This window comes from Megascapheus bottae, chromosome 21 (assembly GCF_031878675.1).
Source record: "Megascapheus bottae isolate mThoBot1 chromosome 21, mThoBot2.hap1, whole genome shotgun sequence".
Classification (NCBI taxonomy): Eukaryota; Metazoa; Chordata; class Mammalia; order Rodentia; family Geomyidae; genus Megascapheus; species Megascapheus bottae.
Window position 1 is genome coordinate 35926330 of NC_143529.1, and position 288358 is coordinate 36214687.

The following is a 288358-nucleotide window of genomic DNA, read 5'->3' on the forward strand; positions in this document are numbered from 1 at the left end:
CAATCACAGCCAGTACAGCTACAATATCCCAGCTTGGCAACCATCACCTCAAGGGACAGGTCACATTGAGTGTTTGCAGAAAGCCCTGATGATGTGCTGGTGGTAGGGAGAGGAGGGTGGAGCATGGAGCCAGGCTGTCAGGAGAGTCTGCATGCATATGTGTGCACTCCAGGATGAAGCATGAAGCCCACACTTCCTGGTGCGAGGGTCACAGGTTCATCTGGACACCAGCCCTCTGGTGTCTGGCCCTGGCTTTCTGGCTGAACTGGATCCTTGGTCTCTTCCTGTAGGGTCTGTAGTTATTGCTGCGGATGGGGGTGAGAGTCTCATTTGATGTCTTAGAAACAGCAAGGACAATTGCCATTTTCTGTATTTCTGTTCTCTCCCAGGGTTGCTGACTGGCACAGATGTTCGGGATGTCAAAGCAGCATCTCATGGTGAACTATATCGCCTGAGAAGTCACTTGGAGCTTGTCAGATGTCTATTTTCTCTTTAAAATAGGGAAAATATTAAGTAAAAAAAAAAAAAGAAAGAAATGGGACCAGATTTGTGTGATGAGCCAGTTGCCAGTGGCTCACACCCAAAATCCTAGCTACTCAGGAGGCTAAGATCTGAAGATCCCAGTTCAAGGTCAGCCTGGCTGGGAAAATCCCTGAGACTTCTCTCTAGTTAACCAACATAAGCCAGAAGTAGAGCTGTGGTTCAAGTGGTAGCCTTGCTCAAGAGCTAGCCTTGAGCAGAAGAACATCAGGGCGAGCCCCCAGGCCCTGAGTACAAGCCCCAGTAGGGGCACACACACACACACACACACACACACACACACACACACACACACACACACACAAATAAAAATTGAAATCATGAAGGAAGCTGACTCACCAGATGTTTCAACTTTAACTGGGAGAGGGAAGCAGAAAACACTGGTCCTGCTGCCTCCCGGTTGCTGTGCTGGAGAGACAGAGGCAGGAGCAGGCTCTGCAGGGCCCTGCAGGGCCTGATGGGACTAAGGTCAGGGCCAGCTAGTGGTGACTGACAGTCCATACAGGCAGCACCAGGGCTGGAAGGGGTAGGTGTGTCAAGTGTGCAAGCCAGCTCTGGTCTCACTCCTCACATGGTGGGATCACTGGAGCAGCTGCCGGGACACTCTGGAGATGGAGTGTCCTTTCTCAGAAGGACTGCCCAGTGCTCCTCTCGCTCCCCCTGCCCCCCCATCCCGCTGGGGACTGAACAGCCAGTGTGTCCTGCATTGCTAGGCAAACACTCTGCCTCTGAGGTCTGACTTCTTGAGATCGCCCTTAGTCTAGACTAACCTATTCCTGTGACTCACAGCCTTGGGGCCCCCTGTACATGACTTCCTCCAAGAACCCTGCTCCTGGGAAAGTCTTTCCTCTCCCAGACACCCCAGGGGCTCCCCAGGCACTGGTGCTCACCTCTTCCAGGCCTCGCTGCACTGAACTGGACACATGGAGAACTGGCTGTGCCGGGTTGGATGGCGATTTCTCCAGCACCACACTGGAAGGCTTTAAAGGTGTGCTTGCAGCCCTCAAGGTAGCCCCTGAGCTCAGAAACACCCCGCCCCGCCAGGACTCTGAAGCTGTCCTCCTACTCAGTCTGAGTGAAAAAAGGAACTTGCAGTCAGTCTGCTCCAGGCAGCGTTTGCTGGGCTGTGTAACAAAGCACGTAGCTTGGGTGGTGTGAACCACAAACACGAGGTGGCTCCCCCTGGGCAGGTGGGAAGTCCTAAGTCCAGGTATGTGGAGGCTCTGGGCGCCCCAGGGCTCTCCCCGGCTCCCTGAGGCTACAGGCCTGCTTGTAGGTAACAACAGTCTGCGGGGCTCTGCAAACTGCCAGCCTTTCCCCACTTACGGGTCTGTTTCTGTGTCCAAATTTCCCTCCTTTGTTGAGACACCAGTTATACTGGACCAAGTCTACCTGATGACCTCATGCTGCAGTGATCACCTGCAAAACACCCCAGTTGTAAATAAGGTCACATTCAGGAATATTTGCTACGTATAGTATTCATGTCATATCTATAACATATATACACATCATATAGATGTATGACATATGTATATAACAAGCGTCGAGTGGTTCTCGGGGATTTAAAAATAGAAATTAAAAAGGGTATCAATGTATGTGAATTAATGCACCTTCTATCTGGCAAATATCATGTAACCCTTTTATTAATTGCAATAAAAAATAGAAATTAAACACCATGAAAATAACACACCTGAAGAATAATATTTGCCAGGAATAAACGGGAATGAAATATTAGTATTCTTTAGCCATACTGAGTGCTTTCAGAAAAAACGTGCTTCTTGCAGCTTTAAAATTATAAAACTATGGCAGCAGTGGAAGTATTTAATGAATAGGCAATGGTGATAGGTTCTTCTACAGGTAGAAGACGGTATCCTGGATTTTCAAGGTGTGTTTGTTCATGTGATTGCAGTAGAGTTGTAAATAGAACAGAGAAGGAGTTTGGGTAGACTGTCCTTTCATGAGTGTGTCTGTGCTTGCACACATGTGGTACACATGCACACACGTGTCCGTCCACCTGTGTGTGCCCCAGTGCATGCCTGTGGGAGGGGCAGGAGCGGGCAGAAAATGGGGAAAAATGACCATGAAATGACTGACTTTAATACTAACACTTGTTCAGCTTCTCCAGGGGCAATATACTATGATTAGAACCAGAGGGAAAGATTAATAAGAAGTTCCTATAGGAAGATTAAAAAAAAAAGTATTAAATTCCCAAAGACGTGGGTAAATAATGCCCAGAGGTGGCAGTCACGCTTGTGCTTCACACCAAAGGAGAGTGCAGGAATGTGACCTGGCCTCCAGCTGCGCTCGTCCCTGGTCCCCAGGGCCACTGTGACATGAAAAGCCAGTCTCCTCACCTGCCACAGGGAGATGGCACTTTGAAAAATGAATCTTTTAAATTTACAAAGGGGTTTCAATTCCACATGTCAAATTATGTCAACTCTTAAATATAATGCAGTTAAGTGCTATGATGTCTGCCTGCAATCTCAGCACTTGGGCAGTTAACACAAGAGGATTGTGAGTTTGAAGCCATCGAGGACTACATAACAAGCGTGAAAATAAATTAAAAAAAGAAGGAAGGAAGGAAGGAAGGAAGGAAAGTAGAAAGAAAGAAAGATAGATAGAAAGATAGAAAGAGAGAGAGAAAGAAAGAGACCAGGCATGGTGATTCATGCCTGTAATCCTAGCTATTCAGGAGACTGAGATCTGAGAATCTCAGTTCAAAGCTAGCCCAGGCACTAAAGTCCGTGCAACTCTTATCTCCAATTAACCACCAGAAAACCAAAAATGGCACTCTATCCCAGAAGGGAAAGAGCAGCAGCCTGGAGCTGAAGAGCTCAGGGACAGTGCCCAGAGTTCAAGTCCTTATTAGGGTCCTTATTAGGCATGTGCTTAATTCTTCAAATCTCAACTGGCCTATTCTTAGCTGTACACTATACATCAGATAATGACTGACAAAAAAAAAAAGAAAGAAGAAATAAAGAAAAAAATTTTAAAAAAGCAGAAAGGCAAGAAAAGGAGGGGAGAAAGGGAAGGATGGGAGGAAAAAGGAGAGAAACAAGGGAGTAAGAAGTGTAAGAAGGAAACAGGAAGAGAAGACATTAGCCTTGAGCAAAATTGCTCAGCTACAGAGCCCAGGCCCTGAGTTCAAGCTCCATGACTGACAAAAATAAAAAGGAAGGCCGGGAGTTTGGCCTAGTGGTAGAGTGCTTGCCTGGCATGCACAAAGACCCGGGTTCGATTCCTCGGTACCACATACATAGAAAAAAGCCAGAAGTGGTGCTGAGGCTCAAGTGGTAGAGCTCTAGCCTTGAGAAAGTCCAAGGACAGTGCTCAGGCCCTGAGCTCAAGCCCAGGACTGGCCAAAAAATAAAAAATAAAAATAAAAAGGAAAAAAGAAACTACAAGAGAAAGGGAAAGAAAGAAGGAAGGAAGGGGGGAGGAGAGAAAGAAGGAGAGAAGGGGAGGAGGGAGAGTAAGGATAAAAGAGAGAGTGAAAGAGAAGGAACTGAGGTACAGCACTTTAAACCCCACCCTGCCTCTGCATTCCTCACTCACTGCCCGACTTTCCTGCCATGTCCCCTGGTCCTTGAGGATCCATGAGCTCATTTGTGCCATCTCTTCTCCCCGCTGTTACTTCCTCCTTTAGCCCTTCCTTCTGCAGGACTCTGGGGGACCACAGCCCAGCTGCTGGGCAGACTCTGGGTCTGAGCTGGCAGAGCGAGGCCACCTTCCCGCCCACAGGCAGTGGGGTCAGGGTATCAGCCCTCTAATCTCAGCATGCCTCACCCTCCGCAGCTCTGGCGTGGCCTGGCCTGTATTCCTGGAGTCCTGACGTCTGTGTAATTAGTAGGCACTCCTCTGAGGCAATAAAGGGGACTTCTCTGTGGTCACTCCGCCCCGGGTGGCCTCCCTCTGCTCTCCAGTTGCAAGAGACTGGGCCTGAGGTTTAGAGACCCATGGCATCAGCTCCAGTTAAAGCCCAGAAGCTTCTAGCTCTGCTTCCCATGCCACATACTACAGCAAACCTCAAATGAAAATGGTGAGCTGGCCATGTCATTGTGGGAGTCTGATCACAGAAGTGTACCCAGGGAGATAGCCAGCGTGCCTGAGAAAAGGTCCTGGTGGACTCTTGGGGGTATAGGCCCATCTGAGAGCTCACACTTGGCCTTTCGGGGCTCCATCATGGAGCTTCTCATCAGATTTGAGAAACTTCCTCTCCCTGGTTTCTTCTGACTCTAGATAAGCAAAGGGCTGCCCATTCTCCTGGGCTCAGCCTTGGGCTTGGATAAGCAGTGGGGTGAGTTCTGGAGTCCATTTCTTACAGGCATCGCTCACCTTCCAGTAGGCAGGCTTGCCTGCTGCTGCACGGGGCCCGTGTCCCTCCGCCGTCTGGCTCAGGAGCCATGGGCGGGTCAGTGCTGGCTCTGGCTGCTGAGGTGTCTCAGGGTCATGGTTTGAAAGCGTCACCTTTGTGGTGGAGGGACATGGGGTGAAATGAAGAGTCAGGGTCCAGGCTCTGAAACCAGTGAAGCTGGATTCCAGGCTCGGGTCTTCGGGTCCTCTGCCTTATGGCTGTGTGGACCTGGGCTGGGAGAGTGGTCAAAATACAAATAAGGAAGCTTTAAGTGAAAGGATGCTGGCCTCCAGAGAAGCTGCAGAAGAGACTGTGCCGGGTGTGATTTCTTCCCTCTTCAGTGGGACCTGTTACATCTGTGGGGTGTCAGCATTTGGGACACATGGACAGGGTTGGTGACCAGAAGCTTGAGTTAAAAATGCCAGGGTTTTGCTGGGCGCCGTGGCTCATGCTTGTAATCCTAGCTCCTCAGAAGGCTGACATCTGAAGATTGTGGTTCAAAGCCAGGCCAGGCAGTAAAGAACAGGAGACTCTTATCTCCAATTAAACAAACAAACAAACAAAGGCGAAGTGGGGCTGTGGCTCAGGGGTAGAGCGGTGCCCTTGAGCTGAAGAGCTCAGGGACAGTGCCCACGCCCAGAGTTCAAGCCCCATGACCCCCTCCACACACACACACACAAAGCCAGGGTTTCAAGGAGATGCCAGCTGCGAGTGCTTCTGGGCATGGGAGAGAAACTCGGAAAGTGCAAGAACCAGGATGCCACCCAGTAGGCAGCCTGTTTGGGGCCATTTCCTGGTTCCAACAAAGCTCCATCCAGTAACTGACTTCTCAGGGAGGGGACAGCACACTCAACATGAAAGGCAAAGCACTGGAAGACAGATGACACTGAGACAACGTGAAGGAAGGCCTCCTCCTGCCACCGCCCCTGTGCTCTCATTTCATCCCGAACGCTGGGCACTTCCACCCAAGATCTGAAATATACCTGAAACTCACCATGTAGCTCCAGCCATGGAAACCAAATCCTGTTGTCTGCACAGGTGTCTATCGGGAGCGAGATGTGAGCGGATGCTTCCCCTCACTCGACGTGGGCACTGCAAGGCAGGCACACGCAGCAGAGTGACAAGACAGCAATGGTGCAGACACAATCCCAGGTTCCCTGACCACCACTGATCATGCGAAGGCCCCTCGTAGTGAAAGGCCCACCCACTCCCACCCTCTCCCTCCCTGTGTGTGCTAAGGAAGGGGACAGATGGCCCGGGGACTACTGAGGCAGCCAGCTGGTTTGTCCCATCAGTGCCAGTTAGTTCCTTCCTGGAGCTGTCCATACCTGTGGCACTTCCTGGAAGTGGAAATAATTGCAGTGGCCTGGCCCTGCCCCCCTTTCTCAGTCTCCCCTACCCCAGTTCTCCAACTCCTTCTCTGTCCATTATTCTTCACTACTTCAGCTTCTCCCACCTTGGGGCCTTTGTATCGGAGTCAACCCAGGCCTGCATTTTCCACCCGTGCTATCAACCAGGATCTGGGCAAAATCCCCAGATGCACAAGTACTCCGTATCCTTTGAGCCAGTTCCAGAGCATAGGAACCTGGCCAGAGACAGGGAGGTGGAGTGGGGTGGGCGTCATCTAGGCTGGCTCTCCAGCACCAGAACCCAGCCACAGTATGAGAGTTCTGTCCTTCTTTTTATTTCAGCCCCCCACCACTTGTCATTACCCTTCAGAGGCCCCTCCCGGCTCTCCAGCCTCCATCCCAGCACCGTGTCTGTCTGACCGCAGGCAAGAAATTCATGAGATTCTTACCTCCAGTTAACCACCAGAAAACAGGAAGTGGTACCTTGGCTCAAAGTGGTAGAGCACTATCCTTGAGCTGAAGAGCTCAGGGACAGCGCCCAGGCTCAGGGTTCAAGGACCCTCCCTCCCCCCAACCAACAAGAAAGAAAGAAATCTAAAGCCCAGCTTTCAGTGCAATTAAGTATATTATGTTCTCATAAAAGTTAAATCATAGACACGTTCTGCTTTGTATCATCCTAAAGTTTACTTATATTCTACTTTTCCTCTATATCTAAAGTAGTTGTGTGTTAAATTTCTTCAAAACAGGTCTTAAAGCTTACATAATTACTAGCCAGGGTGTGGGGCTTTTTGTAACACATGTTTGTCACTTAATGGACACGCTTTTTACAAAAGTAAGCTGTTACTTGTGACATCAAACAAGTTTCTGTGAACTGAAGTTTGTGCAGACAGAAAGCCTTCAGTGTAGCTTCAAATGAACTTTCTAGAAGCTTCCCTACAGAAGGAACTCTGAGTACATTATTTTTCCAAATGCCTGTCAAACATTTTGTTGTTCTTTGATGCCAGTAACGGGGCTTGAACTCAGGGCCTTGCACTTTTGGCCTTTTTGCTAAGGGCTGGTCTTTAACCACTCGAGCTAAGCCTACATGTTCAGCTTTTATGCTGATTGGTTGGAGATAAGAATCTCACATATGCTCCTGATCCTCAGAACTCAGCCTCTCCCTCTCGAGTGGCTAGAACTACAGGCTTGAGGCCTTTCTCAAGAGTGCCCGTGCAGGATGTGGCAGTAGACTTCCCAGAAAGGTGTTTTGGGGACTGTGAGATACTGGCCCCTGGGGATATCCTGGGTTCCTCAGGGAGATTCCTGAGGCTCTGCTCTAATGTGGGTGGGAAACTGGCATTTGAACATTTGAATGGCAACGGACGCAAGGAAAAATAAGAGCTGGACGCAACCTAGGGGAATCCCTACACAAAAGAAGGAAGTGCAAACAATGAGACGCGAAAGAGAACTGGTGCAGAGGAAGCTGGAGCTGAGCTTGCAGGGAGACAGCCAGCAACCGAACTGCCCTGGGCTTTCTCAGCTCTGCCCCTCTGGCAGCTTGCCACACCCTGCGAGGACCCTGCGGGGGACGACTGGATGCACAGCTGTCAGTCCAAGCGTCCCCCAGTCCTCCGAAAGTGGGAGAGGCCAGGCACTCGGTGCCACCTGACACCACTCAGGCCACGCTCCACATGTCTTTTACCTGGCTGAGTGGCCTCTGGAGCACAGAGATGAGGGTGTGCTGGCATAGAGAGACAGCGTGGGGTGGGGGGGTTAAGAGGGTGATCACGCCTGTGAGATGGCTGACTGCATGGGACACGGTGAAGAGTCTAGGAGGTACAGGTATGAATGCGGCTTTGTAGAGCAAGGGGCAACAGTGAGTTACCCCAGAACAGGCACTGAGCTGGTTCTCGTTCTCCTCCAAAAGCACAGGCAGTCACTTGCGGGCACACATCAAACACGATGCTTGTACATGCCGGACTAGAGACACGGATGAGTTAGCTGCTGGCATTAGCTGTGGACTGGGCACTGTGTTCTTCTAGTAGAGCCACAGCTCCGCTTCTGGCTATTTTTTGCTGGTTAAATGGAAATGGGAATCTCATCGATGTTCCTGCTTGGGCTGGCTTTGAACCATGATCCTCAGATGTCAGCCTCCAGAGTAAGCAGGATGACAGGTCTAAGCCACCAGACCTGGCTCCACGCTGTGTCTGACGAGCCGCCCCTGAGGGCAGCACATGCTTTGGTTCAGCACACGCTGGCCGAAGGCATGCGTGCACACAGCAAGCCCAGCCAGAGCAGCCTCGAGCCCCGCGGCCATCCCAGGGACAGGGAAGCTGATTCTAACTTGCTTTTTTAAAATAATATTTTTGTTATTTTATTGCTCCGTTCAAGATGGCTTCCATTATTTTTGGTCCTGCAATTTTCATGCACATTTTAGAATCACCTTGGTGGTTTTCAGATAGTGCTCTCTCCCTCCCTTGCGCTCTCTCTCTCTCTCTCTCTCTCTCTCTCTCTCTCTCTCACACACACACACACACACACACACACACACACCCCTCAGGAATATCTTTATGTCTAGAAAAGTCCTCAAGCAAGAAGTAAAAAGAAGTAGCATTACTGTAGCTTTAAGACGGCTGCTCCTTTGGGAAGGGTCAGGGCAGATGGGTGACCAGTGTTCTTGGAGATGTCCATGACTTGCATGTTTTTGTTTGGTCCTTGGCCTGGGGAGTGGAGGGCCTGGCCCTAGAGCTCGCTCCTGTGCTGGTCCTTTGTCAAAGCTTCAGTGACAGCTGCTCCCACCCAAGGGCCCTGCACCACAGTGAGCCGCCTGGATGAGGGAGCTAGGTGAGATCCTGGCTCATCCCACAGACCTAAGGCCCTCTCCGCAGCTCTCGGACTTCCGCGTGCAAAGGTGAGACCCCACCATGGCACACAGTGTGTGAACCAGGTACATGACAGGAACATCCAGCCCCGGGGCTAATCAGCTACCCACAGCGTTACCACTCGCCACTTTGCCCACACCCCTGCCCTTGCAGGCATCCTGCCCACTGCTGTAAAACCTGGGGATACGGGGGGGGGGGGGGGGGGAGGGGACGGTTGTGTGGCCAGCCCGCCCCTCCCCTCCACAGAAGTCCAGCACTGGGGGAGGTCCCTGAACAGACCTCGGGGACCTGGCCCCTACCACTCCTCTTCAGGTCCCCCGCAGGTCCTCTTCTCTTTCCAAAGCCCATTCCAGGGATGTCTGTTTCTGACCCATGGGTCAGGCTCAGGGGTGACCACATTCCTCACCCCCTTTTTTCTGCATAGTTCACATTCTTTCTAGGAAGCCCTTGTTTTAGAATGGAAGAGAAATTATCACCATGGTGAGGGTCGAGAATGCCCAGGGAAACTTGGTTTTAAAAAACTTAAGTCCAGAGCCCTTTGTTATGATAGAAGAATACAGCTAATAAATAAATTAAAAATTAAGGAAGCTAGGTGTCTGTGGCTCATGCCTGTAATCCTCGCTACTCTGAGGATCACGGTTCAAAACTAGCCCGGGCAGGAACATTCATAAGTCTTGTATCTCTAATTAACCACCAAAAAGCCAGAGGTGGAGACATGGCTCAAGTGATAGAGTATTAGTCTTGTGCAACAAAGGCTCTGGGACAATTCACAGGCTCTGAGTTCAAGTCCTAGAACTGGCACAAAAACAAATTCAAACAAAATTACATTCTCAGATGTGTTCTAGCCATTACCTTTTTTTTTTTTTTTGGCAGTCCTGGGCTTGAGCTCAGGGCCTGAGCACTGTCCTTGGACTTTCTCAAGGCTAGAGCTCTACCACTTGAGCCTCAGCACCACTGCCAGCTTTTTTCAGCTGTATGTGGTACCAAGGAATTGAACCCGGGTCTTCATGCATGCTAGGCAAGCACTCTACCACTAGGCCAAACTCCCGGCCTAGTCATTACCTTTTACTTTCCAGTTAAGATGGATAAAACCTCTGTCACAGTTGGTTCAACTCTTACGTTTATTTGTATGTTGGGTGTTTCTCCTGCTGATTCCAATAAGAGCCAAGAATCATGCTGAAGCAAATAAGAAATCCACTCATCACCAACAATGGTGAAAATTAATTTCCCAGGACACCAGAGAATGTACAAAATGACTGTCTACGACCACAACCCAGTGAGTTCAATCAGCAGTGCAATACAAGCAGAAAGAGGTAATCTCTCTTTTTATTGAGAGACTTTCTGGTCCTGACCATCCCGCAAGTACAGTCCTGCTCCAAGCTCTTCCTGGGACCATTAGCTTAGCAAGTCATCTGTCTTCTAAGACTTCATGTCATATTTCAGACATCTCACTTCCCACTGCGCAACCCTAAGTCAGGCTCCAAATGGAAGCTCTGGCACCAAAATAAAGATGCAAACAATGATTCAGGTTATTTATCTGGGCTCAAAAGTAGCTCCTAACTTTTCAGAGAGACCTGGGCTCCCGGGAGCCCTCGGGGAACTGTTGCTGGGTGAGCTTCATTTTTGCAGTAGCTTCATTTTGTTACCTGTCAGAACACAAGCAGCCTTGCTAAGGCACGCTTTTCTGGGATGGAACAATGATGCTGCTGATAGTGAGTGTGTGACACGAAACAGAACTACTCACTTCCTGTGCCTTCAGTACAGCCACGGCTGGCTCTGAGTTCTCAGAGTTCTGCTTCCCTTGAGAGACGGAGCCAGGCCTTGGGCCTTTCAGGATGTCAGAGGTTGAAATGTGAGAGGTGGGTTCCCCCAATGCAGCCAACAATTCACACATCCTGAAAGCTTCTGGGTAATGGAGTAGGGACGCTGAATCCAACAGGCGCCATCTTGGCCACGTGGTGGATGATAGGGTATTGGGTTTAACTGCTGCCATCTTGTCTTCATGGTAGAGGCAGAGAAGTCCTACTTCCCAGGTAACGGACGCGCCTGAATTTGTAGAGGCAGGGGTGGGGACTTGGACCTGCCAGTCTTCAGTTCTGAACTCTCTAGCTCCGTGACCCTGTCCCCTGACCAACTCAGGTACCAGTATACCCCGCCTCGTGCCCTGTGCCCCGTGTCCTGTGTCCTGGCTTGTGGCTCTTTCAGCTCTCCATTGGAGCTGATCTGGTTTGTTGGTATTGTTTTCCTGCTCTTCCTTTCCTCCTTTGCTCTCATGCCTCCATTTTCTGACAGTTTTAAGTGTATTGGCAGGGCTGCAGGTCTTTATGACCAGAGTCTGCCTGCATTTGCTGGCCTTCTAATAACAATTCCCAATCTGACCCTCAGAATGAGTCTTCTGGGTTTTGTCACCATACAACAGTAAGACCTGACCACAGCCTTGCAGCCAGGTGTCTGGGTGTTTGTAAGAAGTCACCAGTTGGGGCGGTGGGGGGGAGGGTAATGGGGACCAAGACATGTGAAAGGGTATCAATGTATGTGAATTAATGCGCCTTCTATCTGGCAAATATTATGTAACCCTTCTATTAATTACAATAAAAATATTTTTTAAAAAATCACCAGTTGGGGCCAGGAGTTTGGACTAGTGGTAAGAGTGCTTGCCTAGCATGCATGAAGACACGGGTTCGATTCCTTGGTACCACATACATAGAAAAAGCCAGAAGTGGTGCTGTGGCTGAAGTGGTAGAACTCTAGCCTTGAGAAAACCCAAGGACAGTGCTCAGGCCCTGAGTTCAAGCCCAGGACTGGCACAAAAAAAAAAAGTCACCAGTTACTGGTAAGAATTCAGTGCTTCTGAAATCCCCAATCTAAGCATCAATCTCTACAATGGACCTTCTAATCCTGGAATTCAGAATCAAGTTGGATTCCAGGTAAAGGAAGATAATAAGTAAAGTCCAGAAATCTCTGCTAACCCAAGATAATTTGCCCTTTTGTTCCCCTATCCTGGGGCTTGAACTCTGAGCCTAGACACTGTGCCTGAGCCTCTCTGTGCTCATGGCTAGAGCTCTACCCCTTGAGCCACAGAATCACTTATGGCTTTTTCTGTGAGTGTGGTACTGAGGAATTGAACCCAGGGCTTCGTGCATGCTAAACAAGCACTCTGCCACTAGGCCACACTCCCAGCCCATAATTTGCCATTTTTTTTTACCCACAAGACAGAAGAGACTATGTACATCTGTGTGTAAGAGAGTGAGTCTGGGGCCCACTGCAGACTCAGAACTCTGTGCTCAACATGCTAGTAAGAGATATTTCCACTGTGGTCACACTATTTGTGGGAAAGGAAGACATGCAGGTACAATGTCTAGTTGTTGCTGTTTTGGAATAAAAAGGCAGCATTAAAAACAAAACAAAAAACCATGATTCTAGCTGTGTGCTGATGGCTCATTCTTATAATCTTTGAGGATCGGGATTTTCTCTCTACAGAGAGAAAAGAGAAAGACTCTTATCTCCAATTAACCAGCAAAGAGCTGGAAGTCGAGATGTGGCTCAAGTGAAAAAATTAAGCAAGGAGAATGAAGTCCCAGTATTAGCACAGGAAACAAAACAACAACAATAACAAAACATGTCATCATTTTAAAAGGTTAACACCGTAGAGGCAAGGTGAGCCACACCAGCAAAGCAAGACTCAAGCCACTGGAAATAGGTCATGGCAGTCAATTGGTACGAATACGACCTAAAGTGCCAACTCCAAGGACTACCTTCCACACCAGACTCTCTGGCGTCACACACACAGATTGAGTCTGGAGTGACACTGGAGGTGGGGCCTGGGCAGGTGACACTGAACCATGCATGGCTGGGTAACCTGGTCTGTCCACAGGCTGTCAGAGACACACCCAAAGCTATGGGCCTAAAGGTGTAGAAATAAAAGTAGAGGGAGAATGGCTTCCCCAGCCCTTTGGCAGGGTCTGCTTCCTCAGAGCCTAGCAGCCAACAAAAGAGACAGATGGGAAGTGGCCAGAGTCATCTATGGATTAATTAGCACCATGGCCTGGATCCCAGGCAAATGCAAATGTCACAATATTGTGCAGATAATGTGATAAATGATTTAGGTGGAATGCCAAGTGTGTTCACATGGATAGGAATGATTAATCTCTTTTATCCTTGTCCACTTATGCCTGGGGCGATTTAATTAGATAGCACAATAAAATTTTAAGAAGAGACACCGAACTGGAGAGTCACAAAGCTTTGAGGTTTGCAAGAGTAAACGAGAAGTTGCACTATAATTTGATTATACCATATAGTGAAAATTGTTCACATGTGTGTGCTATGGTTTATCACACCTATAATCCTAGCTACTCAAGAGGCTGAGAGCTGAGGATTGAGGGAGGAAACCAGCTCGGGCAGGGAAAATCCATAAGACTCTTATTTCCGAAAAGGCAGAATTAGGGTGTTATGGCTCAAGGGCTAGAGTGTCAGGCTTGACCAAAACAGCTAAGGGACAGTGCTCAGGCTCTAAGTTCAAGGCCCAGGACTGGCACCAAAAAAAAGAAAGGGGAGAATGGAGGGAAGGAGAGAGAGAGGGAAGGAAGGAAGGAAGGAAGGAAGGAAATGGAAAGATGGAAAGAAAGCTGTTCGTGCAACCAAGTTGTCTGATGGCATCTGAATGACCTCAGGTATGTCAGGACTTAAATAAAGAACTTACAGATAAACTTTCTCAATAAACTCTTTGCTCATGACTCAAAAGTGAGGACAGACTGGCCAAAAGATGTGTGTTTTTATGCCAGAAGAATATATATAATTGTTGCCTAATTGTAACAGACTAGATATCAACTATTTGACATAGATTATATTATTTGTAAAAAAAAATTGCTTAGATTTAGAGCAAGCAAGTGGTCCAAAAACAAGCTTTAGGAGCAGGCTAGAGTCTCGAGTCCCAAGAGTGGAGGAAAGTGTCACTTAAGTTCTTAGGACAATTCCCAAAGCTGGGTACCCTTCTCACAGAATTGCACAGGTGTGTAGGTTTTCTGTGTAACCATGTCAAGTAATAACACAAACCACAGTGTGTGAGAGTTAGTGACGCGTGTGAGGTGAGGATTAAAACAAAGAGGAGACCTGGGGTTGCCAGTGGCTCACACCTGTAATCCAAGCTACTCTGGAGGCTGAGATCTGAAGATGGCAATTCAAAGCTAGCTTGAGCAAGAAAGTCTATGAGACACTTAGCTCCAGTGAACCACTAGAAAGCCAGAAGTAGAACTGTGGTTCAAATTAATAGAGCAAAAAAAATAACTTGGGAACAATGCCAAACACAAGCCCTATGATCTATAAAAATGAAATAAAATTTGAAAACCACCAATGAACCAATGAAATGAGGGCAGACATCAAACACACCATACCACAAGAACTGGCATTTTATACATTAGAAGTGTTAGGACTGTGATGCGTGCCAAGCTGTGCAGAGCTCTGCTGGTCCCATGATAAGATCTCCACCCCGTATTGGACCTACCACGAGCTCTGTCCACCACCCCTGCCGCTTTACCTCTGTTGGCTTCCGCAAGAAGCAATGCACACCTCACTCAGCCACAGATGCCTCTTCGGGTGACAGAGGGTTGATGACTTGAGCACACATGACCCAACTCCACACTCGGTGAGATGACCTCTAATCGCCATGCTCGCTGGCCCAGCGGGTGTGCTACCACTTGAACCAAACCATGGCTCCAGCCTAGCGTTTTGCTGGGTATTTTGAAAATGAACCCGCTCTGCTTTTTCTGCCTAGCCTGGCTTGGAACCACAGTGTTTGGGATCTTTGGGGTTGTAGCCTCTTGAGTAGCTAGGATCACGGATGTGATCCCTGAGTGTGGCTGCCACTGCTGGAGGGGGTGGGGGGGTGCTGATATTCGTATCTTTTAGGTGGTACCGAGGTTTGAACTCAGAACTTCATGCCTGTTAGGCAGCTGCTCTACCACTTGAGTCAGGCCCTCCAGTCCCCACTAGGGCATTGTGAGCCTCCCTTTTGGTTCTAGAAAAGGGTCCCATTGCATTGTCAAGCAAACCAGCCAACCATGAAGCCAACGGTCAAGCACACTGTAAAGAGTGCCTCGCTGGTGGACCTCGAGCCGGGCGCAGGAGGAACACTTGGAAGATGGCACTTAGCAGAATTCTCAAGGACCGGTGTTAGTCAGATAAAGATACAAAAGGTTCAGCCCAGTCAGAACAGCTAATGCCAAGTCCCCTGGGCAGAAGATGACAGCAGCCAGAAAGAGAAGGGGAGGGGTGGGAGGGGAGGACAGGGGAAGGGAAGAGGGGGCCTGGAGAGAATGAGCAAATGGGCTCCCAGAGGAAAAGCAAGTCCAGGGCTGTGTGTGCCGAGGAGGGAGCTTGGATTTTGTTTGTGTCTGTGGATCCGTCAGGTTCATGGCGAGGTCTATGATGATCTCATCCCAAGATCCAAACCAGCAACCACGTGGAACCCTACCTCCGAGGGCAGGAGAGGCAGGAGTGCAGACAAAAAGGCTGGGCCAGGGGTGGACGGGCTGTGTCTCCGCCAGCCCCTGATGGCAGTTTAGCAAATGGCAGAGAGTGCGTTTGCGGTCTTTGGAGACAAGGACAGTGGCACTTGTTGTGGCCCAGGTGACTGGAGTGGGAAAGGGCGGTGGTGGGACGCATGGAAGGAAGGAGCCAGCTGGTGGGTGGGTATCAAGAACCATGGACAGCTAGGAGAGATATCAAGCATGCAGTTAGTTAGACATGTAGTCTGGAGTTGTAGGAGGTGTTAGAACTGGAGATTAGACAACAACATGTGAATGTCTCTTGCTGATGGTGCTGGTTTATGTATTTATGTATGTATTTAGAGTCCTGGCACTGAATGAGGCTGTCAAGGATGAGGATAGGAGATGGTGGCGGGCTACGATGGGAGGCTGAAGAAACTCCGAGAGTGAAGAGAGGAGGCAGAGGCAACACGGAATCCAGAAAGGAACAGCCAGCAAGCACAGGGAGAGCAGGGAGGGTGGTGAGGAAGAACCAAGAGAGATCGCACCTATAGGGACAAAAGGGTCCAGCCACCCTGCCTGGCACAAGGCCCCATCGAGTGGTGACGCAGGTCGGGTAACCAGCCACTCACTCTGAGAGGAGCCTATCTGCGCTTGCTCACCTACCGCAGCCCGGGTTTAATATGTGCTTAGCGTTTGAACCACCACGTCTCCAACTCCTTTATCTGTAAAGTGGGTGCTTCAGAAAAACAGGAAAGGGGATCCAAACTGCAAGGCAAGAAAAGTATTTCCTTGAGAGTTTATTTAGAAGAGTTGAGAAGCCAGGCCCGGTGGCACACGCTCCTGGAATCCCAGCCCTTGCACGCTGAGCAAGAGGGCCCCAAGTCTGAGGCCATGCGAAGCTACATCACAAGGTACTATCTAAAAACTAATGGATCCAATTAAATAAAAGTATCCAAGGAGTCAAGTTTTTTTCTCCCTGTAACTAACACTCAGTCATGCGCACGCGCGCGCGTGCACACACATACACACACACACACACACACACACACACACACACACACGAACACAAAGATCTTTAAATAGATGCGTTAATTATTCACTTGTACAAGAAGTATTTCATGCTTTGAGAAGAGTCGGTGTGGCATGGCTGATCCAGGTGTGATTGTAGAAAGGGTGTTGTAAAGAACTGTAGGTGTGGTCAGCCAAGAATGCCACACTCCCCGGAGGACAGGAATTCTTCTCAGATTGCTTGCAGAGTGACCCCCAGACCTCTGCACCCTAGCTGGGAGTTCTTTTGGGGGCTGCGTCCACCTTACATGTGGAGCTGATGAGTTAGATTAGAACCTTTTTCTCATAAATCTGACTTGCCTTCGTGCTGAGAGGCTGGTAAGCCTGTGGGCAGTGTCACCACCAAATCCACCACCTCCCAAGATAGCAACGTCATATGCGGGGCGGTGGCTGCTCTGGCCACAGCCTGAGGGGCCGACAGCATTGGCCTGTGTCTCCATCTGCCTTGTCACCTCCTCATCCCCCCCTGTCCACCCACTCCTCAGCAGCAGTAGAAACCTGAGTCCTGGTGAATGAATATCGGGGTGTATTTAGATAGCTTGTGTCCAAATGACAAGATTGTTTGTTCTGAGTGACATAATAGAATGAGAAAGAGAGAAATGGCAGGGTTAGGGTGAAGATAATTATGTCAACTCATGATATTATTCTTCTGCAGAAAAGGTTAATGCCTGTTGTAGGCTTAGAAAATATATTTCAATGTCACAGCATTTCACAAAGTAATTATGCTCCAGACCAATAAAAATTGTGCAGAGTGACTTTGCCACAGGAAAGAGATCTGGGTTCTAAACATGAGGCCAGAACAATTTATGAGGGCTAGAGAGAGAAACTGTATTATGCATGCAAGACCTTTCCAGACCTTCCATATGCAGGCCACAACGGCTATAATAAAATCAACATAAAAAGGAAAGATTGGGCTGGGAGTGTAGCCTAGTGGTAGAGTGCTTGCCTAGCATACAGGAAGACCCGGGTTCGATTCCTCGGTACCACAAACATAGAAAAAAGCCGGAAGTGGTGCTGAGGCTCAAGTGCTAGAGCTCTAGCCTTGAGAAAGTCCAAGGACAGTGCTCAGGCCCTGAGCTCAAGCTCAGGACTGGAAATTTAAAAAAAAAAAGGAAAGCTTGCCATACACTAGTGCCTCAACCCTGTAATCCTAGCCACTCAGGAGGCTGAGAAGAAGATAATACTTCAAAGCCAATCAGGTGGGAAAATCTGAGACTTATATCCACCAAAAAAAACCTGGAAGTGGAGCATTAGTCGTAAGTAAAAAAAGAAAAAGCCAAGGGACAGTGCCCAGGGCTTGAGATTTTTTTGTTTGTTTTGTTTTTTAGTAAGGCTCTACATTATAAAATCCAATTGTAGTGTCATTTATAATACCAAACAATAGAGGGGAAAAAACCACAGCAAAAAATGGGAAAGTTGGCAAGTTATAGAATGGCTATGGATTGGAATATTGTGCACTAGGTGATTTGAAGTTTATGGTGAAAACATTTATTATGAAATAATTTCTCCTGCTTTTCCCTCCTCCTCCTCCCCCCCTTCTCCATTTCCTCCTCCTCCTCCTCCTCCTCCTCCTCCTCCTCCTCCTCCTCCTCCTCCTCCTCCTCCTTCTCCTCCTTCTTCTCCAATCCTGGAGCTTAAACTCAGGGCCTGGGCAATGTACCTGAGCTTCTTTTGCTCAAGGCTAGTGCACTACCACTTGCGTTACAGTGTCACTTCTGGCTTTTTTTGTTTATGTGGTACTGTGGAATCAAACCAAGGGCTTCAGGTATGCTAAGCCAGCATTCTACCACTAAACCACATTCCCAACCCCTCTCCTGTTTTTCTTAAAGAATGAGGAAAACCAAATAAAAGACGTCAGAAAGTATATTAACAGTCTAACAAAGGTTGTTTCAAAATGGAAAGTTGAGTCATACCCTCAATTCTGACTTTTTACTGATCATTTGGAGATAAAGAGCCTCTCTGATTTGTCTGCCTAGGGTGGCTTCAAACCTCGATCCTCATATCTCAGCCTCTTGAGTAGAAGGAATTATAGGTATGAGCCATCGGTGCTTAACTCGGATTTCCTTACCTTTAATCTGATTTCTTGTATCCTGTGTCTAGAACCATACTTTTTATATCACACAATGGACAGTTGACCAACCCCCCCACTCCGACCCTGCCCCCTCCATCCTGGCTGTGATAGTTACTCTGATTTTTCTTGAACTCAAATTTGAATGTTTGGCCTCAAACTCTTTTTTTTTTTTTTTTGCCAGTTTGGACTTTCTCAAGGCCAGACCTCTACCACTTGAGCCTCAGCACCACTTCCGGCTTTTTTCTATCTATGTGGTACTGAGGAATCGAACCTGGGTCTTCGTGCATGCTAGGCAAGCACTATTACCACTAGGCCAAACTCCCATGACCAAGCCTTAAACTCTTGAGTAACTTTTTCCACTCAAGGCTGGTGCTACACCACTACAGCCTTTTGCTGGTTAATCAAAAATAAGAGTCTCTCCTATTTGTACGCATAGGTTGGCTTCAAACCTTGATCCTTAGATCTCAGCCTCCTGAGTAGCTAGGATCACAGGTGTGAGCCACCTGCACTGGATGATCTCAGTTTAAGGAATGGGCTGTCATAAATGTGGGCCTGGATGGGTGCCAGTTGTCCACACCTATAATCCTAGCTACTCAGGAGGCTGAGATCTGAGGAGCACAGTTCAAAGCCAGCCTGGGAAAGAAAAGTCCCCGAGACCTCTGTCTCCAATAAACTAGTGAGAAAAAGTTGGAAGTAGCGCTGTGGATCCAGGGGTTAGAGTCCCAGCCTTGAGCACAAAGAGGCTCAGGGACAGTGCCCAGGCCCAGAGTTCAAACTCCAGCCTGGCAAGACAAACCAAATAAATAAATATGGGCCTGGCACTTCTAGAGCTTACAGAGCAAGCCTGCCCAGAGGAGGCTAGATGCTGTAGCTCAAATCTAAGGCTGTCTGGAAGGAGAATTTGCTTGCAGAGAAGAGGTAATATCTCAACTTTCTTCTTAACAGACTGGCTAAGGCTCACACTGCAGTGTAGAATTTCAACTGCTGTATTGAAAATCAGTGGACCTCTTTAAGTGTAAATCACATCTTTAAAAATCCCCCGCAGCAACATCTAATGGTGTTTGACTACTTTGACTTAGCTAAGTTGACACATACATATCAAATAATTTAAAAAATTTTTAAAAACAAAAACCAACTGCAAACATAGAAAAGACCCAGAAGCAGAGAATAAAGTCGGGAAGAGGACCCTAAGCCTTAGCAGTTAAAAAAGTATCATACCAGAGGGCAAGTAGGATTGCAAACAAGCACAGACCTAGCTCTGAGGACAGTCTGGGGCACTGACTTCCAGCCTTGAAGTCAGGTGGGCCTGGAATTCCCACAAGGCCAGTCTTCTAGTCCTCTGCAAGGTCCAGGAAGCAAGTTCTGCCCTGGAATTTGAGCTTGAAGACTTTAAAGCCTTTCAACCACGAAGGGCCATGAGCAGAAGGACAAGGGGAGGCCTAGTCCAGAGAGACCTCAGGAAGAGCAACGAGAGCGGAGTGGTGGAGACAGGCAGAGCGGGCAGGCCTCAGGGGTGAGGAGGAAGCACCTCGGGGTATTTCCTGACCATTTCAGCCTTAGTCAGGGCTCTCCAGAGAGACTGGGCAGTTGGATGGCAGACTTACGGTTGGCTAGGTTGCTAGATGAGAGGGCACATGTTAAAATTGGCTCCTGTGATTATAAAACCGTAGTGCGGGAGGCCAGTGAACGCTGGCAGTCACTCTGCAACAGGCCCGGGAATCCAGGACCACCAGCTGCAGGTTCTGCAGTCCAAAGAATGGGGAGCCTAGAAGTCCAGCATCTGAAGACAGAAAGAGGACAGACAGTCAGAGCCAGGGGCCAGATGGGGACAGTCACTGCTTTGCCCCAGAGGCAAGCCATTGCCACATGGAGGGAGGGGTTTCCTTGGCCAGTCCGCTCGCATGAGTATCTCCTGTAACGATGTCCTCATCTCCGCACCCATTGTGGGCACTGCCCAGGTCATGCTGCAATCGGTTTCTAGGTATCCCTTAATCCGGGCAAGCCCATGCCTAGAGTTAAGCATGGCATTAGGTTACAGAGCCAATGTTAAACCAGTGTGTCTCCCGGGAGTCACGTAGTCTACTTGCTCCGGGGTCTGGCGGCTTGACCCTGGCTTTCCTCAAGATACACAGGCTGAGTGTCTGGCTCTGAGGTGACCCAGGCCATGTGGTGTGTGTTCCTTGGAATCAAGGAAAGCCCAGACGCCATGTCATCCACACCGCCTGAGACCCAGGCCTGCCAACAGCTGGTATGTGTGAGTCTTTGGGGAATGGGGAACGGTGAGTTGGCCAATCACCTAATTCCCCAGACCTTAGCTGGATATCGCTGTTGACATTACCACGGGAGGCTTGCTGTGGGCGGCTAGTGTTTGAGAGCTTACTTCCTTAAGCGCTTCAGGCTTGCCTTCTCCCTCCAGATAGGCCACTCCCTTTCAATTGCCAGTAGTCCATTCAAATATTTCCTCAGACTGGTAATTGAGATTGCTCATTTAAATGAGTTTCTGTTGTTGTTTCATGCTGGGAATTGAACCCTGGGCCTTGGGCGCGTGACGCCCCTGCTCTACCCCCCAGCTGCACCTCATGTGAAGGGTTTGGTGCATATCTGAACATTTATTTACTTACTCAAAATGTTAAAGCTCCAAGACGCATAAAAATGGCTGCACACTGGCAAGAGTTTGGGAAACCATAGAAACCACAAAAACAAGCTGTCAGGTTGTTAGGGAGGAAAGCAAATAGACTGTGAGATAAAAAAATGAGGGTTTACTTTGATAAAAACTGGCAAGATCCCCAACAAGAGAACAGTTCTAGCTGCACAGGGAAGGCTGGGAGGAGCACAGGCCCCTCACAGGGGGTGGGGTGCAGGGACAGAGGAAGACCAGTCTCACAGCCCAACAGCTTCCCTGTAGAACACAGCAGGGAGTCACTGGGATCAAATAAGAAAGGTGATCACCTAACAACTCCAGGAACTATTCCACTACAGTAAAGGGAAGTTCCTCTCTTTAGGTGAATTAAGGATGCTGATACTCATCTGAAAATGGGGAAATGATCTTGGATACTCCAGGAATGCCCTGTCTAATCTCCCGATCATCAAATGCAGAAGTCCGTGAGGAGGGGAGGTGGAGAAGGAGGAAGGAGTCAGAACAATGAGCTGGGAGAAGGAATTGGAAGAAGTCCCAGGCCATGAGATAGGTTCTCCTGTAGCCATCTCCCCAGGAGCCCAACCCTGCGGGCACATGGGATTGTAGATCTTATGTCAGACCCACAGGGAGGGAACTGTATGAAGATGTGTGCGTGGTTTTAAACCATCACATCTGTGCCTATCTGTTATGGCAACAGCAGAAAACGAATAGTCCTAAGTCATGTAACAACGGACAGATGTTCGGAGAGATTCACCACCGAGGACGTCCAGATTGAGTGGATACTACAGTCTACTTACATAGACAAGGATACTAGGCTGTCCTACCAGGCAAAATCATCTTCTCCACCTCAGTTGTGCTTTCCTCTCTGCAGAATTGGACTTCTGGGTTCCAGTCAATGAAAGCACTCACAGCACAGATTGGGAATCACGAACTGATTCCCAAATGCTGCTCCCACACTTGTTAATAATTACTCCGAATCTACTACAGCATCGGTTTAAACCGGAATCAAACCTAATTCTCCATTCAGGAGATTTTTTTTTTTTGGAAAGTGTTCCGATTAGAAAATGGAAAGTGTGTGCAAATGTCAGCTTTGCATCTCGGATTAAACCATGTCAACAAATAAAGTCTTATTCTGGGAGGTGATTGTGGAACACTGTGTAGAACAGAATCCCCTAAAGTTAGAAAAGAAACCTCCTGTCAATATAGATTTAAATGAAATGACCTCTATTTTAATCCCTGGGGCCAGGGTTCTAGAGGAGCATGGAGTCATTGCCCTGGTCCTGAACTCCCGCATTCCTGCCCTGGGGGAGGAGCTGAGGCTGTTATCCTAGAAGGGGAATTCTCTCATAGGAAAAGGGTGATGGGGGGCCGGGAGTTTGGCCTAGTGGTAGAGTGCTTGCCTAGCATGCATGAAGACCCGGGTTCGATTCCTTGGTACCACTTACATAGAAAAAAGCCAGAAGAGGTGCTGTGGCTCAAATGGTAGAGCACTACTAGCCTTGAGGGGAAAAAAGCCCAAGGACAGTGCTCAGGCCCTGAGCTCAAGCAAAAGAGAAGAAAGAGGAGGAGGAGGAAGAAGAAGTAGAAGAGGATGAAGAAGAAAAAGGGTGGTGGGTAGGGTGGGGAAGAGGCCCCAGCCTCCAGGTCAAGTCTTACTGATGATGGTGGGTGGGGTGGCAAGAAGCAATGTGGACAGAGAATGTGGCTGAACAAACTTCGTGTCACGTGTCACCTAAGGGAAGTTCTTAGGGCCTCTCTGCACTGCTGGGAGTGAGGCAAGACCATGAGTGACAGGGGGTGTGTGGATGGGAGGCAGCGGAGAAGACTCAGTGCCTCCTCTCCAAGAGAGGTACAGCTCAAGAGATGCTGGCGGGAGGACGGACCTGCTTCCCACTGTGTGAGGACTCTCCCTGGGACATGGCTCCTGGGGTTGAGTTTCAACATCTCTGATGCTCCGGGCTTCCTGTCCTCTTGGGCAGTCCAGTATGGATGGCTCCTGCTGGAAAGGCATGCCTCTGGCCTGAGTCATGCTCTGTTGCTCTCTGCTCCGGTCAGCAGAAGAGCTCACTGCATGGAGCAGGCCGGATGCAGCAGGGAGATGTGGAGCACAGGAAGTGGAGGGCTCTCTACCCACCCACTTTGCAGGGCACTTTCAACTTACCAGGAGCTCCACCCACCGCAAAACCCACTTCCTCAGCGACCGTGGTGGCCGCCGTGGCACTCTGGCCCAGGGAGGGAGGGTTTCAGAGAACCTAAGCGGGGTGGTGACGGCCCCTAAGGTTGCATTTTTCTTGTACTCTTTCAAGGTGGTGCTGAGACTGCTGGGAAATAAAATGAGAATGATGGTCATGAAAGATAAATGGACAGATTGCTGCTGGATGCAACTGCGGTGACTGGAAAAAAAAATATGTCGTGTGAGTAAGCTGGAGGAGGAAGTACTTAGTTTTGGGGGCTATGGGAGCCCCTCCTAGAGAAGGGGCCTCAGAGAAGTGTGATGGGGACATTTAAGCAGAAACTTGCCTTTTACCCAAGGACACAGGGCCCCAGAGGACTTTGGACTAAGAAATGGCCTGCCAGAGTTGGCCTTGGGACAAGAGGGGTTCAGACTTCCACAGCTGCTCGTCCTGCACACAGGCCCCACCACTGTGGCCTCAGAAACTTCTAGAGCCTCTCTTGCCCTCCAAACCAGAAAAATTTCTCCTACATGGTTCCAGGAACGGGCCAGTGGGGTCACTGGAGGCAGATTGGTGGAGGGGGTGGGGGGAGCAGAGACAAGGCAAGGTGAGTATTCCCTCCACTTGAGATGAGATCAACTTAAACCCATGCTTCTTCCCAAACAACTGAAATAAATCCACACGTGAACACCTTCTATCTTCAGCAGAGGTGAAATGGCTGAATTACACTGAGCATCGATACCAGCAGATTCCACATGAACCAAACTTATCACCAAGTATTTCTTTCAGTAACCAAAGTCTTGCCTGTTTAGAACGCAGCTAAGCTGGGTGCTAGTGGCTCATATCTGTCATCCTAGCTAATCAGGAGGCTGAGACCTGACGATCATGGTTTGAAACCTTCATCTCCAATTAACCACCAAACCAAAACAACACAAAATGGAAAACACAGAAGTAGCACTTTGGCTCAAAGTGGCTCAAAGGGAGCCAACATGGTAGAGTGCTAGCTTTGAGCAAAAAAAAGTTCAGGGACAGAGCCCAGGGTCTGAGTTCAAGCCCCACAGCAAAAGTAAAAATAAAACGTAGCTAAACTGGTTCATATCAGGGTAACTGGCAACCAGGAACCCAAGGTCTAGTCTCTCTCTGGCTTGGGCCTCAAACTGCCACCCCCTCTGGGTGTCATTGCTCCTCAGGCGTCCTTGAAGGCCCCCTCCTCACCTCCAGGCAGCTTTCAGCCACTGTTCCATGTACCTCCAGGTAGCCAGAAAGCCACCGATATGTGCCTCCCCTCCACTGTGAACAATCCCTCCATGGAGACTCTTGGGCAGTCTTGGGTGGCCAAGGTTGACAGCACCAACTTGCTGTGCTTTCCCTGGCTCAGCCATCACCAAAGCCATTGAATTTGCTCTCACAGCATTTCCAGTCCACTGGCAATGACAGCCATTAACCCCCCCCACACACACACACACAAGCACGTGCGCTCTTCTTTTTTCTTATTTGTCAGTCATGGGGCTTGAACTCAGGGCCTGGGCTCTGTTTCTGAGCTCTTCAGCTCAAGACTACCACCCTACCCCTTAAGCCACAGTGCCACTGCCAGATTTCTGGTGGTTAATTGGAGAGTCTCATGGTCTTTCGTGCCCAGACTGGCTTTGAACCGCAGTACTCAGCTCTCAGCCTCCTGAGCAGCTAGAATGATGGGCATGAGCCACTTCGCCCGGCTCTTGGTTACCTTTTCTTCCCTATCATCTGCCCCAGTTCTCTGCTTCTAGTCTAGCAGCTTCCTCTACAACTTCAGGAATTGGCTCTCCTTTTGTCTTCCCCCCCATCCCTGTCTTTAAATGAGATAACTAATTGCTGCTAAGTAAACCCAGCTCAAAATAACTCATTCAATACCAAGAAAGGGAGAGAAAAATATGCTCTTCAGAGGAGCTTGGAACAAACTCTACCCACATTAGCTGCACCAGGAACTAATAATTTTTACAATACATCCAAGCAATGTCACAGTGTTTACCCAAAAACCTCAACAGTTGTCCTCCCAAAGCCTCACTCCTTAGCTGTAATAACCACCAACATGTCTCCTTTTCTCTCGGCATGTGCATTTTGCACACTTGAGACCATCCTGTAGTTCACATTCTATTTCCTGTGATTTGGATCTTGAATCCCCCACCCTCCTAGATAGCCACAAATTGAAGGCTTGTTCCCTGGTGGGGTGCTGTTAAGAGCTGGGTGCTGGTGACTCACATGCAATCCTGGCTACTCAGAAGGCTGAGATCTGAGGATCACGGTTCAAAGCCAGTCCAAGCAGGGAAATCTGTGAGTCTCTTATCTCCAATTAACTACCCAAACACTGGAAGTGGAAATTGCAACTCAGAGGATAGTATCCAGGCCCTGAGTTCAAACCCTACAACTGACAATCAACCTATCAATAAATGTGGTGAAGACTTCCAGAGATGGGAGGTTTTTAGGTCACTGATTTCTCTTCTTGCTTGTTAGCCATGGGTGGCTATACTCCACCACACACGATAGCAAACCAACCAGCTTTTCCAGAAAGGAGTTTCAGAAAAGAGCCCAGCAACGTCTGTGGTGTCAGAGCCATCAGAGAAGTTCATGGCTTTTGAATTCCATTCTGGAAATGTCTCCTGCTGAATGTTAACACAGGGTGACTGGCTATCCACACACGTTACTGCTCTTGCACAATTCGAAAAGTAGACACGAGGAACACATGAGTCAATGGAGACTCATCCACTGGAGAGAAGATTTGGCAAGAATCCCTTGCCAAAATGTGAAGGTGCTGACAATACAAGGCTCACACTGAAGCCTGAGCTGTGTCCTGTGAGCTGTGTCCTGTGAGCACTGCTGGTCACAAGGTGGAAATGAGTGACAGAGCAGAGCGCTTGTGTGATGTGGTCGGGGTGACACACTTTTCTTTTCAATTTCTCGCTACTTTCAACCTTTTCAAAAATAAGTATATGTTGTTCTTTTTAAAAATCATCATATAAAGTAACTATTAACAAAACAACAACAAAGAAAATTTAAAGGAAATAGAATCCAGAAACAAGGACTCCACAGTTTCAGCAAAGAATTAGAGTAACAGCTGGAGTATGTTGTGTGTGCGTGTGTGTGCGTGTGTGTGCGTGTGTGTGCGTGTGTGTGCGCATGTGCACTGGAACACCATATTTTTAGGGTGAGCAGGCTTATCTTTATCTGAAAGTACACAAAGCCCACGGGTCACAGGGGCAGAGGAAGAGCAACAGCAGAAGTTCACCCCGGAGGACAGGAGAGCTGGACGGAAGGCTCCCGTGGAGAGACAATCCCCAGAGATGAAGAAGCTTGACATATCATTGACGATTCATGTTGGCACTATTTATGTCTCACGCGTCATTCAGTTTGTGCTGTAAAATAAAGTGGGCCAGACCTAGGTGTTCAGCTCCATCCACGGCCTTTGACTCCAGTCTTTCAGCAACAAAGCATCTATTTGGGTTGGATGCCTGCAATCCCAACAAGTACATCAGCCCCATGATAGGAATCATGAGGAACTCTGGTGCAACCTGGCAGGCCACGGGTGCCAGGAGTCTCTCTGGCACGTTAAGTGCAGGAGGAGTCTGTCATGGTCCTTTCTGGCCTCAGGCCTGGGCAGGTGTCTTTTGGAGAGTTCCAGATGGCCTGGGAGGTGAGCTCAATGACCATGGCACAAGCGGAGGCCCCCAGGTGTGGGCCAGCTGCTTCCCAGGCTCTCCTGCCTGTAGTTTCGGGGGTCCTCCCTGTCCCTGTCCCCCTTGCTGCTCCTCACCAAGGACTGGTGGCCTTTGGGCTGCATTTCTGAGAGTGTGTCCCCAAAGAGGATGACAGTCTCTTTCTGTCCCCTGCTGCAGCATCCACCCTAGCTCTGGAACAGAGGGACAATGGGTATTCCCAGCCCGTGAACTGTCTGTGGTCTTTCTGTCTGTGTTTCTCTCCTTCGATTGAATTCCAACCAGCAGGTTGTTTGCCAGAAGAGGAGAACTGAGGGAGGTGGGGGCGGGGAGGGGAAGAGGGGAAAAGCCCCAGGGTTTGCCATGCTCTTTTTAAGCACTGTGGGTGCTTTTCTGGGGGATGCAGCCTTGTTCTGTCTGCTCAGTCCTTTAGACATTCCCTCTGCACTCAGGGGCTGCTGGCAAGCTGGGGGCGGGGCAAGAGGGGTGCACAGAGGCCCAAAGCAGAAGGGACCAAAACTCAATCGACAATCAATCAATCCTCATCAAGAAACCTTCCAACTCTTTTCCTGATCACTTCACTTTCCAGTGGACTGCAGACCAGCTTGTCACCTCGCTGCCTCTGTCCTTTCAAAGCCAGTGTCCCAGTGACTCCCCCCTTTTGGATTTTCTAACAAAGGCCCTTTTCAAGGGCTCGTATCCCCTCCTGGACCCCTTCCACCTTTGTGGGCTGCCCTCCCTTCTGCAGTAGAACTCCAGTCTCTGAATGGCCACCGCGCCCTTGCTGCCTGCATGTGTCCGCGCTCAGGAAGGGCACCCGATTTTCTGGGACAGCAGCCATGTGGAATGTGGTGGCTTCCTCATTGTGTGCCTATTTCTGGACAGAGAAGAGAAGTGGGGGTGTAGCAGACTTCTTTCCTACATCCTCCAGCTGCCCAGCAAGCCAGACCAAGACACCTGCATGGGTTCCCGGGAGTCAGGCGTGGCTCACTGCACCTCAGCCACCTCAGGGAGCAGGGACAGCCTGGACCCCTCCAGCCCCAGCCCCCTGGCAGGGCTCAACGCTGTCACAGAACACTGGGGAAGTCAGCCATGGGCTCAGCTCGCCCCTCTGTAGCACACTGAGTAAGTCTTAGGATAGCCTAACTTGGGGCCTGCAGAGAGCACAAACTCCTCCTGCCTCTCCGATCAGAGTTCCCTCTGGTAGTCCCCGAAGATAAGAGGGACACTTAGTGCCAGCCTCTGCCCATGAAGAAAACGAGAGCTTGCTTGCCTTTTAGATAGAAGACATGAGAAAGCATGACACTTTCAATAAAAAAGCTTGCTTTCTAATAAAACGGACAATACCAGTTTGGAGTAATTTGTTTTAACAATGATTAAAATCTGGTTACTTGGTTGTAAATTTTCATTGCAGGATTGACTGTATAAATGGCACCTTTTTCTTACTTGATCATTCAAAATCTGAAATGCTAAGAAAACGTAATAAAATTAAAGAAAATAAGAGCTTATTTGTCTCAACAGGAAATTATTTTGTATGTGTGCCAACATACTGTGCTATTTGTATTTACCACATTCACATATGTGTACCATAATCCTAGTAAAAAGAAAAGATTGAAAGAACACTTTCAACAACAACAAAACATCCTATCATGTGAAGTAATCCCACAAGCTGACAGGAACAGACAGGTTCACCTCAGAGACACGGTTAGGGGCCAAAGAAAGAGTGGAGGTGTGGTTCAAGTGGTGGAGCACCAGTCTTGACTGAAAACACTGAGCAAGAACACAAGGCTGTGAGTTCAAACCTCAGTACCATACCCACACCCACACACGCCATGTTCTACACTCTCCATCTCCCACTTTCCCCTGGTGATGGCTACTGCTGTCTCCGTCAAGTGATCCAGTCAGACAGACAATGACAGGCCCCGTTTCAAGATCCTGAACGTTTTCTTTTCTTCCTTATTTTTCTGGATTGTAGGGTTTGAACTCTAGGCCCAGGCTCTGTCCCTGAGATCTTCAGCTCAAGGCTAGTGCTCTACCACTTGAGCCATGGTGCCACTTCCGGTTTTCTAGTGGTTAATTGGAGGTAAGAGTCTCATGGACTTTCATTCCCTGGCTGGCTTTGAACCACGATCCTCAGATCTCAGCTTCCTGAGTAGTTAGGATTACAGGTGTGAGCCACCAGGCCCTGGCAAGATTCTAAACATTGTCTAAGGAAGGGATGTCTTCAACAAAGACAGGGCACCTGTTTGTCTGGCACTTTATCTATAGCATTTGCCCTACAAGATAGTAGTGAAGTGGCTGAATAAATGAACAGATAAATGATGAATGAATGAATGAATGAACGAACGAACCCAGCAGGTTTCTTGGGCCCAGGTCTCCACCCTGATGGAGTGGGGTATGTGAGAACATCAGACGCATGCATTGGAAGGTCTCCTCCCGTTTTGTGATTGAGAATGTGTTATGCAAATCACGCTCGGACTCAAGTCTAATACCGTCCACCCCGTCTGCGGGGACGGGGGTCTCCTCCAGCTTCGCAGTGAGTCTGACTATCCACTTGGCATCTCCTCGCCCCTTATTCCTCAAATTTGCTCTTTTAGTTCCCTAGTTTTAAGGAATCCTTTATAATTCAAACCAAACCAAATAATATGCTGCACCTTAGCAATGCTCCACTCTCTAAAATACAAATTCTGAATTTCACTGGACATCTTTTTCTTTTTTTCCCTTCCAGTTATTTTTCTGAAGAAAGAGTTGGCGAGAAGTATAGGAGCTACAAATTAACCAAGCGTTCATTTTTATCTCTCGCACACCACACAGACATCAGCGCTTACAGAGGGAAGACGGAATGCTGTTATTACTTACAAAGGTTAAGAATAGAAGGCAGTATGAACAGGAATCGACGTAACAGCTAACAAGTCATAAAACTGGGTTTTGTTTTTCCTTTGGTGCCTGTCCAGGGGCTTGAACTCAGGGCCTGGGTGCTATCCCTGAGCTTCTTTTCTGCTTAAGGCGGGTGCTCTACCGCTTGAGCCACCACTTCACTTACAGCTTTTTTTGGTACTTAATTGCAGATAAATCTCATAGACTTTTTTCACCTGACCTGGCTTTGAATCACAAGGCTCAGAGTTCAGCCTTCTGCACAGTTTGGATTACAGGCGGGCCCCAGTCCTGAGCCTGTTTTGTAACTCCTCCAAAGCACATATTTTGAATGTCAGTAGTTCTGCTTTAGATGGAAGAGTGAATGAATGAGTGCCCCTGTGACTGATAAGCATGCATTGGTTATCTTAAAACATGGAAGACACTCATGTCTGTGGGGGAGAGGGAAGAAATAATGCCTGGTGTGGCCCAAGGGTAAAACACAGTCATCAAAAGCACTTTTGCAGGCCAGGAGTTTGGCCTAGTGGTCGAGTGCTTGCCTAGCAGGCACAAAGACCCGGGTTCGATTCCTCGGTACCACATACATAGAGAAAAGCAGGAAGTGGTGCTGAAGCTCAAGTGGTAGAGCTCTAGCCTTGAGAAAGTCCAAGGCCCTGAGCCCAAGCCCGGGACTGGCCAAAAAACACAAAAACAAAAACAAAACAAAACAAAACAACAACAACAAAAAAACCTCACTTTTGCTCATACCTATAATTCTAGCTACTCAAAAAGCCAAGATCTAAGGATTGAAGTTCTAAGCCAGCCCAAGCAGAAAAGTCCATGCAAGTCTTAGCTCAGCAAAAAGCCAGAAATGAAGGTGTGGCTCTGGTAGCAGAATGCCAGCCTTCAGTGAAAAAAAAACAAGCAAAAGTCCAAGGCCATGAGTTCAAGCTCCACTACTAGAATATGCATGAAGGGGAGGGGAAGGAGAAGGGTGAGGGGCTGGAGGAGGAGGAGGAGGAGGAGATTTCTTCATAAGAAAAGTCAAGTGTATTATTTTTAAAAGTATTATCTTTAAATTAGCTCCAAACATATCATCTTCAAAAAGCACACACGGATGAGTCAAAAACTTAGGAGAATCACACATTTCCTGTCTGAGGCAGAGGAGTCACTCCATACTTGACCTTCACCTCCAGCAAGGTCAGAAACCTAACAGCTCTGAGACAGCAGAGCTACTCAATGCTGGTGACTCCAGTTTACCAGCAATCTCTTCTTGTTTGTCTCCTGGCCAGAGCTTTTGGCCTTTGGTGTGGGAAGGTCTTATCAGGTTGATATAGGGAGTTTTATTTGTTGTTGCTGCTGCTGCTGATTTTGCCAGTCCTGGGGCTTGAACTCAGGGCCTGGGTGCTCTCACTGAGTTTCTTTTGCTCAAGGCTAGCACTCTACTTCTGGCACTATATGTGGTAATGAAGAATCAAACCCAGGGCTTCGTGTATGCTAGGCCAACACTCTATCACTAAGCCACATTCCCAGCCCTACGAGGAGTGTTTTAAGCAAATGTAGATTATAGGTGGAGAAACGTAGAGTGAGAAAACAAACCCCCGAATGACAACTATGACTGATTGCCTTGCAATTGTTCTCTATCATTCACACATCTCTATCATTGTAAATATTAAGGTATATAGGAAAAGGGTCTTCACAGATAGCCAAGGATTTTGAGCTGGGGACAATAGGGGTCTCTAAGTGCTATGTAGTGAGGGGATTTAACAGAGAGAGAAGAGACCAGGACTGCCAGGCAGAAGAGCTGGAGTGGGATAATCAACACCCCCAGAATGCTGGAGGAATGTCTTCATCCCATGGGGAGGGGGCACAGACTTTTCCCTAGGACATTAAGAGGAATTGTAGCCCTGCCCACTCTTCATTTTGGCGCACTGAAGACTGCTTTTGGACCTCTTCCCTCCAGAACTGTGAGAGAATCCATTGAAGTTGTTTTTAGCCACGAGATTCATGGTTACCACAGCCACAGGAAACAAATACTATTGGCCAGCAGAGCCAGAGGCAGACCCGGGAAATCCCCACAGGCTGATTGGGTCAGGAAGCGTCTGACAGCTGTCACCGGAGAGTTCTCCCAGTGGGTTCCCTCCCTCAGCCATGCTGCATGTGTGGGTACCTTAAACTCCTCGTGTTGATTCTTCTCCTTCCAGAAACCCGAGTGCTTGGGCTAAGCTACTCATCTAAAAGAAAAAATAAGTATAGCTCTCACTTGTTCTATTGGATCAATGTGCTTTCTTTTGGAAGTACAAATGGGGTCTGTGTGCAGAGGTTCACAGCTTTAATCCCAGCTACTTGGGAGGGAGAAATCAGAGGGACACAGTTCAAGGCCAGCTGGCCCAAAACATAGACAGATTGCCTTAGATGCCTGTGAAATCTCTGCAGATAAACTGGGCCATAGGTGGGAAGGTTATTCACTGAGTCTGGTGCCTGGGGGGGAGGGGGGACAGGACCTTACTTGAAAAGTAGGAGGGAAAAGGGAAGCTTGGGGCTGGATAGCGTGACTCAAGTGGTAGAACACCTGCCTCGTGTTAGGCCTGAGATCAGACTCCAGTACCACAGATATTAAAAAAAAAATGCAAACAATAACTGTCTGCTTGGCACCACTCTTCAAGGCTGGGAAATCATGAGCTCAGATATCTTGGGATTCTGTAAAGCCCAGATTCTAGGATTAAGAAGCTGAGACTGGAGTTTTTGCCAATACTGTACCCATGGTCTCCACTGGGCACCGCCTCTCCCGTGCCCACTGTCCTCTGTGTCCTTGGTTGATACGGAGCTTTTATGCCGTGACACACTGGTCTGATCACACCTCAGCCCCCTCCCCCACCCCCCAGGGGTATGAATCACCCCACAATGGTTTATGCCACTGTCCCATTGAGAACTAAACAAATTCCTTCCACGTTAGCCTAAGGTTAAAAAAAGAAGTTGTGCTCTAAAGGAGAGGGGGGGGTGATTTGGAAAAGAGCACTAGAACGCAGACAGAGGAAGCGAGATTCTTTTGTTCTTGGTCTCTGCAGGCTCTAGGCCAGGGCTGGAGTTGAGACCATATTGGATTGTGAAGCCAGGGGCAGAAAGCCATACCAATACATGGAAGCCCATTCCAAGATGGTCCTTAAAGACAGAGGGGGCTGTGAGGCCAAACTGAAGCTTGAACTCAGACTCCCTCAAGGTGCATAAGGCTTTGACTTGGGACTACTGGGCAGAAGGTGAGACTCTTGCCATGAGACTCAAGCTTTGGGATCCTTCCTAACTGGCTTAAAGGGACTCGTGCCAAAGCCAGGCAAGGATGATCCCCACCCAGACCGGCATCCTCCCTAAACTGCCTGCCCCACAAGGACAGCGCTGGGAAGAGAGTTCACAGGGGCCAAGAATGGCCTTTGTGGGGAATGGGGAGGGAGGGCTAGTGGAATTTCTCGAGGCTCCTTCACATTTCCTGAGGTTCCACAATGTTCTGGAAAGCCAGAGTGAGATACAGGGGTAGCCTAGAGTGACTAAAGACCTTTAAACTGAAATTCCAGGAGTGAGGAAGCCCGACAGGCCCTGGGGGAGTCAGAGGCGGAAATTGCTGAAGGCTCAGGCTGTCTCTCAGGGAACGTGAGCCTTTCCTCAAGGAAGGAAAGTTCTGGCAACAGGGTCTACACTTCGGGAAGAGAGCATACCCTGGCCAGCCATGTGCCCTGAAGGGCCTTCATTTGTGGACTGGACTTCCATGAGATCTCTGACTGTCTCTGTCTCTCCTGTAGCTGGAATCAAAGCCCGGGCCCTACCTGTGGCTTTTCTTACCTTCCTCTCCGTCCTTCTCCCACCTGGAAGGGCAGAGGTCAGCTCTTCCCTTCTGGTAGCCCCAGCAGGCCCTGCACAATTAGTCACAAGAAAGGAGTCACAGGACACATTTTGCTTCACATCTGGACTCACCTTGGGGCTTGGCAGAATCTACCTTTTGAAAAGGTGCCAAAAATGGATAATGACTGAAATGATACTTAGAAGTTTGGGGCAATTCCATCGTGGCACAGAGAAACCAGGAGGCCCTTGGCCGGAACAGGGACCCTCCTCGGCCCCCGTGTGCCATGTTCTCCTGGGACCTGGGAATAGGACCTTATTTGGAAACAGGGTCTTCACACCTGTCGTTATGTGAGCTGAAGTCACGCTGGCTTCAGAGAAAGGCATCTGTCAAGGACTGCTCACTTAGAGATTTCCAGAGAGAATGCCAGGGGAACACAAGGACAGGACAAGAGTGAAATTCCTTCAGCCAAAGAATACCCCAAGGAATGCGGGCAGGCACAGGCCTGGGAGAGGGGGCTGCAGACTGCCCCCAGGGTGTGAGAGCAGAAGTTCTGTTGTTTCAGAGGCCTGTACTAAGGATGTCCTGGAAAACACTTGTCGACACGTAGGGCTCTAACTATTCCCCTGTCCTGGTGCCTGGATTCTGGGCAGAGAAGATCCCTGACTGTGCAGAACAAAGCCACAGCCCAGGGAAGGCCATGCCCCAGGACTCCATCCCCGCCATGGGACAGACACCCGCTCATTTCCCCATACATGCATGACCTCAAGAAGCTCCCATCTGAAAGAAGACACGGCGGGCGTTTTAATGACGGGGATGGCAGAATGGTGCAAATCCTCTCTCCTAGACTATTCAGTGGTGGAAAACTCACCCAGAGGGGGGGAAAAAGTTAAAGGGCAACCCAAGCATTTGATTGTTCCCAGGCTCTACCCACTGACTTGGGTAAAACAAATTCCTACGGGGGGGGGAGGGGTGGCACAACTACCAGGCCCCTCACCTACCTGTGCCCACCACAGCGTCCTTCAGATGTGTGCCGGGAAAAGGAGAACCCGGGTGAGGGTTTGGTCAGTCCTTCAAGCCTCCAACCACCCAGTACCTGACCTGGGCTCACCCCCACTCTCAGCTGTGCACACCTAGAGCGCGGGTCCAGGCCTTTGAAATGCTTCCTTTCTCTAGAATGCCAGCCCTCCGGAAGATTCTCTGCTAAATGCCTGTTAATCCTGACTTGAGAGCTGACAATGAGCTGTGTTTTCTTAATTAAATGCACATTTAATTAACAACACTTTCCCTCCCCTCTCCGTTCCCCCCTCACCTCCCCTTTCTCCCCTCCCCTCCCTTCCTCTCCCTTCCTTCAGAGTTCCTTTAACGTCCTTGAAAACATCTCATTGTTTGTCGCTTTGGTTTTCACCAGACTGGAGTTGGTTGACAACTGTCTTCCTCTTGTTAGTAAAAAGGAATCTTTGCCCTTCCTCAACTGTGTTCAGAGATCACCCTTCTGAAAGTCCCCCACGCTTCCTTCTTTTCCTGTATTTGTACTTTTGTCTCCAAAAGCAAGTGCTCCACATATTGCAGACAGACAGCCTGCTTTGCTCTGCTCTTTCCAGGGGCCAGGGTTGGGGTGGGGCCACGAGCTGGCTGGAGCTTTGTTTTCCCCCAATAAAATCTTCTCGAGTTCCTTTGAAGCAGGTAGGGGTCAACCTTTCCCCCTCCGCTCAGCCCAGGAAATCTGCCTTGCTGAAGAGGATTAACAAGAAAGTTAAGGGGCTGGCTAACTCCAGAATCCGCTTTGTGATTCATGGAAAGGTCGCTGCCCCCCGAAACCTGAACGTCTTTTACTGTGAGTCACCGCAGCGGGCCGCCAGCTGGCTGCACAGACCTGAACCCCTGTGAACTGAGGTGTTGCACACGTAGAATGCTGGCTGCAGGTTTCAGAGACCGCATGTAGAGCAGCTCATCAAGATAGGCCATTAGAATCACTTCTTCATTGTCTCTACCCTGACCTGCTTGCTTGTGGGTTTATTACCAGGCTTCTCCTTCGCGGGACACAGGTTCACTGAAAGCAAAGTCCCCTCACTCAGCAGTTGTCAGGATTCAAAAACTGTCTGGGGAAAGCCATAGCAGAGTTCCCCTGGGGCCTTGTAAAGGCCCCAGAAATCCTGCAGTACACATAGGCCTCTGGCTCCATTTTTGAAATGTCTGACCACAAACACACGTACTGCTTTATCTACCCACTTAGTTCCTAATAGCAGTTCACATCCTGGGAATTACCACTGAGCAGTAATTCGGCAGTTCCTTTCTTTCCAGCCCCAGAGAAAGAGGAGTGCCCAAAGGAAAAGTGGAGAAAACCTTAGAGGCCTCGGCCAAAGGTAGAATTCCTTTTCATGGGTGAGTCTGCAGCCATGGGGGCGGGGCTCGTGTGTCTGGGGCCTGTGATGGTCTCATCCCCTTAGAGGTCCCAAGCCCTCCAAGCTCATCGCCTTAGTGCTACCGTGTAGACACTGCGCATGTCTCCCTCTTCTCTGAGGACGTGCACCCGCCTTGCTTCAAAACAGAGGGGAGACACTTGACATCCAAGAGTCCTTATTCCCAAAACAAGTGACCCACCTAGGGCCCGTCTCCCCAGCCTGCCTCCAATGCCTGTTTATTTCCATCAGCCACACCCTGGAACTTACCAAGTCCCATGCCAGTTCCCTTCTCATAGATAACAATTCCATGCCACGGAATCTGAGAGGAATTAGCCCCAACAAGGCCACAGTGAGCCCGTCCACAGCAAGCCCCGGGGTTCTGAGGAGGTTTGGACTGTGGATCACGTTGCTCCAGCTTTGACTCAGCCACGAGTTTTCTGATGCAGACAGGGTCCTCGCGCCTCTGGAGGGGTCAGGGGTGGGAGATGCTGGCTTGTTCTGGTTTCTCTCCTGACAGATGGGCTTCCTTGCAGAGTTGGGTCCCAGGAACTGATTCCACAAGATCAGCACTTGTCTCTGGTAAGCAAAGATTTACGATACAAATATATCTGTTATAAGCCAGGACTGGTGGCTCATACTTATAAGCCTCGCTACTCAGGAGGCTGAGATCTGAGAATCATGGTTCAAAGCCAGCCCAAGCAAGGAAAGTCCATGAGACAGTTATCTCCAATTAACCAAGCACTGTGGCTCAAGTGATAGAACGCCAGCCTTGAACCCCCAAAAAATTCAGAAACAGTGCCCAGGAGACCCTATTCATGTTGAACTGGATTATAGTCTCACCAATAAAATTCAGTGGAATAAACTATAGAAGTTCCTCACATCTACCTTGGTTTATTTATTTATTTATTTATTTCTAAGTTTAAGGAGTTTGGAAAGTCAAATTCCTCCCCAGGGATAGCCTGCAGGACTGTGAAAGAATCACTCTGTGCCTGTGTTACCCAGGATTACCTAAGAAAAACCCACAGAGAGGTAAGAGCAGAAAACTTGAAAGTCAGGTGACATTGTAACAGGCAAAACAAAGACCCCCATAGCCCAAGTAGCTCTCCAGACTACACCAAAACTTGTTTTTTTTTTTCTTTATACCTAAGAGTAAGACTTTGTAAAGTGGTATTTCAGAGCAAGCTTCAGCAGCAGCAGGATCTGGGTTGCTGAACCTCCTTGGTTTTAGTTATCAGGGTTTGCTTTAGGTTTCTCCTGTGTTTTACCAAGAAGTGGAGTCAGAGGCCTAAGCTAGAGGATTTCAGCTTGTAGCATGTAAAGAAGCAGATAGTAAGAGAGACAACAAAGCTCTTAGCACAGAGGCACCGAACCAAGGAGTCTCCATTTTAGGTTATTTGCTTATCCCTCTCTGCACACATTGATCTGCTGCTTATCAGAATCAGACACCAGATCCCAGACCTAGAGCCCAGAGGAAGGTTTGCCACTCCCTCCTCTGCCCTGGGCTGTTTCCTTGTCTAGACAAATAGCTGAGAACAGACACGGATGGAAAAATGTGGACTTCTGTGCTTTGGTTCTCAGCCTCCCTGGTCCCCCAGTGTCTGTCTGTTCCGAAGTCCAAACAGGAAACTGACCCTGGTGGTTTGAAAATCAAAACCCATGCACAACAATGGACAGGCTTTGGAAAATTAGCCCTTCGAATCCTGAAAGTTCTTCACTCCAGGGTGAAGATGAATTCATTTATCGTGGATGCAGGATTCATGCGAGGATGGAACCTGCCCCTCAGCTTGAGCTCACACAGAGGAAACAGCGGCTTGATGCTTGTTGAGTGATTGTAAGGCCAAGGGACATAGGGTCACTTGTTTCCATCTAGGACTTGATTGCATCTAGTGGGGCAATTTCTCTTTGAGTCTCCTCACAGGACTCTCTCCACCCAGAGCTAAGCCGGCTCTGTCACCGGGACTCATAGGAACGTCTCCCTCCTCTAGCAAAGCTGATGGTGGCAAAAATCTTGCTACTACTCTTGATAGTGTGGACTCCGTAGCCTTTATTGCTTAGTTCAGCTCATAGACGTCATGGAAGCCGGAGCACTGGGGTGAAAAGTTACCCTCCGTCCACCGGCTCACGCCCGGAACCCCAGCTCCTCCAGAAGCTGAGTTCTAAGGATCACGTGGTGAAGCCAGCTAAGGTGACACTTCCCAGAGCTTCTTCTGTCACTTCTCCAGCACACACCAGAGGCAGGGTGGAGACGGGGCTCCAGTGATAGAGCCACCAGCCCGGAGCAAAAAAGCTAAGCAAAGAATGGGAGGCTCTGGGAAGTGGTGCTGCACTAGCCTTGAGCTCAAGAGTCCAGGGACGGCACCTAGGCCTAGAGTTCAAGCCCCATGACCGGCGAAAAAGGAGGAGGAGGAGGAGGAGGAGGAGGAGGGGGAGGAGGGGGAGGAGGAATAGAAGGAGGAATAAGAGAAGGAGGAATAAGAGAAGGAGAAGTAAGAGAAGGAGGAGGAGGAGGAGGAGGAAGAGAAAGAGGAGGAGGAGGAAGAGGGGGAGGAGGAGGAGAAGGAGGAGGAAGAGAAGGAGGAGGAAGAGAAGGAGGAGGAGGAGGGGGAGGAGGAATAGAAGGAGGCATAAGAGAAGAAGGAGGAAGAGAAGGAGGAGGAGGAAGAGGAGGAGGAAGAGAAGGAGGAGGAGGAAGAGGAGGAGGAGGAAGAGGAGGAGGAGGAGGAGAACGAGGAGGAGGAGAACGAGGAGGAGGAGAAGGAGGAGGAGGAGAAGGAGGAGGAGGAGGAGAAGGGGGTGGAGGAAGAGGAGGAGAGGAAGAGGAGGAGGAGGAAGAGGAGGAGGAGGAGGAAGAGAAGGAGGAGGAGGAAGAGGAGGAGGCGGCAGAGGAGGCGGAGGAGGAGGAGGAGGAGGAGGAGGCTCTGAGTTCAAGCCCCAATGCCGGTACATAATAAAATAAGACAGAAAAAGAACATTTGACTGAATATGGCTACATGGAGACCATGGAGGAATTAATGACCTTGAGATCTCTCTGTGTTACTGATGCCGTTTAGGAAGGTAGAAGAATGGTTGGGGCAGGAACAAGAACTAATGTTGTAATTATGTGGTTCTGATCAAAGGTGCACTTCATTCTAATCCCACAGTGCTGGTGACACTCAGCCATGATAAAGGGCACTGTTGTGTGAGGGACAGTGTGGGGTCACGAGATGTTTACCCACTAATCTTGTCCTTCCTGGAGTCCTAAGGTGAGTGTGGAAGAAAGAGACTCAAGGAAGAAAAAGGTTAAAGTGATACAGAGGAGCAAAATGCAGGTAGATAGGGAGTGTCTACCGACTTCATTCATGCATAATTACGTCACCAAATACTATTTTACATGCACGTAAGTATACAATTGGGGTATCAGGCAAATCTGCAGAACCATACAACCATCCAGATTTAATTTTGGAACATTTCCTGGGCTAGGAACAAAAAGAGCATTTCCTCCACCTTTCCCCTCCTCCTCCCCCAAAAGAGCATTTCTATCATTCTAGAAGATTCTTCCTTCTGGTCAGCTGCCATTGTTATCCCACCCCCAGGCAAGCACCCATCTACTTTCTGTCCCTAAAGATTTGTCTTTTATGGACATGACACATAAATGGAGCGGCACGGTATGTTGGGTTTTGTGTCTCTTTCCGTTGCTCTCAAGCGGTGGCACACATCTTTCCTTTCCATTGCCCTACAGCATCTCATTGTGCGTTGGAACTACATTTTCAATATAAGCCATTTAACCCAGGGACAGATGTATGGGGGCCAGAGAAAGCTGAGATATGTGCTTGCACTGAAGAGTCTTAAACGTAATTACAGAAGTAAAATAAAGGCACAGGACAGCCAAAGGTGGCAACTACGAGGCTGGGCTGGGGCTCAGCTTAGCTCCCCGTGCATACTTTTGCTCCCAAAAGAACATACTTGGAAAAATAATATTGAAGGGTGTCATCCGAGGAAGATAAATGGGCCCCGCTGCGGAAGATAAACTTGACATAGCTGAGGCCAGAGATGCTTCTTGGGCATTTCTACCACCAGATTCGATTCATGCAGGGCTGAGCAGAATTGATTAAAATGGAATCGAAAGTGTTTGCCAATAAGGACACCCCCCCCCCAGCCAATCTTTCCCTCCCTCCCTTCTCCACCATCTGGGGCCTCTCCAAGGACACACCTGAGCCTTCGTCTGCCTGTCTGCACCCAGTGAAGCAATTCTACGACTCTCAACTGCAGATTCCTTGTTATCACTCTGATTTCTGTTCTCCCGAGAGGCTTCTAAACCAGTTTCTCAGGGTTGTCGCTCCAGAATCTGTTCTGCCCTGAGATTCACCTCTAGCCCCAACACTCTTGTCTGCCTGCTTCCTTTCTCTCTCAGCCTTGGCGGAGGCAACGGCCAGCACTTGTCACTCTCCATTCATGTGATTCCACAGCCATGGAACACATGCAATGTGCACAGGAGACACTACACAGGGAATGCAGCAGGACTGGAGGCGGGGCCCCCGAAGTTCTCACCAGCATGGCGGCACCTCTGCTGGTGTGGCAGACAGCCTGGTGAAAGACAGGGAATGAGGGCCTGGGAAGACAGAGTCCAGAAAACGTTCCTAGAAGCCATCAGATCAGAAGCATTTCCACAGGGTCAGGGGGAAAAAAATAAAACAATCAAGACATCAGTGAACATCTAAGACCAGAGGCAAAGGCCAAGGCTGGGAGAGAAGCCCACAGACCTCATGTAAGGAACAAGAGTCTCGTGTAAGGTCGGAGCCTCCGCTTGGCTCTGACTCCCAGCACTCCCTCACCTAAGCCTTGGGTCTTGAAGCTTCAGAGCACCCAGGACCTAGAAGGAGCTCAGAGGGCCTCGTGTCCAGTGCTTTATCTCAATGTGGAGAACTGCAGGACAGAGCAGGTGACTGGCTAGTGACAGAGGTGGGTTGACCATCCCATACTCTGCCTTCTCTGTCCAGCACCTTCCATGCCCCCTCCTTGTTCAACTGAATAATCTGAATATGCTGAACATAAGGCTATGGTCTTTAGGATGAGTTCGCTCCTGTCCAGTTTCCTACAGACAACCTCTGGGGAGAGAAAACAGTGACAAGAGAATAGGTGGTAGCTTCCTCAACATTAGAATCACCCCGTGAGGAATCCACTATGCCAAGAGAAGGACTTAAGGTGGCCGAGACTCTAGGACTACGCGTCACATCTCAGAAATGGGCCCGCTTCTGGCTGACTAACACTGAATCCTGGACTTCTGGAAACAGCGTCAGTAGAGTCCTGCAGTATGAAGGACCCCAGCCATGCATACCTAAAACTGCTAGATAAAGGAGGCTGAAATTTGCTTAAAATACACACTTGAGTTAACAACCAGGTGCAAGGAGCGCCAGCAAAGCGAGGGCGGGGGGAGTCAGGTCCCCTCCAGGGACCAGGAAGTGACCTGGCCCAGGCCGATGGCTGCACATGAAGATAGAATGGAGCTACAGCCATGATGCATAGCTGAATCTCATGCGCTCAGTAAAGAGGAAGCACTGAACTCTGCCCACCAAGATGCCTCTACTCAGGGCTCTGAAGAGGAAAAGTAAGTCTTCGTTTATGTTATATGTGTGGCACACACATATAAACCTTGTTACATTCAGGTGGCAGTGCATAATGGAAGGAAGAACAACTCAGGTGGCCAGCGAAGCAGGTGTGTGGAACAGGGCAACGACAGTTAGAAGTACAGACAGGGTGAAGAAATTCAGGCAGGCTCACTTGAATTCATGACTAACCCCCTCCTTGTCTTGTTTGTTGTTTTTCTCACAAAGACTTTTATTTGTGTGGGTTTTTTTTTTTTAAATATTTCAAATGTTGAATGATTGTTATATCAAGTTGAACAATCACAACGACCCGAGAATTCAGGATGAAGCCGTTAAACATCAGATCTTTGTCACTGTGATAGGATTAAGGTCAGACTGGATGGATTGGGTGCTGGTTGAATCCTTACATGAAAGCACTTGCAGGCAGAGACATAGACAGGGACACAAGGACAGAAGCCACTTGTGCACAGATGTACGCTGTAGGGAGGCAGCTGGAAGCCAAGGAGAGACGAGTGTCACCTGAAGCCACTGGAAGTTGAGCTTTGTTCTTCGAGAATCAGTGCCCCGGTTCTTAGGAATGATCAAGAGAGAAGAGGGCCTGATCTTGTAGACACCTTGATTCTGGTCTCTTATCCCTCAGAAAGGGGAAGAAAATGATTTCCGTTGCAGCAAGACACCCACTCAGTTTGTGGTACTTTTGTTATGCCAGTCCTAAGGACAAATACAGACAAATATTCAAAAAGAATTCAGGAGGAGGGAACAGAAATGGCTGAAGTAAAGCAGCATTTGAAAAATTCGTGACAAAATCTCAATATTAGATGAAAGACCAAAATCCTTAAATGTAGACACGTAAGAATATAAGATTCTCAGATAAATTTAGATTTTTGCCAAGCATGCTGGCCTGCACCTAAAATCCCAGCTCTTGGCAGGCTGAGGCAGGAGGATCTGTAGTTCAAGGCCCAGCTTGAACAACAAGACCCCATTTAAAAAATAAAAATCAATTTAGTAGAAGTGTGTTCCGTGGACTATTGAGGTATACGTACCTGAAATTTAATTTTAATGGGTTTCCTGTATTTTTTTTCTTTTGCCAACAACTCGAACAATCACAGAGATTCCTCAATGGGATAAATAGAAATAATTGTCATGAAATCACTACACAACAATGACAGTGAAAAATACCTTGAAATGATCACATGGCCAATGCAATGGATGACGGCAGATTTCTCTCTGGTGAAAATAGAAGCCAAGGCATATCGGAACTGGAAAACCCAAGGGCTGAGGAAGGGCTGCCAAACACAGTCCTGCATGTCCTCCTTCCAGAGTAAGGACACAGCCATCCGTGTCATGACAGACCTGTCCATCAAATGGCAAGGAGAGCCTCCCGCTGGGGACAGCGCCTGCAATGACCTCAGTCTCGTGGCAGTACATTCTTCTTGCTCTGACCCAGGTTGCAATTCTAACCAATACACGGGGGCAGAACTGGGGTCACTAGGCCCAGTGACCTGGGCCAGGCCTCTGAGTTTCCCGTCTGGGTAAGGCTGGGTCGGGAACCCCTGCACTTGATCTCGGTGATGTCCGGGAAGGATTCACAGGCAGTGCCTCCATGCCACACTGTCCCTTACCACGCATCCTCGGGCATTGCAGTTCTTGGGTCCTTCCCCCGTTCTTCTTTCAGTAACCCATCCACAGAGCCTGCAAGCACCACGGGACAAGACGGTAAATGTGTGGAGATGCTGCTTCTCTGCTTGCTACCCCCAGGCTACAGCTGGGCTACGTGCGGCTCCCAGGGCTTGCAGGACAAGGGGTGGAGGTGAGAGGAGACAGGGCAGTTCTCTTGCTTCTGCAACCCTAGCACTCCCCACCCCCACCCCCCCAACTCTCAACTTCTGGGGATGCTTGTTTATCTCCCTGGGAGAGCTCCAGCCCAGCCCCCTTCTCTTTGGTTTCCTTGAGGCCTTGAATTGGCTAAGTTCCTCACCGAGTCACCGGGACAAACTTGTTTGGCAGCCCGAAGCAGCCCCACCCTCTTCGACTCTCTAGGCTTTCTTATAAATAAATCAAACCTCTGAATGCCCCAGTGAGCACCACCCCACAGTCTCACTCTGACCCTGCTCAGACCTCGGGGTGACTAAGCAGCTTCCAAACAGGGCCTGGGGGTGGGGGGCTGGGGGCCTCACAGTTGAGATATTTGGGAAGGGCTGGTGGCCCGCAGTGCTCAAGCACCAGGCCCCCAGTTTTGGAATGGGCGTACGTGCCTTCAAGATCCTTTCATAAGCAACTGAGGGTCCAGCAACTGTTTAGTTATTTCAAAGCAAAACCAAGCAAACCGAAACCTCAGCTCAGCCTCGAAAAAGTCCACCCTTGTGAAACGGGGTGGCCTTTCCGCTGAGAAGGAGTGAGTTTCTATAGGTGAACTGCCATCTACCATGCTCAGACTGCCAGGAAGCACACCAAACTCACAGCCAGGGAGTCTCAGTTTGATGCCGACTTGTGTTTTCTAGAGTGGCGTTGTGTGGTGTGCGTGTGTGTTCCATGCATGTTTGTGTGTGTGCTCTGCATGTGTTCTTGCTTGTGCGTGCATGCTGTGTAGATTAGCATGCACATCAGCGTGCGTGTGTGATGTGTGTCTTTGCATGTGCAGGTGTGCGTGGGCATGAGCGTGACTTCTGTGTGTTTGTGGTCGTTGTGCCTGTTGTGCGTGTGTACGTGTGTGTGTACAGACATACACTTGCGGTTGTTTTCCTCGAGTTTAGACAAACCTGGAACATCTTACAAGCCTCAGTTTCTACCCGATTTGAAATGACGTTCTAACTTCTGGAGATCTTGGGAGCTGAGTTACGGTGACAGACGAGCAGGGCAACAGGGGTGTGTGAACTCGCAGGGTTTCTGGGGTGTCGCAGGCCCCTGAGATGTCAGGCGTGCTCCTCTTGACTCAGTTCAACCCTTCGCTCCTTGTTTTCCCTGCTTTGACAAGAGGGAGCTCATTGGCCCTATACCTTACGAGAGGTGGGCACACAGAGAGAAAAACCATGGCACGTACTGTGCTAAGCAGACATGACTGATTTCATGTCTGCTAGGAAGGACAGATGGCAGCCACGTTATCCACAAAGGTCAGGGAACTTCCACCCACCCAGTGCTAAAAGAGGGCTGGGCCATCAGAGTCAGTGCCCTTTACCAAGAAGTCAAGGTTATCAGAAAGCTGGAGACAGGGAAAGACCCATCTGGGATAAAAGAGGTGAGGGAGGACTTTGAGAAGCCCCTGCAGGATGTGCAAAGGTACTGGGGCAGGAGGATGCCAGGGGAATTTAAAGGATTGCATTAAGGCCTGAACAGGGAGACAAGCACAGGAATAAGCAGGCGGTGGTTAAATGACCAAGCAGCTCAGGTCAAGGGCAGCTTTTCTCTGATGATGGAAGTCATTGACATTAGACTCACATTCTAGACGGTTCTTTTTAGCTTCAAACTGCATTGGGCACCTGACATCTACCTATCACAGGAAAGACAGAAGCTGGGCATGCTGTGATTGCCTCTGGGTTGATCTGGGATGATCTTGCATTATTCTAATCATTGTTAGCTAGGCTGTCATGATCCTGGGGCAAATGGAACCAAATCAGTCAACCATTTAAAAAGTAATTCAGGCCAGGCGCTGAAGTAGGGCTGTGGCTCAAGGGGTAGGGTGGTAGCCTGAGCTGAAGAGCTCAGAGACAGCGCCCAGGCCCAGGGTTCAAGCCCCATGACCGACCAAAAAGAAAACAACAGTAATACGGGAGAGCAAGAAGAGGACTCCTTGTAGGACTCACAGCACATCAGCCATGAGCTGAGTGGACATTCCCAACTTTTCCAGAGGCCAGAGACAGACCACCAGTGAGAAAGGACGGCCCCCAAGGGCTGTATCTGCCTGAGGTGAGCCTGGCAGTCTGTTGGTGGTAGTTGATTGTTCAGTTAGGTCCCTTGTCTTTGTTCCAGTTTTGTTCAAGTCCAATCAGGTCTAAGGCCTCATAATAAATGGCACATATTGTCCAACCACAGCCCAGGGGACTCTGATCAAATCTTAAACCTAAATCCTAGCAATGAGTCAGTGCGCCCTGGCTAGCTGGGTCAGTGAGCGATAGCCATTAAAATTCTCTATGATTGCCAGGTGAACAAACTGGAAAGACATTCCCCCCCCCCGCCACCAGCCAGGAATAGGGGACCCCTGCACAGAAAAGTCTGCAGGGCGCAAGTCCTCTCCCCTGAGTGGTACTGGCCCTCTGAGAAGGTCCTGGTCTCTGTGACCAGAGCAGTGGCACGGGCAACATGGTTCTGTAGATTGAATGCTTTTGCCTTCCTAATTTGGGCATTAAAGCTCTAATCTCCAGGGGGACCCACGTGGAGACGGGGTTGTGTTTAGGTATATATGTGTTAGAGGGCCTGGAAATGGGGTCCTTCTGCTAAAAGTCATGTCCTAATGAGGAGAACAAGAGGGACCAGAGGTCCTGAAGGCAGGTTTTTAGACTCCACGCCCAAAGCCCCAGAGTCCCAGGTTAGACCTGGCCACTTGGCCATACACTGAAGGATGGAGAGAGGGCGTTTGTTCCCTGGCAGCCACGGGAAGACAGCGCCCCAGTCCACCTTGGGCCATCTGCAGGCATGCGGACATTGGCTTCCAGTTACATAGTGAGAACTGGAGATGGGGTGAGAAGACGCCCCGTGTTCACACGGCTGGGTCACAGGCAAGGCCTGGTTGACCATTAGCTCAGTCTTTGTTGTTGGAGGAGTTCCAGAAAAGCTGTTCTGTCTTTGTTTCCAGACCAGAAAAGAACAAGGTGGTCTCTGGAGGGTTTTATTTTTATTCTCTGGCTTGTCTTCTTCACCCTCAGGGTGCTTGTCTGAATCTCTTTTCCCACTAACAGGTGATTGTGAAGAACAGCTGGAGCAAAGGGCACAGGACAAAGTGGAGGGGCTTGTCCTTAATTCACGGGGTGCAGCAAATACAACTCTGTCTCTTGCAATCTTTCTTGCTCACCCTGTAAAGACAGGGTGGGGCAGGCGCTAGGGAGGTAGCCCTCCAGGGGTCTGCCGGGACCCTGACCTGGGGGTTTCCTGATCTCTAGAGGGTCAAGAGGCAGCTTTTGTTGCTTTACTCACCAGGCCCTGGGCATTTCATAACAGAAAAATCCATCCACAGCTGACTCATACAGGGGGATTCAGAAATCTGCCAGGAATAGTGTGTGTGTGTGTGTGTGTGTGTGTGTGTGGCATGTGCTGGGACTGGGCTTGAACTCAAGGCCTTGCACTCTAACTTGGCTTTTCCATTCAAGGTTTTCACTACCCCTTGAGCCACTGCTCCACGTTTGACGTTTTGTTGATCAACTGGAGAATTCCTGGTGACCTTAACTGCTTCAGCAGATTGGAATCTGTGACCCTCAGACCTCAGCCTCCTGAGCAGCTGGGATTGCAGGTGTGAGGCGCCTGTGCCCGCAGGAGTCCTCTGACAGTGGGGGCCATCAGAGTGTTTTAGGGTGATGCTGCAGCAGTTCAACTGTGTGATGTTTGCTCTGTCCACAGAGGGCTTCCTCTCAGCCAGGAGGCTGGAGCTGACAGGGCCTCCAAGACAGCTGACCTCAGACTCCTCAGACACAGCCTGGGTTTCCATCCCACACGGAACTGGGGCTTGTTTCCCACAGTGCTTTCAGGAGAGCTTGCATGGGGGCCCCTGGCCCTGACCTGGTCATCAGAGAGGCCATTCTGAGGCTGCAGGCTGCCGTGAGCCACGAGCACTCTGCGGGTTCCTGCACTGCACCACAGCCACATGCCCACGGGATCCGTCCCAGGCCACCGGCCAGGCCACTGCATCCCCACCCACAGTGGAGGCCGCTCTGGTGAGGAAAGAGACTGGGTGGGATGGGGCTACAGCCTCCAGAGACTCTTGGGGACTCGTCCTACCCTTCAAATGTTCCTCAAGCACTGTGTCTCCAGGCACCAGCTGGGCTCACGCGGAAGGCCCATTTCCATCCAGATCGGCTCACAGATCAGCCTGCAGCTCACCTGGCAACTGTGGCTGCAGGTCTGGCTGGAGGGGCGGCCTGCCAATGTCGCAAGGAGCTTAGGGATCCCTCCCTGCCATGGCCCCCTCAACTCCTGCCATCCAGAGTTCTGGGTGGACCCTCCACCTCTGCCCCGAGGCTCCTCCACTTCTGTCTGGCATAGCCCTGTGGTGAGGAGGACATAAACACATCTTCCAGGCACCAGGCCAGAGCAGAGCAGGAGAAGAGGGCCAGCTTGGAGACCTGGCAGTCCCTCCAGTGTGCTGGTGGGGAGGTGGGCCCAGGGGCTCACAGGGCCACCGCCCTGCTGATGGCCAGCGGGGAGGACAGTCATTCACCCTTGAGTGTAACAAATGCAGCATGAGCTTGTTCTGCCATGAGACAGGACACCACAGCAGGAAGGTCACATCCCCCAGGGGATTTCCAGGTCAGAGAGGCAGAGAGATGGAAACTGAGAGACCCTCTGTATACCTAGCAGGGGTGTGTAGAGGACTCCAGGGGCAGCGGGGAGAGGGGAGCGGGGTGGGAGCCATACTGAGGGACGACTTGGCTTCCTCCCTAAGATGGCATTCCTTCAGAGAGAGAGGGGGAGGGGGATGTCATCAACATCTTGTTGTGCTCCCCCACTCCTCACATTCCTGCAGCCCCAGCTCCAGTTTCTCCATCCAACATCTCAAGAAACTCAGAGTAGGCAGAAAGCGTTAAACATGCAGGGGTGGAAATGCTTGAATCCTAGATTCTAAGTGCCCCCGGAGCTGTCAGAACGAGGACCCTGCCAGCTGGATTCAGAAATGAACTGGCTTTACATGTGAGCCGCAGAGGGCAGGCAGAGAAGACTGGAAACAGGTTTGTCGGGTCATAAATAGCTGATTTGCTGGGCTCAGCGGGCTGCGGGTTGACGCTTGCCCTAATAAACAGCTATTGATTACGTTCTAGTTTAGAATCAGGACTCTGTGTGTGTGTGTGTGTGTGTGTGTGTGTGTGTGTGTGTGGGTGGGTGGGTGTGCGCGCGCGCGCGCACACGTGTGCCCACAAGGTGCTTGAACTCAGGGCCTGGACACTGTCTCTTAAATTTCCATCCAAGCCTGTCACCTGGTACTTGAGCCATGGATCTACTTCTGGCCTTCTGATGGTCAGTTGGTGATAAGAGTCCTGTGGACATCTTGCCGGCCCTGGCTTCAAACTGCAATCCTCAGATCTCAGCCCCTGGATAGCTAAGATTAACTGGGTGGGCTACCCATGCCTGGCTGGAATCAGGACTTTTGAGGATGGTTTGAATTCTTTGAGAGTCATGTGCAGTGGGTAAAGTTATTTCCTGGATAATGTTAGGGGGACAGCCCCCCTTTGTTTTTTGCCGATACTCCGAAGTTACAGAAATATCAGTTATGGGGGAATCTGGCCTGGGGTCTCCAAGACTTGGAGCTGGAAGGTCCCTGGGCTAATCCATTTGGCTTCCTCCTGAGTCAGACATCAGCTCTGAAATGAGATTCCAGATCTTGATGGTTTCTACCCTTCGGCCCCAGGGTCTGGAGAGGACAGCAGGTGAGACAACGGCAGCTGCATCTCCTCCATTGTTATGATAGCGACCACGACCAGCAAGCTGTCCCAACTCAGCCCCAGAGGAGTCCTGTAGCGCTTTGCAGAACCTAAATTCAGGACCCTTCAGGACTAAGACAAGAGCTTGGTGGAAGCTCTTCTACTTTCTTTCTAAACAGGCTCAGAGGCCAGGGGCCGGACACCATGGTATCAGTCTGCTGGTTTATTAGAGACACTTCCCAGGCTGGCTTCAAGCAATAATCTCTGGATCAGCCCTTGGTGGGATGAGAGACACATTTCCTAGCCTCTTGATGACTGTCACACGCTGGACCACACAGTTCACCAGACCCCACCCCCGGGCCTGCGCATCTGGCCTTGGAGAATAACTTCCCTCGCTCATCTCCCAATACTATTACGTGTTCTGTACTGGACTGGGAACACAAACATAACAGATGACAAAATTCCAAAGCAGATTGACAGCACAGAAGAATGTCTTTCAGACAGGGCCGAGTGAAGCCCTGCTGGAGATTCATGGTTGACCACTCTGGCCATTGCACAGCGTCATTTAGAATAGGAACACTTCCACTGGACAGGTGTAAGCTATGCCAAATCTCCTCATCTTCGGTCACTGAAAAGGGCAGCTGGTATTCAGTTACCCCAGGGGCCAGGGTGTGGCTCTCCTCCTCTGCTCTTCCAAGATGGCGTGTCTTAGACTTTTCTGTCTGGGCTGGCTTCAAACTATCACCCTCCTGTTGTATTTTGAAGGTGGCCCCTTAAATCTGGACCAAATTTACCTTCATCCACCCAAAGGCAGTGAAAGGGATACTGAGGAAAGGGTCGCCATAGATGCTGTGAGAGTCTCCACAGGAGGTCATTTGGACTTAAATGACTGTCAGGTGTCCTTAGACGAAAGGTTGAAGCCCCACAGAGGAGGCCAGGCCGAGCTGGAGACAGCGATTGGAGTCCTGTGTCTTCAGCTAAGGTACCCACGAGTGTCACCACTGCCAATAGGAGCTGGAGAGAAGCCTGGAGCGACTCCTCCTCCACCAGCAGAAAGCAGTACCCCTTGGCCATTTCTATTTTCCAGTTTCCTGGTCTCCTTTTCGTTGTGTGTGGTTTGACTTAGTTTGGGAAGCACTGGGATTTGAACTCACGTCTGAGCTTGTGAGGCCAGGCATTCACCACTCGAGCCATACCTCCTAGCCCTCTTATGCTTTAGTTTTTGTTTCAGAGATCTTATGGTTTTCCTGGAGTCAGCTTCGAATGGTGATCTTCCTACCAACGCTTCCTGAGTAGCTGAGATTACAGGCATGTGCCACCCGCCCGCAGGACCTGTCTTGTTAAGCCACCCCGTGTGCATGGCAGCTTGCTACAGCAGCCACAGAAACAGAATATTCCTCCCAAAGAAGCATCACTGCTTCTAACACCTGGCACCCCTGTAAGCTGAGCCTCATACGGGGATTGAATTACACACCTGCCAGGAAACGCAAGATTTAAATACACTGGATGTTTGCCTGATGGTGATCTTTGAGATAAAGGATAATCTGGAAGGACCTGGAAGGATCTAGAAAGAACTAGAAGTGCAGATTCACACAACTACAGAAAACACGATACTGGAGCGTGTACACATGAAAACTCATTACCCCAACAGCCCATCACCCCAGCTCATCACCCCAGCTGCCTGTCCTGCAATTGCACTGGCAGGAGGGGTGTGGGGCTGGTCATTCCTGGCTCCGTGTGACTTGCCAACTCTGAGATCTCTGGCAGACATGACAGGGGAAGGGTTTGGGGTGGCCATGCCAGGAGCTCACCCCTCCTGGGCAAAGCAACCGCGACTTCCAAGCCACCTCTACCCCGCAGCGTGGTACCCCAGCAGCCCCTTTCACAGTCTGGAGAAAGACGGCAGGCAGCGAGAAGGGGCAGCCTCCCACGCCCGCCCTGCTCTTACCCTCGTGGGGGTGACACGCTCAGGATTCCATGAAACTCTGCCACCACCGAGGAGACGGTAAGGCCCAGCAAAGACCTGCCAGGAGCAGAGACAACACTGGGCCTTCTCTGCAGACTTCACAGCACCTCGGAGGTCAGACAGCAGCCAGCAAGTATGTAATGATGTTGTAAAGAAGCAAACAGAACTCAAAAAAGCAAAAACAAGAACACCCGGGATGGTCTCGGTTCTTGAGCCACGTGGAGGAAATCAGACCAAGAAGGTCTCTGAGTACAGGGGCCGGCTGGTATAGTGCATGTGTGCTGGCTGGCAGAGCTCTTCCCTTCCTATGGCAGGACGGACCCAGTCACAGGCACCCTACCAGTGATCAGGTCCTCCCCCCCCCCGGGGGGGGCAGCTCACACCTCCCTTCTACCTGTCACACCGCACGCTGTCTCCTCTTTGCAGAAACCAGGGCCATGTTTCTCAATGTATGGCCCACAGACCAGCAGCAGCAGCAGACCAAAGTCTAAAGACCACCTACACTCCAGCACCCACAGAAAAGAAATCCCAAACCCACCCACAGTCTCTCACTCCTCCACCCCAACCCTGTATCCTCTCCCAATTGTCCTTCTATTTTCTTTCTTTATAAACTTGCTTCACACAACAGTGAAGCTTTTTTACTTGCCTAAGGCTTTCCAGTCTTGTCTATCTCGCAACAAATGTCACAACTTTATTCCTTGTCATGGCTGAATAATAGTCCAAGGTATCAGCATGCTACCTTTTATTTGTACATTTCTCAGCTGGTGGACATTCGGGGTTTTTTCTTTTGAGAGTGGGGTGGGGCTGTTATAAACAATGTTGCTATGAACATTATTGTAGAAAGAATTCCTGAAAGCGTATTATTTTATTTCTCTTGAGGACAGCATGAAGAAGTACTAATGCATCCAGACCTAGAAAAGGAATTACTGGATCAAAGGCAATTCTCTTCAAAATTTTAGGGAATGGTCAAGTGTTTGCACAGGATCTGAGCCATTTTATACTCTTTCAGCAGTGTCTGAGGGTTGCCAGCGTTGATGACAATCTGTGGATTTGGTGTTGCCTTTTAGTTTTAGGAAACTTCTAAGAAGTACAGAGTGGTGTTTCACAGTTGCTTCGTTTTCATTTCCAGGATGACGAGTGTCAGTGAGCATGTTTTCCTGTGATCACTGACAATTCCTTTCTCTTCAGAGAAATGTCTCTTTTAAATTTTCCCTGTTTTTAAAGTGGGTGCTTTTTGCTGCTGGAGGCATTTTTTTTTTTTAAGTGTTGGCATGGGTAAAATTAGCTCAAGGTAAATGTTATAACATGACTGTTAACAGAGACATTTTCGCTTGCAACATATTGGAGGCGATGTGATTGCTGTTTATAAAACTGGGTTTCTGTAACCGCAGCGACAGAAACGCCTCTGGAGACCATGGGAATCTCGGAGAGTGGAACCGAGAGGAATGCGCGAGGAGGAACACAGCGTGGCTTGCTCAGAAAATGGTGTTCCACGCAAGCATTCCCATCAGGAGAAGCCGCTGTGTTCTGGAACGTTCGGTAGAGAGCCCCTGTCACCCTGCCACTTGGGGAGGGACCCGTGGAAGGGAGGGAGGAGCTGAATTCACAGTGGAGGGCCCTCGGGGAGGCCATGGTCGGGCACAGCTTCCTAGCCAGGGTCCTTTGGCCGGGCACCATGGGCCCTGTCTCACTTTACCTGTAAGGAAAGTTTTCCCAGCGGCCATCCATTCACTTGTCTCCAGGAAGCCTATCCCTTTCGCCTCATTGCTCACGATGGTGTCATAGGTCACTTCCTCAGCCAATCACAAGCCAAAGCGGTGACTAACTTCATGATGTCTCTCCAGGAGGTCACGACAGGGTCACCCTGAACTCGCGGCCCTGAGACAGGGCATGCTCGATTCCCAGCCTTCCATGTGTGTGGCCTCCCGGATGCCGTGCCGGACTCCAGTGCCACACATCCAGAGCCTCGTCACGCTCGGAAGAAGCACAGGGCTCCATTTTGGTGTCACTGCAGGAACTTCTTCATTTGTGGAGGAGAGGGAGAGTAAACGGATCTAGATGGATCCCCATCTTTGTGTGTGTGTGTGTGTGTGTGTGTGTGTGCTCATGCGTGCGTGCCAGTCTAGGATTACTGGTGTGAGCCACCGGCACCCATCTTCTGGCCTCACGGAGTCCTAGACGGAGCTGGAGCTGAGACCACACGAGGGGTCACACTCACCTCGGTATGTCTAACCACTGGAGAGTGTCGGAGAGCCCCATGAGCAGAGACTTCTGGGAGAGCCAGGGTCAGGCGCAGATGACTCTCCTGGAACAGCAGAGGGTCAGCCACTGGTGTCCGGGGCTCCTGGGTGTCCAGGTTCTCATGCGCAACTTTGCTGTACTGGCCCTGCAGTGCTTAGAAAAGACCGAAGTACCCAGGGGCATGGAGGAGCAGATCAGGGGAGTCCTGGCCGCTGGCCGCACTGAGTGGCTCGCTGGCCAGCCATGCTTTCCCACCTGTCTCAGGCCTTTAAACTACCCCCTGGGAGATCCAGGCAGGAAGTCCACTCTGCCTGCTGGAGTAGGTGGAGACATAAAGATGCTGCTCCCCACAGCCCATGCACTGCACATGATGTCCCTGAGCTACAGCCAGGCAGGCACCAAGCAACCTTGCCCACCACCTAATCCTGAAAGGAATGAAATGACTCAAGGACAAGACCTGAAAGGAGAAGGAAGGGGCCCCTGCCTTCAAAGCGTGTCTGCAGAGTGATTTTTATTTTTGCCAGTCCTGGGCTTGAGCTTGGACTGTCCTTGGACTTTCTCAAGGCTAGAGCTCTACCACTTGAGCCTCAGCACCACTTCTGGCTTTTTTTTCTATGTATGTGGGGTACCGAGGAATCGAACCCCGGTCTTCATGCATGCTAGGCGAGCACTCTACCACTAGGCCAAACTCGCGGCCCTGCAGAGTGATCTTTAAGGAGCAACAGCATCTGGGCTCCTGTGGCTCATGCCTGTAGGCCTCGCTACTCAGGAGGCTGAGGCCTGAGGACACTGATTTGAAGTCAGTCCCCGCAGGCAAGTCCAGGGGAATCTGACTTCTGAGGAACCACCACAAAGCTGGGAAGTAGAGGTGTGCTTCAACTGGAAAAGCATCAGCCTTGAGCAAGAAAGCTGAGGGACAGACCCGACCATGATGAGTTCAAGCCTTAGTACTGGCAACAAGAAGGGAGAGGAAAAGGAAGAGGAGGGGGAGGAGAGGGAAGAGGCAGCACTGGACCAGGGCTCGGGTCTGCCCAGCAAGTTCTGGGAGGCTCTGCTGTTTCCGCACAGAGTTGGCTGGGAGCACCAGCTCTTCGGCTTGTCTTAGACTGGGAGCCTCAGCTCCCTGGAAGGCAGATTTTTCCAGTGCAGCAGTGACACCCTCCCTGCCCCCCCCCTCCAGACTCCTGGGTGTGAGGGACCAGTGTGGCATGTGCTCACCCCCTTGGAAGAGGTCATTCTTTCCCCCCTTAGGCTTGGTTTCCTCATCTGTGAGAGTCGAGAGCTAGTACTCTCCGAGGCTTTGGGCAGGAAAGAGCACAAAGCTTCTGATCAGAGTCCCAGTGGATCCCACACAGACTGTCCCGCCTTGTAAGCAGGCTGTGCCTGTGGGCTACTGTACCAGAGGCTCCGACTCTTGTCAGCCAGATCCAAGGTATTCAGCCAGCAGCTCAGGCCAGCATGGAGAAGCCCGTTTCAGCTTTCAACAACTGAGCTGGGACAGAGCCCGTGGCCTCCCCCATTCTCCTGTAGAGCCCCTCACCTTGGACGTTTCTGCAAGGAAAGAACACAGCGCACCCAGACTCAGAGCTGGTGGAAGTCAAAGGTGGCATGTCCTGTTCACACTCTATTGTCAGCCCAGGAGAGCTACTGAAGAAGGAATCAAGACCAGGCCAGGGACAGGGAGCTCAGGCCCATAATCCCAGCTGCTCAGGAGGCTGAGATCTGAGGATCATGGTTCGACGTCAGCCCAGGCGGAAAAGGCCAGGCCACTCTAATCTCCAATTAACCATGAAAAAGCCAGAAGTGAAGGGCTTGTGGATCTGGTAGTAGAGCACCCGTCTGACGTGCAAGCCAAGCAAAAGCTTGGTATGGGGGTGGGAGGATGGTGGCACATGTTCCCTCTAGCCAACAAATGCCTTCCTGTGGACCTCAACATCTCATTCCTTCCATGGCAGACAGAAGCACAGCTGTGAATACCAGAACCAGAGTCACGCAGGGATGCAAGGTGAGTCTTCTGGACCCTGGGGAGGAAAAAGTATGTCCTTGTGACTAGTTTGTGACTGGCATGGACTAGCATGCACCTAGCAGCACATGGTCCAGGCATGGAGCAGGGTGACTGCATTATGGGTTTGCTCTCTTGCTTTTTTATCCACCAGAAGTGTCTGTCTTCTGCCATTTGTACCTCATTTTCTCCTTCCTACTTCACAACTGTGGCATCCACACAGTCTATGATGTTGGCAGAAAACTGGAAAACTAGGTGTCCGTGGGCTGTAAAAACAATCCTTACAGAGGCGGAATCTGTAAGGACTGGGCAATCAGATTGGGCAAAAGCCCGCTGCCATTTAAGATTAAAACCAGCCTCGTAGACTGTCTGAGGTCAGGGATTCCGCCATGTGCATTCTGCTCTAGACAACACAGGATGAATAATTATTTACTAAGAATCAAAAGTCACTTGACTCCGCTTGAACTTGTGAATTCAAGGCTAAACTAGCTTGCACTGTAAGTGAAGGTTTTTCAGGGCCTGAGCACTGTCCCTTAGCTTTTATGCTCAAGGTTGGCGTTCTACCACCAATGAGTCATAGCTCCATTTTTGGCCTTTTGGTTTGTAATTGGAGGTAAGAGTTTCATGGGCTTTCATTCCTGGGTTGTCTTCAAATTTCGATCCTCAGATATGAATTAGCCTCCTAAGTAACTAAGATTATAGATGTGAGCCACTAGTGTCTGGACCATCTTGGCTCAATTTGATTTCCAAAGATTTTATTTATTCAATGATTAGGGATTTCTCAGGGTTTTGTGTGCACATGGGCACATGTTTACCGAGTGTCTGTGGCACTTTGATGCCAAGTAACTAACAAGTATCTCCAGTGACGAGAGTCCCTAACTTATCATGTATGCATCTAGGAAGTCACAGCAAGGAGTCATGTCACCATAACTACACGGAAGGATGCCAGTACCCTTGCTTTATTTTAATTTAAATATTTAATAGGAAGCAATCGTAAGCTTTATAGAATGGCATTTTGAAGTTTACAACCGAAGCCAATTAAGATGAAATAGGTCATTTGATCTAGTTTGAGCTTCTGTTACGTAGTCAACCTGTGTGCTGGGTCCTGGCAATCAGTGACCAGCTTAGAGGGCCTTACAGTCCAGCAAAATGGGGGCATGAAATGCCTGCCATGCTAGCTACTCAGGAGGCTGAGATCTGAGAATCATGGTTCAAAGCCAGCTGAGGCAGAAAAGCTCATAAGTCTCTTTATCCCTAACCACCAGAAAGCCAGAATTGGAGAAGTGGCTCGAGTGGTAGAGTGCCATTTGTGAATGAAAAGGTAAAAAACTATATTGAAACCTTGAGTTCATGTGCCCAAAGCTGTCATGAAAAAAATAAATATATGTCCAACTTTGGATGACAAGACTCACCGCCAGATTAACTGTAGGCTCTGCTTCTGCTCCTTTGACTCTGTTCTGTCCTGTGCCTCGAAGTAGCAGCAAGGTTTTAGCAGGTTCATGCCAAAAGGCATGGCTTGGCTGGGAGAAAGATGGCAACCCATAGCTAGGCACGGTGGCTCGTGCCTGTAATCCTAGCTACTCAGGAAGCTGAGATCTAAGGATCAAGGTTCAAAGCCGGCCCAGGTACAAAAGGAGCTGAGATTCTTTATCTCCAATTAACCTCTAGAAAACCGGAAGTGGGGCTTGGCTCAAGGGTAGAGCAGCAGCCTTGAGCTGAAGAGCTCAGAGACAATGCCCAGGCTGAGTTCAAGCCCCATGACCCACAAAAAAAAAGAAAGAAAGAAAGATGGCAACCCACACTGACAGGCCAGGTAACATCACCTAAGCCCTGCATTTGTATTCTGCTTCACCCCACAACAGCTCTTCAAGGTTACTAAGATGATGTTTTACACAATGGGAAACTGAGGCTCAGAGGTGCAGGAACTTGAGTAAAACCATGTGGTCCAAAGCATTGTAACCAGAATTTGGAGCTGACCTTTTTCATTCCAGACTTCCACAATGCCCGGGGCCTCAGCCGTCATTCTGCTATGGAAGCTCTTGCTGAGGGGCTGCCAAGGGCTAACAGTGATTCTGACCTTGTTACTTTTTTGTGCAGACACTGCACCATTACTCAACAGAAGCTGGAGTATGGGGTTCTTTCCACACCTCTTGTGGAAGAGGACTCTTCCCGGGAGAACACAGGTGCTCGGTGCAGACCCGGCAAGACACTGAGACGCTTTAGTTACCACCACTGAGTGGTGAGGGGCAGTGCTCCTTCCAATTCTGTCTTATCGGATCCTATCTCTGAAGTGGTTAACCATTCAGGAGACTGCAGCAGGCAGGACGATCCTCTTACAGGACGTGAGTCAAACCCGCTACATAGGCATGAGGAAGGGGCCCTGACACAGGCAGAGGAGTCCCAGAGACTCCTGCCTGAATCTCAATGCCCACCATTCAGGGCCCCTATGAAACAGCCCTAGCACCCACTGCCACCCTAACCCCTTCTTGAGCTCCCCTCCCTCACCCCTTGTTCAGCAAACAGCTGGAGATGAACACAGCACCATAAAAAGGGCCTCCACAGAAAAATGTCTCCAACGGTTTGATTGTATAAATAATTTATTTTCTGTTCACAGCATCATATGTGTTTTATAAAAGGAGATGGAAACAAAGGAGAGAATGATCAAGACAGAAAATTACAGCGGTAGGTAGAGGGAAAACCGAAGCCAGGAGACAGGGCCCCAACACCATCACAAGAGAATTCATGAAGAGAATTATTCTAAAACAAACCTGGCCTCCCTGGGTTTATTAGAGAAGATTCCAAAAGCTCACTCTGGGGAGGCCAAATAACTCCTATGTGTAACCTACTTGCATTCACAGGGCAGGAGCATGACCTGTCGTCACGGATGACCAGAAAGCGGGGTTCCTCCAGAGGCCACCCCTCTGGCGTTTCTCCGCCTCCCCTTATCAGAGACAAGCGGGCTTTAGTCAGTCCCAGAGTACAGAAATCAATGGAGACTCTTTGACTTTGTTGATACACCACAGGGCTTGACTTTACTGTACAATTACTAAGAGTGAACTGTACCCTTGAACTACTGGTAAGAAGACAAAACCGTCCTGCTTCCCTGTGAAAGCAGGACAGGGTCAGCACGTCATCAGCACAAGGTGACAGGATTTGGCATCGGCAATGTCACAAAATAAATAGATTATTCTCCCCATAGTGTGGAACTACCAAAATGCAAAGTGCTTAAGAAATCGCTGCATGTGAAGAAAATAAAGGAAGATGAATTCTTTTTTATTTACTTTAATATTTCTATACAGAATTTTCAGACCATGGGACCAGCCCATTGAGAAGCCAGTGAATCTGCTGTCGCTGTGTAAACTGAGATCTTAGCAGGCTTTTTGTTGCTTCTTAGCTCTATTTTCTTTACTGAGTTTATACAAAAAGCAACAACAACAACAACAACAAAAACCCCCCAAAAAACAAAAAAAAAGACCAGCATTGGAGGGGTACCAAATACACCCACAAGAGGAAAAGAGGATGGGCTGCTAAATGGCTGCTTTGAAAAAAAACAAAAACAAACAAAAAACTCTTCTAAGAACTGGGTTGCAAGCCAGGAATTCTGCATCTGGCTCTTAAATCCACTTCCGGAGTATAATGGACAATAGTACAGGTTTACAATGTGACTAACTCCAAGTTCCCTCTTAACCATGTCCAATTTCTATCAGCCTTCTTTGCAAAGAAGTGTACAACCACGTATGTGGGTGTGTGTGGGGGGGGTACAGGGAATCAAAACTCTACCTGGGAACATAAGACAGATTAAAAATCCAACCGTTGTAAGCTTCCCTTTGAATACTGTTTCAGGGTAAAATGACAGCTTCCACAAGCCAAGACTCAGTCCTGATTATAAAGGATATTTTTTTTAAATTCCGTTATTAAAAATATGTCACTTTCTCTATTTTCCAAAGCCTCTTTCAAGTAAACTGGGAAGTGCCTGAGGAGCAGGGGCCATGACGTCACAGGCTTCCATGGAGCTCAAGCACCCATTGTTGATTCCCTGGCTGGCCTGAGAGGTGCAGGCAAGCTAGGAGGCCAGTTCCCTCAAGATGAAATATTTCACAAGGACTTCATCCTTTGCTCTGAAATCCATGCAAGGAGGTCAATTTTAGCAACAAGGCGAGGGGGGGGGGTTATTTTTTGGCGCCTGACATCCAATACTCTAAGGAGACATTTAGCATGAAATACTGAACCAGAGAGGCCACAAGGAACCAAATTAGACATCTAAACACGTTGCCGCTTGCTGCGTCAAGGGACAGAAAAGGCAGGGCAAAATCTTTTTTCTTTTTTCTTCCCACCCCCTAAGGTGAATTTTTCTAAGGTGAATGTTCATTTATTAAAAAGGGTTTTGTGTGTGTGTGTGTGTTTAAAACATGTCTGAAAACCCATCACCAGGAGGTTAGTATTACAAGAGACATCCCTTGCCAAAAAAAAAAAAAAGGAAATTAAAAAAAAAGCCATCTTGCATTCAGCACACACATCAGTAGCTGTGTGGTGTTCACCCCACATCAGCCAGCTGAGAATTTAAATCTGAACACCTATGGGCCCAGGTAGCTAAAGCTGATTACACCACGGGGGCCCTGCACCCCCGCCCCCCAGCGTCTTGCCCTTCCCACACCTCTCACCGCGCCGCAGCGGATGGACCGTCCCCACCACTCCGACCCTTCCTTTGTGTTCCTTTTCGTTTTCCTGGGTCTCTCCGTGTCATGACGACCTGCACTCGGACAAGGTCCCGGCTCCCCGCCCCGGCCGAGGTCTGGATCCAGGCTGAGAAGCGGCTCTGCGCAGCCTGGCGAGCGGGGACCCCGGAGGCTGTTCCCGGCCCAGGCCCCCGCGGGGCGCCGGCCCACACCTGGCTTGGGCCCAGAGCAGGACACGTGAAATTCCCACGGGGACCCGCCCCGTGACTTCCAACGAATCCAGCGTCCGCGGCCCCCGGAGGCCTGGAGCCGCCCCGCCCCGCGGACCTCCGGGCGCGCGGACCCCGGCGCGCGCGGGCGGGCGGGCGGGGCGGCCCGGGGTTCGGGCCCCGCCGCCGGAGAGGTCGAGGTCGCTTTTGTTCCTCCTCCGCGGCCCGGAGGGCGCCCTGCAGGGTCCTCAGGTCCCCGCGCCCACGGCCCGCCGGCCCCCGGCCCGTCCGAAGGGGCAGCGTTCAGACAAAGGTGCCCGGGGCGGGCGGGCGGGCGGCGCACCGGCCCCGCTCCAGCCGCGCGGAGACGGACGCGGCGTTCGGTCTGAAATCCCGAGCGTCGCTTCGGTTCGCTGTCTTTGTTCGCGGGCGGCGGGCGGGGGTGCTCGCCGGGGCCCGGTGCCTCCATCCATCCCTCCATCCGTCCGTCCATCCGTCCGTCCGTCCTCCCATCCCTCCATCCCTCCGTCCATCCACCCCGGCGGCCCGCGGACGCGGCCCGGCGCGTTACCGCTTCTTCTTCTGCTTCAGGGACTTCCTGCGCTTGAGGATCATCTCGTAGAGCTTGTCCATGCCCTCGGTGAGGCCCTCGCCGATGATGGCGCACGCCGGCTGGACGTGGTAGGTGGTGGCCGGGATGAGCTCGTGCAGCGCCAGCTGCTTCTCAATCTCGGCCACGGGCAGCGACTTGGGCAGGTCCTGCTTGTTGGCGATGACCAGCAGCGGCGTGCCCTGGTTCTCGGCGAACTTGGTCACCTTGTGCAGCTCGGTCTTGGCCTCCTCCAGCCGGTCCACGTCCACGGAGTCCACCACGTAGATGATGCCGTCCGTGCAGCGGCTGTACGACTTCCACAGCGGCCGCAGCTTCTCCTGGCCGCCCACATCCCAGAAGTGGCAGCTGATGCCCTTGGCCGTGCCGTTGCTCAGCTTGATCTTCTCCGTGTTGAAGCCGATGGTGGGCACCGTGTTCACGAACTCGTTGAACTTGAGCCGGTACAGCACCGTGGTCTTGCCGGCCGAGTCCAAGCCCAGCATGACGATGTGCAGGGACTGGAAGGCCGAGATGTTGGAGGAGATGTTGCCCATGGCTCCTCGCTGCGGCGCCGGCCACTGCGGCTGCGGCGGGCGGGAGGGCGCCGCCCCCCCCCAGCAGTCACGGCCCGCCGCGGCCCCGCGCACCTGGGCCCCGCCCGCCCGCCGCGGCTCCCGGCCGGGGCCTCGGCGTCCCCGGGGCGCGCGGCTGGGCGCGCTCAGACTCCGCGGCGCCCGCGCCCTCGCCCGCCCGGCTGGCGGCCCGCGGGCATCGCGTCTCTCCGGGCGGCTTTTGTGTCTCGCGAGCCGCCGCCGCCGCCGCCGAGGCCGCGGTGGCTGCGGTGGCCGCGGTGGCCGGGAGGCTCTCCCCCGGCACCCTCGCCGGGACTCGGCTCGCTCTGCGGCTTCCTTGGGCCGCGCCCCCACCCGGGGCTCCCGCCGCGGCCTGGGCTCGCTCCGGGTCTCCGCGCTCCGGGCTCCCCGATCTCCAGTGAGCTTGGGTGGTGCGGCTGCCGCTCCCTGGGTGCTCCGCAGAGGCGCAGGCGGGCTGTGCGGTCCCCCGGGTGTCGCTGCTGTGGCCTGGCTGTCCCCGCAGTCTCCGCGCCACCGCCGCCGCCGCCGCCGCCGCCGCCAGCCTGCAGCGGCCCGGAGGCGCCGGCTCCGCCTCCTCGAGGCCACGCCCCTAGAGGCCACGCCCACCGCAGACCACCGAGGCCGAGCCGCCGGCCCCACCCCGGCCACGCCCACGGCGGCCACGCCCACGGCGGCCACGCCCCCTCGACCTGGGGTCCGGCTCGGCCGTCCCCTCCCGCCGCCGGTTTCCCGCGCTTCGGTGGATTCCGATCGCCCTCCGGGCCCCTCCCGAGCAGCCCGCGCCGAGACAATGGACCTCGGATTCCGCTCTCCTTCCCGGCTCGGCCTTGAAAACAGTTCCCGGGACGTGCGCCCCAACCCGAGCCAGCGCCCGGTGCCCCGCGCCGCGGCCCTGGGCGCAGCCGGGCTCCGGAAGGGGTCGGGCCGGGGTCCCCGCTGCGCAGCCGCTGGGCGCCTGGGCGAGGCCCGGCCGCCTCCGGGTGGGGGCGCGGGCGAGCGGGGGCGAGCCGGGGCCTGCGACCGCCCCAGCCCCCAGGATGGGGCCGGAAGGGTGTTTCCCCAGGGCCAGGGTCCAGCCCGGGGCCCCCGCGTCCTGTCCACCCACCCTGCCCACCGGCCCCGGAGCCCGTGACTGCCCAGCTTCCTTCCCATCCCAACACGGGGGGCGCCCGGGAAGCCCAGCTGGGGCTAAGACCCCCCCCCACCTCCCCACATCCCAGCACAGAGGGCTGGCCTGCTCTGCCCAGGCCTCCCTGTGCCCCTCAGTTTACAGGGACCTCTCAGGTAAAGCAGCACCAGTGGGCAGGGGAGGGGCCCTGGTCCAGGTTCACACCCGGGGTTCCTGCAACACCTCAAGGCCCAAGCAAAATGTATTAAGGATAACTTGGAGCTGGTGGCAGCTTGGGTTACAAATGCCAGAGTCCCCTTTGTTCCTCCTTCTGTCTCCCCAATTCAGAGGTTTTGTTTGTTGGTTGGTTTCTGGCTGTGGGGCTTGAACTCTGGGCCTGGACACTGTCCTTGAGCTCTTCAGCTCAAGGCTACCACCCTGCCCCTTAGCACTACTTCCAGTTTTATGGTGGTTAATTGGAGGTAAGAGTCTCACCGCTTTTAGTGCCCAGGCTGGCTTTGAACTGCAATTCTCAGATCTCAGCCTCCTGAGTAGTAGGGATTACAGGCGTGAGCTACTGCACCCTACTGGTTCAGAGTTTTTATTCTTGCCCGGGAATCGTAACAAATGCAAGTCCTATGTCCTGTCTGAGCATGGAAGGAACTGAGGGGACTCGGTGACAGAGACCCTTGTAGAGGGCTCCGGACTGGGAGCATCTGCAGTCCTTGAAACTGGCAAATACAGTCAAGAGGGAAGACAGTGAAAATGTCCATCATCTGTGAATGAACATTAATATACATATAAAGCACATATATGTATATATATCTATGCTGTATGATTTTGTTTGCACCAAAACATGTAAGAAAATGGACACCTGTGGAAGGAATGACAAGAGCTCTGCCTGCCATCTCGGAAGTCCTGGGAAAGTAAAAGCTCTGCTGTCACCCACTGTCCAGGTTCAGTCTGTCATCTGGACATCGAGTGTCAGGCTGAAAAGGGCCATGCAGGCCACCTGTCCACCTTACTAGATGGGGAACCCAAGGCTTCCAAGCTGTGGCTTTGCCCAGGGGAGCCCAGGGTATCAGCTGATGCCTGGCAGATTACACTGATGGGATATTTGCTTATCAACTCATCCTCCTTCCCATAGGCTTTCAATCATGTCTCCCTCATTTCAAATAGGTACCCGTCACAATGTAAATGCTATATAAATTGTTATTCTGTATTGCTTGGGGAGCAAGAAGAAAAGAAGTACAACCTGCACATATTTAGTACAGACAAAAATTAAAAAGAAATACTTTTAATCAGCAATTGGCAGACTTAATTTATGAAGAATTTGTAGTGACGGAGGGCTGGATAGTTTATGTTGAGAGTGCGCGGTGTCCCTGTTCTTCCTCCCTGCAGACTCCATCAACACTATTTTAACTTAATGGTGAATAGAGTTGTAGGCCGAGGTCATTTTCAGTGGACAAAAATTTGACTCAAATTGAGTCATTGTTGTAGGGGAAAAATAGGGTAAGCATTATTTTCATGTATGGCTGGATCTGGGAGCTCAAAAGTGGACTTCAGATCAAGTCTTCTCCATCTGTCCTCAGAATATCTGTGCTGTTCTAACTTCTGGCACCTTAGACTCACACCCTCTAGTTTGGCAATCCTAGAATTAACACCATCCACCTCTATTCCAATAACTTCAACAAAAGCCTGGAAGACAGATCCTTTTGGAGGGGCAAAAGAAATCCTTGCCCCTGTCAAAGAGCATGGGGTGGGGGGGGGGGGACCACGGAGATTGAGATGGCCCAGGTGAAAAGCTGGTGATTTCCGAAGGAGAACCAGGGAGCTGTTACCCGAAGGGCAGGCAGATGATAGTGAGTAAGCAAAAATAACATAATTCAGTGTAATTCACCATGACATCATCCATGTTACTGGGAATTCTGGGAAGACAGTAGTTTGTGTTTTTGCAGGAAATTTCCTGGCCCTCTTCAAGGCCTGTCTCATAAATAACCACCCTCTCATGAGCGTGCCTCTTCTTGCTGCCTCTTCTTTGCCATGGTCAGGGCAGACACTGGCATCCATCCAGTGTGGAACTCTGACAAGCAGCTTGACACCCAGGCATCTGGAAAGGGACAGGTCAGCTGGGCAGCTGCCTCATTTGGCCCCCAAAGCATCAAAACGCAAGGCACCCCTGAGCTTCACTCTCCAATCAGGGCTGGTTTTTATGCGCGCGCGCGTGTGTGTGTGTGTGTGTGTGTGTGTGTGTGTGTGTGTGTGTGTGTGTGTGATCTCAGTCCTGTCTCCCACAAGTTGTCTTGGTACTGTGCTGCCAGCTTTCTACCACCTGTTTCGACTCTAACCTTTGCATTCTGGATCCCCACGGTGGGGGTCGGCAGGGGAGGGTTGTCTGTTGTCCAGTAGAAAAAAAAAGTAGATTAATAGATGCTAATAGAGCCTTCTAGAAAAGAGCCATTAAACAGCAACTCACCATAATTGAATAGCAGCCGCTCTACCTCCTAATTTCACTCCCTGGGTGATAAGTTGATTTTTTTTTTACAGTTGATAATTTAACTCCTAACACATAAAAATGTCATTTGTTTGAGTCAACTGGGAATTTCCTTAAATATGGATTGCATTGGAAAAGCACTGGAATTATGGAGAGAAGTAACATTTACCAGTCACTCATGTCTGACAGACAAGGCCCGCTGTGAGCCTCTTTTTTTTTCCTCCAATGTACACACGTTAAGGCCATGGGGCTGGTCCCTGTTGACAGACAAGTGGGTACCCCGAGTCTTTCCTGTGGGTCTGAAACGTACCCAACATATGTGCCATGTGTATGAAGCAACTGAAATCATACGTGCTCAACCCAGTGCCAGCCCCCCCCCCGTAAGAGTGCGCTGTGTGTGTGTGTGTGTGTGTGTGTGTGTGTGTGTGTGTGTGCGCGCGCGCCGGCGCTGGAGCTGGAATCCATGGCCTGGGACCTGTCTTTCAGCACGCTGGAACATGACTGGCACTCGACCCCCTGAGCCACAGCTCCCCTTCCAGTTTTTGGCTGTTTAACTGGAGATGGGAGGCTCACAGCCTCTCTGGCCCAGAATGGCTTCCAACCACGATGCTGTGATGTCACCTGCGAGCCCCCACCCCGCAGCTGCTGGTCTTTATCGCCAGCTCCGTGGTGACGGCAGCTGGGCTGGCACACCGTGTGGGCCACAGTGTGATCCTCCAGAACAGGACAGCAGGGCTCCAGGGGGGACGTCCGGCCGGATTCCGGGCTCCGTGCGCCCAGGGACAGCATGCGCCCTCCCTGGGCAGGGCTTCCTCCTCCGCTCCTAATTCGAAGCCAGTCCAGGAGAGGCCGGTGGCCAGAGGGATAAAGCCTTAAAGCCCAAGGTGGGCCTCCAGGTCCTGCGCACCTGCCTGTGCGCACGCGCGCAAGCGCACCCGGCAGGTCCCGGCCTCCCGCTGGGCGGTGCCGCGGGGTGGGCGGTACCTCGGGGTGGGCGGTGCCGTGGACTGGGCGGTGCTTCGGGGTGGGCGGCGCCTCGGGGTGGGCGGTGCCTCTGGGGTTGGCAGTGCCTCGGGGAGGGAGGTGCCGGGCTCGGCCCCGCCCAGGTGTGACTCCGCTGGTACCGGCGCGCCCTCTACTGAGCGTCTGGCGTCAGAGCCCAGCGGGATGGGCGGTGCCTTAGGGGTGGGCGGCGCCGCGGAGTGGGCGGTGCCGCGGGGTGGGCGGTGCCTGGGTGGGCGGTGCCACGGGATGGGTGGCGCCGCGGAGTGGGCGGCGCCGCGGGGTGGGCGGTGCCGCAGGGTAGGCGGCGCCGGGCTCGGTCCTGTCCTGGGGGCGTCTGTGCCCATGGTGGGGTCTGGAAGGAGGTGTCCCGCGCCAGGGCGGCCTCGGTGGGGGCTCCCTCCCAGGACTCCCCTCTGTGAGGTCTGCGGGTCACGAGGTGCACACCCTTCAAGCTGGTGTTAACACTGGGATGTTGCATCCTTGCTGCTGATTTTGATCACAAATAAAACATCCCCAGATGTTATTGTCTGAGTATCTCTACTACCCGCCCAGATCAGGTGAGCGCGAGGACCACCCTCGGTCCCCTCAATCTCAGTTCCCGGTGGGATTGTGCAGTCTCCCAAGTCAGCCCTGCCCCAGCACCTGGGGATCGCAGGCCTTCAGGGTCGGGGTTGCCTCTCCAGATCTGTTTCACCAAAGAGCAGGAGAAGCTTGCTGCAGAAGTGACCATCTTTGACTTGTGTAATAATTCAATCACTATAATTAAATTTCGACTCAGATAGGCACAGAGGGGGGGAAAAAAAACCCAAGTCACAATAAATACCAGGCCATTCGTAGCTGTACCATGAATTAAACATCACTGGGTGGAAACTTGGGGGCCCTCCTTCCCTTCTACCCCCACCAACCCAGGTGAACTGAGATGCCTGTGTGTCTCCTTTAATTAAAACCCACTTGGCTGGACCCAGGAGGGGAGGAACAATGGTGCTTTTGTGCCCTCTGTGTCCTGGCTGCCTAGAGGAGCCTGAGTGCAAGGCCAGCCTCCAGGTCTTTAATTCTGGGTCACTCAGGGCAGCTCTTCCCTTACAACAGCGGGCTTTGTGGAGCAATCCTGTATGTCAACGTGTCCCGAATGGTGGAATAGGAGATCTTTGGCTCACTGCAGCTTATGCTGGAGCCATGACCACTTCAGGTTTTGTTTCCTTCTTAGTGGCTACTGGGACTATGTGAATGAACCCTGTGCCCCCTCCATTAGAGAAAAATAATCTGTTAATCTTTGCTTCTGTCACCCTACCCCTCATCTCCTGCAAGTACTTTCCTAAGGTCAAAGGTGACCAATAGAAAAACACAAAGGCTTTTTGGGGGCTCCATTCTTTTTTTTATTTTTTTTCTATCTTCTCTGAATGTATTCAAGTTTGTATTGACTATCTCCTGGTGTATGACTGAATGCCAGCTTTTCTGATTTTTAATACGAGACCTACGTTGTGATAACTATTGGCTCCATTTTTGCCGGGCCTTTCAACACTCAATCCTTTAGACGTTCTCTCCTTGGCCTCACCAGAGGCTCGGAAACAACAGGGGCCAAGCATCCAAGGGCTGAAACTTCTGAGCTTGTGAGCCAGCTCCCATCTGTCTTCCTTTTAGGCTGTTTATGTCAGATATTTTGCTGCAGCAAGGGAAAGCTAACTAACATAAGAAGCACCGCCTAAGGCAGACCTGTGCCTCTGGAGCCCCAAGCACAGGAGGTGATGTGAAAACTGTCATCACAAAGTGGATGGTGGAGGGGGAGCATGGACAAGCTGAAACGGGGCCAGGAGGCCCCGGAGCACAGTGACCCCAAGAGAGCACCAGAAACTTCCTGACAAAGGAGGAAGTGACTGGAGCTTCCCTGCCACCGTCACTGAAGGCTTCAGTCCACCCTCCACATGCCAGACTTGGGGTCCCAGGAAAGCCTTCTGCCTGGAATCACCTTGCAGATGGAAGCCCATCCTTCCTCCAGTCCCCTTCTTCTTGGGGTCTGCATCCTCTCACAGCACTCCTGCATACCCCTAGCCAGCACGCCAGGCTCTGCTTCTTCCTCTTGAACCAGTGCCCCCCACACCAGGCTGGCTTCAGGGGCCAGCCCCGCCTGCCACCTGCACCTGTGCCTGCAGCCATTGCTCAGCCTCTCGGTGACCTAGAAGCAGTCTGGCATGGCCCATTTTTAATGGCTTGGCTCAGAGCGGAGGTGAAAGACCAACTTAAACAAATACCTCAGGAAAGTAAGTCTGCAGTTTGTCAACCTATGAGGGCTAAGTAAAAATAAAAGCAAGAATATGTGCATCCATTTAGTTTCTATGTCATAGAATCTATCTCCTAAGTTTATGAGCCACATTGTTACTATGATTTTGTGCAGTGCTAAGTGGGTAAAGTCATTAAAACAACAGCAATCCTAGGCTTTTCCTGGTCAGAAAAGCCATGTGTTTGACTTTGTAAGTGGGCCTAGTTTTGGGGATAGAGTGATGATATGAGAAATTGGTAGGAATGCCCTATAACCATAGGGACACAGAGTTCATGTAGACGGGGCTCTGAGAAGAGGTTGTTTGTGCTAGCTAGAAACTGGGATGGACTTGCATAGCAGTAGTACTCAAGCCAACAGAAACCAGAATCATTTCAGAACCACACTCTTCTATGTGGTGGGATGAGTATAAGGTATAGATTTGATAAGTTTAAAAAAAACCATGGTCCATACAAGCTCTCCAACTCTATGGAAATTTTGATTATGTGTGTGTGTGTGTGTGTGTGTGTGTGTGTTTGTATGTGTCTATATGTATGTGTGTAAATGTACGTGGGTGTTGGATAGCAGTGTGAGAGAAAGGAGATGTGGGTCCATTATAAACCATTTGTACAACAGGGATTTGTGAATAATAATATTATTTTCAGAAGTGAGAGGTGTGTCTCAAATGGTAGAGTACCAACCTTGCATGAAAAAGACATGTGAGGTGCTGGGAGTTTGGACTAGTGGTTAAAGTGCTTGCCTAGCATGCATGAAGACCCGGGTTCAATTCCTCGGTACCACATACATAGAAAAAAAACAGCTGGAAGTGGTGCTGTGGCTCAAGTGGTAGAGCACTAGCCTTGAGAAAGCCCAAGGACAGTGCTCAGGCCTTGAGTTCAAGCCCCACGAGTGGCAAAAAAAAAAAAAAAAAAAGAAAAGAAAAAGACATGTGAGAACATGTAGCCTCAAGGTCAACCGTAGGCCTCAGTACTGGCCTAGAAAATATGTTATTTTCATAAAAGGCAAAATAGTCCTAAGGTTCATGGAGCTAATGAATGCATGGCCTTCGGAAAGATATACAAACTGCCTGTATAAGTGTGTAAATTTCAAAAGCCCTAAAGTTTGTCTTGCATTCTGGAAAGAATTAACATATCAAATGTCCAGAGAGGGAATAGCACCACACTGACAAATGTCAAATATCCGTAAATAAGTGATTTATGTTGAGAAACATGAGATCCATAGAAGAAGCCTGCAAGCCTGGTGGAGCCGCAGCAAGGGAAGTGTTTCTGGGGGGAATGTATGGAGGGATGGACCAGCTTCCTCTCATTGCCTTACACCTCCCTCAAGGTCAGGCTGGCAAGGTTAAAGGAAACATTAACAGTAGAAACACTTCCTGACACTGTGCAAGAGCAGAAGAGGCTGGGCTCTCCTGAACCTTTAACCTTTCAGGAAGGTGTAGTATTGCCAGCTTCCCAAATTCTTGGGTTGCAGGGCTGACTCTGAGATTTCAAGCAATGGACTGAAAAATGCCCAGGGTCCTGGAGTCATTTCATGCTATTACTTAAAATGAAAACTTTCAGCCACGTGTCTGTGGCTTGTACCTGTAATCCTAACTACTGAGGAAGCTGAGATGTGAGCATGACAGTTGGAAGCTAGGCAGAGCAGGAAAGTCCGTGAGATTCTTTTTTTTTTTTTTTTTCAAGATGTGCACTTTTATTGAACTGGTCTCAAGTCAGTGTACAGGGGAGTCCTGGCCACTTTCACCTCAAGCCACTCCCAGGGAGATTTTTAAAAAGCCTTCGTTCATACATCTCATGTTGAGGGGGGGACAAAAAAGGGAAGGAGGTCCACCATGGCTGACCATTCAAAAGAAAACAAAATAAAAAAGTATTAAGGCAATTAAAAAAATGTCGCATTACACCATGTACACGAAAGCAATGTTGTCTCTCCCCTGAACGGACTGGGCAAGGGAGGGCTGACAGGCTACGCTCCTTCCCAGGAAGGAGGGGGCTGAGGTGGCTTTTGGAAGGGTGAGGGACTTCCTGTAACAATGCAATCTCACAATATTTGGAATGACTATTAAAAAAAAAGACAATGTACAATCAAAGTCCTGGCCACATTGTAGAACTTTGGGGGTTGCTTGCTCCTGCTCCTGCTGCCACCTTCACACCATTCCAGTTTTTAAATCCTGAGTCAAAAGTGCCAAAAGAAACAAAACAAAAATTTAAAAAAAGAATAACAAAAGAAAAAAAATGAAGCCATGCCAATCTCATCTGTTTTCTGCGCAAAGTTAAGGTATTTTTTTTTTTTTTGTCAAGAGAGAGTGTATTGCAGCTAGGTAACAGTCTGCCTAGAAGCACTTGCGGTGCACGATGGAGGGGCCGGACTCGTCATACTCCTGCTTGCTAATCCACATCTGCTGGAAGGTGGACCGGGAGGCCAGGATGGAGCCACCGATCCACACAGAGTATTCGTGCTCAGGGGGAGCAATGATCTTGATCTTCATTGTGCTGGGTGCCAGGGCTGTGATCTCCTTCTGCATCCTGTCAGCAATGCCAGGGTACATGGTGGTACCACCAGACAGCACAGTGTTGGCGTACAGGTCCTTACGGATGTCCACATCACACTTCATGATGGAGTTGAAGGTAGTTTCATGGATGCCGCAGGATTCCATGCCCAGGAAGGAGGGCTGGAAAAGGGCCTCAGGGCAACGCAAGCGCTCGTTGCCAATGGTAATCACTTGCCCATCAGGCAGCTCATAGCTCTTCTCCAGGGAGGAGGAGGAAGCAGCAGTGGCCATCTCCTGCTCGAAATCCAAGGCGACGTAGCACAGCTTCTCCTTGATGTCACGCACAATTTCCCGCTCAGCTGTGGTGGTGAAGCTGTAGCCTCTCTCGGTCAGGATCTTCATGAGGTAGTCTGTCAGGTCCCGGCCAGCCAGGTCCAGACGCAGGATGGCATGGGGGAGGGCATACCCCTCATAGATGGGCACTGTGTGGGTGACCCCATCACCAGAGTCCATGACAATGCCAGTGGTGCGACCAGAGGCATACAAGGACAGCACAGCCTGAATGGCCACATACATGGCTGGGGTGTTGAAGGTCTCGAACATGATCTGGGTCATCTTTTCATGATTGGCCTTGGGGTTCAGGGGGGCTTCGGTCAGCAACACGGGTGTTCCTCGGGGGCCACACGCAGCTCGTTGTAGAAAGTATGGCGCCAGATCTTCTCCATGTCGTCCCAGTTGGTAACAATGCCGTGCTCGATGGGGTACTTCAGGGTCAGGATGCCTCTCTTGCTCTGGGCTTCGTCGCCGACGTAGGAGTCCTTCTGGCCCATGCCCACCATCACGCCCTGGTGCCTTGGGCGTCCCACGATGGAGGGGAAGACCGCGCGGGGGGCATCGTCGCCAGCGAAGCCGGCTTTGCACATGCCGAAGCCATTGTGGACAACGAGCGCAGCAATATCATCATCCATGGTGAGCTGAGTGTGGGTGCAGGAGTGGAGAGAAGGCGCTGGCGGCGGGACGCGGTCTGGACAGTCCCGTGAGATTCTTATGTCCATTGAACTACCAAATGAGCCAGGAGCTGTGGCCCAAGTGCTAGAGCTCTAATCTTGAACCAAAGAAACGCAGGGACAGAGTGCACACACACACACACACACACACACACACACACACACACACACACACACAAATTTATCCCTTCTGCTGAACGCATGCAAATTATCTTTCATAACGACATTTAATCTCCATATCATTAACACCATGTCACAGGAGAGTGTTTAGTACCTTCCGAGCTGAGGTTCTGGAGGGAGTGGAGATTTCAAAGCAGGGTTTTCCACACATTCTGTATTAGTCTAGGAAAAGGGAAGCACAGCCATGATAAGGCAGGAGGATGAGGAAGGACTTTTTGGCCTTTGCTGAGTGGCTCATAGATACCTATGTGGTGGAGGTGGATGAGGACATGGTTTGGTTTCTAAGGATGAACTGCTGTGCTCTGCATCAAGACTTGAGTCCAGATGAGCCCCATAGCCAGCAGGTGAGTGGTGGTGCCCCGCCCCCCCAGTTAGTATGGTCCTTTGTGAGGCCTGCCTGGCGTGGAAGCCAGGCATCCTCGGAAAGCACCCTGTCACAGACATGACTGTAGGTGATTCACACACGGTTCCTTCCTACCCCCGCTCTCTGCCTTGCTATGTGTGCACATACATACATTAGCAGCGGAGACCCCTCCCTCCTTCCGGCCATAACTTCTCTTATTGGGACGCTACTTTTTCAAGAAATAATTCCTCATTTTCATTGTCCATGAAATTCATTTCACGTGCAATACAGAATCTCCTTTTTTTTTTTTTTTGGTGGGTCATGGCGCTTGAACTCTGGGCCTGGGTGTTGTCCCTGAGCTCTTCAGTTCAAGGCTACCACCCTACCCCTAGAGCCACAGTGCCACTTCTGGTTTTCTAATGGCTAAGTGGAAATAAGAGTCTCACGTTCCTTAGCACCTGGGCTGGCTTTGAACCTCAATCCTCAGATCTCAGCCTCCTGAGTAGCTGGGATTATAGACATGAGCCACGGTGCCCGGCTTACGGAATCTACTTTGTCATTAAAAAAGAACAGCCATCTTTCCAGTATTGTTTCCAGACAAATCACAAAGCACTTGCTTTTGATAGGTTTTGCTTATCAACCATGGCAGGGGAAGAGAGGCCATGAGTTCCTCGTGGTGAAGGCCTTGATCCTGCGTGGATGGGGAAATCCAGAGCTCCCCGTGTGCTCGCTCCATTTAACAAAATGTTCAACGACAGTGAAATGCTGTGATACACTGAAGTGTGTCAAACACAATCCAGTCACCCAGGGAACCGCTGACATGGGCCAGCAAAGTCCAGGACAGTCCAAGCCATCCCGATGGCTGCTGCTGACCTCAAGTGCTCGGGACACGTTGACCTTTGCCCTCTTGACAGGCATTGCAGCACGCAAGCCTTTCCCGTTCTGACAGCTTTCTGCAGACCAAGCTGAAGGGCTGAGTCACAGGTCTGACTTGCCTCGTGTCTGAAAGGAGGAACCTTTTCTTCTTTTTTTACTTCTCTCATTCAAGAGATTTCTGTCGTCATTACCAATCCACACACAACTGGAAGTGTGAAAAGGAGGGATTCTCTCAGCCCTGCCCCGCCCAGCCTCCAGTATGCCATGGAAGTCCACTACAATTATTACCAGTATCCCAAAATATCTCTTGCTTTGCACCATTTCTCGCATCCAATCTGTTTCTTTTATATCGAACAGATTGCAATTTCTTTTTTTTTCCTGAAAATAAAAATGCTTTCAGGGGGTGGTCATTTAGCAGGGAAGGGATGGGAGATGGGAAAGCTCCAGTGATACATAACCAAGGACACTACCATTTAGAGAAGCTGGGGTGTCTCCAGGCAAGCCAGGCATGCAGAAGTAGGAAGAGCTCCTGTCAACATGCAGCGTGCAAGACCGAGGTTCTCGAGAATCTGTCACATCGTCCCCAGTTTCACTGGAGACATCAGTAGGGAAGCAGGCTGTGCGCAGGTCTCTTCATGTGGTCTCCACAGGGCCTGGGTCCCCACACGAAGTCAACCCAGGTAGAAACTCACCTGTGCGATCAAGGTGGCACATCTGGGCGAGGAGCTGTCTGCGAGAGATGTGCCATATCCTGCCCAGCTTCACTCACGGATTCTACAACTGAGCTACTTAAGCGATTGTAGTGAGTAACTAGAAGGCGGAGACTGTTAAAACTATGAATGGAATCGACACAAGGCAGGAAAGAAGTATAGCTTATGGAGAAATGTGAACTTCTGGGTGTTCTGTAAAACTCATCACTGAATCCCACTGGTGTCAAGGGTGCATACATGGCACTTAGGTGGCGGTGTGAGACCTGGTGATAGGTATGTTCGGCTTTTCTGCTATTTCATCCATCCTCAGATGCATGCAGAGCTCCAGCTTTGAGTCTTGGCTCTGCCTTCATCCCTGGGACTGTGAAAGAAGGCAAGGAGTGCAGACTTCTTCCCACCTGGCTCAAAACCACCTGACCAAATAATGAATGGTGGCCATGGGATTGTTTTTCAGAAGAGAATTCGGTTGGCCGTAGGTAAGGAGGAAGAGTGCAGAGACATTGTACCTGAAAATACATGTTATCTTCGCCTGTTGTGTGATTGTGACTGAACACCCCAGGCTGGGTGTGTTACAAGCACTAGACAGTCATTTCTCACCGGAGACTTGAAAGTTCAAGATCAAGGCAGCAGAAGGTTTGGTGTCTGGTGAGGGGCTTCTCCCTGATTCACAGATGGCTTCTTCTCCCTGTAATTTCACCACACAGGAGCATTCAATCACAGCCTCTTTAGTTCCTTCTCCGAGCGCTAATCTGGATCCCAAGGGCGCCTTCTTCATGGTCTAATCACTCCCCAGAGGCAGGCCTCCCAAGGCAGTTCTCTGGGATTCTATTTCAATGTATGGGTTGAGGGTGGGAGGCACCGTTAGTGGTTTACAGGACTATACAGGATTTAAGGTTATATTTCTAAACTGGTAGGGGAGATGTGTGTCCAGAAAGTATATAAACTAGATACACATGGGACACTTTCATGGAGCTTCATTTTTACATGAAAATTCGAGGAATAAAGCATCATCTCATGCCAGTCCTGAGGATGAACTCAGGGCTTCTGCTCAAGGCTAGTGCTCTACCACTTGAGCCACAGCTCCACTTGAGCCACAGCTCCACTTTTGGCTTTTTGATGCTTCACTGGAGGTAAGAATCTCATGGACTTCCCTGTCCAGGCTGGCTTCAAACTGATCCTCAAATCTCAGCCTCCTGAGTAGCTAGGACTGCAGGCATGACCCTCTGACAACACCATATATATATATATATATATATATATATATATATATATATATTGCCTGGCAACACCTTATATTTGTAAAGGATGTAAAATTTGCATTCATTTTTATGATCAGACACAAAGCTTCCTGATAGCAGCCTCTTTAGACTGTGGCCTCAAATTCTAGGGGAACCATATCTGTCCTCTTCCATCACTTGGATAATTTAATGACAGAAAAATTGCCTTTGGATTCTCAAAGGAGTCCTGACTAGCATTTAAGGGATGCAGGAAGGAGGTGCCATATCTGGACTCCATAGTTGGAAAGAGAAGAAGGCAAAAAAAAAAAAAAAAGAAGTTACATACATTGACAATGCTCCATTTTAGCTCATGATAAAAAAAATAAATAATGGCACATCTTAAAATGCGGAACAAAATAAAAGAGAGAAGAAGATATTGATTGATTGTCCAAGGTGCTAGCAATCAGTGTGCTCAGAACCGTGGCGCTGGAAGTGACAGCACGCAGGGCCTGTGTGGTAGCTGCGAGCTGTGACAGGCATTCAGATGAGTAATGAGATGGTGACATTCGCCTCCCTGAGAGTCTGACTACCAGAATGCTGGCAGGATTAAAGTGATGGGAACAGATATCTCTCTTTGAGGGTTTCAGGTATTTCTTCCACTCATAGGGGTTTTTCAAGTAGAAGCTGTACAAACAGATGTCAAAGACATGTTAGAGAATCAAAGAGGGGAAAATTTAGTTGCAGCCCAAAGAAAAGAATCCGGAAAGAAAAGGGGGCGGAAGGAAATGGAGTAGTGCCCTCATTTCTGGAAACTGAATGGCGCTTCCTACAAATGTGGCTGTGTGATTGCAATGTACTGGGAAGGACCTGCTTCCATTTACCCAGAGGAATCGTGGTGAGGACCAGCAGGGCAGGTGCAAAGAGTCATGCTGGCACCCTTGCAAGTGAGGCCTGCCTCAGACAATCAACTCAGACTGGTCCTCTCAGTCCTCCATGGCTCAAACCTTTCTTCGGGATCTGATTTCTCATGTTGTCATCTTGCTCTGTGGGCTTCATATTTGCAAGTAAGGCAGCTTTGCTTAAGACATGAATCTTCTTTTGGTCCCTCATCCACAGAGAGGAAGAGCGCCCTAGCGCCATCATAAGATACTTAACACATTGGCCTAATAAAAGGGTTTAAATCTGTCATTGATGCAGTTATCTCTACTTTCTGAGTTTCTGTGCTTAGCAGAGAGAATGTGTATGGGCCCAGGGGTGGAAATTTGAAGTTGAAGCTTCCAGACTTCTGACTCCTCCTCTAGGGTCAGGCAGACTCCTAAATACTAACCAGCTGCACTCACAATTCCTTCGAGCCAGGGTCCCTAAAATGAAGCTGAATTTCCTGGAACTCAGTAGGTTGGAAAGTAGGCTCAGAAGGAGTCACAGAAGCAGGAGCAAGAAGGATCCAGAAGGGATCAGGCACTCATATGACTCAGGGCTCCTGAAGGGCTGGACAGAGCTACCATTACAGAAGGGCCTAGCTTCCGCAGGTCTGTGGCCATGCTGCGAGAGAGCAGGGGGGCATAAACCCTCCAACCTCATTCTGTTCCCAGCCACAGGGTCCCACAGGCTCAATCCTTCTAGGAACCAGAGGTCCTAGCAAAGCAGCCTCCGGTGTCCAGTCCCTTGAGAAGAGATGTGCATGGGAGAGAGGCTGAATAGAAATGAGTGACCGCAGCATAAATTGATATGGAGAAAGTAGGCCTGGGAGCTGATTGTGGCCACAGACCTGGACACTGAAAGGATCTTCTCTAGGGTGGTCAAGAGGACATCCCTCTGCTCCTGTACTTCTGTAAAAACAAGCCAAAGAATGGTGCTATGGACTCCTCACTGCCGCCCCACTTCATGTGCTGAACTCCTAACCTGGTGTGACTGTATTTGGAATGAGAACACTAGACTAGGCCACCCAGATGTGCCTCCTTGATGCGAGAATCCTGTTGAGCCTGGACAACTGAACAGCAGCCCACACCGGAAAAGCCCCGAGCCCTAAGCAGGTGGATTTTCCTGCGGCTAACGATGGCTGTGAACTCAGCAAACATCCAGGAGCAGCCTCGCCAAGACCCTAGCCCATTACTTTCCTCCCTGCGTCACTTTTCCCCAGTTCCTGCCCTGGAAGTGAGGAGTTGCTTTCCTTTCTCAGTCAGTCCTATGTGGTGTTAAAGATGCTCTGAGGAACTGGGTTCTATGCTTCCACTCAGAGTGACTCGCCTCTGGATTCTCCCCTGTGACATGGCACCATGCACAGGCTAAGAAACTCTATTTTGCTCTTATTAATCTGACTTTTACCACAAAGGCCACAGCCAATCATTTTTTTTTTGCCAGTTCTGGGCTTGAGCTCAGGGTCTGAGCACTGTCCTTGGACTTTCTCAAGGCTAGAGCTCTGCCACTTGAGCCTCAGCACCACTTCCTGCGTTTTCTATGTATGTGCTACCGAGGAATCAAACCCGGGTCTTCGAGCATGCTAGGCAAGCACTCTACCACTAGGCCAAACTCCCAGCCTGACAGCCAATAATGTTGAAGGATGAAAGGAAAGACTGTTTTCCTTCCCCAAAGAAGAAAGGACTGCTGGGAGGCAATTAGAGTTCACTGTGGTTTGAATGTTTGTGTCCTGTCAAACTTCCTATTGGAACCTATCACCCAATATGACAACCGGAAGAGGTGGCCTTCCAGAAAGGGACTGCCTTTATCAATGGATTAGCACCTTAGAAAAGAGGCACCAGACAGCTACCAGGTGCCTCCTCTGCTTTGAGAGTACAACCTACATCCCCTCCCAGAGACTCAGCAAGAGCACACCATGCAGGAAGCAGAGACAGAAAATCTGGGGCAAGCTGACTCTGGTTTTCTTTGCCTCTAGAATTTCTGTTCTTTAGAAATTGCCTGCTCTGAGTTATCTTTTACAACAGCAGAAACAGACTAAGACAAGACAAAATGAAATCCTAAGATTTAGGAAACTTGTTTAATGCCATTAGTGTCCTTATAAAGAAGAGAGACAAGCCAAGCACTGGTGGCTCACACCTGTAATCTTAGCTACTCAGGAGGCTGAGATCTGCGGATCACAGTTCAAAGCCAGCCTGGATAGGAAAGCCTATGAGACTGTTCTCTCCAATTAACCACCAGAAAACTGGAAGTGGTTCTGTGACTCAAAGGGGTAGCATGCTAGCCTTGAGCAAAAAAGAGCTCAGAGACAGCATCCAGGCTTTGAGTTCAAGCCCCATAACTGACAAAATAAAAAAGAAGAGAGACAACAAAGGTATCAGTCTCTGTCTTTGTAACTCTGCCTCCCTGTCTCTTTGTGTCTCTGACTCTCTCTCTGTGTCTCTAAATCTTTCCCTCTACCTCTCCCTCTTCTCCCCCTTTCTTCCTCATTGAAGAAAAGCCACATAAAGACACCGTGTGAAGTTGCTCTACAAGCCATGAAAAAGGCGCCTGACAGAACTTGTGCTACAGACATGCATCATGAGCTTCCAGCCTCCAGACGGTGAGAAAAACGAATGTGCAATATTAACCCTTCATCTCTAGTCTGCTATTTTGTCATGGCAGCCTGAGCCCACTAAGGTGTTTGGAGGCTCTCTGAGAGAGGGCTCAGAAACCAGTATGGAAAGTAGCTGGAAGTTTTCTAATGGGAGAGTGATAGAAAATGAAAGGCCTTTGTTGATGAGCCTCTGGTCAATTCTCTCGGAATTCTGAGTCTGAAGACTATAAATGGTATAGAGTTTGGCAAAGCAAAACACATCTTCTGATATATTTGTGAAGACTCCTCTAAAATAAACGAGCGGATGCCTTCTGGGCAGAAAGAGACCAACCGCTGACCTGCAGCAGCTGTGGTGAATGCAGGAGAGAGGCAGCGCCTGGCTGACGGATGGCAGTCGCAGAGTTGTCCCCTTCCTGCACTAGCCCTAGGCAGTGCAGTTCCAAACACCTCCCAAGGTGCGTGGCCACTAGGGGGAGCAAAGGCAGCTTCCCTGGGATATTGGGATATTGGCTGATTTGGAAATGCCTGCATCCTCTCCTGGTGGCTGGGCGGTAGCTGGGGTGTTCTGGCAGGTTGTTTGTATGGTGACTGTCTGATATCTTGAGCCAGCCAGTGGTGGCTGTCAAGCTGTTCTTTCCTGACAGAGGAGAATCATGGTACCCAGACACTGGGGTTTCCTTTTCAGGTCTTATTTGGGGCCTGTCTTTGAAGTAGTGAATTTGAGCTCTGTACAGTGTCTTGCCAATAGAGCAGGTTTCTCCTCATTGCCAGTCTTTTTCTCTGTGGCTTCAGTTATTCGGGAGAGAATCCTCATCCATCGTCCTGTAGTTACACCAGATAACCACACAGGTGCTCTATGTACATGTACAACCTTCCAGCACACTCTCCAATTCCAGTGAAAGCTAGATAGATGACAATTATCTCCACTCGGTTCAATAATCGAGAGACCACTCATTACAAATTCTCTATGATAAAATTTCCAGTGGTAATCTCTGGTTGGTTCAGATATTCTGTTGCTTGAATACTTAGTTATTTTTATTTTTTTCCCCTTGGACTCTATTTGAGATTTTTTCCCCCCTATATTTGAATGTGATACAAGTAGAATTCCCTTTTGGGCATCATCTTAGAAGCTTTTGGGATGGTGTCATGCTATCTTTGGAAATTTGTGAAGAAAACTACAGAACTTCAGTGAGAGATAAATAGACCAAGTCATAAATAGACCGAGGAATCCGACAGTGATGGGGAATTTTCACTTTACTTGTTTCAGTATTAGCATTTTAGGGTTAGTGAAATTTTTATCATCCCATTGATGGTGAAAGAATTTGCTACAATAACTATAAAGCTCATGTGGGCATCACAAATGCAAATAAGAGGTTCTCTTCTGGTCTTGCTACTTGGTATAGTTTCTTTTCGTTTGAACTCAGGAGCAAGTGTTTCATCATTGTAGCCACGCCCCCACACCCAGCCTGCTCTTCCTAATTTCTGAATAAGGTCCCAAATGTATGCTATTCTGGCCTGGAGGGAGATCCTTCTGCTCACACCTCCTGTGTACCTGGGATGGCAGGTACACCCCACTGTGGCCAGCTGTTCACTGGCTGAGATGGGGTCTTGCAGACTTTTCTGTCTGCAATGTCTTCAAACTGCCATCCTCCAATCTCAGCCTCCGAGTGGCTATCTGTGATTGCACTTTTTGTTGTATTTTTCTCTATACAGTATACGCACTACAGCAAATAGATTGACGTTTTTGAGGATAATTTTTTTGTTGCTTAACCACACTTACTTTCTATTGTCCTTGTTGTTGGTCATGGGGCTTGAACTCTGTGCCTGGGCACTGTCCCTGAGCTTTTCAGCTCAAGGTTTGTGTCAGCACCACTTTCAATTGTCTGCTGGTTAATGGGAGATAAGAGTCTTATGGACTTTCCTGACCAGGCTGGTTTTGAACTGTGATCCTCAGATCTCAGCCTCCTGAGTAGCTAGGCTTGCAGGTATGAGCTACTGGCAATGGCTCACAGTTACTCATTTTATAAGGAAATTGTTTATGACAGTCAGAGGATGTGATCTATAACATTCCTACTCTAGAGAATTTAGTGATTTCTTTTTGCAGCAAATCTGCAGCCACTTTATATTCGTGCTTCTTTGTCTCTTATAGATAAAGTCTCAGCTGTCATTATACAGGGTGGATGGCTTACTAGTTAAAAGTTTTAAATCTAGCATATGTTGGGTATACTCTTTCTGTTCGATCAGCTATAAAGTGACAGTGGCTAATGAGAGCTTCCACCCACTGGCTTTCACGTTTCCCCAGTGCCGTTGAGATCTGCTGTATAACTTATGATTTAATTTGTTCTAAAGGTCTCGAGATCAGGCTTCCTTCACGCCACACGACCAGCTCTCACTAATAGAGAATTAGGGCTTTTGACCCAGCAGGTGCTTCTTTCTGAGCATTTTCATTCCTGTTTCATTTTCATTATATGTGCCAAATAGACTTTTGTCTTACTCTTTTTTTAATTTCAGCTTTGCAAGGCATTTTATATTTAGGGGTTCCTGAGAAGCAGAATGTCTTCATGCTGAAAAAATTAATCTGACTCCCCTTTTGAGAGGACTGTAATCCACATTGTACTTACTATAACCAAGACTAACTCAGGCCTGCATGTTATCTGGTTTTTTTTGTTGTTGTTTTTGTTTTTTTGCCAGTCCTGGGCTTAAGCTCAGGGCCTGAGCACTGTCCTTGGACTTTCTCAAGGCTAGAGCTCTACCACTTGAGCCTCAGCACCACTTCCGGCTTTTTTCTATGTATGTGGTACCAAGTAATTGAACCTGTGTCTTTGCGCATGCTAGGCAAGCACTTTAACCACTAGGCCAAACTCCTGGCCCTGTATTTTTTTTTTTTTAAAGAAAATGGTTTGATCTTTGTTTTTTTTTCCTTTTGTAAAAAATTTTATTTGGCCGGGAGTTTGGCCTAGTGGTTAAAGTGCTTGCCTAGCATGCACGAAGACCCGGGTTCGATTCCTCGGTACCACATACATACAAAAAAAAAAAAAGCCGGAAGTGGTGCTGAGGCTCAAGTGGTAGAGCTCTAGCCTTGAGAAAGTCCAAGGACAGCGCTCAGGCCCTGAGCTCAAGCCCAGGACTGGCAAAAAAAAAATTATCTGTAATATAAACAATGCTTTACTCCTCTCACCCCCCTTTTTTTTTTGTGAATTCAGGTCCTTGAGCTTGCCAGGTAGGTGCTCTGCTGTTTGGGCCACACTTCAGCCCTGACATTTTACTTTAATTCTCTCTTTAGTAGGTTGCAATGTTTAACCTTAATTGTATAAAGTTAAAAAAAATTTACCAAAAATGGGTCAGGCATGCCACCAGCCAGGAGGTGCCAGGTGCTGTGTATGCCAAGCGGGAAGACACACCGCCCCCCCCCCCGACCCCAGGGAGCCTCAAAGCTGCCTGGGCACTTCCACTTGAGTCTGTGTGCTGTACTGGGAGGTTCTAGGGCAGGATGAGACTATCCCAACCTGAGATGGGGCTAGAAGCTAAAGGAGGCAGTACCGATCCCCCGGGCCGGGTGGGGATCACAAAGGCAGAGGGACCAGCCAGTGCCAAGGCCCTGGCACGCCGAGGCACCAGAGATCGCTGTGGTGGGTTCTAATCAAGCTCTTGAAGGGATCCTGGCTGCCTTGGGCAGAGGAATGGTCTGTCAGGAGGCTGCTGAGAGACCTGATTGAAGCAAAGATGGTGGGACCCAGGCTGGGCATAGGTTCAGCAAGGTGAGAGCCCAACTTCTGATCTCAGGGGATCCTGGGGAAAAAAGTGCAGATTTCACTGTCAGACAACAGGTGCTGCACTGGCACAGCACCCTTGTCCCAGCGGCGCTGCCCCCCCAGCTGTCACCTGCGCTTCCGAGGCATGTGCGGGAACGCGTACCTCAAAGGGCAGAGTTGGGGACCTTGTGAGGGACAGACTGGTTTAGGAAGAGGTTGTCCTTTTTCTCTCCTTGGCACAAGGGATGGTGACTTTGAATCAGACGGAGAGATGATGTGATACGCGTCTCCCTTCTCCCCTGAATCACAGGACACAGCTCCTGGCACAGAGGGTGGCCTGCTGGACCACCAGGGACTCTTTCCACTGTCCCTGACAGCAACTGCCCACAGGGCTCCAGTGTCACTGTCCAGCTGGGGCCCTCGGGGAAGGAGACCTGGACAACACCAGTGTCCAGGGCACACACCACATCTGTGGACAGAGCAGCGGGCGGATGCAGTCCAGAGGAAGGAGCTGTGGTTTCTGTGCCTTGGTTCTTTGGTTGTGTCCCAGTGGAGATCCAGACTAAGCCACTGTCACCCCCTCTGCCCCAGGGCTGTGAGAGGCTCATGGAGGGAGTGGGGGGGGGGTCTTGGCTTCCCATGTCTGATGGTTCTTTCTGGAGACTGAGAAGCTGCATGGAACCCAGACACAAGTGTGCAGAACCAAAGACATGCGGACAGCGGCTGGTATTGCACCCCTGCCATTTGGCCACCTGGCCTGTGGTCCAACAGGTGTTTGGCCTTCTGTGCTTACCTTGCGAATAATCTGATCACAACCCAGTGTTTGAGGTGTAGACATAAAGACTTACCACGGTTGTGATAACTGGTTTGGGGCATTCTAAAATCATTTTTTAATATTCTAGAGCTCAGATCCCAGAGGAGCCCGGAGCCCACCTGCACGCTAAGAACACATAGCTGCCCCAAGCTCTCTGGGGCTCTAGGCAGGCAGGCCAGAAATCCATCCCCCGGGACCTGGAGTCTCCGGGAATCCCAAAAACAAGGTGTTCCAGTTTGGGAAATGGATGCGGTCCTGTGTTTCGAACTCTGTAAGGTCCTCGGGGAGACAGGAAAAGGCATCTCCTCACTTGATTAGAATTTCCTGGGACTTCTTTCAAACATACTCATGGCCCAGAGGAGCAGGGAGGGGAGGACCAGCCCCCCTCACCTACCATCAGGGCCTCTGCCCTGTCATGTCAGCCTCGCTCCAGCCCAGGGGCTCTGGGACACACCCTGACCCTCCACTTCACAAGGTGACATGGACAATGCCCAGTCCTGCTGCCCAGATCCCGAGTCCTGAGTCCTGAGTCCTGATGCTGCAGACCTGGGTTGATGCTTGGGGGAGTTTTGCTGAAGCCCAGGCTATGTCCAGTTTACCTGCAGCTTCAGGACTCGTCACCATCTCTCTCAAGAGACCTGTGTTCTGTGGAGACCATAGATGGACACTTGGATAAAGGTAGAAACACTGGTGCAGCTTTGTCTTTTTGTAGGGGAGGGGAATAGTAAATCAGTTTTTTCCTTCTGAGAGAGGAAGAAGAAGGCAGGAAGGAAGGAAAGAAAGAGGGGAGGGAGGAAGGATAGAGGGAGAAAGACAATCTGACTCGATATAAAGGCACGGGAGCAATCAGAGCACACACAGCAGAGATATGCACCACTAAAGCAGTAAAGCACAAGCTACCATCCTCCAAAGTCTGACCCACCCCAGAGGACACAAGCATTTGGGCACCTGAAAAAGGGTGCAGCAAGCCTCTGCCCTTTTCCCTAATCTCCCGGGCCTCTGCTTAGGGATCACAATCCCTTGAGTCCCAGCCAGGTGTTGCCATGGCAACCCAGCAGGCACCACACAGGAGGAGCAGGGAAGCTGATTACCAGATCCACAGGATTCTTCATGAGATCTCTAATGGGGCCAGCCCAGATTGTGGGGAGTGGGGGAAAAGGGGGCTGAACTTGTTAGCTAGTGGTGCACCCCACTTCTGTAAGCTGGGTGTGGGAATGGCATTCATTCAAGTACCAGCCCCAGGATATGTTCCAAAGGAAGCTTCCAGAGGTGTAACCTCACGGCCTCTTCTGGAAGACCTGACTCCCCCCAGTCTCCTTCTCCAGCGGTCAAATGTCATGTTTGTCCTTCATCTATCATCAGGTAAAAAAATACAAAAAAGAAAATTGTGAATACAAAACAAGGCACTAATGCATGTGGACGGAGGAGAGGAATTGAACGCCTATAAACATGTAGGGAATAAACAGAGAGGCTTCCTTTCCTTTGCTGCCATCGCCACTCAGCTTTACATCTCCCGAGCCTGGACCCACACACACACCTCTGTCTGAGCCCCCATGCCCACTTCATACCCACGCTGCTGTGCATTTCAGGTTGGAGTGCTCCAAACCCCGTTTCTGCCTCCTCAGCTTGTCCTGTCCATGGCAGGTGCAAGAAGATGGGTACAAGAAGCAGGAGAAGGGACAAGGTTTGCATTGTCCTGCTACTTGCTAGCAGGGATGGCACAGCCCCCACCCTTGAAGACCCCTCAGCCTGGAAGGCTTGGCTGTCAGTCTCATCCAGTGCAACCAGGCTGAGACCCAAGCTCCATGCAGCCAGCACTCCCTCCACAGGGGACTCCATCCCGTCTCCAGGAAGCTCACCAGACATGCATGGTCCCACTGCTGCCTCTCTCCAGAGGCTAGTGCAGCTTAGGGGAGCTCTTCCACTCTCCTGAGGCCGAATAACCCCCGTTTATTTCCTTTGCTTCTCCAACAAAGAAAAAAGCATCCCTCAGTGTTCCTGGCTCATCTTGCAAACCCAGGCAGCCTCTTTAATCCCCTGTATTCAGTTCTATTCTATCGCTAGCACAGCTTTCTCTCTCCTGATAACATACACCGTCACATCCATGGCTCTTCTTGTTTCCCACACCATGCAGGGAAAGGTGTTCCATAATGATACAGATTTTCCTTGTTCAGTTTTAAAAAAATAAAACCCTTTCCGTAAAAAAAAAAAAGCATGCACTAGTTGTTCAAGATGGTGGGCAGTTCATGGTGACATTTCCTTCTTAAAACAATTTCAACAGGTTTGTGTTGCACACACATATAAATCTTTGGCCCTAGTGAGCCTCATTCACCTTCCTCACGTGCCCTCTGCACTCCGCCCGGAGCTCCCCCTTCCCCCAGCCTGCTTTGCTCTCCTGTCCTGGGTCTTTTCAGCATCTGGTAATAGTACCTAGGGTTTTCACCATGGCAGGTTGCACTTGCCTGCATTGTGTTTCCGTCAGAACAATCCCCTGTGCTTCTCTCCATGGTCCATTTTCCTCTGGGCTTCCTCATCTAGGATGGGGGAAGCGAGGCCGTCCTCCAGCAGAGAGCATTCGAGATGCTTCCGTGTTCACGCCTACACTCTGTGCTGCCGGGAGCAGCCGTGAGCAGGATCTCCACTCCCTTGTACACATGCGTCTGCGGGAGGGATTCCCGGGGAGCTGCGCCCCAGACAGCCAGGATCATGAAGTTGGTAGACTTGCTACATGGCTCTCCCGAGGCTTGCGCGATCGGATGAAGAACTCCTCAGCTGCTCTCTGACTCTCCCGTTCCTCCCTTGTTCTCCCACCCTCTTCTCACTTCCCAGCAGAGAGCATGGCCCTCTGGCTTCAGCAGCTCAGCGTCTCAGCCAGGTAAGTAGTCCTCATGCCGCTCGCTTCTTGGGGGCCTGCCAGCTAGTACTATCTACGTGTTTGCCCTGAGGCCCAAATCTCTACCACTAACAAGGGCAGGGGGATTTGATTTCTGCGGCCTATGGTTGTAGTCTCAGGACAGCTGTTTGGGGAGCGACCCTGCACTGAACCATGGCCTCAGCCCCCAACCTGGGAATCTGCCCTGATTTGGAAATTGAATGCTTCAGAGGTAATAAAATGGTGATGAGATCGGTCTAGAGTTAGGTGGGCCCCAGTCCACACCTGGGTTCCCCTCCAGACACAGTGGAAGATGGTGACGTAATGAAGACAAGAATAGAGACAGGCTTGAGAGAGCAGCCGTGCAGAGATGGAGAACCACGTGCTTCAGGGACAAGAAGGGTTTAAGTGTGAGACTGAGAGGGGTGGAGGGGGAAACCTCAGGCAGCTGCAGGACACTGAGGGCGCAGGGGTGAGGCAGAGAGAAGTTCAGGGGGGCTGTTGGACCTCACACATTGTTCAGAAGGCACCATTTGCTTTAGATTATGTTGGTGACGGGCTTGTGTTTCCCTGCACACAGAACTGGACTTAGCAAGTCCCACACGCACTGCCTGTGTGGAGGCAGTGGAGAGGATGGATGTCTCCTGCTTGGGGGCAGGGGCCAGGTCTCCATGGGAACACTGGGAAATGAGTGGGCAGGGACATCTGCAGCCACTGTCCATCTTCACTCAGCTGACCTGGTGAGATGGGGTAGGGAGGGATGAGAAGAGAGGAGTCTGGGGAGAGGAGGTGATAAAAGGAGGAAGGGTAGAAACTGCAAGACAAGAAATGATCCAGGCTGATCACACCTCTTAGCAATGGGGGCCCTTGAAAACACTGGAACACCCCACCTCCTCCCCGCCCCGCTCCCCCATGGCCAGAATCACTTATCAGGCAGACCCTTAGTAGCTGGGCTCTACAAGCAGCCAGCCAAAGGCCAAGACTCCACAGTCTGAGGCCAGCTTTGCAGGGTTCTGTGCAGGAGAGAGGGAAACAGAAGGTGATGGAATCAGGAGCCCTCTCCTAGTATGACAGGCTCTGATATCACTTCATGTGGAAGGGGGTTTGATGTGACACTCCCTTCCCAGAAGGGCTGTCCCACACTGGATGGAAGCCAGCCATGGCAAAATGTCTCGTGCATCTTGTTTTAGCCCCTAAAACTCTCTGTGACCTTCCGGTCAGAATAACTAAGATACCCCTTGGTGACGCCAGGCCCCGCAGCATGCATCTGTAGCTGCCGTGTTTAAGGGCTACCAGTTTAGTCTATGGGTAACTGACAAGAGCTGCGAACTAGTGCCAATTCATCGTGTGTCGAGCATGTCCGTTTAAATTGCTAATCAAGCTGGATCTGCTCGCAGATGCGGAAATCAACATGGATATAAATCACTCAGAATGCTGCAAAGTCCTTGTTGAAGCTGGGGCAGCCACTAGCCTGCCTCAACGGAGAAATGCATTGTCTTTAACGTGCCAAATGGACAAACGGGTCAAGAAAATGTGGTATCTATACAGGGCGGAATTGTACTCATCTAGTAGAAAGAATAATATCACATCAATTGCAAAGAAACGGAAGGACCTGGAAACAAATTCACGTTAAGTCAAGCCCCGAGAGACAGGATGCATGTTTTCTCTAACATGTAAAAGCTAGAGTTAATCGATAAATACACAAGTACAGACTTTGTGGTGGTAACCACGTGTATTAACCACAACAGGTAGATTCAGAAGGAGACCTCAAACAGTGCAATTCCTTAAAAAGGCTAATTCACCAGTCAATGAAATAAATACCAGGGATTGGGTTCGCAAAGTGTGAGCATGGAGTCGAGGGGAAGGGATAGACAAACAGAGAGGAAAGAGGAGAAATGAAGTAAAAAATTCATTCTACAAAATGAAGAGCATCAAGGGAAGAGGAGTGATATTGATCAAGATGCATTGTGTTCATACACTACTTGGTTGATAAAAATGAAAAAAGAAAAGCAGAAGTCACCACTCCTCCACTGTCCAAGCATCCTATGGCTGAGCTCTTGCTTTTTTTCTTTTTTTTCATATATTTTTTTCTTGTAATTAATAGAAGGGTTACATTATATTCACCAGATAGAAGCGGCATCACTTCACATACATTGATACCCTTTCTCATGTCTTGGTCCCCATTTCCCTCTCCCCACCCCCGTTCCTCATCTTGTTTTCCCCCCTTCCCTATCCAACTTCAAGTAACCAAATACAAATATATCCAATATATCACATAACAAGGTGAAATACTGTAACAATATGAGATAACCAAGGGACAGCAAAAGAGATGAGAGATAATGTAGTACCTTAAGGACAACAATCACTCATTATATGGCTTTTGTTTCTATATCCTGGAGGTCCTTTCATTTAGCGTCATACTATATGACCTTATGTATCTAGGTTTTGCTATATTGCAAATCTCTGCTAGTAGAGCCCAAGGTTTCTACTGATTATGACAAATGAGGGAAACCATTGAGCCTCTGTTCCTTTGAGTCTGGCTTACTTCACTTAATATGATTTTTTCCAAGTCTTTCCATTTCCTTACAAATGGGGCGATGTCATTCTTTCTGACAGCAGCATAGAATTCCATTGTGTACAAATACCACATCTTGTTGATCCACTCATCAATCTGGCTTGTGGACCAGCTCTTTCAAATGCGTTTCTCAGAACACAAAAACAAAAATTCTTCAGGAGATGGTTATTGATAGTATTAATATACACATAGGCACACACAAAGTGAAGTAAAATCAGAGAAATATTCCTCATCCCCCTTTGGGAGGACCCAATGTGTTATACGCACATACACATGCACAAAATGCACATACAGGGTGGAAGTTTGGCCTAGCGATAGAGTGCCTGCCTAGCATGCACAAAGATCTGGGTTTGATTCCTTGGTACCACATTCACAGAAAAAACTGGAAGTGGTGCTGTGACTCAAGTGGTAGAGCTCTAGCCTTGAGAAAGTCCAAGGACAGTGCTCAGGCCCTGAGTTCAAGCCCCAGGACTGGCAAAAAAATGCACATACACATACAGAGTGAGGTAAATCAGAGAAACATCTCTCATCCCCCTTTGGGAGAATCCAGTATATATTGGAGCATTGAGGATTCTAGAAATTTCTTCAAGGCAGAGCCAACTCACCTGGCTTGGTTTGATACAACATTGTCGGGAAGCAACAGGTCAGGGAAGGCTCAGTTTTGGCAAAACTCCCATTGTGTCTGGGTACCTACATGGCTAACCCACAGCCAAGTGTAGGTTGTGCCATGACCAATTGAATTGCTTATCCATTCACGGAAGGCAACGCCCACACAAACCAGCAGGAAAACAAATCACAGCTTCCCTTCTTTAAGCTGACACCCCATTCCAAATAGCAACTGCTTGGCAGCTTCCCGTCTGCTGTGTTACAGAACCCAAAGCCTTGGCAGACAAGGAAGCCAAAGAGGTCTGTCAAATCTCTCTACTCATTGTGCTGACTGACAGCTGACATCTCTCCCCTGCTCCACAACCACGATAGCCCCCAAGCCCTGACCTGCTTTCCAGTCCCTCCTCGCCTGTCACCTGATGAGGTTCCATTCTCTCCTTGCCTGCCACCTGTCCAGGCTCTAGTCTCTCTTCACCTGTCACCTGTCTCGGTTTCAGTCCATGGTGCTTCTGCCCACTCCCCTGCCCCCAACCCTTCCTTTTTGGAGGTTTGTGAGCCATGTAGTCTCTGCCCAAAGCAGTTCTACCCTTGAATTCAACCAAAGGAAGAGCATGAGTGAGTTCCAATAAGCTGAGGTTTGCTCACTCTAATCTATGATATCGTGAGGTTTTTTTTTGGGGGGGGGGTGCTGGTTCATGTCTTTGTCCAAATGAAAGTGAAATGGGTTTTCTCTGACATTAGGAATGCTTTGTGCACAATAAATTTTGGATGAAAGATGAAAGCACATTGCTCTCATGTATTTTGATAGGCCCATAGCAGCCTGTTTAGTTTGGGACAGAGCTGACCATCTGCTTAGAGCTTTGTAATTGTGTCTGAGTAGGCCAAGCTGTTCTTTGTTGCTTTGTCTTGCTGTTGAGGTGCATTATGATTCCAAAATCCATTGTGAAGGACAATTTCAAGTCTTTCCCATGACTCTGTCCTGCAGAGCTGGAGAAAACAGCCTCTATTTTTCTTCCCTACAGTTAAGGTCATGTTCACATGAGGTATCACCTCTTCAGTCCAGCTTCCCTACAGAAAGATCTGTAACCAATGCTTTAGAGTGTTTTAGAAAGAAACAACAGGCCGGGTGCATTGACTCACTCCTATAATCCTAGCTACTCAGGAGACTGAGATCTGAGGATCAAGGTTCAAAGCCAGCCTGGAAAGAAAAGGACCTGAGACTCTTATCTCCAATTAACCTCTAGAAAATGGGACGTGGGCCTATGGCTCAAGGGTAGGGCGGTAGCCTTGAGCTGAAGAGCTCAGGGACAGCATCTAGGCCGAGTTCAATCCCCATGACTCAAAAAGAAAGGAAGAAGCAACCAGGCATTGGTTTCTGTTGTAGTAGCATCTTGAACTGTTGGGTTTTTGCCAGTGCCATGGTTTGTGGTCCTTCCTGCCAGCCCTGGCGTCAGAGCCTGAGCTCCTTTGGGGCAGCAGTGCTGGGGGACAGGGCCCAGTGGGAAGAGATGGGAGCCTGATGGATGGATGGATGAATGCCTATCTTATGGAAACAGGTTGGCTCCTGCTGGGCTTGGCCCCCTGCCCTCTCTTTCACACATGCCCACTTGGCCTGGAGTTTTCCCACCTTGCTAGGATGAAATATAAGCTCTTCCTCACCAGGTACAGCCACACAGTCCTGGATGTGTGACCCTCAAAACCATAAGCAAAAACTAAAGCTCTCTTGTTACTCATTGCCTAGCAAGAGGCGTGTACACAGAGATAGCCCCGGAACCCAGGACACCCAGTCACGTGACCACTGTCAGCACCCACCAGTCTAAAGGCCAGTGTTCATAACGATGGATTATTTCCATCCAAACCATTTGCATATAATGTACTCGTTGTTCAGTGACCAGGGAAAGGCATGGCTTTGTCACTGGGTTTGTCACTTGTTGGTGACTTTCATCTTGTCATGGAATCTTACCACCAAACAGGACTCTTCCTCCTGATCTCTGCTGGCTTAAATGGACTTGCTCAGTCACCCGGGAGCCTGGGGGACGTGGGGCCCTGCTTCTGCTGCACCCCCCATTGGAGCAGGGGCTGCCTAGCTCTGTCTGCTGTTTATTTTCAAATCCCAACAAGGCCACACAGCTTTGATAAGGGCACTTTCTTTTCGTTGGGAGCCCTGCCCCCTGGCGGTGAGAAGGGGAGAGCATGGCGAGAGCTGGGCTGGCACGGACGTGCCTTAGGGACTGCAGAGGGTGGCCCCTCCTGGCTGCAGAGCGGGCTGGCAGATTGTGATGCTTCTTAACACGCACTTAGCAGAAAGCAACGGGAATGCAAATGAGCTCACAACGCTAAGTGTTTTAAACACATAGTTTAAAGAATGCATAATGTTTCCATGGACTGATTTTGGACTAAATACGACTGTACTTAGGGTGTTAGCAATACACTTTACACACGTGTACACACACATACATAAAGTGCTATGCAGTAATTATAACTAGAGTTGGAAAGGGTCTTGGAATTTATTGGAATTGTGCTTGCCTTCTTTCCTTCCCCTCCCTCGCTCCCTCCCTCCCTCCCTCTCTCCCCTTCCCCCCTCCTCCCTCCCTTCCTTTCTTCCTTCCTTCCACCTTCCTCCTGTCTTTCCTTTTTTTCAGAAGAAAAAGACTGACTTACCATTCCTGCATTTAGAAAGAGACTGAGCAACACCCGTGTTTCTCCCTTTGTCTAGATGTCCGCTAATCTATGGTCTCCACAGAACACAGGCCTTGAGACTGACGGGGACGAGTCCTGAAGCTGCAGCTAAACTGGACATAGCCTGGGTTTCAGCAAAACTCCCCCAAGCATCAATCCTAGAGCCGCCCAGGTCCACGGCATCAGGACTCAGGGCTTGGTATGTGGGCGGCAGGCCAGGACATCGTCCACGAAGCCGTATGAAGGGGAGGTGAAGGGAGCATCCCAGAGCCCGGGCTGGAGCAAGGCTGACGTGTGCAGTCTGGACTGGGGTGGGCTGGGAACTTGTTCTCCTGGGGCACAGGGAAGTGGTTTCTTAGCTGCCCTTGCCTATTCCCCCTTGGACTCCACTATAGACACAGAGACACAAAAATTAATGTATCCTTGGAGCTAATAGGTCAGATGGCTCTGGTGGGTTTGTTTTACACACTGCACTAAAGCACCCTCAGGGACTTGGTTGAGACCTGTCCATCCCTCAGCTTCACACTATCGAAGGAATTTCAGCTCTAAATGCCATCACATCTGGTTCTTGGGGTCCACTGTGGGTCAGATCCAGAACCCCGTCAGACACAGCTATGAGATGATCAAGTTGTTCTATAATGCAGTGTTGTATTTGCCTAGCATTCACACCCCTCCTCCTGCTAACTCTAAGTCATCTCTACCTTACTTAATGCCATGTCTCAACAACTTCAACAGTTGTTATACACATCATTTAGGGAATCAAGACAAGAGAAAGACTGCGGGTATATGGCACAGATACATTTTTTCCCTCATGTATTCTTGACTCTCATTTGGGTGAATTCACTGGTGTAGACACAGAGGCTCAAAGTCACCTATATTTTTTCCCCTGACACAGAGGGGAACGTTAGAAACAGGGCCATAACTACATTACTCTCAAATATACTGGAAGCAAAAAGATACAGAGAGGAGTTTCTGTCTCTGAACGCTGACATGAGTTTTATCTCTTCTTAGCAGGATTATGAGGATCAGCTAAGTCCTCGGAGGCCCTGGAGTTCCGGGTAGGAAGCCCTGGGTGAGACACAGAGACAAAGACAACTGTCGTTAGTGGGGAAAATGGAGACCGAGAGTTAATCTGGTTTTAAGGTCAAAGATAATATGCAGGCGGGTAATGTCTTCTTGTCTTGTAAAACCTTGTCTTAACAGATTCTGCAATTTGTACTTCCTCCAGAGCGGATCCTCCATGCTCTGTAGAATCTCCAAGAGGGGGTTGTACATTTTCCCAGAGTGGGTTCACACGCTTCTAGAGGGGGTGCACATGGCCCCAGAGGGAACTCACACAGTCCCAAGGGGGATTCATGTAGCCCCAAAAGGGTAGACACCGCCCGGGCCTCCCTGACTGGGGAAGAAAGACCCCAGTCTTGATGAAGCCCTGGATTCAGTAGCATTTTTATGGTGCAGGTGCTTAATTCTGGCACTAGAGGGAGACGTAGCACACCATATAACCATAACTGGGCGGGAGAGGTGTGTGTGTGTGTGTGTGTGTGTGTGTGTGTGTGTGTGTGTGTGTGGAGGGCGGGGTGCGGGTGATAAACACAATAGCTACCTGAAGGGAGAATTTCAACTGCACACAGGTCATATGACCTCCGCAGATCAGACCACACATGGCTGGAGAGGAAATAGGGCAGACACAGCGCCTGGTTACTGGCTCTCCTTGGCCCATTCCTCTACACTTGGGGTTTCCAGTCCCAGCCACAAGCTGAGCCAGGGACTCACCTGCTTCCTACCTCCTCACCCCTGCACCTCTAAGGTCCCGGCCTGATACAGCCCGCTGTGTGCCTCCTGGGACCTCCAACTCACTGTGTGAGGCCCCACCTTGGGTCCTGTTCCTGAACCATCTCCCCTTAACACATGCAGTGCCCACCTCTGCTGCTCCCACCTGGACCCACCTGGACTCCTCCCGAGCTCATTGAACTCCATCCACCACCCTGCACAGCCTCCGGCCTTCACCCAAGTCCTGTGCAGGGCTTGGCGGCTCCCCTGGCAGGCAAGCCACGTGGAGCTTCGCACCCTCTCTGCCCACATGCACATTTACATGCAGGCACACTCATGCCTGACCCCTGCACCCATAGCATGCAAGCCCAAATCACTTGAGTGAGCTTCCCTCAACCCTCCAGCACTGGAAACCAGCCCAGCACAAGTTTGGGCAGGACCCCGGAGTCCTGCCCAGGACTTGAGAATTCTGTGTGCTGTGTGCATTTGTGTGTAGTGTATAACTGGTGTGTGTGTGTGTGTGTGTGTGTGTGTGTATGATTTTTAAGTACAAGTGTGTGCAGTTGATAGCTATGCATTCATGTGTGGAATTTACCGCTGTGCACAGGTGTATAACACACAGCTATGTGTATACACGTGGGATGGTTGAAAGCCCAGGTCAGCTGGCTGTGGAGCAGGCAGTGTGGGCTTTGGTGGCCGGTATCTTCCCACTTTGGGCGTAGTGCCATGCAGAGCTGGCTCCCAGGGGCGGCAGGATACATGTGAACTCAGAGCCCGGTCCAGCGATGCCGGGCATATGTATATATGCCTCTCCAAGCTGTACCAGTGTTTGCTACACTTCCTAGTTTCAACTTTAGACACAGGAATGACAACGGGGCTCAGGGAACAATGCTGGGGGGCCTGGCATTGTGAGTGGCTTCAAACCATTGTGCTAAAGGAGGAGAGGCAGGCGCCTGCCCACCCAGCACCTGGCTTGGTCAGCTCCAAGCAGGAGAGCGCTGTTCTTCCTCACACAGCCCTGGTGGCCATGTCCCTTGAGCCCCACTCCTCTTCCCCTCCCATCTAATTCACAGGGGAAGAGAGCAGAGGAGCAGGGAGCGGGAGAGCTGTGCTGGTGTCACAGGGCCATAGTTATAAATAGAGTCATTGCTGTGGGGATGGGGAAGAGAGCAGCCAAGAGACACAGTTGCACCATTCCAGGGTCAGCCATGGAAGAGATGAGAAACATCTGGAATTGTGCTCAGACTCATCTGAATGTAGGCAACCCGGCATGGGTTACAGCTGATGTCAAATGGGTGCCCGACAACCCCGTGGAGAAGGAGCTGGACACAGAAGCACAGGGTGGAGACTTTCATGGACTCAGCCTGGCCTGTGGGCAGACAGTGGCCTAGGTGTGAGGGAGTTGGAGTCCTCTCAACTTTCTTCCATCTTGAAATGGTCTGGCTCTCCCTCCCACCAAGGGACATTTATTCTTAGGACAAATACCTGCCATTCCCCATTGACAGAAGCTGCTCTGATACATGAGGACAACTGGTATACCTTTATGTGGCCCCATACCTCTCCTTTAATGTAAACCGTTTCTGTGCTCCATTCCCCACCTGGAACATCACCAAGAGATGGAGACTCCATCTCACCAGCAAGGCCCTTTGGCAGTGGTGGGACCTTTAGGAGGAGGTGTGGCCTAATGGGAGGGGTTTAGGTAATGGGGGGCGTGGTCCTGAATCAGTGAGACCTTGGCTCCCTCCGCTTTTTCTCCTTTCCTGTTAATGAGGTGAACAGTTTTGCTCTATAAACTAACAATGCTACTGTCTCTACAGATGAGTTTGCATTGTCTAAAGTTTGGCATGACTGGAACCATATACTATGGACTCTTCTTAAATGGCTTCCTTCGGTTTGATGCGATTATTCTGAGGGGCATCAGTGTTGCTGACCAGTGGGTGTTGAGCTTGCAGCACTGAGGAGGACTGGCATGCAGCTGACCACAGTTTCTTTGCCAATAAAACCAGGCTTCTGTGAAGAGCAGTGTTCAAGGCTTTGCATGAGCACATGCTTTCTCTCTTGGAGAAATGCCTATGCACAGAATGGTGGAACTGTATTGGATATTGTAGGAAATTGTCAAATTGTTCCCAAAGTACTTGCAGCACGCTTATACTCCCTCCAGCAGCCTGTGAAAACTCGATGTGTCCCCATCCCCATAGATGCTACCTCATTTCAGCCACCCTGCTAGAGATGCAACTGGCATTGATCTGTACCCTCAACTGGGACTGGACCTCAGAGCCTCATGCAGGATTGTCAGGAACTCTACCACTTGAGTCATGCCCCCAGTCCTTTTTGCTTTCATTGTTTTTTGAATGAGATCTCCTTTATTGCCCAAACAAACTTGGATTACAAGACTCCATTTACACCTCACAAACAGTTAGGGGTGGGAGGCCAGGAGTGTGCTACCATGCCTGGCTTTTTACTGGTTGAGATGAGACTTCATCTCACCTTTTGCCCAGGCAAGTCTGAAATTGTCTTCTTCATGATCTCAGTTAGCCTCCTGAATAGTTAGGATAATAAGTGTGAGCAACTCTGCCTGGCTTCCCCAGATGCTTTCAGTGCACAGTTGGTGGACTCTGCAGATGTAGAATTTGCTTATACAGAAGGCTGGCTGTATGCTGGAGCTATGATTTGGACCCGGAACTGGAGTGCAATGTTCCAATGGCTGGGGCCCATCCAGGCATGCTCCGTGAGGTGACTGGCTGAGATTGTGTCTCCCATGCATAGAGCATGGGAGCCACAGGGCAGCTGCTTCTCCAGGATGGAAGGAGGGACATGCAGGCACAGTGGGTGGGCACTGGAGGCTGGAGCTGCTTTCCAGTTGCATTCTGGGAGCTGCCCTGAGCTCTGGCTGATACAAGTTCTTCGCTCGAGTTGGGATATCCCACTGTGGTCACCCCAAGATAGGAACACGGGGAAGAGGAGTTGACAAGCTCTCTGCCACATGCACACACAGAAAGTGCAAAGTACTCCAGAAATGAGATGCTTCCAGAGGGAACCACAGGGGTAATACATGGGTGAGTGTGTACCTAGAAACAAATGGAAACAGATTTCAAAAAGTGGAGGGGAGGGGCCGGGAGTGTGGCCTAGTGGTAGAGTGCTTGCCTAGCATGCACAAAGACCCAGGTTCAATTCCTTGGCACCACATATATAGAAAAAGCCAGAAATGGTGTTGTGGCTCAAGTGGCAGAGCTCTAGCCCTAAGAAAGCCCAAGGACAGTGCTCAGGCCCTGAGTTCAAGCCCCAGGACTGGTAAAAAAAGTGGAGTGGACTCTCAAAATGAGTTTAAGGTCCGTAGTAAGGTTAAACCGGGAGCTATGAAACAACAAACGGCAATGAAGGAAAACAATTTCAACATGGGTTAAAATGTCCACCTCAAAATTTGCAAAAAGAATTCTAGTTATTGAAACAAAAGCCTGACTTAGTGGGGTGAGCAGTGAGATGGAAAAATATTTGGCAAGGGAAATGAGATTTGTTAGAAAACTCATCAAAATGCAGTGAGAGACACAGAGAGAGAAACAAATTTTTAAAAAACAGAAGAAAAGATGCAGAGAAGACAGACTCAGTCAAGAAGGTGGGTCAATAGAATAAGGAAGTGGCTGCTAAATGTGATGAGGACCAATTATTTCCAGAAGAGAAGAACAAAATAAGTTCCTTGGACTTACAGGGTAAATTGAGAGCCACATGAGATACACATGCTGAGGCAGCCCAGACCTGCATTTCAATGGAACTAGAGACCAAAATGATAAACACACTTTTTAAACTACCATTAAGAAAGGCCATACACACTCTGGTGGCTCATGCTTGTAATCCTAGTTATTCCAGAGGCTGAGATCTGAGAAGTTTGAAGCCAGCCCGAGCAAGAAGGTCTGTGAATCTCACTTTATCAATCAAGTATGAAAAAGCTCGAAGTAGAGCTGTAGCTCAAGCAGTAGAGTATCAGCCTTGAGGAAGGAAAAAAGCTAAGAAAGCTGGACTCCAGTAGCTCATACCTGTAATCCTAGCTACACAGGAGCTTGAGATCTGAGGATCACAGCCCAAAGCCAGCCCAATCAGAAAAGTCCATGAGACTCTTATCTCTAATTAACCACAAAAAGCCAGAAGTGGTGCTGTGGCACAAAAACCACAGGAAGGACAGCGCCTAGGCCCAGAATACAGTCCCAGGATCACAAAAAACAGAACAAAGAACAAAACAAAGCAAAGAAAACCTCAAAAATATAAGGAATGGCTCCCAGGCCCTGAAATCAAACCCTAGTATCACCAGTATCGGTATGCACGTATAGCATGCACATACCACACACACACACACACACACACACACACACACACACACAAGGCAATTTTTGCTAAGAATTTGCTAGGGGATAGAGAGCAGTCTTCACCCCAACAAGAAGCCAGCAAGTAGCAGTCTCAGTGTGGAGAGAGAGATGGTTTTCCACATGCCAATGGAAATACATTCCACATGCTATAGAAATGCCATAGCAGAATAAGAAGAGATCAGACTATTGCCACCCAGGAGATAAAAAAACAGATACCACCAAAGTTCTTGATTTGATCTGGGTGGTAAAGTCAGCATTTCAAACTGACCTGTGCATTGTGTGGTTCGAAATAAAAGCATGTATTTTGAAGACCTACTGCTTGTCTTGCTGGAGATTCAGATTAAATTTAGGTTTTGGCTTTAGGAAAACACAGGGCCTTGGAGTACAGATTTCCCAGTGTGACTTCTTCTAGAAAATGAGTCTTCCCATGCTGATTTTCTTATTGAAAAGTGGAGAATTGGATGTGCCTTCCTTTTCCTGTCAGCCATGCCAAGAGCAAGTCTGTAATCACATTCACTTCTCACATGGCAATAAACATTCAATTAAAGCCCCCAGCTCAGGAGATCAAAATCCACCCGTGGGTAAACTCATATTGCTGACATAATAGCCCACTCTGGGCTGCTCGTTTACAAGGACAGCAAATCACAGTTGTTAACTGAGCCACAGGAGGGCTCTCCTGACATGCCAAATGCAAAAAGAAAAGCTGGTTTAGCAGTATAGAGAAGTAAATATTTTTTTGGTAGGGGGGAGCAGTAAAGAGTTTAAGCAACAGTTAACTAAATTACAAGATTCAGAGGCTACAATGGACTTGAGCTGTGTTCCACCCAACGTGTTCACAGCAGCGTGTGAATGATGGATTGGCACCGAAGAACAAAAGTGTTTCTCTGAAAACTGACAGTCTAAAACTGAAGGCAATGATTCTGACACAAAAACCAGGCCAGCAGCCCAGTTTATCTCAATGCTTTGCTATCTATAATTCTAATTTTACTTAAGCTAACAGAGGAAAAAAAATCACCCAGTATTGGTAAGGGGCTGCTGTTTTCTCTTCTCCTGTCTCCGTCTTGTCCAAGTTTCTGTCTCGAAGGACACAGTACTTTGAAGGTGGTCAGAAGCACATCAGTCACCACCTCCTCAAAGTGTGAGCTCCGAGCTACAGGAATAAGTGGCAGCGAACGTCTCCATGCAGTACCTACTTGTTGGGCAGCACCATTGGAGAATGAAATTTGGATTCAGGGTAGAATTTGGTTTCCTTTCCCTCTACTTTGGTTTATTGGTAAGATTTGGTTATTTAGGCTCTGCTTCATGGGACACAGGCCAGGGCCACTGCACAGGACACAGGCCAGGGCCACTGCAAGGGACACAGCCCAGGGCTCCTGTGAAAGGGTGAAATCACGCCTGATCTGCCTCTCCCCATCCACTTCCTGTCAATAAAGCTCAAAGCCTTCCACTGACCCCGCAATGTATGTTGAGGCTCTTCCAGCCTATTCTCTGGCCCTTTCTGACCTTCAGCCTTGAGATTCTAGTGGCCTGGATCTAAGTTTGGAAGAGCTGTGAGTTCATACTGTGTTCCCCTCTCTAGCTTGTTGGACACTCCCCCAACTGTGTGTGTGTGTGTGTGTGTGTGTGTGTGTGTGTGTGTGTGTGATGGGGGGGGGTGACATTGTCCAAAAAGAAATAGACTCTTTACCTGACTTACGTAACTGGAACCTCTCTGTACCTCACCTTTATTATAAAAAAAATACTTAAAGTGGGGGTGGAGAGGAAGGAGGAGCAGGAAGGGGCTGGATGAGCTAGTTCAGCTCTGATGGCTGCACCAGCATGCGGGGACTTCACCTGGGCCTGGGGTTAGGATTCAAACCCTGGATCCTGCTGAAGACACACACTCCAGGTGGCTGTTGCTTGGCTCCCGGTGGCTTTCCTGTGTGATCGTGCCTAGTGTCCCCTCACAGGCTCCTTGCCAGCAGGCATGAAGTTCCTGTGTCACCCAGGAGTGTGAGTGTGGGAGTGTCTGGCCAGGGACAGATCCGCTCTCCCGGAGGGAGGTCTTCCTCTCAGATGCATGTCTATGTGGTTAGGCTCCTCGGAGCCTGCGTGCAAGCTGTGTGCGGCTCCTGTCATCCTGGGGGCGTCACTATCTCTGGGCCTCTGAGACCCCAACCTGTCCTGAAATGAAAGAAAAATCTTGAACTATATATAGAGAGAGATCAGGGGAGAATGCTTTAGGACTTCCTGAGAAGGTATAAAGTGATTTTCTCCTGTCTTCCTGATCAGCCTAACTATACATCCCAGAAATAAGAGACAGCCGTAGAACGGTGGCAGGTGACAGGACAGAGGCAACTTGGACAGAAACCCAAGAAGGAAGGAGCAGCACAGCACGAGGAGAGGCTGGAGCCCACACCTGCCCTCAGCAGAGATGGCAACCTAGGCCAGGAAGGAAGAAAGGAAGAAAGGAAGGAAATAAGGGAGGGAGGGAGGGAGGGAGGGAGGGAGGAAAGGAGGAGAGCTAAAGAGCGTTCAGATACATGGTGGCTTAACACTCCCCAGGCTGGTAAAAGGCTCAGCATTGCAGCTTCAGGAAGCTGGGGACCCTCCCCCACCTCCCCCCACCCTGCCTCTAGCTGCGGAAAATCGTGGAAAGGTATAGCATAATGAGACTCCTGAAAAACTAAAGACAAAGAAAAATCTTGAAAGCAGCCACAGGTAAACAACATACAGGCAGGGCATTGCGTGTAAGGGCTTGGGTTTTTCTCTGAAAGCCAGGCACACTTTGCAATTTCATTCCATTTTCAATAACAAGAAGCCGTCAGCTATGCATCCCGCACGACAGAGCCATCATTCAGGAGCATCAAGGAAATAAAACCTCTTTTGGACTAAGGAAATTGAAAGAATTTGTCATCAGTAGACCTACCTTTAGGCAGTAACAAAAGGAAGTTTATCAGGTGAGAAGAAAACAATCAAGAAAGGGCTTGGGACAGGAAGACAGAGGAGCGATAGGAAGAGTGAAAATGTAAATTCCTTCAGCAGACTCTCGTTCCGCATGAGCATTTTATAAACCATTTGGGCTAATAATCAAATGCCGCTATATAATATGATTATGTCATGTTCCAGGTGTATCACAGGATAATGTAAAATGGAGAAGATCAAGGCAGGTCCATGGAAGTGAACCTTCTACACTTAATCCCAAATTTAAACTGCTTATGTCAGAAGATTATGACACTGGCAGGATCACTAAGTGAGCTGCCATGAAAATTGTCTAAAGCAGCTGGGTGTTGTGGCTCACATCTATAATCGTGGCTACTCAGGAGACAGAGCCAAAGCATTACAGGTGAAAGCCAGCTTGAGCAGAAAAGTCTACAAGACTTCATTTCCAATTAGCCAGCACAAAGGAGTTCAGGAGGCATGGCTCAGGTGAGAAAGTGCCAGCTGAGCAAGCAAGCAGGTCAAGTTTGAAGCCCTGAGTTCAAGCTCTAGTACTGGTAAAAATAAGCAATAAACACGTATAAAAATATACATTTAAGCACCGTTATAAATAAATCCAGATGAAATCTTCAGCCATATGAATATAATTCACAAGAGGGCAAGAAAAGAGAAATTAAACAGGGACAGGAGACATTAAATAATAAAATGACAGGCTCCGAAACTATCATATCAATAATGAGTACCTCAACAAGGTTATCTTATGTGGAAGTTATCCAAATAAGCATATCAATAATGATCATGCCAATAATTATTTTACATGAAAATGATCCAAAGTTTCAACCAAATGACAAAGATTGGCAGAGTGAATTTTAAAGAGGAGATTATTGTAAAAATTACATGAAAAGGCTTAGGCCATAGCAATCGTTTAGGCAAATGGAAATGTAATTGGAGAAACAGCTCGCCTCAATCAGAGGTGGTAGTGACACAGTCACAGCTGCACAGAGGGACTGGAATGCTGAGCAGAGGAAGAAAACAGAAGGTCAAGCTGGGGGCCATACAATCCACCCCCATCTCCTGGACAGGTCACCAAAGTGACTCAGCTGAAACTGACAGACCTGTCCACAAGTAGTAGCGGAGCAGGTGAACCTTGACCTACATCTTATTTCATACAGTAAAAGTTAGCTGAAATGTCCCTTAGACTGCAGTGCCAAATTTAAAATATAAAACTCTAAGAAAAGAAGTCAGCTAGTGGTGGGACAATGGATAAAAAAAAAACAACCCGCAGCAATGGTACTCATTGGACACAATTGAAAATGAATTACAAAACTTGTGGGTGGGGATGGGAGAGGAAAACTGGGAGATAGCAAAGGAAGGGGTGATATTAGCCAAAAAGAAATATACTCTTTCCTTGACTTATGTAACTGTAACTTCTATGTACATCACCTTTATTATAAGAAGAAAACACTAGAGAGAAAGAGAGAGGGAAAGAAAGAGAGAGGGAGGGAGACAGAGAGAGAGAGAGAGAGAGAGAGAGAGAGAGAGAGAGAGAGAGAGAGAGAGAGAGAGAGAGAGAGAGAGACATCTGTGGTTTATACCTGTAATCCTAGCTACTCAGGAAGCTGAGATCTGAGGCTCACGATTTGAAGCCAGCCTGTCAGACTCTTATCTTCAACTGCCCAGCAAAAAGCTAGAAGTGGATGGGTGGCTCAAGTGATAGAGCACCCATTTTGATCAGAAAAAAGCTAAGAGACAGTGCCCAGGCTCCAAATTCAAGCTCTTTTACCGGCACAAAACAGAAATCTATTTTAAAATGTTCTTTTCGAGGCCCTTCACGATATGACTGGGATTTGAGGGCCACCTGGCTCCCTCCCCACATCTCTACACTAAAGCCATCTGATGTTCTGGCCAGCGTCTGCTTCCCTCAGCTCTGTGGGGGTCTTGGAGCCCAGTGGAACATGCTGGCCTTCCTGGAGAGACGCTGGGTCCTGAGCCCAGCCCTGCAGATACAACTGAGCTTGTAGGTTGAGCACAAGCTGCTTCTGCCTAAGGAGGTGTGTCTGGGACTTGCTTTTGTTATCAGCCTTGCTTTTCACTCTCCTCCCGTCTGTCCCGAGGATACTTGTTGTTCCCATGCTCTCTTGAACCAGCCTGGCATGCACGGAGGTATGTCCGAAATACCAGTGTCCACTGCTGCTGCTGGAAGTGATTGGTAGTTCCACTGCTTTCAAGATGTGCTGTGTTCCTCTGGCTTCCTCGGAGGCATCGGAAACCTTGCTTCACTGTCTGTTTTAATTACAAGCCCCCTTCTTAGAGTCAGAGAAATTGCAGCTCACTATCTTGCCTAATTTGCAGGCTCTCCAATTATATACCTCCACACAAAACACAAGATCCAAACATTTAGCAGCACACAATGATTTGAGTCTGAAATAAGGCACTACCCTTGTTCTGGGCATCAAGGAGTTTCTCTCTTGTGCCCAGACCAGAGCAGAGAGCAAATTGGTGCTGGTAAACAGAGCTAGAGGACGTATTTGGGGGGAAGGGGGTTTTGATACCCCTAAAGCTGCCAATCCAGGAGTAGACATTTAGACAAAGGAATTGAATACCTTTTCCCTTCAGTGGGAAATCTTAAGTGCTCCTTCGAGGTGGGGTTTTTCTCTCTTAAATTAGCATATATTAATTGTACCAAGAGATATTGTGATATTCCCATAGTTTCACGCATATAGTGTACCTCTGTATGTCTCTTTCTCATCTTCCCTTCCCTCTTTTTAAAATATATTTTTAGCTTTCCTGCTTCTATTTTCAGTCTGAAACTAGACCCCTATCACTCACCCTTGCAAAAACTTAATTCAGACCTTAATCTAAGACAGGGACCTTTGACAAGGCTACAGGGAAATCAAATAAAGATGCAAGCACGAGTGATGTCTCTCTGATTAGGACGTCAACAGCTCAGGAAAGAAGAAGAATTGGCAAATGGGAATGTATCTAATTAAAAAAAGCTTTGTCACACACAGCAAAGGAAAGAAGAACCAGAATCAAGAGGCAGTGAGTTTTTACTTGCTGGCAGCAACCTTGTTCCTACGCCTTTTATGTGGACGATTCTAGGCCCCCAAGAAAAGGAGTTGGGCTCCTTCTGTTTCAGCCTAAGGCATTGCAGAGGAAAGAGCGTCGTACAACCTGGAAAACTCAGGGTGCCCCCACAGCCCTCCAGACCCTGCCTTCTCTCCCTGGCCCAGGGCCTGCCCTGAGCTCACGGCTCCCTCCATGGCCTTGCCTGTCCCTTTTCCTTCTGCCTGCAAGCACTGGCTGGGTCTCCAGCACTGGCCTTTGTGCACATCTGCCCCTGAGTGCCACCACCCATCCTTGAACATGAACATGAACCTGAACTTACCATCCTGACGGCCACCTTGTGTCCACACTGCTTTCTCATTTCCAGTCCCGGCCGGCCCCCCGGTGCTGCGGGATTTGTGTCTCTTCATCCTCCAGCAGAGATCTCCTGAGCACATGTGCCCTGGGCGTGCCACCAGCTTGTGTCCCATTGAGTACGTTGTAAGTAAACACGCCTCGTCTGCCAAACACCCTGGCCAGCTGCACGCCACTCTGTCCTCATGCTGCAGTTCAGCCCCACCGCCCAGCTGGCTGGACACGGGTCTGACCCCACCATGTCAGCCAGGAAAAGAGACACCTCAGAGTCAAGGTGTGGCTTCCACTGAACGTGGATCGGTGCTCTCAGCAAGGTGAAATGCTTGTTTCCGAGAGCCGTGGACTGGCTGCTTAAAGCAGTGGGAATTTGCTGGCACAGTGCTGGAGGCCGGAGGATGAGCAGGACGGGTTCTTACCAGGAGCTCCGAGGCAGGGTCTGTTCAAGGCCCCTCTCCAGACACTAAGGGCGACTGTTGGCATTTGCTGGCTTGCAGACATGTCATTCCAATCCCTATCTCTATTGTCATGTGGCCTTCTAGCACCTTTTCTGTGTCCAGATTTCTTCCTTCTTCTAAGGCCACCAGGGATAGGCCACACCCTAATTCATTATGGCCTCATCCACAGAGAATTCATCTCCACACCATCTAACCACAAAGTTCCAATTTTCAAAAGAGGTTCCAGACTTAGGAATGGAACATGTCTCTTTAGGAGACCAAATTATGTCTGTTACCATAGATGTCAAAGCACTTAGTAGATTTTGATTTTCCTGTAAAGACATCATCATTCAAGTCCTATTCTTATTTATTTATTTAGTTAGTTAATTAGCTCGTACTTTCACTTAGCCTTGAATTCCAGGTCTGGGCAATGTCTCTTAGGATTTTGTGATCAAGGCTGGCCCTCTTCTACTTACGACATGCCCCCATATCTGGCTCATTGGAGATAAGAGCCTTGTGGATTTTCCTACCTAGACTAGCTTTGATTGAGATCCTCAGACCTCAGTCTCCTGAGTATCTAGGATTACAGGCCACTGAGGAGGAGGCTCTGGGGCCCAGAAGCTCCTATTCTTTCCCAGTGGATAATCTGCCATTTTCTTCTGTGGAGGGAAGACCTTTGCACACACAATTCCTTAACTTTTCTCCCTGCCCCCACACCACCACACCCCACACCTGTCTCTCAGGGGCCTCCCGTGTTCCCACCACTGTGCTTTGGCTTTCCTTTGCCTCTGCTGCCCAGCTCTCCTGAACACCGACCCAGCACTGGATTAGAATCCCCTGAGGTGCAGGCCAACTGCTGAGCAGTGTCCCTCTTCCCCAAAGCCTTCAGAGGTCACTCTATGTCACAGCCACCATGTCTTCTGTGTCCATTAGATCTTCTATCCAATTGAACCTGCTGTTACCTGGGTTGAATCGTCTTGCATTGAGTTCTCCCTCCTAATGAGCGTTATTAGCTAGGAACGTGTTCTAGAATCATCTGCAGGGCTTTCTTATGGAGAGGCGGGAGCCCAGAACATGCAGAAGCATAGAGGAGGCTGAACCTGTGGTGCCAGTTGAGCCGAGTCTTCTCTGTCTCCCTCAGCCTGATGCATAGCACACGCCCATTAAACTGAAATGGCAGACGGCAAGCCAGGGAGCAATCAATATTCATAACAACTTCATGAGGCAAAGCGCTGTATTTCAATGCAGAGTTTACAGTGTCGGTGGGAAGAGAGCTCCAGCCACGAACATGCTCTAATTATCTACCAAAACAAAAAGAGAAACAACCAGCAAATCCGGAAACGGGGTCCTATTATACCCTGTAATGCAAGCGATGCGAATGGAGGTCCTACTGAGGTTACTTTCGGAATTATTATTATTATTATTATTATTATTATTATTTTGTTAGTTGTGGGGCTTCACCTCGGTGCCTGGACACTGTCCCTGAGCTTTTTGCTCAAGGCTAACACTCTAGCACTCTGAGCCACAGCTCCACTTCTGGTTCCCTGGTGGTGAATTGGAGATAAGAGTCACTTTCTTGCCTGGACTGGCTTCAAACCTTGCCCCCTAGATCTCAGCCTGCTCAGTAGCTGGGATTACAGGTGTGAGCCACTCGCACCTGACCAGAGTTATTTTATGCTTACGTGTGTTTTGAGGCTCTCTAGAACAGTTCCATTCTGGTTCTGAAAAGGGACTAGCAAGTTTTCCACTGTGGGGACTATTGAAAAGAACAACATTCTGACGACCGAGTATTTAGCCCCTCCTACTAATTTTAATAATTCTTAATAAGATTCTTTCTAGTGATAACGATAGTCAGCATGCCGGGCATAAGAGGAATGCGCTGTCTCCACCGGAAAGCTCTGATTCCACACCCTCGGGCGCAGTGGGAGCTGGAGGTCAAATCTCCGCTGCTGTGGTTCCATCCCTCCAGGGCCCCGGGGCCCCGCCGCCCTCTGTGTCTTCCTCCTTGTCTGGGAGCTGCCTCAGCCAGGCTGCTCTCCTGTCACCTGTCCATTTCCACCACCCGAGGCGGGCATGGCTGGGAGTGGATGATCACCGGTGTGGATTAAGAAAGGAGGAACACGATATATGCAATGTTCTCCACTAGTTAAAAATAACAGTGACAGCAGGTGTAATTTTACAAGTCTTCAGAACTACTGACAAAGAGCAAAGGTGGGGGGAAGAAAAAGGCAGAAACATTTATTCTTGCATCTGCACTAGTGAACCAGCAAGCTCACCTTGATTCGGCTCCCTCAGTGCTGAATGAAATATCTGCCTGGACATATATGTAGCGTGAGCATTTTTCTCTTTTACTCTGCCTATTGATTCTTTGGGTTTGCATGTATGTTTTTATTTTAAGCCAGGTGACATGTTTCATCCCCACTTTACTGGTTAGAAAGCATTTGGGAGTTAGTTAGGAAAGTCAGTCAAGTTAGAAGACTCAGTGAACATGATGGGAGAGCAGGTACCAGGCTGTCTGGTCCCAGAGTCTGGCCTTCTGGTCACCATGCTGGGCTGCTTTCAGTGCAGACACAGCCAAAAACCAAGCCCCAAGCATCCCCACTCAACGACATCACACAGCACTCTCCCAGCTATTCACTGGGATAGGCTTAGCATGGAAGGACAACAGGGGAGTCACTTTATTTCATTATGAATTGTCTACCCTGCCCCTGCCTGACACTCATAGTGGGAAAAATAACAAAAGGAAAAGCTGCGGTGAGCCGGGAGACCCGTATTCACTGCAGAATACAATTCTGGCTCAGGACACACCCGGGGTCCTGTTGGCTAAAGTCTGAGAAGAACCTGTTGGTGAACCAGAACCATGCGCCTGGCTGACAGGATTCCCACCACGGCCACCAGTCAGCTGTGACGAGCAGATAAGCCATGGTCTGAGAAGCTTACCAGGAAACGGAAGCCTAGAACCAGCTACTTACATGTCAGAATGCTCAGAGCTGTGGCCAGTGCCAGAAGCTGTATGTTGCATTTACATTGTGCCAGGCACCACAGGCCATGATTTTAAGAATACAGAAGAATGTGTGTCCATGGCACACAGATACCACATCACTCCTGAGGAGGGCCTGGGGCAGCCACGGGGTTGGTTTGTGGCACCAGCCTTTGTGGCTAATGGAGGCCAACTGTTTTCTGGTACAGTTTGGTTGCTTTTACTTTCGTCATGTATGGCAGACAATGCCATGGTACTGGAGCCTCTGAATATCTGTATGTAGCCAGGTAGGAGACAAGTATTCCCCAAAGTGAGTCTGCATAAAGGCTTCCCAGACAGTTGGACATTGAGATATACTTTCAAATCATGAATCTCAGACATGGATGGCTCGGAAGGCTCGGAGGAAGACATGTCTGGTCACGATCCCTTGGGCTTTTCTCTGAGGCTGTGAATCAGGGAGGCCGAGACGAATCCTTGGAGGTGTTCCACACTTAGGAGTTGAGTTCACATGGGCAGGATACAGCTGCACGGGCTCTGGAGTGGCCAAACAGCTATGGAACATGACAGAAGCACTCCCGTTGGCATTTCGCTGTAATTTGCCATTAATTTCAAGCTGATGCCAATGAAATAGTACACTGTGACAGGCTAATGGCTTCCGGCCCCATGCTGGTGGCAGCTGAAATGTTTATCTTCCTAGCAGAGGGCTGCGTTGATCCCACAGCCAGGGGTCAATTACAGAGACTACTGAGTGAATTATGACTCATTTAACATATTTTTACCAAAACATACTTGAGTTTTTACAACAGCAAGCAGAGTCTATTGAATGGTGAACATTCTCAACTGCACAAAAAAGAAAAAATACAACTGGGTCCAATGAAGAGGTTACGATCAGTGTTCTGAGAAGTAGACTGACCCAGCCAGACACCGCCTCTGGAACGGGGACATAGTCCTGATCTTTTCCTTACAAAATGGCTTGATGGTACTGAGGACTGAGTTCAGGGCTTTGTGTTTGCTAGGTGAGTGCTCCACACTTAAAGTAAGGCCTCAGTTCCCTTTTGTACATTCAACATTTTTGTGGTCGTTGTTGATTGTGGGACTTGAACTCTGGTCCTGGGCGTTGGCCCTGAGATCTCCAGCTCAAGGCTATCGCCCTATCTCTGAACCACAACTCCATTTCCCATTTTCTGGTGATCAGTTGGAGATAAGAGTCTCACGGACTTTAGTGCCTGGGCTGGCTTTGAACTGTGATCCTCAGATCTCAGCCTCCTGAGTAGCTAGGATGACAGGCGTGGGCCACCGCCTGGCAACACTCCACATTTTTTAGATAGGACTTTGCCTAATGCCTGGATTTCCTGTTGGTGTTTCCATGAGTGCCATGACAGTATTTATCATGTGCCCAGGCATTGAACTCTCCCAGAAGCGGGGATAACAGGCGTGTAGCATCGTGCCCAGCCATTGGCTGACAGGGAGTTTCTCAAGTTTTTGTGTCCAACTGCCCTCAAACATGATTCTCTGATCCTTGATTCTCAAGTAGCAAAGGTTACAAGCTGAAGAGACCATGTCTGCCTTCCGTGGTCCTTTTGTAACTGTGAATAGTAAAGGATAAAAAAGAACCAGAGTTAAAGATGGGCCATTAAAAGATACACGCCAGTGGCTCACGCCTGTAATCCTAGCTACTCAGCAGGCTGAGATCTGATCATCACAATCAGAAGCCAAAGTGGGAGGAAAAGTCAATGAGACTCTCAAGTTCAATTAGCCACCAAAAAAAAGCCAGAAGTAGCGCTAATGCTCAAGTAGTAGGGTGGTAGTCTTAAAGAAAAAAAGAAAAAGCCCAGGAACAGTGCCCAGGCCCTGAGTTTAAGTCCTAGGACAGGCACACACACACACACACACACACACACAAATACAATTCTCAAATATTTACATTTTCCTAATGAGGCATTTAACCAGGAGTACGTGTGAAGGACAAAACAAAAAGAACAGAAGTAAACTCAAAATGCCTTAAATTTTAGTTACAAGTACTCACATGTCGGGGACAAATTGGATCTCCTGTCCTAGTAGTATATGCAAAAGAAATGTCAATATACCACGAAGCTAAGAAAAGTGAGGGAAGGGATGGGCTGAGTAGGACGAGAACAATGAAGGGGACACATTGACCAGGAGGTACTGTGTTTCTGTTAAATGGAACTCCTCTGCACAACTACTTAAAGATAAGAATAATTAAAATAAAAAAATGTTATAGCAAAACATTTCGTCATGTTTGCCCAACTCAGAAATGGATTGTTGGACACTGTGTTGCATTTCTGGACCAACAGAGGTCAGGCTTCTTGTGGCTCTGGTGCTGGGCCAGTGCTCTGCCACTGAGTGGTGCCCACAGCCTGGGCCGCTCAGACGAGTCATCCGTCCTGAGTACTTGCTGTTTTTCCTCTGTCTTATTGGCATTTTTTTATCATTTTTCTTTGTGTATTCCTTTATTGGTTTCTTTTCCACGTTTCACAGAGGCGTCATCGAGAGACATATTCTGTATATTCACGCTGAACAACCTAACATGTCGCTATGGGCATACGTTGTAAAACAATGATAATTAGGCTAAATAAAACATCAGCTCTTAAGGCTTTTCTTTTGGTAATCAGAACATCTTAAAATCTACTTTTTTTTAGCAGATTTTAATACAGTGTTATTAACTGTACTCCCCGGGCCATACACCCATCTGCAGAATTCATTCCTTTTGTTCCACTGACGCTTTGTCCCTTTAGACATCATCCCTGTCCCCTCTCTGCTTCGGTAAACTCGACTTTCCTTCTGGGGGCACAGATGGCTTTTAATTTCACTTTGAATGCCCCGAGTGATGAAGGGAAGGTAACTGAAATAAAATTACACACCCCCATTTTCTCTTTTATCCTTTTATTCACATTTTACGTGCTTCTTCTCATCACCATCCCTAATTGCAGGGTACCTACAGCCCTAAGTGAAAGAGGAGGATGGGGCCAGGGAAATGGTCCCCAATACACCAAATAAAAAGTGAGAGAGCTTCTCTTGGAGTCGAACCCATCAAATGGCCCAGACCATGAGAAGTGTGGTGGGCCGGGGGAAGCTCTGCCCCTCCACAGACAGACACCTGTGCACAGATACACTCACAGGTCAGCACAGGACACACAAATGTACCCCCCACACACATACACACACACCCACATTTGCCCACATTCTTTTAAGGTTCTGAATTGCCCACCCCTCAATCCAATTTCCACTTCTCCTTCCCCAGCCCAGTGGACCATGGGCCTGCTTCCTCTCCCAGGCTCTTAGGGATCACAGTAGCTGTCATTTTTGTGCATGAATAACTTGTCTGCTACAGAAGCTTGTTGGAGAAGATAGATCTAAGTCACTCTCCCCAACACCCCCCCGGAAAAAGAGAGTAAATCACTTGCTGAGATCCCTTGCAGGCCCATGTTTCAGGGCCTCATTGCCGCTGATGGGACCACAAGAAAGAGTAGGGCCTAATCCAGGCCGTCATGCCTCAGGCCATAGCTTCTCTTCACCACCAGGGGGCTCCCTCCCCAGCCACTCACCCCAGAGGGGGTGTGTGAGTGTGTGTGTGTGAGTGTGTGTGTGTGTGTGTGTGTGTGTGTGTGTGTGTGTTAGGGGTGCTGCCCAGAGAAAAAAGGGAGAGATAGAATTTATGCCCCCAGAGACCAAGTATCTCCTAAAGGATTCTTCAACTACTTCAAAACCAGACTCGGTTTAAAGTCAGACGCAGAGTTCAGTTCAATCTACATTTGCCCGCAGTTGAGGGTTCTGAGTCAGGCACGGTGGGGACGCCTGGACAGTGGTTCAATGGCAGGTTGCAAGGGGCCTCAGCCACACAGAAGACAGCGTCGGAGCAAGGCTCCAGCTGTGACTGAAGGAGACAGGGGGCACTTGGATTAGCCAAGACAGGGGTGTCTGTTAATTACATGGCTTGGACGACACACTTCATTGTCTGTGTTCAGACACACAATGGAGTGGGTTTGGTCTTGCTTCTTGGTAGCCACAGACTGGCCCTGTCTGAGGCTGGGTTCTGTGGAGCCTTTTGTGCTCAGTGAAGCACCCTAGGCAGTGGATGCTGGTCCATTCCCAGCGTCTGAGCTGCCTCTCTTTGCAGTGAAGGCTTACACTAGAGGTACAGTTTTAAAGGTGGTTTGGTATGGACAAGCCTATCAGTTCAGTGCATCCTCTCGCCTCCAGGACAGCTTCATGTGGACTGCAGTCCCTGGGAGAGAAGGCTCACACAGCAGAAACAGCTCCTTTAGTAGTCCAGGGCTGCTGTACAGCTCAGCGCGTGTCAACACAGCAGCTTAGATGTAGCCACGGGTCGTGCAGTAAGCTTAGGTAGGTCAGAGAAAAGCATGCTTTAAAAAGAAAGAAAAAGACAAGATATAAACTTCCTATAAAAATTGGTCAACTATATTCTTCAAATTGAGTGGTGTGGGATTTTCCAAGTGTTCACGCTTGCATTTATTCCAGCCATTGGTTGATTCCATCAGTCTGTGTCAGCCAGCCACTGGTGGCTCACACCTGTAATCCTAGCTACTCAGGAGGCTGAGATCTGAGGCTCCAAGTGGTAAGCCAGCTCACAAAGCCCGGAGACTCTTATTTCCGATGAACCAGCCCAGAAGTGGAGCTGTGACTCAAGTGGGAGAGTGCCAGGCTTGAGTGAAAAAGCCAGGCAAGGGCATGAGGCCCTAAGTTCCAAATGAGATCAAATAATTCATAAAATAGCAGGTGCCAAACATGCTATCATTGGAACTAAAAGTCAGACATTTAATTTTTAGAAGTGTTTTGAACAAATATGTAAAATGAAACTATGAGTGATTTTTTTGTACGTATGCCTGTCTTGGGGCTTGAACTCAGAGCCTGGGTGCTGTCCTTGAGCTTCATGTTTGTTCAAGGCTAGGGCTCTACCACTTGAGTCACAGTTCCACTTCCAGCTTCTTGGGTAGTTTCATGGAGATAAAAGTCTCACAGACTATTTTACCCTAGTTTCCTCAAACCACAATTCTCCTATGTAGCTAGGATTATAGACATTTGAGCCATTGGCACCCAGCTTATCAGTCATTTTTAAATGCCCATAGAAAAACACCAAATATCAGTAAAATGGGCAAATGCAAGATGAAGCATGTATAAATGAGAATATATTGATGACTAACAAATATTTGGAAAAGTACTTTGCTTCTCAACCAACCAAAGAAAAATCAATAATAATAATGCAAAAATTTCCAACACACAAAATATAGTTCTGAGTACTAAATCCTGAGTGATTTTTACACACTGAAATTGCCCAATCACGGGGAGAGTTTGTTCAGGTGGGCTTCCTCCTCTCCTGTCCATTGAATAATTTGGCACAGGGCAAGCCCAAGGCTTTCAGATTTTGAGTTCTACTTTGAGAAATCTACCCTGACAATCTATTTTGAAATGCAAAGTTTTCTGTACAAAATGGTCTTGGTCAGAATATTCAATAATAGAAGAAGAGATCGGAAATAACTAGATAATCGAAGGTAAAGAGCTTATGAATGTCTGTAAAATATAATGGTAGGGTGGTATTTCATAGAGTCTATCATGGCTTGGGGGAGTCTTTCTCTTTAATAGGTATTTGCTGCACCACAAAGGAATAAAAAACAGATTGCCCGACTCTACTTGGCATTTAAGACCTTAAGGACTTTTAAAGCACAGTTATTATTTTCTATCTTGAGGGTGATAGAAGTAATATTTTATGTCTTACATAACACAGTAAAAGTAGGCTGATTTAAAGACCACTAAAGTCCCCTCCCCGTCCTTCTATTCTACCTGTCCCCTCCCTCCCTTCTCATTCTTCCTTTTTGGTGCCCAAAAGGAAGAGCTGGGGCTTGAACTCAGGGCCTGGGTGCTATTCTTTAGCTTTTATAAGCAAGGCTAGCACTCTTTCACTCAAGCTATACCTCCACTTCCAGCTTTTTGCTGTTAAATGTCTTCTGGGTTTCTCTTTCCTTGACTGGTGTTTTGAACTGGCATCTTCACTTCTCTGCTTCCTGAATGGTTAAGGATTATGGATATGAGGCCTGGCCCCTGGCAAAAGCTCTGCTTTTGAAGATATTTTATTTTCCTTCAGATTTGAGGCCAGTTCTTGACCCTGCCTGTCTTAAACAACTAGACTGTCTGAATTGCTTCACTCATTCAGAACCATTTGAAAAATAATTACAAGTTACTCACAATAGAAAGCAGCTTGTGGGTTTTTTCATCATTTTCATCCTGACATATGTGTAAATCATTGTTTTGAAGACAAATAGTTTGACCCGTGTTATTCCAACATGGAGTGGGTGTCTGTCATGAATGAAAGTCATCCTTCCTCACCAAATCTATCTTTTGGTGCTGGGTGCTGGCAAAGCAATGAATTATTTCTCTCACTCCGCCTCCCAGGCAGTCCCCCCACCCCCTAGCAAGCTGCAAATGTCGGCTGTTTACTGATGCCTGCACCTGCCGTGTCCATAAAACCCCCAAGTGTTCTGCCTTGTTCATTTGGAAGGACTTGGAAAACTGTCATTTAGGCCCATTATCATGGTAACATTACAGATGGATGCGGCATTTTAGCAACAGCAACTGGTGAATTGCATAAGTGTGTGTTTAAAAAAATCACCCCACAAGAGGACATCAAAGGACTCCACATAGGGAAAGAAGAAATTAAACTATCCCTATTCGCAGATGACATGATCCTCTACCTGAGTGACCCGATAAGCTCCACTCCCAAACTCCTAGAATTAATAAACCACTTTAGCAAAGTGGCAGGATACAAAATTAACCTGCAAAAGTCAGTAGCCTTCTTGTACACCAACAATACACAAACAAAAGGCCAAGTCAAGAAAACAATCCCATTTGCAATAGCCCCCCAAAGAATAAAATATTTAGGAATATACTTAACCAAAGATGTAAAGGAATTATTTAATGAAAACTATAAAAGCCTAATGAAGGAAATTAAAGAACACCAGGAAACGGAAAGATATCCCATGCTCATGTGTAGAGAGAACCAACATAGTGAAAATGGCCATACTGCCAAAATTGATATAAAAATTCATTGCAATCCCCATCAAAATCCCAAAGACATTCTTTACTGAAATAGAAGATACAATCCAAAGGTTCATATGGAACAAGAAAAGACCTAGAATAGCCAAAACAATTCTAAGCAAAAAGAGCAATGCTGGTGGTATTACAATACCAGACTTCAAATTCTACTATAGAGCCATAATAACAAAAACAGCATGGTATTGGCACAAAAACAGACCAGAAGATCAGTGGAACAGAATAGAAGACCCAGAAATAGAACCACATACCTATAGTCAACTTGTATTTCACAAAGGAGCCAAAGATAGTCAGTGGAACAAACACAGTCTATTCAATTATTGGTGCTGGCAAAACTGGGCAGCCACATGCAGAAAACTAAAAATTGACCCCAGCTTTTCGCCATGCACAAGCATTAACTCAAAGTGGATTAAAGACCTCAACGTCAGACCGGAAACCGTGAAACTGCTACATGATAAAGTAGGAGAGACACTGGAACTCACAGACACAGGCAAAAGATTCCTGAACAGAATCCCAAGGTCACAACAGATTGGAGAGAGACTCAATAAATGGGACTACCTAAATATAAAAGGTTTCTGCACAGATAAAAGCATAGCCACAAAAGTAGAGAGACAGCCAACCAACTGGGAAAAGATATTCACCAACAATACATCTGACAAATGCTTAATATCCAGTATCTACAGGGAACTCAAGAAACGAATCCCCCCCAAACCCAACAAACCAATCACTAAATGGGCAAGGGAATTAAAGAGGCACTTATCAAAAGAAGAGGTTAAAATGGCAGAAAAGCATATGAGAAAATGTTCATCATCCACGGTCATAAAGGAAATGTGAATAAAAACAACCCTAAGATGCCACCTTACCCCAATAAGAATGGCCAAGATTTTGAACTTAGACAATGACAGATTCTGGCGGGGTTGTGGAGAAAAAGGAACCCTACTACACTGCTGGTGGGATTGTAAGCAAGTTCAGCCACTCTGGAAAGCAGTGTGGAGGTTTCTTAAAGAACTGAAAATAGACCTTCCCTACGATCCCACCATACCATTTCTGGTCATCTATCCTGAACAGCATGACCCAGGATATGATAAGGACAGCTGCTCAGCTATGTTCATCTCTGCACTATTCACAATAGCCAGGTGATGGAAACAATCCAGATGCCCTACTGCAGATGAATGGATACAGAAAATGTGGTATATCTTCTATTAATTACAATAAAAAACATATGGAAAAAAGAAAATGTTACCAAAAAAAAAAGAAAATGTGGTATATATACACAATGGAATTCTACATGGCCAACAGACAAGATAAAATAATGGCATTCGCAGGGAAGTGGATGAATCTAGAGCGAATCATGTTGAGTGAGACAAGTCAAGACCTAAGGAACAAAAGGCGCATGGTATCCTTAATATGCGGCTATTAAATCCAAAGAGTATAAGAGCGAGGACTCAAACATGGTATTGGAAATATAAATACAACTACATAGACATAAAAACCTATGACTCTATAGACATAATGTTTTATTACATAGATTAATACGTATCTATGACATACAAACCCTCAGCCTAATTTTAATTATGTTCTAAAATCTAAGTGCCAGTGATTGTATATAGAGATTCTCTTCTTGAATACTTGTTTAAGCATGTCATTTGAAATATGATGTAAAAATCAATGTTAATAAATTCTTTAATAAAAAAAGAAATCACCTCAACTCTCAGGAGTCTGAGGTTGGAGTCCCAGCTGGCTGTGGGGAGGCCCTGCAGGGGCAGACGTCGAGGCTTCCTCTTCTGGTGGTTCCTGCAGACCCTCTCACCACGCTGCCCCCAGCCTCACTGCAGCCCCGCCTGGCAGGCCAGCTGACGGGACTCCAGGGTGAGACTTGAAGGCGGAAGCAGGGCTGGGCTGCTTTGTAGACAGGAGCCTTTGTAGATATCAAGCTGTGTCGGGCTGGAAGTGATCCAGTGACGCTGAGACCCCCATGTCATTGTGTTGGTGAGGACTGGAGACATGTCCCCCAGCCCACCCCGCCCCCACCCCGCTCAACATCAGGCCAATGAGCCACTGAGGGAGACGGGGAAGTTACATGTTTTATTATTTGGGGCAATATTGGGGTTTGAACTCAGGACCTGATGCTTCTAAGCAGCCCTCTTCCCTTGAGCTCTAGCTCCAACTTGTTTTCCCTAAGATAGGGTCCCACTCTGTGCCCAGGCACAGACCTGGACTGCGGTCTGTCTATGAGGCTTGCTGGGGTAAATGGAGCACAACTAGCTGTGGATCGAGAAGTGTGTGTGCGCGTGTGTGTGCGTGCGTGTGCGTGTGTGTGTGTGCGTGTGCGTGTGTGTGCGTGTGTGTGTGCGCGTGCGTGTGTGCGCGTGCGTGTGTGCGCGTGCGTGTGTGTGCGTGTGCGTGTGTGTGCGTGTGCGTGCGTGTGCGCGTGCGTGTGTGCGTGTGCGTGTGTGTGTGTGTGTGCGTGTGTGTGTGTGCGTGTGCGTGTGTGTGTGCGTGTGCGTGTGCGTGTGCGTGTGTGTGTGCGTGTGTGTGTGTGCGTGTGCGTGTGTGTGCGTGTGTGTGTGTGTGTGTGTGTGTGAATTCTTCTACCCAGTGTGGCCTCAAAACAGAATTCTCCTCATCCTGGCCTCCCAAATAGCAAGGACTACAGGGGTGGCAACTAATAGTTTTGAAAGGATTATTTAAAACAAACAAACAAACAAACAAACAAGGGGCCAGGAGTTTGGCCTAGTGGTTAAAGTGCTTGCCTAGCATGCACGAAGACCCGGGTTCAATTCCTCGGTACCACATATATTAAAAAAAAAAGCTGGAAGTGGTGCTGAGGCTCAAGTGGTAGAGCTCTGGCCTTGAGAAAGTCCAAGGACAGTGCTCAGGCCCTGAGCCCAAGCCCAGGACTGGGAAAAAATAAACAAAAACAACAAACAACAAAAACCCCCACAAGTTTAGCTAGCTGTGGGTTGGACTTTGGCTAATATTTCAAAGGCTGTGTCACATCTTCTCCCAGTGTCCCCTCCTCTGTCCAAGTGATGTGAGAAAACAGGTAGAGAATCGTGCCAACATTGTGTCTCATACCAGATGCACAAAATTAATTCTCAAGATAAAAAAAAAAGAATGAAAAGACAAAGAAATGCAGTTAACTCTCCCTTCCCTCCCCACCTAAACCCCAGCTAGTTCAGTCCCTACAACCAAAAACAACCACAGAAAGAAAGATGGAAAGAACCCCCCCCAAAAAATACACTTAAAAAAAGAAAAGAAAATTAATCTTGTTTTGGAGAAGGACCTTCGTACGTTATTACAAACCTACAAACGGGAATTTGGACTCGGCCAGTCAGCGTCCTCAAGCCAAAGCAATCTAACCCAGGAAGGGCAGCGGCTTCCCCCGGGCAGGGGCCCCACAGCCCAGGCCGCTCCCTCTTCACCTGGGGACACTCACCTGCCTGCTGTGTCCCCTTGCAGCCTGTCCTCTCTCCGTCCCACAGTCCCTGCTCAGTGGAGAAATCCTCCCTGGGGGCCCACGGAGGCCAGGGAACTCCCCGGGGACCTCTGGCCCCTGCCCCAGGTTCAGAGTGGGCACAGGAAGTTAATCATCCTCTCCCCCTCCTCCCTCCCTCCCAGAAGCCCAGGAATCCAGGGATCCCTCAGCTGAAAGAGTCTGTCCCTGGAGCTGTCCTTCTGCAGCGGTGACGGTCCTGACAGAGTCTGCCTCGCTGGCCTCTCACCACCTCAGCCTACTTCAGGAACCCCTGTGTCTCTTCTCACTCCAGCAGGTCTCCTAGGAACCGGCCTTAATTACCATCCTCTTGCTGGTGTAATTAACATCGTCCTGGCCTAAAGACAACGTGAGCTCAAACCCAGGGAACTGAGCTGAGCCAGGCTTCTGATGGCCCCTGGCACTGGGAATGGCTCACGCCAAACCTATGCTTTCATCCTTCCCCAAGCTGCCCCCTCCTCCCCCTCCTCCTCCTCCTCCTCCTCCTCCCCCTCCTCCTCCTCCTCCCCCTCCTCCTCCTCCTCCTCCCCCTCCTCTTCCTCCTCCCCCTCCTCCTCCCATCTCCTCCATCATCTCCTCCATCATCTCCTCCATCTCCTCCTCCACCCCCTCCATCTCTTCCGTCATCTGTTACACCACTTCTGTCACCTCCTCAAAGTTCACACTCAACCATTTGAGCCACTGCTCCTCCACCTTTGGCTCTTGTTTGTTCATGGAGACCAGAGTCCAGTGAACTTTCTTAACCAGGTTGACTTTGAACCTTGAGCCTCAGATCTCGGCCTCCTGAGAAGCTCGGATTTCAGGCCTGAGCCACCAGCTGGGAGCAGCATTTTACAAATACATTTAAAGCTCTGTCGTTTTCATTAATCTACAGAAAACTTAGTTAAAAACCCTTGGAAAATGTATCCACAGCCCTGTTTCTGGTTTTGACCTTCTTCCTGGCATTTCCCTACCTAGGAACAGGTAGGACAACCTGCCCTCCTCAGCTGCAGCCACCCTGGGTGGTGCCCCAGGGCCTTTGCTCATGCTGCTGTCTGAATCTAGAACACACAAACACCTGCTGTGACCAGCTGAGACCCTACTCCTGTCTCCAGCAAGAGAAGGACCATGCTTCAGTGCAGCCTTCTCAGGTACCATGATGATGACAATGAAAATTATGCTTATTAATAACTCAGGGGTGAAGGAGGAATTTGTAGTTGAAATGAAAGAGTTTCCAACACTGAGCAATGTGAAAAAGCAGTGAGCGTCAGACATTTGAAGAATATGGGTAAATCAGTGTTTGGGCTTAAATGAAAGCCTTAATGTTTTTTTTAAATCGAAAACAGAATTTTAGAATAAATGAGCTAAGTTATGAAAAGGAAGAGTAATGGAATTTTTAAAAAAAGTAACAAGAATAAAATGACAAATGTAAGACTAAAAAGAAACACTATAAAGAAGTGACAAAACTGAAATCCAATTTACTCAAAGGTCTGCGCGTCCAGTCCAAGCTCTTCTTTTGCTAAGGATGAGAAAAGCTCTTGAGACTTCCTCTCACAGAAGAATTTGGGCTTGCGGTGGGGGTGATCTGTCCTCTGAGCTACCACAGGAAGCTGAAAACAAGTGTGCCTGGACAGAATGCCCAAAATCTCTCTACAAATTACCAGCTAAGCAGTAGAGGGCCAACGTAGAAAGCACAAGACCCCAAGTTCAAGCCCAGTACTGAACAAAGAAAAAGGGAAGGTCATTTTAAGAACCCATCAGTCAATATTCTCTGAGGGACTCAAGAAGTCACCACGTTTGCTTGGTCTCCAGGGAGAATGTCATTCCAGAAGTGAGTTACTGACAGAAAGAATGGAGGCAGACATTAAATCCACACGGAGGAGAGAAAAGTCAGGCTCATCATGGAAGGAAATCAAATCAGGAAGACCAAAGATAAACTTGGGCCAACCTTAAAAGATCCCAGAGGAGATGAATAAAGAGATTAAAAAGATGAGAAAAATAAAATAATGGTCGGGGAAGACTGACTGAGAGATCCAACCCAGGAATAGAAGCCGCTCCCGACAGCACCCTCCACATTACGGGGTGCCATAACAAGCCATTGAGGAGCCTTCAGCCTGTACGCGAGCAGGGCCGGGGGGAAGGGGCCACGTCCTCACAGCACCCGTGGGCTACAGATGGAGCTGCGAGCGTTCTTTGCATTCACAAAACAACCGAAGAATGCCTGTGAGCTTTGGCTTACGGATGTCACGTCAGTTATCCTTAAATATTTTCTCTGCTACATGAGATGCCAAGAGGCACAGGTGGGACAGAGGCTCGGCGCAGGTCAGGGGTCGCTGGCCAGGCTGAGGGGCTGCCAGCAGCTCCTGTCTCAGCCTCCTTGGGGCACACACTGGAGCATCTCTTCATGTCCTGTGCCCAGGATGCGGTTCCTAAAGGGAGACTTCCGAGCCTGTCCTGGGAAGAGCCTGTGACATTGCCCTGTCCTAGGTTCTGGCCTTCCCTGTGCATTGATGCCATGCTGGTGGCAGCTGACCCCCTCCCCTCAACTTAACATTATCCTAGGTGCAGAGCTCCTGCAAATGGGAGTCGAAATCGAGTCCTCACTGCCATCACGGAAGAGAGCCAATGTGCCACAGGGAGCCAGGAGGGCCAGAAGCCTGCCGCCACCATGCGCCCGTTCTCCAGCCACATCTCCAGTGATCCCACACTGCCAGAGGCCCCAGAGGCTGAGATGGGCCCCATCACGGCCTCCATATCCTTGAGTCTGTGGTCCAGAAGGCGTGACAGAAGACGTTGAATTCCGTTTGGGGCTCCATCTCCTGGGCGCTCCTGCCCTCTCTGAGCCTCCTGACTCAAGGAACGAGTGGGTGGTCTGGGTTGCTTTGCCAACTTTTGGGTTGTCTGTGGAGACAAACGAGAATGACCAGCGCCAGGAGCGGAGGGTCCAGGGCACCTGCACAGCCCCCCCCTCCCCCGCTCCCCCTTTTCTTCTGGGGCTCACAGCCTCCCGTCTTCAGGACGAACCATCCCCAGAGCACCACAAACTCTCCTCTGTTTACAGCTGACTTCTGGTCACACTGTCGCTCTGCATGGCTGTCGTCCTAATTTGAATGTTTCACTTGAAAGGTTTATTTCAGCTGTAGCAAAAGCAATTCAGCATTTGATATAATTAAGCAATGGCCCATTGATTTACACTGCACTGTAAATATGCCTTCCACTCTCATTTACTCTCTCAGTTCCTAATGAGTTTATCCTTAAATAGATATTTATTGATGTCTTGACAGCACAATTCCAGAGTGCCCAGGGGCTCATCTATATTTAGTCAGGTTCAGAGCTGTTATTCATAATTCAGATGCGGTCCTGGCGCTGCGTTTCCTGTGTATAAAACAGGATTGACATTGGAGGAGAGCGCCAGGCTCTGGTTTTCTGAATCTTTTAGGTGAAAGAGCATTTTTCCCCCCTCACAAAACCAGTCCTGCTCTGAATTCACACGCTGCTCCGCATCCCGTCTCTTCCTGAGTAAACTGCAGCTCCCCTGAATGAAGCCAGCACGATGGGGCCAAGTGCATTTTCTCCCGTGGAAGAGGGAAGCAAATGTTTATTACAAAGCAGTTCTCATGGCAGTGACTTGACAAATGAAGCTAGGGAAAGGACCCTCTGCCCCGCCTTCCTTTGTCTCTGTTAGAAATGGGGGGAAGGCAAATCCATGTCCATTTCAGGCTGTCCTGTTAGACTTTCTCTTTATGAGGCCAGCTCACACCAGGGCTGGGGCTGTCAGAGGGGGAGCTGAGGAGTGGGCGGTCCCCACCGCCTGCCTCCCTCAGCTGTGTCTGGCATCCTCTCCTCTGGGCATGCATCCACTGTAAGGTTATCAGACCTGGCCGCCTATTGACAATCCAGGCTCCTGTCCTGCACCTAGAATTAGAACAAAGTCCCTACCCAGGCCCCACACGTCCCTCAGCCTGCCTTTGTGATTGGCTCAACCATGGACACATGACCCGGAACAGGCACATCTGGACCAATGACATTCCATTCTTGGATTGGAGTCACTGAGCCAAAGGCATTTTCTCCATTGGGTAGGTAGCCTGAGTTTGGAACAGCCATTTTTTATTATCTTTAAAACACCACTGCCACCACCACCACCACCACCACCAAAACAGAAAACCTCCTAATGGTCATAAGCCCTCCCTCCCTCCCTCCCTCCCTCCCTCCGTCCCTCCCTCCCTCCCTCCTTCCCTCCCTCCCTCCCTCCCTTCTTCTTCCTTCCTTTCTGTTCCTGGTTAATCTGACAGATGCATTGACAGTTTTAATGCTCTTTTGGTTTCATGATCTCATTTTTTTTAAACCTGGTTTTTGGTATCCATGATCTTCCTGCCTTTTCTATTGGCTTTTGGTTTAATTGCTCTTCTTTTTGTAATTGCTCTTCTTTTTCTTTTACGTAGAGGCCTAGGTCATTGATTTAAAAAAAACAACAAAAACCTTTGATTTTCAATGTAGGCGTTCAGTGCTACAGATTCCTCTGCTATATGCCCTTCACATTTTGACATGGTTTTTATTTTCATTCACCTCAAGGTATCCTATAAGTTTTCTCTCAACTGTAACACCAACGAATGGAAGCATCATTTTGTATCCCAATTCCATTTTTTTTGCCAGGCCTGGGCTTGAGCTCAGGGCCTGAGCACTGTCGTTGGACTTTCTCAAGCCTAGAGCTCTACCACTTGAGCCTCAGTACCACTTCCAGCTTTTTCCCCCCTATGTATGTGGTACTGAGGAATCGAACCCAGGTCTTTGTGCATGCTAGGCAAGCACCATACCACTAGGCCAAACTCCCAGCCCCCTCAATTTCATTTTTATGCCATTGATGATGTTCAGTCTTAGTTTTCTCTTGGAAGATGAAGAAGTCTTTCTCGCTTGCTTCTCTGGTTCTTGGTGACTTCTCTGGAGGCAGTGGAAGAGCAGCAGAAGTCTGTGGCTGACAGCCCCAGCAGATCAGTCCACCAGTCTACCCTGCTTGAGGAGCCCCTGATCCCTGTCCGACTCCCTGCCCCATAATCATCCTAAAGTACCATCAAGGTCCACAAGAGCCAGAAAATGGGCGTCACATCCTTATAGCAAATTTGCTACTCAGCAAAATAAAATCCCCCTGAATGGCACATGTGCGAAGAAGCGGCACTTGGCTGTCCTTAAGTGAACTTTTGGAAAGCCCTCTAATTGAGGCCTCATGTTTATGCGAGAGCATCCTTAACATTATTATTACAGCATAAGGCTTTGTGGGAAGGACATGCACGGTTGGAAAACTGAAAGGTCGATTCTTGCTTCATTTGCTTAATTAGTTTCCTTTTTTTACTTCAGTTTACCTGGGCTTTTTAAATTTAATTTAATTTATTTTTATATTTATTTATTTATTTATTTATTTATTTATTTATTTATTTATTTTTTGCCAGTCCTGGGCTTGAGCTCAGGGCCTGAGCACTGTCCTTGGACTTTCTCAAGGCTAGAGCTCTACCACTTGAGCCTCAGCACCACCTCCAGTTTTTTTCTATGTATGAGGTACTGAGGAATTGAACCTGGGTCTTCGTGCATACTAGGCAAGCACTGTACCACTAGGCTAAACTCCCGGCCCAAACCTGAGCTTTTTTTTTTTTTTCTCTTTGTGTGTATTTCACTCAGTTCTTTTTTCCCCCTGACATGGGATAGCACGTGAGACCAACCCAAAACACTTCACAACCAGTCAAAGCCGGCAGACCTAACCTCGACTTTCTCTTTGAAACATGATTTCCAACATGCTATCTGATTGCCAAGTCCCCGGTGGCTTTCTAGCGGAGTCCCTGTGATGGAGCTGGGAGAAGCCCAGGTGCAAGGATGAGTGGCTTTGTTCACAGGCTGCACCACAGGGCTGTTTTCTGTCCCGCCTCAGAAAACCTAACAAGAACTGGCAGTGAGTGTGAAGGCCTCTTGTGCCTCTTGTTCTCTTGTATCCGTTGCTCTCAGGACTTCTCTGCCCACACATCATTATTTCCTTTTAGTGTTTTAAAGTAGTGTATATTAATTGCACAAAATGATTTCATTGCGGTGTTACCAGAAACTCATAGATGTTCTTTGCTGACATTCACCCTCTTTCTTCTCTCCTCCCTCCTTCTTTTAAACATTTTTACCAGGCTTCACTGTTCTGTTTTATATGGTTTCATTATTCTATTCACACACACTAGTTTATTTTTTTACACTTTCTCAGACATTTTACCTCTTGTTAGAGCTTCAACTGCTTTTGCACACAGGAAGCAGGAATCTGTATCATGTCTTCAATATTTTGTAATTTTCTAAAATTGTGATGAAGTTCATACAATATAAAATCAGCCACTTTGAAGTGCACCGTCCGATGGCATTTAGTACATTTACAGTGAGTGCAAATATGACCTCTGTCCAGCTCTGTCCAGCTCCCCAGAGGAGGCTCTGTGCCCAGGGCCTGAATGGTAACAGTCTGGTTCTGGCTCCATGGAGTTATTCAATCTGGAAAGTTTATATAGATAAGTTCATATACTTTAGATACATGAACCGTCTAATTGTGGTGTTATGACTAGATGTGAGGTTGGTTTGGCCATCCTGCAACCTAAGCTTCTTGGTGTGGTTTAGGAAAATTGTGAGGCGAAAGTCGCAGCTCCAGTGGTGGAACACCTGCTGAGCCAGCGCGAGGCCCCGAGTTCAAGCTCAGCCTGGAAACACAGTCAGGTCGAGGAACTCTTTTCACTAAGGGATACCCTGGCCCTGGCCTGTGGGTGTCCAGCAGATGCTTGCCGTGGACCCCAGGACTGAGATGGTGGGCCGGGCCTAAGACACCTTCCCAGTCGGAGATTCTTGGGCTCGATTCCTACTCTACTGATGAGTTCAGAATTCTCTCGGGTACCCAGACCCAGCAGATCAATGTGAAGGCAAATAAAACACACTGAGAACTCTTGTAAGCAGTGTCTGCACCAGACCAGCTCCGCTTTCGCTCTGATCCATTAACTCCACTGACAGATCTCCTAGAGAAGTTAAGGTGAGGATGAGAAGAAAATGAACAATATTCTCAAAGGAAGGCCAAAGAGATCTAAACTCTTTTTTAAATTAAAATCATGGCCTTTTTTTTTTTGCCAGTCCTGGGCTTGAGCTCAGGGCCTGAGCACTGTCCTTGGACTTTCTGAAGGCTAGAGCTCTACCACTTGAGCCTCAGCACCACTTCTGGCTTTTTTCTATGTATGTGGTGCCGAGGAATCGAACCCGGGTCTTCGTGCATGCTAGACAAGCACTCTACCACTAGGCCACACTCCCGGCCCCAAATCATGGCCATTTTTATGAAGCCTGTAATTATGATAAATCTTCCTTTGAAGGGTTTCTCATAGATAGTTCCTATTAATCCTAGAGGTTTTTTTTTTTTTAATGATTTGCTTCATAAAAAAATAGTGCTTTCACTCACACTAGCATATACTGTGTTATCCCAAAGGTGAGGTTTAACCTTATCTTGTACAGGAGATATTTAAACTATTTTTTATTCATGAATAATTCAAGGTTGTGCAACTGCCTTTTTTGGTGAAGCACAGAGGTTGTGCAGGATTTGAAAGGCAACCTAAACATTTGCATATGAAATTGCATAATGGTGAGAAGAGGGATCAACCAAGAAAACTTTCCCAGGGCTGGCGTGGTACAAGCTTTGAGCATGTGAGAGGAGGTCTTCGGGCTTATGGATGAGGAGAAGCCTCACAGCACCTACAGTAGTTCTTTAAAAGGGCACTGAAGTCAAGGTGACTCCAAGGTCACAGTGATCTGGACAATGATTGCTTTCAAGTTATCTGAGAATTTGAGAGACCCATAATGCTCCGCTTTGTAAATTTGTATAACATAGCATGCCCCAGGCAATAGATGTACTTTATAATTTTGAAAAAAATAACCATCAACTTATGAATAAACAATGGGTCTAATGCAAAGCACCTCAGGCTACAGATCTAATGCAGCCAGCCCTATCTCAATCCACTCCTTTCAGCAGAGCAGGAAGAAGTCGATTCAGTCTTACGGTTGATGTCTTTTCACTGGCGCCAGAAAGGCATCTTTGCTCAGCTTTAGAGCAAAGTTTGTTGTGAAATCCCATGAAGAGAAGGAAAACAGTGGGTTGGTAGTAAGTGAAGTGAATCAGTAATAAAAGTGGTTCTTCCAGCTCTGCTTTCTTCATGATGCTAATTTGCAATTACAGAGCACACAGCCAGCTGGCTCCCGTTTTGGGGGGGAGGAGAGTCCACAGCTAGAAGCCTAGGTCATCTTCCAGTGTGGGACTCCATGGAAAGCACGAGGAGCAGAGCATTAGCCTTTGGGGTGGTGGAAGAATTCTCCAATGTGAAGCGCTTGAGGTCTTCCGGGGAGATCTGCCTTCCCTGGGAGCAGCTGGCTCTTTCCTCTACCTTCTGTAGGTTTCTCAGAAGTTTCTAGAAGTCACCAGTGCCTCCTACATTTAGACTGGTGATGCCTAGGCTAGAGTCTTATAACTTATTTATTTACTTCGTCAAGTCTGAAATGGAGGCTGTTCATTTGGCAATCTGAAATAAAGTTCTGCCACAGCTTTCTGAAGACATGCTAAACAGGCTAATTAAAATTTATCTTCATGCTAGTTAGTATGTATTCTTCTGTCTCTTGACATTCATGGCATCAGGGTTGGGTTACAAGTATAGAGATAAAGCTGTATTCTGAGACTAGATTGTATCACTGGAGGCTCAAGAAGGATTTCAATAGAAAAATAAGGCAAAACCCTTCTCTTGTTCCTTATGGTCCCTGAATGCACTATAGAAAAAAGAATTTTAAGGCCAAAAGTGTGGCCTAGTGGTAAAGTGCTCACCTAGCATGCATGAAGCCCTGGGTTCGATTCCTCGGAATCACATACACAGAAAAAGCTGGAAGTGGTTCTGTGACTCGAAGGGCAGAGTGCTATCTTTGAGAAAGCGCAAGGCCCTGAGTTTAAGCCCCCGGACTGATAGAAAAAGAAAAAGAATTTGAAGTCAACTCACAAGAACAGCAAAGCTTTTCTAAGGCAGTGAGAAGCAAGAAAAAAAAAAAAGAACTCAAGCTAAGTGTGGGCTCAGATAGGAGTAGGTTAAGTGATTGAGTTTGAGGCTTTCCCTGTGTCTTTGCTTTAGACTTTTTTACTTGTTCTGTTCTTATGATGTTTTCAGCATTTTGACGTGGAGACTGTCCACCAAAGGGTCTTATGACATAGGTGGTACTGGTGTCTGTTTCTTATTATCTTTGATGGTGGTCATTCTTCTGATGAAAAGAACTATCAGGTGACCTTCTCTCCTGGCCTCATTATTCATCTGGAGTGAGGCTGGAGATATTATTCTTGCACTGTATATCTTAACAATGTGAATGGGTTGCTGGAAGGAGAAATGCAAGTGTGTGCGTGTGTGTGTGTATGTGTGGTGTGTGCTTATTGTGTGTTTGGTGTATTTTGTGTGTTTGTTGTATTGTGTGCATTGTGTGTTTGGTGTGTTGTGTGTGTATGTGTGTGTATGTGTGTGTGGTATGTGTGTATATGTGGTATATGTTTATTGTGTGTGTTTGGTGTGTTGTGTGTGTATGTGTGTGTATGTATGTGTGGTATGTGTGTATATGTGGTATATGTTTTGTGTGTGTATGTATGTGTGGTGTGTGCTTATTGTGTGTTTGGTGTATTTTGTGTGTTTGTTGTATTGTGTGCGTTGTGTGTTTGGTGTGTTGTGTGTGCATGTGTGTGTATGTATGTGTGGTATGTGTGTTTATGTGGTATGTGTTTATTGTGTGTGTTTGGTGTGTTGTGTGTGTCGTGTGGTTGGTGTGTTGTGTGTATTGTGTGTGTGTGTGTTTGGTGTGTGTGTGTGCTCCCGACTCTGGCTCATTCTTGTGTCTTTTGCTATTTGTCCGTATTCCAGCCTGCCTCGACCCTCTGTGCCCACACTCCAAATTCCTGCCAGACTCAGTTCCCATGGAAGACTCTCACTTCCCGGTAGTTGATGTCCAGGCAATGTGGGAACAGACAACTTTACATCCAACTTCTTCTCCAGCAAGTGTCAAAGTGAGAGGGGTGGATTGGCCAGGAGATTCGACGTGTCTAGTAGACGTCAGAGCAATGCGTGGGTCTTAGTCGTCATTGTTCATCAAAGTCCAGACTGGCAAGCTTCTTTGCAGCAAAAGCTGCACACACAAGCGGTGTGGAAGGCGGGAAAAGGCAGAGCAGCTCTATGGTGAGGGTGGAGCTCCACAGCCCGCCGTTCTGCAGGTTTGTTTTTTTTTTTTTTGGTGGTCATGGGGCTTGAACTTGGCCTGGGCCCTGTGGCTGAGCTCTTCAGCTCAAGGTTATTGCCCTACCCCTCGAGCCAAGGCCCACTTTCCATTTTCTAGAGGTTCATTGGAGATAAGAGTCTCAGGTCCTTATGTGCCCGGGCTGGCTTTGAACCTTGATCCTCAGATCTCAGCCTCCTGAGCAGGATGACAGGCGTGAGCCTGGCTCTGCATGTCTTTGTGCCACAAAGGAAAGCAGGAGCAGATCACTCATGCCAGTGGTGCCACGGCACAAAGCAGTTTCCCCAGAAGCTGTTCACACCCAACAAGCTGACCTTCTTCCTGAAGGAGGATCTGTTTCCAAAGAAAAGGAGACTTTCACGGAATGACTTTTGGGCCAAGAAAAGCAAGCCAGTTCTCCCATGGACAGCAAGAAGAACCCCTATCCTGCCTCCCTCATGGCAAATGGGTGTTTGAACAAAGCCTGAGGTACTCCACTTTCAAGACAAGGTATTTGACCCTGAGTGGAAAATTACCAGTAGCTGGCTTGCATAGTTATTTACAGATGTGATAAAGTTCATGCATTGCAAAGCTCATAGATAAACGGGACTGATAAACTGAGCTGGTTAGCAAGAGGAAGAGAGGGCCATAGCATATGGCTGGAAACTTTGCACATGCCTGAAAAGCATATATCCAGGAAAACCTCCCTTACAGAGACAGTCAAAAGCCCACTTCTAAAATTCAGCCAAACTCAAGAAGTACTCAGATTTGAATTACCCAATAGGATAGTAATGTATGCTGGGTGACTTCAGGGAAAGAATGTAAACCCCGTGGTACCCACACCAGTGAGGTCCTGGGGGAGGGGTCTCCAGTGCTAGGGATAAAATTGCTGGCTGTAATCGCTGTCTGCAATCTTGCAAGACCACACTGCAGTCCTCTTCTGCTGCACCTCTTGTCCCTAAGCCCATCCTTTGAGCTTGGATGTATCTCACAGAGGGCAAGTGATCATAAGAAGTCAGGAGAGGCTGAGGGTTTGTATCAAAATCTTGTCATGTCCAAATGTGCAACCAGCAGCTTTTGGCTGTTCTTTAAGAGGAAAAACCCTAGTGGTGTTAATAATCCCAAGAAAAATTTATTAAGATTACCAATGGGCCTTCTCTGTAGGCATCTTAAAAATCACCCAGGATTCTCCATGGGCCAGTAGATCTACAAGCAGAGAGAGGCCAACCCCAGCTCTGTCTGTAGAGGAGAGAACCACAACAATGTGGAGAATTCCTGCAAATTCTGGAATGTCTGTACTTTGGCGAGTCACCAAGCAAGCCATATTTGTGGTTAATTTGTGGGCTTTCTGGTTTTCTTTCAAAGCTGTAATAGCCTCTAAGCCAGAACCATTGAAGCTCTAGGACGAGCCACAGCCAGCATTGCTTTCCTAATTGCTTATGTGTACATAATTCACGGGTTACATTTTTTCCACCAGTCTTGAAACATTCCAGAATATAGAATTAACCATGGTTGAATATTTTTCAGATGTGCTTTTAAAAAAAAAAATCTCCCTACGCTTTGAGCACTAAATCCGCACGTGGTTTCTCCTGCTCTCATGAGCATGCAACATCCATCACTGAGCCAAAACTCCCCTTCCCACCATCCACCCAGACAGAGGCCTCAAACTCTCACCTCCTTTCCCCAGTCCCTACTGTTGGCCCCACGCTCTGTGGAAGGAAGAATGAGATTGGCAATGGCGGGAGGAGACAGGGAGGCTATGCCCACCTTTAGAAATTCAGACTGAACCACTCTGGTTGTATACATCAGTTTTTCAGATAGAATGAATCATTTTATTCCATTTGTTCCTTTTGAATAAAACACATGATTTCCAAGATAACTAAGTTCAGGGCCCCTGTATAAAAGAAAACTCTTGGGCCAGGAGTTTGGCCTAGTGGTAGAGTGCTTGCCTAGCATGCACGAAGACCTGGGTTCGATTCCTTGGTACCACGTACATAAAAGAAGTTGGAAGTGGTGCTGTGGTTTAAGGGGTAAAAAACCCAAGGACAGTGCTCAGGCTCTGAGTTCAAGGCCCAGGACTGGCAAAAAAGAAAAGAGAAAACTCTTTGCTTGTCACACAGATTATTTTTCCTTAAAGTTTGGACTTTGGGAAGAGTGAAAATGGCTCTAAAGCCCACAGTACTAAGATAAATCCTCCATTTGAGTCAAGTAAAAGGTGACTGAACTAAACAACAGAGCTAGTGTCAGCCAGGCCATTAACAAGGATTACCTTTTACATCCAGCTGGCTTCTCTCCTGGTGATACAGGCTCCTGAGCTGAGGCTCAAGTAGTGCAGGAGAGTGTGAGAAATTAAACCCTTGGATCCCTCTCTCCTCCCACAGACAAGCACATCCAATTCCAACGTAAATAGAATCTGAACTAAGAAAAACATTTTACCCAGAGGATGGGAACATGCAAACCAGGGGAATCAAAACAAAGAAAACCAGTTTGCCTTGTCTTGGGCATCCTGGATGGTTTACCCTTTCATCATGAATGAAATCTCTGTATAAATACTTCCCCAGGGGGCTAGCTGGGTGGCTCACAAACGTTCCCCCATTAATACCATTTCTTAAGAGAGGTCCTCTTCTTTCATCTATTCTAGTTCTGTCTTTCACTGTGAAGCTGCTCTGTGTGTCTCCAACAGGTAAACTCAGAACGGAGAGACCTGTCCTCATTTTCTCCTTGAAAAATCAACTAATTTCAGGAGAAAACAATGAAATGAGAAGAACAGAAATTACCCTAGTGCTGTTGTCTGGATTTTCAGAACTGGAAATCTCATCTCTTTTGGGTAACTGTTCCAGAATACTTTTGTTTTGTGTGTACCTCTATTGCTGGGCTGCTGGAGTACACAACATCTTCAACCCAAACAAATGAGCTGCAAGCTTTCTAAAATAAGTCAGCAGAATGCATTAAAAATGAATTCTAGACAATAACTCACTGGTTATATAGAGATAGTAAATCTGATAACATGGTCAACAAGAATTGAGCTGAGATTATACGTGAGGCTGGAATTAGGGATTTGCAAGAAATAAAGCAGGTAGAAAAGTTAAAAAGATAGTTGAAAGGGAAGCTTAACAATTGTCACCACACTTCCATGTAAACCTTCTGCTAACTAATGAAAGTGGGGTTTCAGATCCCAGACTCAAGTCTGAGAGCCTCACATCAGGTCCAGCCACAAACCCCCTTTGCCAAATAAAAAGACGGCGGTAAAGGGCTGAGAAAGGAGATTTATTACATGACAGCCACGAGAAGACAGTGCTTTAGTACATGTCAGCTGTCTTCAGGAAGACTAGAAATTGTTCTCCGGCTCACTAGGGAGAAGTTCAGGCCAAGGATGAGAAAGTTATGAACAGTTAAAACAGTGCAGGACACGGGGATGACAGTCTGTGGTTCAAAGGCCTGCTGGGTGGTCTGAAGCTTTTGGCTGTTCTTTAAGATCCTAAGAAGAAGGCATTCTGCCTGAGAGGCAGTTTGCTTTTTATTGTAAGATTCTGATCAGTGAATCCTATCTTTCTGGAACCTAAGGTGATTATAAAGTGACTTTAGGAGAGAGTGACTCAGATCAAATGTGTGTGTGTGTGTGTGTGTGTGTGTGTGTGTGTGTGTGTGTGTGTGTGTGTGTGTGTGGAGGAGAGGGCTGAGCCCACAGCTTTTACTGAATTTACTGGTCTAGCAAAACCATCTCTCAGGTTGTATATTATACCAGGAGTCTTAACGGTAAAAGAACCATGCTCCTTAATGCTGTATCGATTCTCTATTTCCACTGCTGTTGCAAAAGTTATTTTACCTCCAACTCTTCATGTATCCAGCAATATCTAATAAGAACAAAAGACCACAAGACCTAACACTGAGTAAAAGGCAACTCTGCCTCTGATCTCACTCCACAAGACAACTACTGTGAAAGAAGAGAGCCAGGAGCATGGCAATGGCATGAGCCAGTTGTGACTATCAGATGACCAGTCCCAGAGCCTGTGACAGCTCTGCCAGAGGACACATGTGCCCACCAAGCTGAGGTGGCATCAGTGTCCTTAGTCTTGCCAGCACCAGTGTCACCATATGCTCTCGGATGGGTGTCTACAATTTGCCCCGCTGCGTGTTTGCTGTAGAGCCGGTCTTCAGGGAAGTCTGCATCTTAGCCTGCATGTTGGATGGGCTCCCCTTGGCTTTTGTTCTCACTGTTACTCCTTCTTCATCCTGGAGGGAAGGAGCGGCTCACTTGCACCTATTTTTCTGGATTCCTTAGTCCTTTCCCCCCCAAACATATTTAGTAATTATCAACCTTTTCTTAATCAGCAATTCATTGTATTACAATCTTGATATATCAAACCAATGCTGTGGGTTTTTTTTTATCTATAATGAATACACATACATGTGAAAGTTAGACTAGATTTTTTTCTAATTGATTACTTTATTATATAAACCACAACCAACAAGCAGAAAAACACAGAATTAAAGAGTTTTCAAAGTCATCTCTCCAATGGTGACCACAGATGGTTTGAATGGCAATGGATTTTCTCTGATAGCACTCACACCTCTAGTGAGGGGTTGGGCTGGTTGGCAATGCAAGTCAGTGCAAACCCAAGAGCCAATGCTTACATAATGTGTTCTTACCTCCATTCGTTCTAATACTCGTAGTTTCTATCAGCCTCTCCAGTAGTAAACCGATGGCTTGGATTTTTAATGCCATGAGCTCAATGTGGGGAAGGTATAAACAATTACTGTTGAAGATTTCTCCCAAGAGTCTTTTAAATGATCTTGTGACATTCCTCATCAATATTATTGTTGCTCCGTGTCATAAACACTCATGTAAGCGTTCGAGAAAGAGGAGAGTCATGGGGGTAAGTAGAGGCAAAGGGAAGGGACGTTTATTAGAGTACGCTCCCGGCAAACCCCCTGGTCAGGAGAGGAAAGGTTGCACGGGAACCTAAGCAGGCTGTGGTTTTTATAGGCAGGGGAAGAAAAGTATTTGCAGCTATGGGGACTGTAATTCAGGCACCCCCTTCCCCCCCCCCGCACTATGCAGGGGGATGGGATGGGCCACAGGCGGTGACCGGAGGAGGGAGGGGTCTCTGTTGCACCTCAGTTGCCCTGAGGACCCCTGGTGGCTCAACATTCCCACCCCTTTGATTGGATAAACAGGGTGAAGGCGGCTGGCTACTTTCTGCTGAAAAGGGACATAGAAGGGGGTTATGGGCACGGGAGGGGCCGTGGGCAAGCGGGTGTACCGGTGAAGAAGGAGCTGGCTGGCCGCCCCTCGGGTCATTTCCCAGATGCAGCTCTGAATAAACTTTAGAAGGCCTGGGCCTGCTAAGGAAGCAGCCACCAGCGCTGGGCTTTGGAACCAATCAGGACTGGCCCTCTAGACTGCAGGTAAGTTCCTCCTTTAGCTTACTCAGGGCCTTCTGGTGTGTGCTACCAACCTGATTCATGGCGTAACAGCAGCAGTGGTCCTGGAAGAATCGCAGGTCCCACCTCTTTCCCCCGTAGGAGATGCAGGGCTTGGTGATTCTGAAGAGCAGCCTGCGCTAGGGAGGTGATGAAGGAGAGGGTAAGGAGCGGGGAGTCCTTTCTAAAGGGCAGCACACGGTGGACTGGCTAGAAAGAACCAGTCAGACGGAGGCTAGGCCTGGACGGGAGTGGATAGCAACTATCTCTCTTGAGCTCTCAGCTTTGGTTAATTTTTAAAGGGCGGTGTAAGGCGACTCCATTTAGAATGTGACATCATCTCTTTACTCCTCTCCTTGGTTCCTAGGTGCTGGCTGCTGGGAGGACTTGTCCAGTTGGTATTTACAGGGGGTTGAACTCAAGGCCTGGGCTCTGTCCCCGAGCACTTCTGCTCAGAGCTAGTGCTCTACCACGTTGAGCCATGATCCAGCCTCCAGCATTTGGCTGGTTAGAGATGAGAATTTCTTGAGCCATGCTTCTAGTCTGTCTGACTCTTTGCTCGTTAGTTGGGAGATGGAGTTTTTCCTCTCCCAGGGCTGGCTTTGAACTACAATCAAAGGAGTCTTTGTCACAGGAGCCCTTTTTTATTTCCAGTTAAAGCACCAAGGAAACCAATAGGAACAGAGCGTACCTATAACTTATTAGGGATTGACCAACAAGTACTTGTTAGAATTTTGCAATAACAGAACTTAGTAGATGTAAATAGCAACTGATTAGGATTTTTTTAAGACTAAAATGACTTTTTTTTCCCTGCAAGAGTTATAAGCACCGGTACTGTGCCAGAAATCTAAACTTGGCAGTTTGCTACTTGACATTTTTTCTCACACATCCCTCTTGATCTAACTTGTGGGGGTTAACCTTACCAACAGGTAAAAGAGAACACAAATAAAAGTCCCAGCTTTAGTGGATCTGACTTGTGCCTTCCGTCCTGAGTCAGCAGGCTTTAGTCCTATGTGATGGAGCCAGGCAGAGATTCACTTTTACCACGTGGAGGAAGTCAGGATGGTCTAGGCAGAAGAAATGGCTGGATCTGGGTTAAGCTGCAGTAGCATCTTCCAGTATCCCTTGCATGGATTGTCATACCTCCTGCTGGGTTATCTGCAAATTTCTACAGAAACTGGCTAAAGACATTTGAAATCTCCCAGGATGGTCTTCTGTACGAGTCACAGACTTGATCCGTGTAGGACAGAATCCAGAAAACAAGTCTAATTTGAGACCATTACCTAAGCTTTTCTCTTAATGTCTAATGTGCAGGAGTTCCTTGAATTGGGATGGGGTTACATCATCTTCGTACGTTGATAATATCGCTGGTCACAGCCTGCATTGAACCCACGTGGCCTCAACTGCAGCCCAGCTTGGCAGCCCAGTGGACTGAAGCATCCTGGTTGTTTCCTAGGGCTGCATGAGGCTCAGGGCTGCTGCCCAACATGGCAAGAGAAGACAGACTGGCCTGCCTGTCACCAGGCTGCAAAAGATCCAGATTCAGAGAGCAAAGTACAGCGTTCCACGGTATGCACAGCACTCTCAAAATGAAATCACTCCACACACAGCGAGGGTTAGATGGATTGAAAGGCCCATCATAAGCAACTTGGGAGCCACGCATGTCGTATCCATCCCTCTCATCAGTGAAATGTTAAAGGCAACCATCTTGTTGTGCACGTTAACGCCGACACATGGGCCAGGAATGATGGCTTCCTGATGAGAGAGAAGGGGGAAGTATTTGGTAGATAGGGATTTAAAAAAAGCAGCAGACACAACACATGGCAGGTAACATGCGTCCTGCCATGACCTTTGCCATTCTTATAGCACCTTGGGCTTCTGGCTGGAATGCTGCTGCTTCCCATAAAGTCCTGGATACCTCCTCAACAACAAAAGAGCCAGGGTGATGCGTGCATGAGCCATCAAACAATCAGTACAGAACCCCAGGGAGGAGATAATGAGAAAGGCCCACACTGTAACCCAGAGAGCCTCAGTTAGACTAATCCTCCTTAGACCCCTGGCTCTGTCACAGAGCCCGGCTAGTTCCCAGCATGACTTCCCTTTTACTTTCAAGCAAACTTACTCTACTTACTTAAACACTTCCTTGTCTTTTAATTCTTAAATAGATAACATGAACCGGCCCCTACACTGCATTAGTAAATTTTTTTTGGCAATTTGATCCTAGGTTGTGATGTAATAAATATTATTCAGAAAATACAGTCAGAATGACTCATTGCAGTCATTTATCACTGTGGGTTATATTCTTTAGTAATTGACAATGCTCTTTTGGTCCCATTCATCTTTCCCCAGATGTATTTTCATGTAATTTTTCTTACTTTCTCTTTGAATCAAATGCTTTCTTTGGTTTGTAAGTGTTTTAGTTATTTAATTTTGTCTTAAGCATTTTAGATAGTCCACTTTGTCTTGTTGCTAAGCTTCAGGCGAAAATGGATTTTGTCATTCAGTTTAAGAATTTTTTTAAATAGGATCGTGAACGTATCTATGCTCAACTTCTTTGAGCATTGTGCTATTTTTCAATTATTTCTTCCCCTGTTTTTCCCCTTCTCTAATATTTCATTTCTTTTTTATCCATTTTGTTGAATGTACACTGTGTATGGCAATGCAACAATGGAGGTGTCACCTTTATGTCACATGTACAGAGATGGAGTTGAAGTCCAAGAAAGTGTGTAAGAGGAAAGAAACAAAGGACATGGATCCAGCTCTTGGGAATGGATTCATTAGGCAACAGACTTAGCCACCAAGAGATTCCTGGAAAGCCTGGGTGGAAAAACCATGGATGTGAGCAGAGGAAGGGAGAGTTTTAGGAAAGTCTGGTCAGTTGCGTTCAGGAGCTCAAACAAGATGTTAACTTGAGTCTAGAAAGCAGGCTCCACTAGGAAGACGTGTGTGCATTCCTCCAAAAGAGACTCTTCAGACTCGATGAATAAGAAAGCAACCCGGTGGCCTAACCTAAATCCCTAACCATAACGCTCACCTTGACTCTAACCCTCACCATAACCCTAACCCTAACCCTAATCCTCACCCTCACCCTAAGCCTAAACCTAAGCCTAACCCTAACCCTCACCCTCACCTGGTGGCACCACTGAAATCTTGGGCTCCAAATTATCTCACCTAACTGGCATGTTTCGGTGCAACAAGTTTCCATGGTCAACTCCAGAAGTCAACATGACTCCAATGGTAGGGAAATGGCCAAGAGTAAATGAATACTGCAAAACTGGACTATTGTAATAAGACTTGGAGTTGACAATGAGAAAAACAAACTAACAAACAAAACAACAACAACAAAAACCCCAACTTGCAGCACTAGCAAATGGCAGATCCAAGACATGGAGAGGAGCTGAGTGAACAAGAGGAGCAAGACAACGCTAAGAAGGCACAGCAGGGCAGGGATCCTTGGTGGAGCCTTATCTCCAACGTGAAGTGTCAATAGCTTTGGGATGCATGTGAAAAACAAGCATCACTCTCCTCCCTCTCCTCACTTGAGGGTAAGCATTAAGCATGGAAAGTCTAATAGGCCAGACTCCATTAACCTTCCCTGCTGAGGTGGAGCTCATAGCCAGGGCGGCCAAAGCAATCCCAGAAGAGTCAATTATCAGCCCGGCAGGGATCCAGGGTCGTCAGCAAGTCAATGGCTGCCATTTTCAAGTCTATTAATTCAGAGAGCATGCACTGTAAGGGACAAGGGGTGAATGTGGTATTTGGGGGTGACATCCTTTATGTTTCTACCTTAGGTGTGCCTCACAATCACCCTGTGAGAGTTTTAATTTAGCCAGCTTCAAAGTGAAGACTCAGAAGTTAAGTGACTGGCCCAAAGAGGCAGTGGTGTGTGTGTGTGTGTGTGTGTGTGTGTGTGTGTGTGTGTGTGTGTGTGCGCGCCCAGGTCTTTTAGCTCTAAGTTGAATTTTCTTTCTTCAAAAGGACTCTCCTTTCTAGTATTTACCCCACAATGGAGACAGAACAGGAGCATCCACAGAACAGAGCGTACAGGTGACCCACTGAAGGAGTTCGAGCCTTTTGTACTGCATTCCTCACTCCAAAGTGATTCACCCTTTCCTCCTGCAGGAAAAGTCCTTGTCTAAATCCTAGTGTGTCTCTGCTCCTTTCCTGGAGGTGGCCCTCAGATCCTGAGCTCCTTCCCATGGGCTTCCAAGCTGAAGTTATCTTATGTCCACAGGAGGGAGGACAGGCAGGGGAACGGGAGCCAGAATTACCTAAAATGTCATGTGGGACACCGAGCTAACCAGATAACTTTTACAACAGTCATAAACATTACAGCATTGTAAGGAATTATTTAAATGTGAGACTGGGTTAAACTGATTTATTGAAATTCAAATGGAAAGCACACATATATAATATAGAGTCCTATGGAGCTCAAAGGTTATTCCTTGACTGAAAATACCTTGACTGAAAATACCATGTTTTAAATGTCATAAAAATGAAAAGGAAGGGCTGTGGTTAGCTCGGTGGTAGACTGCTTGCCTAGCATGAATGGGGCCATAGGTTTTATTCTTATCACTGGAAAAGAAGAAAGAAAAGGAAGCAAAGAGGAGGGAGAAGAAGAGTGCGGAAGAGGAGAAGAGGAGAAAAAAAGAGGAGGTGAAGAAAAAGATGAGGAGGAGGAAAAGATAACAAAATGGGAGGAAGGAATGAAAGAAGGAAGCAGGGAGGGCAAGAAGGAAGAGAAAATACAAATAAATGACTCCTGAGTATGTGCTGTTGTTACCTGACATTTGAATGATAAAAAATGTAATGAACAGATCTTGTCTCCTGGAACAAGAGGTTCATGAACGTGAACACCAAGGGCTGTATGTGGGCCTTCCTCAGGATCTGGTGACTCTAAAAGCTACTCTTTGGGCTCCATGAATAAGAAAGCAACCCGGTTTGCACTACTGAAATCTTGGGTTCTAAATTATGTCACCTAACTGGGATGTTTCAGTGCCACAAATCTCCTTTGTCAACTCCAGAAATATTCAGTAACTTCAGTTTGTAGGATTTTAACTGCATTTTCTTTTTAGGATTGAAACTCTTTAACTCCAGAGAGTTTTAGAATTAAATATAAGATTGTTTAAGGAAATCAAAATTAAACCTGCACATAATGAATAATTTAATATACTTACAATGATCAAGAGAATTAGTGTGACCACCTTGTCTTTTACTCTCTACAATTGGTGAATTACTTCAAACCTTTTAAACTCAAAATCTTAACTAATGTACCCAGAGATTTTAGAATATATAATAATACAGTGATGAGATTGACAGCTAATCTTTTGGTTGAAACAGTGGGAGTCAAAAAACAATGGAATAACATTTTTAAACTATGGAAGAAAACCAAATACTGGTGTAATAGTTGTGAATGAAGTCTTCAAAACTGAAGATAAAGCGTATCTTCCTACAAACAGATACGATTCTGGATAGACAGGTAGTGAAACAAGAAGGAACAGCAAGCAACAGAAGCAAGTATGTGGCTACATTTTAAAACATCACCAATTATACTAAACAACAATAATTCATCCCAGGACTTCAAATACATGAAAATCAAAATGCATGAAAATATCACAAAAGGTACATGAGAGAAACAGATTTAAAGTGTTGTTAATTCTTTATGTTGTCCTAGGAGTGATATAGTCATTAAACTCTAACAAGGGAAGGATGGATATGAGAATACCTAATAACTGCAAAGAGAATGTAACGGAATATAAAACCAGAAACTAATAAAGGAGATCAAGAGAATGATAAAAGCGATTTAATAATCCCAGCAAGGAACAAAGAAGAAAACAACAAAATCAATTTCCCTATGTGGACGCTTATTTCTACTGGTCTCCCTCTTTGTTCCCATTGTGATAATTTACTACCTGTGATTTGATCTGAATCACAGCTAGGAATATCAACATCTCTTCATACTCTTTTGGATTTAATCCTCATAAAACAGCAGGACCATTGTGTATAGTTTACTAACAAAGGAACAGAGAGTGGGTGTAACTTAGCCGAGGAATGACAACTGAAACCAGAGCCTTTACCTTGTGCTGTGGCCCCAGGAAGCCCTGTCTCCTCTGAGGGGGATGAGAGGATGGCCTGGAGGACACCCAGGTTCTGTGCACAGCCCTCCGACCTGTTCTGACCTGTGGTCCCTGTCACACCAGGTTTTGAACGCAAAGGCCATGTGTTCAGTGCATCAACAGGTTCCACACCCAAACCTAGATATATCAAAGTCGTTTAACCCAGCTGACCATCCCAGTTGAAAACAAGCAAAGGACGGGTTATAGCATCATCATCATCATCATCATCATCATCATCATCATCATCATCATCAAACTCTTGAAATACTTACAGCTTCACATTCACATGGAAGAAATAATGTGGAGAGATTCTGTGTGCCCCTTACCAATTGTCCCCAAATGCTAAGTATTTACATACCAAAAGTACAGCATTACAATTAGACACTTACGTTATTGTGCATAATTTTTCTGTCCCTCTAAGATCTCAGGAAGCCCACGTCAGTGCTTCCCATTCCCTCTAACTCCCCAATCCCTGATCTGTTGCCTGTTGAATCATTTTGTCACTTCAAGAATGTTATAGAAGTGGCTTGCACAGCAGCTGACATTTGAGGCTGGCTCCTTTCCCTTGGCACGGTGGCCCAGAGATTCATCTAGATTGTTCTGTAGACCATAGCTTTCTCTTTCTTTCCCGGTAGCATATTCCGTGGTGCGAACGTATCCTACTTTGTTTAATCAAAGTCTTGCTAAAGGACATCTGTGCTGTTTCTAGTTAGAGGCTGTGACAGATCAAGCTGCTATACACACTTGTGTGCGGCTCTCTGTGTGAACAAAAATGTTCATGTCACAGATGCCCAAGAATACACAGCAGGTCGTGTAGTTGTGGGAGGTGGCGTTTCTTAGAAAAACACCCAACTGCATCCCAGAATGACATTCACACACCCACCAGAGATGTGTGAGGGATGGTGGCTCTGCACCCACACGAGCATCTGGTGTTGTCACTACTCTGGCATCAGCTAATAGAATATGTCTGCCATCTCCACGGAGCCATCTACGGATGTTCTATTTTTATTCCCTTGGCCATCTTCCTGAGTCTTGACTGGGAAGAGGGATTTTATTTCTTTCCAGTCCTGGGGCTTGAACTCAGGGCCTGAGCAGTGTCCCTGGTCTTTCTCAAGGCTAGAGCTCTACCACTTGAGTCACAGCACCACTTCTGGCTTTTTTTTTTTTTTATGTATGTGGAATCAAACCCGGGTCTTCGTGCATGCTAGGCAAGCACTCTACCACTAGGCCAAACTCCCTGCCCAGGAGAGGGAACTTTCAACACTGAGTCTTTGAAGCGTGGTGTTAGCCAAAGCAGGGGTGACCCCTGCCGCTGCTGCTGAGCGAGAAGGCTCTGGCTGCTGACGGGCAGGACCGGGTCCAATCCCCCAAGTCTCCTGCTTTTCTTGCTGAGCAGACAGCGCATCCCCCACCTCCCGACGACTTCTCCCAGAATTCTCAATGGGCAAGGGAGGTGGCCTTCTTGCCACTGGAGTAGAACAGTTATTGTCTGAGTTCTCTGTCTCATAGCTGTCTGACCCAGTGGTCAGCGAGAGAGGACAGTCTTTTGTTGGGATTTCTGCTCCTATCTTTCAGGTTTCTGGCATTTGTTGGCCTCAAATCTGATACAGATGAGGCAAAGGGAGAAGCTGGGGAAGGTGCCATCCAGTCCCCAGTCCCTGCCCGCCCTGCCCTCTCGACTCTGCAATCTCCCCCTGACTGTTCTGGGTACCATGTCCAGAGATTTCAGTTGTGCTCAACAGGAGAAATGGAAAAGATACATCTTATGTGTGAATGCATGGCAAGAATTAAGGTGGAAGCTAGGTGCCAGTGGCTCACACCTGTAATCCTAGCCACCCGGGAGGCTGAGATGGGAGGATCGTGGTTAGGAGCCAGCCTGGACAGAAAAGTCCTTTTTTTTTGTCCCTGATTTCTTCAGCTCAGTGTTAGCGCTCTACCATTTGAGCCACAGCGCCACTTCTGGTTTTCTGGTGGTTAATTGGGGATAAGAACCTCACAGACTTTTTGTGCCTGGTTTAGCTTTGAAACAGGACCCTCAGATCTCAGCCTCCGGAGTAGCTAGGATTACAGGCCTGAACTACCAGCACCCAGCTTGAGATTCTTATCTCAAAAAAAAAAAAACCTACCCAATAGGCTCAGCACAGCTCCCAGGCCCTGAGTTCAAGCCCCAGGACAGGCAAAACAAAACAAAACAAAACAAATAGAACCAACAACAACTCAGGTGGAATGTTTTAGGAAGAATTCTACCACTTGAACCATACCCCGAAGCATTTTGCCTTTCGTTTGTTTTGTAGATAGGGCCTAATGCTCTTGTCTAGTCTTTCATCAGCTTTCTTCCTTTGAGGCTCACAGATGCATAGTACCCCCAAGCCTGGCTTTTTTGTTGAGATAGGGGCTCCAGTATCCTTTTTTCCAGGCTGGCATTGAACTACCACTCTCCCGTCTCTGTCTCCTGAGTGTCTGGGGTTACAGACAGCTCCTCATGTGAACCCAAAAGCCCACAGCAGACCTCCAGCTCATTAGAAGAGGTGATCAGAAGCAAATGCTTGTGCTGCTTCCCTGAGCACTGAGCAAGCACCGTGTATCCTTTACTCTTCCCTCTTTAGTCCCTTCACCTTTCAATATCCTCCAGAACAAAACGCAGAGTGCCAACTAAACGAATTGCCTGGACATCTTGAACTGAACATTTCTAATTTAATCCAGATTTGACTCATGCCTCGCCAGCTGTCTGTCAAGCCTCTCAGGCTGCACAACCTGATGCTGAGGGGAGGACGGAGCTGGGGTTCTAGAATGGAGCCAGCTGTCTTTCAGTCAAGATCCACATAGCCCCAAGTCCCCAAGCCATCTGGGCCTTCCATGGCCTTTGAACGCTTTGCTTTTTATTAAAGTGAAGAACCAATTTTTTTCTGTCTCAAATATATATTCCTACACCCTTTCTCAGATTTTATATGCTATAGCACAGGATGGAGGTCTCCCCATTGTGACCTATTAGCCATGACAATTATTTTGAAGCTAACCTTGAGCTCAGTAGCTGACTACGATGCCTTCTGGGTACTGGGGAATTCCTGGTGGGGTCAGGAGGTGAGCCTGTGTGCTTGGAAACGGGAGCTGTGCTCAGGAGAACCTGCCAAGTCATATACGTTGGCATCTCTTAGTGTTAGCACAAACAAATGTCCTCCTTCCTCAGAGCCCACATGTGGTTAACACACTCCACGGGCAATGTGAGACTCCTCTCACTCTTCCTGCCCGCAGATGTGAGGGGACCCAGGTTTGACCTGTTTTCCTGGCCTCTATGATAGGTTGCAAAGGTGAGGAGGGAGGGGCCACCACAAGGAGATGAACCCTTCACCTGATATTCATCTATTATGGGTCACCTAGGAAGACATTCCCCACCCCCCCACCCCCTGATCCCTGCAACACACACACAAACTCATGGGTTGGGGGCTAAGCCCCCAGCTGGCACATTGCATCACTGAGAGGTGACTGGGTCTTGAGAGTTCTGACCTAATCAACGATTAACCCATTCATGGAATCATAATTGAGTGAACTACTGGGTGGTGGTGGAGACTGTGGAAGATGGGGCCTCACTGGAGGGCGTGGGTCACCGAGGATGGTAGACTTTGTGTACAGCCTCTTCTTCCTTCTGTCTTTCTGTTCCTGGCTGCCTTGTGGTGAGTAGCTCTCCTCCCCTGTGCACCTCCACTAGGACATTTCTGCCTTGCCACACACCCAAGAACAATGGAACCAGCCAACCCCAGACGGGAACTTCTAAAACCATGCGCCAAAACAAATGCTTCCTCCTTCCACTAATCCCCCATTTCCATTTTTCAATGGAAAGTGACAAAACACTCCATTCCAAGAACAATGCATTTTCTCCTGACTGTCCTCGTGATCTTAACTATCTGTCATAAAATACCATGTTTATACACCGCCCAAAATGTTTACACACTAGAAACCATTACCACAGACGCAAGCTGAAATGGATGGAATCTTTGATGTTTATACAATGACAAAAAAAGAAGACAAGGGGGAATTTTGTGGCAGAGGGATAACCTCAACCCATAAAATGCCCTCAGTAAGTTCTTGGAATCAACTCTGATATCAGACAATCTGTCAGAGCAGAATCAGAGTCCTTTCATAATGAATTTCCTTCCCTCAGTGTTACCAGACAAAAACTCAAGAAAGCCCTTTAGCTTCACTTATTTGTAATTAAACATAACTAACTTTGGCGATCATCACATTTCATTAGCTTTCCACTAGCTTTGTTGTGAGATACACAAGTGTGATGATGCAGTTGCCGAGGTGGTAATGCAGAAACTTGAAGGACACCATTGCTGACACTGGGACTTTTTAACTTGGGTCTTCAGTTAACTAATGCATAAGTGAAGTGGGGTATCAAGCCTGGCTCGTCTGTTTATAGATCTATTCCCTTTGTTGTTTTAATTGTTGAATCAAACTCTGCTACCTATGTAGACCTACTGGGGCTGCGCTGTGCTTCTTCCACTCTGCTCTTTTGATCTTTCAAGCAGCCACAGCAGCTTACGTCCTTCAAGCCTACCAGAATGCCCGACTCAACTACACGTCAGAATGTTTGTGTAAGATGGTGTTCTAAACAGCAGGATTAAGTCACTACCACTACTGCAGGCTGTGCGCCAGGATGCTTGCACACAACAAGGAAAATAGCTTTTGAAACAATGCCCAGGACAAGCGGAGGAAAATTGTCAAATGTAACAAACCCGAGAACCTCTGTAAGAAGTCTCTGCTGCCTTTGTTCAAGGAACAATAGAACTGCGCCCCACCTCAGCTTTGCTCCCCCTTATGCTCAGGCTGAAGGTGGCCTGAGCAGCCCAAAGATCCAATAGAGAAAGCTTAGATCTTTTTCATAACATTCGACACCGTCTCCTTTCTATTGTTCTCTTGCCATTAAGACCCTGTCTCTCTCCTTCTAGTCTTGAAAGGCTCTGGAAAGACTCCAGTGAAACCAATCAGTCTTTTCTTAGACATGCTGTGCAAATTTAAAAGGGACCCGGAAACCAGAGCCATAAGTACCCGTCATCTGGCCCCCAAAGGTGAGGCCAGCTAGAGAGAAAGGCCTGAGAGGTCCCCGTGCTCTCCTGAGCTTGGCGGTTTCCTAAGAAGTTCCTTGAGTTTCTTCTATTTTAAGGAATTAAACTTCATCCCTTGATTTAATTCCTGAGATTCATTATTAGAGAAACTTGGTATAATAATGATTAGCTTGCTAGAAACAGCCAACAGATGTCTTTGCGTTCTTGAACTTCTTTCTAGGTTCTTTCATTTAAAGCTATGCCACACAAGGGTCAAGAATAGACCTGTGCTTTGAGAGAAAAGCTTCACAGAACATTCAAAGCCTTGGTTCTCTAGAAGCAATTTGTTGACTGTTTCTAGAAGACTTAATGTAACTTGTGGTTCTTTCCAGACAATAACCCATGATAGGCCAGTTTTCAGTCTGTCTAGAAAGCATCCATGTGATTAAAGAGAAAGCTTAGTGAGCCAACTTTAGAAGGAAATCCATCTCTAGACATATCCAAATTCCAGCAAGATAAAGCCCTTAAACCCTTTTCCCCCAACAGCTACAAGCCTTTGTCCATTTCAGGAGGCAAGCTCTTTTAAGAAAGGTGAGACAAAGGTAGTTTCAGAGAGAACAGCTTTCATAAGTGGAACAGTGTGATTTCTTGCCTTGGAGATAAACTGGTCATTTGCACGTGTTAGTAAAGTTGACCCTGTGCTTTGTGAGGAGGTGGATTTTTCACCTGCAAATGAGCTGATTACACGGCATTGGGATGGCAGAGAGATTCAAACCTCTGCATCATTTCTGGACAGTTGTGCAAGGCATGGCAAACCGTCTGGTGAAGAAAATGTAGGAAGCTGTATGCAACCTCTGTGGGACAGGGTATTAGCCAGCAATATCGTCTACCATAGAAGTGGATCTCAAGATAAACACCATGACTTCAGTTACCCCATCGGACTCTCCTGATCCCATCAACCCAGAGGAAAATGTCTGTGTCTTTTTCACGCACATCATGAAGAGTGCCAGGTTTCTCCAACGTAGGATACACCGTCAGCTGAATTACACTCGGAGTTCTCTTCAAGAATCCACGCGTGTGCAACCCACTAATGATGGTCTTCTGCACAAATGACTCAAAAAATCAGCATTCTGCTTACTCCTTATCCAGGCTCATTCTTGGGGATCTTGACCCCAAGTGTTGGAAACTGTTGGGAGGTTCTTAGATGTTCTTGCTTTATCCCCTTCCTTCAGAATTTATGCTGAGACCCAGGTAGGATCAAACGCAGCTCTGTGCCCAATAGCAGCGGAGGGCAAGCCAGGTCTGGAGGTAAAGGCAACCGGATCAGACCCACCTGGTCCATCCCAGATGCCAACAACTGACCAGGCCTGGGGGACAGAGACTTGGATTCACACAGAGCTGACCTAACTGCCACCACATGGTGAGAAGAAATGCCATGCGCGCTCACCCTGGCCTGATCTAAGCCAGGCTAGGACAGAAGATCTGAAATATCATCTCAGTACATTCCAGAGTAAAAAGCAAACTAACCAGAGTCACACACCCATCCTGTGGGATGAGGCATGACTGAACTTCCGCTTTTTCTTACTTGAGGGCAGAAGAAAGAACACAACACTGAGAGCAAAATGTTCACCTAACAGAGATCCACGGAAGTTTAAATCCAAGCTCTTGAAAGTGCATGGATGCCCAAGTAGAATGGGAGGTGAGGTGTGAGAAATCCGTGGCACGTGTGGATGCAAAAGGCTTTTCCAGGTTTTCCCCCTTTCCAGGGGTTCCAGTGTACCCCACACAGCTCTCCAGATAGGACCTCTGTGAATTCGAACAGATGAGAGCCAGAACCTCTCTTCCTTAAACAGGAAGGGAAGGTACGCCAGGTTACAGAGGGTCTACAACCCACCCAAGACCACACACCAGGAAAGTGACCTTGGATGTCATTCTGTTGGGATAATTCCCCTCCTGGGGAGACTTATGAAGGTCATTAATGTCATTAAAGCTATAGCCAGACACTCAGGCAGAGTTTCCAAAACTGAGGAGTAAGTCATTAGAAGGTCTGTAAGTACTAAATGAAATGGTTTTCTAATGAGCCTGTCTGAAGGTCATCTGACTCTCAGGAAATATACAGGCCTGATTGGTAATGGGCTAGGGCTGGGATAGACTGAAGAAAACTGATGAGGCATATAGTGACTGATCCATTAGACAAAAGCACCCTGAAGATGTGGTTTAATTGCCTGGCAAGAGGCTGAATCTGTTTTGCATCTAACGCACAAGCACTTTTCAGCGTTTCTTCTTCAGTCACTTTGAAGAAGGTCTGCTAACACTACTCGGGAAACTGGTGCAGCTCCATGTTTAATTCAGGTCAAGCTGACTTCATTAGCTGTCCAGTGACAGACGGAGATGTGACACACTGAAAAGGGGCATTTCTCCAGGGCACAGTCCTTCAGAGGCACGAGCAAACCCCGAGTATCAGGAGAGGTGACCTGTCTCTGGTCAGAATGGTTATGGTTTATTTTAATTTTGTTTTCCAACAGGTCATGAGAAAACCTTCATGAGTTAAAAAAACAAAAACAAACTTGACACTATGTTCCCGGTTTTGCTGTCCACTGCTTCCAGTGAGAAGTGGAGGGGGGCTGGAATAGAAAGGAACCCGAACCCCGGAGGTCAACTGTCCATTCCAAGTATTCGAAAGCGACTCTGTGCACTTGCAAGTTCATCTTGTCTAGAAGAGAAAACACAGGAGCTCAGCCTGAACAGCTGGCCTCGCAGAGGTGCGCAACGCTGCAGAAATCTCAGATCAGCTTCCAGCCAACTCTGCATCCCACTTTGCTAATTTGTGACCCACAGTCCCTAAGGACTGTTTTGGGGTGGTATGTGGGCTCGGTGACCATTGGACGTGAGTCACACTCTGGGGATTTGAGGAAGAGAAGAATGACCACCTGCCCCCATTTGACCTTCCGTCAAACTCTCAGTAGGCTCCTCTCAGTCTTTCCAGGACTGAACACAGAGTGAGAATGGACTCTCCTTGAACGAGACGGGGCCATCCTTCCATCCCACTCTGCCTTGCTGTCCCCAAGGGCAAGGACACAGGACTCTTCCCCCAGCTTAACTGCTCATCACCTCCTCCCCTGTGCTGCTAGCACAGAGCAGAGCCGGGGTAAGAGCGTTCCATGGGACGAGGTGGCTCTCTGAGGTGGAAGACTCCCGGCCAGAGGGTGAGGTTGGCTGGCTGCAGTGAGAAGGGGTTCAAGGCCTTCTTTTCTTTGGGTCTCTCAGAAAACGGCAGAGAAGTTCCTAGAGGCTTCCATGGCGTCTGTTGGGATCTGGAGAAAGGGTGATCTAGACTGTGCTGTGTCAGTGCTGGGAGCCCACCTGCCACTTAGCCAAGGCGGCTCTGGAGAAGGACGCACAAGGGCAGTGTCAGGCCAGGCTGAGGGGCACTGGGGAGTCAGGGAGGGATGGATGCCAGAGTTTGCGGGAGAGGAGCTCAGACCTGAGAGCAGAGCTAGCAGCCTGGGTGGAATGGGAAGCAAGCAACAGCTGTCCAGCTCTCCAGTGAGCACGTCTCAGAGGGGAGTTAGAGATGGCAGGGAAAAGACCAGCCCTGTGTGTCTGTCTACCAGAGGGAGGAGCTTTCCCCGAGGGCGCACTCGCAGGCTCTGCTCTCTAAGCACCACAGCTTTGACTTCAGCCTGGCACCTACCTGCTCTGGCCTGCCTTTGCCTGTTAGCTCTGGAAGTCAGCATGTTATGTGGCCATTTCAGCTTTCAGGAGTTGACACTGCCTGTTTTGATATCGTGGTAAATTTTGTCATTTTTAACAAGAATACAATTTTAAAAAACCCAAAACAAGACCACCCAAATCTCGCCTTTGCACTGCTTGGGAGTGGCTGCCATGCTGCCCCGGGCACAAAAGCACCCTCCCCCTTCCCCACCTGCACACAGGCAGTGAGATCCCGGGAGGGAAGACCAGGACTCATCCCTATCTACTTCACATTGTATTTTCTTAAAAAGAATTATGCTGGGGGCCGGGAGTTTGGCCTAGCAGTAAGAGTGCTTGTCTAGCATGCACGAAGACCAGGTTCGATTCCTTGGTACCACATATATAGAAAAAAAAGCTTGAAGTGGTGCTATGGCTCCAGTGGTTACAGCTCTAGCCTTGAGAAAGCCCAAGGGTAGATGCTCAGGAGTGGTACGGCGGGATCGTAGGGAAGGTTTGTTTTCAGTCCTTTAAGGAACCTCCACACTGGAAGCAGCTATTCTTAAGCCTGCATGGTGAGCCAGAGCTGTTTAGTTGAGTTCGTTCAGCCTTTTAGTAACCTCGATGGTATAAACATGAAAATCATCTACTGTTCTTCTTAGGGTGCTAACAATGGGTGGGGGCCCTCTTTCAGATCCGCTTCTCAGTGTGACCCCACCTTTCCCAAGATTCTCAGCATGGCTGGGCCATGCACCATCGGTGGTGCTCCTGGTTCGGGCCTCCGGTTAGCCATATGAGATGGAGAATGAGGGAGGGGCTTGCTCCTTATCTAATGGAACCATCCATGAGCAATGATTTTCCAAATCCATTCACAAAACTTCTGTGCAGTGATTTACTCTCTTATGCATTTAATTCTTTATCTGCAGGGAAATCATTCTTTCTCTTCCTTCCTTCCTTCCTCCCTTCCTTCCTTCCTTCCTTCCTTCCTTCCTTCCTTCCTTCCTCCCTTCCTTCCTTCCTTCCTTCCTTCCTCTCTCCTTTTTCTACTGATACTAGGACTTGAATTCAGGGTCTTACACTCTTGCATGGATTTTTTGTTCAAGGTTGGCACTGTACCACTGGAATCATACCTCCATTATCAACTTAAAAAACACTTTTTATAAGTTATTATAAAGGTGATGTACGAGGGACTAAAGTTATATAAGTCAAGTAGAGAGTACATTTCTTTTTTTCCATATATTTTTATTGTAATTAATAGAAGGGTCACATTATATTCACCAGATAGAAGGTGCATAACTTCACATGCATTGATACCCTTTCTCATGTCTTGGTCCCCATTTCCCTCCCCCACCCCACCCCTCATCTTGTTTTCCCCCCTTCCCTATCCAATTTCAAATAACCAAATACAAATATATCCAATATATCAGATAACAAAGTGAAATACTGTAACAATGAGATAACCAAGGGATAGCAAAAGAGATGAGAGATAACATAGTACATTAAGGACAACAATCACTCATTATATGGCTTTTGTTTCTATATCCTGGAGGTCCTTTTATTTAGCGTCATACTATATGGTCTTATGTGCCTAGGTTTTGCTCTATTGCAAATCTCTGCTAGGAGAGCCCAAGGTTTCTACTGATTATGACAAATGAGGGAAACCATTGATCCTATGTTCCTTTGAGTCTGGCTTACTTCACTTAATATGATTTTTTCTAAGTCTTTCCATTTCCTTACAAGTGGGGCGATGTCATTCTTTCTGACAGCAGCATAGAATTCCATTGTGTATAAATACCAAATCTTGTTGATCCATTCATCAACTGAGGGACATCTAGGTTAGTTCCATATCTTTGCTATGGTAAATAGTGCTGCAATGAACATCGTTGTGCTAGTGGATTTAGTATGCCCTAGTTTCTGGATGGTTGGGTAAATGCCAAGTAGTGGAATTGCTGGGTCATAGGGGAGCTCTATGTTTAGCCTTTTGAAGTACTGCCATACTGCTCTCCATAGTGGTTGAACGAGTTTGCACTCCCACCAACAGTGTAGTAGTGATCCCTCCTGGCCACATCCCCTCCAGCATCTGTTATTAATTTTCTTCATCCTGGCTATTCTAACTAGAGTGAGGTGGAATCTTAGAGTTGTTTTCATTTGCATTTCTTTTATGGCCAGAGATGTTGAGCATTTCTTCATGTGTCTATAGGCCATTCTTATTTCTTCTTCAGAGAAGACTTAGAGAGTACATTTCTTTTGGACAATGTCACCCCTTCTCTCACTCTCTCCCAGTCCCTCCCCACCCCCACCCCCGCATTCCTACCTATAAGCTGTATAGTTCATTTTCTGCGTCATGCCCAGTGAGTATCATTGTTGCATTACACTTCCAACTTTTTGCTGGTTAATCGGAGATATACCTGCCCAGGCTGGTTTTAAACCACAGTCCTCAGATCGCAGCCTCCTGAGTAGCTAGGATTAAGGCATGAGCCATTGGTTACCCAGTGAGAGTGAGGACTGTAACCAGCCAATGATATCAAACTAAAGGTAAACAACAAAATTCCCTATAAAATTTTCAAATTTTTACTCTCCAGGGCCTAACCTCCACAGCAACGGAATCAAATTTGGGTTGAGGACTAAAATGTGTAATTTGGAAATTGCTCCTCTAATGATTTGAATGCAAATGTGTATCTTCAGAACCAAGAAAAATGCTGACTCCAAATTCTTTCCAAACTCTCGCATTGTAAATTTATCTTCAGAAGATCTTTAAATACCTCCGCATGATGCACCATTTCCACTCACATGCTGGCATCAAACTTCATGTGTTACTGGGTTCCCACATACTGGATGAAGCACCTTGTCTCTGGTGGGCCTGGAAGGCTGTGTGCTGAAATGCTCCATGGAGTAGAACCCACGGCTAACAGGACTTCATGACAGGCAAAGTGGAGAAGGCCTAATGACCCAGACGCAGGATCGAGACAGTCCACCCTCGTTCTTCCATGCTACAGAGGTGCTGGCAGGACAAAGAATTCCCAATGCCAGTTTCCTCTGACAAAGAAATTCAAGTTGCACCGATGGCTCACACCTGTAAGTCTAGCTACTCGAGAGGCTGGGATCTAAAGATTATAGTTCACACCAGGCGTGGTGGCTCACGCTTGTAATCTTAGCTAGGAAGGTGAGATCGAAAGATCATGGTTCAAAGCCAGCTTAGGCCCAAAGAACGGGAGACTCTTATCTCCAGTTAATCACTAGAAAAGGAGAAATGGGGCCGTGGCTCAGGGCTAGGGTGGTAGCCTTGAGCTGAAGAGCTCAGGGCACTGCCCAGGTCCAGAGTCTTTGAGATCTGAGAGACTCTTATCTCCAATTAACCACCAAAAAGCTGGGAGTGGATCCATGGTTCATCCAAGTGGCAGAGAATCAGCCTTGAGCAGAAACGCTAGGATACAGTACTAACTCAGGTTGGTTCACGTGGTCCAAGCCCTTAGAGGCTCTACAGGAGCTTATCGTGTAGCTGCCAGCCATTCCCTTCCTAGGTTGTCTTAGGGATTTGATAGACAAAGGACAGATGGATGTCAGAATCAGAGTCTTCCTGGGTCTCCTGGCTCTAAGATATCGCATATTTCCACTCACTTCCTGTCGATACCAATCCCGATCTCCTCTTTCCAAAGGATGATATGCCTTTATCCATAGCCCAGAGTAGAGACAACCCTGAACAGAACTGGCTGTCCATTTTCTAGGCAGGAGGGCCAAAGAGAAGCAGCCATAAGAAAATCCTGCTCCATGGCTCTCACAAGAACATTCCCAAGTCCCACACGATCGTAGTTCTCCCAACAGCCTAGAGATTTCTGTCATCCAAAGTGAAGCCCTCATTAAGATGAAGCCCGAGTACAGCCTATTTCCACAGATGATAAGATCCTGTCTGAGAAGCCACCGAGAAGCTTTGCATGTCATTGAGCTTATCTAATCCCCACGACTACATTGTGTTCTGTTCACTCATCATCATTCTTTGCATTACTCAAGAGCGTAGAGGAACAAAACAGAACTAATCAAAACCAGCAGCAAAACATTGCTAGGAAGCAAACCAAGCATGCCGTAGTGAACAAGGCAACATTCACCTCGCTGCAAGCCAGGGAAGTGGCTCAGAGGACACGCCCCCACGCCTCCTCTTTCCCCAGGAGGACAGCTTGCTAACTAGAATGCGGTATGAGGAAGCAGGGCTCCAGGGCCCCCACAGATGCGCAAGTAGCAGAATCATCCAGAGCTGAGTCCCAGATGCCTCCACACCTCAGACCAAAAGGAGAACACCTTCTCCCACCTCCCAGCTGTGAGCGCGCACTACTTCCTCTGGAGCCAGGTGGCAGGTGAACTCTTCTATTATCTTTCCTGTACAATCAGGAGCGCCAGCAACCTGGAGCTTCCTTCATTAATCTAAAGAGAACAGCAAGCCTGCAGCTGGAACCAGCGTCAAGACAACGAAGCAGATTGGTGTCTTTCAGAATCTCATGGCTGAATGAGCCTTCTATCAGTGGCTTAAATAGGGAGAAGTGACACCCATTACTTTCCTGATAAAGTTTTTATGTGAGTGCTCATGGGTGAAAACCAAACAAATGACTGCCTCCTGGTCCCCAAATAAATAACCCTACATAACAACGAGCTTCCGTCTCCTTCAGAGAGACCTACAAAAATGATGAAGCTGTCAGGCTGAAAAAGACAATGCAAGGGTATAAATGGTTTCTATTTTTTTTTTTTTTGCTGTGGTTGTGATGTTCCCTGACAGTGTCTTCTCCCCTTCTATTTGTTCACCTGCCAGGTTGAAACCTGGATAAAAGCTGGAGGCTGAACTGTTGCCAAACGATCATTGTCTCCCTCTCTAGCTGTTTGCTGTGTTTTCTTCCTGAGCCAAGTGCAACACACCTGTGTCCTCCGGAAAAGACGCTGTTTAACCAGCAGAAGAGGGCAGGTGCTCCCTGCTTTTTGGAATTGGATTGCCTCTTCTTACAAGCAGAAACATGTTGCTCTGAACAAGTGCTACTCCGTTGTTCTGAAACACCTGGGGTGTTTTCTCTCCGTGCAAAGGCACAGGGCTCCATTCCACCTCTGAGATCCTTCCCTGGGAATCATGTTCCCGTATTCATGGAGGGTGCTGGAAGCAAGGTAGACACAGCTATTCTATATTCCCAGGCGCTGCATTTCAGAGGCCAGAAAAGGAACCGGGAGCTCATCGAATTCAATCTCTGATGTACAGAGAAATGACACTGAACCTGAGAGAGCAGACCCAGTCTGCTCATCAGGGTGGAAGGGCCCCTATCCACCATCTTCAGAGAATTCCCAGTCCAGCCTGATTGTACTGAACTGAGAAGCCAGGAATAGATGTTGCTTGAGACAACCTTATAGGAAAGGGAGAGGGGGAAGAGGCTGGGAATCATCCATTATACAGAAAGAGTCTTTGTTCAGGAAAGATGGCTTTGAAAAAGCAAATGTTAGTGAAAGATGCTCTACATTAGAGGAAGTTCCTGGGGCACAGGGTCTGCAGCACAAGGACCCTTCTGTCTGGCCATCTGCACACTGTCTGAATGCCCAGCAAAGAAGCAGGGACTCCGATGCCTAATGGCTTTTGGACTCAAATAGAAAGGAAACAAAGCAATTCCCAAACAAAAGGCCTGTAGTCTGAAAGCAGTTCTTAAAGAGAAAGGGCCTTGTGCATGTGCGCTCCTTTCAAACAGGGCTTAATTAGACCACATAGCTGATGTCCTTTCGCCGGATCCCTGAATCCAGCTCCATTCTGTATTTCTAGATGGAAGAGGTGTCTTGCAGCAGGCGCGACCTCTGTGTACTTCGTTAAAATGATTAGGATCGTAATTATGGCTTCCTTGGCGTTCCTTGCAATGATATTTGAACCGATTGAAGAACTTCCGGGTCCCCCGTGCCCACCCTTCATGGGAGCTCTTCTTGAGCTACAAGAGCAATGGGAAGTCTAGTCTGAGAAGCTCACCTGTGGGACTGGCACACAGTAAGGTGCAGGCGGTGGCCTCAGTGAAGACTGAAGGCTAAAGATGGAGGTAGGGGAGAAGGTGAATTTATTAGTACTACTTCTAAAATACTGGTTCTTCCCAATCCAGTGCCATCCCACTGAGACTCACTTTTGAAGAATTCTTGTCAAAATGGAAACAGGAAAAAGTAGGGCCCTCCTTAGCCGCTCACCCGTGGCGTGAGTCACTCGTATGCCAAATGGGATTCTTTCAGTCCACTGCTTCAATCCTCTGGCAGTGTCTGCAATGTCCTTATCTGCAGGCAGCCTGCGCTGTGAGGGAGCTGGGGCTGGAGATTTACCCACAGGCCGAGCTCGGATGAGGCCTCGGGTTCCTGGCCCTGGCCCTCGCCACGGTTCCTTCTACGCCATCTTACAGCCTGGATAGCACATCTGCGGGAAGATTGGATTAGAAAGATCTGATTTCTGCGTAGGTAGAGCTTTCCGGAGTAATCAGTAGCATGTCGTCTTCCCCTGTGCTTCCTGGAATCTTCTGGAAGACTCAGAAAAGTCTCCACAGGGCCCCAAACTATGCTTAACCTCTTTCACCACCTCCTAGTACAAACATACTTGCACACTGGTCACGAACCTAAGTATTTGGCTGGCCAGATGCTCCCCGATCTGGTCTGCTGAGCTCCACTCCCTACAAGTCGGGTTCAGCTCTCCATTAATTCAGCTGCTTGGACGGACATCTATGAGCTCTAACGCATCCCAGGACCCTCATCCTAACTCTTTGTATGTGTGACTGCTCCCGCAGTCAGTGCTCAGAATCTGCCAATGTTCAAGAGAATGAACAAATCCACCCAGCCGCACACACTCACAGCATGACAAACGGCTTGGAGCGGGGTGGACGTGAAGGTGCAGGTCCGACTGCGGCTGGGTTAGGTAAGTGAAGGGAGCCCTGATAAAAGAGGAAGAATCGTCTGATCACCCTTATACAATTAGCCATGTCTCCCCATACATCCCGGAGACGAAGGGTCGTTCAGACATTTCCCCACGTTGCTCAGTTAGTATTTATCATCTGCCTCACTGCAGGAGGAGAGAATGAATGACCCATTTCACGGTGAGCTCTCGCTGCATCTCAGCATAGGCTCATAGGCCTTCACACAACAAATTACACAGACTTGCAGCAGAGAATGAGGAAAATCCAACAAATCCATAATTTTCCCTTCCTTTAAATCTCTATACAAAATATATAATTTTTCGCTTCAGCCAATGTCTCCAGGGTTTTGGATTGGTCCTGATTGATTTTTCTTTTATCATATGAAGTGATGTTATGTCCTCAGGTCATTGAACATTAGAAACTTCTAGTCTCATTTACCAAAGCTGTAAAGAGGGGAATTCAGAGAATGAGGGACAAAACATAAAAAGGATTCTAAAGCATGTCAGCACTTCAGCCTTATATGATGGAAATAGTTATAGTGATTTATAGCATGATTCTGCTTAAGATTTCATTATGATATAGCTAAGATTTTCTCTCTCAGTAGGTATAAGGGCAAGAAATCTTCAAACAAAAGAAATCAGAAAATAGAAGCTGAAGAAAATTCTTGATGTACAAAGCATGCAACGAGGGAATTCTCCAAGGAAAAGAAAGGACAAACCTACACGCCAGTAGGCACTCTTAACTTGACCTACCTCACATGGCTTTTACATGCATCACCTGATATAGCACCTGGATCCCTGCTCCAGAGTTTGTCTCCTCTCCATGGCTGAGGGAAGCTGACGTTCCTCTTGCCTGACTTCTTTATCCTAGACCTCGCCTTACGACTGCATTCCAAACGAGAATTAAGAACTGCCCCATAAAGCCACTTTTTAAATGATCCAAACCACTCATGGAAATAAAAAGACCTGAAGTGGCGTTCTCCAAAGCGAACACTATCTCTCCCTTACCCTATTCCGAAATGGAGATCCTCACTATGCTCATTTTAAGGAAGAGAAGAATGCAGCAGAGCTCATGGAAAATGCTGAGTGGAAAAGCACAATGAAGTCTTCGCATGGGGGTTAGTGACCTACTGCCCCTAAAGTCCCATGAAATGGACAATGAAAAGTGTCCGTGCACAAGCTCAGACTCTGACGGCTCTCTCCATGTGTCTTTCACCCTTCTTCTGGGATCTGGGACCAGATGGGGCCCTATTTTCTTCATGGTGCTGATGGAATCACAGGCTAGTCACGAGAAGTAGGTGATACTTTGGAAGCCCTAGCTCAGAACTGCTGTCACCTCCACTTTCCAGTCTCATGGAAGCTCTTACTAGAAAACCAAACCTAAAGCCACTCAACAAATGGGACTCTGGGAAAGGATGCTATGGTGGACATGTGGTTTTGGCATTCATGGTGATGGTGACCATGGTAGTGGTTTTGGTGGTGATGGTGGCAAGAGTGGGGTAATGGCAGTGACAGTGGTGGCAGAGGTGCCGATGTGGAGGCAGGTCAGCGATTATAACAGTGGTCATAGTAGTGAGTGACGCTGGTGTTATGGGAGCAGGGGTTGTGCTGCATGGAAATGATGGTGATGATGACACTGGTGATGGCGGTGGTTACGGTGATGGAGGGGTTATGGTGGTGGTGTGGTGAAGGTGGTAAGGCTGTTGTAGGGATGGTGGTGGAAGTGCTGATGGTGATGACACTGGTGGTGGGGATGGCTGTGGTGGTGGTAGAGGTGGTGATGGTGATGGTGTGGTGGTGATGGTGGTGGTGGTGATGGTGGTGGTGGTGATGGTGATGATGGTGATGGTGTGGTGGTGGTGATGGTGGTGGTGATGGTGGTGATGGTGGTGGTGGTGATGGTGGTGGTGGTGGTGGTGGTGATGGTAGTGGTGATGGTGGTGGAGGTGAAGGTGAAGGTGGTGGTGGTGGTGGTAATGATGGTGATGGTGTAGTGGTGGTGGTCGTGGTGGTAGTTGTGGTGTGGTGGTGGTGATGGTGATGGTGGTGGTGATGGTGGTGGTGATGATGGTGATGGTGGTGGTGATGGTGATGGTGGTGGTGATGGTGGTGGTGGTGATGGTGGTGGTGGTGGTGGTGGTAGTAGAGGTGGTGGTGGTGGTGGTAATGATGGTGATGGTGTAGTGGTGGTGGTCGTGGTGGTAGTTGTGGTGTGGTGGTGGTGATGGTGATGGTGATGGTGGTGGTGATGGTGGTGATGGTGATGGTGGTGGTGATGGTGGTGGTGGTGATGGTGGTGGTGGTGGTGGTAGTAGAGGTGGTGGTGGTGGTGATGGTGATGGAGGTGAAGGTGAAGGTGGTGGTGGTGGTGGTGGTTATGGTGTGGTGGTGGTGGTGGTAGTGGTGGCAGTGGAGGTGGTGGTGATGGTTGTCATGATAGTCTTTCTGATGGGGAACACTGGCCTTCCAGACACTCATGCTCAGATCCCGTGGGCAAGTGCCTCTGCCCTCGGAGATGGAGAGAGGACAGGCTCTACTCTGAGCCCACTGAGGTCTGCGTGTAGGGACAGAACCACAGGGAAGAGTGGAGGGCGTGCGCCTGCTGGGAAGTGGCCGGCCGCGGCCAGCAGAGCCAGGGAGCTGTGGAGGAGAGCACGCCCCGGCGTGCTGAGACAGGAGGCAAAGTGGACCAGCCTCAGTAAAAGAGCTGCTTGTTGTTTTTCACCTTCATAGTCAGCCACTGAATTCCATCCATCCAAACATCATTGTACCCAACAATGTGTAGCATTTATGTATAAATCATGTTGGGTATGAATAATAATAGTTTTCTAATCTTCCTAGCAGAAGTCTATTTTTTATTTCTCTCCTCTTTAAAGTCTCTATAATAACCCTGTCATGCCATGTTGGTCCTAGAGCCCCTCGTTCCTCATTTCTGTTTGCTCCATTCCTCTACTCTTTATTATAGGTAGGAGAGGTGTTCGTTGTCATTCAAATTAATCACTGGGTTTAATTTGCGAACGCTACTGCCTTCCTCATTTAGGAAGAGGGAGAGATTCTCCATGTTCTGAATCCACTCTCTGTACCTTCTGGCGGCAAGGTCGGCTCGGATTGTCAAAGCCTTGGGATGTTTCTGTTGTCTGAACATAGTGGCAGGAGGCCCATACAGGTCTCATCTACTTGCACACATGTGTCACGGAGTCCACATCCTCCTTCATCACAGAGGAAGCTGGGAAGGGCCCGTGGAGTCCCAGGCGGAGGCAATGCTAGCGTGAGCCCTGCATTGATAAAGAGCCAGTGTGGTCGTCTCACCACCCTCCCCTGACCTTTCCTCTGTCCAGTTTCGCTGCCTGTTGACACTGCTGCCATGTTTTCCAAGCTCTGGGGTCCAGAGTAGGACAGTTTGACCAGGCGAGGTTAGGGTTCAATCTCCACACGCCTCGCCTCTGCAAGCCCAAGTCCTGGAACAGTGACCTGGAATATCCTGGAGAGAAGGTTAATGAAGCAGCCTGGGGCCCCTCGTGCCTTCCAGACCTCTAGAAGCAGCTGTGGCTGCGGCGATACACGGGGTGTGTGAGAGCCTTGAGAGAGATGGAGAAGGGAGGCGGCTCAAGCAGTCTCTATAGCCAGGGAGGTGGCTGTGCCCTGGCCGCAGGGAGATGTGTGGCCCTTTCTTTGAATGCAGGGTGTTCTCACGAGCCCGCGACTCGTGAAGCACATGTGCTGTTGCCACGAAGCCTGAGAAGCCCCCTCTTCCTCCATAAGAGTCTTTGGGGTTGGCGTGGAGTGCCAGCCAGGGGTCACGGGCAGTGTGCCCTGGGCGTTGGCGTCTTCCATCACAGCAGAAGCCCAGCCTGCAGCCTGAGGGTCAGGCAAGGCTAGGTCCTCAAGAGGACAGACTCAGGAGGCTTCCTGGACCTGCCACAGCCTTGCTTCTGGAAGGCAAAATGATAATAATAATAATAATAATAATAATAATAATAATAATAATCAGGCTACCACCCCATGGGACCACCCCAAGATTAAATGAGATACGTGGCAGGAGGCGCCTGGCGGCGAGTGTGCCTGAAGGGAGGTAGGGAGGCTCCTGTCCTTTTCCTGTAACCTCAGGGCCACCCCTTGCCAGCACCACATCACAAAGCCTGGTGAGTTTTCAACCCAATAGACAACTCAGCTCCTCAATTCTGAACCTTTAACAGGAAATGAGTTGAGAGAATGTTTGAATTGGCTCATGCCAAAAAAAAAAATATTTGCCTGAGGTTAGGTCCTGCATTATGAATTTTTAACCTCACGTAAATCAAACTGCACACAGAAAAAGGACAAAGCCTGAATTTCCTGTGCTGGAACCAAAATAGAAGCTGCCTGGGTCTCTCAAACAATTCCAATTATGTTTCCATAATCAAATCATGCTGAGATGAATCGCTGGAATATTTATATTTAGGTCTAAAAGTATAATGCGAAATAAATGAAAACAGTCTGTCTTCTCTCCACTGAAGCCATGCCACTTTTCCACTAACAAAGGCGACTCAAAGACTGGACCATCTCGTGCCTGGGGCACAACCTGGTTTTTCCCCTGGACTGCTTCGCCCCACCACCCTCCAGCAGTCCCTGTGAGAGCCCTGTTTTTAAATGATTGATAGAAAGTCCTTGAGGGAATCTGTCCATAGCAGGAGTTACAGCAAATCTCTGTGGACTCTGTGTTCTGAGAAATACTAATACTTAAAAAGGTCCACAAGGCAGACTATTAGAAAGGCGGAATCTTACCATGTTGCACCCAATGAAATCATTAATTGGACATATTTTTAGCAATTCTTTCCAACTGCAAATGTAGGAAACTAGGAAAAAAAAGGATACATCTTTCAAGGTAATAGAAAAAGGAAAGGGCACACTTTTGTTTGGTGGGAAGGCAGAAAGAAACAGGAGCTCCGGGAGGTGACAATGACTGAGGCATTTCTAGGAACCGGAGAAACATCATTGCAAAAGGTGGCCTTGCAGTCAGCTTTAAAGGTAGGTCAAGGTTCTGTCACGGTAAATAAAGCTGCAGAGGCCACAAGAATCGTGCCAAGGCTGATGTGGAAGTGGCAGAAGTTGTGAGGTGGAAACCTGTGATAAGAAGCTGGAAAAGTAAATTAAGGGCAAGGACGCAGGCAGCAAGGATTAATAAGAGAGGGCTTTATCTTACAGAAAACTGGAGGTGCTTAACCAAAGCATGTGTGAGAAGTCAGCAGAAGGAGTCACCCATCCATTCTGTCATTTACCTCGCAGAGAGTGATTGGAATCCTTGCAGAGGGTAACAGGTTCCTGCCCCAGAACCTGATTGCTTGAGTGGCCAAAAGGCACTAACAAATAAACTGAGGAGCTGACATCCACTGTGGGCTGGTAGGGATGCATGAGGATGGGAAATTGGGGTATCTGTTGGTAGCTGAACCCCTGGGGAACCCTGCAAGTACAGGAAGATTAGGGTAAAGACCTTCCAGTAAAGGGAAAGGTCATTAAGATGGGAGGCTGGCATAAGATGGATGGGCAGGAATGGGAGGTCAGAAGGGCCTTGCAGCAGAGTCAGGATTTTATCCAGGATGCAGTGGGAAGCCACCACGAGTGCTTGATGAGATGTGTGATTGCCCACAGCTGCTAAGCACCGTGGTACACAGATGTGGACGGCTTGCACAGAGTGGTGGGAGATCCCGGTGCAAAGAGGGAAAGAGGAGACTAACCGCAAAGACAGCTCTGCACTGGGCACCTGTGTTTGAAACCAAAAAGCCAGCTGTGGCTCAAGGGGTTGAGCACAAAAGCTAAGAGACAGTGCCCATGCCCTGATTTCAAGACCCTCCTGGCAAAAGAGATGGAAAGGCCTGAAGTTGAGGTATGGGAAAGCCATCAGGATATAACTCAGGACTGGGAAGAGGTCGGTGAATGTCTTTAAGACCCCCAGTGAAGGACCTGGAGAAGAGGAGGGAGAGTGGAAGCTGTAAGAACAGTGCCACCTCTGCCCCCTTCACCTGGTATCTGTAAGAACAGTGCCACCTCTGCCCCCTTCACCTGGTATCTGTAAGAACAGTGCCACCTCTGCCCCCTTCACCTGGTATCTGCCCCCTGTGGACAATCCAAGGAGGCCTCATGTGGTCACCTGCCCTGCAGCCTGAGCAGACGAAGCCAGCTATCCACCCTGGAGGAGCTGACATTTAACAGGGAACAGCGGCGGGGGGCGGGGAGGGGGGGGAGATGATTACAGGAGACAGAGAATTCACTGGGGGGGATGGGGAGGTGGAGGGCCACGAATGGGGTGGGGAGAGTTCTAGTCTCCTCAGGTCAGGCCTCTTGGGTACCTGTCCAGTCCGGGAGGCACCTGAAGGCGGAGAGAAGCAGGAAGAGGATACACATGCAGAGAGGAGCATGCCCAGAAGGACACGGGGTGCAGCAGTGGGGGATGTGGCCGGACTCTGCCGTGACCAGATTCCTGGATGATGTGTCCCTTGTGCTAAGCTGTCGAGGATCTAGGACCTGGTGGGTGACAGCAGAGACTTCCTGGCAGCTGCAGCACCCAGGACCACGTTCCCGTCTACATCACCGACTCCTGGTAGCGCCCTTACGCCTCAATGCCTTCCCTGGAGAAGCCCGTGAGTCTGGTCCCCACAAACTGTCTGTTCCCCAGCTGTGGCCCCCCCACACTTCTGCCTACAGCCAGGTTGAAATAATTACCTTGGCTCGTGCTGCAAATTCCTTTCAGTGATTAAAAGTAATTACCCACCAACTCTTCCTTTGGCTCCCCACTCCTGCACTGTGGTCACCCCTGTGGGTCACGTAAGATGCCAGAAGATACCAGGTAAGTAGGAGCTGCTTGGAGAGAACTAAGCTAAAGAGAGACTGGAGTAAAAAGACGGAATCTTTGAATGCTCTCAGCTTGGGAGTGAATGTTAACTGTTCACAAGGTGAAGGGACACCCAAGGCACACAGCGTACATGGTTTCCCTCGGTTGTAATAATTAGTACATGTCTAGGACTCTCCTCGCAGAAGATCACAATAGCTCAAAAGCCATGTACGCAAGGTCATACAGGAGGAGGCTAAACGAACTGGAGGTTTATCTTTGTGATTGTTGTTCTAAATGTACTATGTGAAGTTATTTCTTTTCTCTTTTTTCCCCTTTTGGTTAATCTCACGTGGTGTGTATACATTTATTTGTTTATTTTAAATAGGGAAGGGAAGGGGAAAAATAGATGATTGGGAGGGAGGAGGGAAAGGGGGACAAAAACATGAGAAGGTATCGAGGTTCAAGAAGTAACGCACCTACTACCTGACGAATGTATCTGTAACCTCTCTATACTTTATCCCAATAACAAAATGCAATAAAAAGTGCTCGCTGATGACAATTCTTTCTTTAATCATTATCTTCACTGCCACACTTCCTGTCTTAGGGCATTTGTGCCGCTATAACAAAATGCCACAAGCTAAATGGCTGATAACCACAGAGTTTCTTTCCCACAGATCTAGAATCTAGAGGTCTGAGAGCAAGGCGCTAGCAGGCTGCTCCCTCCCAACTTCAGGCCATGGCCCACAACAGAGCTCAGCAATCAGGACGGATAAGCGCAGATGTGCTGGGAGGGAAAGAAAGCCGGAGGCAGAGCAGGAGAGATGACAGACATGAGTTTAGGTGCAGGGGTGGTGTGGGAAAGAGGCAGAATATGTTTATTATCTCAGGGCCCCGTAAGTCCTGAGGGAGACGCTGGTCTCTGTTCAGACTCCTCTCTAGGTGGGTGGCAGGGCGGCTGTGTCCCCGAGGGCTGGGGGGCGGAGAGAGGGGTACCTTGCTTCCAAGGAGGAAAAGCTGCCTCACCTGAGAGAGAGGAAGAGTAGGGGGAGAGAAGAGACAGCAGGTGAGGGCAGTGCCAGGGCCTGACAGACACAGGACTGCGCAAAGGGGGTCTCAGGTGGGGACAAAGACATGAGAAGGGGTATCAATGTATGTGAAGTACTGCACCTTCTGTCTGGAGAATACAACTGTAACCCTTCTATTAATTACAATTAAAAAACAACATTTTAAAAAGGGGGGTCTCAGGGCCTGAGAGCCCTGTGCTGTTCTGTTCTGTTTCTGCACCACAGTGTGAAAGATGCTTCCAGATAAGTCTCCCTGCACTCAGGGCTGGGTGGCCTGGGGCGGATGAACAGCCATGCTGGCCACGGCTCTGCCCTTGCTGTGAGCACAGGGAGACGGGGTTCTACACAGCTGCTCAGTGTCGGTTCACAAAGCACCACAGGCATCCACAAGGCCGTGACCCCGGAGCTCTGACAAACCTGGCCCTAAGGTAAATGTGGTCCAATTAATTTAACCCAAAATCGGGCAGCAGGTTACAGGCTGTTTTACCTTTGTTATCTTTTCATTGCCACTTCCTTCTTTACCCAAGACGCCTTGTTCTAAATACTTTGCCTTTATGGATGACCAAAGATTGGCTGCAAAATGTCATCCTGTATGTCAGCAAGTCCCCTGTCCTCCTGGTGAGCCTGGAGCATGCCCGGGCGGTGCCAGGCTTCTGCCTGAAATCTGGGGCCAAATCACCAGGGCGCGGGCAACCACACTTTTACAGAGCTCCTTTGTGCTTTGAGGAGGCCATCAGCGTGGAGAATCCACACAGACTCATCTTGGAGCTAATGCTATTTCATGCCACCCTTAGGGGCTGTCTGGGGCTTGAACATTTCTACTGAAACAAGGACACTCAAGATGAAGGGGCCTAGTGGCTCCTGTTGCTTCCTTATCACCTGGGGTGTCTGCATGCATGAGTCAGGAAAGAGAGGGAATAGGAGTTGGACTTGATTTCTACCAAACCCATCTGGAGATGAAGCTGTTTCCACAACATTGACACAAATCCATCCAAAGGCAGAGGCCACAGTAACCCAAAGTTCCTGTCTCCACACCACTCAGTTTCCCGCAGAATGTCAGAGGTCACAGTTTAACCACCATTATCACAATATTTAGAATGGGTGACCTTACTGTCCCCAACTTTTGACAGAGGGATGGATGCCTAGGAGTGTGGGGTAATACCAGATGGCCTTGAAATGAAGTAGAAATTCTGAATGTGTCTGTCATCACATTAGAAATGCATAGACGTTTCCATGTCCTTTAGAGTAATTCAATTTACTCTTCTCATTCTCATTTTCTTTTCTCCCCTCTCTGTGTTCTCATTGCAGCTGAAAGCTGTGTGTTTTCTGGAATACGGGCTGATGGCTGAACTTCCCTGGCTTCCTTTCTCTTCCGACATGTCCTGCCTCTACCACTTTGATATAAACTGTAGGCTCAGGTTTCATGAGTCTTGCTGTACAACACCCACTCATACTCAAAGATGACTGAGCTGCCCTTTTAGGAAAACACAAAGGCCATTAAGAACCCAGTTTCTATAAAAGAAGAATAAGATTTTCTCTTAGTCCTAAATTGATTTGATAATGATTAGTGTAAAACACAAAAAACTGGGGCAGCCTGTTTAAAGTTAGAATAAAAGAGGGGAATGTAAACTCTCTGGGACTGACATAATTGTGAGAGAGTCCCCAAACATCTCTGAGCCCGGTGTCCGCCTATCTAATAAAAAGACATAAAGTGACTGATACCAGCTATCCTGCTTAGCCCTTCCCCCGGGTGGTCATAGTACACTGAGGATCTGGGGACAAGATAGAGCTATGTGTCTGGGCACAGAGGGAGGAAGCCAAAACCAGCTCTGAGTAGGTTGCTGTGGGGTAAGTGCTTGGAGCCTAAGTCTGTGTCAGGCACTATTCTAAACTCAGACTAGCATGGCTTTACATATAGGCCACAACTCTGCATATAGAAAGAAAGGCTTCAGTACAAGAGGGAATTTCCCAGAAAAGCCAGTATAATTGTTCTGGGGAGTTTGGGATGGGTCTCTTGGACCATCCTCAGATGGTAATTGTTTTTATGACACGTCTGTCTATGTGTACCTGCACACACATGTTGCGCTGATCATACTACAGATCTGTGTGTGCTTTGGGCATCCTTGTGTTAGAAACAGCCCCAGCAGTGCTAGCACGCAGCCTCCCCTCCTCCAGAAACTTCTCTTTGGAATGGTGACGCTGTTCTCTGTGGAACCCATCCGGCAAAGCAGCTCCCAAGATAGCCGGTCCTCAGCTGATCCGAGGAGCCATGGGGGGAGTGTGGCAGAGCCCAGCTTGACCACAAATTTATTATCTGTGGAATCTGGAGATTCCGCCAGGGTGCAACTCAATTGCTTAGAAATGTCACCACACACACTGCCAGCTTTTAGGCAAGAACATTCCTTCCTTCTAGAAATCCAGGGAGAGGCTTGGTTTCTATTAAACAAAGTCCATTGGGCAACCGAATAATGTTCAAATTCTGGCATTCAGCCTATGACACGAATTTACTCAAGCTGCTTCTTCATTAACACATGTAAAAATTACTATATGAACTCTAAGCATGGAAACCCATCCATCTGTATGTCCCAGGAACTCAGTCAACATTTTTATCTCCTATTCAAGAATATTGAACATGCTGGGTGCAGTGGCTCAGGCCTATAATCCTAGCTACTCAGGAGGCTGAGATCTGAGATTGTGGTTCAAAGCCAGCCTGGGCACTAAAGACCATGAAACTCTTATCTCCAGTTAACCACTAGAAAACAAGAAATGACACTGTGGCTACAGGGGTAGGGCAGTAGCTTTGAGCTGAAGAAGTCAGAAACAGCACCCATGTATAAACGTTAGAATGGCTGAATACATGAAATCACACGAGCAAAGGATTCAGTTGTCTCATTCCATCGTCATGGAGCTCTGGGTCTGTGTGAGAGTCTATGCCACACCCAGGGAAAGTAGTTGTAAATGACCAGCACAGTCCTGCCGGGCCTTCAAGCTGGGAGTCTTACAACAGCCTATGTTTGTCCTAAGCAGAAAGACCATTGCAATTCATCCTTTCAATACAATCTGAAACTGACTGTGTAAGAAACAAGGGAGGGGCCGGGAGTTAGGCCTAGTGGTAGAGTGCTTGCCTAGCATACACAAAGACCCGAGTTCCATTCCTCAGTTCCATATACACAGAAAAAAAGTCAGAAGTGGTGCTGAGGCTCAAGTAGTAGAGCTCTAGCCTTGAGAAAGCCCAAGGACAGTGCTCAGGTCCTAAGTTCAAGGCTCAGGACTGGCAAAAAAAAAAAAAAAGAAGAAGAAAGAAACAAGTGAGCACGCATTTTCTTTCTGACATGCCGAGAATGACACTTCATTCTCCCCACAGTGAACTTTCAACTTGCTTTTGTACTGCAGCTCTAGCTCTTGTTTGTCCTCTGCCTGAATTGCCCATTTGTTCCTTTCCTGCCAGCATACATCCTGAAGCCTTCCGCCCATGGCACTGGTGATGTGGTGCCCCCGGGCAGATGTCTTGGTGAAAATGGAAGGGGCTGAAGTCATCTGATGTCTGCAAAGGTAGAAGAATTCAAGAGAAAGCGTGACTCTGATGAATTAGGACAAATGTCCCCGAAGAAGTGGGCTCGTTCCAGGGAAGAAGCAGGAGTTACCCCGAGAGCTTTGGGATGCTCTGGATGCACACTTTTAGTGTGATCCAGAGCAGAACATCATTTCTGAGGTCAATGAAAATGGCTTTGGGTGGAAAAAGCTATTACCAAATTTTAAAACACAATAAAAGAGTTTAATAAGGGGTCCAAGTACAAAAAAGTAAATCTTCAAAAATCAATAGCATTGTTTCACACCAATAATAACCTAGGAGAAAATGTAAGGAGAGGAAAATGCCATATACTCCCATAACAATGAATATGAAATACCAGAGCCATTCCTCATGGGGTTGGTCCTGGGGGGGGGTTATGCAGAGAAGATGTAGTGTGCTCCTTGAGAGGAGAGATGGATGCTGCAGCCACCGTGGTCCTGCTGTAATTCTCATGGTTCTTGTATTAATTACTCTGGTGTCTTTGCTCCCCACTCTGCTAGAACTGGAAGGATGCCAAAGGCTCTGCTTCAGTGTTCCCAAAGACATTCACCTGCCGGGTACCCAGCGCTGCTCCATAGCTATTGGCTGGATTCATGAATGAAGACGAAGATGGTCGCACACCTCAGAGGATCCGAGAGTAAGTTTTGCAGTGCCAAAGGAGGGTTTTCAATCCACAGTGATTCTAAAACAGCCGGGAATCTAATTCTCCCAACACAGATTCCATGGGAAAAAGTAATGGGTGTCTTACCACATTCAGCCCTCGTTTCTGAGTAGAGACGCTCAATGCTTCCAAGATCAACGCCACTCCTGTGAAGCTAGAAGGGTCTTTTGTCTTGTCTAAGCAGTGCTGGGGTCAGCGGGGCTCCTGAAATTGTTCTAGAGACTTCCTTGGACAGCAGTGATGTCATCGCAGGGCTTCCGGTGTTGGTTACTTAGAAGTGTAATAATATAAGGAAGCACTGGTTAGTTGAAAATAAACTAACCCTTTCTGCCTTCTTAGACAATTAGGGCCAGAGAGCTATCCACATGGTACGGTGTTAGACTTATGTCCTAGATCTTGCCCTTGCCATTGGGAGGGAAGGAAGTAAAGATTTGCTGGGAGGCGGAGATGATGTGAGCACAGAAGTCAGAGACCAAACAAGAAGACAGGACATGGATCCCACAGGGGGTAACACTCGTAAGGGATTTTTGGAGATGGAAGTGTCAAAGCTCCATGAAGTCAGGCACATAAGCAAACGGTCGCATCAGTCAAGACAAAGATCTGAATTCCACACGTAGACGGTCCGTGAGGGCATGGGAAACAGCTGGGGAAGGGACGAGCACAGGAAGGATATGGGCTCTGCCAAAGGTAGACTGCACAGAAATCACAGGGAGCCCAGATACCAGTGGCTCACACCTGTGATCCTAGCTGCTCAGGAGACTGAGATCCAGATGATCACGGTTCAAAGCCAGCATGGTCAGAAACATTTATGAGAGTCCATCTTCAAAATAAGCAGCAGAAAGCAGGGCTGGAGATACTGCTCAGGTGGTAGAACACAATTCTAACAAGCAAGCCAAGAAATGATAAGGTCCTAAGTTCAAACCCCTATGCCAGGAACAAAAATCCAGGAAGTGACTGGGAAGGCTTTAAGTGACAAGAGGATCCATCACTTGATGAAACTTCCTGGGTATTTCCAGAAAGCTCTTCTGATTCAAGGCCACCCTAGGGTGGTGACAGGTGTCACCCACCATGCAGCTCAGAAGCCCAAAGCATTCGCAAACTTGTCTAGAATGGAAATAGAGAAGACGATGTTTGCACAAAAAAATTCAGTTGAGTGGAAAACAGATAGCTGAGGCCTTGGAGAACCGTCAGGCCCAAACAGGCCCGGATGTGGGCCAATTATCTGCTAGGAGAGAAGAGTCAAAAGATAAATATTTTAAGGAGAATAAATCAGCCCAATATAAAGGGCTATTTCTGGCAATAAATACCGAATGTCTTTCCACGAACAGCACAAACTCCAGTGTTACCACAGTGGAGGGTGGGCAGAGGAGGCTAGAATCCAACTTCCAGCTTTAGAGAAGGAAATGGGCTCAGAGTCCCTGCTTGGATGAGACAGGGGCTCCCACGACATCTTCAGGTCAACGCCCCTAGAGTGTCACATGAAGAGGTTTCCAGAACATTCACTTTCCACGTCCCATAGAAAGGAGATAGCCCAGGTTCTCCTCTCTACAAAACAGCAGAGTCCAAGGAGAATACTACAGAGCCTTCAAACTGAAAGATGCCAGCAGACAGATGATGACTAATGTTGGAGAAGGCTTCTTTGTGTCTTCCAAAGCAAGGGCCAAGGGGAGTGGCCTCCAAATAGAGTCCTCCCTCCAAGGCCAGAAACTGGCCGCCATGCTTGGCGATCTAGCCACGGCAGCTCCTGCTACCAACGGGACTCCCCAGAGACCACTGCAGTCCTCGTGGGACTGGGAGCAGGTTTCATGGCCTTGGGCAGAGCTCCATCCTCTCAGCCTGGACCTCAGGAAGAAGCAGACGCTGGTGGGAGGGCTCTAAACTGTCGTGGGTGACACCCAAAGTTACCACTTTCAGCAGGGCCACCGGCATTCACAATAATTCTTCATGTGTCTCAACGTAGCTAGAAAAGAAGGCTTTGAATGTCCACCACACTCAGAAATGGGAGGCATTGGAAGAGAAAAGTATGCTGACCACTGTGCTCATTGTTTACTTATTCTAAAATGCCACATTGTAGACTGGGTATGTAATTACTAATTGCACATATTATGTGCCCAATTAAAGTTAAAAAAGGGGGGGGGAGGACTGGAAATGTGGCTTAGCGGTGGAGAGCCTGCCTAGCATACATGAAGCTCTGAGTTCCATTCCTCAGTGCCACATAAATAGAAAAGGCCAGAAGTGGCGCTGTGGCTCAAGTGCCAGAATACTAGCTTTGTCCAAAAGAAGCTCGGGAACAGTGCCCAGGTCCTGAGTTGAAGCTCTAGAAAGACTGGCAAAAGAAAAAGGAAGGAAGAAAGAAGGAAGGAAGGAAGGAAGGAAGGAAGGAAGGAAGGAAGGAAGGAAGAAAGGTTCCAAAATAGAAATTCTATGATTTAAAAATTTGCCTTGACCTTTTCATGCTGCTAATGCCCTTGGCATTGTTTTGCCTAGTATGGGCACCCTTTTCCCCATCCCCAACTGGGTCAGATAACTTTAGAGTCTCATAAAGTACTCAAGTGCCATGCTTCAGGGTGAAACTAGCACTCAAATGATCTAAGGCCTTGAAGAACTGAACAACTAAATAGGGTTGGGTAGTTGTAAAGAGCAGCCTGAGTAGTAATAGTGAGAATTCTGCTCTACTCTGCTAGGCTCAATAGCACAGGAAAAGTGTGCTTTTGTAGCAAAGCATTGCTTAGATGGGCACGAAAAGATTATTGACTCAGAATTTTCTGGTTTATATTAAGAGCAATTCTATAGGAAAAGCATGCCATCAACACAAGGCTGACGAGTCTTCTTTTCACATGATGGAATTTAAAGCTTCTAAGAGGAAAAAAAAATGAGACCATAAACTACTCATATCATTATTTCTATCTTCAAAGTTAAAAGCTAAAATGCTCTCAAGGACCAAACAGCTGGGCTTAAGAGAGAGTTTGACTGAAAAAAAAAATCCTTCTACCTATCTTTGGCTTCTGATAGTGAAGACTCAGAAGAGGCCTGCGACCCTGATGACCCAATACGGCATTTCCCTGAATGCAGCGCAGCGGAGGAGGCAGGCTGAAAGACAGAGTCCAAGCTGTCATCGTAAAGAGACTAGGTTTTACTCCAAACGCAGGCATGGACTGAACACAAGATGTTAGCACTAAATAGTGCTTTCCATCTCCTACTAATGGTCTTTGTTTCCTCCTACGTCCCATAGCTTTTGAAAGGAGACAGCCTTTGTAGTCTGTATCCCTCAGACATGAACCCAGACACATTTGATATTCAAGTAGTCTCACTAATTTACACACACACACACACACACACACACACACACACACACTGAGTTGGTCTCATTTCCTCTCTCCAGCTGACCTTAAGGGTCTACCATATGCCACAGAGTGATCTGTCCCTCCAAATTAACACCTCTTGACCATACACATCAGACACTTCTTAGTTTTTAAAAAATGACCCCGGAAGGATTCTGACTGGGTGTCCTGAGATCCAGGCTAATCACTGAGGCCAGCTACGCAGTGGGAGAAAGAAGTCTATAGAAGAGGTGAAATCTCATAGCAAAACTCTTCCTTCTTCCTCCCGAGAGCACAGAGCCACAGCCATTCACTGGCTCCAGAGCCACGCTTCGAGTCCCATGTGACCTTTGAGCCCCTGAAATGTTCATGAAATGTGCAAGTATACAAAACACATACTGAAGTGTGATGATATACTAAAAATGATGAAAGATCTCATAGATAGTGGCTCATATTATTTATATAATGAAACGTCTTATTTTGAATCTATCATCTCATTAACCACATCATTCAAATTAATAATTTAACTTGTTCCCCTTTGCTTTGGGAGCTAGCTATTAGCACATTAAGGATTACAAGAATGGCTGATATTCTACTGTGATTGGGGATGGCTACTCCAGAAACTGTGGGACATAATGGCTGTTGGCTCTTGCCTTCCCCACTGGAGACAAGTGGTCTTTGTTTACAGAAAGCAGAGAGGGCAAAATTGGTTCCCATTCTTACCCAGGTGCATTAGTAGCATTCCCAGAGTGTTTAGCTAGATGCCTATGTCCTTTTCTTTACACTTGCCAGGGTTTGTTACTTGCTTAGACATCTGCATGCCATGTTCTAAGGAGAATTATGTGAAAGATCACCATCCATCTCGTTCCAAAGGCACCAAGCAATAACTGAAGCACACGGTTATAATTCCAAAGCCATAGGTAAAACCACAGCTAGTAAATCTTCACACCATCTTAGAATGTGTGTTGGGCAAGTTCAAGGGTACATCAAGGTCAAATGTGTGCCTGTTCATTATCATCATGTCACAAAGATTTCAGACTATGGGTAGTTTCCATAGTCTGGCAATCTCGTTGTCCCTGCATCAGTGGCTTGATGAATCTTCACAACACTCTTTGATGTGAGCCCATTTTCTACCTGTGACCCATTTTTCTGTGGGAAGCCAATTTAGGGTAGTGAAGAGAATGAAAGTCTGGGTTGGAAAATTCATTGTCTTGCACTCAGAATGCTTTGGATGAGAAATAAATGTGGAGAACACAGTTCTGCTTCTCTGAATATAGAAACTGCTCAGAACTCTGCATATCATACCCAGTGCCCTCTGGCAGCCTGGTAGGAGATGAAGGCAGATCTCTGTCTTTTGGCCAGCAGGGGAAGGATTTAGGGATGTCTATTTTAGTTAAAGCCTGCCCCTAAAAACTTATGACCTAAAAGAAACCCTCCAGTCCTGCCACCTTCTGGTTTCTGACTCAGTTACATAATAAGCCATCCAAGGATACTACCACTGCGTTGCTGAGAGCCAGCGACAGCCTGACCTGCTTCGATCACTCCTAAGACACTCTGCTTCAATGAAGATGACATGCCAGGGCTTGCCACGGCCTTGGAGGCCTTCAGAGCCTGACTCCACCAGCCTTACAGCTCATCTGCAGCACCTTCCTCTAACTATTTCCCGCTCTGAAGCCACACATGGACCCTTGCAGCTGGAGGAGGCGGAGCTGGCCCTGCCCTGGCACTGGACCCCCCTCCTGTTAGATCCCCAACTCCCACCTCCTTAAAGGGACTTCCTCGATCAATTCTTCCACACTGTGCCCGTACCCACCACCTCTGGCCTCACACCTATGAACTGATATTCGTTTCTTTGGAACATTTCTAGGCACAGTCATGTTTTATGGGCTTAACGTACCGCCTCTGTTTTTCTTTGGATGTCGTGCAAACTTTTAGAGAGCAATAGGATGGTAGGAAATTGTTTCTTTCTGATTTCCAGTATCCCCAGACAGGCAGGATATGGGAGTGAATGAATTTCACAAGAGGACACACATGCCCATGTATACAACACACACACACACACACACACACACACGAGAGACTTGATGGGAGATTAATATTTAGTATGTCAAGGCAAGTTAGGTAGATGAATTTGTATCAGCCCAATATTCATGTATTCAGATTACCCAATGGAAAGGAATGTAGCATGGATCTTCTGGGAGACAATGTAAACCCCACAGAACTCAACCAACGTGGACTCTGGGGAGAAGCATTAGGGACAAACTACTTGCTGTGGTGGTGGCTCTGGGACATGTGTACCCAGCAGACACTGGATCTTGAAGGACCATCGCTGAAGCCTTGCTTTCACTGCACTCTGCATCCCTGAGGCCGTCTGTTGAGTTTGGATGGTTGAGCATTTCTCATGACAGGCATATCCATAGAGGCACAGACGGAATCCCACATCATGGTGAGGATGGAGCCTGGGTGACACATCCAGAAGACCAAGGGTCACCGGCCACCAGAGGAGTCACACCAGAGGAATGGAGTGCCCTGCTTTATGATCCTCGGCCAGGAGCAGCCTGCCACCAGCACCAGAACATCAGTTACCAGCCTTCAGAGCTGTCTGGCATGTCTGTGGTCGAAGCTCCCCATGCCCCAGATACTTCCTAATACAGAAGGCCAGCCAGGTTCACGGGCAGGCCACCACCTGCTTCCTTTCCTCCAGCACTTGCTCCAGAAAACAAACCAACAATAACAGCAATCACCATTGCCCCAAAGGAATAGAGCAAGAGATGGATTAGAAAGCTGAAATAGGAAGTACTACATTGCTGAGAAGTCATCCCCCAGCCTTGTCCCATTAAGACAAGCCAGAGCGACGCCTTCCTACTCTCAGCTGGTCCTCCCTGCTCTCAGCTGGTCCTCTACCTCTCAGCTTGGCAGGTGGCCCCTCTCTTCTGCCCTTAGCAGTGTAGGAAGCAGGTCTTGGTGCAGGTCAGTGCTCCATACACATTCATTTCCTCTTCCTCCAGTTCCTAGAGGTCCCATTCGTTTATCTAAATAGCGAAGGGCCTGTCTGGTCTTGAGACTACAAAGACAAAGCCTGTACTCTGAACACCGACAACCTGGGTTTCTCACAAGTTCACACTAAACAGGGCAACACGGCAGCCCCAAACCAGAACAACACGAGGCTGGGTCTCTAGGAAGGGCTATGATGATGAATTGTTGATTTTTTACTAAACCTAGACCTTCTTGTGCAGGATTTTAGTGCTGATAAAATGGGAAATGCAGACAGAGAACTTCTAATGCAAGCCCAAACATCATGGTAGCCCTAGGAAGAGCAATTGTGTGAGTTTTTTTTTAAGTCACAAGCAGAATTGGTCTCCTTTTTCATGAGCCAACATTCCTGGAAAGGACAATGGGCAGATTATGGTCAGTCAGGCTTGATCTGGTGAACACTCTCAAAAGGCATCAAGTAGTCTCGCCTTTCCAAGGAGAAGTGTCTACCATGCCTGTTGACCTTGATGAGGCTGTAGGGAAAGCAGAAACTAGACTTTTGGAAAATTTGGATCTGTCTCCATGAACTCATCACCATATTGCTTCCTGAAATTTTCGGATAAGATTGGTGATAATCAAATGAGTATCAGGTGAGGAATTTTAAATCATGAATTACCATGCTAAGGCGTTTAATAAAAAAAAAAATACGTGACTAATACAAAACATTAGGCAGAAAGAAATTTTAAACAAAGAAACCAAAAGTCAGAAGCACTCAAACACGGCTTCTGGTGAGCATCACTGCGGCACCTAATCACCCGGCCCTACTGTGTCTGTGCCTCCCCCTCCCCCAAACAGATAAACTACACACAAGACAAAATGTACAGAAATCAAAAACAGTGGAGGAGGGGAGGGAGGGAGGGAGAAAAAATAACAAAAATACCCTCTGTTTCAATTTCTTGGAGTTCATTTTGTTAAACATCAATTTGTGAGGAAGGGGGGTCGGCAGGGGAAAACTGGGAGAAAACAAGGTAACAGGGGACACTGTTCAAAGAGAAATGTACTTATTATCTGAATTATGTAACTGCAACCCCTCTGTACATCATCTTTATAATAACAATAAAAGATGATAAAAGCAGAAGCACTGTAAAAAGGAATGGATGGTTTCGATGAGTTCATAAGTCTACTGCATATAGCCCAGGAAAGAATCAGTGGACCTGAAGATGTTTCAATAGACACTTACAAAGTTTTTAACAACATCAAATAACACGGCATATATAGTCAAACAAAAAATCATTGTAACCCATCAAATATACAAACCCACTAAACATCATTGAAAGAAAGTAAAATGCATACTTGAGCAAAATAAACTGCTTGTGGATTGTACAACTCAAGATGGAAAGATGTCTGTCTTTCCAAATTTATCTACAGATTCAGTAAAGCTCTGATGAAAAATCTCATCAAGCTCTATGAAACCTGAAAAGCTGGTTTATGAAATGCATTGTCCAGTATCAGCAAGGACAATTTTGAAGAACAAAATTGTTGGTCTTCAATGACTAAAGATCGCACCTAAAGTTACAAAACTATGACAAATAGATAATAAATATGAAAAGACAGGGAAGGAATTCAAAAATGGATCACAAGAAACCATTTTGTTTGTAAGAAAGGTTATGTTCAAAGTGGCAAAGAAAGCTTGAGTTTCTCAAAAGTAGTTACATTGAAAGATGTAATAAACAACAAGGAGTTACATTTTAAGAAACAATCATGAACAAAACAGCTCCATTTATATTATCGCTCTAGCTGTGAAATGTAAAAAAGATTTCTAGAAGAGAATTTAAGAGAATACCTTCATGTTTCTAGGTAGCAAAGGCTTCTTTAGTGGTCCTTTCTGCTTTGGTTGACATTATTGTAATAAAAAAAAATGCGCCGGGCTCACTGGAGCCTCCTGGCTGCATTCTTGTAGCTGCTCATCTACAAGGGGTGTGTGTGAGAAAGAACATGTGTATGTGAGAGCATGTAAGAGCATGTAAGCAGGCGTGCAAGCACGTGTGCATGTGTGCGCATGTGTATCCATTCATTAATAGATGTCACTGTCAACTCTTCTATTAGCTCCTACGCTAGCACCTGAGTTGCTTTTCTGTTGTTCCCATTCATGGTTTTCAGCTCTACATACATTTCTCTGGGACCTGACATTTGCCTTCTACTTTATCCTTCAGGCCGCTAATTGGTGTCTGAGCAGAGCACCCCAAGCCTTTGAAGATATACACGTAAGCACTCTGAATTCAAAACAGAATTCAAACTGGTTCTGCAGTTACAGCCTGGGCTCTAACTGAATTCTCAAGGGTTCTGCACTGCTCAGCTCTGGATTCCACCTGCTTCAGAGCCAGGCGCCTGCTGGTGGTCCACGCTCCTGCCTGCCAGGATGACTCTGCTCTATGGTTTTTGTCTCTTGCCTCCATGCAGCAGCCTTCACCCTTGGAGTGACATCTAGCTACCATTGTAGAGAGACACGCCCTGTGTGCTCCTGCTTCTTGGTCTCCAGTGTGGTCTCTTAGATCACCTGACCATCTTTTCCCAGCTCTACAAGGAAGGGGTTTCCCCAGGACAGGGCACACAGGAAGAGCCTGGATTTCTTTCCTTCTTCCTTCCTTGCTTTCTTTTAAAGACATTTTTGTTACCTTTAAGTGGTTGACACGGGAGTTGTCATTCAGCAAAGCAGCTTATGATCAATCTCACCAATCCCACATGTCATTATGTAGGATATACCTCAAACTTTGACTGCAGTCTCCCCTTCTTCTACTATGCATTCAACCATTCCTCTCACCCCCACCTCCCCTCACCCCTTTCAAGCACCAGTTTCCTGCTGTTTAACTATGATTTGACCTTTCTAAGGAATTACACTACTTGAGTTCTTCCTTGAATCTACCACATTTGATTTTCTTCATGAGGGTAATTTCAAATAGATATTTATTCGGATGGCTATATTTTCTACTTTTTACAGACCTCGTTGCAGAAAAGTTCTTTTCCTGTATGCACATTAAAGTTAGACAATGGTGAAAATCCTGCCTGACAGTGCATGGGTATATGACTATAAATGCTTCTTTTTGTGCTTCACCAGCAGTGGGGAGGGAAGAGGTGTGAGAACCCATGATGGTTTTAGAACTGGCACAAGAGTGCACGCCCTCAGAAGGCATCCTCTCAGAACAGCCCCGTCCGGGCACATGAAGGCAGTGGGTTGGCAAGATTCTCTCTGGTTTTGGGAAGTTCTTGCTCTTGCTGGATTGCCTGCTGTCCGGATCAAAGATGACAGCTCCTGTCTCAACGTTTGCATCTCACCACTGCCTCTTACTGAAAACCAGGCGCTAAGTGAATTGCTGGAAGCCTGCCGGTCTATGCTGCTTGCTGCCAGCCCTGTGTCTCTTACCTTTCAGCACCCTGACTGCCATATCTCTTTTCCCTGGGACATTGTCAGGGTTTTTAGTCCTTGGTCCCTCCTGACCTGCAGGAGGGATAGAGAGAACATACCCCGACCAGGACGAGCTGAGAAAGGAGAGGGCCGACTGACCACCCGCACCCAGCCCTCCCTCATCGGAGGACAATCAGACACGTCAGGGAGACCCGTCAAGGCAGGAGCTTGTTTATGGAGGAAGTCCATTCTGCTAATATAGGGTGCAGGAGCCTATCAGCACAAAGGTGGGCAGGGTGGGGAGGTCCACGTGTTTACTCTCTCTATAGGTCTCAGCAGAGAGTGATAAAGCAATAACACATTCGTACACAATGGTAATCACGTCTCAGCAGAAAGTGATTCACAATACCGACGATGTAGCTCAAAGTTAGGCATGGCATTTATATGTGACAGCTCATTTCTTTGTGTGGTTATCTTACTCAGTGATGTGGATTCATGGGCCAGCCTGACCCTGAACTCGGCTCCCAACAGGACATTCCTTCTTCTCAGCAGTCCCAGACTGTTCTTTGCTCAGCTCTACCTGCAGACATTGAGCTGGACGTTGCTCTTGTCACTGTTTACACCCATTTGAAGAAGATCTGGGGGCCCTGGGTAGCCTGCTTTGGTTATTGCTCCCTTCATTTCAGAAACTTGACAGTGTGGTGTTGATGGAATGTGGGGAAGCAGTATAAATTTACTAGACTTGGGAGCAATGGAATCCAGAAGACGTTTTCACATCTACCTCAAATAAAATGGTTGTGTAGACAGCTTTGCCTGGGTAGTAGCTTCATCTTGCCATGTGGGCCTGCCTGATGTTTGGGTAGATAAGGAGTGGTGGTCTGTCACTTATCCAGCTTGCTTTTGAAGGGACAGTCACTTCTTCCAGTGGAGGACATCGCTTCATGGAGGGCTCAGTCTTGTCCATGTGGACTGCTGACACGAGGACACATGCTGACACAGCCAGCCCTGTTGCTTTTCTCCTACCTGAGCATGACAGTGAGACCCTTAAGAAGCTGTCGCACTGTTCACTCAAGTGGACTCTTTAGGTAAACACAACATCAAAGATTTTGTCTTCAGAGGGAGGACAGACACATGTCGCTGCTCCTTTCCACCATCAAAGGCTGGAGAAACTCTTTTTACCAAAGACTCTCTTGTCCAAGCTGTGAGTCAACAGGTGACGCATGGATAATTCTGGGCAGCGAGATCAACTGTGGCTCCAGTTGAGAGCTGTTAGAAATAGCTCAGGATGTTGGGGGCAGGAATAAGCACAGAAATAAGGTCACCAGTTTGAAAAGAACCCAGCAAGGCAGACCTTACTTCTGTAGATGAGTATGCCAAAAGCCAAAAAATGTGGCAGGCAAACAGTAGAAGAGGCAGGCTGCTCCTTTTTGATCCCTAACCCAGCAGGCTGTGACTCTCTGCTCACACTGACTGAGTCACGATCTGCAAAAGGATGTGGCTTAATTAACAGGTTGGAACAAACGTTCAAGGAGCTTCTCACTGGATGTCTAGTTAAAGTGTTAGGGAATGGATGGATATAACTAATTGCAATGAATCTGACCAAAGCAGAACCCTTCAGAAACACAACTCTCTCAAGACGAACAGAAAGGAAGCAAACTACTTGAAAAGACGCTTTTCTCACAGAGCTATTGAAGACCCTCCTCCAGAGGTGAAGAAGGAACGCTCTGGAGGTCCCAGGACTTTAAGCTTCCTCATAAAGAGTTCTGGGGACACCAGGCTGGGCAGTCCTGGAAAACTGGATCTGTGTGTCATCACCTTCCAGGGCCTGGGCTTCTAGCCCCAGGTTCTCCCATATGATGAGCCGGGAGCGCGTGGCTTTGAACAGTCAGCATGGCTCTGTTATTGGTGATAGGTGTGGGGCTACAGGTCAGCAAGACCCTCCTGTATGTCACACACCATTCTGCTCACATCAATAGCACAAGACGTCATCCTTATCAACACCCAAGCCATGCCTTCCAGCCAGCAGAGTTCCTGATTCTCCTGCCTAATCCCTGAATCCATCCTCTTTCCCAATCATTGGCTGCATCTCTGTGGTTTCCTTGACGCAAGCTGCCCAAACAAAGATACCCGGTGTCAGGATCACCAAGGCCCTCCAAGCCGCCTACAGCAGTGTTGCTGCTTGAGCAGGACAGTACCAGGCTCCAGGCTGATGGGCCTAAGGGCAGGGAGTGGTGATGAAACTGGACATCAGGTGCCAACACCTGACTTGAAGCAAAAAACAACCTTTGTATTTCTTTATATTCTGACTAGTAATTGCTTCACATGGGATCGCATTTAGATCTTTGACAGTTTTCCCCACACATAACTGCATTGAATTAGTCACACCTACGGAGACCAGAAATAGTTTTATATAGATACAAAGCCATGTAGAAAATAGACTCCAGAATGCTTTTCTTCTTTATGCCTTTTGTGTTGGCAAAGTGCTCTTTAGTGTTCTATCGTTCTTCTGCTCTTTGCCATTTCCCTTTATACTTTTCCTTATCAGCCCTCATTTTTAAGAGGAATATTGTGTTTTAAATTTAGAAAATAACTCGAGTGACTCATTCCAAAGTAACAGGACACCCCATTGGTTATTTGGGTCCAGGGTTTTTGGAGCGTTTTACTGCTCACTTGAAACAAATGTCCTGTGGTGCTCTCAAGATGGAGTCACGACCTAGCGTTACAGAATGCCAGGCCAGGTGGAGGATGATGAGGGGACCTGCTCCGGCTCGGGCGTCTTGTTTAGGAGGAGGCTGTCTCCTTCAGGGAAGAGATCCGACAGCGTCCTTCACGCCATGCAGAGTGGTGGAGGAAACGCCAATTAACCGCATCCCCTTTCCAACTCAGCCAGTGTTTCTTCAGGAACGGAAACCTGCTTCTGGCTTCGGCTCTGTTTCCTAGGACAGCCCGTGTCAGCTCTGTGGGCAGGGTCACTATGGTGTGCCTTTGCCATCCGGCTTTTTTCTCCCCTCCTGTTCTTGCTCTTCAATGTCCTCACCTGCCCCATTCCCCCTTTCCATTGCCATTTTGCACACTCCATTTTGAAAGAGCTCCTCTGTGTGTGTGTGTGTGTGTGTGTGTGTGTGTGTGTGTGTGTGTCCAGCAAGTTTCTGTTCTCAACTATTAGTTGTTTAAAATGAATTACTAAATGCTAGGAAGTACTGATTTGGAATGCCAGAGAAAGCAACTGCCTGATGTGAACTGCAGTGTTCAGAGGAAAGGCAGGGCAGGCCCTCTAAGGCAGTGTCCAGGGGAAAGGCAGGGGCCACCGGGGAGGAAGCTTTCTTCTTCCGGGGAGCATGGATTTTCCAGATGCTCTGCTTCTTGTTACAGGATTTTTAGCTACAGAGGGTGACTTCGGTCACCACGGTAGGAGGCTCCAGAATTGGCTCAGCCATACAATGGGATCAAAGGAAGGAGCCTGCAGACAGCTTCTTTGCCGATGGAAAGAGATTCTAGAAAGTGAAGGGCCCCACAGTGTTCCATGCAGTGCTAGGATTCAATCTAATGGCAACGTTTTAATGAGATACGGTAAGCTATCGAAATTAAAAGTCTTCACAGAAGAACAAGGAGGCAAGAATACTGGTAGCTCATTCCCATAACCCTGATGAGCACAGTTTGAAGCCAGTCCAGGTGGGAAAGTCCACGAGACTTTTATCTCCAATAAAATACTCAGAAAAAGCTGGAAATGGAGCTGTGGCTCCAGTGATAGAAGATACCCTTGAGTAGAAGAAGTTCAGGGACAGTGCCCAGGCCCAGAGTTCAAGCCCGAGGACTAGCAAAAAAAAACAAAAAAAGGGCGGGGGAGGAAAGGTGTAGATGTTGTTCTGGATTGAGTGTGCTATGTCCCCCACAGACTTTTAGGTTGGTCCCAGCTGATATACTGGGTCGGGAGGTGATGGGGACTTGGGCAGAGTAGACCTTGCTGGAGGAAGGAGCTCACCGGGGAAACTGTCTTGACCTCACCTCTTCCTGTTTCTCTGTGAGTCTTGCTCAGCATGCTGTGAATTGCTCTGTTCTACCATAATGGACTGCAAGGGCTGAAGCCATGAACCAGAGTAAATCTTTCCTCCTTCAAGTCGTTCTAAAAGGTACTTTGTCACATTGACAAGAACTGGTAACTAATGCATGCATTCAAATCTCTGAGTTTGATGGTGGTTCATTGGATAAAAATGCTATAAAACGGATGCTAAATGTTCTGAGCACAGATGGGAGCCCAGTATTCTGGAGAGAGATTGAAAGGGTAGGAGGAGTGGTGTGGGGCAAGCCTGGAGGAAGGCGATTCTTGAGCAACAGTCCAGCTCGGGGCAGAATGTGTGGTCAGGAGACCAGAGGATGCCACCCCTCCTCCTAATTCTACAATCAAGAGCCAATCAGGAAACAGATGACAGGTGAGGGGCTCGAGAGACAGATTCAATGGAGCTAGCAGAAAATTCACTCAAGAAAAAGAGTGGAGATACTGAAAGCCATTTTCCCAAAAGATAAAGGTAATGTGGAAAGCCAAACATGGTGGCTCTCATCTGTAATCCTTGCTATTCAGGAGACTGAGATCTGAGGATCACAGTTCAAAGCCAGCCTGGGCACTAAAGTCCGTGAGACTCTTATCTCCAATTAACCAGAAGTGGCACTGTGGCTCAAGGGGTAGAGTGATAACCTCGAGCTGAAGAGCTCAGGGGCAATACGTAGGCCCAGAGTTCAAGTCCCACTCCTGGGGGGAAAAAAAAAAGATAATGGGAACATTTGGAAAAGTGAAAGGCCAACCAAATGGTGCAATACGTCAATGCACAGCGTGGTTTCTTTCTTAGACCTAAGCATCTAATTATTGACAAGATGGTTATCCTCTCTAAGTCTCTGTTTCTCGATCAATAAGATGACGACGACTACGACCCATCACTGTGGTAGAATGATTGTAACTATGGTTAATAGTGGTGAACATTAGGTGACGACGGGAAGCACAGAGGGTGCCTCGCTTCTACGCCTGGTGAAAGAGAAAGGGGCATTGGTGGATTTTGAATGCTTACAAGTTACTGAGGGAAAGTCAGAGGATAGACACGAGTGTGGGGTGGTAGCAGAGACACCAAGAAAGGCATCGGTCAGCTGGGAAGCTTGAGTGTGGAGAATGAGGTTCTCAAGGAGGCCTTGCTCTACTCTGATAACTCACCTACCAGTTAACCACCGGGAGTCCGCTGTCAGCACATGCACTCCTTTATTGTGCTGGTACTTACTGAACCTCACTCTCTGCACAGGATTTGGCAATGGCAATAGAAGCAAAATGAAATGGATGAAGCCTCTCATCGTGGTGCTTGTTGTTTCAGCAAGAGGAAATATACAGACTTTAGAAGTACGACAACACTCCTCCTAAAACAAGGCCTTATAAGGACAGATCGTAAAATCCACTGATTGATAGGCTTGAGAATGAAGTGAAGGCATACACATTGGGTTCAACAGTGTCCTCAAAACACGAATGTCGGATGGGGACAGTAGGGGAAAACTGGGAGAGAGTAAGGGAAGGAGAGACATGGTTTTGAAAGATTTGTGCTCATTATCTGAATCATGTAACTGTAACCCCTCTGTGTATCAATTCTGCAATAACAAAATTTAAAAAATATTCATGTCAACTGGGCCTAGAGTTGGCCTAGTGGTAGAGTGCTTGCCTAGCATGCACGCAGACTGGGGTTCAATTCCTCTGTACCACATACACAGTAAAAACTGGAAGTAGGGTTGTGGCTCAAGTGTTAGAGCGCCAGCCTTGAGAAAGCCCAAGAACAGGGCTCAGGCCCTGAGTTTAAGCCCCAGGACTGGCCCCAAAAAATCATGTCTACACAGAATCCATCCAGGGGACCTTCCTTGGAAACTGCATCTTTGCAGATGTAATTAAATTATGAGGTGGTCACATGGAGTGTGTGCACCCCAGTTCAAGGACTGGTTTCCTTATCAGAACAAGGAACACAGATAGAGAGAGGGCCACGTAAAGAGGGAGGCAAAGACTGGAGAGTCGTTCTTGTGAGCCAAGGAGAGCAAGGGTGGCAGCCACTGGAGTGGCAGGGAAGGGCTCTTCCCTGGGGCCCTCAGAGGCAGAAGCCCCGACATCACCTTTCATTTGGACTGCTGTCCTCCAGGACAGAGAGATTCAATCCTTGCTGTTTCAAGCCATTCAGGTGGTAGTGATTTATCGTGGCAGGCCCCGGAAAAACCAGATAACACACTCGACAGCCAACATCGCAGGGAAAGTGGGAGTGCTAAGAAGCAATCGGAGCATGGAATCCGTGTCTGCTGCCTTAGGGAATTCGAAGCCCAGGGGCCACTCCGGAGACTGAACAGTAATCTCACGGAGTGCTTAGATGTGTGGATAAGCCAGCAGCAAAGCTTCCCCGCCTAAGTGCATGCACGGGAAGTTGTCTGCCTTCCAACCTGGTGCTGAGTGAAGAGGAAAACAGTCCCTGAGAGTTCGAGCCTGCACCACAGTCTGCATCTGCTTTCACACTCCTGGGAGGTCTGAGACCCCTGCAGCTGAGGATTAAGGTTAAAGAGGCCCGAAAATGCCCTTGATGACTGGAGATGAAGGTGCATGCATGTTTGACCCTGTGTATTGCCACCCGCTGGACACCAAAGAATTCCTAAAGAATAAAGCTCCAAAGAATAAGGCACTTGCTTTACAAAGCTGCAAGACAAAAGCAAGTAAGGCAATGTGACCAAAAGAAACCATTGTTCAGTAAGAAGGGTTACTTTTTGGTTTTCTTTTTTCCCTTTTGGGCCCTTTTTTTTTTTTTTTTTGGTTGATTTGTGGGGCTTGAACTTTGGACCTGGGTGCTGTCCTTGAGCTCTTCAGCTCAAGGTCACCGCTCTACTGCTTGAGCCACAGCACTACTTCTGGTTTTCTGGTAGTTAATTGCAGATAAGAGTTTCAGGGACTTCAGTGCCTGGGCTGGCTTTGAACCGCGATCCTCAGATCTCAGCCTTCTGAGTAGCTAGAGTTACAGGCGTGAGCCATCGTGCCCCGCTTTCTTTTCTTTTTGTTCTGTGCTTTCCTGAAGAGTAACTGAAGGAAAGAAGGAAGGATAGACACGAGAGTATGGAGCAGCAGCAGAAACACCAAGAAAGGCATAGAAATGGAGAGACAAAGGGTGAACAGACACAGCAGTGATCCTCTCTAAGTGGAAAATGAACCAGACATCTTATGGGTGGGGGCTGGGAGGGGAAAACTGGAGAGAGCGAGGCATGGAGTGACACTGTCCAAAGAGAAACGTGCTCTTTACCTGACTTAAATAACCGCAGTCCCTCTGTACATCTCCTTTATAATAACAATTTTAAAAAAAATTTAAAGAAGGCAATGTGGTCAACCAACTTAATGAGACCTTTGGAAACTTTAGCCACTCAATCCTTGCCTGGCAAAACAATCTAACCAAGTGACATAAAATGACAAGGATGAGTTAGATGCAAAAAAGGGTATGTATGAACAAGGATTTAAAACAAAATAAGAATTTCTAGGACTAATAATTCAAATAAAAAAGGCAGACACAGCTGAAGATAAAATCAGTGAGCTAAAAGATAGCTTAGAGGAAATCTTTCATATACACACAATGCAAATCAAAAAAGATGAATTAATAAGCACTAAGACACACTGAAAATATGGGACCAGGAGCTACCCACAGTTCTGCAAGGACAGAAGATGCAATATTTAGAATGCTTAAAAATAGAAGAGATGAATGAATTCCAAGCCAGGATAAATGAAAAGAAATGCTAGTGTTACTTCCAGGATTCTAAAGACAAGGAAATAAAGGCCCACAGATATCTCCCCAAAGAAGGACAAAAGGGACAAAGGAAATAAGGAAAGTCAGAGGTGTAGCGTGATAGCTCGCATGGGAGAAAGTAATAGTCTAATAAACTTGCCTAACCTATGAGATTCAAAAGGGACAGCTTTCAAGATTGATGTCAAGATAGGGTCATTTCCGCTTCTCAAACACGGAGAAAGTGTTCTGTCAACAGACTTTACTGATTGAAAACAGAGCGCATGTAATTCAGGCAAAGGCCAAGGGATTGCACACCAATGATGTAAAATTAAAAAGCATTTGTAAGCAATGGCACAGCTAAATATACTGATATCGCTAAACAAAAGTTGACGTTATCAAACTTCAATAATGCCTTCAATTGGTAATCAGATAGATAGATAGATCTAGTATGTATAATACTTTGAGAGAGAAATAACCGGTGTAGTGTTCTATTGCTCAAGTGTTAAAGAGCTTTTTTTTTTTTTTTTTTTTTTTTTGCCAGTCCTGGGCTTGAGCTCAGGGCCTGAGCACTGTCCTTGGACTTTCTCAAGGCTAGAGCTCTACCACTTGAGCCTCAGCACCATTTCTGGCTTTTTTCTATGTATGTGGTACCAAGGAATCGAACCCAGGTCTTCATGCATGCTAGGCAAGCACTTTAACCACTAGGCCAAACTCCCGGCCCCAGTGTTAAAGAGTTTTAAATCTTGTTTTCATATTAAAGTACATTTCTACAGTACTTATGAATAGAAGGGAAGAAATTGTTCTAATAAGTTTCCTTCCAAAGAAAGGAAGAATACAGCATAAGTAGTAGAAAAAGCATAAGTAGTAGAAATAAATCGATTTTTAGCTGCCCACATTCGTTATGTAAGAGAGAATCTCACTGAGACATTTCCACACATTTACAATGTGTGCCAATCAATCTCATTCCATTTACTGCTCTCCTTTTTCCCCTTCCTAAAATGATTTCAACAAGTTGTTACTGTTGTTATTGTTGTTTTCATACATGCAAGCAATCTGCTTTGATTGTATTTATACTCTTTCATCCAAATCCTTGCTAATGCTCCTCCCGAAACTGAATCTGTGACTCTTTCCTGTCACCCTGAACCCCCCCAATTATTAGTAGCTTTCACTAAAGTTCTTTATGTAATATAGCAGTACAGCTTTGCTGTTATTTAACCCAGTTTATATTTTTAGATGAGACCAGATTTTTTAAAACCCACCTACCTCTGTTTATAGGAGACACATTTAATTATATGTCAGCAAAGAAACTGAAAGCAAAAGTTTGAAAAATACATACTTACAAAATGTTAAACAAAAGCCGGGCACTGGTGACTCATGCCTGTAATCCTAGCTACTCAGGAGGCTAAGATCTGAGGATCAAGGTTCAAAGCCATCCCAGGCACAAAAATCGATGAGACTCTTACCTCCAATTAACTACCAGAAAACTGGAAGTGGTGCTGTGGCTCGTGGTAGAGCACTAGCCTTGAGCTGAAGAGCTTAGGAACAGTGCCTAGGTTCAGAGTTCAAGCCCCACAACCAACTCACACCCACCCCCCCCACACATACATACACACAAATTAAACAAACCATAGACTAGTCTTTAAAGGCAAATAAAGAAAAAAAGTCATTAGAAAAACAGGGCTGTGCATCATGTATAAAATGCAATGTGCCCAATAGGTAAGCATTGCCTAAAAATATAGAGAAAACTGACAGAAGTATAAAAATCAACAAAAGTATCAACTATCAATTTGTGACACATGCCTACAAGCCACGTTTGCTAAACAGCCCAGCCTGCGTCCTTGTCCCTGAATTCACTAAAAGAAGAGCTTGTCCTCTCAATCACCTCTTTGTTCTGTGCTCTCTGTTCTAAGTTATCAATAGATAGCACGTTCCTGGCTTGAAGCAGAGCCGGACAGGACAGACGGACACCAAACTAGGAAAATGGTGTAGGACAAGGCTGAACCCCAAGCAGATGTCTCTGGAACCAGATCTCCCTCCCCACGCCCTGCCCTCACCATGTCCCCCCTCAACCCCCCAGCCCAATCCCCCACCAAGTGAAAACAAGTTATCTAGAATCCCAGAGAACAAGGACTGAGAAAATGGTCAACCAGTCCCTGCCTGCCCTGCCCTGAAAGAGAGGACTCTCAGGCCACCTGCTGCCACCTCGGACCACTGGGCATACCTTTCATCATCACGCATGCCTCCTTTCTCTTGCCCTATTTAAACTTATACCTCATGTCAGTACACAATGCCTCGATGGCTGAAGGGGAGCTGAAGTGCTGTCTTCTGGTGCTGGCCTTGTTTTTCACCAGGCTCTCTCTGGATAACAGGGATGAGTAACCAGACCTGACATGGACAAGGCCAGAGCTTTGGGCCTGGGGTCTAAGTCTGTGATTTTGGTTGTGGTTGTTGACAACATTCCTCTCTCAGGAATGAGAGGACCAAATAGACACACGGTTAACTCCAGGGCGAGGCAGGGAAAAGACAAAATAAACCTGAAATATCATGCCAAGAAACAGAAATGCTCAAGGAATGATGGGAGCTCACCAAAATAGAGCTCAGGAGGCACTCCACTGCCCACATCCGGATAATCTGAGCATCAAACAAAAGATGATAATGGATTATGACTCTGAGAAAATGAAAATCGACTATCTAAATTAATTAGTAACAGATAAATTCATAATTAATCAGTAGCACTCAATCAAATTAGTATTGAGTCTTTTAATTAGTAAAAGAGAAGGAGACATTCTCCCTCACGATACAATTCACACTAACAAATCCGAAAGAAATGATGAGAGTGGCTAGGCACTGGTAACCAGGTGTAGTCATTATTCAGGCAAAGTCATCAGCAGATGCTAAATCTGGGAGGGAAAATCTGATGAACAGTAAAGTATGCGTGCAGTCTCAGATGATCTCCCCATGAGCACTTATTAATTGTGCGAATCAATGGTCTCATCATGCATATTAACTGTCTTACGAACACTGCTTTACCCAAGTGGTAAGCAATGCCCCTCCAGAGAGGGCATACGAAGAAAGACGTTTCTGTGAGATTCCGAGCAAACATGCAGCCCTAGGGGGAATCCCCAGGAGGCAGATGTCAGCCCAGGAGAAGCTGGGAAGCATTTGCCAAGTACAGTGCCGAAGGATGTCAAGGCAGGGAAAGGTAAGGATTGGGAAGGAAGGGACTGAAGAGTCACCGTGGATCCGGCCCCTCTCCCTGACCCGTGAAGGACAATCTTTAGGACAATCACTGGGTCTGGAAGATTCAAGGGTAGGGAGTGTAGATGTTAATTTTGAGAGCAGAGCCTGTACACAGAATACATTACAGATGGGACAACCCATTATCTATTATTTCTTCCATATTCTCCCACTCATATGACATAGACATTTATTTATTCTCAATTTCCTTTCCGTAACTATTGTTAGTCCAAATATTGCCAATGAATGGGAGCCAATCAAAATTGACAAGCCCTATTTGCTATTCTAGAAGGATATTAATATTAAAAAAATCCTCTTCTGCCTGTCACCCCAGTTCCTAGATGTAGAGCCCGGCTCTGTAACTGGCTCACCCACCATAAGACAAAAGGACAACAAATTGATGAAAATAGAACAATGAATTTATTTACAGTTCCCGCCAGAACTGAGGAGAGTGAAATTCTTGATCTGTTTTTGGCTTTGCCCACTGCAGTGGCACATGGTCACAGAAGTCACAGAAGCCAGGGGACGTGGATGCAGAGCTGTGTGATGTGGCTCCAGCTGTGAAAGGGTGGAAGGCTTCTCCAGGTGCCAGGTCTCTTGGGCTCAGCCCTTTCTTCTCCTGGTATGATATTTTCACAGGGATCCCAATTCGTTTTCTCATTGTAACAACCGAGTGTCTCACTGTCAATAAATGTACTAAGTGGAGAGTTCAGGACTAAATGAGACGTTTCAAACTTTCAAGGTGGATTATATATATATATATATATATATATATATATATATATATATTTGCTACTTCAGAAATCAGTGACGAGGGAGAGTGGAAACTTAGAGGGAAAGTGTGCATGTTTCTGAGCTGCAGGTTGGTAATTTACTGAGAATATAATGGTTTATTAGGATATCATTAAAGGTAAAAAATAAATAAAAGCAAGAAATAAAAAGACAGACTAAAGAAAGAGCATAACACACCGAGTCAGGGCTAGGAGTATGTTTTATGACTGGGGTTTGGCCTCTTTTGATTGGCTGTCTGTCTCTTTTCTTTGGCCCCATCGCTTGGCTCTTTCCATGGTTGGAACATCGAGTGGACTTGGCTTTCATTCTTCATTTCATTATTCACTGGCATTTTTCTATCAGCCCTGTCTCCTTAAAAGGGGTGGTGGGTGGATGAAAAGAGCGAATGGGGTTCTTGGACAGGAAAACAAGCCACCCAGGCCTCTTAGTCACTTTGCCATGTGACCTGGTCTGAAATCCACATGTTTCTGTCCATCAGAGGAGCCTTCTTGCACCCAGGAAAATAAACTTCCTACAGTGTGCCCCCACCCCAATTTTAGCCCTTGATTGTCAAATTCTCCACTAGAAGAGAATTCCTAATACTTTTTACAAAGCGGAAGAAACTAGAGTCAATGGGCCCTGATCTCCAAAACCAGGTCACACAGTTCTTAACTGCAAGGCGTGGGGCAAGTGACATCTAGAAAACAAGGCCCTGAGCCCCCTCAGGCATCAGTGGAGTGGTTCAAATACAGTGGCGGGGGTAAGGCCCAGGGAAGTTAAAGCTGTGGGGTTTTTTTTGTTGTTGTTGTTTTTTTAATTCCCATTTAGTTATTTGGATGCATTGTTTGCCTGCTGTGCTTTTTGGAGTATGAAAAGATGTTCAAGTGCAATGCCTCTTTTTTTCCAGTCTGTCATGGCGCTGGAATTCAGGGCCTCCTTGGTGCTGCCCCTGAGCCTTTTTTGCTCAAGGCTACCACTTTAAGCATCAGGGGTTTTCCTTCCCTGGCTGGCTTTGAACAGCAGTCCTGAGATCTCAGCCCCCTGAGGAGCCAGGATTAGCGGCATGAGCCACTGGTACCTGGCATGTCTTTTTTTTTTTTTAATTAGCTTATTGCTCTGTTGATGAACAATCACTATAGAAAAATGCCAGAAACACAATTACATTTTTTTATTCAGCTTATTGCTCTGTTTATGAACAATCACTACAGAAAAATGCCAGAAACACAGTGTTCTGGATAAAATGAATGCAAATGCTGCCTTCTGTCTTCTCAGCATTATTTCTTCTCCTTATTTATGAATTATGCATTCCCTTAACATCAAACAAATGCCCAGCAGCACTACTTCTCTCACCTTGGGGGGTCAGCGGGAACATCTCCATTATGCATTTATGCATCTGTTGATGTATGCATAGTGTAGGCAAACTGCTAGGGTGTGTGTGTGTGTGTGTGTGTATGCACGTGGCATCTTTCCCAAAGGCACATGGGAGCCCAGGACAGCCTTTATCTCTGGGTGGATAGGAAGGGGAGGCGGGCGCTTCCTCTTCACCCTGCGTCCTTCCGCAACTCTGGAATTTGCTACCATGAGTGTAGCAGACATTTTTCCAACGTAAATTTCCTAAAGTCAAAGTCTTGAGATAGCTGTTTAAACTCACGTCCTCTTAGGTTACCATTATCAGCCAGCAACCACGGAACACATGTTTAAAGAGCAAACTTCATTTGCATCCAAAGTCAGAAACTAGTTATTAACGGTTTGTGTTCCTAAGTCAGCAAGCAGTTAATATAAATAACAGAGCCACAAACACTTCACAGTAATGTGACTCCCTGCCTCAAAGAAAGATGTGGAGGTGTTCTCTCAGGTAAGAGTGGGGGTGGGTGCAAGGAAGGTGAGTGGAGGTGCCCAGGTGGAAACAAGCCCCAGTCAGACACTACGGGAACCAGGCTGACATGGCAGCCAGAAAGACATGCATACTTGCATGCATGCAATCTTGAGACATGTATACATGGTCTGGTCCCTCACTCCTGTCATCCCCGTTAGGCAGGAAGCAGAGGCAAAAGGATTTAGGACTGAAGGTAGGAAGCATGAGACCCTATCTGAACAATAAATCTAAAGCAAAAAACTCGGGATGCATGTTTCAAGTGGTGAACCACTTGCCTAGAAACCAAGGCCCCCGGTGTTATCTTCAAGAGATAATCTACCAACATTAAACGGCACTTACGAGTAATTTATGTCTGGGAAAGGACTATACTATAATAATGATGCGTATTCCATAATTAACATCTTCACTAATTAGCTAGCAATCTTGCTAGGACCTGTAGTGAACAGAGCTGCAACACAGCACAGGACACGAGTTTGTGGATGCATACGTGTGTAATATGTAGTCATAGATGTGTGCATGTGTTCTGTGGGATGTGCAAGGGTGTGTGCATGGATGTTGCAGGGTGCATGTGGGCAAATGTGCACACAATCTCGAGTATGCGCTGCCACATATGTGATATATATACACACGTGCATGTGTGTATCTGTGTTATGTGCATGTGGGTCTGCGTGCAAGGTGTGAGCATGTGTGTGCCTGCGATGTATGTGTGCAAATGAATATATGATGTGTTCTGTGGTGTTTGCATGTCTGCTTATCCATGTGCATATGTGTTGTGCTGTGTACCTACACATATGGGCACGTATATGTAACCAGGCAGAAAGGCCTCTGATCACCACTGATGACCGCAGAAGGTGTTTCCCAAGGGAGAAAGGCTGAGGTGCTGTGCACGGTGGGAGGATCAGAGCGGGGGGGGGGCGGGAGGATCAAGTCACACCCTCACCTAGGAGCTTGACTCCATCGCCCAGAGGAGGGAATGCTGGCTGGACCACACCTCCAGGGAGGCCCCAGCAAACCCTGGCTACCATGGCAACTGCCATGCCCTCCCAAAGGAGGCTCCCATCACCCGGGGCTCAAGTTCCTGCACTGGCCTCATGTCCGTCTCCCTTGGTCCCAGCTGTGCTGTCCACATAGCCTGCAGAGGATTTCTTTAGGCTCTCCTGGATTCCTCACCTGTCAGAGCCTCCTGCTTTCCTCAGACAAAAGTTCTTCCCACGTCTCTCAAACCCTGTGCCTCTGACTCCTCTTTGTGCCTCCATCACGTACAAACTCAGCGTTTCTGTGGAATCTCTCTGTGTTACTACCCCATCTTCCATATGAGGAGTTCATGTTCTCACAAGTTTAGAGGATGATAGAATGGAAATATCCCCCTAAGCCTTGCTGACTTTCTTCTTTCTCATACCACAACCATCTGGAAACAATGACACCAACAGCAGTGGGGATAACTACTGAAAAGACCAGAAATGACCCCGGTCACCTCCACAGTCAGCTCACACAGCCCTGGAGTGCCTCCTCCCCCTGACTTTAGCTCTTGTCCTATATGTTTTCATTGCTTATGCACTAGCAGCCCTATGACTGCCACCTATTTTTTTCTTTTTGGAAGTATCGTAGTTTGAACCCAGGGCTCCCTGCTTGCTAGACAAGTGTTCTACAACAGAGCCACGCCACCAGCTCTTTTCTGTACTGGTTGTTTAAGAAATAGGGTCTCACTACAAACCAGTATTTCAGATTTCTCTTTGTAGTTGGGATGACAGATCCATGCCTGGCTTCTTCCAAAAGTCATTTTTTAAACAATAGTTCGGTTAGGAAGGTGTCATGATAACTGCATTCTCTAAGTTGTGTTGGTGGTAATTTTTTTGTGCCCTTTTATACTTGGCAACTAGTTTCCTGGGATGTAAAATCTATGCCTTCACTTCTTCAAGTATATTAGATGTGTCACTCCATTTTCTTTGAGCATAAAGCAATGCAGAGAAAAAGTCTAATGACAATGACTTCTCTTTCCTTTTTATTTGCTTTTTAAGTCAGGGGTTCTTCTTGCCTGCTTAGTCAAGGTTATTTTTTTCTCTCTTTTTCTTTGAAGTCCATTAATTTTATTAGAATGTCTGGGTGTCCGTTGTTCTGCTTCAGTGGTTACAGGCTTGAGACAGATGGCAGGCACCCATCTCTCCCTGGGGTACTGGAATAGGAGGGGAGCACTTTTATGTCTCTGTAAAGTACTATGAAGGCACAGACCGTCTCTCTGGTAAGCACCCCTCTAAATGTTCTTGTTTTCTTTAAGCATGCTGAAATGTTGGAGATGGGGAAAATTTGGCTCCCTAGTTGACAGTTCGTAGACTCATTCCTGGGGCTCTCGCTGCCTTGAGTAAAGGAATATTAGCTGAGCATGTCTTTGTGCCAACACCAGCCGCTTTGAATGGTTCATAAATGCACTGAAGAAATAATACGTACAAGGCACAACACTGGCTCCTATAGAAACCAGTTTACATGTAACTTTTTGCCCTTTTCCACCTCAGTCAAACATTAGATGATCCTACATCCATTTGTACCCAGGCCAGATACAGATCTCCTAGTAATCCAATAGGAGATCTGTGATCAGGACAAACACAGTCCTTCATTGATGTAAAGAACTGCAATGGTTGGCCAAGTACAAGCTGGTATGCACGTGAGGAGCCTTCTCTGACTGGTCCTTTGGTGCTTCATTTAGAGGGGACTGTTCTGACTGATGCAGACCCTTGGGGAGTTGAGCAATCTGCAAGGGTGAGAAAGACTCCATTTCCAAAATAACAAAAAGCCTGGCTGGAGATGTGTCTGAAGTGGTAGTCAAGCAATACAAGGCTCTGAGTTCAAACCCCAGTACCAGGGGGAAGAAACAAGTTCCTGGATCATCACAAACCACTAACAACCAAAGAGCTTCAGCTTTAGCTCACCCAGAGCAGATCTTTTGTCATGGCAGCCATGCAGAAAGTGAGAAACCCACGGTGTGGCATGAGACTTCCACTCCTCCAATGAATGCCTATTTGTTGATATCCAAGAGTTGCTTTTCTTTCTTTAGCTGAAGTAAAGTTTATTTCAAACACAGCATGCCTACAGACTTGACAGATTTCATTGCATCTAGATTCATATGTTAATTGGCCTTGAAAAGATTTCAAGAATGCATAGAGAATAGCAGTGTTTTATTGTTGGAGAGAAAAGCTATCATAACAATTTTTTAAAAATATCAAATTAATGATTAAGTAAATTAACAGACTGGTAGAATTCCAGAAATAGCCGAGAAACAGATGGAGTCCTCCTTGGAGCTCAGCACCTTTGCATTGCAATTACATCCACAGATGCAGAGCTGAGCTTGGCAGCCTGTGGAACGCTGGCCCTCTTCTCTCCGGCCCATGCCACCCCTGGAAGGAGTTGTTTAAATGTGCAGCTGCAGTCCTGCCCTCTGGGAAGTGAAATTTCCCGCTGGTGGGGCCATGGGAACTGCATGTTTTATGACCTTTCCAGGGATGCCTGGGCTTCACCAGACCAAGAAATCTCCCCCTCCATGTGCAGGGAGCACCACTGAACACTAGGTTCTAGGAGGCCACGTGCCTGACTGGTGTGGTCACAGCACAACACAGAGAATGACCTAAATACAGCTTTTCTTGGCTTCCAGCTCAGTGCAGCTGAGGGGGTCTTCTCTGGCTCTGGCTCAGGCTCTGGCTATGAATTCTCAAAACAGAGCCTTTTATTTATCTACACAGAGTGGTGGGTGGGTGGATGGATGGATGGGAGGATGAACAGAGGCATGGACAGATAGATGGATGATGGATGGATGGGTGAGTGGGTGGAAAGATGGCTGGAAGGATGGATGGAAGGATGAAAGGATGAATAAAATTACCTGGCATTCCAATATTGAAAGCATCAAGAGGTAGGTACTTTTTTAGTATGTATTTTTTTTTGTCAGCTGTGGGGCTTGAACTCTGGGCCTGGAGGCTGTCCCTGAGCTCTTCAGCTCAAGGCCACTGTTCTACCCCTTGAGCCACAGTGCCACTTCCAGCTTTGTAGTGGTTAATTAGAGATAAGAGTCTCAGATCTGGGCTGGGAGTTTGGCCTAGTGGTTAAAGTGCTTGCCTAGCATGCATGAAGACCCGGGTTCAATTCCTTGGTACCACATACATAGAAAAAAGCCGGAAGTGGTGCTGAGGCTCAAGTGGTAGAGCTCTAGCCTTGAGAAAGTCCAAGGACAATGCTCAGGCCCTGAGCTTAAGCCCAGGACTGGCAAAAAAAAAAAAGTCTCAGATCTTTTTGTGCCTGGGCTGGCTTTGAACCAATCTTCAGATCTCAGCCTCCTGAGTAGCAAGGATTACAGGTGTGAGCCACTGAGCCCAGCTAGGCCTTTTTTTGTTTTGTTTTTGGTTTTTGGTTTTTGTTTTTTTTTTTGTCTTACCTGTTCAGTTGAAAATACTCAAATGTATTTTTGTTTTAGTTCTAGTCACTTATAGATATTTGAAGATTAAAGGTAAAGGTTTTTAAGGTTTTGAATATATTAGTAATAAAAGTTGACCTCATGGTTGCTAGCTTTTTTGGGCAACAAATTTTAAATAAATTTTAACTTAGAAAATAACATTTTCTACTAGAAAGACTAGCCTATTGCTTTGAAAAGTAGCTTTCCATTAACTATATATGACAGAATATGACTATTCGGTAATTGTTATTAGGGTCCTTTTATATATTACTACAATTATAATCTTGGTTCATAAAGAATTTTAAGGGAAATTAAATCCAAGCCAGGTTCTCAACCCCTACGCCGCACCTCCATCTCTTACAATTCCTTTGATCTTTGACATCATGACTCTTCATTCCTTTCTATAATTCTCTTCTTTCTTTGAATGCTTGCTAAAGACCCCTATTTTAAGTAATGGTAAGAGACCCATTCCTCTACTTGAAGATTGGAAATCAATAGGAAATGTTATTATTTTATAGGATGATAAAATTTAGTGACTGCCTTAAATGTATATTTTATATATATATGTGTTAATCATGGAAAATATCAACTGTACAACAGATTCTTCAATGTATCAAACAAATGAACCCCACAGGATTTTCATGAAGGATCACTGATTAACGTGTCCTATGCCATATAAAAACTGGAGAACCCTACGGCCTATTAAAAACTAGCAGGTAACAGGAACTTACTTGTCTCTCTTCTTACTCTTATCTGACAGTGATGGATTATTTCCTGATAGCAATTCCAGTCTCACAGCTGTAGCAGATGTGCGCGGTGACGCTTCTCAAGCCGGCCCAGTCGAGGGCAGGTGTGAGAAGCACAGAGATGGAGGAGAAAGGCCTCCCAGGCTGTGCTACTCACTGGCAAGCGCCCCTCTCCTCCTCCGTCCTTTCTTTTATTCCCCACATTCTCCAGCAAACTCTAACCCCTCTCTACCACACTTAGCCCTCTGCAGATGCCCCGGAGCTTGCCTATTTACAACAGCACAAATAGAACCTTCCGGAAAGTTCTGGATTGGTCTTCAACAAGATCCATTTTTACAAACTATACTTCTGTCCCACCAACTGGGGCTGTGTTTGTGGACACTGGTGATTCACAATAGCGTCTCTAATTGTGTTTATCCTTCCAATTCAAAGTAAAAATGAAACACACTCATTACGTCGTCTCTGTATCCTCATGAGTCATGGTATAACAAAATTAAAAGGCAGACTGCTACAGAATGGGGAGCGGGCAGGCATCACAGAACTAGATGGTATATTAGACCTTTTCTTCACTCCTCTTTTAACTAAAATGAAGCCATTTGTATTAGAATGTAATTTACAGCTAGCATTTTCACCCTGGTTCCTCTGTTCTTGGTAGAGGTGCTTCTGGCTTCAGCTCCTGTCTGAACGAGGAAGGAAATTCTCAAGCAAAGTCTTTGTCCTCACTGAATCTGCTGGGTCTTTGGTAACTTGCATCACCTTCAAGACTCAGAATCCTCTACTGTGCTCTCAAGGTCAGCACCACTCCAGCCCCTAGCCTAGCACCACGCCACAGGTGTGGCTTCAGAGGTGGCCCGGGTGTCTTCAACTCGACATGGGCTGGGGTCAAAGGTGAATATTCCAGAGGCATGGCCTAAGTATCCTTCTAAGAAAACCTGAACGTTCTTTTAAGAGATTCTTAACCATGCTGACTATATTTGTTATCCTAACATTCAGGAGACTAAGACAGGGGGATGTTTTTTATTAACATATGAAACCCTGAAATAGTAGGTTTGTTTTTCTCCTTTGAACCAGTTAATTAGGTAAGTCATTTCCTTCCTTCTTTCCCTTTCTTCCTCCCTCTCTCCCTCCCTCCCTCCTTCCTTCCTTCCTTCTTTTCCTCCTTCCTTCCCCCTTCTTCCTGCCTTCACTAATGGAGTTTGAACTCACCCTCTCTCTTATTTTTCCTGCTCCCACACCTCTCCTTCTAGTGTTCTACTTCTTAAATGAAGTCTCACAGACTTGTCTACCCGGGCCTGCTTCCAACCGTGATCCTCAGACCTCAGCTTCAGCCTCTTCAGGAGCTAGGATTGGAAGTGTGAGCCGCGTGGTGCAGATCTGGTTTGTTTGTTTGAAGATCCTGTCTCCCTAAGTTGCCCAGCCTGGCTTTAAAGTGCCAGGCTGGGCCCGTTCCCCCACCTCAGCCTCCTGCACGGCTGGAACTGACAGGCTCAGGACCACACACAGCTTGGACTTCGGGGTTTTCTTTTGGTAGGTCCATAGATGTTGAACTAAGGCTTCCTTTTGGTCTCCCCACTTTTGAAAGCCCCTGGTCAACTCTCATCTTTACAGCCATCCCCAAATCAAAGGCAGACATTTCCCAAGATGCTTTGCCGGAGACCGATACCCTACAACTCATGGACGACTTTGGTTACCTCTTGACAGTCTTAAGTCAGATGCTGTTTCCTTCTGTCTTCACTTTTACCCTCCTTCCCTTCTCACTGACCTCTGCCCCCTTAAAGAAGAGCCTGTGAGGGAGCGTAGGGTCACGACAGGGACAAGCACAGGAGCTGGGGAAGGGATCCCCCCCCCACTCTGCAGGGCTCTCAGTAGAGAATTGAGCTACCCCGGAGGTTCTCCAGCTCTAGCAGTCTGCCCTCTCCTTCCTTCCCACAGCCTCCTAGGGCCCTGGCCAGCTGCAGCTGCTCAGAGCACAGTCAAGCTTTGTGGAAACTAGAGAATGAGTGAGTCAAAGCCCGGGGAATTAGAGTGAGTGTGCTAATGGGATCTACACAAAGCTTTGTGGAAATCTGCCAAATCCCTTGGACTCCACAGTCCCCCACCAGGCTGCCTGGAACTCCAATTCCCTGCTCCAAAAGGCAGCTCCCACCAGCTCCGACAGCAGGTGAGCAGAGCCCCCACACTACCCAGCCCTCACAAGGAGCCCCCACACTCCACTCTGACAGCCAGGAAAAGCCAGGTCTAGAACCCAGCAGGCACCCAGCTTACTCTGCTAGTAGTGTCCCTGGACCCAGGCCTGCTCGTGCCTGCCTGCCCACAGCCTGGCATCCCCTTCCTCCTGGAAAGGGGTCTCTGTGCCAGGCATCACCCTCTTGGCCTGACTGTAGGTGGTCTAGAATGGGATGGTGGAGGAACATTTTGGGTGGTGAGGGGAGGTAGTCTGGGATGTCACACATCCTACAATGCACAGCCAGGCCCCACACAAAGAACCACCCAGTCTGAATGTGCATCTTGCTAGGGCACAGGAACCCTGCCTTACAAGGTCCTGCAGTAAGGAAGCCCCGAACTATGGTGTCCTAAGGGAGCCAAAAACCATTGCTAACAAGCAAGGCGAAAAGGCAGTGCAGGCTGCTCTTGCTAATGATGTGCTCATGTATTGACGAGTGTTTACTGAGTGCCAGCTGCCTGCCAAGAACGCTCGAAGGCTGAGGCTTTCATGGTGAACCAGACCAGTAAGTTGTGAAGGGGAACGGAAGGGAAAGACAGGAGAAAAACAAACTGCTAGAAAAAGAAATATGCCAGACACTGATTAGAGCCATTTAGAAAACTTCCAGTGGCGAGAGGGGAAGGGAAAGGGGTGTGGGCTCTGCTTTGATCAGATGGTCACCGTTGGCCCCCTGCAGAGGTGACATGTGTGCAGAGGTCTGAACCCCAGGAAGGAGGGAGCCTAGGTCTGGTCAGGAGACACTGCTATGAGGAGACCAGAGCGCTGCAGAGACTGCCTGGCGGCAAGGGGCACCCAGTGTCTGAAGAACTCAGAAGCCCATTGTGGAAAGGAGGAAGGGAGAAGGAAGATGGGGACCCAGTGTGGGACAGAGAGGGCTTCTGGGGTGGAACCCCAAAATGGCCAGAGATCTTCCAGAAGTGAGGACTGGTACTTAGAGCACGCTGTCCCTCACAGCTTAGAAGTTAATAACCCCACTGCGTCTTGACGGTGAACTTGAGCCTCTAGAAGGTGACAGTTGCTCACTCCACCAGCCTGTGGGTGACCCCGTCCGCGGTCAGCATGGCCATCCCAGCTGCGGGTTTGGCTTGGACAGTGCTGGAGTGAGGAATGAGGAGGGCAGGGAGAAGGGCCATGATGCTCAGAGTAGACCTGCTGGAGGAGGGGCGGGCCGGGGCACGGGGTGCTGAGACAAATAGGTCCAGGTGGGGGGAGAAGGGCTGGGGTCCAGGGCTCCTCCGTCTCAGTTACACCCTCAACTCTATTTCCTGGGGACACCAGCAGGCTGCTGGGCTCAGTCACCCAACTGCAGAGCCAAGAAAGTGTGCTGCAGAGACCACCAGGGGCCCGTCACCGTTTTATGCCTCACTGTTGGGGTACTTTCCCCATTCCATGGGGACACTGGTGTGGCTTCAGGATCTACTCTGAAATGTCAACAAATGCATTGCTGTGGTGGGATGGGGTTAGCAAAGAGACTCACATTTCCTGGAGACTTGCAGACGGAATGACTGGAAAGCATCTGGCATGTCTACAGGAAGACCTCCCATCTGTGCGGCAGCCTTGACCATGACGGTGGCTGGGGTCCTGCAGAGACAGAATGGTTCCACCCCATCTGTGTGCGAGGTGCCATCTGTCCTCCCACAGGTGACTTCCTGGACGACAGAGTTGGGGGATTCTAACCCATGCTTCCCGAATTGTTCACGGAGGACGATAGCTCTTGGTCCTGCTTCAAAGACAAACCACCGAGAGGCAGGGAAGCACGAGGGGAAGGAAGGAAGAGAGCATTCTTCATCTGCCTGCGCCCTGGGAGATCTGTGCTCAGCGAAGCCAGTCGTCCTCCTGCAATGACATCCCCAACATCCCTCCCAGAAGAACGCCATCTCCCTGTGCAGCGGGAACTGCAATCCATGCCTGGAGAGGTACAATTAGCCCACCTAGATCGGGTCATTTGCCTTTGAGCTGGCAAGGTTCCATTTCCAGCATAGGGGAGGGTCCTGAACAACACAGAGAGTTCATTTAAATGGCCATCAGTAGAAGGGAGATCAATTTACCACTGCTTACCACATAGAGCAAGAGTCCAGAGCATTAGTCTCAAATGCAGACCACAGCTCAACCCCCCCCCCCCCAGGTGAATGCCCAAAGCATAAATGACTCTTTCTTGGTTCCCAACCAATGCCAAGTTTTTGCTGACATAATCTACTTATTTAAAAAATGGAGTCTCAGAGCCGGGAGTTTGGCCTAGTGGTAGAGTGCCTGCCTAGCATGCACGAAGACCTGGATTCGATTCCTCGGTACCACATACATAGAAAAAAGCTGGAAGTGGTGCTGAGGCTCAAGTGGTAGAGCTCTAGCCTTGAGAAAGTCCAAGGACAGTGCTCAGGCCCTGAGCTCAAGCCCAGGACTGGCAAAAAAAAAAATGGAATCTCATTACAATACTTTAAATATCTATTTTATCTAACAAATGCAACTATAAACTCAGTCGTCTGCAAAACAAACCTATGAAGTCCTTCTGCTGTTGGCCTCAGGCTCCACCGCCACCTGTAAATAAATGAAAAAGCAGGTGTGGAGCAGAGCAGAAGAGGCTAAGAGAGAAGAAAGGGGAAAAAGAAGAGAGAGGGGAGGAGAGGAGGAAAAGGAGATGAGAGAAAAGAAAAGAGAAGAGAAGAAACAATGAGAGAAGTCCCTTTCATACACACATGCAGGAAGCCTTGCTGGGGTTCCTGGCTCCTTCCCCCCAATCCTGGCTCCACTTTGCTTCTACATCCCTCAACTCCTTAAGCACGGCACTCTCCCTTCAAGGCTTCCTCTGCTCAGAAAGTTACCCTGCGGCCTAACAAAAACCATGTCTCTATTTTTGGAGTAAGTTACTGCTCATAGCTCTCAGAACAAACAGACCTGTTTGATCTTGGGAAAATTGTATCTCTCTGAAGATGGGAAGTGGCTAGACCGTATCTGATAGATGGGAATAATTAACTACAAGGATACGCTGCAATAACTTACGCATTAGAGGACAGACTCCTTTTTAATTCTGAGACCTCTGACCAGTATCAAGAGTAGATTACATGTGTCCCTTAGGGGAAAGATATGCTATCAAAAGACTATTTGAGTTGGATGAGCTGGCATGTGCCTGATTTAAGAAAGTTCCTCCTAAGATTTTAGTGTTTTCCTTTTATACCAACCCTTTTAGCTAAAGCCCTGGGGTCGATGTCTTACCTGACCCTTGTGTTTCTTCTCCTGTAAGCGTTCTCTCCATTTAGATAGCCTGGATGCCACCATGTAAGAGATAAGCGACACTTTCATTATAACTCCTGCAAGGAGTCCTCAAAATAAACCCAGGAGATACTATTGTGACATTTACAAATAAAGGAAACAGAACAGAGATCCATCCAAGCTTGCCAGGGCGCAAACCCAGACTCTACTTCACTACCTGTAAATGCGTCCCATCCTTCTGCTCATCTCCCGGAAAATCACCCAGCCTAGACGCACACAGCCCGCCTCATAACTAATTTGCCCCCTCAGCCTAGGGTCTCTAGTTGGCCCTCTGTGCTCTTCTCTGTTTGTTTGTTTTAGCTCATTTTAGTTAGCTATTTTGTGAGTAGAGCTCTCCCAAAAGATACCCACATTCTCACCCTTGCCATGGGGAATCTACATCCTTACACATGGAAGGGCTTTGCAGGTTAAGCTAAAGAACTGGAGATAGAAAAGGATTCGAAATTACTTAGTGGGCCAGTGCCACTCCAGAGCTTTTAAGGGTGGGACAGAATGTTAGGCATAGATGTGAAGATAGAAGAAGAAAGAGAGAGAGAGGGAGGGAGAGAGAGGGAGGGAGGGAGGGAAAGAGAGAGAGAGAGAGAGAGAGAGAGAGAGAGAGAGAGAGAGAGAGAGAGAGAGAGAGAGAGAGAGTCATAGGAAGTGCTGAATTGTTAGTCTGGAAGAAGGAGGAAGACGCCATCAGCGAAGGCGTGTGGGTGGCCTCTAGAAGGCAGAAAGGGCTAGAGGACAGATTCTTTCCTGCAGGACACAGAAGGGCCACGCCTTGCGGTCCCTGGATGATAACTCAACAAGATCAGTTTTGGACTTCTCACCTCCAGGTTGGAAAAAAAATGTTGTTGCTTAAGCCACCCAGTTTGTGATTGTTTGTTAAAGGAGCAGAAGGAAAGGGATACAGTGTTTTCTTCTGAAAAATATGGCAAGCACTCCCTTTCCCCTCATGGGTGTTAGATCCACAGGTACTCCACAGGGCCGCCATTCCATAAGAAAACCTACTACCTTTATGATTTCCCTCATTAGTCTGTTTGTAACAAATCCACCACCCCACGCCCACCACACACACACATACACACACACACACACACATACACACACACACACACTACTACTTACTCTGTTACCTCTTTTAAAGAATCACTCTGATTTTGTCCATTGTTTCTCATTTCAATTTTTTCAACGTGTAACTAACTCCTTTCTTTTCCTTGCTTAAAGATGGACTGGTTTTTATGTGTGTTATTTTTTTAAATGCTCCTGACAGTGAAAACATACTTTCTTGATTTGAAGTCCTTCTTTTCTGATACATACATTAGAAGCTATTAATTTTCCTCTAAGCATTTCTTTGGCTGCACCTTACAAGTTTTGTTGTGTGTTTATTTTTATTCAAAAAATCTCTAATGCTCCTTGGGACTTCTTTTTTTTTTCTTTTTTCTTTTTTTTTTTTGCCAGTCCTGGGCTTGAGCTCAGGGCATGAACCCTGTCCTTGGACTTTCTCAAGGCTAGAGCTCTAGCACTTGAGCCTCAGCACCACTTCCAGCTTTTTTCTATGTATGTACCGAGGAATTGAACCCGGGTCTTCATGCATGCTAGGCAAACACTCTACCACTGGGCCAAACTCCCGGCCCCATGACTTCATTTGTTAACCATAGTTACTTTAAGTGTTTCTTGTACACTATCAAATGTCTCATATTTTCCCAGATATTTTCAAGTTGAATTCTATTATTGATTAATTAATAATTTAATTCAATTGTGCTCAGAGAAGTCTTTCCTTTCCATACTATTTCTTCTTCCTCTGCCAACAAATGCTCTCATGAACCCTATTTTCCAAGAACACCTATTTTCATCTAACTATTACAAATTGTATTCGCTTATTCTTTCCTTCTTTTCTTGATCAAACTCCAACGGGCAGTAGTTTATATTTGTTCTCCCTCCTTCCCCCCTTTCTTTTTCCCTCCCTTCCTTTCATTGCTGGATTACCTGGAGTTCTCTAGGTTTATCCAGTTTTCCAACTCCCAGGTTCCAAGTTCTCAACTCTCATTAGAACCACAAGTCCCTAATGCCTTCTAAAAGTGATTATTTTTATTTAAATTATTTAGAGTCAAACTCATATGCCTCTATCCAAGAACTCAGATTGATGTAGCCAATAGCAGGGAAAAAATTCTCTCTCCGTGCTGGTATTTCATCACCACAGCAACTGAATTCTTGGTGTGTATCAGAAGATGTTAAGACGTATTGTTGCAGTCCCAAGTGAAGAGAGTTTCTCCAAGAGAGCAAGGTAATGAATTGGCCCATGTTATATCGGGAGGTGAAGAAAGTCGCCATTATACATGGCCACTTGGTTGGGCAGTGAAAGTCAAAGATGGGGTGAAAGAGAAAGGAGTCATAATTTACTAAATTAGAGGCACAGATAGGACAGCAGGACCATGGGTGGCCATCTGAAGCCTGTGCTCTTCTGCTTCCCCAAACCTTCACGAGAGTGGAGGAAAGTGAAATGCAGGAGGAGACAAGGGCATTGAGCAGTAAAGGATTAGGAAAGAGAATCAACGGAACCCTGAAGAGGTCTTCATTCCCCTTCTGGTTTGTGAAAGACGAGAGCCATCACAGCGTGTTGCACTGGGCTGCCAGTCAGCCAGTGGAAGGGGAAAAAGTGGTAACAGCTGCATAGGTGACTCGGCCGGGACGTGAAGACTGTGCACACTGCTATCCCTGGAGTCCACAGACACCTGACAGGTAGCTGAGAAGAAGGAAAGCGCTGGGCGCCTCTGTCTTCATGTCTGTTCTCTCTGCTGCTTTGAGTCAGACTCCCTTCAGCTCTGCATGTAGGGATGTTAATATTTGAGAAATGTTTTGTTTGAGACCAGGATACAGAGTGAAGAAGCCAGGATTAAGGGACAGTCGTTAAAGTCAATGAAAGTCGTCTCCCTTTGTTAAATGAGTGTCCTGGTCACTTCTCCACGCTAGCTCTCTATGATCGAGGCAAGGATTGTGCCTTGTCCCTAATCCGTGGTGTGCTGCCTTTTCTACGCTTCCCATGCCAGAAGACCCCACTGTGAGGTAGCAGCTTGGACGCCCTAAGTCAGGCTGGCGGGGGCTAAGTTCACTTTGTTATGAGGGAAGAGATATTCCAAAACAATGTCACCAGCAGCCCCCGTGTCCAGAGCTGGGCCCAGGAGGCTGAGCCTGAAGAGTATCACCTAATACACCACCCAGCATGCTTAGCCCTCCAGAACGGGGGACCCTGAAGATTGCCGAGAGGCTCTGCGCACGCTTCGCCTTCTGTCCTCACGGGACGGCAGCTTCTGTCTTCTCTCTTACCCTGCCCCAGCGTGAAGTGCCAGAGCCAGTAACCAGCGAGCATGGCCAACTTGCAGACTCTACCTTCAGGCCAGCACCTCCACTTCTTTCCTCTTTTTTTTTTTCTCCCAAGGGTGGTCCAAGAAGAGCATGCGTGTCTGATTTTTCAGATTGAAGGTGCCACATTCTGACTGTCTGCCTTGATGGTCTGGACTTGCAGGCATGGAGTTCCCGTGGTGATATGGATTCCCTCAACACCAGCAGTAGAAATCCAAACAGATGCATAGCAGTGCGCGGCCACCGAGGTCTCTGCAGCCAGCCCTGCATTGGGATCTGGAGTCTTTCTGCCCAACTCACCCTCCACCGGGATCTGGAGTCTTTCTGCGGTGCTTTCCTTATGTCTGGGCCTGTCTCGTGTCAGCAGGATGATGTTTCGGGGGCCTCCCAAGGGCCACCCCTGGCCTGTCCATCCCCTGGGGCCAGGTGCTGTCCCGGTCTCCAGCCCCCTTCACTGCGCGTTCCATGTACTCTTACTCTGCGGAACTTGCAGAATTAGCACCCGAAACACTGAACATGCACTCACATGGGTATTCTATGTGCTTGTGTGGGCATAAGCTTCTCCAAGACAATGCCAGAGCAGCTGAGGGCCAGGGAGTAGGGGACACATGGGGGCAGGAGGGCCTTCTGTGGCCCGGAGGAGACTGACCAGGAGAGTCAGACTTCAGGCTTTCCATTGTACCTTTGGAGACCTGGGTCAGGATTTCAGGCTTCCGTCAGATTTCCCAAAGGAAGTATTCATGTTCTTTTTGGAATAGAAAAACCCTAAAATGGCACAAACGTCTGCCCCCCAGCATCTTATTGTCCCCAATTTTTTTTAAAAGCACACTCTTGTACATTTTGATATTTTTCCACATACACCTATCAAGTCTTATTTTATCTGCCTCGCCTGTGATACACCAGGATGAGCGGGGAAAAGAATCAAGGAGAAAAGCCACACTGGGGCCATTCTGGTGTCCAACCACAACAGCAAGGGAGGGAAACCCACAGAGAAGCACAAGTCTCACAAGTCAAGATCTCAAGTGAAGCTGCTTCTCTAAACCCCTCTTTAGGGAGTCTGGCTCAGGAAGATAACAGGGTGACCCCGCAGAGAGGACCCATGAATGCAGCCATCAAGCCAGCCTCAGACGCATTTCTCCAGACCTCCGTGGTGAGCAGGGCGTGACTTGTGGGATTTTGGGCCCTCGACAATAGATCAGCAAATGCTGAAAGGAAACAAAACACCTGAGAAATGGCGCCCACAGCCCCCTCCCTCTGGCTGCAGCGGGCCCCTGGTTCTCGAGGATCTGCAAGTCCAGCAGACGTCTGGGCGGGCATCTGAAAACTGTAATTACCCCACAGATGTGCTCTTTATGAAGGCCCTCCAAAGCAGCTCTCCCCAAAAAGGCCTGAGAGCTTTGAACTAAGACGAAGCTTTGAACCGTTCTCCTGCGATTTTGGTGCCTGTTGGTGGAGAGGCTGAGTCTTGAGAATGTCGGGCGAGTTCTCTGAAACAATGGAAACAGTGACAGACTATGTTCCCCTCTCAGCTGCCCCGTTCCCTTCATGAGTGCCCATGTAGGGACGATTCCCCACTTCACCCCTTCCTGTCTGGACATGCCCCTACTTAAAAGAGAGGAATCACAGGATTTTTTAGAAACCTGGGTAAAATAAGGGCAACACTGCACAATTCTATAGGAACGTGAAGTTGTCATTGTTTGTTGTTTTTCATCATTTATGTCTGGTTGTGTTTGGATGATGGTTGTAAAGGAAGCCAGGACTATGGTGGCACTGACAGTGAAGCCAAGCCTGATTGCCCACATCCCCCCCCTCTCCCCCTCCCCCGGAGGCCAGAGTCACCTGGAGAATCATACAGACATCAGGCGTGATGCAATTGTTATGGTGACCCTAAATTTCATGTGTGAGAAGCTTCATCCCTATTCCTACTTGGGTAGTATTTAGAGGTAAGGCATTAGGGTTGAAAGAACCTCAAAGAGGTCATTAGGATCAAATAAGACCAGCAAGGCGGGGCCCGCATAGAACTGGAGGCTTCTTAAGAAGGGGAATTGAAAGCTAGCTTTTCATTTCATTGTGTCTCCTCATGTGATGTGTGCTTTCAGACTTCCTGCTCTCTAGAATTGTAGACCATATATTTCTTTTCTTGATAAGTCACTCAATCTGCAGTGTTCAGTTAAACAGCAGAAAAGGAATTAAAACAACCGTGAAATGGGATGGGATGGTATGGGATTGATTATCCTACACGCTTTCACCAGTGTCTTCTGAGTTCTTTTCTGTGAATGTTTTACCCAGGATGCATTTCACCTAGGTGACCAAGATTTGATCAATTTACTAAATTGAGCCCCCAAACACAAAGTCATCATGTGAAATAAATAAATCACGTGTAAAGGAGAACGTATCTAAATCCCTAATACAGTCATTGCAAAGTTTAATAGTGGCTCATGGAGGATTAAAAAAAACTATAGCAAACAATGGAAAAGCAGAGGCAGAAGTCATAATTAGGGCCAGGAGTGTGGCCTAGTGGTAGAGTGCTTGCCTAGCATGCACGAAACCCTGGGTTCGATGCCTTGGTACCACATACACAGAAAAAATCGGAAGTGGTGCTGTGGCTCAAGAGGTAGAGTGTTAGCCTTGAGAAAGCCCAAGGACAGTGCTCAGGCCCTGAGTTCAAGCCCAGGACTGGCAAAAGAAGTCACAAACTAGACTTTCAAAAGTGGAGTAGAATGCCAGCAGTGAGCAAGTGGAACAGGAGCCTAAGACCCTGAGTTCAAGCCCAGCACCAGCACGTAAGCTAGACTGGAAAAGGTGATTGACAAATGATAACCTTCCAACAAGTGAGACGAAGGACCGTTTTCTTAAGAATTTATTCATAGGAATTAAAAAAATATTGTTAAGTAGTTGTACAGGGGGGCTCAAATTCAGGGTGTCAGCGGACAGGTAGAGTGCATCCTGATTTCGTCAACCCTTCCATCATTCTCCCCCATCTTTCCCAACCCCACCACCCAGTTCCATTTCACATCAGATATTATGAGCATGTTTGCCTGTGCTTTCTCTTCCCGTCCATCTTTCCCTGTCCCTTTAAGTGTCACCACCCCTTAGACAAAACGTGTTTTGGCTTTCTGGCATTCATTTGGTTAAACTGGAAGTTAATCGGTTAAAAGAGTTACACCATGGCAGCTCCCCTGTGCCACACCAGACGCCAGTGGACTTTTTTGTGTGCACGTGTACATGACCCTGTGTATGCTTTCATCTATGTTTATAATTCAATCCAGCTTCCATGTATGAGAGGAAACATGTACGCTTTGTCTCTGAGCCTGACTTACTTTCCTTAATATATTTTGTCTCCAGGTCCATCCATGCATGCATGAGAATTTGAATTTCATAAGATTCATGGGCAGATTGATTGTAGATGTGATTGATCAACTTCAACAGTTTTCAAAGTCAGGCAGTGGGCTCTGTGCAGAACGCGCTGGCCAAATCGCAGTTAGGCATTCATCTAATCGGAGCAAGTCGACTCTGCTCTCACTGTTCTTAAGGCAAGTTCCACAGAGCGTGTATCTCGGATTTCTGCCACTGTGTCACAATAGCTAAGGTAAGCAGCTGAAGGAGGGGCGGCTTGTTTGGGCTCCAGGTTTCAGAGGTCTCCTTTCACAGCGACTTGGCTCAGTCATTCCCGGCTCTGTGATAAGGCCAAGCAACATGGCAAAATTGAGTGGTGACCTATCCTACAGGGGCCAGGAGGCAAGGAGAGGCAGATCTAGAGGCAGAACAGGCCCCAGGGCAGAGTTCACCTTTCCCTGGCATGCACTCGTCCACTGATGAGGTCAAAGCCCTGGCAATGTAATCACCTCCGGCAGCTCTGCCCCTGCACAAGGCTTCAAGGAGACCAGAACTTCCCAGGGAAGGGATGTGTATGACCCCAAATGTGACAAAATGCCGCACTCCATGCACCATGCTGAGGTCACCTCCACTCTGGGGTGCTGTGTCTTCACTGCTCTGCCTGTATTAGGACTTGAAACCATGCTAGAAGTCATCCAGGGACACCGATTTAGAGCCCAAAGACCTGGGTTCAGATCCCAACTCTATAACTACCCAGCCTTCTAGCCAGCCCCTTGACTTCCCGGAACCTCCATTCTCTCAAGTCCACTGGAAGCTGCACTGTCCTCTGAACACAAAAATTTGCCAAGACAAAAGGTTGAAATGAACAGAAGGACATGCATGAAACATCAACCCTAAACAAGATCTTCACTAGAGAAACCCCTCTGCCTGCCAGGCTCCCCACGTAGCGTCTCTCACCAGTCCCTGTCCTGGGCCTGTTTCGGTCATGGTTGTCTCCATGTCCCACAGCTACCTGAGTTTGTCTCTCTTCTTGTATCTCTCTCTACGACGACTACCTTGAAGCCTGCAATTCAGTGTAGCCTACTCATCACACACATTCCTATAGCCTCGGGTTCAAGGCTGCTACATGAATTTGTGCAGCCCAGCAGTCCAGGAACCGGTAGAAGGTGAGCTGTCACTTCTTTGACACATAGGAGTAGACTTCCTTCTGCCTCCCAGGATTTTGGAATTCTGAGTAGAACAGAAGTCCTAAGATGAGCCACTTTGTGTGTGTGTGTGTGTGTGTGTGTGTGTGTGTGTGTGTGTGTGTGTGTGCATGTGTGTATGTGTGTCTGTATGTGTGTGTGTATGTGTCTGGGTATGTGTGTGTATGTGTCTGTGTATATGTGTCTGTGTATGTGTGTGTGTGTGTATGTGTGTGTATGTGTGTCTGTATGTGTGTGTATGTGTCTGTGTATATGTGTGTGTGTGTGTGTGTGTGTGTGTATGTGTGTGTGTCCAATGCTGTGAAATCCAGAACCCCACGCATGCTAGGCCAGTCAGCATATTATAAAAGAGGAGAATGCCTCATCTGTGACTGAGATCCTCTAAGCCCAGGATCACACTTCCTGTGTGTTTCTTTATCAAACACTTGCTGCTCCCCCTGCCCCCCACCCCCAGGTGGCACCAGCAGGCAAGGTTATTTTAATACTAACATTTACTTAAAAAACAGGTTTTTGCTGCTAACCAGGCAAGAAATTAACTGTGTGTATGCATGTGTATGCATGTGTACATGTCTGTATGCATGCACGAGTGTACTGTGTACCTGAGGATTTAATGCAAGTCTGTCTGTGCTGCTTGCAGCTCTGGGGAAAAGATCTGAAGTCTGTGCTTACTTAAGCGGCAATGTCAGTGAAAAGTCCAAGTGCCAGCATCTCCTCTGGAGACACAGCTAATCAGCCCAGAGCAACACAGGCTGGAAAGAGGGGCTGGGGTCCACCCCAGAGCCAGGACACTGGCCAGAGGGCATTGGTGGAGGCATCTTCCTCACTGGATTGGGAGGCACCATTTCAGCCTCCTTTCCAGCTCACTGACTTAGCATGTGGTCGCCTCCATTGGTCTCCAAGGCTGTCCTAGACAGCCAGACACAAGCTTGGCTCCTTAATAGCCCTGGCTGTAATTTACAGCCTTGTTTGGTATGCGGCATTTCCAGCACTGCAATAAATTCTGCTGTTAATCTCAGGCTCAGAAAAAGTCTTTCTTTAAATTGCTGCCATTGCATAGATGTTGGTAAAGCCTGCTTTTAATAAACAAAGAGTCCTGGCAGATTGTAGAGAGGAAAAATGGTGAACAGAGCAAATTTCTCTTTGATCTCTCTCCTTCCTGAGTCTGAGGGGCCCCCCATCCACTCTTACTCCACTCACTACAATTTTAAGTTTGCTGTATCTCACTCTATCCAGAAAGAAAATAACATTGGTTCATGCAAAAATATGAGTCATATTATATGGCAACCTGTCCAGAAATACCTGCATTTTTATAGCTGAAGTTGAGACATTCATTTTTAAAGGTAGTTTTCCATATGTTTTCTTGTTGAATAAAACTAAGAGGGACTCCTATCTTTAATTCTGACTGCTTAGAAGAAAGAGATGAGGAGGACTGGGGTTCAATGTCAGTCCAGACAGAAAAATAATAAGCCAGTTCCTCATCTCAACAAAGCAAGCTGGGGGTGGTGGCACACACCTATCAGCCCAACTAGAGGAAGACTCCAGTAGGAGCACTGCAGTCTGAGGTCAGTTCCAAAACCACAATGGTGTCATCTGAAATAACTAAAACAGGACTGGAAGTGTGACTCAAGTGGTAAAGCACCTGCCTAGCAAGCAGACAGCCTTGAACACAAACTCCTGTACTGACAAAATAAGAGTAGACTGACAGGGAAACTTCTGGGAATAAACAGTGAGAAAAGTGATGGGTGTGGAAGTTCTCGGCCAGAACGTCTCAGAACCATGCATGAGCTAGGGTAACCTGTCTGCAACAGGCAGCTCACGCTCAGCGCCTCTGCATCTCCCTGAACACAAATGCCTTCTCTGAAGAGCTTACATCCACGGGGCAGAACTTTATTGCCCCACCTTATTTCCATGGCTTCGGTGTCCAGGGCTCCACCCACCAGAGTCCAGAACTTTGGTTCCTCCCTGCAGGTAAGCCACACTGCCATGTTACACTGGGCATGAAGGGGGAATTATGGCGAATTGGTGGAGGCTTCGAGGTGCCCTTGCAGATATGATTTCGTCTACGCTGAGCTCTCAGGTGGCTGAAGGTTAATACATCCAACTTGAGGCCCTTGGCAATGGTCAGTGTGGTGTGGCCCGCAGTGCCCCCTTCAGGTCAGAAGTTCTCCCACGCCCCCAGGCTGGACTCTAACTCCTCCTCACCCTTGCCTCCATGCTTGAGCTGCACCTCCTGCCCAGGACTCTCTTTATAAGAGAGAGCAATGCCTGTTCTCTTGTTACAAACCTCCTTAATTTGAGTTTTCCTGTCATTTGTTGGTAAATATACAAGTATCTCTAAAAGCTATTCTATGGTGGAAGGGATCGTCTCACAAGTTTAAAGAAGAGGAGACCAGGGGAGGCATAGGAAACTATATTGCCTCTACAAAATGGTCTTTAAAAATGATAGCGCAGGGCGGGAGGCAGGGTTCAAGTGGTAGAGCACCTTCTATCAACTACAAAGGCCTCCATCCATCCATCAATCAATCATGGTGTGTCCAAGCCATTGTGCAGATCTCCGCACCAACAGGAGTCTGGGACTTTCTGTGGAACTCGGTCTCCTTGGCAGCCCAGGACCACTCACACAGGCTCAGATGACCAAGACGAAATGAAGAGGACACTTTCTCGCACTAAGCAGCCCAAGCACAGCATGGAGTGGCTGGGGGGGGGGCTGCCTTTTATTCCTCCCACTTATTGAATCCTGAGATACAGGACTGGAGTCGGGACTCCAGGCTCGTGCTTGCTAAACTGGGGCTTCACCAGGTGCTCTTCCCCTTGAGCCGTGGCTCCAGTTCCATGGGCCTGTGAAGACACATCCTTGAAAGTGCCTGGGTTTTCTAAGTCTTCTCCAGTTCTGGACATGAATGGCTTCTCCATCAGAGCCTTCTGGGGAGTGAGGGCTGTCTCTTCCTGGGGACTGTGTGACACACACATAGGACCAAGAACCCCCAGGGAGCAAGCATGGAAGTCTGGGCTGGAGGGGACCTCAGCCACCAAGGACATGACTGTGTCACCTGTGGTGAACATGCCAATCATAGCTGTCATGCATGTAAGGCCTGAGGCCACACACCTTTTCCCCCAGACTCCTCCTCATCACGACAGGGGGCTTTTCAGCAGACACCAACTCCCTCTCAATACCTCCCACCCCTCTCCTCTTCACTTCGATTACGGCTTTACTCTTGTTCAACATCGTGTTATGTTCCCTGCTTTGGACATTGGCCCAACACTTTGGGAGGGAGCTTCTAGAATCACCACAATGCACTTAGTGTTTTATTTATTGTTAGTCTCCCCATCAACTTCCATCAGGACAAGTGCATTCATCTCTCCTGGCCTCTGCTGTGTCCTCAAGGCTTGAAAGAGTGTCTGGCACTTGCTGGATGCCCTGTAATTCTTGTGAAATGAATGAGTAAGTGCTTCGGACTTGCTGAGTGCTTGTGTGCTCATTGGGCCTGGTCCAGACAGCAAAGAGACCTGATGTCTTGGGTGAGAATGTCACCCACATGTGCAGGCAGAGCTTTGGTGTCCATAGTTTCACTAGACAAAGCTGAGGACGAATGGAACGTTAGAAGGGGACAAAGCCAGCCCTCGTGGGTCCCCTGTGAATACTCAGTATGAGGTAGCTAGGCTCTGAGATTCAGGTGGCTCTGAGAACCATCAGCCAGACAGCTGGGTGACATTCATGGGCAGGTGAAGGAAATATCCAGGGCGGGGAAGGACCTGGTAGAGCCAGGGGGATGGTACAGGAAGTAGGTAGAGCACACATCTGCATATAGTTTCCTTGCCCTCCAGCCACTGGCTAGGCTGCTTATTGGTGAGAGGGACCTGCCACGCGCTTGCACAGGCAGAGCCCTAAGGGACTCAGATACCAAGGCCTCAAACTCAACACCAGTGACTCTTAGATCCTGGCTCTGTCAAGGCAGCCAAGGCATTGTTCTCGTTCCCTATCCAGATGGGTGATGGCTGTGAACGCACAGGTCTGATTTCAGGGTCCTGTGGCTGTGCAGTCTCCCAGGGCCCAGTCTCCCAGGGCCCAGTCTCCCAGGGCCCAGTCTCCCAGAGCCCAGTCTTCCAGGGCCCAGAATTTGGTTGCATGTTGTCATTATTTTTTAAATTTTAACTTAAAAGGGCCTTGTGTTTCCATGGTCAGCCCATGCCATGGAACTGGAAGCCTCTTTTGGATTATCCCTGTACTTTGGGAACTATCTCCTTATGGTTACCGCCACTTCACCATTGCGTTCTGTTGGCCGGGGCTATGAAAACACTCCCAGTTCAGACTCCCCAGGGCCAGAAGGCCGAACTGTCCACATAGGTTCAACAAACACGTGACGATTACTTAAGATCAGCCACAGAAGCTGGCCACCTTGGACAGGCTGAGCACTGTAAGAACACACCCTCCAATCTTCCTAACACCCCAAAAAACCAGACGCTGCTCTCCTCATTCAGGAGATGAAAAGATGAGCTGAGAGCAAGCAGGTAGCCCAGCCTGAGAGCTGGAGGGGCTCCTAAGTTGTTGACTAGCAATGTTTTTTCTGCCTGGGGCTGACTTTGCCACATCGAATATCGGTGTAAAGATAAGCTACAAGTGAACCACTGACTACGAAAGGCTTTACCAGCCACAATTCCTTCAACAAACATTTATCAGGCTTGGACTCCATAGGGTGCAGGGGACCCTTGATGAAGGGTCAAGTGCAGCGTTTGTTTTGGTGTTATTTGGGACCTACACAAGGCTTCTCCATCCCAGAGTCAATAAACCTTTTGTTCCTAAGAAAATGAACAAATCAAGCAAGCCTCTCTATCACTGGAGCCCAGGACTCTGCCCTAAATGCAGGGGAACCCAGCACCCTATTGAAAGCCAGAGCAGAATCCCAGTACTGTACTTAGAAGGTGCTATCAGGACACACAGGTGGGAGAGGAGGAAGAAAGATGTGGAAGGGGAGGAAGCTAATGGGGGAGCTTGTTGTCAGGTCAGTTTCCCCTGTGACAGCAGTTATTTAATACTCTGGGCAGTTCAGGAGCAGCTGGAATCATGTCTTGGGGTTCTTCCAGCCATTTATCTCTACCCTCTCCAATGGTCAGGGTGACTGGGTGGAGTGGGGTTTTTCCCTGACATTTCCAGATGGCTGGCATGTGGACAGACAGGTACAGATGGTGGCAGCTTGAAGTCTACAGGCGATGCCAGGCACATAGGAGCCAAAGGGTGGAGCAGGGGTGGCAAAGCAACTTCTGCTTTAATGCTTGTGTGAATTCATCCCAGCTGTGACCTTATTCACTTACCCTGCACACATTTCCCTCCGAGGCCTGGTTCCTTGTCTAGAGATGTCCTATGTCCGGACTCCAGAGGCCTACGTCTGTGTCTGTCTTCAGAGGCCTATGCTGTACAAACTTTTAACACGAGCGAAGGCTCTTCCACGGGGGTCTGGTCTCACACAATGGCTGTTGGGTCTGTAATTGCATCGCGCTTGTGTTCTGAGAGGCACAGCCTTCCCTATTGCCTCAATTTCCCCTTCTCTTTCAAGTGATGTGTTTGGTGATGGAGGTAAGTCTTAAGAGAGAAAATGAGCAGCGGTTTTTATTTTGCTGCCATCAAAACTGTCTGCATTTCTCCCTCACACCGATCCTGCCTGCATCTCAGAATCCCACCTCGGCCATGTGGTCCAAACCCAGCGCTCTGAGCCCCGCCCCCCAGACCCCAGCTCCGTGTAATCCAAGTCATGCTTGCTTCCAGAAACAGTGTCCCTTACTTACGAAGCTAAGTCAAGACACGAAGGTGGAAGGAGAAGCAGGGGCCTCTGGGAGCAGAGACAGCAGCAGGATGGTGATGCTACAGACCTGTTGCAAGGATAGGAATAAGGCATGTTAAAGAGGGCTGGCAACACAGTGAGGAGAGATGGAGGAGAAGGTCCGGCCACAGGGGTGCATTAGCTTTCTACAGAGTAACAACATGCCAGGACCCTCCTTTTTCTGAAAAGGAAAGGCCTCCTTGGCTGAGTTTTAGAAGTTTCAGCCCATGATGGGTTGGCCTCCATCCCAATGGCAAAATAGGAAAGCTAGGAATAGCCGGCACCATCTTGGCCGTGTGGTGGATAGGGAATTGAGTTTAACTGGCGCCATCTTGTCTTCATGTGGAGGAAAAGGAAGTCGGACCTCCCAGATCATGGCTGTGTCTGGATTCCTAGGGGCAGGAGTGGGGACTTGGATGATAGGTTAGTGGACCTTAAACTTGGGGGACTCTAGAGTGCTGTGTCCTGTCTCCTGGCTATCCGCCGGTCAACATGGGGTCCCACTTTAGCTCTCCACTGAGGTGCATCTGGGTGGTTGATATTGTTTTTCTGCTCTTTCTTTCCTTTTCTGTTCCCATGGCTGTTTGCTAACAGTGTTAAAGGTATTTGTGGGCTGCTGGTCTTTGTGACAGAAGTCCATCTGCAGATGCCAGCTTTCTAACGAGGGCTCCCAGTTTGACCTCTCAAAATGTGGCTTCTCTGTATCTTGCTGACTGGATTCACTTTACAATAATGGTAAGGCAGCTTACCCTGGTGAGGGCATGTGGTAAGCAAAACCACTCACATCAAGCTGGGGAATAGGAGGAAGAGGAAGGAACTTTAGGAGGCATGGCTTGTTGGGAGGTACTTAGATAATTGAGGGTAAACCATGCCTCTTAAAGTTCCAGGAGCAATCAATCAACTCTGTGTGTGTGTGTGTGTGTGTGTGTATGTGTCTACTCTCTATTTGATCATTTTGTGATTTTTTTTTCTTCATAGTCCTGATTTACATATTGTTACTTGGCTGTTAATTTTTTTATTTATTTTTGTTGGTCATGAGGCTTGAACTCTGGGCCTGGGCGCTGTCTGTGAGCTCTTCAGCTCAAGGCTACCACCCTTCCTCTGGAGCCACAGCACCACTTTCAGTTTTCTAGTGGTTAACTGGAGATAAAAGTCTCATGGCCCTTAGTGCCCTGGCTGAGTTTGAACTGCAATCCTCAGATCTCAGCTTCCTGAGTGGCTAGGATTAAAGGTGTGAGTCACCATGCCCAGTTTTGCTTATTAAGCTTGCTTATCAGATGTGTTCTAAATAATTTTCTCCCATTTTTATCCACCATATAAACTTTAGGCAAGTCCTACTATTTGTGCATTTCATGTTGTCATCATTTTATTTTTGACCCTTTTATTCTTAATTGTCACGTTTTATATATGGAAATCTTGGGCGTGGTATCAAGCACAGAGTAGTTCTTCTCAAGTCAGAATTCCAGTCACGTCTCTGGTGGTATTGAGGTTCATTTATATTGGGCTAGAGGAGGCTATTTGTGCTAATTTGCTCTTTTAATCTAAAAACATTAATCACTGCAAGAGGGAAGTTCAGACAATCTCCTAGGCCAATGCTGTCCTGGGGACCCCCGGGTCCCCGGGCCCTCCCTCTGAGGGATCCCCAGGTTCTCCCCCCGAGAGATCTCTGCATCCCTGGGTCCTCCCCCCTGAGGGTTCCCCAGGTCCTCCCCACTGAGGGACCCCCAGATACCCGGATCCCCAGATCCATTGGCCTCTACTCAGATATCCCAAATGCTGTTCCCAGCAGTTCAACCAGTTCTGAAAATCTGAAGGACACTTGTAAATGGCAGAGGCTCCAACAGAGAAACTACCAAAATGGCTTTTCCAATCATTTACTCTTGTGCGCTGGAATGCTGTGCTACTGAACTGTGAAATCTCCCTATGCACAAAAATTTTCAATTTTTTAAATGCTTAAGAATTTTCTTCACTGCCCCTTGAGAAAACACACTCAGTCATTCCAAACCAAAATCAAACACACATGGTGTGAACACGGATCCTATGCCACAAACTGTGGCCACTTCCTTGCACACGTGGCACTTTTCCAAGGCCCTCTGAAATGTGACTTGGTGACCACATCGCCTGCCCTTGAACCTGACTGTCTTGGTCAATACAAGTGTCGGGGTGACACTGTGCTAACTGGCCAGGGTTGGCCTGCCTGAAGGACATGATGGGCCCCGGGGGGTCAAGCTGAATCATTCCAGCAATCCCAGATACAGCTCAGACACTGCAGCGGCCAGAGTTTGGTCCTTAGGTGTCCCCCAAAGTTCTCTTCAGTCAAGTGTGGGACCCAGGGAGGTGTCATTTGTAGGACCTGTAAGAGGTGACTCCTAAAATGCCTATGCTCACTGGGGATGCACCACTGGTGGAGAAAAGGAGGCCTCAGTCCTTCTTCTGTCTCTCCTTTGCTCCCTGGGCATAAAGGAAGTGATTTTGTTCTGGTGCATAATACACTGCCACTGGCCCAAAGCACTAGGACCCATCCATCATTCACAGAAACCTCTTTGATGGAAAGCTAATACTGAAGAAAACCAAGCCAAGACCAGGCTGACCTGGTCAAGTCAGAAGACTGTTCACTCAGCCTGCAGACCCTTAAACAAGAACTAAAGTGTATTTCTGCAGAAATCCTGGTGGTTTCCCAGATAATTGATGTGCGTAGAGCTGACTCAAGTCTCCATCAATGCTGCCCATTCAAGAGCAAAAGCACCACCAGCCCCTGTCTCCAGGTATATACACACAGCTTCCATTCCTCTGGCAGTGTGGAGAGGGTATGCATATCTAGGGCAGAGACAAAGAGACCCCCTCCCAGGCTTCGGGGAACCCTTGCAGGAGGACCAAGGGAAAGCAATTGGCTGCCAGAGGACAGTCTCTGAGAGGGCATTGTGTCACGGTGCGTTCTTGCAATGCAGTGGTCCCTGAGGCAGCTTCTGCGAGGCCTTAGCTCAGCCAGATGGCCAGCCCCACACTTTGGCTTCTCACGTGCAGGGCCTGGTCAGGGTTCTACAATCTCCATTTCTGTCTCTACTGTCTGAGAACCTCAGGAATAACATAGCAAGCTTGGGGTCTGAGTTTTATCAAATGAGTCTGGAATCAAATCCTAAAAGTCTGTCACAAGGCTCGTGAGCCCAAGGCCATACCCTTAATTCTCCATTTCACCAGGAATGAGCTAGTGACACTAAGAAAGTCAGAGCTGATGGCTGCATTAGGAGAGCCTCCAGTAGAGCGGAGCCCACACAGACTGTGTCATCTTAGTTGTTATTCTGGTCACTCCTGAGCTACTGGAGCATGGTTCATAGAGAGAAGAGTGTGACCAGGACCTGGCTTTACCACAAAGGCTGAAGGAGTCTGGGAGGCACTGGTGCGCTTCTCATCTAGGAATATCCCTGGGCAAAAGGATAGGAAGAGCTACTGAGAAGCTGAGCCAGTAAGAAAGCCCTGTCTGTCTCTGCACACCCCTGAAAAGGCAGCCAGAGCAGGAAGGGCAGGTGTGAAGCGGAAGCAGCAGCTCCTCCTTTAACCAGCCCAGAGCTCCATAAGCCTTGGAATGGTGCTGGCAGATGCCCTTCCTCACCAGACTCCATCAGTGGTATTCGGATAGCTGATGGGCACAGCACGTCTGAGCTAAAGCGGATGCCTGCTTCATGCCCCCTGCACACGTACACCACACACACACACACACACACACACACACACACACACACACACACCCATATCCCCACTCTGACCCTTTCAGAAGCAGACACCAACATTCTGCAAGGTGCTAAAAGTCCCTCCCTCTTTCCCTCCGCCATTCTCTCCTTATCGCCTGTCTTGCTTTCTCTCTCACTCCTCTCGAATACAGCCTTTCAGCTCAAATCCTTCTCATCCACCTTGTACGGCTGAACACAGCCCACCTCTGGCCAGCGCCACCATTCCTACCCATCAGCTTTCTCTGCCTCTCACCCCACGGTTCTGCTTCCTCCTCTCTGGGCCCACCCTTGGCCCTCTGTTCTTCTCTCCACATGCAGCCATGATATGCCCCAGTATGCAAGAACCCAACCACGATGTGTCCCTCTGCATCCAAGTCCCCACACTTCCATCAAACTCAGCTGGAAGTCCTCCCCAGGGCCAGCCAGACTCTCCTCCAGCTCCTCACCACTCCCTCCCTGCTCTGCCTCCATCCTGTCCCGGGGACCCCTTGCTATACTGATGATGCACACATGTGCCTCAGGACCTTGGCATCCGAGTGTGTCCTCTTCCTGCAGGGGTGTGTCCCTTTCCCTACCCCTTCCTTTTTCAAATGTTCCTTGCTTGAGCCCATCCTGTCCACCTCCTGTGCTGGCTTACAACCAAGTGTGGCTTGCATGGGACTGTGCCACCGAGGTTAAACATGTCTCAAAAATCCTACGTGAGTAGGATGTTGCTGGTGGACAGAGAAGAGCCGTGGCTGGCTGTGCTGGTGGTGATGGCACTTGGGAGAGGCACATGGCCTTCATTACCATCTGGATGAGCATGGCACAGCATCTATCACTTTCTTTTGGGACATCTGAGAAGCTCCCTCAGTCTCAGGACTTGGTATTGGACCCAAAGTGCCCTACTGCAGTCGGGTCCTGGCACTGGGAGTTACGGTGGCCAGGAGGGCGGGAAGAAAGGCTGGAGTGATTTGACTAAGTGCTCCCAGGTGCTAAGAGCAGGCACTGCAGGATGACAGAGTGCTTCCCTGTCATCTGAGGACACCGGCTTGGGCTAAAGACAACACAGGAACAGCTCAGCTCAGAGCTGGCCAGGCGTGCTGAAAACAGGCATTGAAGGCATTAAAAGGAAAAGCAAAACATTGCACGTTCTTCTGACTTTAACCAAAAGGTCAGAGTATTGCAAACCACAGTCAACAGTGTATCACCTGCGAGGTTGGATCCCTTCTATGTGAACTTCAGAGCCAGGTGGAAATCGCGGTGGCTCCCAGTGAAGGGTTCTTACTGCACCCCTGGGGACACACCAGGGTCCTTGTGTCTCATCTCTCTCCTCATTTCCCAAGACTGGTGGGCAATGGAGAATGAAAACAAGAAACCCCTCAGTCTTACCTGTGCTTCATAGTGAGAGGCAGCCACTGGGCTCTTCTTAACACCAGGAAAAGAGAATCCACACTCCACCACACCATCCTGAGCAGAAAGCTTGTACTTCCAGAAATACTAGTAGACAGGGCAGCATGTCCATAAAACTGGTATTTCTATGGATCTTTGTATGTTTGTTAGAAGCACTACCCTGGTTTTCTTCGACTCAAATCAAGGTGTTGGAAGGGCAGAGCTTCTTGCTTTGGTGCTCAGGGTCATTCCAGCTTTTAGAAGCTGCATGCATTCCTTGGCTTAATGACCCATTTGGATCTTTAAAGCAATCAATGTAGGGCTAAGCACTCACTGGGTGTGGCTGGGACCTGCTTCTAATGTCATATCCTTCGTGGCTCCTATGATTCCACTGGGGCCAGAAGATCCAGGATACTCTGCCTATTTTAGTATCGGCTGATTAGTAAACTACAATTCTACCTGCAGCTATAGTTCTGTGCAAGGAATACACTGTATGTACAAGGCAGGGTAAATGAGGCAGACATTGTTGAGAGGCCATTATTCTGTCTCTTACATTAACCAAGTTAATCACAAAGGCACCTCACACCCAGGACACACACCCCATGGCTAATAAAAACAGCTCTAGGAAGAGACGAATGGCCAGGCAGGTCCAATACCAGCTCATTGGCCATGGAGCCTTGTCCAGTGCTCACTGTCCTTGTATTTTAGGTGACATTTAATCATAGAGAATTATTTTTGCCTTCAATGGTATCTGAGCTTTGAAAATGTCAAGAAAGCAAGTATAAGGACTCAAGATTAGTATATTCTTCAAGGGATTATAAAGTGATGTCATAAAATTCAAATGAACTTTAAAGGAAATTTTCCAGTGACAGGATCTGTTCTTCTAACTTTTTAGGTAAAAGAAAATGACTTTAAACACATTTCTCTTAGTCCTAGCCCATTTGTGCTAGTATAACAAAGAACCTGAGGCTAGGCAATTTGTTGACCATAGGAATCTATTTCCTTACCTCTTTGAAGGCTATAAAGTTCAAGATCAGGCAGGCGCCAACAGACTTGGCATTTGGCAAGAGTGGTGTTGCTTAATGCATCCACAGCACTCTTCATCAAACCAGTGCTTCTTGGGACACCTTGGATACTGGGGTCATTGTTAGAGTGGTAATGATGCCCAGGAGAGAGATGATGGCTGCCATTATGAAGTTTACACATGCAGGTAAGTGGTTCGCCATTTTCTCATCCCCACAACAAAATACACACAAGGATTTACACAGCCAATGTAATGAGATGCAATTGTGCACATTGATTCATCTTTCCTCGGCCACCTAATTATATTTACTTCCCAATTATGCTGAGAGGCTATAGGAACTCTGGGGTGGAAAGCAGGAAGTGAAGTTCTGGGATGAACCCATTTGCTGGTCAGCAGTGTGAGTGAGGGTGGACCAAGCTTCCTCTTAGAAGAAGAGAGAATGGCTCTGGCTGATTTCTACAGGCATCTCCATTGAGCTAAAGCATCAGAAGAAAATGTTCAGTGAGGGACCGTTCAATAGCCACACATTCATGAGCTGTTACTAGGAAAACAAGGTTGACCAGTTATCCCCACCAGGACCACCTACAGGATATGTTCTTTTCTGTTAGTTGAAATGTTTCACACAGAAAGAAAGCCAGGAGAAAACTAACCCTCTATAGAACCCCTAAGTGTATTAAAGGTGATCCCTCAGTAGCCAGGGCCAACTGTCTCATCAGCTTCTCCCCAGGAAGGTGTGTGTGGGCTGTGTGTGACCTCAATGGTCGGTCCCCTTCAGCCCCAACATCTGCAAGTCACAGTCTGCTGGATTCAAACCACTTGGCCTGCCCTGTGGCCAACATCAGGCCCTGTGAAAGCACTGACAATCTTGACTCCAATGCTGACATGCCGATACAGGGGAGATGCTTTCCATTAGCAAAATAATGTATTGTACTTCCTAAGACAGAGGAAGATGTGCACAGAGTATGAGAAATGGACTTTCTGATCTGGAAGGTACACTGGAAAGGAAGAGTGTGCTTCCTCACAGAGCCAGCTGCCCTGGGAACACCATGCTATCTTAGAGTGGCAAGGCTTCGTAAAATTCAAAGGCACAGCTGGACGCCGGAGACTCACACCCACCGTTAGTCCTACTGAAATGGCGGAGAGCTGAGGGTTGCGGTTTAAAGCCAGCCCAAGCAGTAAAGAGAGAGAGACAGAGACAGAGACAGAGACAGACAGAGAGACAGAGAAATAAGGAAAGACAGAGAGAGAACTAGGAAAGGCTGATGGGGGGGGGGTGGTCTCCTGGAGAGACCTGAAGCCACCCTGTAACATCTGCTGGTGGATATGGAGGGCTGACAGCCAGGGCCTCAAGTCATCAAGGCCTGTCCCGAGCTCCACACCCAGCTCTGGTCCAGCTGACCCTGGGCCCCTCCACTGACGAGGTCTCACTGGCAGGGCCATCGTCCTCTTTCAGACCCCCACACAACTTCTTTCCTCCTACAGCCAATTTGCTTGCCAACAAATTGCTCCTCAAGTTCCCAGAAGGGGAGAGTCTTCTTGTCCCCTGAGAACATCTCTACCAAATCACAGAACCACAGTCTGAACACGACTTCCCCTTTGTTCCAGACGGGTTGAAGCGGGTGAATGGAGGAGAGCAGAGGTCCCGCACCGGGCAGCTTCTGTGTTTGTTTCCCTAGTCCTGCAGCCTTTGGCCTTGTTTTGAGGCCCATGAGGAGTGTAACTGCCTCCTGCAAGGGACTTGGAGACGCTCAGTGCCGCTGATTTGCCCACCTGTGTGGCAGAGGCACCCAGGAAATGGCACTAGGTGGCCCCAGAGACAGGATCAGTCATGTTCGTCTAACTGTGACATCTCATCTCCTCAGCAAGCCCTGCAGTGTCACAGGCCAGATAAAAAAGGTTTTCTGACATTTAAATTTGGAACTTGAGATTGGGTTTGTGACATAGGGTCAGAATCCTTTACTAGAGTCGTATATCATTAAAAAGGAAATCGAAAAGGATTTGGTCCCTGGGGAGTTCATGGGAAATGGTTCTGATGGTCACAAAGCTCCCAGGCATGAGAAGGACGGGTTCCCGCTGCTGTGAGCTGCTGAGAGAGCGGAAGGGAGGTTGATGGTCACAAGCTGCCCGCAAAGGTCTGCCCGGGCACACACGAATGCGTGTTCACACACACCTTCATGCTCAAGCTCACACATTTCCACCCCAAAGTAGACATCAGAGATACAACGATGCTGTTTGCTGCTAGTTTTATTCTCTTCACATTTTTTTTGTTGTTCCTAAATCTGCAATGTCTCCCACAAGGAACATCTAGTATTTTTCAAGCAAGAAAGACTCCTTCCTTTGTAACATTCTTTCAGATTCACCCTGTCTACAAGGTGAAGTGAGAACAAGTCTCCAGGGCAGGCAGGCTCTTTTGTAAGCTCTCACAGTCTTCGCATGTCTTTTAGCGTGGTTGAAAGCATTCCATCTCTGTTGGTGTGGTGGAATGCTTTCCTGGAGAGCACAGGGTAGTACTGCTAAGCCTCAGAACAGTGATTGGCTCACGCCATATCTCTGTCAGTACTTTACTGCCTGCAGCTCTGATGGAAAAGGTGGTAAGACACTTACTTTATCTAAGCTGACAGTTTTTAGCCCTGTGTAAAAAGCCAGGACATGTTTTAGAAATAGATGCTTAAGTGAAACCATCCTTCTAGGCATGGAGAAGGGAGACTAGTTCCTTCCATTTGTGTTCAGAGTTCCTGAGACTTGGGGGATTTCTTTGATGAAGAAGGAATTGTGATTGAATGACAAGTCCAAAGATCCGTTTCTTCCCCTCCACCAGTCTCATAGCAGAAGCCTCCCTGCCCTGCCACGTTCCTCACTGGACAAGTTTATGGTTAGCATTTTGTTTGGAAAGAGAAGATTTCCAAAACTGGCTGTAAACAAAAATGCTGGCCACATCTCACAGTGAAGATGCCCCCCAAATAAAAAGTGCATGGTGGCTCACACCTGTAATCCTAGCTACTCAGGAGGCTGAGATTTGAGGATCACGGTTCAAAGCCAGCCCCCGCACAAAAGGACCTGAGACTCTTATGTCCAATTAACCTTGAGAAAAAAATGGGAAGTAGGGCTTGGCTCAAGGGTAGGGTGATAGCCTTGAGCTGAAGAGCTCAGGGACAGCGTCCAGGCCTAGTTCAAGCCCCATGACCCACAAAATAAAAAAAAGTGCCTATCTGACACCAAGTATTGATGATGATGATGATGATGATGATGATGATGATGATGGATGAGGCTTGCATACAAAATGGATGATGTGACAAAAGGAGGAGGAGCTTTCCAGTATGATTTCAAGGCAAATGGCTGGACCAACACCTAGAACAATAATCCAAGGTAGGGAGGGATGATAATGAAAGTGTTAAGGTAGTTGATTTCAAGCCTAAAGATTTTACAGCCATATTCCTTCTATTGGTATTCACCATGCTGTCTAGAATTCTAAGGGATGAGGAGAAGGAGGAGGTACAGTGAGAGGGAGGAAGAAGAAGAGAAGGGGAGGAGGAGGAAGAGGGAGGGAGGAAGGAGGAAGGAGGGAAGAAGAAAGGAGGGGTAGAATGGTTGCTTCTCCATATAATTGGTGTCATTTCTAGAAGTGCCAAAAGGAGATGAGCTCAAGGAGAGGGGATACATTCAATGTCACACTGTAACTCTCACAGGTAAACACAGCTCCTTATAAAATGTGACCTCTCAAGAAAGGGTATGCTTATAATCCCAGCCCTGAGGAGGCTCAGGCAGGAGGCTCATGGGTCAGAAAAGGCCACAGGGCAAGATTCTGGAAGGGGCAGGAGAGTTATGAAAAGAGAGAATGGGGTGGAGGAGGAAGAAAGGAAAGTTGGTTGTTAGCCTGTAGCCATTTCTACTTCCTAATGAATGGAGGCTAATAGCGATTAGAAGTCCCTTAAGAAGACATCGTTGAGACATCATGACCTAAGACCAACTGTGGGAAAAACTGTGAGACACTATCCAAAAAAAAAAAAGAAATAAAAAAAGAACCAGAGGCATGGCTCAAGGAGTGAAGCATGTGTCTAGCAATTGTGATGTCCTGAGTTTAAACTCCAATGCTGCTACAATAATAAATAATAATAACAATAATAATGGCAACAATGATGCCACTGAACTCTGACTCATATATATGGCATTTGGATGTTGTAACTTGGCTTTTCCTTATGCCAGTTCCAAGGACTCCTGCCTCTGGCCTGAGCAGATGCCCCATCTCCTAGGCCTGACTGTACCAGAGATGTCGTAAGATCTGGTCACGAGAACACTTCTCCAATTCCCCTGAGTTCCACTTTAGAACAATGAGTAGAAGAAAGGTCTTAGCTCCATTCTAAAATTAGAATTAGTCATGCTTAATTAAATCTGCATTTTGGCAAAGAAGCCATTTCTGCCTTGTAGTTAAACCCTGAGAAGAAACAAAGAAGTCACCCTAGGCATCTGATTCTTTCTTGGCCAGACTGACTGCGTCACTGCCTGTGTCTGTGAGTCAGAGGTCATAACTGGTCCTCAGCCAGTGGGTTTTTCCCAACCAACACCCACACCACAATTTAATGATTTGCCAATCTTCTTTCCTCCGCCGCCTCTAGCCAGCCCTCTCCAGCCAAGTCCAGAATTACTATTCTACAGATGCAGAGGAAATCTAGAAGAGAGAAGCAGCGGAGGGAATGATGGAGTCTGACAGGTAAGGGCTCAGATCCATAGGCATTGGTACAAGTCTGCTCAGGAATTGTTACAACCCCAAGACCTTTGCCAAAATTGATATACGAGGGTCCAGAGAGCAGGAATATCTGACTGAAAAGACAGTCTCATAGCCTGGAATCTGTTCCCTGAAAGCCCTTTATACATAGGTTTCTTCAACGACGAACTCTCCTTGCATGCATGGACACATTCGTGATACTGGCTGGCCTCCTGAAATGCTTGTTATGAGCATAATTTAAATAAAAACTCAAACTGGCCCACAGAAGTCCAGTGTACTAAGGATAAGAACACATGTGTACACAGAATCAAAGAAAGCAAAATCAGAGCTATTCATTTATAAGTGCCTCCTCCATGGCCGATGGAGTGGCTCACTGGTGGGCCCCTACCTCGCAAGTCCTGAGTTCAATTCCAGTACTTCCAAAAGAAAAAATTCTTCCTCCCCCTCAGAAGTGATGTTAGTTTAGATTTTTGGTCACATCTGTCTTTTATTCATTTATTCACCAATTATTTCTCAAGTATGGACTATGTGCCAGGCACTGCTTCAACAAACAAAACCAATGGAATAATTAGACTTCCAACATTTATTTCATTCTAAAAGGGACTTCTTGGGGCCTTGCCTAGCATACACGAAGACCCGGGTTCGATTCCTCGATACCACATACATAGAAAAAAGCCAGGAGTGGTGCTATGGTTCATGCGGTAGAGCTCTAGCTTTGAGAAAATCCAAGGACAGTGCTCAGGCCCTGAGCTCAAGCCCAGGACTGGCAAAAAAGGGACTTCTGCAAAGAACAGTCTATAATCTGGCATTCCATCCAAGTTACTTTCTCTAAATCTTACCAAGCCAAATTACAGTATTAAGATGACTGTAGAAAGATCTATGAAATTCTTGGCATTTCTAATTAATGGCACAATGTTTGAATATGTGAACATCTTTATTTCATTTTATCTGTAAATGCATAAATTTCCAACAATGCATGATTTTTTTTAAAAAAAAGAAGTAATTGTGACCCCGATGGATGTGAATGTTAACATCATTTAATTTTTCTGTCAAAATAAAAATCTTATTCAACTAATCTACCATTTTTCAAACATGACACGCTAGAAAATCTGGGCCAAACTGTACCTTAGAATTATAGGTGAAAAATAAAAGAACCTGCTGTGGCTTGGGCAAATGTCCATCAAAATCCTCTCTGACACTATTAAAAAATGGTGACTCTTTTAGAGAGATGGCCTCTCTGCGTGCTGGCACTCACACCTGTAATCCTAGTTACGCAGTCCAAGCAGGACTCTTATCTCAAATTATCCGGCAAAAAGACAAAAGTGGAGCTGTGGTTCAAATGGTAGAGTGCCAGCCTGGAGCAAAAAAAGCTCAGGAACAATGCATAAACCCTGAGTTCAAGCGCCAGTACAAGAGAGAGGGGAAGGAGAGGAGGGGAAGAGAGGGAGAGAGAGAGACAACATGTAGTGGCCTAGTGGAAGTTTTTAAATCAGGAGCATATCCTCAAAGGGTACTATGGACTATGGGAATAAAGGCCCCTCTTATTACAGGAATAAACTGATGATATTAAGTACCTCGTTTGAGCAATTCAAAGCACACACTCACAAATTCTAAGATCCAAATTTGTCTGCTTAAATTCTGCTGCTTATTCTCCTGGGATTTTTGTGGGCAGGTGACAACCCCTTAGGGAAAATAGGACCTACCTAAGAAAGGAAGGTATCCCAGTGCCTTTCACTGAGACATCACTTGAAACAACTAGAGTTGATTGCTAACTTGTACTTCGCAGGTGTCTAAGTTAATACGATAGAAACAATGCAAGTTTGTATTGCTGGAGGTCCTGTGCTTTGGTGCAGCCCTTTGAAAAACCATTCAAGGTTTATAATTCATAAAAGTCTTTATTTAGGCTCAGTAATTTCAGTCTTGGAAAAGTTCCTTTGGAAATAATATCTCCCTCTCTCCTCTCTCCTTTCCTCCCTCCCTTTCTTCCTTCCCTTCATTCTTTCCTCTCTTTCTTCTTTCCTTGTTTCCCAGTTCCTTGCACCTTCCAGGAAGGAACTGATACCACTGGGACATTCCTTTAGGCTCAAGAAAACTGTATTACTTGCAAGGAAATGATATATTTATGAAGATTTATGACACAGGGCATCTAGGTTCCCTATTAGATTAGTCAGCATTGATTAAACTCTAATCCCAAAATAGCTCTGCCAAGACATGCTGGAGGCTAAGAAGACTTACCTTCTCTTATCACATGGCCCTTGCTTCTGTATATGCTGACCTTACTAACATCAAGTCTACTGTACAAGGAGACTCGGTGCCTTCTTCATGTCAGCATGCAGACAACAGACACACACAGACACATATGCACACGCCAACACACACACACACACACACACACACACACACACACACACACTTTCCAAGTGCTCACACATGCAGGGCCTATCACAGTATACTACCATGAGTACAAAGGAGGATGTCTAGAGAATTTATATCATAGTCACGTATTCGATGGTGAACTTGGTTATTGGGCATTCCTACTTTGGAAATGTCTTCTGGCCACTGGTCATGCCACTGAAGGACTTTCATTGCAATCGCCTCTTGGTTTTTGCCTTTCCTCATTGGCTTCCACCAATCTGGAAAAGGGTTTATTCTCATCCTGTAACCAGATTCTGTCCCAGGCCCTCCTCTGCACATCCACCCAGCCCTCACCCAGCTCAGCAGGACATAGAGGCTTCCACGATGCAGCCACCTGCAAGCGTTGCTGGCTATGAAGGGAATGTGTGTTCCTGTTCAGATGTCCTAGGTAGCACTGGTTATAGTGCAAAATGCTGGAAGTGGCACAAGCAAACAATAATGTAAATATTTAGAAATAAAACTAGTGCCTGTGTAGTGCTGAGAAGAAGCAGGAGGGTTGGAGATAATCACTGGAAAATGATTTCTTTCTGGAGTGATGAAGATGTTCAGAAGTAGTTATGGCAACACAGCTCTCTAAACATACAGAATGGACTGAATTGTACACTGCAAATGGGTAAAGTAGATGGTATACGAATTATATCTCAATAAAGCTGTTACCAAAGAACCTTGCTCTGTTTTCACACCAAAATATTAGACAACAAATAAACAAATGCACTTCTAAAATTCCTGTCTACCTCCATTCCTGTAGCAGCCTAGGTTAGATCTGCATGGCTTCACTTGCCAACAAGTTGATGTTCCCATCGTAACCACTGGAGCTATTACCGTCACTCCCAGTGTCACAAATGCCAGGATGTTGAGATACAGTAGAATGGAACTGTTTCTGAAAAGCCCAGAATGTGAGAAGAGGGTCACAACAAGAAAACTCAGATCAAACTCTCTGTGAGGACAAGGGAAATGGAAGCAGGAAGGTGCCTACAGACTCTGCAGAAAGCACACCAAGGCCAGGTCCTGTAAGAAAACCACTGGGAAAGAGACCACCCCATTCACTAAAGCCTCAGAGCGAAGGGCTCCCCCAGGGCCTTCTCCTGTGTTGCCTTTGTTTTAGTAAGGTCTATGTAACAGAAATCCTTGTTCAGCTTGGCTGAAAAACAGAAGTGTTCCAATGACCTGCACTAGGAAAAATGCAGTTCAGGCTCCTGTTCTACTTTTCACTCATCCCTTTCCATCATCCCCTGTAGATTGGCTTTATTCTCAAACTAGCTGCACTCTTAAATGGTTGTCCTAAGGATGTGAGGCTGACCTCCAGATGTACGATGGATGCCCTCAGGATATTAAGTGGATAGCTCAGGATGTAAGATGACTGACTCAGAATGGAAGATGAGCTCCCTCTGCATGTAAGATGGCTGCTCTCAGGATGCAAGATGGCTGACCCTGGATATAAAACGGCTGACCCCTGGATGTAAGATGGCTACTCTCAGGCTATAAGATGGCTGACCCCTGCATGTAAGATGGCTGACCCCTGGATGTAAGATGGTGTTCTCAGGATGGTGAGATGGCTGTTTCTGAGATATAAAATGAATATGCTCATGAAGTCTTATAGCTACCTTCATGATGGCCTCACAAGATGGCTTCGGGTGACACCCAAGAATCCACATTCTTCATTGCAGTTGGCCTGGCACAGCTGTCTGAGAGAAGCTTGGATGACCCTGTACCAACCAGCTTCCACCAGCACAGCCCATTAGTACTGAACACCTGAGGGATGGCAGCAAGAACCTCCAGGCTCTGTAAATATCCTGGCCAGCTCTGCGCTCCTTAACTCAGCCAGTCCTTGGGATTCACACTATCATTAGCTCTATTTAGTGTGACAGCAAACTGAAGATCAGGGATGTTTATTTTCCAAAGATCTCAGGGGAAGTGCACTGGAGGATACAAGATTATAGCAGTCCCAGGAAACAGACCATCCGGCTTCATATTGCCACCTATCTCCCACGGTGGAACAAGAAATATACGTGAGCATTACTTGAGTAAGTGTCTCACAACCCTCCTCCCTCCCACTGACCCAGCCCCCTCTTAGATGCAGGTCTCATTATCATCATTAGCATCGCTTTAGGACTATAGTGTATAAATAAGCAAGGATACTTTTTGGCCTCTAGAGATTTGCTTGCCTCACTAAGGTGAAACTCTCCAGTTCTGTCCATTTTCCTGCACACGACCTGATTTCATCTCTCTTTGTGGCTGAGTGATGTACAGGCTATGATTTTCTCATCCATTCATCACGTGTTGGGTATCTTGGCTGACTCCACAGTTTGGCCATTGTGAACATTGTGATAAACATGGATATGCAGACCTTTCTCTTACATATCAAGTTAGATTTCTTCAAATAAATGCCCAACACCTTTTCAGACTGTATGCAGCTTAGGACATTTCTCCCACTGTCCTCTCAAGGTCCCGAGCAAGGAACAGTTCCTCCCTGACTCTCACTCAGTTACAAGGGCCTGTCACTTTTGTACAATCTCTGAGCCCATTCTTTTGATACATTTTGTTATCCCAGTGAGGGCTCCAACTCAAATCCCTCACTCTGGGCAATATGAGTTTCTCTTCTTTGCAGGAGAGACTTGTAGTACAGTTTGGCCATCCTCCTTCACATCTTCAGCTACTTTCCTATTTTTTCCCACAGCTATGTTCCTTCCCGATACCCTTGCTAGCTCATCAGTGATGGCTCCATTTCCTGGAGGATTCAGACTCATGGATTGGTAATTACTTGTATTTAGATGTCATAATTATGCGTAACAACATATCATCATTAAAAATGTCAATGCTAGGCAAAGTAACAACAAAATAATGACAGCAGTGACAAATTGTTGTGTGTGTACCCAGTACCAGCTTTGTGAGTTCTGTCTTCACATGCCAGGAGGTCAATATTACTGCTACACCTGCTTTAGGGGAAACTGAGGCAGAGTGAGGTTAAGGGTTCTGAACCAGAGAATGGGGAAGCCAAGGCTTGAAACCAAGGAGATATCTACTGCCCCTGCTCCAAGTTTTAGGAGCTCCTCCAACCTTCGTGGGGAGGTAGAGGGCTGGCTCTCAGCTTGCTATTCTCAGGAAAGCTCTTTTGTGTTGTTCTCTGTCTACTGCGTTCTATTCCATATCTCACACAACTGTCGATGCAGTGTTGTACATTGGCCTCTTGCACTATTACTTAGATTTCCCTCATTTCTCAGTGTGTGTTCATCTGCTCCTTTGGCTCCTGGGGTCCTTTCATTCCACGCAACCAAGCATTCCTCTGTCAGCCCCAGAGCTCAGGCCTCCCTGCATGTGTAGAGACCCCACGACAGGTGGCCGGACTCTGTGACATGTCAGCATGCACCAGAAAGCCACTTATCACCACATTGTACTGAAAGGGTTCTGCCCCACTGCCCCATCCCATTGTCTTCAAATCCATCTGCATTAATGGCTGCTTAATAGACTGTGGCTATTATACACTGACATTTAACCACCATCCCTGTGTGGTTAGACCTAGAGCTGCTAATTTTCTGCCATTAGAAATGGCACAATGAGGACAACTTCTATGACTACTTCTCCCTTGACAGTTGAATTAGAGTTGCCTGACCACACAGAGATGAGGTTGGAGACTCTAGCGCCTGCACTGTGCTGTCCCCAAGTTGTTTGGCTTCAATATCTAGTAAGGAGGACAGTTTTCTGTCCTCTTTTGGATCATGCTTCCACTTGACGCTGCTGTCTTGTCATGTGGCACCCACCGTTGCAGTCTCCTCCTTGATGTACTTTACACAGTTGCACACGTTCCACCCCACAGTGCCCCAGCACAAAGCAGGTAAACAATTTCAAATTGCATGTCAGACCACCTTAAGCTAGACACACCATCCTCCATTTACCCACACAGTCCTGGTTTTCTGACATCCTGATGTTTGCTAGCCTCTCTCTCTCTCTCTCTCTCTCTCTCTCTCTCTCTCTCTCTCTCTCTCTCTCTCTCTCTCTCCCCCTCTCTTCCCCCCCCCATCATCCTGTTCTTCCACTTTGCTTTTGCCTCTTTGCATAGACTCCTCAGTTCATCAGCCCGAAGTCATCAAGTCATTAAGATATTATGCAAACCTGAGAAGCCTTAGCAGCAGTTTTGAAATCAGTATAAGTAAATGTGGAAACATGATCTTGCTTCCCTCAACAAGCACAAATCCTGAGATTTGCATCTCTCCTTGGGTTCAAGATTAGCCTGGGGCCTAGCCCACGAATGAGTCCAGGCACAGGAAGGCAGCTTCCTGGTAAGAGGTGAATCCAAGACTGGAAATCAGGGTAGTTGCATGGCCAGAGAAAGGGGGGCTCAGAGAGGATCACTGGCCAGAAGAGCACTCAGAGAGCCCAGAAGCATAAGCACTGTGTAAAGATGCCTGAGCCATTCTCCAGCAGCAAGCGGGATGCTATTTGCAAGCACTTTGTGAAGGTGATAACTCACTAGAGAGCATCTTGCAGTGTGCCTTCTGCTGCTGGAAAATCTTCACTGCAGACATTAGACATTATAAAGGCACAAGAAGAGCCTGGGAGGGCGGGGGAGGGAGTGTGCAGCAATCAAGGGCACGCTCCCCTTCTCCCACGCATCCCAGAGAATGCAGGGGATAGTCACCAGGAGAAGACAGAGCCTACTTGGAGGGAGGGAGGGAGGGAGGGAGGAGAGAGAGAGAGAGAGAGAGAGAGAGAGAGAGAGAGAGAGAGAGAGAGAGAGAGAGAGAGAGAGGGAGAGGGAGGGAGAGAGAGAGAGAGAGAGAGAGAGAGAGAGAGAGAGAGAGAGAGAGAGAGAGAGAGAGAGAGAGGAGTGTTGAACCCCCTGACCTACCAAGAGGGACCTCACCAGTGCACCTGCTCTGTGCAGTGTGGACAGAGGAGGAAACGAGGGGAAGACGGTCATCCTGGCTAGGTAGCTAGAGACAGGAAAAAGCAACTCAGATAGGCTCTGATATGGCTGTCAAAAATGGATCCACCTGGTTCCCATGGGCTCCATGGGCTCTGGGCTGCCAACGCAAACGTCCTTTGTGTCTGTGGCCCAGCATGTGCCTCCTACCTGACCTCCATCCGTCAAAGCCCCTCTGTCTGGTGCAGCAGGCAGGGGAGCCCATCATGAGGAAGCATGCACACTGGCTCCAATTCCAGGACTCTAGTCAGCGCATGCGCACCCCCCTGACCTAGCTCACCAGAAGCATGTCCTTAGGGGAGAAGAACAGGAACTCTCACGTAGAGTGGGTCCTGAGAGAGAGTGAAGACATAGACTTATGAAGAACGGCTGTTTTCAGACACTGAGCAGGGAGCAAAGAATTGAGGGCATCTGGACCGAGAGCCAGTTCACAGGCCAACCCCTTGCCACTGGAGGAACCAAGGCCGCCTGCACTCACCCTGTGGTGAGCCCTCAGAGTGCTGTTTCCATAAGTGGGGTGGCCCCTGCCCATTGCCACAGCTGATTTTCAAACAAAACTTTTTAAGGAGAGGAGGGTTGCTTATCTTTCCATGGGAACGGGAATCCAGACTGCCTATCTCACAATATCTTCTGTATTCTGCAGAGGAAGTGGTGTTCAAATTGAGTCCAAGTCCAATAACTACATGTAAGCCCTAAGAATAGATTCTGAAAGACATCCCTCCACACACACTCCATGCACACAAGCATGTGGGCATATGCCGACACATGCCACACACAGGCACAAACACACGCACATGTGCACGGACTCTATGGCAGGAAATAATAAGCCACCTACATTTTTTTTCTCGTATTTAGTTTCACAAGTTTTTCAGATACTCTGTTCAGATTACAAGGCAGCAGTGAGTCCTGGCTCTGGGGACCATTTGGGAAGCTGTTACATTCCTCAAGACAGCCTTCAGAGCGTGGTCTTCCAGCCAAGGGACGGGTCATTTTACATCCCCAGGAAGTGCAATCTATACTCAGCAGTCAGACTTCAAAGGGTAGTTTGCTAACAACGCTGAATCATCTCTGCCCCAATCCTGCTGGATGCCTGTGGTAGGAGCAGCTGGCCAAGAGTGCAATGAACCCAGGCTGGTGCCCGAGGACTGCCCGTCAACTCATTTGAGTGAAAACACACCTGAGCCCACCTCTTACACACCACGTCTAGACACCTGACCACAGATACTGGGCATCAAGTTTGCCATAGCACACATCGGTCACACACACGAGACCTAAACCCAGTATGCATCTACGGCAAAGCAAGACCTCTGCCCCTGTCCTTGCTGCATGAAACCTATGCTAAGCAACACAGCAGCAAGCTTTAGAGGAATCTGAAGCCTTCTCCAGGAAGGGATGGGGGCAGAATGAACGACTGTGACTATCATCCTGCCAAACCGACCGATGCCTTTTAAGTCTTTTTTTTTTTTTTTTTTTTTTTTGCCGGTCCTAGGCTTGAGCTCAGGGCCTGAGCACTGTCCTTGGACTTTCTCAAGGCTAGAGCTCTACCACTTGAGCCTCAGCACCACTTCCAGCTTTTTCTATGTATGTGGTACAAAGGAATCGAACCCGGATCTTCATGCATGCTAGGCAAGCACTTTAACCACTAGGCCAAACTCCCAGCCCATGCCTTTTAAGTCTTAACCATGTCCTCAGGTGGAGAAGAAGCCTGTGAGAAAAGGTGAATAAATTTGTGTCCCAGGGGAGGTTAAGAAGTCTTTAGGATATATGTGAGAGTAATTCCCATGAAAATAGCAAGCATAAAGCCAGGTAGGGTGGCTCATGTCTGTAGTCCCAGTAACACAGGAGGTTCAGGTAGAGGGGTTAATTTCAGAAGCTGGCTGGGCCAAAAGTGTGAAGCCCTATCTGAAGAACAGACTAAAAGCAAAAAGACTGGGGGCATGGCTCATGTGGTAGAGTTCCTTCTTAGCAAGTATGAAGGCACTGTTAAAAAAAATAGCAAGCAAGTCGGTGGAGGGATGTATCTTAGAGGTAGAATGCCTTAGCATAGGCAAGGCCCTGGGATTAAGCCCCAGAACCATACACACACACACACACACACACACACACACACACACACACACACACACACACACACACATGCATACTTCTTTACGGAACAGCATTTCCTTCAGGGAACACAGCTACATTTGTGATGGTTGCATGACTACCTGATCCCCAACCAATCTCCTCTCTCAGACCAGGGAAGCAAGAACAGATGCAAATCTAGAGGTTCTGATCACAGACAATGGTGGAGGAAGTTGCCACATGCAAGGTCCTGAGAAGAGCTACAGGGAGGACCTATTTCCCAGCTTCTGTGATCAGGAATATCAAGGTCACATACTAATGACCTTGAGGTAGGTTCTGCAGAATGGAGCATGTTGGCTAGAGGGCCCAAGGCTCCATATTCTGAAGCCTGCTCTTCAGTTCCTAATGGCCCTCGTCACATTGTGACTGACAGTGCAGGTCCTACTGCCATCCAAATAGCCAATGCACTAGAAACCCTGAAAGGGCTTACGCAAGCTGTGTAAAGAATCCTTCTGTAATAGATGTGTTCACATATTTGCAGTCAAACAAAACTGGCAGAACCACTGCCTGGTAACCACACAGACTAGACATTTGCCTCCAGCCCTGGGTGAAGGAGGTTTGTCCTTGCAGTGGGATCTTTTCTCCACTTGAGAATATTTGCATCCAGGGAACTGAGCCAGGAATTCCTCACCGCTCTTTGAAGCTGTGTTTCCTAGAGCTCCGGCGTGGCCTGGCCAGGCTGTGGAGAAGAGGGGGAGCAGCGTCCTCACTGTAGTTCAGGTTGTGCCTTCTTGTAGCCACCTCCAGATATCAGATACGACCCTTGGCCTTGACTGGAAGAAAGCGGGACACACTGCTCCCCTCTTCTCTGGGCCTTGTGACAACCCCGTTTTATACATTGTTGCTTATGCATGTCATTTTGAAACCCATGGCCACCATGTGCAAACCAAATGGTCAGAACTCAGGAAAGATGGGTGGTTCTGGGTACTGTCCTCTGAAACACACAACCATGAAATCGGCCTCCCTCTCTTACTTTCCTTCCTCGCCAGAACCCTGACTCCCCGGGAGTCAGGACCATGATTCATTCTCCAAGAATGCCTCATCTGGCTGGGGAGACCAGCCAAAGAACGAAACTCCCGTTGTTCTGGGAGCAGCAGGGGAGGGGGAGCTCTCTCCTAGGCTGAAGGAATTCCATTCCTTCTCCAAGCTGCTGATGCTCTGTCTCCAGAGATGGTTCATTTTGTCGGAGCCTGAGCTTGCTGGAAAAGAATATAATACACTTGCTTATTTGAAATAGGAAAGGGAAGGGGGGAAAAAGATGATTGGGAGGGGCTTGGGGGAAGGAAATGGGGACAAAAACATAGGAAGGGGCATCAATGTGTGAAAAGTAATGCACCTTCTGTCTTGCGAATATAACTGTAACCCCCTCTATATAGTACAATAAAAAAGTGTTAAACATACTAGATATTGCTGGTATAATAAAGACCCTTATTGGTGATACTGAAAAAAAAAGAAAAAGAAAACATTAGCAGCGAATTTGTCATTTTGCCTTGCCCATAAAAGTCTTCCAATAAATATTTGATGAATGAAAATAAAAAAGAATATAATACAATGCAACCTAGAAATTGGTTCATGGAGGGAAGGACACCTGAACAAGAAATGGTTCTCACTTCCATTACTTGTTTTTATTTCTTAAATGTCCTGTAGTTGATGACAGGAAGATGGACAGGACAAACAGCCACAATGGATAGAACGTCATCATAAATGTAAATGCAAGGGGCACGGAGCTCTGATTTATGCCCAGACAATAAAAAATAGCCTACATCGCTCTAGAATATCGCCCCTGGCATCCCATTCCCATACCAAAACAAACCAAAAAAAAAAAAAAAAAAAAAGGAACAGAGCTTTAGTATCCATTCATGGGAGAGCCTCACAAACTCGTGGATAGAGGAAAAGGACGTGTGTGCTTTGTGGCAGTGACAAACAAGAGTCAAGTGAAGAGAGGACCTTAGGTCATTGTTTATACACAGAGTTCTTTAAAACTAAAGACAGCAGGGATTGTCACTTGTGATCATGCCCAGAGGTAAGTAAACTCCCAATCTATACCCCCATATAATTTCTAGGAACAACTTAGCCACAAGATACACTGTATAACTTATAGCCCATAGTGGGCCAGTAATCAAGTACTCTAAAGGGCAGGCATTTGGATATGAATGACTCAAACTAGACTTAGTGGTGCCTGAAGATGTGGCCCGTAGGTGGAAAGCAGAAGGCCGTTAGCAAACCCCACCCCAGGTTTGGGCCCAGATTCCTCTACATGGAGCGGATTTATTAAACAATAGGATATGTTTCTTGCTGAGCCGTAGGAAGTAAATAAAAGCCCAGGATTGTACTTGGGTGGACCAAGGCAGGAAACAGGAAGCTACCTTTGGCAAAGGATAACCTGCCCAAGACGTCAGCTCAGAGGAGCCAGGCAGATCCTGCAGTGACAAGGAAAGAGCCAGGGTGGGTTTGAGAGTCAACTGCACCCGGGCAGTATAGTTCTAGAAACAGAGGAAGGGCACTTGGCACAAAATGAAATTTCCTCAAGTGGTGCTTGAAAGGAATATTGACTTACTTGTTTGAACAATGCAAAGTGACATGACCACTGGTGGCCAGGGAGTGCATGGATATAAAGAAAACTGAACAAGGTGGCCTGGAGGGTCCCCCTGTTCCCAGCACTCTTCTGAGGGCTTTGTATGGAATATCTCATTTAATCTCGGCAGAGCCAGCACAGAACAGGGTCTTGCTAACCCTATTTTGCAGTTTAAGAAAACTGAGACTCAGAGCCTTCATTCAGTTACAAAGTAAGAGTGAAGATCAGAACTCAGGCAGTCTGACTCCAAGCCAGTACTCCAGACCTAGCCTAGGACCTGTGGGTCCCTACATCCCCGAGGTTGCCATCAGCTGCTCATGGTCACTGCTCTCTAGGGGCCACCAGATTGGAGCAGTGGGTCTTCCCTGTAACCATCTTCCTACGAGTCCTCCGCTACCTCAGTAATCATCCTTGGCTCAGTTGCTTCTCTTAGGGAGGAGCTTCGATTCTCAGCACAGTGAGTGGGCTGGAAGAATCTCGATGCTACCCTCCCTGTATGCAGGGTCTGTACAACGATCTGCCTTACTGTAGAAGCTGCGGTTCTAAACTATCAACTTCCACTGAGACACCCGGGAGTGAAAAGTCAAGCTGAAGAACACTGTGCTTGTGGAATTCCATTTTTGCTAACAGGTTGCATCTGCAGGCTCTGGTGTACAAGTGCACAGGTGGTTTTTAATCCGCACAGAATAATCCTTTCCCAAGGCGAATGCCACATCATTCATCTGTTGCCAGTAGTGTGGGTGAGGAGTCTGGGAACAGAAATGAAGAACTGGGAAGTTTCTTGCGTTCTGGTGCATGCTTCCATATGGACCGAAGTTCTGTAATAATTCAGTGCCATTTCTGCACTGAGATTGAACATTTTGGTTTCCAAAAGCTATTCCGGGGCTTTTAAAGGCATTCAACGCTCTTTTGTCACACAAAGGTGAAGTCTATCAGAAGACAGATGCACTCACCCAAAAACTTCATCCTGAACGAAATGATGGATCACATTGGGCTCCAACTGGCTCTCTCTCCAGAAGAGGCCAACATGAAAATTCAGTGTTTATGGCTCCCAGATCTGCTGTGACCTTCTGGAAGACGGTAATAGCCAGGGTTCAGTGACCACTTTGCTCTTTTCTCAGTCAAGTGGCCATTACCCTGAGTCAGGCTGGTCCGTGATGGCTGACACTGCCAGCAGGTCTGTTTTTCTGTAAGAAAAAGCGGGACATGAGAACAGCCTAGGATTTCTATGAATCCTTTCCAAGATGGTTCTGCTCCCCCTGGCTGTCTAGTGGACCTGAGGATACTGTAGTCATCTCTCCCATGAAGCAGAACCCAGCGTGGGAAAGAGAGGAGCCAACCTGGCTTTGAGCAGCCCACCCATTCTGGCTGAGAAGACATAAGTTCCCAGGGGCACATGAGCTACCCAGGACACGAGTTAGCAGTGGGGCTGCCCTGTGCTCTCTGCAGCCTGACACCACCTATGAATGAGAATGGGAGCGGTCTCACAGACTTTTGACAGGGAAGAGGAAACCATGTCACCCTCCATGGAAGTTTGGAACAATCTGCCAACATTAGAAATCCTCATGTTCTTCAACAAAGCAGTTTCCCCTGAACTTACTGCACAAATGCACTCACATATGGACGTGATGTGTGACCACGCATATTCATTCTAGCGATGTTTAGATTAGTGAAAACTGGAAATTACCTAAGCATCCTTCAGTAGGCAATATCCAAATAAATTAGGGAGCGTAAAGTGGGATCTATGTAGCCGTTACAAGAGGAGGAGGCAGACTAATCTCCTTTCATGTGGAATGAGCTCGGAGATGAAGCACTAACTTCTGGTACAGGGGGTGGGTTTGAAAAACACAGGTGGTTTGCAGGTATCGGTGCATCATATTGAGAATGTGATCTGCAGGCCTGGACTCTCGCTGGAAGGTGGTACAGGACACAGAAGCAGTGACAGCCACTGGGAAAGGAGCCCGAGGTTAGTGCAATGGGGAACAAACATGTACCCTTTGATCCTCTTGTACCTTCTTGATTCTGTACTGTCTTGTGTATTGCATATTTGCATCTTAAAAGTGAACTCTCTCAGACACCTCTCAGTCACCTCTCCCAGACACACGCTCTAGTTTCAGGGAACTGAGAGATTTTTGGCTACCATAGCTGTGAGGGGTCCAGAAGGCAATGATCAGAGCCCTGCTGCTGGGGAGGGCTGAATGGAGTGAATAAGGGAGAGATATGGTTGATCATGGAATCTCGGACTGGAATAGATTCTGGTACAGATCCCGTAACCCGAGTCTTGGCCAGACTCACAGATTGCTTCCCCATACCTTGACAAAGACTGGTGTTTGGCTGGAGCACTTCCATCTACAGGAGTAGTGACGCCTATGACAGCTTTTCGCTCTTCATGTGAAGGCACATGAGATGCCTCATGCTGTGCCTGGCACATGGTAGATATTTAGTAAGTGGTGGTCGTAGTGAATGTGAGAGATGTAGGATGGAGGCATAGCGTACATTCTTCAATAGCCTTCCCACCTATCATAAGCATTTCCTGTTTCTTTGTTGGTTAATTAGATGTCTAATATTCTACTTTTAGGAAATTATAACTTACCTACCTCCATTTTTCCCCACAATGCCACACAACAAGACATGGTACCTCAATTTTAACTTTATCACGTCAGCTCAACACATTTACTGTTTATCTTGCTTTGTGGGAACTATTTGCTTTTGGGGCAGGCATATGTGCACAAAATTAGTGGAAAGAAACCTGGGCAGATCGTATGATTTAAATATCATGATTTAAATATGAGCAGTGATTAAGAGCTTCCCTAAATTTGCTGAGCTGCCTAATGTACATGGAGGAATTTAACTTTTCAAGTTTGAAATTTCTTTTGGTCTATGATTTTTTTTCTCACATGGTCAAAATTGTGTAAAATGTGCAAATAAATTGGTCTTACTGTATATGTGTGAGTGGTGTGTGTGTGTGTGTGTCACAAGTATCCAGATGAGCACTTTTTGCTCAGTGTGTTAATTTTCAAGTATCCTTGCTTCCAGTGCACAAATATGCGATGAAAAGAGAAAAGAGTTTGGGTAGTGATTGATTGTAGACAGCAGCATGCTCTGAGGTGCCAATTCTAAGAACAGAAGTCCAGATTTAGAGAGGGCGGGGGGAGCTATGTGACTGTGAGCAAACGTGGGGCCTGTCCTAAAAGAAAGCACTCAAGGTCCGTCCGGAGAGAATAGCCAGAGTCCGCCTGAGTTACTGATCCTCAGACCTTGGGGCCAATGGACTCTTTTAACATTTTGGGACCTTTTCGCAATATTTTAGCTAAAAGTAAAAAATAGCAAAGAACCTGGTATTTCAAAAGGGTAAAGAAACGGCATGAAAATGCAGAAAGTTCCCATTTTATTCTGTTCCCAAAGAAAAATGTTTTTGCTATTGGGGCAGAAAAAGAGAGAATAACGTTTTAGAGGTAAAACGATGCAATAGAAAAAGGGGGGCTTTACTGGGGTCTAGGATGTCACCATGGCTTTTGGGAGGACAGTACTGCCTCATCCCCGCCCGGGTGGTTTTCTCTTTATAAACTAGTGGCTTCTGATATTTTGTTATAATGATGGAAAGCTGACTTACAAAGTGAAGACGCCAAACAACAATCTGCTGCACTAGACAGTCACAGATACCTAAACCCAGCTATGTCTGCAACTGAGCTCTGAAGTCTCTTCTGACAACACACACACACACACACACACACACACACACACACACACACACACACACCCCTCAGAATGGAGAAACGGCCTCTGGACAATTACATCTTGTGTCCACATTTCTGAAAGAGCAACAGCCTTTGTAGCTGCACAGATCTGGGCCCCAAGCTTGATGTGGCTTCTTTGGCAGGTAACATCATTTTTGATTCCCAACTTCTTCACCCACAATGGGTAGTAGTAAGTAGTAGGATGTTAAACTCCCTGCCCAATGCCAGTCTTTATTTCCTTTCTCTTCCTCTCTGACTGTTAGTATCCTAGGAGACTCTGGCCCTGGCAAGGTTTGTGGTTGAATTGTGTTGACTCTCTGGGAGAATTCCTTCTGCTCTCTCTAGCCACGGTGGTCTCCCTTCAGCTTGCCAAGCTCTTGGGGCTCTAGTTCATTTTCTTTGCCTTGGTCAACTTCTATGTTGTAGGCTCTGCTCTATTCCTTTCATCCTTTGCTAAGAATGTTTTGGAGAGGAAGTGCTTTGAAATAGAATCTGACCCACTCTCCCGGATCAGGCAGGCAGGGGAGGGGTTATAAATATAGAACAAATCCCAAGAATGGTTATTTTTATAAGCCATCAAGAATGTGTTTGCATTCTTTGGAAGCCATTCACTGTTTGGATTTGTCAGTTCCACTTTACATTTGACCTCAAAGATTGTTCCTCTCATCCGGGTGGGAGACCTCTGACTTACCACGACCTGATGCTTCCCATTTCCACAGCGATTCCGATCGTAACTACAACTGCTGGCCTTTCAACTCAGCCCTCATTATGAGAATCCCTGTTACCATCCGGTTTGGACCTGGTGGCTGACATTGATTTAGTTCCCTGACACCCTAGTGGAAAAATGTCTGAAAAATAAAAATGGAAAGTGATTCCACTATGCAACAACACCAAGCAAACACAAGCTCTTTCTGCCCTCTTTAAGTGGACAGCTCTCTTCTTTTTCTCTCTCTTACAGGAGAAATGAGACCTGAGTCCTAAAGATGACTGAAGGAAGACTGAGCTTCACAATTCTACCTTTGTGCCTCTGTGTTCTGATTCTCCTTAAAGCTTGACTTTAGACAAAACAGAAAGGCATTCAAAATAAAAATAAAAGAATAATAATAATAATAATTGTAATTGTAGACAGCCATCACGGAGGATCACATGGAGATAGCCACATACAAAAGAATTATAACGAGTTTTATTGGTGTGGCCATCTCCCCACAGGAGTGGGAGAAACATGGCGTCTGTCCCCATCCTTGGAATGCCAGGGCTAGTGGTGGGAGGTACTCCCTTAGGTCTGGGCCGAGAGGAGGAGTGCCCACCTATCTTGGAGAGAGTAGGGCAGGGTAGAGTTCAGGTCAGGGTGGGGGTCTTCTGCTGGTGCAGCTGGGGCTACAAGCTGCCACAGGAAATGTAATGGAGGGGCTGAGGACCGAGGTGGGGAGAATGCTAACAACGATAATAATGAATCCAGTAGCATTTGCTTCATGGTCATAATCTACTGCCAAGCCGCCCCCACCCATGCAAAGAAATTCTAGTGCATTGCTTTCATTTTCATATGTTTTCTCGGAAATTTAACCTGTTCATTCACCAAGGTGTATTGGATAGAACATACAGATTTAAGAGATCCAGCTCTTGGTCTGCTGATAACAGAAAAGTTAAAACCACTGTGTTGAGATCTAATGGTTGGGCACCCAGCCTTCTTCACAGCCAAGAATGAGGCCCAGACGTTTCCATCTTAGAAAGAAGTCATAAAGTAGCAAGTGAAGGCTACTTTGAGCACGTCTGGGTGTTAATTTAGAAATCCCGACTGCTGCTTCCACAGATGCTAGAAACATAAATCCATGGAGCAGTTGCCGGCACCGGGCCTCCTCGAGATCTCAGGATAATGAAGCACCTGATTTAAGCTCTCTTTGGGATAAATTGGCAGAGGCTATAATTTTGTAAAAGCACCATCGATCAGCCAGATCTGGACAATGAAACCAGGAGAGCTTTAAATGTCCCCCAATGGTTGAATCTGATGCATTGAATCCTGGAGGTTAAAGAAGTAAAATAGAATGCTCGGGGGCGGGGGGAGAGAATTACATGGAGACCCATGAAGGTGTCAGATTACTAAAAATGATTTTTAAAAATTACTGAGAAAACAACTGGCGTTGGAATCAAATCAGTGTTTGGTTCACTTGACCAAGGCATACAAGCTTTAGCGGTGAATTGTTACTTCACGAGAAGCACAAGGCTTTCAGCAACTCATTATTGTCTCTCACAGGTGACAGGGTGGTGGGTGGGACATGGATGCTCTCTGCTCTGCTTCCTCCATCTTCTGTGGCCAGCTGAGGGTTAGTTTATGTGCTAACAGGCCTTCGGGGGATCCTTCAGTTCTCCTCCCGCCAGCCAGATGGAGTAAAAGGCACCCATTGCCTTTTACTGACCCCAAACTGGCCCACCTCATTCTTCTTGCTCAAGGGTGGACCGGCTCGTCTAATCCCAGGGATAGAGAAAAGGGCCCAATACACCCTGAGAGAAAGGCTCCAGGGTCAGATGACAAACAGAGAACAGCAACCTCCCTTGAAATCAGTTTTACGGGCCTTCCTCTTCTGGATTTCAACATGGTTATTTTCAAACCTCCCACAGTGGTCAAGAAGGTGATCTGGAAGCAGCTGCAAAACAGGAAGTGGGATCCAGAAAAGAAAAGCAGGCAATGCACTGGGCTTCACTACCCAGAAAGGAGCAACGGTAGTCTTGAAAGGAAATGGAGGGGAAACCATAACAACAACAAACAAACCAGCAACCAAGTCCAACCCTTCCCCTTGCTACAGCAAAATATCTGAGAAAATCAGCTGAAGAAAGAGGAAAGGTTTGGGCTCCCCATTTGGGAAGTCTCTATCTGAGGTTGGTTGGCTCAGTCACTTGGGGGTCTGTGGTGAAGCAGCACCTCATGGTGGGAACACAGGGTGGAGAAAGCTGCTCTGCTCACCTCTCACAACCAGGAAGTGAGAAGGGAGAAAGGTCACGGGGTGGGTCCCAGGGCTCTCCAATGACTTGCCTAGAAGACCCTTCCTTCCCTGTTGGTTCCACCACCTCCCTGCAACACCACAGGCTGGAACCCGGCATTTAACATGTGGCTTTTGGAGCATCTATCCAAACCATAACAATCTCAGAAACGATTTTAAAGAGACCAGAGGGTGCAGATCTTTCCAGAGTGGATGTCAGCTCCCTCTCTTCCCATGACCACTCTACCTTGCCGCTGGAAGACCAGCCTTTGAACCAGCAAACCCTGTCCACACGCAATGCTGCTTCCCATGGGGCTGAGCGGTTACTTATCTATGTACTGATTTAGGGCAATACTGTGGTCAGTTGGTCCACACCTCCATCCCTCTTTTGCTCTGGTTTTTTTTGAGACAGGGCCTTACTTTTTTCTGGAGCCAGACTGAACTGAGATTTTATATGTATGTGTATGTGTATGTGTAGATGTGTGTACATATATATTCATATATCTGTTTGAATATATGTATATATGTGTACACACATGTCTGTATAATGTACATATACATAATGTGCATATATGTACATAACACATATACACATGATATTATATAGTATAATATATTAATAAAAGACTTCATTGTATTCCAACATCACATTCAGCTACTGGTTGAGATGGAGTCTTAACAACTTTATGCCCAAACTTGGCCTTGAACGACCATTCTCCTGGTCTCTATCTCCTAAGTAGTTAAGATTATAGCCATGAGCCATTGACACATAGCTGGACATTAGGATTTATTTATTTGTTTATTTATTTTTTGGTAGTGCTAGGGATAAAACCTAGGGCTTTGTACAATCCAGGCAATCACTCTACCACTGCTACAATCCCAACTGAAAGATTTTAGGATTTTTAAAACTAGTTCCTTAATGATATATAGTATTTGAGTAAAGTAGAGCAATGATTTAAATACTATCTTAAACCATTGGGTGACTGTAACAAAATGTGAGAACCAAGTTGGCTTATGAAAAACAGTTCTCGAGGCTGAGACATCCATAAGCAAGACCCAGAAGATTTAAAGTGTGGTGGAGGAGATGTCCGGATCCATAGGAGCCTCTCCCCTCCTTGAGTCCTCATATGACAGAAGGGACAAGAAGCCTCGCTGGGATTTCTTTCAAGAGGACATAATTGGAAGTCATGAAGAGAGCTTCACCCAGGCAAACACCCCCCTGCATCCTCTGCATACCTCCATATGCTAGTGATATTTGGGATATCACTACTGTTTATTTGGGTCACGTACATCGTTAAATTTTTATAACCAGGCACCAGTAGCTCGTGCCTATAATCCTAGCTACTGAGGAGGCTGAGATGTGAGTTTCAGGTTCAAAGCCATCTCAAAGAGGAAAATCCACAAGACTCTTATCTCCAATTAAATAGCAAAAAGCCAAAGTGGAGGTGTGGTTCAAGTGGTAGAGCATTAGCCTCAAGCATAAAAGCTCAGGGACAGCTCCCAGGCCCTGAGTTCAAGTCCCAAGACTGATACACACGCACGCACACACGCACGTGCACACACACACACACGCACACGCACGCACACACACACACGTGTAACAGGTCAACAACTTCCCATCTGCAATGCAATATCCAATGACTCTGGAGGAAGAAAAGCTCTTTGTGATGTTTAGCATAAATTTACTTGTCCAATATCTGACCTTAACCGACGTAAGGTTATTCAGAGTCTATATTTATCCTACACAGTTTGAATATTCACAGGTTTTCCTGTAGAAATATTTGATTACAGGCTGTGACCCTAAGCTCTACTCAACTTTTATACAACATACAATATGTGCACGGTGCTGCTTTTATAAAACAAAAAATTCTGAAATCTGAAATGTGTCTCCCTTTAAGGCTTTTAGCTAAGGAGTTTTGGATCTGTGCAAGTTAGTTGCAATAAGCTCTAAATAATATTTGAAATATATCTTTTTTAAAGGAACGTCTTAAGTAACCCCCACCACAGCCACAAATTCTTTGCCATTCCTATCTTCAGAAGACATAGCTTAGATTTCCCCTCTTCTGGAACAACCAACCAACAACCACTCCACAGCAGAAGGGAAGATATGTGTTTTACAAGCATAGGTAATAAAAGATGTCAGCTTCTGTCTAGGATGCATTCTTCCTTACCTCTCGTGCTCTCTCCTGCTCGGGGGAGGCAGCTGCTCTCACATGAGCTGTCTAATGAAGGACAGGTGTGGAGGAGCTCGACATCTGTCAAGCAACCCCAGGCCCTTGGGCCCATGGCCCCACAGCCCTAGGACTTATCATGATCACATTACCAGTGTAGGAGTAGCTCTTTCAGCCCCACAGCATCTTAAATCCAGACCTTAACCCAGGATAACAGCTCAATGGAAGCCTCAAGAAAGTTCCTGAGCCGGACCCATCTGGCCAAGCTACTCTCAGGGTTTTGATGCCAGAAACTAAGATGATAGATATCTGGTTGGTGACTTGTTACACGGCAATAGCTAAATAATACGCCTCCCAGAATAGCTCCACATCACTTCCTTCTTTGCAAAATTTGTTGTTGATATTCTCCACCTGAGGAAGGAGCTTGACAGCTATCTCCACGCCTAACACAGGCGACTCAGGGACAAGGAGTAAGCATGGGAGGAAGGACAGAGGGAGAGGGGAGGTCTCTGGAGGCAGACTAGGTGGGCTGACAGGATTTGGGCTCAGAGTTAATTAAAATACTTTGTGGGGCTGGGAATGTGGCTACGTGATAGAGGGATAGTCTAGTGTGCATGACACCCTGGGTTTGATTCCCAGTAAAAGCTCAAAGGAGTGCTGTGGCTCAAGTGGTAGAGTGCCAACCTTAAGCAAAAGAAGCTCAGGGACAGTGCGCAGGCCCTGAGTTCAAGTGCCAAGACTGACAAATGACAACAACAGCAATAACAACAACCCTTTGCAAAATCCATAGCGTAATCCTTACCTCTCCATCCCCCTCCCATCTACCTGGTCCAGCTGATTTCCCCTTCTCCATCCTTCCTATCCTCACCGCCAGCCTCCACCCTCCTTCTTGAGCCATCCTGTCTCAAAGCCCTCCATGAGTCCTTCTTCCACACCAAATATACACATTAGCAGAGGACTGAAAGGACATTGAGGTTCCATGATTTCCTCCAGTGTCTTAAACAGAGCCCGGCTCTTTCCTGAAGTCCAGGGGTTCAGGATGAGAATTCTACTTCTGTCCCATTGCTTCAGTAGGGAACATAAGTGACAATCACCCACATTGTTCTCTATCCTATGGAGTGAAGATGAATCCCCTCCATGCTTGGGTGTGAGAACAGGAGCCACAGCATCTCTCCCGAAAGAACAGAGCCACGACTTCAAGAGAACAGAAAGCTAGCCATCTCGAGAAGCACTCAGGAAGCCACACTCCTAAGGATGTAGCCCGCAGGCGCCTCTTGGGACTTGAGCAGAGATTTTAATAAAGATCCACAGAGAAGATGGGCATTATCTTTGCTGACAGGAGATAAGAAGAAACCCACCTCGACACTAAGTAAATATTATCCAGTCAGTAAAATATGAAAGAGGAGATGCTCCCAACCCCGTGGCATGGATGTCTTGTAGAAAGCATCTCCTGTCTGTCATCTACACTTGCTCAACGTCCTGCCAGTGAATAAGGAAGCCGTGGGTGGTTGTCACTGTCTTATTTCTCATTTTCTGATTGGCCTGAACTTTCTACTGAACAAGGGTTGTTTTTATTTGGCTAGGAGTTATCATTTCTTCAGGGATGTTGAGGAGGAAGAAATAACGTGGACGTAACATCTAAAATCTCTGCACCTGTCTTGTGTCTGCCACTGCGGGCTGACTGAGTCGGGAACACACTGAATCCTTGTTGGCTTCACACAGCGAAGTCTTCAGAAGGGAAGGGAGACGTGGGAATGACTACGTGGTGTAGAAGATGCCAGCCGTCTACAAGATGCTGATTCCTTCACCAAGGCGAGGTTGCACAGAACGGATGGAGGATGGGGTGGTGGGAGGGAGCAGTGCAGGGATCTTGGGGATGCCAGAGCAGCTCTGCACCTTGAGCTGGCTTCCCGCACCCTGCCCCTCCCTCTGAGGACTTAGGCCCACAGTTACACTTGGGTTAACTGTGTGTGTGTATGTGTGTGGCCAGAGGAAATAAATGGGCATTCCGTAAATAGCTCAAGCTATTCAAAAGGGCAGACCGCAGAGGCCGGGCTGGGAGGCTGTCTCCAGGGGCTGCGCAGGAAAAGAAGCAGCAGGACTGTGGACTGCCCGACAGGAAGGAGGCCCGCCCCACCCTAGCAGCTCCTGTGGAATCTGAATGACCAAAGAGCCCAGCTACTCGAAGCAAACTGGAAACCTGGAGCTGGTGAGAAATAAGGTTGCTTCACTTGCAATAAAAATGCTCACAAAAAAGACATGAGTGCCACCAACATCCCGTCTGGTCCTGCAGCTCCTCTCCCATTGTCCTGTGCACGGAGCTGAACAGAGATTGCCCACCGAGGGACGACAGAGAAGGTGCCACCTCCACAGGGAACGAGGCAGAGAAATCCTAGCTGCTCAGGAGGCTGAGATTGGAGGGTCATAGTTCAAAGCCAGTTGAGGCAGGAGAGTCCATGAGACACGTATCTCCAACTCAAAAAACAAGCCAAAAATGGAGGTATGGTTCAAGAGGCAGAACAACCGTTTGGAGTGTAAAAGCCAAGCAATAGCACTCAGGGCTGAGTTTAAGTACCAGCATACACACGTGTGCCACAAACACACACACACACATAGCTGGAAGGAGTGCATGTGTGTGCCACAAAAAGGGGCCGATTCCCAGGGATTAAAACAGGCCTTTTTTTTTAAAAAAAACAGTTCTTCAAGAAGCTCAGGGAAATTTTAAATGAACCTTTCACTCTTGTCCAAACTTGGGGAAGCTCATGCACAAGCTGAAATAGTGCAAGAGGTGAGCACATCCTTGTAACTTGTTTTTCACGGCCTCCCTTCCCAGGTCACCAAGTGTGACATTGACATCCAGGCCTGGCCTGCGTGGAGATTGTGGGGCCAGGACAATGATCCATCTTGGAGGCCTGCTGTACTGGGAAGGAGGAAGATGGCTCACAGATGGAAGAAGCTTCAGGCTTAGGTGCTGGCTGGCTATCTAGTTTAGGTCAATCTTTTAAAGTAGGAAGAAAGAGGATTGTTTGGGGGCTTCAGCTTGTCTTCTGAGTCTCTCAAGGAGAAAGAGGCAACTTTCTACATGCTTACATATGTCCACATGCCTTTAAATTGGTGAACGCCATGGATTTGTTTTGTTTGGTGTGTGTGTGTGTGTGTGTGTGTGTGTGTGTGTGTGTGTGTGTGTGTGTATTTGTATGTATGTAGCAGGGCTTAGATTCAGAGCCTCCTGTGTTTACTTAGCTTTTCCACTCAAGGCTAAGACTGTATCACTTGAGCCACATCCCCACTTCTGGCTTGTATTGGTTAATTGGAGACAAGAGACTGATTTGTGACTTTAAACCATGACCCTCAGATCGAAGCCTGCTGAATGGCAGCATTAGCGATTCTAGCACCCCGCCATCTTGGTTTTCGGTGATTGGCATTCTTGATGGTTGAGACGGGAAGGGCTGGTGTGCACTGCAGTATACGCCTGCTTCCCTAACTTCACTCCTTTTCCGGAGGAAAAAGTAAATGTTGTATTCAAGGGTGAGTCAGTGTGATGTGGAAATGCTCTGTGATTGCATTCGGCCAGACACTGCAGAGACTTGGGCAGCTGGGGTTTGTGTGAGCTGAGTAGAAATTCTCGGGGTTCTATTCCAGAACAGGCCAGGCTGTCTTCTCTTGGTGCAAAGGTCTCTGGCGGCTTCTGTGAGACTGCTTCTTTCTCTAGGTCTTGCCTTTGGTTCCCAGTGGCGACTGCCTCGTGAATGACAGTGTCATTTGGGACTTTGGAGGTCACGTGAAAGGAAACAGCTGGTCTCCTGCGTGGCCACTCTAAGATGGGAAGCCAGCCAGGACGGAGGCGTCCAGAACGCCAACTTGCTAGTAGGTCAAGGCCACCCGGCTCATGCAGAGGGGACCATTCGTTAGGACAAGTTCTGTTCGCCTGAGACCCAGGGGCACTGGTGGAAACCGGCGTGATCACCTTCCCAGAAGCCCATTCAGAGAAAGGATTGATAGACAGCTCGAGAGTAGATGGCTCCCTAAGGAAGAGAGCCAGGAAGGTAAAGGCAGTTCACGGGAGCTCTACTTTCCAGAAGATGACAGTGGTTAGCCAATACCACCCGGGCCCGACTGGGAGGATCTGCCCCCAAATCCCTGGAAAAGAAGACTTGGAGCCAAGACTGAAAGCAGTGTCCTCATCACAAAGCAGTCAAGTCATGAGGATTGCAGAAGGGGAGAACGGCTTTCTTCCCACATATCCCTGGGGCGGTCCTCGGCTGCGCCTGCCCAGGCAATGGTCCACAGCCCTGAAGAAGCGGCCAGAGATGTGGCAGAAGAAACAGAACACACGTGAGACACCTCCAGTCTCAGAAATGTGGGAGAGAGATGGGCAAAAGGCCATCAGATAATGGAAGGGACAAGAAAGTCCATGTTCTGTGTGGAAATAGCACAAGTTCAAGTCTTGAAGGCCCAAGGAAGCTCAGAATACAGAACATCCAAATATCCCCCCTGCAGATCATTTGTAGAGGGTCAAGTCTTGAGTCACTACAATGGTCCACTCTTACATGCCAGGAGTCTTTAACGCCTTCATTTCATGCTCTACTCCAGTGACCAGTAACGTCAATCCATTCCGTCTGAAGGAAGTTCCCAGTCAGTGTCACTGCATAGACCCTCATGTCCACAGCTCTCTGCTTTCCATTGCAGCAGATGGCTTTCTTGGAATAAGACCACTTAGGGGGAGCAAAAAAACAAAAATGGAAGGAGAAGGAGATGGGATGTGGGTCCAACGCCCCAAGAATACCAAAGGCAACAGATTGGGCTACCAAAGAAAAACAAGATGTAAATGTGGTCATGTTGTAAAACCAGAAGCTGATGAAGATGGCCATGTGACCTTTTCCTTTGGGTAACATTGGAGAAAACCTCAGGGACAGAAGGAGAGTCCCAGGGATGGGACTCGCTGGATGGATGAAGAAGTTAAAGGCGGGGCATTCTAGTGTGTCATGCAGGGGCGGAGAGCAGGGGCCACCAAACACGGGAGCACGAGGCTCCTCCAGCCAGCCAGCCAGCTCTGACACTTCATGAATATTCATGGCCTTAGCTTCAGCAAGGGCTGAATATTCCGAAGGCTGAGCTCAGCCTCGACACTTCCCAGGACAAGAAGCCGGGTTGAATTGGGATGCAGCCCTTGGCAGTGTTCAAAAATGTTGACTTTCATCTTATTATTACTTTACCTTTCCCCTCTCCAAACTCGAGGTCCGCATTTATACTCTGAGATATTCCTGACTGTACCCAGAGGCAATGTCACAGTGTCCTTCTGAGGACACGGCCTAAGACACCAGGTGACCCTCTGCCTCACATCCATATGCATATCAGAAGCTTGCTAAGTCCAGTTCCCTAGAGTAAGAAAACAGAGCTAGTGATGGTGGGTCTTGGGGCAGAGCCTGGATGTGGCCCAGGCCAGAGCTTTTGCCTGTGATGCTGTTGATTGGCCACTCACCAGGTTTCTCCAAGGTTCAGTTCAGCACCTCCGGTGAGTAGATGTTAATAAATACCACATCCACCTTCCATCCCTGTGCCCTTCATGGGCCAGCTGGAACTGCTCCCTAGTCTTCCACCAGTGATGGACTGGGATGTAAGAGACTCCACAGAATGATTGAACTACAGCCCATTCCCACCATCCATAGCAGGTTATATTCTCTGCAACTGCCATGAGGCCCGAGTTAGCTAATCCTGAGCCGTGGCTCCTCATGGCTTCAGAATCAGGCTCTCCTGAACTTCAAAGTATTTGGCCACGGATGAATACAGTTTTGACATCTGTGTTTGTTTAAAGACCCATTATGGAATGCATGTTTCTTAAAAAAAGTCTATTGTGTGCAGTGATATATATGTGTATATGTATGTATGTATGTATATATATAGAGAGAAGCAGTAATGAATGTTGCATGTTTTTCTGACTCTGGGTAACATGACTCAATTTCTTTGACTTTCATCCTCCTATCCTATCCTTTCTTCTACTACCCTACCATTAATCATTTTTATAATTATTAGTCATCACCCCACAATCTACATTTCTAGCCATTTTCTATCTTTTTCCTAGCTCATCCCAACTGGAGGAAGTAGATACATCAAGCACTTTTCAGGGCAACTTCATTTACAGATTTGGAAATTTCTTCTTCCTTTCTTCTTATGTATCATATTGTCGGTTAGATAACTTGAACTCATGGATACTGGAACCTTACACCATATCTAATAGAAACTTCTCTGTCTGTCTGTCTCTCTCTGTCTCTGTGTGTGTGTGTGTGTGTGTGTGTGTGTGTGTGTGTGTGTGTGTCTCACACCGTCTCTCCTTAATAGACAACAGAGCTTCTAGCACTTAAGAACATCAGACAAAGTCTTCAGCACTGCACTCAAGAGCCACTTTAACCAGGGAAATCACCGACAAAAAGCTCAGAAATTCCCCAAACATTGCACTCAAAACACCACAGAAAGACACCCACTGGCAATTTGGGAAACCATAACAAGCAGGCAGCGCATGGCCTTATTTGACCTAAGCCAGACAGAAGCATGCTGGGAAATTAAGGATTTTGCTGCTCTACACAAGTTCACGGATAACTCATGAAGCCTGGGTTTTGAGGGAAGGTTAGGGAGGAGGAAGGTTTGTAAACTGAGAGTCTATGCACAGCGAGTGTCAAGTCTATCTGGAGCTTTTCAGAGAGTTGCTGGAGAGCTGAGCCACCCAGGATTGCCTGCCATTGGAGTTGTTTGTGTGTGTCCTTTTCAACATGGTGGTCTTAGGGTAATTAGATCTATTATTTCTGATATTCCTCTTACAAAACTGACATGCCGTGTGTGTGTTCACATCTGGAAGTCATCTCTGGAACTAAATAAACTATTTCTATGTGGTCATTATCCAAATATTTGAAGAATTAGGAGATATCTGCGGCTGGCATAGCAGAAAAAGCTAACCAAGAAGAATAACTTGTACGTGGTTTTCTCAACATTTTTAAAATTGAGCTCCTCTGAGCATAAGAAACATAACATCAAAATATAATTGGATCAGAATGCATGAAAGATAAAAGTTCTTGAAAATTATTGTTCTTTTATTGGTCCCTTGAAAATTACCAAAAGAACATAGTAAGAAAAAAAATTCACCAACTCATTCTCTCTGGTTACCCAAACCCAGTCTACCCAATTAGCAATAGCGTCCTACCATGACTCTATAAGAGAAGGACCAAGTCAGCCATCTTCCAGTTAGGACACTTTTAAAAGGGACATGGAATACTCTTAATTTGGCTGGGACAACAGACCTAGACTAAGCCTGCCAGGGAAACTGGGATGCCTAACTTGCAATGGTATTCTTATAAATGCAGACTGCAGACATCTGTATGGCTGGTTTGGTCCCAATGAATTATAGCTTTCCAATTATGACACAAATTGCTTCCTGGGGGGCAGGAGCTAAAGTCTGTCAAGGGACATTGAGCAGATCTTAATTGGTTCACAGATTCCTGCAAACTAACTGGGGGATCTGTCCATCGAAGCACCTCACTTTTGTAAGAAACTAATGATGTGTTCACAGAGCTGAAGCCTTCTGGAAGGTACCCTTGCTGAAGCTTAGTTGAAGGTTTCATAGTTGATTCTTTTTCCTAACTTAAATTCGTCTTGCTTTTTAAACAATATTAGTCTTGTGTACCATGCTTTCTAAAGAATAGCTTGAAATGTGTCTCCTCATTGAAGATGTAACTGCTCTTACAAAGATAGCAAGGCTTTATTCCTGCTCTTTCTGGATTGATAGACTCGCCTTCCTTAGAGCCAAGCCAATGAAGCACTGAGAAAGATGGAGACGCCTCGCTGTGAAGGCCACAAATCATGGCTTCAGTGTATTTCAGAGGTTGTAGCTTCTTCCCCTTAGGTAGACATAGCCCACAGCCTCTTGTCTCAATTGTCAATGGAGATGCTCCCATCATCTCTGTACAGCTTGACCTCTTTTCAGAGCCTTAGGTTTGATGCAACCTGAATCTTTTGAGGCACATATTCTCCCCCTCTCTCTCTCTCTCTCTCTCTCTCTCTCTCTCTCTCTCTCTCTCTCTCTCTCTCTCTCTCTCTCTCTCTCTGTACACACATATGTGTTGTATCTCAGACAAATGGTTCATAGTCGTCCTCAGATCCTCAGAGGGACCACCAGAGACTCAGGAAAGGTCAGAACTGACACAGCTTTCTCCTGGACCATTGCCCGAAAGACAGAAGCTTCTGTACTGAAGCTCTAGATATAAATAAGGGCTGATTGCTCTGTTCTGTGCAGCTTGGAATGGAGTTCAGTGGGCATCCATCTTTAGACTGCTCAGCTATGCCCCCAAGGCAAGCACACCCCTCCCTGGGCCTCTGGGGAGCCAGCTGAGGCCTCGCTTACCTCCCAACTCAGCTGGAGATTCAAGAGACCGAAACTTCTTGGGTGACCTTTCATTGGTTTGCTGTATCTCCGATTCCAGAAAAGAAAGTTCTCTCTGTCCAAACCTTCCTGGTGTATTGGTGATAAGTTAAATCAACTTAATCTCTTCTGTGTGGAGCGAGGACAAATTAGACTTTCTACAGAAGTGAGATCAAAGTGGAATTTCCAAGCAGGTGTTCTGCTGTTGCTCTAAACCTCCCATGGCCTTCGGTATAGTCAATCTTTTCGTGTGTGTGTGTGTGTGTGTGTGTGTGTCTGTGTGTGTGTGTGTGTGTGATCCAGTACTGGGATTTGATCTCAAGCATCACATTCTTGCTTAGCTTTTTTACTCAAGGCTTGTGCTCCACTTGAGCAACACTGCTTCTTTTAGCTTTGTGTCGCTGCTTCACTGATGATAAGAATGTCTCCGATTTGTCTGCCTACCTGACTTCAAACCTCAGTCCTCAGATCTCGGCCTCCTGGGTCGCTAGGATTTGCAGCACAGCATCAGTGTTTGACCCCAGTCGGTCTTTGGGGGAGAACCTGAGTCAGTTCATTAGTTCTGGTGATAAGGAAGCCTCAGAACTGTACTGGAGATCCCCGTGGTGCTGTCTCCTTAATGATTCCACACTCAGCACAGCTCGGCTTTCCCCCAGATCACCATCTGGAGCCAATCAGAAGACTGAGAGAGGAATCAGCACCCCACCTCCATGCACACAGATGACCTGGGTGGCAGCCCCCGCTGTCAAGGAGCCAGGGATTAGGACATGGTTTAGCGCTGACCTTCGCTCTGCCTCACAGCCCCTGTTTCTTTTTTCTTTTTCTTTCTTTTTCTTTTTTCCAGTCCTGGGCTTGAGCTCAGGGCCTGAGCACTGTCCCTTAGACTTTCTCAAGGATAGAGCTCTACCACTTGGGCCTCAGCACCACTTCCAGCTCTTTTTTTTCCCCTGTGTATGTGGTACCAAGGAATCGAACTCAGGTCTTCATGCCTGCTAGGCAAGCAGTCTACCACTAAGGCCACACTCCCGGCCTCCCGGCTGCACGGCCCCTGTTTCTAGAGCATGCAGCCTCTAGCACTGCGGACGGATCACAGCAATGATAACACCGTTCCACTCCAGTCCGGCCGTGGACTCTGCAGACAGCTCCGTGTTCTCTACCCCAGCGAAAGCATCCACGTCAACACGGCACAGCCTTCACCTCTACGTTGTGCATGGAGGAGAGAGGCCAGCCTCCCGAGTCCTGCCCTCTGAAGGTTGTTCCAGATCAGCTAGGATTTGACCCAATTTCTGTCAGTAATTTCTTTTGCCTTTGCAAAACTTACCTAGCTTTGTTTAGAAATAATAAATGATAACGATGATAACACAACCAAAGCAAGGTTTGTGGGGAGGCCGGGCAGAGTAGACTAATGCTGTTGAAATCCCTTTGAAGCTTTTAAGTCCAGGCTACCAACAGCAATCGTGCTCTCTCTCTCTCTCTCTCTCTCTCTCTCTCTCTCTCTCTCTCTCTCTCTCTCTCTCTCTCTCTTCTCTCTCCATCTCTCTGCCCTCTCTGTGTCTGACTCTCCCTCCCTCCCTCCCTCCCTTTCTCTTTCTGTCTCAATCTATCATTCCCTCTCTCTCTGTCTCTATCTCTGTCTTTGTCTCTCTCTGTCTCCGCCTCTGCCTCTTCCTCTCTCCCTCTCTCCCTCTCTCTGTCTTTCTTTACCTCTCTGTCTCTCTCTCTCCTTCTCCCCCATCCTCCCTCCCCCCACCCACCCTGCTTCAGAAGCACAGTTAATATTTGAGGGCATGGCTGTGTCTGTAGGCTGTTTTCTAATTGTAGGATGGGGTGAGATGTCTGGAAACATCTAGATTGCAACTTCTCTTATTTTCTCTTCTCACCAATGACTGTCTTCTTTCCGAGCTGAGGGCGGACAGACATCCACCCCATCTCCCACTTTGTCTTTTCTAGGTGGCCCCAGACTCCCTGTCCACGGTCTCTCCCGGCTCTTCTGTTCTTCTTGTGGTCACTCCGTGGTGGTGGCCATTCCTGTGTCCTTCAATGAGGTAAAACTAACTTCTGCCTCTCTTTCAACCTCAAAGTGTCACACACTAAATTTCTCCATAAACTCACAATAGCCCATTCAAAAGTACCTGAAAGCCAGGCACCAGTGTCTCACACCTCTAATTCTCCATACTCAGGAGACTGAGATCTGAGGATCGATGTTGGAAGTAAGCCAGAATAGGAAATCCTTGAGACAAAAAGCTGGAAGTGGAGCTGTGACTCAGGTGGAAGACTGCCAGCCCCGCTCTGGGGTGGAGGGGTGTAGAAAGCATCTGCCCGACCAGAGCTGAGCTTTCCTGGTGGCTACATAACATTCTTAGCCCTGTGGTGTTCTTATTTTTTGTTACCACATTAAAGGTACGTCTCCCAAAATACAAAAACTCAGTAGCATCACTATTTTTGCCTTATCAGTAATCGTATTTTACAAATAAAAAGTTTCTTATCCATGTCAGAATAGCCAGACAAACCTGGGAAGAGTGAAGAGTACGCATCGTACATTGCATCTCGCCTGAGCTGTAACACACCTGATCCCCCTTTACAACCGGTCCAGAAGTAGATGTGATTAATTTCTTACCACACATGAGAGTGAACAAGGACACGCCTTTCTCCAGATCGTTAAGACTCACTGAATCAAGATGTGAGTCGAGATGGCTCCTGATAATGGAGACCCTGAGTAAGGAGGCAAAGGCATTCTTTAGGGAGCAGGAACCCAACTTTCTGCTGAATGGGGAAGAAATGGCCTTGATATTAGAGTCTGGAGTCAGCAAAAGCATCTGTGGAGCCAATGACAAAGATCATCTTTGGAAATAATCCAACCTCTGACCTGAGAGCCCAACTCTAAGGCACATGATGGCTGATGGCCCATCTCTTGGGGCAGCCTGAGACAGTTTTGTCAGCAGACATCTGGATTTCCAGACCACAGGAGAGCAGGAGAGGCAACAGAGCTGGGTCTAGGCCAAGTTGGAGGAGAAGGCCTATGTTATCCTGGGATTCCTTGAGCCTTGTCCTGGAAGCATTCAAGTCATGTTGGATCCAGGGATGGGACATGACCCAATTGTCCTTGGAAGGGGCAGAGAGAGAGAGAGGAGACCAGACTCAGAGCAGAAGCAAGACTCAAGGAACAACAGTGGTATTCAGAATATCAGAGCACAAGCTCAGAGGTGGGCCAGCCCTGTGGGGGTAGTGGGTAGAAACATGGAAAGTAGAAATCTCCTGTAACCAGAAAACACCAGGAATTTGAGGATATCCACTGGGGTTTTTGTTTAAGAAAGCTGTGCCTCCCTGGCTGTCTCCTGACTAGAAGTCAGGCAGGTGGGAGGAGAGAGCGGCTGCTTCCAGTAGCCCCAACCCCCAGTGTGGCTGCAAATCCCAGCAAGCATTTCAAGCTGGGGTAGAATTCCAATGCATCTAGCACAAAGGGCCAAGGGTAGACCAGGTGTTGAAATTAGTGAAGGGTGTGGTAGGCGTTTGGGTCAGCCAAGGTGTTTGTCTGCACATGGGCAGTGTCTCTAGAAAGAGTGGGGAGGAGGGGGGTGGGCAGGAGATGGAGAGAACAGCTTAGCTGGTGGTGGTAGGCCCTGCAGTAAGCCCTGTTGAGCTGGACCTTTTGGGAAAGGATCGGGAGCAAGGTGAGCCAAACGGGATGCCCTTTCTGCTCCCCAATTAAGGATGAGATCTGCTGAATCATGAGGTCTGAGCTTCCCTCCAGGCAAAAGTGCAGACATGGCCCAGCAACACCTGTGAGCCCTGGGAGTGGCCCTCGGCCCTTCCTGAGAGGACATCTGGACAGGATGTAGAAACAGCTTGTCCACATCTGTCATGGCACCAGTGCTCGGGCCACCAGGCTTCTGGAATGCCGGGGAGGAAAGACAAACCACTGCTGAGATGCTTTCCAGGAAAACCCCCTTTTCTCTGATGTTTGATCCTCAGATGTTATTTTCTCCACTACTACATGTTTCCTTCCCGGTGCTGACCTTTTCTTTATCGTTGCTCTAATATTGTTATTTGTAAGAGATGCTGTGACATTTGTATACATGAAGAAATAGAATTAAAGAGCCTTCTGCGGTGTCTTTAGCTCTCAGGGGCTTTCCTGCCATACTTGCACCTATGTTCCACATGCTCTGACCTTTATCTTGTAGGCAAGTCTGTTTCGCACTTGCGACCTCTCAGAGTTCTGAGGAGGAGGCTTCTTTGTGTCTGGGTCTGGACTCTTCTGTGAAGGAAGAAGTCAGGCTCAGCTATGGCTCTCTGTGGTTACCTGCTTCGATTCTGTTTTTCATGTGGTTTGTGCTCTATGTGATTTTAGAAGCTGCCTTCTTCTCTTTTCCTGAAATATAGACAGGTTACAGTGCTAAGTTTATGTTGGACTCTTCAATAATTGCAACTTGTTCTAATGAACCTTTTCAGATGAAAGATTCCAAGTATTTCTTCAACTCAAGATGCTCTTTGTCTCATGCTGTTTCTATTTATTCTACACTTTCTGACATGCATTCTAAACCTGGACAGTCATTTCTGTCCCTTTGGTTCCTTGTGTCATTTTCACTGTCATTTGCACTGATTTTCATTTGGAAGTCCAGGGCATTTCTCACGCGGAACCTCTATCCAGCCACCAGCACTCCCCACAGCTCCCCATCCCTTCCTTGGAGCTCCCATTGTCATTTCTAAGCCCACCCCTGCCCTCAAGTCTCCATCTTCACCTCATCTGACCTCACTGCTGTTTTTCTGTCTGTTCACAGGTGCAATGCCTTCCAGAACGCATGAAGAAGTATGTGGAAGACATGCCACACAGTCCCCGGTCCCCTATTTTCTTGGAACACAATTACTTTTGCTACTATCAAGGTTGGTTGGCTTATTCACTAGTGATTTTCTCTAGAACATTCTTGATAAAGATCTCTTTTCTTGGGGCCAGGAGTTTGGCCTAGTGGTAGAGTGCTTTCCTAGCATGCACGAAGACCCAGGTTTGATTCCTCGGCACCACATACATAGAAAAAAGCTGGAAGTGGTGTTGAGGCTCAAGTGGTAGAGCTCTAGCCTTGAGAAAAATCCAAGGACAGTGCTCAGGCCTTGAGATTAAGCCCAGGACTGGCAAAAAAAAAAAAAGATCTCTTTTCCTTGTCTCTATTTGTTCCTGTAAATGGCACTTCCTGATAGACTATTATCTAGAACCAAAATGGATATATATATATATATGAATATATGATTTGGCTCCCTCACAGAGTCATTAGGACTCATTGAACTTTTGCCAGCTTGGGCATGTGGCCCTCCTGGAGTGGCCAGTAGGGAGCCTGAAACCCCAGCTGGACTGACCAGAAACATGTGCTACATTTCTTCTCATACTAACAACTACTACAAGAGCATAATATCAAATGGATCTTGATTTATCCCAAAATAATTTTTATATTACAAGCATTGATAATCCAAATCCATTGGCTCACGCCTGTAATCCTAGCTACTCAGAAAACTGAGATCTGAGAACCATGGCTCAAAATCAGCCCAGAAAGAAAAGCCCAAATTTATCTCCAATTAACTACCAAAAAAAAAAAACCCAGAAGTGGAAAAGTAGCTCAAGTGGTAGAGGGCTAGCCTTAAGCACAATAGCTCAGGGACAGCAACTAGGCTTTGAGTTCAAGCCCTAGAACAAGTACACACACACACACACACACACACACACACACACACACACACACACACACAACTGGCTATAAAGTTTTAGGAATTTATTATGTATAATATGATATTTAAATGTCTATATACATTGTGAGATGACTAAATTTAACTATCATATGCATTATCTCACATTGCTAGCATTTTTGTGGTGAGACATGGACTCGCTTAGCATTTTTCAAGAATATAATATATCATTACCAGGCCTGATGGCACAGGTCTGTGATCTCAGTACTTAAGAGGTAAAGATTTGGAGTTCCAGGCTGGCTTGGGCTGTAGATTGAGACCTTCTCTCAAAAGCTATACATATACAATGTCCTACTATTAATCACCCTGGTGTACAATGCGTCTCTTGAACTCATTCCTGTTGTCTCACTGAAGTTGTATACCATTTATTAATCTCCTGAACCTCCTGCTCCAACCACTCAAATCCATGGTAACCACTAATTTACTCTCTCCTTCTATGAGATCAACTTTTATAGATTTCCCAAATAAATGAGGTTATGCAGCACTTGTCTTTCTGTGCCTGGCTTATTTCATGTACTATACTGTCCTCCAGCTTCATCCGTGCTGTCACACTTGATAAGATAGCATTGCTTATGGCTGAGTACCGCTCCATTGTGTACATATGCCATGTGTTCTGCACTCACTGGTGAATGAGGCATGGGTTGAGGGAAATAAATTGATTCCATATTTTGGCTGTGTGACTAGCAGTGCAATGAAGGCTAGGGAAGTGAGATCTCTTCTACCTGAGTATTTCATCTTTGTAGCTGCATTCCATCCATGGTGGGATTGCTGCATCAGATGATAGCCCCAATAACAACCTCCAAAATGCATCGATTTACACAGGAACTGGGATTTCACATCTGTAATCATAGATATTCAGGAGGCTGAGATCTGAGAATCCAGATATGAAGCCAGTCCAGGCAAGAAAACCTCCATGTCTGGTTAAACAACAGAAAGACAGGAGCAGAGCTATGGCTCAAGTTGTAGAATACCAACCTTGTGCAATAAAAAAGCTAACTGAGAAAACAAGGTCCTGAGTTCAAGACCCAGAACCAGTACACACACGCACATACACACACACACACACACACACACACACACACACACACTGCTTTGACTTATAAAAAATCAACTAATAAATAATCTACTATAAAGAGAAAATAACTGCCCATAATGTTGTATAACTGGTCCTTTTCACTTTACACTTAGTACTGTTAGGAAACTGAGCCACAAGAGTAGGGATGTAAAGAAAGAGCAGAAAAGCAGTCTCAACAAACCAGATCAACTGTAATAGAGAGCCAACCTGGGACACCATGGTGACCTGAGGAGAGTCAGGAGGCCCCAGGCATGGCACCAAATGGCCTAAATGGGATCATGGTCAGGGGACAGGGTCACAGAGAGTTCATTCACATAGTCTCTCGTGAGTTCATGGTACAGGTCTGGCAGGCCCAGTGACCTATTGTTCAAGTCTCTATCCCTGCCTCTAGGAATTCACCAGGGGTGGGGTTTCACCTCTAAGAGGTGTGTTTTCGTTTTGTTTTTTAATGGAAAGTCCCTCGTTCACCAAGATGCCAAAATGGCTATGAGGACAAGATGGCATTCCTTAGATCCAGTATACATATTTTACCACCCTCTTCAGCCCCTGGTTTTGTCTTCCAGTGGGCTTTGCTCAGGGAGTTCCATCACCTCTTTGTTCTTATCCAGAGAAAAATTAACTGCAGAGTGCTGCATCAACTGTGTTACTTCTGAACCAATCTTTCTGGCCATGTGGCTAACATCTGTGGATGGCCTGAGACCAGCAGCTGCCAGGACAAATCAGTCTGGCAAGAGGAAGAGCATGATAACTGTAGTTGGCTGAGACCTATCAAGACATACTCTTAAAGCCAAGGAGGAGCCAATCTCAATCAAGTTTAAGCTGCTGGACAAAAAGGAGTCTTCAGGTGAGCAGAAGGCAACCATTCTGTCCAGCAAGTCAATATTTTCCACAAGCAGAAAGGAGAATAAAAACCAACATGAGTTCAGGCACAGAGCAAGGGACTTTTCTTATTTTGTTGAATCCTGACAAGAGTCCCTTGTGGTGGACATTGCTGCCCTCATTTCACAGATAAGATAGTTGGAGACATCCACTTAGGGTCACAGGGCTTATCTCATGGACTGCATATGCTGCTTGGCACAGCTTGGCACTGTCCCCAAAGTCCAGCGTAGAAAGGTACACTTCGATCCCACTCCCCTGCCTTTGCGTTGTTATCATGCAGGAGTCGTGTGCAGTATCTGGAATATCAACATGTATGATTTAGTCTGAAACCAAAAGGAAAATTAAAGACCTGGGTTTTTGCTTTCCAGCTAATGGTTGCCTAACTGTTGAAGTATTTGGTTTGTGTTATCAGATTCTGGCCCCAAACCAGATCACAGCAATGAGTCATCGCTGATGTAATGCTTCTTAGTAGAGCCATTATGAGGTACCCAGGTGCACTGAACTTCTTGATATGAAATCACAGCTCTGCTCTTGTCCCAGAAGAGCAATTATGATGCTATGAACTAGACACTTAAATGCAGTTCAAAGAGCTGAGAACAAGTAATGAAAACCCAAATAAAGCAATATTTGGGAGGTCAGAGAAGTCACTCAATCTCCTCCTGGCCAGGCCTTGTGCCAATAGCAAAAGCCAATCTATGTGGAGTCTGGTAGGGAAAAAAACCTAAGGGTGCAAGTGTTCTCTTTTTTTCCCAAGAGAAAACAGTAGTTGTCTAAGACAGTGTAGCCTCTGGGGTGATAAGCCTTCTGTTAGATCTGCCCTGGGCATTTCACCGAAGGGGAAACCCCAAACTCATTCCAAACTTCCAACATTCTTCTCTCTTCCTAGCATCTGGGAGTGGGCTAATAGTTCCTGATTGCACTTCAAGTTAGAGAGCGGTAGCACAGGCATGTGTGGGCAGGCAGGTAGAGGTAGGAGCCTGGGCTGAAGTGCAAGCGTTCACACTAAGGTAGGAGCTCTGGCTGCCCAGCTAACAGAGTGTTCATTATGTCAGCGAGAGCGGGAAGCTCCCTCCCAGTCCTTTCTTCTCAGGTCAAGAAATACTAAAATTAGAACCTGCTGCCGATGGGAAAGCAGGGGCATTCTCCCAGACACTTAAATATTTAAAAAGCAAATAAGGAATGCTGAACAGACTTCCAGCCCTAAAACTGCATTAGCATCCAGATTTTTTCCAAGAGATTATGCACAAATTATTTTTATTTTATTTTTATTTTTTTGTCAGTCCTGAGGCTTGAACTCAGAGCCTGGACACTGTCCTTGGGCTTTCTCAAGGTTAGAGCTCTACCACTTGAGCCTCAGCACCATTTGCCACTTTTCTGTCTATGTGGTACTAAGGAATGGAACCCAGGGCTTCAAGGCAGGCTAGGCAAGCACTCTACCAGTAGGTCACACTCCAGGCCCCCATGTGCAAATTCTGTTGTAGAAATAATTCATCTCTCTGAATAGCAAATGAAAAGTTTAAATATCTTCCATTTCTTTTGCCTTTACTCAAAAATAAACAAAAAATGAACACACAACCTAGGATGTGAAAAGGGAAAATGACCCAATTACTTGAACTTGACAGTCTTAGGCTGAGGATAGCCTGGGGGTAAAGAATTGGTTTTGCATGTGTGATGCCCTGGTTCCATGCCCAGCATTGCAGGAAACAAAAGGACCTTCTGAAGCTCAATAGGCTGATATTTTGTGCCACCTGCCAGTGGATCAGAGGCTGATTGGAACAGAGAAAGACATGCACTCCTAGGCTGTCCAGGAATACTGGGGTACAGCCTCCTATAGAGGGCCCCATTAAAAAATAAAAATATATGTCCTTTTGTTCAAAAGAAAAGCTGAGAGTATAGCTCAGTGGTAGCTCACTTCCAAGCATCCACAAGTCCCTGAGTTCGATCTCACCCTCACCCCTCATTCCCCACCTCCCACATACCACAGGTCATCACTAAATAGGAAAAAAGATGGCTTTGGCCGGTATCATTTCATTTTTATGTATTTTTAATGGCACTTTGTAAACTATGTGATGGGTAAAGAGTGAATGATACTTTTTTTTTTTTTTGCCAGTCCTGGGCTTGAGCTCAGGGCCTGAGCACTGTCCTTGGACTTTCTCAAGGCTAGAGCTCTACCACTTGAGCCTCAGCACCACTTCCGGCTTTTTTCAATGTATGTGGTACCGAGGAATCGAACCCAGGTCTTCATGCATGCTAGGCAAGCACTTTAACCACTAGGCCAAATTCCCGGCCCGATACTTTTTTTTTTGAGAAATTTGGTGATGAAATGTGGATTTTTGTTTTTGCTTTTTATCAGTTCTGGGGCTTGAAGTCAGGGCCTGAGCACTGTCCTTGAGCTTTCTCAAGGCTAGAGCTCTACTACTTGAGCCACAGCACCACTTCTGGCTTTTTCTATGTATGTGGTTCCAAGGAATTGAACCCGGATCTTTGTGCATGCTAGGCAAGTACTCTACCACTAAGCCAAACTCCTGGCCTCATGAATGATACTTTTAAAAGTTAAACCTTTCTTTTATTAAAGAATAATCCTAATGTCGTATGTGTTTTATCTCCAAGGTTAAGAAATCATGTCTTGTCTGTAGACTTTAATTGCAAGAATGCAAGTTGACCGCACAACAGTTAATGATTTAGTTTATCATTTAAACTAGATTTGTTTATTTAATAGTTAATAAGCAGCATATTTATGTGAGCTCAAAATCTCAACTTATTTTAAGTGAAATGAAGGTAAAAATTGTCCCTTCTCACCTAGTGACATCTCCTGACTGAGCCTTACTTTCTCTTGGCAGAGAGTGAGGGATCTGGAAGTCCTTTCTTAACCTGCATCTGTAGTTTGCTAAACTGTAGCTCCCCAAAGATATGTCCACATCCTAACATCCAGTGCCTACGTCTGGGACCTCATCAGGATACCGATTCTCCTCATGGCTCTAACTAGGGGACTCAAGTCCATATCATTAGGATTGGCTCTGTGCCCCAAGACAGCCATCCTTTTCAAAGGAAAGAGAAAGGCAGAGGGAGCACAGCCTCTCAGCAAGGTGGTGGTATGGAGACACGCAGGGAATGGAGAGATGCTGCCACACGCCAAGGAAAGCCTGAGCCAGCGTGTTATGGAGGGTTCTCCCTGAGCCTGCAGGGAGTGAGGCTGCTCTGACCTACCAGATTGCAAAAGAATCAAATCAGGGTTTGTGTGTTGTTTGTTTGTTTGTAAGTCATAATTTGCTATACAGTCTTAGGAAACGTCTAAGTGATATAAAGATGTTTGTGTGAGAAGGGTTCACCTCGTACTGAAGTTGTCACAGTCCTCAAGAAGGTGACAGAACCCCGTGGGAACACTAAACTTGGTGACTGTCACGGCCCCTCCCAGTTCTTTCCCACCAGTCAGGGTCCTAAAAATGGAACTGCAGCTTCCCGAGCACGTAGCTGAGAAGGTGTGCTCTCACACTTCTGAGTGTCACCCCAGAGACAAGACCATGGCGCCTGCCTTTGCACTGGAGCAGTGAGAAGTCCTCACTGCCAGCGCTTCAACCAGTCACGCTCTGCGCCTTAAACTTCGCCACTTCACAGCAGCGAGTTCTTAGTGGTTTTAAGAAATTACTATTTTAATTGCACATATTTATGAGGCATAGAATAGTAATTTCATCCACATATACCATGTGTGATGACCAAATCAGGAGAGAAACATCTCCACCTCTTTATATATTTTTGAAGGTTTTATTAACAGGTTATAATTGTACACATTTGTGGGCCTACAGTGTTAATGTGTTACCCATCTTATTAGCACATGCGTGCACGCACACACACACACACACAGACACACACACACACACACACACCAATAAAAAAACCTTGAATAGTTTTTAACCATAGAAAAATTGGATGAAAAATATTTTCTACCCTTTGATAATGCTTGGGCTTAATTATACGTTTCTTAAATTACAGCTTCAGGGAACTTCAAAACACATAATTTAGCTGCTTCTAGCAGATGAAATATGCTATTGGAACAAACAAGATCAGGGCTATTATACACCATTCCTCTTCCCCGGGAGGTAGCAATAGTAATTCATACTTTCAGGGAGAGGGAGCGAGAATTTGCCTGAAGTGGCCAATTTTAATTTCTGCATTTTCTAATTTTTAACATTGAGGTTAAGCTCTAGTTAAGACTGAAAATAAATGTGTGTTGCTTAGAGCCAAAAGCAGAAAGTCATGAGTGCCTAAAATAATCGCAGGTGTTAACCCTTTTGTCTCAGGATGGTGGGGTGGAGAGAGACGAGGTGCAAGGCGAGGGCCCTGAGAACCATGAGAAGCCTGGGGAGTGGAAAGGGAAGGATATGGGAGAGGCAGTCCTGTAGAAATAGGAATAAAAGCCCTCTCCATGTTAACAGTCAGGGCTGTGCTCGTATAAACAATACATCTGCACTCACATACCATCCTGTCCAAATCGATGCCCGTGATCTGAAGATTGGACCAGGGGCCCAATAATGAATTAGCATATGCACTTGTGGAGCCTGTTTTGAGATTTCTTCTCACTGAATAATGGCTACTTTTAGAATGAGTTTGAATCGCCCCAGCCTGAGTTGTTGCTATGAGAAACTGAAGGAAAGCCATTGCAGAGCAGAAGAACTGAACAGGAAAGCCAGGATTGCTGACACCACACGAGTGTCCTAGGACAAGTTCTTAGAACCAGGAGCTGTTACGACCATGTAATGGAAAAGGGCCTGGAAGAAACGCTCTCACCTGCTCACAGGGAGATACCATGGAGAACAAAAGTGAGGCTTCAATGGCCACCTTGCAAGATCAGAACTGGTGGGCAGAGACCTGGAGAGATTGCCCCAAACAATGTAATCCTCAATTTGAAATAACCTCCCCTTGATTTTATTGAGTAATTTTAACAAAGGCATCTTGTGGGTTGGTTGAACTCCTGCCCTGTATTCTTCCGTGGTGGGGATGGAGGCTCTTTCCATATGTATTTCCTGACACGGAGTCATCTTATTGGGGTCCACTTATCCCCTTGCAGGTTGACTTCCTTCTGATGTCCTATTTACCTTGTCTATCCAGATAACTTTACAATTGCCACATCAATCGGAAACCTGGTAAATCATTGTGTAAGCAACTTTTCACCCAGGGTCAGATACCTTGTCTTGAAAATGATCCACCCTGACTTCACTTTCCACAGACCTCAAATGATGACACAGGGTCCCCGGCGGCCTCCTCTTTTGAGTGACTTGGCTACTGGAGCAGCTGAGGAGACTGAGGACCAAGTGGTGTGGTCTAGGGACAGGACAGGTCCTTTTCTCTTCCCTCTAAAGAGTAAGAAGGCGGGAACATGTTTAAGGCAATCAGAGGTACATGTATCTGAAGGTGGAAGGAGAGCTATGAAAGTGATTAGGAAGATGAGCAGGCTCCCTGAGAGGGAGGGCCGCTCCCTGTTACCTGGTGAGGGAGAGTCCCAGGCCTCTTTGTCCCCTCCCTCTTGGATGGATCTTCAGCTTGCTTTGTCACTTGCTGTGGAAGGACTTTCAATTGGATGTTTTAGTCCAGCTAGATAGCTCCCACCCTGGGTAAAAGCAGGAGGGCCTGCCCTCTGTTCTAGCATCTGGTCTGGACACACTAGCTAAGATTTGAACCTTCTGCCCCAGGGCAGAAAGAAAGGTTATCTGTGTTCTCCCTTTCATTTCCATCATGTAGGCACCTCCTATTCCTAAGTGCCTGCCCGGGGTCAAATCCGTGTCCCTCACAAGGCTCAGGCCTAAGAGGAGTTCCCCAGAACCCGTCTCACATCGTCAGCGGAGCAGGGAGAGGATCAACCTGGCATCCTAGCGATAGAGAGAAGACCAAAGTAGGATCTTGGTCCAGGCATGCGCAGACAAGATCCTACCTCAAAAACTAACCAGTGCAACGGAAAGGCTAGACACGTGGTTTAGTGTTAGAGCATCTATCTAGCAAGGACAAGCTCCTGAGGTCACACCTGAGTATGGCCAAAGGAAAGATTTCCACAAGAGGGTCTGTTACTGGATGGCTGATGTCCTTAATACACTGTTGTTCAGAAGGATAGAACTGAGAAGCATACATCCCTGCATTTGGAACAAACATCTGAAAGCTTGGCTCACTTCTCTGGGGGGAGAGGGGGGGCCTGGGCTCGGAGGACGCTGTGCTCTCCCCGGCTGCCCTGTGCTCTGGCGATATCTCCCAAAACAACGTCTGAGATAAACCACAGCTCTTGGATCAAAGGAGACGTTCCTTGGCTCTGGCTGAGATATCGCTCCCTTTCTCAGACTCTCAGGCAGAGGAAATGAAGTCTCTCCCTCTGACACTCCACCAGGCCTAGCCGTCAAGACCGAGGCCCGTGTGGGCTGACCATGCAATTCTGCAATTCTTCTGCTGCATTAGCATAGTGTATTCCTGGTTTCAGGCTGAATAATGGCTTCTGCGTGTGAGCAATAGAAACTCAACATAAATTATTATCCAAGTTGTGTTTGGTTTGGGACTCAGGTGAATCTTGCCTCCGTGTTTGCTCCTCTGCCTACAACTGAGGCTGGGAAATCTGGCCCAGACTGCAGGCGCTTCCCCATGGCGAGAAGAACTTGGCCTAGGGTGGATTAAACAGCAGATAGAGAAGCTGCCAGGACCCTGGCTAACCCTAACCACAAATGTCCAGGCTGGTGTAGACTGCGAAGAGCTTCAGAGCCAGGGCTCCTGACCCCATGCAACAGACTCAGGGAGTGACCAGTGCCTAAGAATGCGGTACCAGCCGTATCTGACCACTGAAGAGGTACTTCGTGTTACATAGCTTATGACTCTGCCTAAAAAAACAAAATGACTTAAGTACATGCTTTCAAAACTTGTAAGAACTCGGGAGGTAGCCCAGTGATAGAATGCTTGTCTACCATTCCCAAGACTCTGGTTTGCTACCACACACACACACACACACACACACACACACACACACCCCACACCCCTAATGAGAAAGTTAAGGAAGTTGTCAGTCTTTAAACTAGCCTGTAAGCATCCATGACAGAAAGAAATGAAAGCTTCAAAATAATTGTGCAGAGGGGATAGGGGGAGGTGTAGGTGGAACTGAGGCAAAGAAAGAATGGGTGTGAATGGTTAGTCTTGGCTTGAGGCACTTACAAGCTCCTTAAACTCTAAAGTTGGATAGACTTTTAAAACCAACCTCTAATAAAAGTTACTTCACGGAAGCAGATTGAATTGACTAAAACAAGGGCTGGATTGTGAAATTTGCCAGAATCAAAACGGAGTCACTGTGTTGAACCCTGATGAATATAAATATATAAGGCCAGAGGCTATGCAAGAGGAGATGAGCTCCAGTGAGACTGGCAAGAACTGTGACAAGGAACTCTGGGACACCCACAGTGCTGTGCAAAACTGCTCCTGTGGGGCTGTCTGCCCAGAGACTGGCTTTCCAGCCTTGGTCGGAAGCCACCTCTGTTACTTGCTGCTAAGGCGTACTTTTTCTAAACAAGGAATATAACGCTTCTCGTGTTACCTTTAAAAACTCATCTCCCTCTGCCTTCTTGGAAACGTCTATAATTTATTACAGCTCTCAGTGAGCATTACAGAGATCTGCTTGTTCCTGAGTATGATAGTTGTGTGTGTGTGTGTGTGTGTGTGTGTGTGTGTGTGTGTGTGTGTGTGTGCGTGGTGAGCATGGAGACCTGCAGAGGTGAGTGGGAGCTGAAGAATGCCCCGTGGGGAAGGGACCACCCACTCATGTTTCTCCCCCATGCAGCCATGAGGGCTGGGGCTGTGTCCTGAGGCTCCCAAGGCTGCAAGGCACTGAACACTAAGCATGGCGGCAGAAAGGGTCTGTGGAAAGGTCACACCAGCAGTGAGGGAAGAATGACGTGGCAGAGGCCAGACACGAGCATCTGGGGTCTCAGACTCAGCCTGTGAGCACAGGGGAATAGTTAAGGATGCAGAGAAAGGGGTGTGAGAAAGGGTAAGGCCAGATCAGGGTAAGTAGGCCTCCCTGGAGCACAGCTGATAGCTTATGGGCACCAGAGAGAGACACACAGATGCCAACTCAGCAGGACCAAAAGTTTGGTGAGAGACTCAGCCTATACCTGGAAGACTGAGGTCGGTTCACAAACCAGTGTCCATTAAATAACACCAGGCCAATTAGACAGCGATGCCAGGTGCTGCTCTGTCAGGGGTTTCTCAGGCAACTTCCCAGTCAGAGGCACTCATCTGGAGAAGCTTGTCTGGTGGGCTTACGATGCACAATGTCTGTGTAACACTTCCTGAGAAGGGGTTTGTTCACGCACAGGCTGGGCCACCCCCTGTGTCAAGGTGAAGGGCCTTGGTCAACGTGAGGAGACACCTGTTCCATCTGCCGGAAATGCCATAAACTGCAAGGCTCAGGTGGCACAGGTGTGTTGTCTCGTGGCTCTGGAGGCTGTGGGTCAGAAGTCAAGGACTCGGCAGAGTTTGTGCACTGGGCTCGCAGGTGGCTGGCATCTCCCTGTGCCCTCAGTGCCTTGCTCTTGGGGTCTCTTCTCAGAAGGACACAAGTCCTTCGAGTAGGTTCTCTGTGATCTCCTCACCTAAGCTTACTCATCTGTGAAAAGATCCTGGCTCCAAATACATCTGAGCTCCTCATCTGGGCTGAGACTTCACTGAGCGAGTCTGGAAGGCTTCAGTTCCACTTGTAGCTGCATCTCCATAGTGGACCCGTGAAGCAGAAGCGAGCTTCCCGCCCTGTCCCAACCTCAGGGCCTTGGAGGAGCCACCCACCTCCAAATCCCACCAGGTCAGCGGCACCAACCCGGGGTGGGGGGTGGGTGCGGAGAGGAGATTGTGGCTCACTGCGTGGACACTTGTTCTCAGCTGTCCTCCTCCACTCTACCACAGTGGACGGGAGGACGTGTCTCTTCGGGAGAAATCTGACATCCCTTAAGTTCCTGAAAGCCAAATAACAAGTTCATCTTGCTCTGATCTAGGTACAGAATGGGCAAATTTGGATTTCCTTCTCATAGCTGCCCACAGGCAGGGTGTGGGGAGAGGGCACCCTGGACCCTGTCTGCCTCGGAAGATGGCCATCACCTCTGCACGGGGCTGGACGTGGAAGGTCAGGCTGGGACCTTGCCCTGCCTATCGCAGCGCTGCCAGGGACATCTCTGATGGTACCAGAACTGAGGGTTCCTAGGGAAATACCACGGCAAGTTGGCATATTCTCCTGCCAACCTTTTCAGGCCAGTTTTTGATCCCTGTGGCTTCAAAAGCTCTTGCCAGAGTGACAAACAGGACTGCCCGGAGCAGAGACACCTGCTGTGGACATTTTGGTGGTGTTCTTCCAGTGAGAGCATGAGCAGGAACCATAGCAGCCCCAGCCGAGGGGATTCGGAAGCTCTGGGACCAGGAATGACCTTGACCTGTGGAGGACATTGTAATTCTGTCCTTCTGCAGCACCCATGTGGGATACAGAGAGAGGGGGAAAGGAGAGAGAGAGAGAGAGAGAGAGAGAGAGAGAGAGAGAGAGAGAGAGAGAGAGAGAAAGCGAGAAAGCAAGAGAGCGCACTGGGCTGGGTAAATGCTATGCTCTGGAGATTGTTCAAATGGCCTGTGCCTGGTGACCCCAGAATAGATCAAGAGGGAGGGTACAAAGGGGGCCCGGGCATTCCTAGGTGAACCCCCACAAAGCACGTCATTCAGGGAGCCGACACAAAGCCAAAATATCTGTTCCCACCGTGGTCAGCTTCTCCCACCCTCCACCATGGGCCCCCAGTGTGGGGAGGGAAGGCCATCAGCTCCAGTCAGGCTCGTCACCTCAGTGACAGTCCTCATAAGGCCCTCTCCATCTTCCAGCCTACTTGAGAGAAGCATACACACATATTCCAAAGAGAGTAATTATCTAGGGATTTCTTTTTACAGAAACGACAGAAGTGACCAGGCATCAGTGGCTGGGCTATAACCTTAGCACGAAGACCGGGTTCGATTCCTCAGTACCACATACATAGAAAAGGCCAGAAATGGGGCTGTGGCTCAAATGGCAGAGATCTAGCCTTGAGAAAGCCCAAGGACAGTGCTCAGGCTCTGAGTTCAAGCCCCAGGACAAACAAAAAAAATAAAACTAAAATAGAGTATTTTAACTTCGGGAGTGGCAGCCTGCTATTGCCAGTCTGTGGCCCACAGAAGTGGAACAGTGGAAACAGGGTTTGGTCCCCAGGGTAGTGACACCAAAGACGGTAGGAGCGGGTGAGAAGTGAGTCCAGAGGGAGGAGTCTGGATCATGATTCATTGATGAAGGTCTCACGGTTCTCAAAAGCATGGGTTATTATAAAAAAGCAAAGCTTCCTTGTTCAGCTATTTCCCTTATTATCTCCTTCTATGTGATATTATTCACCAGGAGGCTCTAGCCTGACAAGAGGCTAGTTCTCTGCTCCAGATCCTCGAGCTAAATAATCCTCTTTTCTTTGTGAAAATCATCTGTCTCCGGTATTTTGTTGTAATAACCCCAAACAGACTAAGACAAGTGGACATGCATTCTACCCGCTCATTTGCTGAGGAAATGTTGTTTGAAACAGAATTATTTTCCAAATAGCTCCTTCTCTTCTCCCAAGCACAATACATGGAAATCGCCAGCTATCTGTGCAAATCACCTCTGCACTGAAAATATTTGCCTGATACAAAAAATGGAATAAATTCACTAGAGGGAAAATTATCTTACTTTTCATGTCTTTTCCAACCAGGACAAGAACCCTCAAAATAAATGCTCTTTCAATAGCTGTCAGAAGAAGTCATAAAATATATTGGCACCATCCTAACAGAAATAAGTTTGCTTTGAAGGGTAAAACTTATGAGCCAGAAAGAACAATTCTTACTGCTTAAGAAATAAACCTGGGGCCAGGAGTTTGGCCTAGTGGTAGAGTGCTTGCCTAGCATGCACAAAGACCCAGGTTCAATTCCTTGGAACCACATACATAGTAAAAAAAAAAAAAAAAAAAAAAGCCCGAAGTGGTGCTGAGGCTCAAGTGGTAGAGCTCTAGCCTTGAGAAAGTCCAAGGACAGTGCTCAGGCCCTGAGCTCAAGCCCAGGACTGGTGCAAAAAAAATAAAAAATAATTAAAAAAAAAAAGAAATAAACCGCTGTGTGCCCTGGCAATGATGACGGGTGTGTAAGACCCACACTGTGCTTGTCACATGCTGAGGACTTGTGATCTAGGAGTGTGGTCCCACAAGTGCAAGGCGGGCACAGCAGCCGCCCAATCCAGGCAGGGTATTTGAGGATGGAGAGGAGGTATGATCTCCAGGTCTTTATCCATCGCATGTGGGTCTGTCTCCAGTGAATGGCACATCTCTCCAGACAGTGTGCATGGCCGCCTTTGGTTTACCATGGTTTGTCTTACAGTTTTCAGACCTAACTTTGAATTCTGAGCTTTCTCCTTGCCTAAGGGAGCCACATTCAGTCCATTCTCTCTTGGCTTCATTAGGAACCAAGGCACTGGGCCCCCCAAAACCTCAGTCGGAAGCAGCCATCTCCCTATCAAGCCATGCTGTGCAGTAAGGAGGATTCGTTGGCAGCATAAGTTTCATTTCTTGTTAGTATATTGAAGTAGTTGTACAGAGGGCTTGCCATTTAACAAAGCGGTTTGTGAATGTGGTGCATTTTGGTCACTGGCAACCCTTTCTACATTGCCACTCATCGCAGCCCGCACTTTTGTAGGATGTGCATTAAATTCTTGACTGTATTCTCTCTCCCCTTCTTCTCTTCACTCTTCTGTCCTCTCCCCTTAGCCCTCTGCCCACCGCTTTCAAATACCGGCGTTTACTTTGTTGAACTTTGACTTTGCTTTCTAAGGAATTGCATACGTCAGCTAGCTTGACTTTCAGATAATCTAATTGGATCCAAATGGATGCATTGCCCTTATTGTTCATCAAATATCTTCTAGTCTTCTAGTTTGATAATTAATTCCTTACTTGTTCCATACTGGCTCATGCTACTTGTGGAATACTTCTCATTCTCCTTCCAAAAAGTCCCTGTGAGAGCCTGGAATATTGCCAGCAGTGGGAAGAGGTGGGAGAGAGAGAAAGCAGAGCCTAGAAAGAATACAAATCCTGAAATGGCCTATGCTCCAGAAATTCCAGAAATTCCACCTCCTCTCCTCTTTCTCCGTGCTCTCATAAACACAGATCCTTGTACTGCTTTCCTTGTGCTTTATTCAAGTTGGTGAGTGTTAATCCGATTTCAAGTACAAGGCAAAGTCTGCTAGGTGACATTTCAAGGGACTCCTGATGGGCAGAGGCCCAGGAACAGAGATGACACACACATGTCCTGCACCCCAGCTGTCCTGGTGCCAGGGCAATCCACAGTCACTAACGGCTCAAGGTCTGAGGTCACAAGGTGACGAATCATTAACCAAGACTAGCATTTGGGGTTTCCCTAAGTTAACTCACTTGGGCAGAACCCAGAGCAGTGACCACAGAGAGGAGAGCTGGCATTTGTACCTGGGAAACTCAGGCACCAATGGAGGGTTCTAAACACCACGGAAATGAAACCTGGACGTTGAACATCTTCCAATAATGACTACCCCTTCCATCTGACCATCTCCAACCTGCTGACGAGATGCTTGCTAAGCAGTGATCATTTTTTCATTATTCTAGTGAGTGGTATTATCACAGCATTATAATTTTATTATCCCCATGTGACACATGTGGAAAGCCTAGAAACTTGTTGGAGTTCATTTCAGTATATGGTTCTGTGATATAATAAGAAATACATTTTTGGTCTTGTCCCTAGTACCTGTCACTAAGCACCTGAAATTCTTGGGATCTCCTGAATGATAGAGGTGACAGAGCTTTCTGTCATTCAAATCAAACCTGAGTCTACCCTGATGAGATACCTCTGGTTGTCCCCTAGATAGTGTCCCTGTGTTTATTAGTCTGGTCTTATCTCAGTCCTGAGACGACAAACCCTGGGATTAGGGAGCAGGGATAGCACCTTCAGTCCCACACTCAACTTCAGGGGACAACAGCTAGAGACGGAGTGACTCCCCTACCACCAGTCATTGAGAACTGCATGTCTGTAAACCCTGAAGTCCTGGGTTCAGAAGCTCCACAGGGCCCCAGATGGAAGGAAGGCAGGGATCTCCTTCCCCATCCCACATCTCCTCTCATCCATTTGGCCATTCTTGAATGGCATCCGTTACTTTAGAAATAAACAAACTGCATGCTGAAGACTCACACCCGTAATCCTAGCAGTTCAGGAGGCTGAAATCTGAACATCAGAACTGGAAGATGTCCTGCGCAGGACAGTCCATGAAGCTCTTATCTGCAACTAACTACCAGAAAGCCAGAAATGGTGCTGGGGTGTACGTGGTAAACGAGAGCAAAAGAGTTCAGAAACAGTGCCCAGGCCCTGAACGCAAGCCCCAGGAATGTCATGAAATAAATAAATGAACCAAACAAGCCATATGTGAATGGATCATGCCTGTGATCCTAGCCATGCAGGAGGCGGATACCTAGAGGACTGAGTCTTGAAGGCAGTCTTCACAGAAACATCCATAAGGCTCTATCTCTAAAATCCAATAAAAACTCCAACCAAGAAACTAGGCTGGAGTCAAGACTCACAAGGTAGAGAGCCAGCCTTGAGGTTCTAAGTTCAAGCTTTACTACTCACACATACATACATATATACCTGTGCGCGCATGCGCGCACACACATGCACACAAAAGCATATGTGCACGTAAAGTGTTTTCCTGAGCTCTGTGAGCCAAACTAGCAAATCCCCTGACCTAAGCAGAGGTCTTGCTCATCCCTAGTCTTAAGCTGGTCAGTCAGAATTATGGCAGTGCCAGGACTTGTGACCCAGTGATTCCAGAAGAAGCAGCCATCTAGGCAATGAACCGTTACCCTGCAAGTAATCTGGCTAACGGCAATGAGCCCTGACAGAACAGAACAAAACTGTGAGACATCAAGCAAGTGTAAGAGACTCGGTTTATGTGGGAATATCAGCACCCACCTTTGGTGTCAGGGATGGTTCAGAGAGGGGAAGGAGAGAAGCTGGGGTGGGGGGTGTGCTTGGCTTTTCTCCATGATGCACTCGGATTGCATGTCTTTCTCCTAGAGTGAAGCAGTGTCCGCATCCATGCCCAGCCTTGCCTGCAGCTCATAGGAATTCAGACCAGCGCTGCTGTGTGCACAGCCCCACCCTTGGTGCAGGTGGCATGAGTGACCTGACAGGAAAGAAGGTAAAAGGAATTGAGATCTTTGCTTCAGTATCTCAAAGATGCCACAAGGCCGGTGATCCTCACCGATTACGAGGCTGAGAATGAGAAGATCCACATTTGCAGTCAGCCCAGGTAGAAAGAATGACTTCCACCAGAGCAACGGAGCCACATGGGACCCAGGAACAGATTCTCTCCTGTAAACTGTCAAGGAGTGACCCTGCAAACCCCTCGAGCGTGCTTGCTTTTGCTCACTTCCTACACTACCAGCGGCATCATTTCTTCTGTCCTCACAGGTCGTTATGGTGCAGATGGAGGGCACTGTCGCTGTGAATGAGCCAGCAACCAGTGGATAGCATCTCCCGGGCTCGCTGGCTCCCTGTCTTCCATCTCCAAAACTCTCCAGCAAGTTTTTTCTTGATGTTCCTAACCACGTGGCGTCTGTTGGGACTGTTGAGAGGATCATGTGCAGGGGAAACGTTTTCGGTGATTGGACAGTGCGATCCCCATGTGTTATACATGGCAGAGTCACTCAGTGCTGGAGTCAGAATCATTTCACTACCACCACGCCGGGCAGCCCGGCCTGGGATGGATGCTCATGGCCTGCAGCTTCTTCACGATGCCTCTGCTGCAGGCCCTGCCTGTACCTTAGACATGCAGGTCTATGTAGAGAGGGCACTTCTTAAAATCCGTGCTCTTGTGTCTAAACTATGCCATGTGGAGAACACTGTGCCAACCAATGCTGTGTTCTGTGACAGCAACGTCACCAAGACCGTCCGTGAGGGGCCTGGGCAGGGCTCACGGAGCTCCCCACGAGACTTTTCATGGAAGGAAGCCCAGGAAAGGCTCCATGGTCGGGCTCTGGGAAGAGTTTGTAGACAGTCCCAAAAGAAGCATGTCTCCAGCAGGGCTGGAACCCATCAGTGTGTGGAAATCTATTTTCATCATTGCCAATGTCTGGAAGAGGAGGTTATGCAGATTTAATAATAAATCAATGAACTGCTTGTCTCAGGGACTCAAGACGTATCCCTGGGGTCTGTGGGCCTTGATAAATCTCAGAGTCAGGATCCAGCATCTGCCACAGCCTCCTGCAGACCCGGATGCACAGAGCTTGGTGGCTTTGGCCACGTCTGTGCAATGCTCCGTGCCTTCCATCCTGCACTGCCTCCCTCCTGGTGGCTTTGGCCACGTCTGTGCAATGCTCCGTGCCTTCCATCCTGCGCTGCCTCCCTCCTGGTGGCTTTGGCCACGTCTGTGCAATGCTCCGTGCCTTCCATCCTGCGCTGCCTCCCTCCTGGTGGCTTTGGCCACGTCTGTGCAGTGCTCCGTGCCTTCCATCCTGCACTGCCTCCCTCCTGAGGCGGAAGACTGCTCTGACCCTTGAGCACAGGGTCAATTTCCCTCCTAATACTTTCCAGACCCCTTCACTCTGCACCCCTCCCTGTCCTGGAAGCACCATTTCCTAGCAACATCCACCAGCTTCTGATTACACAGCCAGGGCTCCCACACAGCCCTAGCTTCCCTCTCAACTGATTTCTCACCCCTGAACCCTGGACCTTGGAAGCCCAGCCCCACTGTCGTGGCCAACCTTCCCAGCGTGGTTCGAGCCCACATCAGCAGAACCCCAAACTTACTTAGAATGACCAGAGCTGATGTAATTTGTTAAGATGCATCATATTGCTCTGGCATAGTAGCTCCTGCCTGTAATCTCCAGTATTTGGGAGGCCAAGGCAGGAGAATCAAGAGTTCAAGGACAGCCTGAGCTACACAGCAAGTGTGAAGCCTCACAGCAATAGCCTGTATCTGTAATGTGAACAAAAACACACGGCTGTTTCTTAGCATTTAAAAACATGATGTAGCCCCTAGCCCAGGAGAACTGCTGTCCTTATACAAAGGCCAGAATGTAGACACAGAAACTCAAAGCTTGGTCCCATTCGTAGAATTCCAGCATGCCAGAGCAATTATAAAAACAAGTAGGAAAGAATGATAGTCATACGAAGATGTATTTTCATAACCTCAAAAGTCAGAAAATAATTTCTGATGGCTGTGAGGCTTGAACTAGGAGCCTTGGTGCTGTCCCTGAGCTTTTCTGCTCAAGATTTGGGGCTCTGTCACTTTGAGCCTCAGCTCCACTTCCAGTTTTCTGGTGGTTAGTGGGAGATAAAGTCTCATGAACATTCAAACCATGATCCTCAGATCTCAACCTCCTGGTATCTGGGATTATAGTTGTGAACCACTGGCACCAGACAAAATAATATTGCAAAAATTTCCATGATAGAGGAGGAACTCTAACAAGACTTGCTCTCCTTCCCACCAAATTTCCTAGTGTTCTGTTCTTGTTTTCACAAAGAGAAGAACTAGCTCTGCCATGTCATCCATTCTAAAATATAATCTAGAAGACAGATTTTCAAAATTCTCAAGAATACGCAATACAATTTTGGAAAAAATAATATAGTGCAGTGATTTATCTACTCTAAAGAATATGTTAAAGCAAAATGAAACGGTGTCCAGTACACACACACACACACACACACACACACACACACACACACACATCTAGACAAACAACCAACCAAAAAGGGACATGGAGTGAGTGCTCAGTAAAAGCCAACATAAAGAATGCACACATGTGTTGCGAATCAACGCAACATACGCAGGCAGAACTTTCAGATTACAGAGGAAACCTGTTTGCACAGTCATATTTGGATATTGTGAGTCATGTTTGCACAACTGCTGAGAGTTTGGGAGACAGAAATTCCATCCTCCATCTTCACTGGTCCTAGTAAGTGACAATGGATCCCAGATGGATCCAGAATTCTAACACATAGAACAAAGCCATAAAAGCAATAGGGAAAAAACTGCATGTGAGAGTTAACAGTAATCATACCAAGATGGAGCCTGTATTTCTAATGAAAGCTTGAAGTGATGTCAGCCATGACTGGAGACTGGGAGAGGGGAAACCCTAGCAAGGCCAAGAGCATACACGAATGGTGGCCCGTACAGGATAAGTATAAATATTTTAAAGTCATTAATGTACTATTTTATTTCTCATTTCTTTTGCTGTCCCTTGGCTATCTCATATGGTTACAGTATTTTACCTTGTTATCTGATATATTATATATATGTTTATTTGGTTATTTGAAATAGGATAGGGAAGGGGGTGGAGGGGAGGGAAATGGGGACCAAGACATGAGAAAGGGTATCAATGTATGTGAAGTAATGCATCTTCTATCTGGTGAATATAATGTAACCCTTCTATTAATTACAATAAAAATATATGGGAAAAAAACATCCTGCATCCTTCTGTATTGAGCTAGTATGCTGCTGAGCAGACAATATTTGGGAAAACATAAAACAAATAGCACATAAGTAACAAAATATTTATTATTGTTATTCATTATTATACTGGGCCTCATATTTGCTTAGCTGGTACTCGTCCACTTGAGCTCTACTTCCAGCTCTGATTTTTGCTAGAGATGGAATCTCATAGACTTTTCTGCCTGGGTTGAATGTGAATCATGACCATCCACATTTCAACCCCCTGAGTAGGTAGGATTCAGGCACAATCCGTCAATGCCTGGCCAAAATGTTTTATTTTACAAGTGAAAATTAGTGAAATTTCAAGTTAGCAAAAATCACTATATTCCCTTTTCAGTTTATTGATAATAACCTACAGGATCCAAAATTTGAATTATCTTCTTCAACATTACAAATTGAATAAATTAAGAGACAAATACCTAAAACAACTTTATAAATTTTCAAAAAAATTTTCCTCAAGTATCAAAATTAAAAAGCAAGGTTTTAATGAATTTTAAGCTATATTTCAGCCTCCACTGGGAAGGATGATACCAGAGGATTGAGAGTTCAAAGACAGCCTAGAAGGCATAGCAAACAACAAAAAACAAACATACAGCCTGGGGATGGTGGCTTGTGCCTATAATCCTAGCTTCTCAGGAGTCTGAGAAGCAGTTGGAAGCCAGCCCCAGTGGGATAGGTCATGAGATTTTATCTCTAAATTAGCAACCAGGAACGCAGAAGTGGTGTTATGATTCAAAGTGCTAGAGCAATAGCCTTAAGTCTCAGCACTCAGGACCAGAGTTCAAGCCCCATGACCAAATACATCCCAGCACTCCCCTGAACCCCGAGTCGGGGGAACAAGCCAACCACCAATGGCTCACACCTATCTATAATTCTAGCTACTCAAGAGGCTGAGATCTGAGGATCATAGTTTGAAACCAGCCTGGGCAGGAAAGTTCATGAGACTTTTATCTTCAATTAACCTCTGCACCGCCCCCCCCACACAAAGCCAGAAGTGGAACTGAAGTAGAGAACTAGGCTTGAACAAAAAGCTCAAGTTCAGGGACAGCACTCAGGCCCTGAGTTCAAGTTTCAAGACTGATTTAAAAAAAAAAGAAAGAAAATACAAAACAAACAACAACAACAACAACAACAAACCTATAAAATTTTTAGATGTTTTTGGTTGTTGTTCTGTTTTGGGGTTTTTTTTTGTGGGTCATGTGGCTTGAACTTTGCCTACTCTTGAGCCAAGCCCCACTTCCTGTTGGAGATAAGGGTCTCAGGTCCTTTTGTGCCTGGGCTGGCTCTGAACCTTGATCCTCAGATCTCAGCCTCCTGAGTATCTAGGATTGCAGGCGTGAGCCACCGCGCCCGGCTTTATTTTATTTCTTTAGAGGTGAAATGTTAGCGTGTGTTCATTAAACCATGATGAGCATTTTCATATAATAGCACTATTTGCAAACCTTGCATGCAGTCTTTATGACAACATAATGAAATGTATCGCACAATACATGGATGAAGGTAAAATCCTACATAAAGAATATAAAATTGATATTACTCCCTACAGATGGCATGTGTGTGCATGGACAAAGTACTGTACACATAGAATTGTTTTCATCCATATAGAGAGATCATTTTAATCTTTACAGAGAGATTTACAGGGCGCACACACCTGTGTGGATAGAGAGAAAATCCATGAGTGCTCAGTGTTGAAGCACATTCCATGAGTGACCGTGGGTGTCGCACTAATCTGGAAGGATCTCCAGATCCGCAAGTCTGAACGCTTGTAGGAGGAGGAGGGGGTGGGTACTACACTCGAGGTTCTGACTCCCGGGTCTTCGTGAAGGGCAGTGCCCGCCGTGCTTCAGCAGCAGACCACCACATCCTGCTGTTAGGACATGCCCCCCTCCTCCCCAGGTCGTCAAGAATGTGATTTAGTGTGCAGCCTCTAATGTTCTGATGCTACACACACCACAGTCCCAAAGAGGACGTCGACTCGCCTGACATTCAACACCTACTTTTTATCAAATAAATAACAAAATGGTTATCAAACAAAAAGAGAAAGACTAGAAAATATATATGTGCATATGTATGACAAACTAAAGATACAAACTCTAGGATCATACCATATTTAGAAAAACAAAATGTCATACGTTATTCATCTGAATATGGTGGCTCACACCTGCAATCCCTGGACTTAGTGTGAGAAGTCTGGAGCCCTGGGGGGACTGTGGCTGGTTGCAGATCTGTCTGTGTACTTCCAGTATGGCTGAGATCAGTAGAAAACCCTGGTTGTGGGGTCGTTTATCCTCTGTTTAAGTGAAGACATAGGATATGAGTGTCTGACCTGCTACAGTAATTTTTTTTTTGGTGCTTGAACTCAGGGCTTGAGCACTGTCCTTGGGCTTTCTCAAGGCTAGCACTCTACCACTTGAGCCACAGACCACCTCTGGTTTTTCTATGTATATGGTAACGAGAAATGGAACCCCAGTTTTCGTGCATGCCAGACAAACATTCTACCACTAGGCCGAACTCCTGACCTCTGTTACAGTAATCTTATCAAAACTTTATCTCCATGTTTCTTGAGCTTATGATGTATACATCCTGGAAGGAGCCCTTTGTTTATTTCCCATCACCCAGATAATCGGAGCCTATAAAAGCAGAGGGTGAGGGAGATAGCTTTAGCTAAATCATGTGTGGGAGCTAAACTGTTCCTTGCCCATGGTGGTCACCAGAATATTAATTATCAAATTAAAATATTCTGTAATATTATTGCATAGACATCTTTTATTCTGTCACCCCAGAATCTATTGGTTGAAACTGGCAACTTAGGAGGCGAATGCTCTGAATTCAAGATCTGTTAGGCCATACAATAAGAACCTGTCTCAAAACAAAAGAAGGAAGGGAGGAAGGAAGGAAGGAAGGAAAGGAAGGAAAGAAGGAAAGGAAGGAAGGAAGGAAGGAAGGAAGGAAGGAAGGAAGGAAGGAAGGAAGGAGGGAAGGAAGGAAGGGAATGACAGAAAGAGCAGTTCTCTTTTTTAAAAAAATCTATAAAGATAATGACACCAGACAATTCAGAAAAGGGAAACCTCAGAAATTGCCCCCTGGGAAATACTAATTCCAATCTATTACTAGCCCTGGCCTTCTGGATGAAAGGATGGTGTAGACAGCGGGAGGACTGAAGCCCAGCAGAATCCAGTTGAGAAGAAAACAGGGCTTCTGGAAGGTCAGGAAGGAAGCGTACAAGAGGGGCTGAGGAGAGGAGCGTCCGTGGAGAGCCAAGTACCCCAGGTGGGCTTCAGGAAGCAGGGGGGTGATCACTGCCCATCTCTCTGCCCAGAGGCCCTGGCAAGAAGGGACCCTTTGGTTCAATATCAGGGCTGGAGTTGGAAGCAGAGTGAGTCTTCCCATCACTGGAGCAGAAGGCGCATCACAGATCTGCCTTCTGTATCTTTGAGGGTCAGGCTGCAGCAGTCTAGGAGACACTTATGAAACCTGACAGTCCCGTCTCCTTTCTATCCCTAAGTGAGTCATCTCCTGTGCTTTGGAAAATGTGGTTTCCATCATCCATCACAAAGCATATCTTTTGTTGTTGTTGCTTTGGTCTGTCATGGGGCTTGAACTCTGGACCTGGGCATTGTCCCTGAGCTCTTCAGCTCAACACTAGCGCCACTCACACAGCGCCACTTCCAGTTTTCTGGTGGTTAGCTGGAGATAAGAGTTTCACAGACTTTCGTGCTCCGGCTGGCTTTGAACTGTGATCCTCAGCTCTCGGCCTCATGAGTAGCTAGGATTACAGGCATGAGCCACCAGTGCCTGGCACAAAGCTATGTTAACCACATCCTCTCCTTGGCACAGAAATGAAAAGCATTAGTTCTGGCTTAGGTTGGTTGCACTCTGGAGTGCAGACATCATTTCTTCCTTTTGTTGCCCCAGTATGAAAGAATGAACTCAGGGCTTCACTCCCACTTGGCTTTTTCACTCAAGCCTGGCAGTCTATCACTTGATTCATACCTCCAGTTCCAGCTTTCTGCTGCTGATTAATTGGATTTAACAGTTTCTCAGACTCGTCTGCCTGGGTTGGCTTTAGACCAGAATCCTCAGATCTCAGCCTCCTGAGTGGCTAGCAAAGGTGTGAATCAGCAGTACCTGGTTTGGCTTTCCTTTTGTCAAGTACATGGCTGCAATTTTTCAGTTACTATTATTTTTTATAAGCAATAAATGTGGGAGTAGACTTTCAGTGTACATAGTCAGTGAGCCTAAAAAATCTATTTTATTTGCCAGTAACTGTGCTAAGCACCTTTTTACGTAAGAAAAGACCTTGTGAATCACCATTTCAAGGAAATATTTCAAAACTCCAGGCTTTGGAAACCATCCCAAGTTTCATCCTACCACGGGTTGTGCAGTCTTTCCCGGGCTCCAGGCCTCTCCTCACATTCCTCAAGCTGTGCATGCTGAAGCCCATCGTATTAAATGGCATCACACTGGCACATGTTATGCTGTGTTGTTCGGGAAATGATAGCAAGAAATACAAAGTGTCTGAACATGTTCAGTAGAGACACAGCGTTTTCCTGAGTGTCTTTATTTTGTTTTGTGCCGATACTAGGGCTTGAACTCAGGGCCTGGTCACTGTCCTTTTAACTTCAGGTAAATCTAGCATTCTGCCACAGCTCCACTTCTAGCACCTTGCTTGCTAAATTGAGATAAGACTTTCATGGACTTTCCTGGCTGGGATGGCTTTGAACCTCAACTTTCAGATCTCAGCCTCCTGAGAAGCTCACCAATGAATGCCCAGATTCCGAGTCTCTTTGATCTGCAGTAGAGTTTAGATTCCTGAGGTAGGAAATCTGTGGACTTGAAGAACCAACTGTGCACATGAAATGAGAGACAGCGGGTAAAACAGAATGCTTTGGAAGTCACTGTCACCATCTCATGGCATATTAGGCTCGAGTGGGTGGCACTAGTTTTATCTCAGCGTTAACCACGATGCAATAATTACAATGCTTTGGCTTTGGAGACTCTGGTCTATGAAGCCAATGAGGTATGGCCTCTGTTTCCCCACTCACAGGTCACTGTCTTCTTTACCATGGGCTTTCCGAACGTGTTATGCTTTTCTATCTTTACGGATGGTATAGAGCAGAATTCTGGACTGCATCTGACACTGGGTTTGTGTCTGCTTTGTCTAAGTAAGCACCGTCTCAAAGAGTACAAATGGATTCCCTTAGGTCTAGCGGAACAGAACCCCGGGATCTGGTAGATCACCCTGGAGCAGTTGATTCCGGCCGAGGTCATTTCCTCATCTCTTTTGGCCACTGTAAGCCATGCAGATGCCATGACTATAAGAAGGCCAGCTTTCAGCTCTCTACACTCCTCTTGATGACCCATCCCAAGACTTCATTACTAGTATTGTGCTGTTGTTATTACGTGTGTCCTGTTCTGATCTGTTACCGAAACAGACCCATGTGAAGTGTTGATGAGGTGTCCATCATTTTATATAATTTACATAATTTTAATAACGTTATAAAATTTAAGTTTTCGAGGGAATCCAGGAAGGCTGTTTTACGTCAGGCCACACTGCTGGCCTTTGTGTGTGGCGTCCTCAAGGGACGGATGGTAATCCACACCACAGTCATGATTTGGGTGTTCTAAATGAGCCAGAGAGCTGACCCCTAAGTGGCGGGTCTTTGTGATGTGCGTGAGAAATCCTTCCGCATGCTCTCACGGTTCACAGCCCTGCAGCAGGCTTCTGGCAGGAGAGGCTGGTTGTGCAGGACAGAAGAGAGGGGCATTGACACGGCTCTCTGCACCGGGCAAGGCAGATACAGAGCAAACTTGCAGAGAGGTTCAGCCAGGCAGGAACCTCTGTGTTCACAGGGGATGCAAAGACATCCAGATATGGCTCAGAAGATCTAAGGCCAGACTGTGGGGTGGACATGGCCAGAGCTCACCCAGAGGAGCGAGGAGAGCACAGAAGTTTGTTACATTGGGTTTCAAGGATAAAGACACCTGCCCAGCAAGGCAGTGTGTGACTGGCATAATGGAGATCAATGGCCCAGAGTAGGGGGTGGGGGGCAGAGAGGGAGAGAGGGAGGGAGAGGGAGAGGGAGCGAGAACACTATATGGGTGACGAGTTCAGATAATGCCACTGTGGAAGTAAAATTGAACACAAAAATGCTATTCCATAGATCTTTTAATTTTCCCGTGGTCACCACCTGCTATGTCAGCTGGCAAGCCTTCCTTCCACAACTCCCCCAAGAAGCCTTCGCTAAAACCACACATTGATTTCATTCCCTACAGGGATCCAGAACTAATATCCAAACGCTGCGAAATAAAGTTCAGACTCCAGCTGAGACTGTGTCCTCCCCTCCCCCTCCCCCAGCAAAACTTTTGTCGTCATCAACTTCTCCCGAGTCTCCTTTTGCATGGAAGGATGAGACAAGGGGTGATTGCTGCAAGGGTCTTGGTAGTCTCCTCCAGCATTGACTCCTGACCAAGGTCTGGGTGAACAGATGGGGGATTCCTCAGCTTCCTGGCCCAGCAGCCCCCATCACAATTGGTCCCACAGGAAGCCGGCTCCTTGTCCCAGAGCTCAGCTCCTCCCTGCTGCAAAGAATCTGAAGTTTGATACAGTTTGCATCCCACCTGAGAGTGCAGGTCTCAGTATTTCTGGAAGGGGACGAAGGAGGAAGAAGGAGTTCAGATCCTACCCAGTGTCTGCCTTTGGAGTGTCTAGATTGCCCTGACTCAACTGGGATAGTTCCAAGAGCCAACTTAGAAAACAAATACAAAAAGAAAGAAAGGAAGAAAGAAAGGAAGGAAGGAAGGAAGGAAGGAAGGAAGGAAGGAAGGAAGAAAGAAAGAAAGAAAGAAAGAAAGAAAGAAAGAAAGAAAACATGATGGGAACTATGTCCACAGTATCCCATCCCTCAGTGTTCTTTCTCTGGGCAGATGATGAAAATCTGTTTCACCTCTTCTCTCAAAGACATCTGAGCCTTCTGA

At 47.7% G+C, this 288358-nt stretch overlaps 2 protein-coding genes and 1 pseudogene across 2 annotated transcripts; all 3 read right to left on the minus strand.

The window, feature by feature from the left end:
• Positions 1-60333: 60333 nt before the first annotated feature.
• Positions 60334-62227, minus strand: Arl4c (ARF like GTPase 4C). Its single transcript, XM_090355090.1, has one exon. It carries the CDS (start codon positions 61701-61703, stop codon positions 61125-61127), a length of 579 nt encoding a protein of 192 aa, XP_090211216.1. The 5' UTR covers positions 61704-62227; the 3' UTR covers positions 60334-61124.
• An 8055-nt stretch (positions 62228-70282) lies between these two features.
• LOC150048965 (actin, cytoplasmic 2 pseudogene) lies at positions 70283-71727 on the minus strand (annotated as a pseudogene).
• A 38-nt stretch (positions 71728-71765) lies between these two features.
• LOC150048966 (uncharacterized) lies at positions 71766-72094 on the minus strand. Its single transcript, XM_090355091.1, has one exon. The coding sequence runs from the start codon at positions 72078-72080 to the stop codon at positions 71766-71768; it is 315 nt and encodes a 104-aa protein (XP_090211217.1). The 5' UTR covers positions 72081-72094.
• Between the last annotated feature and the right edge of the window lie 216264 nt (positions 72095-288358).

Excerpts from the sequence above, each read along its gene's own strand:
- Arl4c (XM_090355090.1), bottom strand. The coding sequence starts at position 61,703 with ATGGGCAACATCTCCTCCAACATCTCGGCCTTCCAGTCCCTGCACATC.
- LOC150048966 (XM_090355091.1), bottom strand. The coding sequence starts at position 72,080 with ATGGATGATGATATTGCTGCGCTCGTTGTCCACAATGGCTTCGGCATG.